The sequence below is a fragment of the Perognathus longimembris genome, chromosome 23 (genome assembly GCF_023159225.1).
Source record: "Perognathus longimembris pacificus isolate PPM17 chromosome 23, ASM2315922v1, whole genome shotgun sequence".
NCBI lineage: Eukaryota > Metazoa > Chordata > Mammalia > Rodentia > Heteromyidae > Perognathus > Perognathus longimembris.
Window position 1 is genome coordinate 7,283,273 of NC_063183.1, and position 230,534 is coordinate 7,513,806.

The 230,534-nt window shown below is 48.6% G+C and overlaps 13 protein-coding genes and 1 pseudogene across 15 annotated transcripts in view; 9 read left to right on the top strand and 5 right to left on the bottom strand.

The window, feature by feature from the left end:
• The first annotated feature begins 4,711 nt into the window (after nt 1–4,711).
• Nucleotides 4,712–19,541, top strand: LOC125341066 (integrin alpha-X-like). Its single transcript, XM_048333073.1, has 30 exons — nt 4,712–4,748; nt 5,683–5,788; nt 7,074–7,177; nt 7,422–7,492; nt 7,622–7,736; nt 8,930–9,060; nt 9,164–9,309; nt 10,453–10,606; nt 11,101–11,251; nt 11,405–11,478; nt 11,624–11,753; nt 11,824–11,966; nt 12,076–12,216; nt 12,302–12,511; nt 13,421–13,551; nt 13,681–13,838; nt 13,951–14,105; nt 14,357–14,488; nt 14,585–14,658; nt 14,871–15,012; nt 15,526–15,642; nt 15,729–15,808; nt 15,930–16,013; nt 16,898–16,976; nt 17,081–17,185; nt 17,316–17,399; nt 17,590–17,703; nt 17,818–17,919; nt 18,143–18,253; nt 19,422–19,541. The coding sequence occupies exons 1-30, from the start codon at nt 4,712–4,714 to the stop codon at nt 19,539–19,541; spliced, it is 3,501 nt and encodes a 1,166-aa protein (XP_048189030.1).
• A 4,697-nt stretch (nt 19,542–24,238) lies between these two features.
• LOC125340315 (snRNA-activating protein complex subunit 5-like) lies at nt 24,239–24,625 on the bottom strand. The gene has a single exon (XM_048331782.1). It carries the CDS (start codon nt 24,623–24,625, stop codon nt 24,419–24,421), a length of 207 nt encoding a protein of 68 aa, XP_048187739.1. The 3' UTR covers nt 24,239–24,418.
• A 25,579-nt stretch (nt 24,626–50,204) lies between these two features.
• LOC125341067 (integrin alpha-X-like) lies at nt 50,205–64,723 on the top strand. The gene is made up of 30 exons (XM_048333074.1): nt 50,205–50,241; nt 51,415–51,520; nt 52,819–52,922; nt 53,167–53,237; nt 53,367–53,481; nt 54,906–55,036; nt 55,140–55,285; nt 55,662–55,815; nt 56,314–56,464; nt 56,618–56,691; nt 56,837–56,966; nt 57,037–57,179; nt 57,289–57,429; nt 57,515–57,724; nt 58,651–58,781; nt 58,911–59,068; nt 59,181–59,335; nt 59,586–59,717; nt 59,814–59,887; nt 60,100–60,241; nt 60,755–60,871; nt 60,958–61,037; nt 61,159–61,242; nt 62,119–62,197; nt 62,302–62,406; nt 62,538–62,621; nt 62,812–62,925; nt 63,040–63,141; nt 63,365–63,475; nt 64,604–64,723. The coding sequence occupies exons 1-30, from the start codon at nt 50,205–50,207 to the stop codon at nt 64,721–64,723; spliced, it is 3,501 nt and encodes a 1,166-aa protein (XP_048189031.1).
• Nucleotides 64,724–76,240: 11,517 nt separating this feature from the next.
• LOC125340316 (snRNA-activating protein complex subunit 5-like) lies at nt 76,241–76,625 on the bottom strand. Its single transcript, XM_048331783.1, has one exon. It carries the CDS (start codon nt 76,623–76,625, stop codon nt 76,419–76,421), a length of 207 nt encoding a protein of 68 aa, XP_048187740.1. The 3' UTR covers nt 76,241–76,418.
• A 22,469-nt stretch (nt 76,626–99,094) lies between these two features.
• Nucleotides 99,095–122,646, top strand: LOC125341068 (integrin alpha-D-like). Its single transcript, XM_048333075.1, has 30 exons — nt 99,095–99,131; nt 101,902–102,007; nt 102,661–102,764; nt 102,879–102,949; nt 103,065–103,179; nt 104,510–104,640; nt 106,068–106,213; nt 107,587–107,740; nt 107,843–107,993; nt 108,453–108,526; nt 110,018–110,147; nt 110,218–110,360; nt 110,470–110,610; nt 110,696–110,905; nt 111,853–111,983; nt 112,095–112,252; nt 113,625–113,779; nt 113,978–114,106; nt 114,975–115,048; nt 115,541–115,682; nt 116,914–117,027; nt 117,137–117,216; nt 117,312–117,395; nt 119,872–119,950; nt 120,079–120,186; nt 120,340–120,417; nt 120,844–120,957; nt 121,072–121,173; nt 121,394–121,504; nt 122,247–122,646. The coding sequence occupies exons 1-30, from the start codon at nt 99,095–99,097 to the stop codon at nt 122,358–122,360; spliced, it is 3,486 nt and encodes a 1,161-aa protein (XP_048189032.1). The 3' UTR covers nt 122,361–122,646.
• Nucleotides 122,647–123,721: 1,075 nt separating this feature from the next.
• On the bottom strand, nt 123,722–124,654 carry LOC125340784 (cytochrome c oxidase subunit 6A2, mitochondrial). The gene is made up of 3 exons (XM_048332612.1): nt 124,521–124,654; nt 123,958–124,094; nt 123,722–123,849 (listed from the first exon to the last, which is right to left on the bottom strand). Exons 1-3 carry the CDS (start codon nt 124,591–124,593, stop codon nt 123,766–123,768), a joined length of 294 nt encoding a protein of 97 aa, XP_048188569.1. The 5' UTR covers nt 124,594–124,654; the 3' UTR covers nt 123,722–123,765.
• Nucleotides 124,655–130,800: 6,146 nt separating this feature from the next.
• Nucleotides 130,801–137,909, top strand: Armc5 (armadillo repeat containing 5). The gene is made up of 6 exons (XM_048333318.1): nt 130,801–131,299; nt 133,265–133,372; nt 133,460–134,246; nt 135,219–135,739; nt 136,576–136,708; nt 136,833–137,909. Exons 1-6 carry the CDS (start codon nt 130,822–130,824, stop codon nt 137,701–137,703), a joined length of 2,898 nt encoding a protein of 965 aa, XP_048189275.1. The 5' UTR covers nt 130,801–130,821; the 3' UTR covers nt 137,704–137,909.
• A 1,762-nt stretch (nt 137,910–139,671) lies between these two features.
• Tgfb1i1 (transforming growth factor beta 1 induced transcript 1) lies at nt 139,672–146,133 on the top strand. The gene is made up of 11 exons (XM_048333321.1): nt 139,672–139,724; nt 141,003–141,118; nt 141,245–141,297; nt 141,391–141,533; nt 141,716–141,797; nt 141,909–142,014; nt 142,124–142,318; nt 144,125–144,298; nt 144,571–144,652; nt 144,944–145,092; nt 145,499–146,133. The coding sequence occupies exons 1-11, from the start codon at nt 139,712–139,714 to the stop codon at nt 145,763–145,765; spliced, it is 1,380 nt and encodes a 459-aa protein (XP_048189278.1). The 5' UTR covers nt 139,672–139,711; the 3' UTR covers nt 145,766–146,133.
• Nucleotides 146,134–148,904: 2,771 nt separating this feature from the next.
• Nucleotides 148,905–155,779, top strand: Slc5a2 (solute carrier family 5 member 2). Its single transcript, XM_048333319.1, has 14 exons — nt 148,905–149,063; nt 149,587–149,658; nt 149,744–149,848; nt 150,895–151,059; nt 151,309–151,414; nt 152,274–152,354; nt 152,444–152,673; nt 152,955–153,090; nt 153,257–153,364; nt 153,516–153,666; nt 154,457–154,625; nt 154,702–154,917; nt 155,340–155,469; nt 155,553–155,779. Exons 1-14 carry the CDS (start codon nt 148,938–148,940, stop codon nt 155,777–155,779), a joined length of 2,022 nt encoding a protein of 673 aa, XP_048189276.1. The 5' UTR covers nt 148,905–148,937.
• Rusf1 (RUS family member 1) lies at nt 155,066–165,049 on the bottom strand. The gene is made up of 13 exons (XM_048333320.1): nt 164,698–165,049; nt 164,396–164,510; nt 162,021–162,066; nt 160,666–160,698; nt 160,469–160,574; nt 159,578–159,679; nt 158,361–158,431; nt 158,100–158,284; nt 157,960–158,017; nt 157,578–157,648; nt 156,918–157,061; nt 156,747–156,824; nt 155,066–156,137 (listed from the first exon to the last, which is right to left on the bottom strand). The coding sequence occupies exons 1-13, from the start codon at nt 164,995–164,997 to the stop codon at nt 156,040–156,042; spliced, it is 1,407 nt and encodes a 468-aa protein (XP_048189277.1). The 5' UTR covers nt 164,998–165,049; the 3' UTR covers nt 155,066–156,039.
• Nucleotides 165,050–168,992: 3,943 nt separating this feature from the next.
• On the top strand, nt 168,993–183,397 carry LOC125340990 (alpha hemoglobin stabilizing protein). 2 transcript variants are annotated; one of them, XM_048332959.1, is made up of 5 exons: nt 168,997–169,151; nt 169,319–169,397; nt 169,838–170,110; nt 174,868–174,873; nt 183,387–183,397. In XM_048332959.1, the coding sequence occupies exons 2-3, from the start codon at nt 169,323–169,325 to the stop codon at nt 170,084–170,086; spliced, it is 324 nt and encodes a 107-aa protein (XP_048188916.1). In that variant the 5' UTR covers nt 168,997–169,151; nt 169,319–169,322; the 3' UTR covers nt 170,087–170,110; nt 174,868–174,873; nt 183,387–183,397. The 2 variants fall into 2 exon arrangements, with proteins under 2 accessions (XP_048188915.1, XP_048188916.1); XM_048332958.1 differs by lacking the exons at nt 174,868–174,873; nt 183,387–183,397 and having other exon boundaries at nt 168,993–169,151; nt 169,838–170,168.
• On the top strand, nt 179,117–181,415 carry Ccdc7 (coiled-coil domain containing 7). Its single transcript, XM_048333076.1, has 3 exons — nt 179,117–179,281; nt 181,236–181,319; nt 181,401–181,415. The coding sequence occupies exons 1-3, from the start codon at nt 179,117–179,119 to the stop codon at nt 181,413–181,415; spliced, it is 264 nt and encodes an 87-aa protein (XP_048189033.1).
• Nucleotides 183,398–198,592: 15,195 nt separating the features above from the next.
• On the top strand, nt 198,593–198,669 carry LOC125341234 (annotated as a pseudogene).
• A 23,513-nt stretch (nt 198,670–222,182) lies between these two features.
• LOC125340857 (acyl-coenzyme A synthetase ACSM1, mitochondrial-like) overlaps nt 222,183–230,534 on the bottom strand; it is a 26,440-nt gene continuing 18,088 nt past the window's right edge. The window contains exons 9-14 of one of the 2 annotated variants that reach the window (XM_048332732.1): nt 229,186–229,266; nt 228,413–228,514; nt 226,174–226,301; nt 224,774–224,873; nt 223,391–223,510; nt 222,183–222,509 (exon numbers count right to left, since the gene is read on the bottom strand). In XM_048332732.1, coding sequence (XP_048188689.1) covers nt 222,423–222,509; nt 223,391–223,510; nt 224,774–224,873; nt 226,174–226,301; nt 228,413–228,514; nt 229,186–229,266 — 618 coding nt within the window. In that variant the 3' untranslated portion in view covers nt 222,183–222,422. Of the gene's footprint in view, nt 222,510–223,390; nt 223,511–224,504; nt 224,710–224,745; nt 224,874–226,173; nt 226,302–228,412; nt 228,515–229,185; nt 229,267–230,534 lie in introns of those variants that run through there. The other variant, XM_048332733.1, reaches the window with a different exon arrangement.

Genomic DNA, 230,534 nt, shown 5'->3' on the forward strand with positions numbered 1-230,534 from the left:
CTTTTTATCTATGCATCAATAACCTTGGTGATATCTTTATTTTATTTTTTATTTTTTGGTGATACCTTTATCCTTCCAAAATCTGCCCATTGTTTAGAAATCAAAAGACATCCAGCCGCTGTGGCAAGCTTTCTCCCTTCCTAGCTCTTCTAGTCTTCTTAGGACAGTAAGGGTGGTGTAGATTTGATTCTCCTACAGAAAAGCTGATGGCTCTGTGCAAATGGACACACCTGTACACACATACACACGAGCTGTTTTACATGCATGCTAGTGATTTTACCCTGTGCTGTATGTAGCTTGCATTGTTTTGGTTCTTAATCTGGCTCAGATCATTTCCCATCAAGACAGACTTTCTCATTCCTGCATATGACTGCATAGTATTCCATTGTGAATGTATAACATGCTACAAATAATCAGTCTCCTTTGGATATATAACTTCCAGCATTTTATTGTGTCTATATAATACTGAATAAATAAATTGGATATATGTCATTTTTGCATATGTGCATAGACAATTTATAAGATATGTTTCTAGAAGTTTGGGTTCTCCTTGAAGCAATTCTAAGATAAAAGTGTGAATGAAAGAGCTGGGCTTAGCCCATGATTTGTGCCTATAATCCTAGCTACTCAGGAGGTTGAGATCTGAGAATCAAGATTGAAGCCAGCATAGGAAGAAAGTCTGGGAGACTTTTATCTCTAATTAACACACACACACACACACACACACACACACACACACACACACACACACCAGAAGTGGAGCTGTGGCTCAAGTGGTAGAGCACCAGCCTTGAGTGAAAAAGCTTAGGGACATTGCCCAGGCCCTGAGTTCAAGCACAAAATAATTAAGTGCAGTAATTTGTGACAATAGGGGTAGAAATGACCAGTAAATAAGCTGGGCATATATGCATTGAAACCATACAAAAAATCCACAAATAAGTTTTGGTGTCAATTCAATTAAAAAAAACTTTTGTACAGTACTGAGGCTTGAGTACTGAGCACTGAGTACTGAGGGCCTGAGTGTTCTCCCTCAGTATTTCTTTCTTTCATTTTTTTGTTCTCCAGACTGGCACTCTACCTCTTGAGTCACACCTCCACTTCTGGCTTTTTGGTGGTGAATTGGAGATAAAAATTTCAATTTTTCTACCCAGGCTGGCTTTGAACTTTGATCCTCAGATCTTAGCCTCTTGAGTAGCTAGGATCACACCTATGAGCCATGGATATCTTGTCTTTCTAATTACATTTTTTTTTAAAAAGGTATTGAAGAGATTTAAAAAAAGACACATGGATAGTAAAGTCTTCGCTTACCCTTGGCTTCTCTCCACGTTCATGACAAGCAGTGCTCGGCACATTTTCTTAGGCCTGGAGCAGAGCGTCTGGGTAGAAGTTCACTTGCCCGGGTAGCCTGCACAAGTCCCTCACCAGCCGTTCACTGTGTGCCTCCCAGTGCTGAGTTCGGGACCATTAAGAGTTGAGGACACTGTCTCTGTGTGGAAAGAAACCTGTGGTCTCCACTCCTCACACACACTTGCTAGAGTCAAGTGTTCTATTATTGTTCCCCCCAGGCATCTCTGCCAGAAGACTCACTGAAGCAGATGTCACCACTTCCTTCCGGGGCCACTCAGCTGTCTAGGAAAACTTCTGGGGTGTGATCACTTTCCAGGGTGAGATTTCCCTGACAGCTGTGACCTTTTCCTGTTTATTTCCCAGAGAAGGGAATCCAGAAATCCAGAGCCTGGGTCATGTAACATGAGGTTCCTGTGTGTGTGTGTGTGTGTGTGTGTGTGTGTGTGTGTGCATGTGTATGTACAATGAGTGTGATGGTTGTGTGACTCAGTGTTGCACAGGCAGTCGACAAGAAAGAGCAAATAAAGAAAATGGTTGGCAATGTCTGACAATAGCTGCCCCTTGAGTTCCTCCCTAATGTGACCCCAGAGCTTGGTGCCTCAGTTCTGCGTTTGTCATATGGAGGATGTTAGAAATTCCCTTTAACACCTGCGCGCTCTTGCAAGGATCCAATGAGCTAATACAATAAGCAACGTCAGCCACCAGTGGCTCACGTCTGTAAATCTAGTTACAGTTAGTTACTCAGGAGGCTGAAGATTACAGACGAGAGTTACCCACGCCTGGCTTTCAAGTTCAAAGCCAGCCCCAGGCAGGAAAGTCCCTGAGAATCCTATCTTCAATGAACTCTCCAGGAAACCGGAAGTGAGCAGTGGCTCAAAGTGGTAGAGTGCTAGCCGGTAGTGGAAAAAGCTCAGGGACAAGGCCTATGCCTTGTGTTCAAGCCCCACAATTGACCAAAAAAAAAAAAATACTGGAAGTGGATGGAGACATTGCAAGTGGTCAGAGAAAGGGAAGAAACTCGGGAGTAAACCAGCTGTGGCTGAGAGATCCAAGCTGAGGGCTTTTGTCCTTGGGGTTTCAGATTTCTTTCCCTCTTAGAAAGCACACAGTGAGGGAACAGCCTCACAGTCATATAGTACCACTCAGCTAAGGCAACATTCAAGTGCCCACTTTTTTCTTTTCCTTTTTTTTTTTTGTTGGTCCTGGGGCTTGAACTCAGGGCCTGGGCACTGTTCCTGAGCTCTTTTGCTCAAGGCTAGAGCTCTACCACTCTGAGTTACAGCTCCACTTCCGGCTTTTTGGAGATAAGAGTCTCCTGGAGTTTCCTTCCTGGGATGGATGAACAAACAAACAAACAAATAAATAAATAAGGCAAAGGAATATTAATTGAGTTTCCAAAGCAGCGGCCCCACAGGCTTGGGACATGGCTCAAGGGGAATAGCACCTGCTTAGCAAGTGTTGGGCCCTGAGTTCACATCTCAGCATCACCAAAGCATCAGGAGATCTAGAAAATAGGTTCATCTTGAAAGCTGAGCGCATAATTCCAAGCCCTGGGACTTATGTAGTCAATTAAAAAAAAGAAAGAAATACTTCCTAAAAACAACCAATACTAATAGCCCCCAGAGTAGGAAGTTGCACGATGACATTTCCATGCCTGTATATAAATACGCACACATGTGTTTTTATCATATTCACCTTCTCCATTGCCATTTCTTATCCCCCACTTTCCCTTTCTCTGTCCATAATTGCTCCCACCCCTTTACTTCTATGTCTCTTCCTTCCCATCCTCAATTCCACATGAGAGAGAAAGCATGTCACAATTGACTCTCTGAATCTGGCTTATTTCATGGGATGTTATGATCTTCAGTTGTGTAGGTTTTCCTGAAAGCAACATAACTTTATTTTTTTGGTTGAATAAAACTTTCTTATGCATGAATACACCAGTCATCAGTCGTGTGTGTGTGTGTGTGTGTGTGTGTGTATGTGTGTGTGTGTGTGTGTGTGTATTGCCAGTACTGGTGCTGGAATGCTGGGCTTTGTGTTCCCATTTGGCGTTTTCCACTCACCGGCTGGCACTCTACTACTTCAGCCATGCCTCCATGTGTGGCGTTTTGCTCCTTAATTGGAGATATGAATCTGTTGGATTTGGCTGCCTGAGTTGGCCTCGAATGCCAATCCTCAGATGTCAGCCTCCTGAGTAGCTAGGATTATAGGCATGAATCACTAGCGCTCAGCCTAAACATTGATTGTTGACTGACTTCTAGGCTGTATCTGGAACCTGGCTCTGGATTGGGAGTCACTTTCCAGCCTTCTGAAAGGAGCATCTGAAGGTCCCCATCTGTGTGAATTCCCTTATATGCTCCCTTCTTGTCTGCAGAACAAAACCAAGGTGTCATAAGAGAGGGGACTTCCAGGAGTCAAGGTTTGCTTTCTCCTCTTGGGCCAACCCCTCCATTCAAGGTGACCACATCTTCTCCTGTCATGGCTGACAACACTGACCCCACACACAGCTCTCCATTTCATGCCTGGTCCACATCTGGAAGCCCCTTTTGAATCACCCTCCCCCAGGGCTGGGAGATAGCTCAGTTGCAAAGTGGTTGCCTAGCAAGTTCAACGTCCTGGGTTCGATCCCCTAGTACAAAAAAAAAATACAGTTACCCCCCCCGCCAAATGCTGAAACATCCTCCCCTGTACCCTTCGACCCCTGACTCTGGGGAGACTTCCTGGAGGCCCCCGCCCTTGGCCTTTGCAGCAGAGGTGAGAGCACATCCGCTCGGTGGCAGCTGTGTGGCTTTTTACCCCCTAGCCTTCCCCACTGACCCCAGGGCCACCATTGTGCAAAGAAAGGAGTTCTCACCTAGCAAAGGGCTCAGACAAATGAGCCTTGAATTTGGCTTGTTGAATAAATGGCCACCAATGGAGAGAGTAGGTGAACAAGCGAATGCCCGCTCTGTGCTCACCCTTTGGCCTAGAGACTTCTAGGCTAGGAGTAGAAGGTCTGGAAAATCTGGGGTGGGCCCCCTCCACTCCCCAGGTGGACTGGCAAGGCAAGATTAAAGGGAGCCTTCTGCCAATATGAGAGGCCACTGAGAGGGTGAAGTCAAGACGAGGAGTTGCGTCTCCTCAGCCCAGCCATGGCGAGTCATCCTGACGAGGAGCTCTCTCTGGGAGCAGAGTGTGTGGGTTGCTTTGGTCTCTTCTTTGCCCATTGAAGTCCTGCCTGCAGGGCAGGACTCTGACCTCAGACACAAGATGACTACTTCCATCTCAGCTCCAGCCTCCTCATCACCTCTCCACTCACTTCTTCCTCAGTCTTTCAGCCCAGACGCTCAGAGCATCCACCTCTGAGCTTGACGTTCCAGCCATGAGCGGGCTGTGCACTGCTCTCCTCCTGAGTATGGGTGAGTCTGCTTCTCCAGCAGGGGAACTTGGGATCCCAGCCCTACACAGCCAAGGCCTGTGGCTGGGAGCAGGGCCAGGGAGTGAGAGAGACTTGACATTGGAGTGACATTGGAGGGTTGGGATTTGGAATTCATAGAGGGAGTGGATGCTAAGGAAGTCATTCAGGAAGAGGTCAGTTGACTTGACAGTTTAGAAGTCCCCCCCTTCTCTGTCTCTCTGTCTTTCCTTCCATTTTTGTGTGCACCAGTACTGGGGCTTGAACTCAGTGCCTCTTACTTACCCTTGGCTATTTCCTGCTCAAGGCTGGTGCTTTACTAGTTAGAGCCACATCTCTACTTCTGCTCCCCCCTTTTTTTTTTGCCGGTACTGGGGCTTGAACTCAGGGCCTGAGCTGCTTTTGCTCAAGGCTAGCACTCTACCACTTGAGCCACAGCACCACTTTTGGCTTTTTCTGCATATGTGGTGCTGAGGAATGGAATCCAGAACTTCATGCATACCAGGCAAGCACACTCTACCACTAAGCCATATTCCCAGCCCCTACTTCTGCCCTTTTGTTAGTGAATTAGAGTAAGAGTGGCTCAGATTTGTCTGCCTGGTCTGGGTTCCAACTGTGATCATCAGATCTCAGCCTCTTGAGTAGCTAGGATGGCAGACCTGAGCCAGGGGAAGAGGTGAGGGAGGGCTGTCTTCAGAGCCGGAGCAGAGGTCTGTAGAAAAGAATTGAAAGTTGACTGCAGATCTAGGGGTGGTGATGCAGTTGTGCCTCATGTGGAGGAGAGAGGGAAGCTGGGTAAAGCCAGAGGACTCTGAGGGATTGGGCCTAGAAGAGAGCAGGAAGCGGGGTCCTGGGAGATGGAGCCCAGAGGGGAGGGGTCATGGTCAGGCAAGAGAAGATCCTTTTCTAAAGCTCTCTTCTTGCTCCTTGCCCCAAAGGTATTGCTGTTTCTCTGGGGTTCAACCTGGAGGTAGAAAAACCGATGAGCTTTCAAATGGGAAGTGCCGGGTTTGGATACAGTGTGGTCCAATATGACAGTTCCTGGTAAGGACAAGGTGGTGAGCAAGCTCTCTGTGCAGAGAACCCCGTGCCTCCCCAGTTCTGCAACAATAGTCTGGTGCTCTACCATTTGAGTCATGCCACCAGGCTAGGGTCTCGGTGGGTTATTTAGAGATAAGAATCTCATGGACTCTTGAATTCACGGCTAACATTTATTGAGTGACTACTGAGTACCAATAGGTGGGCACTGAGTAAGTCCACACAGCAGTCTCAGAAGGAACCAGCCATTCAATAAATGTTTATTGGGCACCTACTATAATTCATCAGGCATATACTAGTGACAAAAAGAGGAAAAATTTCCACCATTCCACCTCTGCAGAGTTCAACTTGTGGCTAATCTCCATATAAGGCTCAGAGGCTCAAGCAGTTGAGTTCTACTGTCTACCTCTCCCCACCCCCCTACCCTTTTAGTCAGTCAGTGGTGGGACCTGAAGTTAGGGCCTTGTGCTCCTATTTAACATTCTGTGCTCAAGGCTGGAACTTTATCACTGGAGCCATATCTCTGGCTTCTGCTTTTTGCTAGTAGATAAAGAGTCTTATGGACTTTTCTGCTTGGGCTGGCTTTGAATATTAATCATTAGATCTCAGACTCCTGAGTAGCTAGAATTATAGGTGTAAGCTACCAATGCTGGTTTGTTTATATTTGTGTGTGTATGTGAGTGTGAGTGTGTGCGTGCGGGTGTGTGTGTGTCTTGGGGGGGGGTGTTGAACTCATAAGAATCTCTAAACTCTTTTGCTCAAGGCTGGCACTCTACCACTTTGAGCCAGAGCTCCACTTCCGGTTTCTGCTGGTTTATTGGAGATAAAAGTGTCGTGGACTTTCTTATCCTGGTTGGATTTGAACACTCATCCTCAGATCTCAGCCTTCTCAGTAGCAAGATTATAGGTCTGAGCCACCAGCATCTGACTGAGAGTCTTATGTACTTTCTGTCTGGACTGGCTTTGAACTTCAATCATCAGAGCTCACCCTCCTGAGTAGCTACAGTTACAGGTGTGAGTCACCAACTCCTGGTTTTCTCTGAACTTTTTCTGTTTTGTAGCCAGCCCTAGGGCTTGAACTAAAGGCCTGGGCATTGTCCCCAAGCCTCTCTGTGCTCAAGGCTAGCACGGTATGACTTGAGCCACAGAGGTACTTCTAGCTGTTTCTATGTATGTGGTATTGAGGAATCGAACCCAGGGCTTCATGCATGCTAGGCAAGCACTCTGCCACTAAGCCACATTCCCAGTCCTGTCTGCACTTTTACCAACAGTGTTCTTTTCTCCCTTGTAGGGTGGTGGTTGGAGCCCCCCATGAAATGAAGGCCGCCAACCAAAGAGGCGGCCTCTACAAGTGTGGCTATGCCACAGGGCAGTGTCAGCCCATCCAGCTGCAGGGTGAGCCCCTGCCCCTGCCCGGGTCCTGGCTCCCAAGCCCTGGGGCCCAACACGCTTACTTCTGCTGTGTGCTGTCTGCAGACCCCCTTAGGCCTCCCACCACCACATCCCTGCACTTCGTCGGCTCCACTAGGACCCATGGGTCCTCTTGGCCTGCCAGGCTCCCTGTGTCTTGATCAGACCCACCCAGCGCTAACTCATTCTTGGGTCTCCGTGGTAACCACATGATTATCTATCTCCTCAGTGCCCCCAGAGGCTGTGACCATGTCCTTAGGCCTGTCCCTGGCAGCTGCCTCCAACCCCTCCCAGCTTCTGGTGAGTTGTCTTGGGTCACAGGAGGGTCCCTAGGCAGGTGTGTGTCTTGTGGAGGGTGGAGGTGCTGGGATAGGAGGTCGGGCTGGGGAGCAGAGGCAGCCCCCTTCTAGCATCTCCCTTTGTTTCTAGGCCTGTGGCCCCACGTTACAGAAGGAATGCAGAGAGAATATCCATTTGAACGGGTTATGCTTCCTGCTGGCCCCATCTTTCCAGCAGAAAGAAAGGCTCCCAAAGTTCCAGCGGGGTGAGTGTTCTTGACCCCCAGCTCTTCTGGGGACCCCATATTACACATCCAATGGGGCTGCAGTGGGGTCAGAAGCACTTTTCCAGACTGGATAAGAAAAAGAAAGAATCTTTCTGGCTCTGGTGGCTCATGATTGTCTTCCTAGCTACTCAAGAGGCTGAGATCAGAGGAGCAAGGTCCAAAGCCAGCCCAGGCAGGAGAGTCAGTGAGACTTTTTTTAAAAAAAAAATTAAATTCTTTTTTTTTTTCTTTATTGTCAAAGTGAAGTTCAGCGGGGTTACAGTTTCATATGTAAGGCAATGAGTACATTCCTTATCCAACTTCATACCTCCTTCCTCATTCCCCCATGGCCCCCACATTGCCCCACCCCCTCTCCCTCCATCCCGCCATGAGTTGTACAGTTGTTTACACCAAATAGTTTTGTAACTATTGCTTTTGTGGGTTTTTTTGTTTGTTTTGTTGCCATTCCTGTGCCTTGAACTCAGGGCCTGAGCACTTTCCTGGCTTCTTTCTGCTCAAGGCTAGTACTCTGCCACTTGAACCACAGTGCCACTTCTGGCTGTTTCTATGTATGTGATGCTGAGGAATCGAACCTAGGGCTTCCTGTATACAAGGCAAGCAATCTTGCCACAAGGCCATATTTCCAGCCCCTCAGTAAATCAGGAAAAAGCTGGAAGTGGAGCTGTGCCTCAAGTGGTAGAGGGCTAATCTTGAGTAAAACAGCTAAAGGACAGCACCCAGGCTCTGAGTTCAAGCTCCAGTATTGGTGCACATGCACACACACACAGACACAGACACAGACACAGAGTGTAGTTTGGTATTGACTGTCCCATGTGGACCGATGGGCAGAGCTGGTGCAGGTCCTATCCTGGCGGGACACTGAGGGTGTTTAGAAGAAATGGGATCAGGTTCAAGGAAAGGGGCACAATGGCGGTTGTGTAAGGAGGTGGCTTTGAGGCTGTCCTCCAGATGGGAGAAGCTGTCAGTGGTTGTGCAGGGTGAAGGAGTTGAGCCAGTTGTGGCCTCTTCTTGAGGCATAAAGAGACTGCCCTGCGTCTCAGCCAGGGGACTTGGAAACTGTGGCCCTGACAAGGAGAAGACCCAGCTGGGCTGCTGAGCTTTGATCCCCAGATCGGGGCTGGAGAAGACATAGGTTTTCCTGGCTTTGGAGTGTGATTTTTGGTCTTTTCCAGAGTGCCCCAAGCAGGAACAGGATATTGTATTCCTCATTGATGGCTCAGGAAGCATCCACCCTCATGACTTCACCAAAATGCTAAACTTCGTGAAGTCTGTGATGAGCCAGTTTCATGGATCCGGTGCTCAGGTGTGGCCTGGTGGGTGGGAAGGCAGTGCGAGAGGGCGTGGCTGGGCAGAGCTGGGGTGCTGTGGAAATCAGCTTGGTCTCTAGCATTCTGTGGTTCTCTCAGTTCTCCCTGGTGCAGTTCTCCTACAGCGTCCAGGTACACTTCACCTTCAGTGCGTATGCCAAAAGTTCAAACCCCCAGAGCCTGCTGAACAATATACATCAGGAAAAAGCAAACACCAGAACTGCCACAGCCATTGATACAGTCAGGTGAGTCCAGACCTCTCCCTTCTCAAAGTACCCTCCCTGCTCCCTCCCACATGAATGGCCAGCTTACCTACTCTGGGGCCCTTGAGTAGGACTGAGGTCTCCAGGGGAAAGGATATGGCTACATTCTTTCAAAGGAGATTGAGGTCTCTAATGAGGTCTCTAGATCCTCTTTTCAGTCCTCCTCCTCCTCCTCCTCCTCCTCCTCCTCCTCCTCCTCCTCCTCCTCCTCCTCCTCCTCCTCCTCCTCCTCCTCCTCCTCCTCCTCTTCCTTCTCCTCCTCTTCCTTCTCTTCCTCTTCCTTCTCCTCCTCTTCTTCTCCTTCTCCATCTCCTTCCTTGTCTTCCTCCTCTTCCCCCTCCTTCTTTTCATGGTGCTTGAGCTCATGGCATAGGCACTGTCTCTGAGCTCTTTTGCACAAGGCTAGTGCTCTACCACTTTGAACCACAGTGCCAGTTCCAGGTTTTGAGTGGTTAATTGGAGGTAAAATTTTCACAGGTGCTAAGCACCCTTGGCTCCTGCCTTTAATACTAACTACTCAGGAAGCTGAGATCTGAGGATTACTGTTCAAAGAGCAGCCTAGGCAAGAAAGTCCAATAAAGTACTCAGAAAAGGCCAGAAGTGAAACTGTGACTCAAGTGGTAGAACACTCGTTTTTAGCACAAAGAGGCTCAGGGACAGCACCCACATCCTGAGTTCAAGCTCCAATGCTGGCATTAAAAGCATAATATATCCTCACAGGACTTTCCTGCCCAGGCTGGCTTTGGACTATGTTCCTCAGATCTCAGCTTCCTAAGCAGCTAGGATTACAGGAGTGAGACACCAGTGCCTGCCTTTAAATTAATATATATATACATATGTATATATGTATATAATTTTTTTCTGTGAGTTCTGGGGCTTGAATTCAAGGCCTGTGTGCTGTCCTTGAGCATTTTCATTCAAGGTTAGTGCTCTATCACTTGAGCCACAGTTTCAGCTTTTTTTTTTTTTTTTTAATTAAGTGGATGCTGGAGTCTTGCAGACTTTCCTGCCTGAGCTGACTTTGAATGGATCCTGAGAGCTCGGCTTGCTGAGTAGCTAGGGTTGTAGGCATGAGCCACTGATGGCTGACCAGCACTTCCTCCCCACCTTTAAATTTCCTGACAGAAAGGACATGTTCACTGCTGCAAAAGGAGCCCGCAAAGATGTCCCCAAGATCCTCATCGTTATTACAGATGGCAGGAAATATGGTGACAAGAAGGAGTATTCCCAAGTGATACCTCCAGCCAACGCCGCGGGCATCATCCGCTTTGCCATCGGGGTATGCTCCAGCTTTCCACTGCCTCCCTCATGTCCTTCTACAGGAAGCTTCTTTCAAGATTAGAAGCCTCCAGCTTTCACATCTGTGGGGCATGAAGTCCACTGTCCTCAGCCAGAGACTCAGTGTCCTCTTTCTTCACCTCCTTGATGCTAGCCAATCTCATTTTCTTTCCCATGTCTCCTGCAAGATGAACCCTGTAGGGCTCATGGGTCTTGAAGTCAGGGCCTGGGTGCTGTCCTTGAGCTTTTGTGCTCAAGGCCAGTGCACTACCACGTTAAGCCATAGCTCCATTTCTGGCTTTTTGTGTGCTTCCTTTGAGATAAGGGTCTTGTAGACTTTACTGCCCAGGCTGGCTTAAGACAACAGTCCTCAGATCTCAGCTGACTGTGCAGCTAGGATGAAAGGCATGAGCCACTGGTCCCTAACTACACATAGGTTCCCCCTGCCCCCACCATGGGTGATTTTCATGGTGAATTGGTGTTTTCTGAGAGCAGGTTGGAGAGGCTTTTCAAACGCCAGAATCTTGGAACGAACTAAATACCATCGCCTCAAGTCCTCCCCAGGACTATGTATTTAATGTGGAGAACTTTGATGCACTGAAGCAGATTCAAAAACAGCTGAAAGACAAGATCTTTGACATCGAGGGTATGTCAGACAGGGAGCTACTGGCTTTACATGTGCTCAGGCATCATGGCCTCTCCTGGCTACTTTCCAGTATAATGCTGACCCTAAGTCTCCTCCTTGGACTTGGCCAAGCCCATCTTTCTCCCTGAAGCCTCTGGCATTGTGTCTTTGCAGGTACAGGGACCGGAAGCAGTAGTTCATTTGAACTGGAGATGTCCCAGGAAGGCTTCAGTGCGGCCTTCACCCCTGTGAGTGGTTTCTTTGTGGCTGAGGATGGAGGATGAGGGAGAGGAAGAGGAGGGGGTTGGTGGTATGAAGCTAGGGGCAGGTTCTCTTCAGACTAGGCTGTCTTCTTACTCCAGCCTGCTCAGTTCTGGAATCCTTTCCTCCCAGGATGGACCAGTTTTGGGGGCCGTGGGTAGCTTCGACTGGTCTGGAGGTGCCTTCCTGCACTCCCCCTCTAGGGCCCCAAATTTCATCAACATGTCTAAGGAGAATGTGGACATGAGGGATGCCTACCTAGGTAAGGAAGGCCTGGACGGGCTGCTGGGAAGTAGGGGAGTTGCCCTGGTGCTGAGGCCTGGTCCCTGCAGGTTACTCCACCCAGGTGGCCCTGTGGAAGCGGGCGCGGAGCCTGGTCTTGGGGGCCCCTCGTTACCAGCACACGGGGAAGGTTGTCATGTTCACCCAGGAATCGGGGCAATGGCAGCCAAATGCTGAATTCACAGGAACCCAGGTGGGTGTGTAGGGAGGATGGGGGTGGACCCCAAGGGGGTGGGGTGGCTGTGTGCAGAAGGGGAGGAGGCTGGGGGTTCAGGCAGGTGACTTCAGGCTTTGCCCTCCAGATTGGCTCCTACTTTGGGGCCTCCCTGTGCTCTGTGGATGTCAATGGAGATGGCAACACTGACCTGATCCTCATTGGGGCTCCCCATTACTATGAGCAGACCCGAGGGGGCCAGGTGTCTGTGTGCCCCATGCCCAGGGGGGTGAGTGGCAGATGGGGCTGGGCTGGGTGGGGGCAGGGGCTGGTGGTCCGGCCTGGGGTGGGCTGACACTGGTTGTATTGTGCAGAGGGCTCCGTGGCGGTGTGTGTCTGTTCTCCGTGGGGAACAGGGCCATCCCTTGGCCCGCTTTGGGGCAGCCCTGACCATACTTGGAGACGTGAACTGGGACAAGCTGACAGACGTGGCCGTTGGGGCTCCAGGAGAGGAGGAGAACCGCGGTGCTGTTTATATCTTTCATGGCACCCCAGGCCTGGACTTGGGCCCTGAACACACCCAGGTGAGGCCCTGTTGTTGTGCTTCATGACTGTGAGAGTGTCTGGATGCTTCTCTTGCCTTTCTCCAGCACTCATCCCTTTTGTAGCAAGTCAAACCTGTGTCTTTAAGAAATGGCAACTCTGATCAATAGATGTACTGCTTCATAGCACAGCTCCATGTTCCAGGAGTGTCCCATTCAGGCTTCTTAATCACCCAACAATGTACAAGATACACAGGCCCCAGCTCAACAAACCTGTTTTACTTTGTGTTTGTGTGTGTGTGTGTGTGTGTGTGTGTGTGTGTGTGTGTGTGTGTATTGGATTGGAGCTTGAACTCAGAGCCTCATGCACTCTCAAATTACCTTCTTTTTTTCTCTCTCAAGGTTGGTGCTCTACCACTTGATCCATAGCTTCACTTCTATAGCGAACCTGTTTTCCAGGTGTAATTTGACCTGTCCAGGATCCAGAGGACTAGGGATGGTAACTTCTGACTCCTAACCCAGTGCTCTGTCTCTCAGTGGTTTCCTGTTGCTCCTATGTATAGGTTTCAGGACATGTGTCTTCTCATCCCTGGATGATATATGATTTTCATTGCATTCTTGCCATCCATGAAATATGCCTCTAGGATCTCTCTGCCCAGGAGGATAGCAATAGGAGTCACTAGGATAAATGGCTGCTTTCCTTGGCAAACATCAAGCAAATGCAAACTGAAAAAATACTTTCTGATATTTGGTGGCTTATGCCTATAATCCTAGCTACTCAGGAGGTGGAGCTCTGGGAATCATGGTTCAAAACCAGACAACTCTGAGAGACCCTTATGTCTAGTTAAGCAGCCAAAAGCTGGGAGTGGATGTGTAGTTCATTTGGTGGTGCACCCACCTTGGCACTCTAATCAGTACCCTCCCCCTCTCCCCTCCTCCTCTTCTGGGCAGAGGATTGCAGCCTCCCAGCTCTCCTCCAGCCTCCAGTATTTTGGGCAGTCGCTGAGTGGGGGTCAGGACCTCACCCGGGATGGACTGGTGGACCTGGCCGTGGGGTCCCGGGACCGTGTGCTGCTGCTCAGGTGAGAACCTTCCTCAGACATTCCTCCTCTGCCTGAGGTCTGGGTGAGGGTCCCCAGGCCTCCCCACTTGCAGGTTAGTGCTCCCAGGAAGTACCCTGGACAGCGTCTCAGCTTTGTGTTTGCCTACAGGACCAGACCCATCCTCCAGGTTTCTGCAAACATCCGCTTCTCACCTGCAGAGATCTCCAGGACTGTGTTCCAGTGTCAGAACCACCAAGCCACCGTCCAGACACTGGGCCGTGCCGATGTCTGCCTTCATGTTACTGAAAGTTCTAAGCAGCAGCTAGGTGAGTGACCCAGGACAACCCACACTTCTGCAGCCCCTGCCTGTGGAACCTCCAGAACTTCCTGTTTGCTCACTTGTTGTCTGGTGCTCTCCTATTCTGCTTTCCCTTACAGGCAACCTTCAAAGCTCCATGACCTTTGACCTGGCCCTGGACCCTGGCCGTCCAATTCCCCGTGCCATCTTCAAGGACACAAAGACACGGATTCTGACCTGGAATGAAGTCCTTGGACTGAGCTCGCATTGCAAACAAGTGGAATTACTCCTCCCGGTAAGAGGGCCTTGTACAGACACGGGTGTGAGTGTAGGTGGGCATCATTGCTGGGGGGGGGGGCTGGCAACAGGCTAGGCAAAGAAAAGAACAGGGTGTGTTTTCTGCCTGGGTGAGCAAGGTTTTGTGGAGCAGTGTAGCACTTGCTCATTGAGGCCGAGTTGTCATCTCCCCCTTTACAGACAGGACGACTGGACAAAGTCACTGCTTGGTGATTTCCTAAGCACCAGCTTTCACTGCCCACCCTCTAGGACTGTGTGGAGGAGGCGGTAACCCCCATCACCTTGCGCCTCAACTTCTCTCTAGTGGGCCTGCCCCTGTCTTCCTTCAAAAATCTCACTCCTATGTTGGATAAGAACATGAAGACCTACTACACGGCTTCGGTGAGTTGGGCCTCCTGTGGTGTTGCCCGCTCTAGTCGGCGGGCAGAGGGAGCTGCCTCTAGATTTCCACACAACCTTTCCTTGCTTTTCTCTCAGCTCCCTTTTGAGAAGAACTGTGGAGCTGACCACATCTGCCAGGATGACCTTGGTGTCACCTTCGACTTCTCAGGGTGAACTTCTAGCCCCTAGATCTGCCTTCTGGCCACACCCTTCCTCCCAGGACCTGGCTCTGCTGCCTCTGCCCTGTCTCCCTTCCCCCAGGGACTCAAATGTCCTCTCCCTTGCCTACCTAACACCCCCACCCCCATCTCATGGGTCACCCCCTAGACCATATCTGACCTCAGTCACAGAATCATCTCATCTTTTCACTCCCAACACTCAGCCTGCAGACTGTGGTGGTGGGAATGACCCTAGACCTAAATGTGAACGTGACAGTGTCCAACGATGGCGAGGATTCCTACGGTACCACAATTACCTTCATCTACCCAGCAGGGCTGTCCTATCGGCGAGTGACTGGAAGCCAGGTGCTCCCCCTTGGGAAAGGATGAAGCCAGTGGGTTGTATTAGGTCAGAGCTCAGGCTAGGGGGTCATGGCTCATCAGCCTCTAATAGGCCACCAGGTCTAGGCTGGGCTGGGTGGGCTGGAAGGGCGAATGCACTTCACTTTGGGCATTTAAAGACATGCCTATCAGAAATGAGTTCCTAGCTGGGCTCTGGTGGCTCACACCTGTCATCCTAGCTACTCAGGAGGCTGAGATCTGAGGACTGTGTTTTAAAACCAGCCTGGTAGAAAAAAAAAGGTGTGGGACTCCTATTGTCCCATTGATCAGCAAAAAGCTGGAAGTAAGGGTTTGGCTTCAGTGGCAGAGTTACTAGCCCTGAGGGTGGGGGGGAGCTAAAGCACTGTGCCCAGGCCCCATGTTTGAGCCCCACCAAAACATCCTAAGGTGGGTTCAAGGACAGTGTTCTTGGGATGCTGAGTCTCTCGGATCCCTAATCAATCCTCATCAGTGCTGTTCCACTTGCCTTTGCCTAAGAGCTCGCTGCATCAGCGCCCACTCACCCTGACCTGTGACAGCGTCCAAACTGAGGACCTGAACATCAGGAGCACCAGCTGCCACATCGGCCATGTCATCTTCTACGGTGGCACACGGGTCAGCCTGGCTCCCGTCCACCCCTCCTGACTGTCCCCCTCCTGCCTTACCCCTTCCTCAACTTCTCTTTCTTCCCTCTTGTTCAGATTTTCTTCTTGGCTACTTTTGATGTCTCCCCCAAAGCCATGTTGGGAGACAAGCTACTCATGACAGCCAATGTGACCAGGTGAGCATGGCAAAAGATTCAGGGGAGCCACCTTGTCCTCTTGTCCCCGCTCCCCTGGGTGTCACAGTCTAGCCTGCCCTTCTGGGGCCCTTGCCCAAGGGGCTGTGTCCTCTTTCTCCAGTGAGAACAACTCACCCAGGACCAGCAAGAGCACCTTAGAGCAGGAGCTGCCGGTGAAGTACGCGGTCTATGCTGTGGTCAGCAGGTATGTGGTAGGCGTCTGGCGCCTGGAATCAAGCTTCTTCTCCACCTAACTAGGGCAGGAGGAGTGTGTGTGTGTGTGTGTGTGTGTGTGTATCTGTGTGTGTGTGTGTCTGTGTGTCTGTGTGTGTGTCTGTGTGTGTGTGAGCATGGGTACAAGACAGTACTGGAGCCTGAACTTAGTGCTTTGTGTTCTTACTTAGCATTTTTTTTTGGTTGTTGTTCAAGGTGCACTACCATTTGGGTCATATCTGCACATCCTCTATAATCTTCTTCTTTTTTTATTTTTTGGTCATTGGGCCTTCGTGCTGTCCCTAAGCTTTTCTGCTCAAGGCCAGTGCTCTATTACTTTGATCCACTGCTCCACTTCTGGTTTTCTAGTGGTTCTTTGGAGATAAGACTCTCATGGACTTTTCTGCTTGCGCTGGCTTTGGACCATGATCCTCAGATCTCAACTTCCTGAGTAGATAGAGTTATAGGAATGAACTTCCAGTCCTGGTTGTTTGTGGATACATACATACATACACACACACACACACACACACACATATATATATATATATATATTACAGATAGGTATTATATATACGGTGAATATTGTATATATATACACAACATATTCTATATATGTATTATATATAGAGAAACAATATTGTCTATATATACACACATATATTCTCTTCTTTTTGTTACTGGGGATCAAACCCAGGACACTGCCACTGCTACATCCTAACCCTCCTAGAACTTTATTATCCCAGCTCAGCCACAGCCCTCATTCCACATCATTCTAAGGCCTCCTGACTCCCTCTGTCCCATCATGACAGAGCCAGGCTCTCTTCAAGAGAGCGCCCTGGCACGTGAAAGTCACGCTCACCTCTTCTCTTCCAGCCAGGAGGAGTCCACCAAATACCTCAACTTCTCAGCCACAGAGCACGAGCTGAGCGGCATGGTGAAGCACGGATACCAGGCAGGTGGTGGCATCTCGCAGCTCAGGCTGAGCAGGGCGCTGGGCCCTGGACAACAGGCTGAGCTGTGAGTCTGACGAAGGCCTCCGTTCTGACTTCTGAGCAGGCACATAACCTGGGACAGAGGGATCTGCCCGTGAGCATCCACTTCTGGGTACCTGTAGAAGTAGGCGGGACAGCTGTGTGGACGGAAGTGAAGCTACACCCCCAGGTACTCAAGACTGTGTGCTTCTTACTGTGCAGCTTTTTGTACTTAGGTTCCCACCTTCCTATCCATCATGGATCTCTGAGATCCCACACTGAGACATGATTCTCTCCATATCTTTTTTATTTCTTTCTAGAATCCATCTATCCAGTGCTCTTCGGAGAGAATAGTTCCCAAGCAGTCTGAATTCCGGGCTCGTATGAAGGAAGATCCCGTGCTGGTGAGGAGAGCTCTGGGCAGAGGGCTTCTGGCTATTGCCCACCTTGGGTCACACATCAGAGATTTTTAATTCAGGAATCGCATAACACTAGGTGGACTGCTACTTCCCGTCAATATAACCGTTTTATGTTGTCTCTTACCTTATAATTCACCTGCCTCTGGCTGGTTCAACATGGCTTCTCTGTCCCCAGAACTGCTCCATCGCAGACTGCCTGAAGTTCCGCTGTGACATCCCCTTCTTTGGCATCCAGGAGCAGCTGGACTTCCTCCTGCAGGGCAACCTCAGCTTCGGCTGGGTCAGCAAGGTGTGTACACCTGTGCTCTGAGGCACGCGGGGCCGTCCTCAAGCCGGGGCAGTCCTGGAGCTCTGAGCTTGATGCCTCAGACCCAGCTCCCTCAGCAACTTCTCCCCTCGGCAGACATTGCAGAAGAAGGTGTTGGTCACAACGGTGGCTGAGATCACGTTCAACACAGCTGTGTATTCCCAGCTCCCAGGCCAGGAGGCGTTCTTGAGGGCCCAGGTAATGACTTCATGGTGCTGGTTGGGGGATTTGCAGACCCAGAGGGAAGGGTTTGGGGAGGGTCCCTGGCAGGACAGTTGTCCCTGAATGGATGAATGCTTTTGCATCTCAGCCCTGGGAGAGGGGCCTGGGATGAGAGGATGGGACGGACCTAAAGGCTGGCCATCGGGGAAGCTGAGAATCTAGAGGCCTGCAATTCCCTGACATGTTCACCTCCCATCAGGTGAAGACAGTGCTGGAGAATTACGAGGTGCCCAACCCTATTCCCCTCATCGTGGGCAGTTCCGTGGGTGGGCTGCTGCTGCTGGCCCTCATCACAGCTGCCTTGTACAAGGTGAGTGTTTTAGCCCACTTCAAACCCCAGGCTCGGATCCTACTCTTCCTTCCGGAAACAAAGAGGTGATTTGGGAGTCTAAGGCATATCCTAGGTCACTTCCTATGAGAAACTCCCTCCCTCTTCCAAGGTCACTCCCTGTGAGAGATTCCTTCCTCCTTCCCAGGACATTTCCTGTGGGAATCTCCTTCTCTTTACAAAGTCACTTTCTGTGAGAGACTCCCTCCTGCTTCCAAGGTCTCCAGTGTGTGTGTGTGTGTGTGTGTGTACACTCATGTGCACCCATGCAGTGTCCTCCCTTGGATCCCAGACCTCCTCTCACCTCTCTCCCTTTTCTACCAACTTCTCCCTCTGTGTGGTTGTGTTCCCCTTGTAGTAGACACAGCAGAAAGCAGGCCCAGGATTCAATATGGAGTCATCCCAGGTTTTGTTCACTTCATGCTTTCTTTCATGGAGTCCACTCTAGATCTTTGTTTCTTTCTGTGATGGTCAGAAACGTTTCTTTCACTTGATAGCCATGTAATCTTGTGTAACTACACGGTATACACAAGTTTTTAGTGCTGGAAACATAGCCAATGCTCCAGAAATGGTGACAGCTCCTTTTCCCTCAGTCACCTCTCCTCTCTTGTACTGGACCTTCTGATCATCATCGTCATCATCTCCCTCCTCCTGCCCCCCCTCCTCCTCCCTCTTCCTCCTCCTCCTCCTCCTCCTCCTCCTCCTCTTCCTCCCCCTTCTCCTCCCCTCCTCCTCCCCCCCTCCTTCCCCTCCTCCTCCTCTTCCTGTCCCTTTTCTCCTCCTCTTCCCCCTTCTCTCCTCCTCCTCCTCTTCCTGCCCCTTTTCTCCTCCTCTTCCCTCTTCTCTCCTCCTCCTTCTCTCCTCTTCTTCTCATTTATTTATGGTACCAGTACTGGGGCTTGGATTTGGGGCCTGGCATTGTCCATTCACGTATTCCATTTAAAGCTGGCATGCTACTACTTGGTCCCATGGTCCCATTTCTGGCATTATTTCCTTTTTTTTTTTTTAATGGTTAGTTTGAGATAAAAGTCTCAGATTTTTCTGCGCGGGCTAGCTTCCCACTCAGCCTCCTGAGTAGCTAGGATTACAGGTGTGAGCCATGGATGCTTGGCCTCTGATCTTCTCTTGATTTTCTCCTTCCTCTCCACAGGTGGGCTTCTTCAACCGTCAGTACAAGAAAATGTTGGAGGAAGCAAATGGACAGCAGAAAGCTGTGCCAGAAAATGGGGTTGCAGAGGCTTTCACAGATAATTGGGTAGCAGATACGTAGGCTGCTCAGGGAGGAGCCACCCCTCTCTTCTGCTTTGTACCTTCTTCCCGGAGAGCTTTCCTGGTCCTCTTCCTGTCCAAGTCAGGGAAAGAAGCATTCCACGGGGAAGAGCTGGGACCAGTCTGTGCCTGCTCTTTGGGAAGAGAAGAGGCATTGTCTTGTCAAAACTCCAACTGGAGACTGAAGATGGGACCCCATCCACGGCCCAGAGAACTTCCCTTGGAATTGCTACCTGGAAAACAGACCCGGGGCTCCCTTCCTCCTCTAGACTCTGGTTTTCCAGATGGAGACCTGAGTAAGCCACTGGTCCTCACACCCTTTCAGTGGCTCCCTATTCCTCTCCTGTGGGTAATGTGGGACCTCTATCTTGAAGTTCTGTCTCTGGAAGGTGGGCTTTGAGGATCATGGTGTAAGCTGCTTGATATCTTCTTAGCTTTCTCATGTCTAGAAAATTCTTGTCAGCATCAGCTCCTCGCTTCTTTTGGGAGTTATGGTTCAGATTTCTCAATGAACTGGAGTGAAATTGTCAGCACACTGGAGTTTGTAAAGCTGGATCCATCCTAGATCAGCATGGCCAGTGTGGAGGACTGGAGTTCCCTCCCCTTGTGGAAGCCTTGACCCCAGAACTCTGCAGCTCACCCACCTTCAGCTCAAAAGAGGCCGGGCCCCCTCTGTTTTTTGAGACTACAAATATAGTAAATAAAAAAGTGCCAGAAGACGATTGTGATAAAAATATCTGTGTATTTTAAATGTTTGCCCTAATAAATTTAATACATACACAGAGATGTTTGTGCTTTCACTGGGAAGTAAATCAAAGTTCTGAAACTGGCTGGGTGCTGGTGTCTCATGTGTAATCTTCGCTACTCAGGAGGCTAAGCTCTGAGGACCAGGGTTGGAAGCCAGCCTGGGCAAGAAAGTCCATGAGATTCTTATCATCGACAAACTAGTAAAACAAACAAATAAACAAACCCCAAACCAACTGGAGTGGGGCCAGGAGTGGTAGAACACTAGCTACGGGCAAAAAGAAGCTCAGGGTGAGCACCCAGGCCCTGAGTTCAAGCCCCAGGACTGGCACAAAAAAGAAAAAAAGGGAAAAGAAAAATCTTAAATGAAGAACTTTTGCTTTGTTTTGTACTGGTCACACATGGACAAAAAGTTCTCCATAGTAAGAAAGAGAGGCTGAGTTCTGTTGGGTAAATAAATACTTGTTACTAATAGCTAGGGATGTTGGGATTTCATGTAGGAATAAGGACACCAATTTGGAAGGAACATGGCAAGGCAAAGTTTACTTCCGCTGAAGGGTCCGATGTCAGCCAAAAGTTTGGCAAACAAGTGCCCAGAGCAGGCAGGCTGCTCCTTTTTTATCCCTAACACAGCAGGCTCCACCCCTCCACTCCCATTGGCTGAGCTCAGGCTCACAATCTGCAAAAGGATGTGACTTAATGAACAGGATGCAACTAAAATTCAAGGAGTGTCTCACAGGGTGTCTGCATTCAAGTGATTAGGAAAAGTAGGTATGTAACTAAAATATAACTCAACAAGGGCTGAGCCACCAGGCCAAAACAGGCACCCTTAAGAAAAAAAAAATTCTCTCAAGAGTCAGATAAAGGAAGCAACTTCTTGGAGAGAAAAGATGCTTTTCTTACATATGAACTGAATGCTTTTTTGCTTCTATGGGGAGATCAGACCTAGATTTGGGTCATTTCTGTGTTCTGTCATTTTCTGTGGGCTCACTTGACATTTGGGTTTTGCAAGGACTGGCAGTAGCGGATGTGTGGACAAAGGCTGGGTTGGAGTCACCTCCTGCTTTGACAAGGAAGTCGACTGCATCAGGATCAATCATCAGGGCCAAGGTCATTGAGGTCATCAAGGTCAGCAGGTCCCCTCATCACATCTGGTCTCAACAGTGCATCACTGTAGTTTTGCCACTGTGTGTGAACACTTCCAGCCTGTCTGGCACTGACTTGCCTGAGTCTTCACAGTACATGACGGTGGATTATGGGTAGACAGTGAGAAGCACATAGATCTGTACCATCATCTACTCATACATGTCTTGTGTATCCCATAATGGACATTCTTTGCTTGTTGTTCAAAATTTGCTTTGTGTGTTTGTGTCCTGGAGTTTGAACCCAGGGCCTACGCGCTGTCCCTGAGCTCTTTTGCTCTAGGCTAGTGCTCTACCACTTGAGCCACACAGTGTCTGGTCTGGTTTTCTGGTGGCTCATTAGAGATAAAGGTTTCATTGACTTTCTTGCTGGGGCTGGCTTTAAGCCACTCTCCTCAGATCTCAGCCTCCTGGGCTAGAAGTACAGACCTGAGCCACCAGTGCCTGGCCTCTTTGAACTTTCTTACTCAAGGCTAGTGCTTTGCCACTGGAGCCATAGCTCCATTTTTGACTTTTTTTTTCTTTTTTTTTTTTTGGTGGTTCACTGGAGGTAACTTTCTTGTCTGGGTTTCTTTCAAATCCTAATCCTCAGATCTCAGCCTCCTGAAGTAGCTAGTATTAGAGGTGTGAGACACAGTATCTGGCTTAAAATGGGTATTATCATTATGATGATTCACTTAACATAAATTTATATTGCTATGAAAACAGCTCCTGGACTTTTAAGTCCCACCTGTTGGGTTGGCAGGGCTAGAGTAGATGTAGCCTAGGCTGGCCTTGATGTTTGGGATTCTCTTGCCTCTTTTTTCCTAGTGCTGTGATTACAGGCTTCCCTCACCCCTCCCGCAGCCCTAACCCCATTGCCTGCTAGAGTCGGTGGTTCTCATCATGCGGTACCCAACAAGTTGGGGCCTCCTGAACATGCCTAAACTAAGGAACAGCAGTGACAGTGAATCTTGCTGCCTTTCACCCTTATTTTTTTTCTGAAATGGAGTGGGAAACAGAACACTTCTGCTGTGTCAAGTGACACTACAACTGAGACAAAGTTGGAAATGTCCACTTTTGTTGGAATCAGCAAAACATTGACCTCAAGCCTATTGTGGAAGGAAGGCCAAAATAAAAGATGATGTATGAGATGTGATATTATGAAAGATTGCGTCTAAAAAACAAGAAGCGGTTTAAATGGAAGACATAGAGAATCAGGGTTATTAATTTTAAAATCACCTTGTTGCTGAATGCTGGTGGCTCATGCCTATAATGTTTGTTACTCAGGAGGCTGAGATCTGAGGATCATGGTTTGAAGCCAGCCTGGGCAGGAAAGATTTTAAGACTTTTTTCTCCAATTAAGTGCACGCATGTGCGCGTGCACACAGATACACACACACACACACACACACACACACACGGAGGTAGAGTGCTAACCTTGAATAAGAAAAGCTCTGGTACAGTGCCGGAGCTAGCCGGCAACAAAAGGGAATCCTGATTGATGGGGCAAGGATTAAAGAAAAAGAAAGATACAAGAGAAGAGACAAAAGACAATAGACAAAAGATGGGGTTGGGGAGATCTGCAGCTCAAGACTATGGCTCAAGACTGCAGCCCCATTTATTCTTAACTTCCAGCTTATATACAGTTTAGGAACCTGGGAATAGCATAGGATTCACTAAGGTTTAAGAAAAGAGGAAGGCCCTGAAGTTGGTAAATGACAAGAGGCAGTAAAACTAGATAAGGTTGAATGGTTTATATAAAACAGACTCTTGTGGACATAATATAACATCTCCGGATTAGTCCTTCAAGTAAGCCATGTCCTTGCACGTCCTTGAGAGCATAGACAGAAGTCACGATGAACTTCGCTGTTGGCTCCCTACAGGACAGTGGCTAGGCCCCTAGTTCAAGCCTCAGGCCTGGCAACAAAAAATACTTCATGGTTCCCCACCCACAGAGAAGTCCACAGAGGCACAGAATTGTTGACCACATGCTTCACTTCTTGTACAAGGGGTGAGATTTGCTGCTCAACTGCCTACAGGGGCTTTTTAGGAGACCCTTAAATTCTAGCCTTGGCTGAATTACCTTCAAGAGCATCTTTGGTAAATCCAAAATAATTTCGTTTTTTTTTTTTGTCAGTCCTGAGGCTTGAACTCAGGGCCTGTACTCTGTCCCTGAGCTTCTTTTGCTCAAGGCTAGCACTACAACGTGACCCACAGCACCACTTCTGGCTTTTTCTGTGTATGTGGTTCTAAGGAATCGAACCCAGGGCTTTAGGCATGCTAGGCAAGCATTCTACCATTAAGACACATTCCCAGCCCCCAAATTAATTTCTTTAGTCCATTAAATTTTACCATTGAGGTTTAAATTTTGGTTTAGAAAACTTTTATAGGGTTGAACACGCCAGTTCATGCCTGTAATCCCAGCTTCACAAGACACATAGGTAGGAGGACCATAGTAGAAGGCTAACCCTGGTAAAAACATGTAGATTGTTTAAGAAAACTGGATAAAGCAGAAAAAGTAGAGTGGCTCCTGTGATAGAACATGAGCATGAGGTCCCTTGTTCAAATTATAGTGCCATATAAAAAAAACCCACAGTGCAGTACACATTAAATACTTGACACTTAATCTTCACTTTAGAAATTTTAAATAACTTTCACATATACATAAACCAAATTATGCTGTAGGTATAGGTTTTGTCTTATAATTTAGCCTTCAAACTCTTTCCTGGGTTCTTTCTTTATAGGATTATGTCTTTAATGCTTTATTTTTGTTGTTGTTTTTATTATTATTACTATTATCTTTTTTCAGTGTTAAGACATGTATTTTACAATTTCTGTCACTAACTTTTGTTACAGTGCTCTGAAGCTTGAGTTATTGATTCACCTATCTGTACAGCTCCACACTTTCAGTCTGGTCACAGTGCCATGGCAAGATGACTTCTTTGAAAAGAGAAAATGCCTGAGATATACATATTTAATTTGTTTAACTGACCCTGGCTTTCATTCCCCTTTAGGAATCAGATTCTTCCTCCTCCTCTTCCACCTCCTCATCCACCACGTGGCTCCTTGTGCTCAGCTCCAGTGCAGTCTGGTTGATCGATACTTCGTTGTCGACATGCATTAACATCTTGAGGCGGTTTAGCTGGTCGTGAAGGGCGGCCTTTAGGTGGAGCACGGTCTCCTCTTCCTTGCACAGCTCCAGAAGGTGGCTAAGCATGGTCGTTGTTCAGAAACCCCTCCGGCTTTCCGTGGTCGTCCTGCGATGACACCACAAGTGAGTGCCGGAAGCACATTGGTCCAGCCGCCATACCGGAAGATGCTTTTACTGTCTACTATTATCTTTTATTTATTTGTTGGTTTTGGGGCTTAAACTCAGGGCCTGGGCACTATGAAGTGTCAAATGATATTTGTACCAGTTGTTTTAAGCATGTCTCTGATAGCCTAGGAGGGTCACTGCTCTGATTTCTAGCCCACCTACTTATTTTTCCCTGTTCTTTAACTTTTTATGATTTGACTGTACCTCATACAATCTACCGGCTGTCTTTCAGTTCAGGTAAGATTGAATTCAGCTGGGTGACAGTAGCTCACACCTGTCATCCTAGCTACTCAGGAGGCTGAGATCTGAGGATCATAGTTCCAACCCGGCCAGCGCAGAAAGTCCATGAGTCTCTTATCTCCAGTTAAGCAGAAAAAGCCAGAAGTGGAACTGTGGCTCAAGTGGAGGAGCTGGACTAACCTTGAGTGAAAAAACTAAGGGATAGCACCCAGCCCCTGAATTCAAGTTCTAATACTGGTACAAAGGAAAGATTGGGTTCGGCTGTGTGAATGTACTTTTGAAATCTGTTCTGTTATGCCCAAGTCACGAGACGACCAACAAGAAGACCACCAAGAGCCAGATGTTCTGAAATGCAAAAGCAAGGCTTTATTCAGGCGGGCTGCTGCTTGGGCCTTGTCCTACACTCCGATGCAGCGGAGGTTAGGAGGAAGGCCCCAAGCTGAAATTTCACAGGGCAAAAACCCACAAAGTTACAGCAATCAGGTGTTCAAGCAAGATTTGGATACGGGTACAAATCTGATTGGCTCAGGGCTAGAGACATTGGGGGGCGGTTAGAGTTAAGCATTCCCAGGTGGTTAGAGTTAAACAGGGAGTTTCCTGACCGGCTGGGCCCTAATAAGCTTGTTCTGCTATCGGGGATAATTGGTGGCCTGGGCTACTCATAGTTTAAACAGTCAACAAAATGGCTACTGCCTCAAAAATGGGGTTTACTTCAACTCTACATTCCCCCCTTGATTTATGGACATAAAGCACAATCCTGTGCTTCATATCCCAAACTAAACTCCAACAACTCTTTGTCTGGGAGAGGTGTGTACCTAATTCACTGTACCATTAGCTGTATAGTGTTTAATCTGTCTTTCATGAATTGTACCAATTTATTTAGAATGTAGGGTCCAAATGTAACAGAATAACATACATAGAACGGTAAACTTCTCAGCTGTGCTCTAAGGGCCGAGTAGCTACATCCGTATTCCTGAGCAAGCCCCAAACTACCAATGCCTTCTCGCTTGCATGGGACTTTACAGGACTCCTGCTCATCACTCTCGGGAAGTCACTTATTCAGGTTCGGGTCCGAGTGATCTGGCCCATCCTAGTTGCCTGCGGCCAGGTCACATAAGTCTACTACTAAGTCTGGCCACTAGGTTCCTAAGGGGGGCTCCCTTAGTTGCCAAAATAAGGTGGTCACCCCACTTTGGAGTGAGCTGCCAAGATATTTGGAAAGGCTGGTGAGGGTTAGCATCAACATTAGCCAGGGTAGCAAGAAAAGAAGGCAAAAAGAAAATAATTATAACAATAACCATATTCAGTCTAACTTTCTTTTCTTGAGGCGAAGGTGAAGCAGCTGAGTTGGGTGCTTGGAGACATCCCATGTTCCACCATGGTAGTCTTCATCCAGGGCAATAACTTTTGGTAATCAAATATTTCCAATAAGGCTAAGATTATTATTTTTTAAGCCGACATAGAAGGCTTGGCCTGTAACCATTTCTCACAAATGCAGTCTCTATACACTTGTTACCTCTGTTTTCCATGCCTCTAGTTTATCCTGCCTCATCTTCCCGAAAACAACTCTGGTCCCTTGGTCCTAGAGGGAGGCTGATGGGCGAAGATCATCCATCTTTTGTAACTTCTTCAGGCTGACTCAGGGGCATTGATCTTACCTACCCAGGAACCTATAGATCCTTAGCCTACTTTACCAAGGGGTGTCAGGACTAGATGTTACTAGGAACTTTACTCCAAACTGGAAATTACATTTAACATTTAACTTTCAACTACACAGACTTCTTTTTGGGCTTCAGCAGTGTAGTCTTTTAACACTCTAGTTTGTAAAAGCTTTTTCCTGACTGGCTGGGGAACTGATTTCTGATGACCTAAAAAAATGCCTACATTACCTTTGCAGGCCTTTAACAGATCTCAATAAGGACACAATCTCAGGTCTATAAGCTTTCTTTCCTGAACAGATGTACCAGCTCAAAATTCACTGCCAGTTAGGGCTTTGAGCAGATGCAGGGGGTGGGGATTTTTAAACTATCCCCCATTTAACAAACTTAGCTCTACTACCCACTATCACAGATGACTGGCAAGTTCCTGTCCAGTTACAAAGTAGATAGACATGGGCAATAAAAGGCATGCTTACAAAGTATTCTTCTAGGAATCTCCTGGCTCTGATTAACTTTTGAAAGGCCAAACAGGAATGACTCTAGGATCTGACACCATCTCTGCCATCCAAGCAGTGGCATACTGCCTCTGGATGCTCCATCACTTTTGTCCCTGGAGTGACTTTTCCATGCTGGTGTAAATGCACCTTTGGCATTTCTCTTGGTCCGTCACTGGACTTGGACTCAGGGCTTGAGTGCTGTCCCTCAGCTCTCCAGCTCAAGACTAGCACCCTACCACTTTGAGCCTCAAAGCACGACTATGTTCCCAACACTTTGTTGGCTGATTAGAGACCAAGACCCTCGCAGATACCTTTTTCTGCCTGGGCTGGGTTCGAACCGCAGATTTCAGATCAATGAGTCTTACAAGAGGCCACATTACTCCAATTAAAAGCAACAAGGTGGTCCACACAGAAGTAGTTTTTAAGCATGCTCTTACCTGGAACTTATTAAGGGCCAATGTTACATCTTGACAAACTTGTAGGAATCACCTGTCCTTCTCTGTGGGCCTGCTGGAAACTTACAAAAAACTTACAAACAAACTGGAATGGCAATTAAACATTTTGATAGCCATAATTTTCCTTTTCTCAATTTGCAATAATCATTTAGGACAATTTTACTTCCAAGTGTCTTATCTAGAAATGTATTCTTGATTTCCAAAACCTTTTTACCAACCTCTGCTTTAACACTAACACTTTAGCTTTTATCTGCATTGGAAAAACTCTGAAGCTTACAGGCATTCTGAAACCAGGTACCGCCCTTTGCCTCTGGGCTGCCTGTTTCAAAAGAGCCTTTTTGTTTTCTTCAGTCCCAGTTACCGAATGAAGACCTTTGAACTCAAATGACAATTTTTCCTTAATGCAAGAATTACAATTACAAAATTAGAAATACTATCCACTCAGCTTTCCAATAAATTAGTGAGAAACGTTAGCCGATTTTGCCATTTCTTCCTACATACAGAGAGTTAATGAGAGTTTACTTCTATCCCTATTAGTTTAATATCCATCCTTTAAAATACTTGCCTGATTACATGTAACTTAAGATAGGAGTCTTAGTATTACATCATGGTATATACATAAAATTCAGTACCTGAATCATTAAACTGATACCCAAAACAATTGTAACAAAAGTACTTTTAACAGTGTTCACCAGAATTACAAACACAAGAAATCCAGTCTCAGCAGTCTCAGTCGGGCTAGATTTACCTCCCCTGGTGCAGGGATGCTAAGCTTACTCCTTTATTAGTGCTTTCCTTTTCACCCTCTCCCCTGGGCACCTGACCAGCAGGTGGCCAAGGTGGCGCGAGGGACACGGGCTAGCCTAAGGTGCACGTGGCCGAACAAGATCCCCTTTTCCTCCCTCCTTACCCACCAAGGAAGCCAGGCGCACACAGATCTTGGAGATGCTTCAGAGAGCAATCCAATTTAATCGGGAGGGACTCACAGTAATATAGTAGTGATGATGAGGATTGAGCATGAGCTGGCAATAGGCTGGCGTGCTTGTCCATCCAAGAGCAGCTCCCAAGGACCTCCCTCATGGGCTAACGTCACTTCCCATAGTACTGCCCTCTGGGCAAAGCACGCGAAAAGGGAGCACACGTGCTTGCTGGCGCAAGGTGGGGGATGGTCTCAAAGCCACCCCTTCTGGTTCGGGACCCAGAAGGAGATAGGTGTGGCTCACTTCCACACTGCCCCAGGGCGGGGGGAAGGGCGGCATCTTGGGAGCGCTCTCAGGCCCTTCCCCTCTTAAGGCCAAGATTCATCCCCAACCTCTGCCCCTTTTATTTTTTTTCTTTTGAACAGCAGGAGGCACCTTACTTGAGGGCACGCCATGTCTTAGGTTGCCCCCTCCCCATGGGGGATCTTACCTGTCTTCGGCTAACGCACTATCACTTCAGGCCAACCTGCCTGCCGGGCCGGCCAGCCTGATGAGAGGACTGGGGAGAGTGGGATTGGCACTTGAAAGAAAGCCCTGTTAATTTTTTCTCATGCCAGCAGACCTCAGTCAGCAGTGGATCATAATGGGTGTGTGACCAACCTCATGGGGTTCCTAAATGGCTAAAGGCCAAAGGCCACTTGTTGTCTGGACAGCTCTGGCTTTTTGCTCACAATATAAGAGACCAATTTGTCTAGTACAGAGCAATGCAAACATAATGCAAATGGAAGCATCAAGCAGACATGTGCATAAGCAATCGTAACACAAGGCAAATGCAACATGAGCAACTGTAACACATGAGCAATTATAACACAGGCACAATGCAATGGAGGGTCTCTTATCTGGCTCAGTCCATAGGAGATAGAGGAGTCCTGGTCCATTTCGGTGTCACTCAAGGTAGTGCAGATGGCTCTCCCTTCCCTCGATGGTGAGGTAGAGGCAGATTCAGGTCCTGTCGATTTGGCAGCCAGGGTGCTGGTAACTTAACAATTGAAGTTAGTAAACACTTTATAGAAAACATTGCAGCAAGGTACCAATTCCTTGCTCATTGTAAACATTTATCATAAAACATTAAGTTGCCCAAATCCTTTAACTCCTATTTCCCTCCAATGGGGGCCCCTAAGATAAGCAGCAAAGGGAAGGCAAAGGAAGGAACAACAGTGTGCAAAATTTCCCTTTAGTTCTTGTGCAACGCTGTGGGCCATGCTGCCACAGCAAACATTACGCCAAAAGGTGCCAGGCAAGGTCCAGGGAAGAAACAGGGCCGACACTGGGTCCATCGCTGGTACAGGCAGGCTTTCCTGTTTCTCCATGGAAAAATCCACCATGGTCTTTGTTTTCCTGAAGAGAAAACAAGGAGAGACATCCCTCAAGGGCAGGTGCCCTTGGGTGGTCATTCAGATGAACAATATTTTAAGTCTCTAGCTGGTATTCAGATTGGATTCGGTTCCCCAGTTGGGAAAACGCATGCGAAGCCTCTTCCCTCACTGATGACTGGGTCTGGGCCTCGCCATGCTCCTGTAAGGGGGTCCTTCCAACGGACTTCCACTTTTAAGTAGGGTGTTTGGCTTGACCAATGTCTCTGGAATGCCGACAGAGGTTGGTCCTTAGAGAAGTTTAAAATATTCAGTGTAGAGGGAGGGGGGTATGAGGGACAAGGTAACAAACTGTACAAGAAATGTATCCAGTGCCTAACGTATGAAACTGTAACCTTTCTGTACATCAGTTTGATAATAAAAATTTGAAAAAAAACTTAAAAAAATAAAATATTCAGTGTAAACATCGCTGTCCTTAGCTGGTCATGGGGGCTTCCCCCCTTTTTGTTTTAATAATTGATCCTTCAGGGTCTTATTATGACTCTCAATTATGGTCTGACCCTTTGGGTTGTATAGTATTCCAGTGGTATGTTTAATATTCCACTTTTGGAAAAAGGCCTGTAAAGGCTTGCTGATGAAACAAGGTCCATTATCTGTCTTTACCTGTAATGGGAGCCCTAGGATAGCAAAACATTGTAGAAAGTGGCTCTCAGCATGCCGTGCTCTTTCCCCTGAATGGGCCGTGGCCCAGCCGGCATGAGAATGGTTATCTATGGACATAAATATATATTTTAGCCTTCCAAAAGGAGCGTAGTGGGTTACATCAGTCTGCCAGATAACATTAGGCTTTAGGCCTCTGGGGTTAACCCCAGGAGGTTGCAGAGGAGGGACTTGCAGAAAGGGCATACATGACTTGCAAGTCCTAATAATCTTTTTTAAGTCTTTTATAGGAATTGAAGGAAATCTCTGATGTAACCCTCTCCAGTTTAAGTCAGTACGCTCATGGAGTCCTTGGGCCATTTCAAGGTTTTGAGGTTGTACAATGGCCATAGCTATAATGGTCCCATTAGTGGCCAGCTGGTCTGCCATACGATTACCTTGTGCCAGGTCCCCAGGCAATCCTTGGTGTCCACGAAGGTGCTGTAAAAATATAGGCTCAGCCCTCTCTTTTAACAGAGACCTGACTTGGATCATCAGAGGGGTGACTGGGTTTTCATCTAATTTAATGTATGAGAATACCAGGTTAGGTAGCAAATTAACCACATACAGACTATCAGAAAACAAGTTCATTGGCTGTTTGACATGGGTCAGTGCCAGGGCGACGCGTACAGTTCCTTAAACTGTGCAGATCCAGTAACTGCCTCAAAGTAATGGGTGTTTCCTTTCCCATCGGCAGGAGGGGAGGTGGAGCATACCACCATGGCCGACCCCTCTCTTCCCCCATCTGTAAAAACATTGGCAGCCTTGACAAGAGGCCTGGTAGAGAAAAGTACAGGAAGGGTCCATTGTAGCCTGGAAAATGAGGTCACCCACCTCGAGGTGCCATAATGGCAATCTACCTTTCCCATAAAACCCTCCAGGGCACTGGACACCTGTGCATTATTCCTTCTGACCCATTCAAAATCTGACAGCCGGTAGGGAATGGTTAGCACATTGGGATCTCGCCCATAATGTCTCAGGGAAGTATCCCTGCCCTTGATTATCAAGTCAGCTAGCTGGTCTAGCTGGGAATAAACTCTGGGAGCTCCTCCCACTGATGCGTGCACCCATTGAAGAGGCTTGCCTGACTGAGTAATAGCTGCTGAGGAAAGCTCAGACCCAGGGAGGATCCCAAGGCAAAGTGGGCACTCAGGCTTGTAGTGGGCCATCCGTGCCATATTTAGGGCCATTTGGATTTTCTGGAAGGCTGTTTGAAGTGATGGAGTTATTATAATAACATCAGTGGGCGCTTTGCCCTTCAAAGAGTCATGGAGCGGAAGCAGCTCCTCTGTAGGCAGGTGAAGCCAGGGTCTTAACCAGTTAATCTCTCCCAACAGTCTTTGCATCTCCGCCAGAGTATAAGATGACTGGAAGGATAACTGGGGCTTAAGGGGGCACACAGAGTCTAGTTTAAGTTCTGCCCCCAAGATCTTAAAGGGGTATACTTTCTGAACCTTGTCACTGGCTATATGCAGTCCTCCTCTTTGTAGGAGTGTTTGTAGCTTGCTATAGGCAGCGTCTAGCACTTGGACATCTGCTGCTCCAATAATGATGTCATCCATATAGACATATAAAATAATATCTGACTGGCTCCTAAGAGGTTGAAGAACTTGTGACACATAATGTTGGCAGAAGGCAGGACTATTAACCATGCCCTGAGGTAAGACTACCCACTCATACCTCTGGTCTGGCCCCTGGTAGTTAACCGAGGGCATGGAGAAAGCAAACTTTTCACAATCCTGGGGGTCAAGGGGAATGGAAAAGAAACAGTCCTTGATGTCAATTATAATGAAATTCTGACCCTGAGGAATGGAGGGGATCCATGGCAGCCCCCGTAATGGGGTGCCAGCAGGGATTATCCGTTCATTAATTTTTCTTAGGTCCTGTACCATCCTCCATTTACCTGAGGCCTTTTGTACAACAAATACAGGGCTGCTCCAAGGGCTCAGCGAAGGTCTAATATGCCCTAGGGACAGTTGTTCTGATATTATTTCCTTTAATCTTTCTAGCTGGTTTGAGGGAAGTGGCCACTGTTCCACCCACACCGGGGGACCTGGAAGCCATCGAATGGCAGGGACGGTAGGAACAGTGGCCCTTAGAATTGGGGGTGAGGCCCTGTAGAAGAAACAGGAGCCTTCTGCCCCAAGGCCTTGAAGGGAGGCGCTCTCTGGCAGCCACCAGGGCCACCTGATAGGCCCTGGCCTGTGATGATCGAGGCCTCAACTTTTCCCAAGATATCCCGTCCTAGCAGGTTATCTGGTAAGCCTGTCATTATCAGGGGACGCACTATTCCCTTGCCAATGTTCATGTCATCCCAAGGAAGTCAGTCCCTGGTTGTCTCACTCACAGCTATGCTTCCAATCCCTGATGTCTGGGGTCCTGGGATTAAGTCCCACCATGGAGGCATCCCTTCTTCTTTAATATAGTCCGATCTGCTCCTGTATCGATTAAGACTCGGAACCTCTTTCAAGATATAATAATTTCTGTCTTTGGCCTCATTTCTGGGACTATTGGGACTGCCCAGAGCGCCTCAGGCTGGTCATTAGGCCCGTCACTGGGCTGATCACTGGACTGATTGCCTCTGGGTTACAGGGCTGGAGGGCGCCCCATTAATCGTTTAAAGGCCTTCCCTTAGCATCAAATCTGAACTTACAATCCTTTCACCAATGAAATCCCATTTTGCAGTGGGGGCAAGGTTTTGTGGGTAGCTCCTTGGCTCAGCCAGAGGGCTGTCCTCTCGAGGCACCAGATCTTACAAGACCAGAAGGACACTCCCTCTTGAAGTGACCCCGGCCACCACATTGGTAACAGTGCTCCCTGCTTACCTCACCACTGGGGGCAGGGGCAGGCTCCTTAGTAAGCAGAGTGGTCAGTGGCTGTGCCTGGCGGGCTCAGGTGCTGATGTCCTGACAAGTGTAAATCCAGCTGTCCACAGATCTCTTCTTTACTCCTGTACAAGCCAATCTGCATTCTGATGTCATCCCTTCCCACACCAGGGTCCTTAGAAATTGATTTACCTGGGACCCAGGAAACTGTTGGTGGAGATTGTCCCTCACTGGGCCAACGAAGGCAGCAAGACTCTCATTGGTCCCTTGGGTAGCTTTTACTGCCGGGGTCTCTAGGGACCCCTCTCCCAAGCCATGCCATGTGGCCAGTCCCACAGCCTGTACCTGCTCCCGGTAGGGGGCAGGGAAGGCAGCCCATTGGGGGCGAGTGGATCCAAACAGCATGCCAAAGTTTATGGGGATTGGTGGTTCAGTGGCCTGATTTCTCTCTGCCTGAGCATAGTACTCATATCTGAAAAGGGAACACCACTCCTCATACATTGTTCTATCAAGCAGTGACCAGGCCAGGCTTCTCCACTCCTGAGTGGTAGAAAACCGGTGGGCCATGCCCTCAAGTAGGCTCTCCCCCCAGTGGGTGTTTGGTCCCCCTCCCTCAAGGACTATTCTCCTGAATTGTCTGAAATCTTGTATCTCCTGGGGCCGCCATGAGGCTGAGATGGCTACCAGGTTGAGATTTGCTGAGTTGTCTGAGCTCGGTGAATGCATGCTGCTGCAGCCACTGGGCTGCTGCTGCCTCTCAGCCGGGCTCCTTAAATCTGCATATGTATGGAGCCGAGCCGGGCCTCCGGTGGCGGAGGGGAAGCGAGCCGGCAGGGGCCCCTGAGCACATTGTTCTCCTGCCACGTGCCTTGGGGCCATGGCAGCTAGTCCAGGGTCCTGGAGATCAGGCTCACGCTCATCACTGGGCCCCTCAGAGTGGGGCGTCGACCTCTCCAAATCAAAATTCCCCCCTGATGCCCTCTCCTGAGTCCAGGGACTCTCCCCTGGGTTGGAGGAAAAGCAGGCCTTAAGGGTCTTGATAGCCTGGAAGGTCACAAGGGGGAGTTCCTCTCCTAACTCCTAATCAATAAGGGGCGAATTATTCCACCTACTCTGAATCTGTCCCATCGTCTTTGCTGACCTGATGGGAGAACCACGTGTCCCGGAGACTCTACTCCAGTTCCCTTAGGGCTTGTCGGTAGCTGCCGGACTCCCTCCCACAGGTTCGAGCCCCACGTTTGGGCCGCCAATTGCTGGGCTAGATTTACCTCCCCTGGTGCGGGGATGCTAAGCTTACTCCCTTATCAGTGCTCCCCTTTTCACCCTCTCCCTTGGGCACCTGACCAGCAGGTGGCCAAGGTAGAGCGAGGGACACGGGCTAGCCTAAGGTGCACGTGGCCGAACAAGATCCCCTTTTCCTCCCTCCTTACCCACCAAAGAAGCCAGGAGCAGACAGATCTCGGAGACGCTCCGGAGAGCAATCCAATTTAATCGGGAGGGACTCACAGTAATATAGTAGTGATGATGAGGATTGAGCATGAGCTGGCAATAGGCTGGCGAGCTTGTCCATCCAAGAGCAGCTCCCAAGGACCTCCCTCATGGGCTAACGTCACTTCCCATAGTACCGCCCTCTGGGCAAAGCATGGGAAAAGGGGAGCACACGTTCTCACTGGCGCAAGGTGGGGGATGATCTCAAAGCTACCCCTTCTGGTTCGGGACCCAGAAGGAGATAGGTGTGGCTCACTTCCACACTGCCCCAGGGCTGGGGGAAGGGTGGGGGTCTCGGGAGCGCTCTCCTCGCCCTTCCCCCCTTAAGGTCAAGATGAATCCCCAACAAGCACCTTTACTTTTTCAATACATCCAAATTGGAAAAATAGCACAGGAATCGAATCACACCAGATAAATAAACTTTTTCACCATTTAAAAAGCTTTTCCAATTCTTAGTACCTCTCAAGGGGCAGTTTTAGAAATTCCAGTCAAATTATTCATTTTTTACCACAAGGTTTCCTATCATGTGGAATGGCTACATAAGCAGTTTTGGTTTTTTTTTTTAGCAGTGACAAACCTTTATATTCAAATTTCTGATATTTAGCAGTGAAGGAAAATAAATTTCAAGTTCCCAATGCCCTTTGCTAAATAGGGTAACTTGATGACAGTGCAATCATCTTAATTCATTAAGATACCCACTTTTTTTTTTTTTACTGCAAATTAAAGAACCCTTAGAAATCCTTTTTTAATTCTAGTTCCTGTTTTTTTTTTTTTTTTTTTGCCAGTCCTGGGGCTTGGACTCAGGGCCTGAGCACTGTCCCTGGCATTTTTTTGCTCAAGGCTAGCACTCTGCCACTTGAGCCACAGCGCCACTTCTGGCCACTTTCTGTATATGTGGTACTGGGGAATCAAACCCAGGACCTCATGTATATGAGGCAGGCACTCTTGCCACTAGGCCATATCCCCAGCCCCATCCTGTTTTTTTTTTTTTTTTTTAAAAAAACAAAAAACAAAAAACAATGCACTAATCTTTTAAAACATTTGGTAATGCCCAAACTTGATGGCTTCCTGAAGATTAAGCTTAAAGTCACCCATTTTTGCATCACCCAGTCACATTCATACACATACATACACGTGCATGTACACACATATACATACATACTCATACACAAATATTTGTTTTAAAACTTAAAAGCGTGCAAAATAAATACCGGCCATACATTTTTTAGGGGAAGGAGGTATTTTTGCCAATCTTACTCTTGCAAAAACCGGAATTTAAAATAAAACCTTTAATAAATGATTTTAGCATTCTCCAGCCTCATTTTCCAGGGCTTGATAGTTTTAGCAAAACATTTTAGCACACCAAATAATTTTCTGCTTAAGAAGGCTGGGTGGGGGTCTCCCAGAGTTCTTTTTGCGGACACTCACACTCTGATTGTGAGCTGTCACCTGTACACTTTTCCAATGAGCTAAACATAAATCCAGGGGGCTAAGGGAGTCTGTCCCATTTCGTCTGTCACAGTCAGGAGATACAGAAAACAGAGAAGAACAGTCCAGACTAGTTCTGTACCAATACAGGCAATTTTTCCTTTTTTTGCAACACAATCTTTTCTAGTTTTTGATTGGATCTACTTTTACTTTCTTTCCTAATTCACCACCAGACCTAGTCTCCTCAGTACTCAATCTTGTCCTAGGCCCTTTTGCTTTTAATTTCACCTTCTCTTTTACATCAAAGTCCTATTAACCACATCATTCAGACAACTCGGAGCATTTGACATAAACCGAGACAAACATACAAAAGTGGCAAAAGTAAAGGCAGTTTGACAAATCTGGAGAAGCAACGTTGCTAAGAAAAGGAAGGGAGGAAAATTCCTCTGGGGACATAAAGAGAAAGAGAAGGAGTCACTCCTGGAGGTCTTCTGTTTGCCACGTTCTCAATTCAGTCCCCATGCCTAGGAGGAATTTCTCCCACCGGTGTGGAGGAGGTTAGACACACACTGACCATATGCAAAACACATAAAGGAACTAAATATGCCATAAGCAATCTACTAATTTATAAACTGATGGTGCCAACAAACACGGGACAAGATAACAAAACAAGTTATGCAGGTTTGACACAGAAGAGACTGTCAGAATCACAAACAACACAGAGACAACAGCGCTGCGTGGTGGGGTCACTCCCTGCCACCTGCAGGTAGCTTGGCCTGGCCCCCTGTCCCCCTGTGCCTGCGGCTGCGGGTCATGACTCAGGGCTGACACATCCGTGTCCTGGGCTGCTGGCGCCAGCAAGCGGGGGGTACAGAGGGGCATAGGGTGGAGGAAAGATTTCAGCCTCCTCGGGGCCTCCCTGGAACACTGGGGGCTTTTCTTCTCCACAATCTGCTTCCTTCTTGGTTTCTCTCTTGTCTTCCTTTCCTTCACCCTGTGTCTTTTGAACGAATATTGGGGTAGGGGAAGGAGTGGAGGAGGGAGTTGGTGGTAAGAAAGGCCTAACCCAAGCTGGAGCATCCCTGTCAATGAGTTCCCTCCAGGTGGCTATATGAGGGACCTGGTCTGGATGGCCTGAACGAGTGGTGTAGATTAGGTGTTGTAAAGTCCTGATCTTACCTATGTCAAAGCTCCCCTCGGGTGGCCAATTAGCTCCCTCAAAGGTGGGCCATTCTGACTTGCTCAAGGTGATCCACTATACCTTCTTAATGGCCACACTTTGGTTCTGAGTTATCTCCTTAACCTCCTTCCAGTGAGCTAGGGTCAAGTCTAGGGGGCTGGATGGGACATTGCCCATGGCTATTAGTCTTGTCAGTCGTTCAGTCCACAAAATAACAAGAGGTAAAACAATTCCAACAAAACAGAAAAGACAATCCATTCAGGCCTGATATTTAAAAGACTTACAAGATGGAGATCTCCCAAGTTGGTCCACTGGCTTCTGTGAAGAAACAGAAGGAGCAGACCCAAGTTCAAGGTGGGCGGGTTGAGCCTCGGTTAGGAGGCCCTCCCAGTCAGTTCTGGCCAAAAACCAAACTGACTTGTGTCCTACAAGTCAAGGTGGATGGGTCGAGCCTCAGTTAGGAGGCCCTCCCTGTCAATTCCGGCCCAAAGCCAAACGGGCTTGCGCCCTACAAGTATCAAGCGGGGTTCCAGGGGTCCCCCTTCAAGGGTGGAGGATCTGGGACACCTCCCAGCTCCTCCAGGATTGTCATGCAAGCACATCCGCTTTGACAACCCCTTCAAGTAATACGAGTCGAAGCAGCCGTCCTCAAGAGGAAAAGTGAAAGCAACAGACAAACAGACAAATGACAGGACAAGACAAATCAACAGCACTGTTTTCTAACCTTCGGGGTCTGGAGTCTCGGGGGGGGGGGGGTCTCTGGGGCTATCCCAAACGAGCCCCCAGGCTGTTATGCCCAACTCGCGAGATGAGCACCAAGAAGACCATCGAGAGCCAGATGTTCCGAAATGCAAAAGCAAGGCTTTATTCAGGCGGGCTGCAGCTTGGGCCTCGTCCTACACTCCAATGCAGCGGAGGTTAGGAGGAAGTCCCCAAGCTGAAATTTCACAGGGCCTATAAAGGCAAAAAACCACAAAGTTACAGCAATCATGTGTTCAAGCAAAATTAGGATACGGGTACATATCTGATTGGCTCAGGGCTAGAGACATTGCGGGGTGTTTAGAGTTAAGCATTCCCAGGCGGTTAGAGTTAAGCAGGGAGTTTCCTGATCAGCTGGGCCCTAATAAGCTTGTTCTGCTATCAGGGATAATTGGTGGCCTGGGTTACTCATAGTTTAAACAGTCAACAAAATGGCTACTGCCTCAAAAATGGGGTTTACTTCAACTCTACAGTTGTTACTGCTGAGCCCTTTGTATGAACTACCATTTTGGTGATCATGTAGTTTTTCTTTTCAGAACAAGTTGTCATTATGTAACCTAGGCTAGATCTCATAACCCTCCTGCCTCAGGGGAGTGCTACCATGCCTGGAAAAAAGAGAAGGGGAGGGTCTGCTTGTTACACAAACACCCTGACCATCTTCCCACACCCTTGACACACTCCAGCTTCCCCTTGGGGTCTTCTATTGCTGCTTGTCTAGCCTCCTTCCTCTCTACTTTTGTGCACCCAGAGAACCCCAAGGCCCAGAAGAGCTATGGATCCTGCTCACAGGTGTCAGGGGTTTTTAGCCTCCCGGGCTGTCCTGTCCTGCAGGAGAGATGGGAAAACACGGGCCAGGAAGAGGAAGAGAGGGCAGACAGACTGCCACCCAGCCCCCCTTTCGTCGGAGGACACACAGATAGTCTGGGAGCCAGTCAGTGCTAAGACTCATTTAATGGTGGCAATGAGCTGTTCTTTTAAGCGGATCGGAGGGCAGTGGAAGGGGAGGGGTACGTGCACCTTCGGAGGGGCTGGGATTTGATGCCTGAGCTGTCCATCAGGGTGGAGCTCCAAGGGCCCTTCCAAAGGGGCACCTACATTTACGTCACAGCCCTCAGGACTGCTTCTGGGTTCATCATTCGCAGCCATCTTGGTGCACACGTGGTCTGAGGTGGGAGGCGGGGCTGGTTAGAGCCGCCTTTCCTGTTCCGGACCCGGAGAGCAGGTGGGGATACCAGCCACACGGCACCAGGGCTGGAGAAGAGGCGGGCCAGCCAGAACAGCCTCTTAAGGATGCAAGGCATCCAGGTGGGTGTGCCCCACACACAGGCACTGGAAAACCAAGGTCTTTAGGAGAAAGAATCCAGACCTTTGTAAATAGTGCTGGTTTGTCCAGGAGTACAGTAAGAGAGGCTTCTCTAGCCATGTCTTTAGTGTTGTTTTCAGTTGTAACAGCCCTGGGGCTTGAACTCTGTGTGTGGGTGCCATCCCTTGGCTTTTTTTTTCCCTTCTTTTGCTCAATGCTGGTGTTCTACCACTTGAACCACATCATCACTTGCAGGTCTTGCTGATGCATTGGAGATGACAGTCTCATGGATTTTCCTGCCTGGATTGATTTTGAACCTTGAACTTGAAATTTCAGCTTCCTGAGGAGCTAGGATGACAGGCGTGAGCCACTGGTGCCCAGCCTCCCCTGTGTTCTGATTCACTGGAGCCTTTTTCCTTGATTTACCCCGCCTCCTGTCTTTTGAGGCCCTGAGTCATTACTTTAACTACACCCCACCCCAGGGAGGCTGAGCACCCCTCCACTTCCCTCCAGTGTGCTGCTTCGTGATGGCTTTGGCCTTGGGAGTTCAGCTCCTCCTGGGTGGTGAGTAGCTAGGGGGAAGCTGGGGGGACTGTGTGAATGTGAGGCTCCATCTGATGGGTTAGCTGTTTGGAGTCTCAGGAGCAGCTGGAGGCAGTCTGGCTTGAAAGGAGGGATGGCTTGGAAAATTTTTGTTTTTGGTGGGGGTGCTGTGACCTGAACACAGGTGAGGGGAGATGGGCTCTGTGGGAATGAGTTGTTCCTCCAAATGCTGGGGTTTTCCAGGGCCTCTCTCCCTCCTCTCTCTGGGACCCTGGTGTGGGTGCTGTGTGGGAGAGCCATGGGCCCTCCCGGAGGGGAAGGCTTACATGCCAACCAAGGAGGGAGGAAAGTTGGATTCCCTTCTGTGGACTGTGATTTATCCCCGCTAGGCAGTGCACCCCCATCGCAGTCAGGAGATAAGTCTAGAACACAACAATTCTATCAAGACCACATTCATGTTTCATTAAGAATCAGATGTTGCTGGGCGCCAGTGGGTCACACCTGCAGTCCTAGCTACTCGGGACGCTGAGATCTGAGGATCATGGTTCAAAGTCAACCTGGGCAGGAAAGTCTGTGAGATTCGTATCTCCAATTAACCATCAAAAAGTCAGAAATTGGGGCTGGGGATATAGCCTAGTGGCAAGAGTGCCTGCCTCGGATACACGAGGCCCTAGGTTCGATTCCCCAGCACCACATATACAGAAAAACGGCCAGAAGCGGCGCTGTGGCTCAAGTGGCGGAGTGCTAGCCTTGAGCGGGAAGAAGCCAGGGACAGTGCTCAGGCCCTGAGTCCAAGGCCCAGGACTGGCCAAAAAAAAAAAAAAAAAGTAAAAAAAAAAAAAAAAGTCAGAAATTACTGAAGGACAGAGTAGGAAAGATGCTAGAACTTATAGGCACAGGAAGGAACTTCCTGAATAGAGTCCCAGGGGCACAACAAATAGGGGAAAGACTGGACAAATGGGACTACTAAAATTAAAAAGTTTCTGCACAGCTAAGGACACAGCCACCAAAACAGAAAGACAGCCAACGATATGGGAAAGGATATTTACCGGCACAGCAACAGACAAAGGCCTAATATCTGTCATCTACAGAGAACTCAAAAAACTAAGCCCCTCCAAGTCCAATAAACCAATTAGGAAATGGACAAAGGAGCTAAAGAGAGACTTCAAGGAGAAGAAATAAAAATGGCAAAGAAACATATGAGGAAATATTCAACATCCCTGGTAGTAAAGGAAATGCAAATAAAAACAACCCTGAGATACCACCTCACCCCAGTTAGAATGGCCTATACTCTGAACTTAGGCAACAACAAATGCTGGAGAGGGTGCAGGGAAAGAGGAACCCTTCTCCATTGTTGGTGGGAGTGCAAACCACTTTGGAGAACAGTATGAAGGTTTCTCAAAAAGCTCAACATAGACCTACCCTATGACCCAGCCATACCACTCCTTGGCATCTATCCTAAACAGCAAACCCCAAGATATCAAAAAGACATTTGTACTTCCATGTTTATCGCGGCACAATTCACAATAGCCAAAATATGGAAACAACCCAGATGCCCCTCCACAGACGAATGGATCCAAAAAATATGGTACTTATACACAATGGAATACTACATAGCGATTAGGAATGGTGAAATATTGTTATTCGCAGGGAAATGGTCAGAACTCGAAGAAATAATGTTGAGTGAGACAAGCCTAGAACACAGAAAACAAAGGGGCATGATCTCCCTGATATATGACTGTTAAGAAAGGGAGACGGAGAGACAGTAGAGACCAAGTCTGTGAAACCAAAAACTACATGTCAAATAGTATTCCCCACAGGATTGGGGCAGCGACCCAACAGTATGTAACTACAACCAAACAATTACTCAACACATAAAGGTCAAAAATTGACCTCTCAGTGGAATACAATAGCTCAAAATCTATGTATGTACGTTCATATAAGACTACTGTCGACATATTGTCTAATATCGACATTGCATTTAAAGCCCTAGGCGAATTTTCTTGGGCGTGGCCACGTGGCTACTGTATTTGTTCTTGATAAATTGTATATTGTATATATGTCTACCTGACCTAGAGAAGGGAAAGAAAATCAGGGTGTAAGATATCACAAGAAATGTACACACTCCCCTACTATGTAACTTTACCCTACTTGCACAACACCCTGTCCAAAAAAATTGTGTTCAATTAATAAATAAATTAAATTTTAAAAAAAGTCGGAAATTGAGCTGTGGTTCAAATGGTAGCGTGCTAGACTTGAGTGTAAAAGCTCAAGGACAGTTGCCCAGGCCCTGAGTTCAAGCCCTAGGACTGGCATAAAAAGAAACAAAAAGACACAGGGAAATACATGACTGAAAATAGTTAATTAAAGACTTGTCCTGGATTCCCTACTTTGTTATGAGGGTCACTCCCCCACATTCCCACCAGCATTTGATATTTGTTTTCTTTTTTCTTTTCCTTTTTTGCCAGTCTTGGGGCTTCAACTCAGGGCCTGAGGGCTATCCCTGAGCCTCTTTGTGCTATCATTTGAGTCAGAGCACCATTTCTGGCTTTTTTCTGAGTAGTTTATTGGAGATGAGAGTCTCATGGGCTTTCCTATCTAATGATCCTCAGATCTCAGCCTCCCCCTAAGTAGCTAGGATTACAGGTATACCCCACTGGCACCCTGCTTGTTATTTGTTTACTTGATGATGGCCATTCTGACTGGGATGAGATGCAATCTCAATGTACTTTTGATTTGTATTCTCTTTATCTCCCTCTCCTTATTGGTTTGGGGCCTGGGTGCTGTCCCTGAGCTCCTTTGCTCAAGGTTAATGCTCTACCACATTGAGCCACAGCTCCACTTCTGGCTTTCTGGTGGTTACTTTTTTTTTTTTTTTTTTTTTGGCCTGGGCTGGCTTTGAACTATGATCCTCAGATCTCAGCTTCCTGAGTAGCTGGGATTACTGGTGAGAGCCACTGGTGTCTGGTGTGTTTGTTTTATTTATTTTTCTTGCCTTATTGCTCTGGTTAGGAGTTCTAGGAGTAGATTAAGAGTGGAGAGAGTAGATGCCTTTGTCTTTCCTCACTCTAGTAGAGAAGATAGCCACAAATTTCCCCCATGTAGTACAATGTTGGCTACTGGTATGTCATATAAAGCCTTCGTTATGTTGAGGTACCTTCCTTCATTTCTTTCTTTTCTCTTTCTTTCTTTCTTTCTTTCTTTCTTTCTTTCTTTCTTTCTTTCTTTCTTTCTTCTTTCTTTTCTCTTTCTTTCTTTCTTTTTTTCTTTCCTTTTCTCTCTCTGTCTCTCTCTGTCTCTCTCTCTGTCTCTCTCTTTTGGCATGTGTGCTGGCCAAGGCCTTAAACTCAGGGCCTTGGTTTTGTCTCTGAGATCCTTTTTTATTCAAGGCCAGTGTTCTCCCACTTGATCCCTAGTGATACTTCTGCTTTTTTTCTGAATAATTCACTGGAGATGAGAGACACACAATTTCCTTCCTGGGTCAGCTTTGAACCACAATCCTCATATCTCAGCCTCCTGGGAAGCTAGGTTTACAGGTGTGAACTACTGGTGTCCAGCTAAGGGATGCTAAAATTTTAAGGACTTTTTGTATATTTATGGAGATGATCATGTGTGGGTTTGTTTTTTTTTGACACTCTGGGGTCTTGTCCTCGGGGCCTGAGCAGTGTTCCTGGCTTCCTTTTGCTCAAGGCTAGCACTATGCTACTGGAGCCACAGTGCCACCTCTGGCCTTTTGTATATATGTGGTGCTGAGGAATTGGACCCAGGGCTTCATGTATACAAGTCAAGCACTCTTGGCACTAGGCCATATTCCCAGCCCGATCATGTGGTTTTTGTTTTTTATTTTTTTGCATGCACTGTGTTAGGTTTATTGACTTTTGTATGTTAAACTATTCTTACATCTCAGTTTCTTTTTGCTAGTCCCGGGGCTTGAACTCAGGGCCTAAGCACTGTCCCTGGCTTTTTTGTTTGCTTGTTTGTTGTCTTTTGGCTCAAGGCTAACATTCTACCGCTTGAGCCACAGTGCCATTTCTGGGTTTCTCTGTTAATGTGGTGCTGAGGAATCAAACCCAGGACTTCATGTATATGAGGTGAGCACTTTACCACTAGGCCATATTCCCAGCCCTCATGAGACTTTTTATTTTTGCCAGTCCTGGAGCTTGGGACTCAGGGCCTGAGCACTGTCCCTGGCTTTTTTGCTTCACGCTAGACCTCTACCTCTTGAGCCACAGTGCCACTTACAGCTTTTTCTATTTATATGTGGTGCTGAGGAACTGAACCCAGGGCTTCATGCCTGCTAGGCAAGCACTCTACTGCTAAGCCACATTCCAGCCCTAAGACTTTTCTCTCTAATGAAACAGCAAGAAGCTGGAAGTAGAGCTGTGGCTCATGTGGTAGAGTATAAGTTTTGAATGAAAAACCTAAGAGACAGCACTCAGGTTCTAAGTACTAGAATTGAGGCTTGAGTACTGAGTAATGAGTATTGAGGGCCTGAGTGTTCTCCCTCAGTATTTCTTTCTTTCTTTTTTTTTTTCTCTAGACTGGCACTCTACATCTTGAGTCACACCTCCACTTCTGGCTTTTTGGTGGTGAATTGGAGATCAGAATTTCAATTTTTCTACCCAGGCTGGCTATGAACTTTGATCCTCAGATCTCAGCCTCTTGAGTAGCTAGGATCACACCCATGATCCATGGATATCTTGTCTTTCTAAGTACATTTTCTGAAAGTTATTAAAGAGATTAAAAGAAGACAGATGGATAGTGAAGTCTTCCTTTGCCTTTGGCATCTCTCCATGTTCATGACAAGCAGTGGTCGGCACATTTTCTTAGGCCTGGAGCAGAGCGGCTGGGTAGAAATTCACTTGCCCGGGTAGCCTGCACAAGTCACTCACCAGCCGTTCACTGTGTGCCTCCCAGTGTTGAGTTCGGAACCATTAAGAGTTGAGGACACTGTCTCTGTGTGGAAAGAAACTTGTGGTCTCCACTCCTCACACACACTTGCTAGAGTCAAGTGTTCTATTATTGTTCCCCCCAGGCATCTCTGCCTGGAGACTCACTGAAGCAGATGTCACCACTTCCTTCCGGGGCCACTCTGCTGTCTAGGAAAACTTCTGGGGTGTGATCACTTTCCAGGGTGAGATTTCCCTGACAGCTGTGACCTTTTCCTGTTTATTTCCCAGAGCAGCAAATCCAGAAATTCTGAGCCTGGGTCATGTGGATCCTATGTGTGTGTGTGTGTGTGTGTGTGTGTGTGTGTACGCATGTGTATGCACAATGAGTGTGATGGTTGTGTGACTCAGTGTTGCACAGGCATTCAACAAGGAAGAGCAAAAAAAAAGAAAATGGTTGGCAATGTCTGACAATAGCTGCCCCTTGAGTTCCTCCCTAATGTGACCCCAGAGCTTGGTGCCTCAGTTCTGCATTTGTCATATGGAGGATGTTAGAAATTCCCTTTAACACCTGCAGGGCTCTTGCAAGGATCCAATGAGCTAATGCAATAAGCAACGCCAGCCACCAGTGGCTCACGTCTGTAAACCTAGTTACAGTTACTCATGAGGCTGAGGATCTCAGGATCCTCCTGAATAATTAAGTTTACAGACGTGAGCCACCCACGCCTGGCTTTCAAGTTCAAAGCCAGCCCCAAGCAGGAAAATCCCCGAGAATCCTATCTTCAATGAAGCTCAGGAAACTGGAAGTGAGCAGTGGCTCAAAGTGGTAGAGTGCTAGCCTTAAATGGAAAAAGCTCAGGGACACGGCCTAGGCCTGTGTTCAAGCCCCATAAGTGACCAAAAAAAAAAAATACTGGCAGTGAATGGAGACATTGCAAGTGGTCAGAGGAAGGGAAGAAACTTGGGAGTAACCCCGTTGTGGCTGTGGCTAAGAAATCCAAGCTGAGGGCTTTTGTCCTTGGGGTTTCAGTTTTCTTTCCCCCTTAGAAAGCACACAGTGAGGGAACAGCCTCACAATCATCCAGTACCACAAAGCTAAGGCAAACCAGACTTGAATCCAACATTCAAGTGCCCACTCTTTTCTTTTCCTTTTTTTTTTTTTGTTGGACCTGGGACTTGAACTCAGGGCCTCGGCACTGTTCCTGAGCTCTTTTGCTCAAGGCTAGAGTTCTACCACTCTGAGTCACAGCTCCACTTCCAGTTTTTTGGTGGCTCATTGGAGATAAGATTCTCCTGGACTTTCCTTTTGGGATGAATGAATGAATGAATGAATAAATAAATAAATAAATAAAGTCTATTATTTCAGTTTCCAAAGCAGTGGCCCCACAGGCTGGGGACATTGCTCAAGGGGTATAGCACCTGATTAGCAAGTGTGGGATCCTGAGTTCAAACCTCAATATCACCAAAGCAGGACCCAACACATCAGGAGATCTAGAACATAGGTTCATCTTGAAAGCTGAGCACGTAATTCCAAGCCCTGGGCCTTATGTAGTCAATTAAAAAAAAAGAAAGAAATACTTCCTAAAAACAACCAATACTAATAACCCCCAGAGTAGGCAGTTGCACGATGACATTTCCATGCCTGTATATAAACGCGCACACATGTGTTTTTATCATATGCGCCGCCTCCATTGCCGTTTCTAATCCCCCACTTTCCCTTTCCCTCTCCCTAATTGCTCCCATCCCCTTTACTTTGATGCCTTTTCCTCCCCATCCTCAATTCCACATGAGAGAGAAAGTATGTCACACTTGACTCTCTGAATCTAGGCTCTATCTGGAACTTGGCTCTGGATTGGGAGTCACTTTCCAGCCATCTGAAAGGAGCATCTTAAGGTCTCCATCTGAGTGAATTCTCTTTAATGCTCTCTTCTTGTCTGTCGGACAAAACCAAGTTATCATAAGGGAGGGGACTTCCAGGAATCAAGGTTTGCTTCCTCCTCTTGCGCCACCTCCTCCATCCAGGGTGACCACATCTTCTACTGTCATGGATGAGAACACTATCCCAATTTGCAGATGACATGATCTTCTATCTGAAGGACCCAAAAAACTCAGTCCCCAAACTCCTACATCTAATAAACCATTTTGGCAAAGTAGCAGGATACAAAATCAATCCACAAAAGTCAGCAGCTTTTCTGTACACCAGCAATGTACAAGCAGAAAAGGAAATTATGGAAATAATACCATTTACAATAGCTAAAAAAAGAATAAATTACCTAGGGATCAACCTAACTAAAGACATGAAGGACCTATTTAATGAAAACTATAAAAACCTAAAAAGGGAAATCAAAGAAGACACAAGGAGATGGAAAGACCTCCCGTGCTCATGGGTAGGCAGAATCAATATAGTGAAAATGGCCATATTGCCCAAATTGTTATACAAATTCAATGCAATCCCCATCAAGATCCCAGCTACATTCTTCACTGAAATAGAGAAAGCAACCCATAAATTCATATGGAACAGCACAAGACCTAGAATAGCCAAAGCAATTCTAGGCAAAAAAAGCAGTGCAGGAGGTATCACAATACCAGACTTCAAGCTCTACTATAGGGCCATCATAACAAAAACAGCCTGGTATTGGTATAAAAACAGACCTGAAGACCAATGGAATAGAATTGAAGACCCAGAAATAAAACCGCACTCTTACAGTCAGCTGATATTCAACAAAGAAGCTAAAGACATACAATGGAATAAAAATAGCCTCTTCAACTGGTGCTGGGAAAAGTGGAAAGCCATATGTAGAAAACGCGAAGTAGACCCTAGCCTATCACCATGCACCAAGATCAACTCAAAATGGATCAAGGACCTCTATCAGACCTGAATCCTTTAAACTACTGAAGGACAGAGTAGGAAAGACACTAGAATTTATAGGCACAGGAAGGAACTTCCTGAATAGGAGAGAGACTCGACAAATGGGACTACTACAAAATAAAAAGTTTCTGCACAGTTAAAGACATAGCCACCAAACTAGAAAGACAGCCAACCATATGCGAAAGGAGCTTTACCAGCACAGCAACAGACAAAGGCCTAATATCCATCATCTACAGAGAAGTCAAAAAACTAAGCCCCTCCAAGCCCAATAAACCAATTAGGAAATGGGCAAAGGAGCTAAAGAGAGACTTCACAAGAGAAGAGATAAAAATGGTAAAGAAACATGAGGAAATGTTCAACATCCCTGGTAGTAAAGGAAATGCAAATAAAAACAACCCTGAGATACCACCTCACCCCAGTTAGAATGGCCTATACAATGAACGCAGGAAACAACAAATGCTGGAGGGGGTGCAGGGAAAGAGGAACCCTTCTCCATTGTTGGTGGGAGTGCAAATTAGTACAACCACTTTGGAGAACAGTATGGAGGTTCCTCAAAAAGCTCAACATAGACCTACCCTATGACCCAGCCATACCACTTCTAGGCATCTATCCTGAACAACAGGCCTCAAGATATCAAAAAGACATCTGCACTTCCATGTTTATCGCTGGACAATTCACAATAGCTAAAATAGGAAACCACCCAGATGCCCCTCCACAGATGAATGGATCCAAAAAATATGGTACCTATACTTTGATGCCTTTTCCTTCCCACCCTCAATTCCACATGAGAGACAAAGTATGTCACACTTTACTCTCTGAATCTGGCTTATTTCACGAAATATTATGATCTTCAGTTGTATAGGTTTTCCTGAAAGCAACATAACTTTATTATTTTGGTTGAATAAAACTTTCTTGTGCATAAATACACCACATTTTCTTTGTCCAGTCGTGTGTGTGTGTGTGTGCATGTGTGTATGTGTGTGTGTGTGTATGTGTGTGTATTGCCATTACTGGGGCTGGAATGCTGGGCTTTGTGTTCCCATTTGGCATTTTCCACTCACTGGCTGGCACTCTACCCCTTGAGACACACCTCCATGTGTGGCATTTTGCTCCTTATTTGGAGATACGAGTCTGTTGGAATTGGCTGCCTGAGTCGGCCTCGAATACTGATCCTCAGACCTCAGCCTCCTGAGTAGCTAGGATTATAGGCACGAATCACTAGCGCTCAGCCTAATCTTTGACTGTTGACTGACTTCTAGGCTGTATCTGGAACCTGGCTATGGATTGGGAGTCACTTTCCAGCCTTCTGAAAGGAGCATCTGAAGGTCTCCATCTGTGTGAATTCCCTTATATGCTCCCTTCTTGTCTTCAGGACAAAACCAAGGTGTCATAAGAGAGGGGACTTCCAGGAGTCAAGGTTTGCTTTTTCCTCTTGTGCCAAACTCCCGTCCAAGGTGACCACATCTTCTACTGACAACACTGACCCCACACACAGCTCTCCATTTTATGCCTTGCCCACATCTGGAAGCCCCTTCTGAAACACGCTCCCCCCGGGCTGGGAGGTAGCACAGTGGCAAAGCGCTTGCCTAGCAAGTGCAATGTCCTGGGTTCGATACCCAGTACCAAAAAAAAAAAAAAAAAGACAAAAAACATACAGTTACCCTGCCTCCCCAAATGCTGAAACATCCTCCCCTGTACCCTTCAACCCCTGGCTCTGGGGAGACTTCCTGGAGACCCCCGCCCTTGGCCTTTGCAGCAGAGGTGAGAGCACATCCCCTCTGTGGCAGCTGTGTGGCTTTTTACCCCCTAGCCTTCCCCACTGACCCCAGGGCCACCGTTCTGCAAAGAAAGCAGTTCTCACCTAGCAAGGTTCAGACAACTGAGCCTTGAATTTGGCTTGTTGAATAAATGGCCACCAATGGAGAGAGTGGGTGAACGAGTGAATGCCCTCTCTGAGCTCACCCTTTGGCCTAGAGACTTCTAGGCTAGGAGTGGAAGGTCCAGAAAATCTGGCGTGGGCCCCCTCCACTCCCCAGGTGGACTGGCAAGGCAAGATTAAAGGGAGCCTTCTGCCAATATGAGAGGCCACTGAGAGGGTGAAGTCAAGACGAGGAGTTGCATCTCCTCAGCCCAGCCATGGCGAGTCATCCTGACGAGGAGCTCTCTGCGAACAGAGTATGTGGGCTGCTTGGTGTCTTCATTGTCCATTTTAGTCCTGCCTGGAGGGCAGGACTCTAACCTCTGACTCAAGAGGACCTTCAGTTCCAGCCTCCTCATCACCTCTCCACTCACTTCTCTTCAGTCTTTCAGCCCAGATGCTCAGAGCATCCATCTCTGAGCTTGACATTCCAGCCATGAATAGGCTGTGCACTGCTCTCCTCTTTAGTACGGGTGAGTCTGCTTCTCCAGCAGGGGAACTTGGGGTCCCAGCCCTACACAGCCAAGGCCTGTGGTTGGGAGCAGGGCCAGGGGAGGGAGAGGGACTTGACATTGGAGTGACATTGGAGGGTTGGGATCTGGAATTCATAGAGGGAGTGGATGCTAAGGAAGTCATTCAGGAAGAGGTCAGTTGACTTGACAGTTTAGAAGTTTGTCTGTCTGTCTGTCTGTCTGTCTGTCTCTCTCACTCTGTCTTTCCTTCCTTTTTTGTGTGCACCAGTACTGGGGCTTGAACTCAGTGCCTCCTACTTATCCTTGGCTATTTCCTGCTCAAGGCTGGTGCTTTACTAGTTGGAGCCACATCTCTACTTCTGCCAATCCCCCCCTTTTTTTTTTGCCAGTCCTAGGGCTTGAACTCGGGGCCTGAGCTGCTTTTGCTCAAGGCTAGCACTCTACCACTTGAGCCACAGCACCACTGCTGGCCTTTTCTGCATATGTGGTGCCGAGAAGTAGAACCCAGAACTTCATGCATGCCAGGCAAGCACACTCTAAAACTAAGCCATATTCCCAGCCCCTACTTCTGCCCTTTTGTTAGTGAATTAGAGTAAGAGTGGCTCAGATTTGCTTGCCTGGGCTGTGTTCCAACTGTGATCATCAGATCTCAGCCTCTTGAGTAGCTAGGATGGCAGACCTGAGCCAGGGGAAGAGGTAAGGGAGGGCTGTCTTCAGAGCCGGAGCAGTGGTCTATAGAAAAGAATTGAATGTTGACTGTATAGGCCACGTGGCTACTGCATATGTTCTTGGTACATTGTATATTGTATGTATCTCTACCTGACCTAGGGAAGGGAAAGAAAAACAGGGTGAAAGATATCACAAGAAATGTACACACTGCCCTACTATGTAACTGTACCCTTTTTGCACAACACCTTGTCAAAAAATTTTTGTTTAATTAATAAATAATTTTTTAAAAAAAAGAAAGTTGACTGTAGATCTAGGGGTGGTGACGCAGTTGTGCCTCATGTGGAGGAGAGAGCGAAGCCAGGTAAAGCCAGGGGACTCTGAGGGATTGGGCCTAGAAGAGACCAGGAAGTGGGGTCCTGGGAGACGGAGCCCAGTGGGGAGGGGTCATGGTCAGGCAAGAGAAGATCCTATTCTAAAGCTCTCTTCTTGCTCCTTGCCTCCAAGGTTTTGCTGTTTCTCTGGGCTTCAACCTGGAGGTAGAAAATTCGATGAGCTTTCAAATGGGAAGTGCCGGGTTTGGATACAGTGTGGTCCAATATGACAGTTCCTGGTAAGGACAAGGTGGTGAGCAAGCTCTCTGTGCAGAGAACCCCATGCCTTCCCAGTTCTGCAACAGTAGTCTGGTGCTCTACCATATGAGTCATGCCACCAGGCCAGGGTTTTGGTGGGTTAACTAGAGATAAGAATCTCATGGACTCTTGAATAATCACAGGTAACATTTATTGAGTGACTACTGAGTACCAATAGGTAAGCACTGAGTAAGTCCACACAGCAGTCTCAGAAGGAACCAGCCATTCAATAAATGTTTATTGGGCACCTACTATAACCTATCAGGTATATACCAGTGACAAAAAGAGAAAAAAATTTCCTCAATTCCACCTCTGCAGAGTTCAACCTGTAGCTAATCTCCATATAAGGCTCAGAGGCTCAAGCAGTTGAGTTCTACTGTCTACCTCTCCCCACCCCCCCTACCCTTTTAGTCTGTCAGTAGTGGAACCTGAAGTAAGGGCCTTGTGCTCCCAGTTGACATTCTGTGCTCAAGGCTGGAACTTTATCACTGGAGCCATATCTCTGGTTTCTGCTTTTTGCTAGTAGATAAAGAGTCTTATGGACTTTTCTGCTTGGGCTGGCTTTGAATATTAATCATTAGATCTCAGACTCCTGAGTAGCTAGAATTATAGGTGTAAGCTACCAATGCTGGTTAGTCTGTACTTGTGTGTGTGTGTGTGTGTGTGTGTGTGTGTGTGTGTGTCCTTGGGGGGGGGGTGTGATGAACTCATAATCTGGCCAGACTCTCTAAGCTCTTTTGCTCAAGGCTGGCACTCTACTACTTTCACCCGCAGCTCCACTTTTGTTTTCTGTTGGTTTATTAGAGATTAAGAGTCTCATAGACTTTCTAATCCTGGTTGGAGTTGAACCCTGATCCTCAGATCTCAGCCTTTTCAGTAGCAAGGATTATAGGTCTGAATCACCAGCATCTGGCTGAGAGTCTTATGTACTTTTCTGTCTGGACTGGCTTTGAACTTTAATCATCAGATCTCACCTCTTGAGTAGCTACAGTTATACGTGTGATTCACAAATGCATGGTTTTCTCTGAATTTTCTTTTGTTATTTTTGGCAGGCCCTAGGTCTTGAACTCAAGGCCTGGGCATTGTCCCCAAGCCTCTCTGTGCTCAAGGCTAGCACTCTACCACTTGAGCCACAGGGCTACGTCTAGCTGTTTCTATGTATGTGGTATTGAGGAATCGAACCCAGGGCTTCATGCATGCTAGGCAAGCACTCTGCCACTAAGCCACATTCCCAGTCCTGTCTGCACTTTTACCAACAGTGTTCTGTTCTCCCTTGTAGGGTGGTGGTTGGAGCCCCCCATGAGGTGAAGGCCACCAACCAAAGAGGCGGCCTCTACAAGTGTGCCTATGCCACAGGGCAGTGTCAGCCCATCCAGCTGCAGGGTGAGCCCCTGCCCCTGCCTGGGTCCTGGCTCCCAAGCCCTGGGGCCCAACACTCTTACTTCTGCTGTGTGCTGTCTGCAGACCCCCTTAGGCCTCCCATCACCACATCCCTGCACTTCGTCGGCTCCACTAGGACCCACGGGTCTCCCTGGCCTTCAAGGCTCCCTGTGTCTTGATCAGACCCACCCAGCGCTAACTCATTCTTGGGTCTCCATGGTAACCACATGATTATCTATCTCCTCAGTGCCCCCTGAGGCTGTGACCATGTCCTTAGGTTTGTCCCTGGCAGCTGCCTCCAACCCCTCCCAGCTTCTGGTGAGTTGTCTTGGGTCACAGGAGGGTCCCTAGGCAGGTGTGTGTCTTGTGGAGGGTGGAGGTGCTGGGATAGGAGGTCGGGCTGGGGAGCAGAGGCAGCCCCCTTCTAGCATCTCCCTTTGTTTCTAGGCCTGTGGCCCAACGATACAGAAGGCATGCAAAGAGAATATCCATTTGAACGGGTTATGCTTCCTGCTGGGTCCATCTTTCCAGCAGAAAGAAAGGCTCCCAAAGTTCCAGCGGGGTGAGTGTTCTTGACCCCTAGCTCTTCTGGGGACCCCATATTACACATCCAATGGGGCTGCAGTGGGGTCAGAAGCACTTTTCCAGACTGGATAAGAGAAAGAAAGAATCTTTCTGGCCCTGATGGTTCATGACTGTCTTCCTAGCTACTCAAGAGCCTGAGATCGACAGAGCAAGCAAGGTTCAAAGTCAGCCCAGGCAGGAGAGTCAGTGAGACTCTTTTTAAAAATTTTTTTTAAATTCTTTTTTTTTCTTTATTGTCAAAATGAAGTTCAGTGGGGTTACAGTTTCATATGTAAGGCAATGAGTACATTTCTTATCCAACTTCATACCTCCTCCCTCATTCCCCTACGGCCCTCACATTCCCCCACCCTTCCCCCTCTATCCTGCCATGAGTTGTACAGTTGTTTACACCAAATAGTTGTGCAACTATTGCTTTTGTGGGTTTTTTTTTTGTTTTTTGCTAGTCCTGGGCCTTGAACTCAGGGCCTGAGCACTTTCCTGGCTTCTTTCTGCTCAAGGCTAGTACTCTGCCACTTGAACCACAGCACCATGTCGAGCCTCTTCTAAATATGTGGTGCTGGGAAATTGAACCCAGGGCTTCATGGCAAGCACTCTTGCCACTAGGCTATATTCCCAGCCCCTCAGTGAGACTCTTTTTTTTTTTTTTGCCCGATCCTGGGGATTGGACTCAGGGCCTGAGCACTGTCCCTGGCTTCATGCACTCTGCCACTTGAGCCACAGCGCCACTTCTAGCCATTTTCTGTATATGTGGTGCTGGGGAATTGAACCCAGGGCCTCATGTATACGAGGGAATCACTCTTGCCACTAGGCCATATCCCGAGCCCCTCAATGAGAATCATATCTATTGAATCAGTAAAAAGCTGGAAGTGGAGCTGTGGCTCAAGTGCTAGAGGACTAGCCTTGAGTAAAACAGCTAAAGGACAGCACCTAGGCTCTGAGTTCAAGCTCCAGTATTGGTGCACATGCACACACACACACACACACACACACACACACACACACACACACACACAGAGTGTAGTTTGGCATTTACTGTCCCATGTGGACCGATGGGCAGAGCTGGTGCAGGTCCTTTCCTGGTGGGACGCTGAGGGTCTTTAGAAGAGATGGGATCAGGTTCAAGGAAAGGGGCACAATGGTGGTTGTGGAAGGAGGTGGTTTTGAGGCTGTCCTCCAGATGGGAGAAGCTGTCAGTGGTTGTGCAGGGTGAAGGAGTTGAGCCAGTTGTGGCCTCTTCTTGAGGCATGAAGAGACTGCCCTGCGTCTCAGCCAGGGGACTTGGAAACTGTGGCCCTGACAAGGAGAAGACCCAGCTGGGCTGCTGAGCTTTGATCCCCAGATCGGGGCTGGAGAAGGCATAGGTTTTCCTGGCTTTGGAATGTGATTTTTGGTCTTTTCCAGCGTGCTTCAGGTTGGAACAGGATATTGTATTCCTCATCGATGGGTCAGGAAGCATCGAACCTAGTGACTTCACCACAATGCTAAACTTCGTGAAGTCTGTGATGAGCCAGTTTCAGGGATCCGGTGCTCAGGTGTGGCCTGGTGGGTGGGAAGGCAGTGCGAGAGGGCGTGGCTGGGCAGAGCTGGGGTGCTGTGGAAATCAGCTCGGTCTCTAGCATCCTGTGGTTCTCTCAGTTCTCCCTGGTGCAGTTCTCCTACAGCGTTGAGGTACACTTCACGTTCAGTGCCTACGCCAAAAGTTCAGACCCCCAGAGCCTGCTGAACAATATATATCAGGAAAGATCGAACACCAGAACTGCCACAGCCATTGATACAGTCAGGTGAGTCCAGACTTCTCCCTTCTCAAAGTACCCTCTCTGCACCCTCCCACATGAATTGCCAGCTTACCTACTCTGGGGCCCTTGAGTAGGACTGAGGTCTCCAGGGGAAAGGATATGGCTACATTCTTTCAAAGGAGATTGAGGTCTCTAATGAGGTCTCTAGATCCTCTTTTAAGAACTCTTCCTCCTCCTCCTCCTCCTCCTCCTCCTCCTCCTCCTCCTCCTCCTCCTCCTCCTCCTCCTCCTCCTCCTCCCCCCTCCTCCTCCCCTCTCCTCCTCCTCCTTCCTCCTCCTCCACTTCCTCCTCCTCCTCCAGTGGCATGAGCCACTGATGGCTGACCAGCACCCCCTCCCCACCTTTTAAATTTCCTGACAGAAAGGACGTGTTCACTGCTGAGAAAGGAGCCCGCAAAGATGCCACCAAGATCCTCATCGTTATTACTGATGGCTGGAAATTTGGCGACAACAAGGAGTATTCCGAAGTGATACCTCCGGCCAACGCCGCAGGCATCATCCGCTATGCCATCGGGGTAAACTCCAGCTTTCCACTGCCTCCCTCGTGTCCTTCTCCAGGAAGCTTCCTTTCAAGATTAGAAACCTCCGGCTCGCACATCTGTGGGGCATGAAGTCCACTGTCCTCAGCTAGAGACTCAGTGTCCTCTTTCTTCACCTCCTTGATGCTAGCCAATCTCGTTTTCTTTCCCATATCTCCTGCAAGATGAACCCTGTAGGGCTCATGGGTCTTGAACTCAGGGCCTGGGAGCTGTCCTTGAGCTTTTGTGCTCAGGGCAGTGCACTACCACGTTAAGCCACAGCCCCATTTCTGGCTTTTTGTGTGGTTCCTTTGAGATAAGGGTCTCGTAGACTTTACTGCCCAGGCTGGCTTTAGGCAACAGTCCTCAGATCTCAGCTTCCTGTGCAGCTAGGATGACAGGCATGAGCCACTGGTCCCTGACTACAAATAGGTTCCCCCACCCTACCCCCACCATGGGTGATTTTCATGGTAAATTGGTCTTTTCTGGGAGCAGGTTGGAGATGCTTTTCAAACGCCAGCATCCAGGGACGAACTAAATACCATCGCCTCAAGTCCTCCCCAGGACTACGTATTTAATGTGAAGAACTTTGATGCACTGAAGCAGATTCAAAAACAGCTGAAAGACAAGATCTTTGCCATCGAGGGTATGTCAGACAGGGAGCTACTGGCTTTACATGTGCTCAGGCATCATGGCCTCTCCTGGCTACTTTCCAGTATGATGCTGACCCTAAGTCGCCTCCTTGGACTTGGCCAAGCCCATCTTTCTCCCTGAAGCCTCTGGCATTGTGTCTTTGCAGGTACAGGGACCGGGAGCAGTAGTTCCTTTGAACTGGAGATGTCCCAGGAAGGCTTCAGTGCGGCCTTCACCCCTGTGAGTGGTTTCTTTGTGGCTGAGGATGGAGGATGAGGGAGAGGAAGAGGAGGGGGTTGGTGGTATGAAGCTAGGGGCAGGTTCTCTTCAGACTAGGCTGTCTTCTTACTCCAGCCTGCTCAGTTCTGGAATCCTTTCCTCCCAGGATGGACCAGTTTTGGGGGCCGTGGGTAGCTTCGACTGGTCCGGAGGTGCCTTCTTGCACTCCCCCACTAGGCCTGCCACTTTCATCAACATGTCTAAGGAGAATGTGGACATGAGGGACGCCTACCTAGGTAAGGAAGGCCTGGACGGGCTGCTGGGAAGAGGGGGAGACGCCCTGGTGCTGAGGCCTGGTCCCTGCAGGTTACTCCACCCAGGTGGCCCTGTGGAAGGGGGCGCGGAGCCTGGTCATGGGGGCCCCTCGTTACCAGCACACGGGGAAGGTTGTCATGTTCACCCAGGAATCGGGGCAATGGCAGCCAAATGCTGAAGTCACAGGGACCCAGGTGGGTGTGTAGGGAGGATGGGGGTGGACCCCAAGGGGGTGGGGTGGCTGGGTCCAGAAAGGGAGGAGGCTGGGGGGTCAGGCAGGTGACTTCAGGCTTTGCCCTCCAGATTGGCTCCTACTTTGGGGCCTCCCTGTGCTCTGTGGATGTCAATGGAGATGGCAACACTGACCTGATCCTCATTGGGGCCCCCCATTACTATGAGCAGACCCAGGAGGGCCAGGTGTCTGTGTGCCCGATGCCCAGGGGGGTGAGTGGCAGATGGGGCTGGGCTGGGTGGGGGTAGGGGATGGTGGTCCAGTCTGGGGTGGGCTGACACTGGTTGTATTGTGCAGAGGGCTCCGTGGCGGTGTGGGTCTGTTCTCCGAGGGGAGCAGGGCCATCCCTTGGGCCGCTTTGGGGCGGCCGTGACCGTGCTTGGGGACGTGAACTGGGACAAGCTGACAGACGTGGCCGTTGGGGCTCCAGGAGAGCAGGAGAACCACGGTGCTGTTTACATCTTTCATGGCACCCCAGGCCTGGGCTTGGGCCCTGCACACACCCAGGTGAGGCCCTGTTGGTGTGCTTCATGACTGTGACAGTGTCTGGATACTTCTCTTGCCTTTCTCACAGTCACCAGAATGGTGATCCCCTTTTTTTCCAGCACTCATCCCTTTTGTAGCAAGTTAAACCTGTGTCATTAAGAAATGGCAAATCTGATCAATAGATGTACTGCTTTATAACAGAGTTCCATGATCCTGGAGTGTCCCATTCAGGCTTCTTAATCACCCATCAATGTACAAGATACACAGGCCCCAGCTCAGCAAACCTGTTTTACTTTTCATTTGTATGTGTTTGTGTGTGTGTGTGTGTGTGTGTGTGTGTGCGTGTGTGTAGGTATTGGATTGGAACTTGAACTCAGAGCCTCATGCTCTCTCAAGTTTGGTGCTCTACCTCTTGATCCAAGCTTCACTTCTATAGCAAACCTGTTTTCCAGGTGTAATTTGACCTGTCCAGGATCCAGAGGACTAGGGATGGTAACTTCTGACTCCTAATCCAGTGCTCCGTCTCTGAGTGGTTTCCTGTTGCTCCTAAGTATAGGTTTCACGACATCTGTCCTCTCATCCATCCCTGGATGATATATGATTTTCATTGCATTCTTGCCATCCATGAAATATGCCTCTAGGATCTCTCTGCCCAGGAGGATAGCAATAGGAGTCACTAGGATAAATGGCTGCTTTCCTTGGCAAACATCAAGCAAATGCAAACTGAAAAAATATTTTCTGATCACTGTTGGCTCATGCCTGTAATCCTAGCTACTCAGGAGGTGGAGCTCTGAGAATCATGGCTCAAAACCAGACAACTCTGAGAGACCCTTATGTCTAGTTAAGCAGCCAAAACCTGGGAGTGGATGTGTAGTTCACTAGTGGTGCACCCACCTTGGCACTCTAATCAGTACCCTCCCCCTCTCCCCTCCTCCTCTTCTGGGCAGAGGATTGCAGCCTCCCAGCTCTCCTCCAAGCTACAGTATTTTGGGCAGTCGCTGAGTGGGGGTCAGGACCTCACCCAGGATGGACTGGTGGACCTGGCCGTGGGGTCCCGGGACCGTGTGCTGCTGCTCAGGTGAGAACCTTCCTCAGACATTCCTCCTCCGCCCGAGGTCTGGGTGAGGGTCCCCAGGCCTCCCCACTTGCAGGTTTGTGCTCCCAGGAAGTACCCTGGACAGCGTCTCAGCTTTGTGTTTGCCTACAGGACCAGACCCATCCTCCAGGTTTCTGCAAACATCCGCTTCTCACCTGCAGAGATCTCCAGGACTGTGTTCCAGTGTCAGAACCACCAAGCCACCGTCCAGACACTGGGCCGTGCCGATGTCTGCCTTCATGTTACTGAAAGTTCTAAACAGCAGCTAGGTGAGTGACCCAGGACACCCCAAACTTCTGCAGCCCCTGCCTCTGGAACCTCCAGAGCTTCCTGTTTGCTCACTTGTTGTCTGGTGCTCTCCTATTCTGCTTTCCCTTACAGGCAACCTTCAAAGCTCCATGACCTTTGACCTGGCCCTGGACCCTGGCCGTCCAATTCCCCGTGCCATCTTCAAGGACACAAAGACACGGCTTCTGACCTGGAATGAAGTCCTTGGACTGAGCTCGCATTGCAAACAAGTGGAATTACTCCTCCCGGTAAGAGGGCCTTGTACGGACACGGGTGTGAGTGTAGGTGGGCATCATTGCTGGGGGGGGGGGGCTGGCAACGGGCTAGGCAAAGAAAAGAACAGGGTGTGTTCTCTGCCTGGGTGAGCAAGGTTTTGTGGGGCAGAGTAGCACTTGCTCATTGAGGCCGGAGTTGTCTCCCCCTTTACAGACAGGAGGACTGGACAAAGTCACTGCTTGGTGATTTCCTAAGCACCTCCTTTCACTGCCCACCCTCTAGGACTGTGTGGAGGAGGCGGTGACCCCCATCACCTTGCGCCTCAACTTCTCTCTAGTGGGCCTGCCCCTGTCTTCCTTCAAAAATCTCATTCCAATGTTGGATAAGAACATGAAGACCTACTACACGGCTTCTGTGAGTTGGGCCTCCTGTGGTGTTGAGGCCTCCAGTCGGGGGGCAGAGGGAGCTGCCTCTAGATTTCCACACAACCTTTCCTTGCTTTTCTCTCAGCTCCCCTTTGAGAAGAACTGTGGAGCTGACCACATCTGCCAGGATGACCTTGGTGTCACCTTCGACTTCTCAGGGTGAACTTCTAGCCCCTAGATCTGCCTTCTGGCCACACCCTTCCTCCCAGGACCTGGCTCTGCTGCCTCTGCCCTGTCTCCCTTCCCCCAGGGACTCAAATGTCCTCTCCCTTGCCTACCTAACACCCCCACCCCCACCACATGGCTCACCCCCTAGACCATATCTGACCTCAGTCACAGAATCATCTCATCTTTTCACTCCCAACACTCAGCCTGCAGACTGTGGTGGTGGGAATGACCCTAGACCTAAATGTGAACGTGACAGTGTCCAACGATGGCGAGGATTCCTACGGTACCACGATTACCTTCATCTACCCAGCAGGGCTGTCCTATCGGCGAATGACTGGAAGCCAGGTGCTCCCCCCTGGGAAAGGATGAAGCCAGTGGGATGTATTAGGTCAGAGCTCAGGCTAGGGGGTCATGGCTCATCAGTCTGTAATAGGCCACCAGGTCTAGGCTGGGCTGGGTAGGCTGGAAGGGCGAATGCACTTCACTTTGAGCATTTAAAGACATGCCTATCAGAAATGAGTTCCTAGCTGGGCTCTGGTGGCTCACACCTGTCATCCTAGCTACTCAGGAGGCTGAGATCTGAGGACTGTGTTTTAAAGCCAGCCTGGTAGAAAAAAAAAGTGTGGGACTCCTATTGTCCCATTGATCAGCAAAAAGCTGGAAGTAAGGGTTTGGCTTCAGTGGCAGAGTTACTAGCCCTGGGGGTGAGGGGGGAGCTAAAGCACAGTGCCCAGGCCCCATGTTTGAGCCCCACCAAAACATCCTAAGTTGGGTTCCAAGACAGTGTTCTTGGGATGCTGAGTCTCTCAGATCCCTAATCAATCCTCATCAGTGCTGTTCCACTTGCCTTTGCCTAAGAGCTCGCTGCATCAGCGCCCTCTCACCCTGACCTGTGACAGCGTCCAAACTGAGGACCTGAACATCAGGAGCACCAGCTGCCACATCGGCCATGTCATCTTCTACGGTGGCACACGGGTCAGCCTGGCTCCCGTCCACCCCTCCTGACTGTCCCCCTCCTGCCTTACCCCTTCCTCACCTCCTCTTTCTTCCCTCTTGTTCAGATTTTCTTCTTGGCTACTTTTGATGTCTCCCCCAAAGCCATGTTGGGAGACAAGCTACTCATGACAGCCAATGTGACCAGGTGAGCGTGGCAAAAGATTCAGGGGAGCCACCTTGTCCTCTTGTCCCCGCGCCCCTGGGTGTCACAGTCTAGCCTGGCCTTCTGGGGCCCTTGCCCAAGGGGCTGTGTCCTCTTTCTCCAGTGAGAACAACTCACCCAGGACCAGCAAGAGCACCTTGCAGCAGGAGCTGCCGGTGAAGTACGCGGTCTATGCTGTGGTCAGCAGGTATGCGGTAGGTGTGTGGCGCCTGGAATCAAGCTTCTTCTCCACCTAACTAGGGCAGGAGGAGTGTGTGTGTGTGTGTGTGTGTGTGTGTGTGTGTGTGTGTGTCTGTGTGTCTGTGTGTGTGTCTGTGTGTGTGTGAGCATGGGTACAAGACAGTACTGGAGCCTGAACTTAGTGCTTTGTGTTCTTACTTAGCATTTTTTTTGGTTGTTGTTCAAGGTGCACTACCATTTGGGTCATATCTGCACATCCTCTATAATCTTCTTCTTTTTTTATGTTTTGGTCATTGGGCCTTCGTGCTGTCCCTAAGCTTTTCTGCTCAAGGACAGTGCTCTATTACTTTGATCCACTGCTCCACTTCTGGTTTTCTAGTGGTTCTTTGGAGATAAGACTCTCATGGACTTTTCTGCTTGTGCTGGCTTTGGACCATGATCCTCAGATCTCAACTTCCTGAGTAGATAGAGTTATAGGAATGAACTTCCAGTCCTGGTTGTTTGTGGATATATATATATATATATATATATATATATATATATATATATATATATATATATTACATATAGGTATTATATATACGGTGAATATTGTATATATATATACAACATATTCTATATATGTATTATATTTAGAGAGACAATATTGTCTATATATACACACATATAGTCTCTTCTTTTTGTACTGGGGATCAAACCCAGGACACTGCCACTGCTACATCCTAACCCTCCTAGAATCTTTATTATCCCAGCTCAGTCACAGCCCTCATTCCACATCATTCTAAGGCCTCCTGACTCTCTCTGTCCCATCATGACAGAACCAGGCTCTCCTCAAGAGAGCTCCCTGGCACTTGAAAGTCACACTCACCTCTTCTCTCTCCAGCTTGGAGGAGTCCACCAAATACCTCAACTTCTCAGCCACAGAGCACGAGCTGAGCGGCATGGTGAAGCACGGATACCAGGCAGGTGGTGGCATCTCGCAGCTCAGGCTGAGCAGGGCGCTGGGCCCTGGACAACAGGCTGAGCTGTGAGTCTGACAAAGGCCTCCGTTCTGACTTCTGAGCAGGCACATAACCTGGGACAGAGGGATCTGCCCATGAGCATCCACTTCTGGGTACCTGTAGAAGTAGGCGGGACAGCTGTGTGGACGGAATTGAAGCTACACCCCCAGGTACTCAAGACTGTGTGCTCCTTACTGCGCAGCTTTTTGCACTTAGGTTCCCACCTTCCTATCCATCATGGATCTCTGAGCTCCCACACTGAGACATTATTCTCTCCATATCGTTTTTTATTTCTTTCTAGAACCCATCTATCCAGTGCTCTTCAGAGAGAATAGTTCCCAAGCAGTCTGACTTCCGGGCTCATATGAAGGAAGATCCCGTGCTGGTGAGGAGAGCTCTGGGCAGAGGGCTCCTGGCTATCGCCCACCTTGGGTCACACATCAGAGATTTTTAATTCAGGAATCGCATAACAGCAGGTGGACTGCTCCTTCCTGTCAATATAACCGTTTTATGTTGTCTCTTACCTTAAAATTCACCTGCCTCTGGTCGGTCCAACATTGCTTCTCTGTCCCCAGAACTGTTCCATTGCAGACTGCCTGAAGTTCCGCTGTGACATCCCCTCCTTCGGCATCCAGGAGCAGCTGGACTTCCTCCTGCAGGGCAACCTCAGCTTCGGCTGGGTCAGCAAGGTGTGTACACCTGTGCTCTGAGGCACGTGGGGCCGTCATCAAGCCGGGGCAGTCCTGGAGCTCTGAGCTTGATGCCTCAGACCCAGCTCCCTCAGCAACTTCTCCCCTCGGCAGACATTGCAGAAGAAGGTGTTGGTCACAACGGTGGCTGAGATCACGTTCGACACAGCTGTGTATTCCCAGCTCCCAGGCCAGGAGGCGTTCTTGAGGGCCCAGGTAATGACTTCATGGTGCTGGTTGGGGGATTTGCAGACCCAGAGGGAAGGGTTTGGGGAGGGTCCCTGGCAGGAGATTTGTCCCTAAATGGATGAATGCTTTTGCATCTCAGCCCTGGGAGAGGGGCCTGGGACCAGAGGATGGGATGGACCTAAAGGCTGGCCATCGGGGAAGCTGAGAATCTAGAGGCCTGCAATTCCCTGACATGTTCACCTCCCATCAGGTGAAGACAGTGCTGGAGAATTACGAGGTGCCCAACCCTATTCCCCTCATCGTGGGCAGTTCCGTGGGTGGGCTGCTGCTGCTGGCCCTCATCACAGCTGCCCTGTACAAGGTGAGTGTTTTAGGCCACGTCAAACCCCAGGCTCGGATCCTACTCTTCCTACCAGAAACAAAGAGGTGATTTGGGAGTCTAAGGCACATCCTAGGTCACTTCCTATGAGAAACTCCCTTCCTCTTCCAAGGTCACTTCCTGTGAGAGATTCCTTCCTCTTTCCCAGGTCATTTCCTGTGGGAATCTCCTTGTCTTTACAAAGTCACTTTCTGTGAGAGACTCCCTCCTGCTTCCAAGGTCTCCAGTGTGTGTGTGTGTGTGTGTGTGTGTGTGTGTGTACACTCATGTGCACCCATGCATTGTCCTCCCCTGGATCCCAGACCTCCTCTCACCTCTCTCCCTATTCTACCAACTTCTCCCTATGTGTGGTTGTGTTCCCCTTGCAGCAGACACAGCAGAAAGCAGGCCCAGGATTCAATATGGAGTCATACCAGGTTTTGTTCACTTCATGCTTTCTTTCATGGAGTCCACTCTAGATCTTTGTTTCTTTCTGTGATGGTCAGAAACGTTTCTTTCACTTGATAGCCATGTAATATTGTCTAACTACACAGTATATCTAGTGCTGGAAACATAGCCAATGCTCCAGAAATGGTGACAGCTCCTTTTCCCTCAGTCACCTCTCCTCTCTTGTACTGGACCTTCTGATCATCATCGTCATCATCTTCCTCCTCCTCCTCCTCCTCTTCCTCCTCTTCCTGCCCCTTTTCTCCTCTTCTTCCCCCTTCTCTCCTCCTCCTCCTCTTCCTGCCCCTTTTCTCCTCTTCTTCCCCCTTCTCTCCCCCTCCTCCTCCTCCCCCCCTTTTCTTCTCCTCCTCCCTCTTCTCTCCTCCTCCTTCTCTCCTCTTCTTCTCATTTATTTATGGTACCAGTACTGGGGCTTGGATTTGGGGCCTGGCATTGTCCATTCACGTATTCCATTTAAAGCTGGCATGCTACTACTTGGTCCCATGGTCCCATTTCTGGCATTATTTCCTTTTTTTTTTTTAATGGTTAGTTCGAGATAAAAGTCTCAGATTTTTCTGCACGGGCTAGCTTCCCACTCAGCCTCCTGAGTAGCTAGGATTACAGGTGTGAGCCATGGATGCTTGGCCTCTGATCTTCTCTTGATTTTCTCCTTCCTCTCCACAGGTGGGCTTCTTCAACCGTCAGTACAAGAAAATGTTGGAGGAAGCAAATGGACAGCAGAAAGCTGTGCCAGAAAATGGGGTTGCAGAGGCTTTCACAGATAATTGGGTAGCAGATACGTAGGCTGCTCAGGGAGGAGCCACCCCTCTCTTCTGCTTTGTACCTTCTTCCCGGAGAGCTTTCCTGGTCCTCTTCCTGTCCAAGTCAGGGAAAGAAGCATTCCACGGGGAAGAGCTAGGACCAGTCTGTGCCTGCTCTTTGGGAAGAGAAGAGGCATTGTCTTGTCAAAACTCCAACTGGAGACTGAAGATGGGACCCCAGCCACGGCCCAGAGAACTTCCCTTGGAATTGCTACCTGGAAAACAGACCCGGGGCTCCCTTCCTCCTCTAGACTCTGGTTTTCCAGATGGAGACCTGAGTAAGCCACTGGTCCTCACACCCTTTCAGTGGCTCCCTATTCCTCTCCTGTGGGTAATGTGGGACCTCTATCTTGAAGTTCTGTCTCTGGAAGGTGGGCTTTGAGGATCATGGTGTAAGCTGCTTGATACCTTCTTAGCTTTCTCATGTCTAGAAAATTCTTGTCAGTCTCAGCTCCTCGCTTCTTTTGGGAGTTATGGTTCAGATTTCTCGATGAACTGGAGTGAAATTGTCAGCACACTGGAGTTTGTAAAGCGGGATCCATCCTAGATCAGCATGGCCAGTGGGGAGGACTGGAGTTCCCTCCCCTTGTGGAAGCCTTGACCCCAGAACTCTGCAGCTCACCCACCTTCAGCTCAAAAGAGGCCGGGCAGCCTCTGTTTTTTGAGACTTCAAATATAGTAAATAAAAAAGTGCCAGAAGACGATTGTGAGAAAAATATCTGTATATTTTAAATGTTTGCCCTAATAAATTTAAAACATACACAGAGATGTTTGTGCTTTCACTGGGAAGTAAATCAAAGTTCTGAAAATGGCTGGGTGCTGGTGTCTCATGTGTAATCTTCGCTACTCAGGAGGCTAAGCTCTGAGGACCAGGGTTGGAAGCCAACCTGGGCAAGAAAGTCCATGAGATTCTTATCATCAACAAACTAGTAGAACAAACAAAGAAACAAACCCCAAACCAACTGGAGTGGGGCCAGGAGTGGTAGAACACTAGCTACGGGCAAAAAGAAGCTCAGGGTGAGCACCCAGGCCTTGAGTTCAAGTCCCAGGACTGGCACAAAAAAGAAAAAAAAGGGAAAAGAAAAATCTTAAATGAAGACCTTTTTTTTTTTTATTAATTGAACATAAATTTTTTTACAAGGTGTTGTGGAAAGAGGGTGCAGTTACATAGTATGGCAGTGTGTACATTTCTTGTGATATCTTACAACCTGTTTTTCCATCCCTTGTCTAGGTCAGGTAGACACATAAGCAATATAAAATGTATCAAGCACATATACAGTGTTCACAGACTTGGTCTCTACTGTCTCTCTGTCTCCCTTTGTTAACAGTCATATATCAGGGAGATCATGCCTCTTTGTTTTCTGTGTTCTAGGCTTGTCTCACTCAACATTATTTGTTCGAGTTCTGACCATTTCCCTGCGAATAACAATATTTCACCATTCCTAATCACTATGTAGTATTCCATTGTGTATAAGTACCATATTTTTTGGATCCATTCGTCTGTGGAGGGGCATCTGGGTTGTTTCCATATTTTGGCTATTGTGAATTGTGCCGCGATAAACATGGAAGTACAAATGTCTTTTTGATATCTTGGGTTTTGCTGTTTAGGATAGATGCCTAGGAGTGGTATGGCTGGATCATAGGGTAGCTCTATATTGAGCTTTTTGAGAAACCTCCATACTGTTCTCCAAAGTGGTTGTACTAATTTGCACTCCCACCAACAATGGAGAAGGGTTCCTCTTTCCCCACAGCCCCTCCAGCATTTGTTGTTTCCTGAGTTCAGAGTATAGGCCATTCTAACTGGGGTGAGGTGGTATCTCAGGGTTGTTTTTATTTGCATTTCCTTTACTAGCAAGGATGTTGAGCATTTCCTCATGTGTTTCTTTGCCATTTTTATCTCTTCTCTTGTGAAGTCTCTCTTTAGCTCTTTTGCCCATTTCCTAATAGGTTTATTGGGCTTGGAGGGGCTTAGTTTTTTAAGTTCTCTGTAGATGACCGATATCAGGCCTTTGTTGCTGTGCCGGTAAATATCCTTTCCCATATCGTTGGCTGTCTTTCTATTTTGGCGGCTATGACTTTAGCTGTGCAGAAACTTTTTAATTTGTAGTAGTCCCATTTGTTGAGTCTTTCTCCTATTTGTTGTGCCCCTGGGACTCTATTCAGGACGTTCCTTCCTGTGCCTATAAGTTCAAGTGTCTTTCCTACTCTATCCTTCAGTAGTTTCAAGGATTCAGGTCTGATGTTGAGGTCCTTGATCCATTTTGAGTTGATCTTGGTGCATGGTGATAGGCTTGGGTCAACTTTGAGTTTTCTGCATATGGCTGCCCAGTTCTCCCAACACCAGTAGTTGAAGAGGCTATGTTTATTCCATTGTATGTCTTTAGCTCCTTTGTCGAATATCAGTTGGCTGTAAGAGTGCGGTTTTATTTCTGGGTCTTCAATTCTAATCCACTGGTCTTCCGATCTGTTTTTATACCAATACCATGCTGTTTTTGTTATGATGTCCTCGTAGTAGAGCTTGAAGTCTGGTATTGTGATACCTCCTGCACTATTTTTTTTGCCTAGAATTGCTTTGGCTACTCTAGGTTTTTTGCTGTTCCATATGAATTTATGGACTGGTTTCTCTATTTCAGTGAAGAATGTGGCTGGGATTTTGATAGGTATTGCATTGAATTTGTATAACAATTTGGGCAAGATGGCCATTTTCACTATATTGATTCTGCCTACCCATGAGCATGGGAGGTCTTTCCATCTCCTTGTGTCTTCTTTGATTTCCCTTATTAGATTTTTGTAGTTTTCATTGAATAGGTCCGTCACGTCCTTGGTTAAGTTGATCCCTAGGTACTTTATTCTTTTTTTGGCTACTGTAAATGGAATTGCTTCCTTAATTTCCTTTTCTGTTTGTCTATTGCTGGTGTACAGAAAAGCTGCTGACTTTTGTGGATTGATTTTGTATCCTGCTACTTTGCCAAATTGGTTTATTAGGTGTAGGAGTTTGGGTACTGAGTTTTTTGGGTCCTTCAGATATAAGATCATGTCGTCTGCGAATAGGGATAACTTGATTTCTTCCTTGCCGATGTGGATCCTTTTGATGTCCTCCTCTTGCCTTATTGCTATGGCTAGGGATTCCAGCACTATGTTGAACAGAAGTGGGGAGAGTGGGCATCCTTGTCTTGTTCCTGAGTTTAGGGGGAATGATTTAAGTTTCTCTCCATTTAATATGATATTAGCAGTTGGTCTGTTGTATATGGCTTTTATTGTTTTGAGGAATGTTCCATCTATTCCTGTTCTCTCCAAAGCTTTTAATAGGTATGGATCTTGTATTTTGTCAAAGGCTTTTTGGGCATCGACTGAGATAACAATGTAATTCTTAATTTTAGATCTGTTTATGTGGTGAATTACATTGATTGATTTACGGATGTTGAACCATCCTTGTGACTGAGGGATGAAGCCTACTTGGTCATGATGTATGATTTTCTTGATCAGTTTCTGGATCCTGTTAGCTAATATTTTATTGAGGAGCTTTGCGTCTGTGTTCATTAGTGATATTGGTCTGTAGTTCTCTTTTTTTGTTGGGTCTTTGCCTGGTTTGGGAATGAGTATGATATTAGCTTCGTAGAATGAGTTTGGGATTTCTCCCTTGGTTTCTATTTCATGGAAGAGTTTGAGGAGTATTGGTATTAGCTCCTCACTAAAGGTTTTGTAGAATTCGTTGGTGAATCCATCTGGGCCTGGGCTTTTCTTTTTTTTTTTTTTTTTTTTTTTTTTTGCCAGTCCTGGGCCTTGGACTCAGGGCCTGAGCACTGTCCCTGGCTTCTTCCCGCTCAAGGCTAGCACTCTGCCGCTTGAGCCACAGCACCGCTTCTGGCGGTTTTCTGTATATGTGGTGCTGGGGAATCGAACCTAGGGCCTCGTGTATCCGAGGCAGGCACTCTTGCCACTAGGCCATATCCCCAGCTGGGCTTTTCTTAGTAGGGAGGTTCTTGATTACCTCCTGTATCTCACCGTAAGTTATTGGTTTATTTAGTTGATTTATTTCTTCTTGGTTCAGTTTGGGCAGTTTGTTCTTCTCTAAGAATTGATCCATTTCTGTAAAATTATTGATTTTTGCTGAGTAGAGGTTTTGGAAATACCTCCTTATAATTGTTTGAATATCGTGTGTACTTGTAATTTTTCTGGTGGAGTCCCTGATTTTACATATATGAGTCTCTTCTCTTCTTTTTTTTTGTAAGTCTTGCAAGGGGTCTGTCAATTTTGTTTATTTTCTCAAAGAACCAGCTTTTAGTCTTATTTATTTGTTGAATGGTCTTTCTATTTTCAATCAGATTTATCTCTTCTTTAATCTTTGTGATCTCTCTCCTCCTAGTCATTTTAGATTCTGTCATTTCTTGTTTCTCCAGTTGTTTTAGTTTCACTGTGAGGGTATTCACCTGCTCTGCTTCCATTCTTTTAATGTGGGTGCTGAGTGCAATGATCTTGCCCCTCAGTACTGCCTTAGCTGTGTCCCATAGGTTTCTTTGTGATGTGTTTTCTTTGTCATTGTGGCTTATGAATTCGTTGATTTCATCTTTAGTTTGGTCTGTGGCCCAAGTGTTGGATAGCAGCGTGGGGTTTAGCCTCCAAGAGTGTGTATAGTGTCTGTGGTTTCCTTTGTTGTTGAGGGTTACCTTTAATCCACTGTGATCAGATATAATACATGGGATGACGTCAATACTTTTGTGTTTGCTGAGGTTCTTTGTGTGGGCTATGACGTGGTCTATTTTGGAATATGATCCATGGGCTGCTGAAAAGAAGGTATATTGGGTCTCTGTAGGGTGAAAGGTTCTGTATAGGTCTGTTAGATCCATTTGGGAAATGGTGTTATTTAGGTCCTCAGCTCCCTTACTAATCCTCTGGGTGTTGGATCTGTCTCTTGGAGAGAGAGGAGTATTAAAGTCACCCACTATGATTGTGTTTGCGTCTATCTTGCTCTGTAATTCTGTGAGAATTTGCTTGACATATGTCGGGCCTCTTTTGTTTGGTGAGTATACATTTATTACCGTGATTTCTTGATTCTGGATTTTTCCTTGTATTAATATGTAGTGTCCTTCTTTGTCTTTTTGAGTGGACTTTAATGAGCAGTCCAGCTTGTCTGAGATCAGAATGGCTACACCTGCCGTTTTGGTGGGTGCATTTGCTTGGTAGATCTTGCTCCATCCTTTCATTCGAAGCCTGTTTTTGTCCCTTGCTGTAAGGTGGGTCTCTTGTAGACAGCAGATGTCAACTTTTTGTTTGCGAATCCATTCTGCCAGTCTGCTCCTCTTAATCGGGGAGTTTAAACCATTTATATTTAAAGAGATCAAGGATAAGGGTGTTTTTTCTCCTTCCATTTTCTTGTTGGGCTGTTTTTTCCTCTTTTTTTTCCCTGTCTTTAGTGAGCTGGTCTTTCTGCTGGACTTTGGCTATTGAAGTTTCTTTCTGATTCTGTCTGTGTGTCTTTTACGATCTCTGTTGGGTGGGGTTCTCCTCTTAATATTCGCTGTAGGGCTGGTTTTTTATTCACATACTCCTTTAGCTCCTCTTTGGTGTGGAAAGATCTGGTTCTCCCTTCGAATGTGAACTCCAATTTCGCTGGATATTTGATCCGAGGTTGTAAATTGTTTTTCTGAAGTACTTGGATGGTGTTCTTCCACTCACTTCGAGCTTGGTAAGTTTGTGTGGATAAGTCGGATGTTATTCGAATCCTCTTCCCATTGAAAAAAGTTTCCTTCTTCGCTTTGGCTGAATTCAGAATTTTCTCTTTAATCTTGAGGTCTGTAGTCTTGAATATTATGTGCCTTGGGGTGGTCTTCCTGGGGTCTGGCCTGCCAGGTGTCCTATAGGCTTCGGTTACCTGGATGGGGTCCCCTGTGAGATTGGGGAAGTTTTCTGCAATAACTTTATTGAGAACATGATTAAGCCCTCTGCTCTGATATTCGGCTCCTTCTTCTATTCCAATTATGCGCAGATTATATCTCTTGTCTTTGTCCATTAGTTCCTGGATTAGTCTTCCCTGAAGCTTCACCTTTTCTTGGAGTGTGGTCATTTTCTGGTTGTTGTCAGCTGCTTCATCGTCCAGGCGAGGGATTCTGGATTCTATGTGGTCCACTCTTTGTGTTATGGTTTCAATTGCGGAGTTTATGGATGTCAGAGAGCTATTTATGGTTGTCATATCAGCTCTGATTGTGGAAATTTCTTCCTTTAAAGAGTTGTATTTTAAATCTATTTTTTTCATGCATTTCAATTCTCAGGATGTGGAGATTTTCTTTAAAGGCGGCTTGCATTGTATCCATTTTTGCTTCCATTTCTTTAAACGAGGCTTGCATTGTATCCATTTTAGCTTCCATTTCTTTCTTGGCTTCCTGGGTGTCCTTCCAGATTTCCGCTCTAAACTCCTGGAATTGTTTTCTGATTTCATTTCTGACGCTTTCGATCATTCCTGTTAACATGGCCTCATTTGCTTTTTTAGTCTCCATCTCCTCTTCAGTCGTGCTGCTTTTTGGAGCTGGCGAGTTGGCTTGTCCTTTGATGAACTGAGTTATGTTTCTTTGTGATTTGCGCATCTGGAAATCTGTGGATGGCTTCTCAGGTTTGGTTTGTAGCTCTTTCCTCCCTCCTGTGTAGGCGTGTCTCCGGCAGCAGGTGCTGCCGCTGTGGCCCCGCCCACCAGTGCAGGGTACGCCTACCAGAGCTGGTGCTGTTGCCGGGGGCCCCGCCCTCCTGTGCGCTGTTGTCCACTACAACATGCACTTTAGCGGGATATACCTCCAAGAGCGAGTCCTGGCTTGTTCGGTTGTGCTTGCGCCCTCCCGCGAGTCCGTTGGGGGGGCGGTGTCTGTGGGGCCCAGTGGGATCGACTGTCAGGGTGTGGCTTGGCACCCTCAGACCTCGTCTCCGCTGCGAGGGGGGGACGTGATCAGGCTCAGGTGACCCTGCTGGGCTGGTATTGCCCACCAGCGCCTGTGATTTTAGTTGTAAGAGTCTGCGAGGTCCAGGCACCTCGGGTGGGGCTTGCCCTGCCTGCCGTCCCCCGGCCCCTGTTGGGAAGGGGGCGGGGCCAGTTCTGCCAGTTCAGGAACCTGTGGGGCCTTGGGGCTGCTCCGCCCTTCCCCTGCTAACCTGACTTCCCAGCGCCTGATGGGAGCTTCCCGCCTGATTTGGGGGTTCTTTGTTCCCTCGAGGGTGGGGGGGGAGGGAGGGAGATCTAGCTTCTTTGTCGGGCTTGGGTCTCTGATAGCTGGTCTCCCGATGGGGGAGGGGATAATGGGGGACTCAGAGTTGCTGCTTTGTGTGTGTGTCCCGAGCAGCCGTTGGCCCTTCAGGGGTTGGCGAAGTGTCGTGGTGGCTTCCCCCGTTCCCTCTTTCTGCCTCGCTGGGTTCCCTTGTCCGAACCCGGTGTGGACCCGAACTTCTCGTCGCTGCCAGTGTGTGTCTTGGTCCACACCCTGCCTTGTGACCATGGGGTCTCCCGCTATATGAATTCTGCGCTCCTGGCAGCCTGTCTGCTGATCGCCGGGTTCTCCTTTCCCAGCCTGGCCCTGTTTGGGCCAGGGTCGGCTGGTGGGGGGAGGGTGCCCCGGAGAATCTCCGGCTCCGTGTAGGTTTTCGGTTCTTCTTTTTTGCTCCTTTTTGTTTTCCTGCGTTTCTCCACTGCTTCTGGATGCTGGTTTTTTCTGGATGGTGCCTTTTTATCAACAGGAACCCTAAGCTGTCAGCATCAGAAACAGTAAAGCTGGAGGCCTTGCCCCAAACCTGGAGCCAGAGCAAATGAAGACCTTTTGTTTTGTTTTGTACTGGTCACACATGGACAAAAAGTTCTCCATAGGTATGAGGGACAAGGTAACGAACAGTACAAGAAATGTATCCAATGCCTAACGTATGAAACTGTAACCTCTCTGTACATCAGTTTTATAATAAAAAATTAAAAAAACGTTCTCCATAGTAAGAAAGAGAGGCTGAGTTCTGTTGGGTAAATAAATACTTGTTAGAAATAGCTAGGGATGTTGCGATTTCATGTAGGAATAAGGACACCAATTTGGAAGGAACATGGCAAGGCAAAGTTTACTTCCGCTGAAGGGTCCGATGTCAGCCAAAAGTTTGGCAAACAAGTGCCCAGAGCAGGCAGGCTGCTCCTTTTTTATCCCTAACACAGCAGGCTCCACCCCTCCACTCCCATTGGCTGAGCTCAGGCTCACAATCTCCAAAAGGATGTGACTTAATGAACAGGATGCAACTAAAATTCAAGGAGTGTCTCACAGGGTGTCTGCATTCAAGTGATTAGGAAAAGTAGGTATGTAACTAAAATGTAATTCAACAAGGGCTGAGCCACCTGGCCAAAGCGGGAACCCTTAAGAAAAAAAAAACAATTCTCTCAAGAGTCAGAGAAAGGAAGCAACTTCTTGGAGAGAAAAGATGCTTTTCTTACATATGAACTGAATGCTTTTTTGCTTCTATGGGGAGATCAGACCTAGATTTGGGTCATTTTTGTGTTCTGTCATATTCTGTGGGCTCACTTGACATTTGGGTTTTGCAAGGACTGGCAGTAGCGGATGTGTGGACAGAGGCTGGGTTGGAGTCACCTCCTGCTTTGACAAGGAAGTCGACTGCATCAGGATCAATCATCAGGGCCAAGGTCATTGAGGTCATCAAAGTCAGCTGGTCCCCTCATCACATCTGGTCTCAACAGTGCATCACTGTAGTTTTGCCACTGTGTGTGAACACTTCCAGCCTGTCTGGCACTGACTTGCCTGAGTCTTCACAGTACATGATGGTGGATTATGAGTAGACAGTGAGAAGCACATAGATCTGTACCATCATCTACTCATACATGTCTTGTGTATCCCATAATGGACATTCTTTGCTTGTTGTTCAAAATTTACTTTGTGTGTTTGTGTCCTGGAGTTTGAACCCAGGGCCTAGGCACTGTCCCTGAGCTCTTTTGCTCTAGGTTAGTGCTCTACCACTTGAGCCACACAGTGTCTGGTCTGGTTTTCTGGTGGCTCATTAGAGATAAAGGTTTCACTGACTTTCTTGCTGGGGCTGGCTTTAAGCCACTCTCCTCAGATCTCAGCCTCCTGGGCTAGAAGTACAGACCTGAGCCACCAGTGCCTGGCCTCTTTGAACTTTCTTACTCAAGGCTAGTGCTTTGCCACTGGAGCCATAGCTCCATTTTTGACTTTTTTTTTCTTTTTTTTTTTTTTTGGTGGTTCACTGGAGGTAACTTTCTTGTCTGGGTTGCTTTCAAATCCTAATCCTCAGATCTCAGCCTCCTGAAGTTGCTACTATTAGAGGTGTGAGCCACAGTATCTGGCTTAAAATGGGTATTATCATCATGATGATTCACTTAACATAAATTTATATTGCTATGAAAACAGCTCCTGGAGTTTTAAGTCCAACCTTTTGGGTTGGCAGTGTTAGAGTAGATGTAGCCTAGGCTGGCCTTGATGTTTGGGATTCTCTTGCCTCTTTTTTCCTAGTGCTGTGATTACAGGCTTCCCTCACCGCTCCCGCCGGCCTAACCCCATTGCCTGCTAGAGTTGTTGGTTCTCATCATGCAGTACCCAACAAGTTGTGGCCTCCTGAACATGCCTAAACTAAGGAACAGCAGTGACAGTGAATCTTGCTGCCTTTCACCCTTATTTTTTTTTCTGAAATGGAGTGGGAAACAGAACACTTCTGCTGTGTCAAGTGACACTACAACTGAGACAAAGTTGGAAATGTTCACTTTTGTTGGAATCAGCAAAACATTGACCTCAAGCCTATTGTGGAAGGAAAGCCAAAATAAAAGATGCTATATGAGATGCGATATTATGGAAGATTGGGTCTAAAAAACAGGAAGCGGTTTAAATGGAAGACATAGAGAATCAGGGTTATTATTTTTAAAATCACCTTGATGCTGAATGCTGGTGGCTCATGCCTATAATGTTTGTTACTCAGGAGGCTGAGATCTGAGGATCATGGTTTGAAGCCAGCCTGGGCAGGAAAGATTTTAAGACTTTTTTCTCCAATGAAGTGCACGCATGTGCGCGTGCACACAGATACACACACACACACACATACACACACAAGGAGGTATAGTGCTAACCTTGAATAAGAAAAGCTCTGGTACAGTGCCGGAGCCAGCCGGCAACGAAAGGGAATCCTGATTGATGGGGCAAGGATTAAAGAAAAAGAAAGATACAAGAGAAGAGACAAAAGACAATAGACAAAAGATGGGGTTGGGGAGGTCTGCAGCTCAAGACTATGGCTCAAGACTGCAACCCCACTTATTCTTAACTTCCAGCTTATATACAGTTTAGGAACCTGGGAATAGCATAGGATTCACTAAGGTTTAAGAAAACAGGAAGGCCCTGAAGTTGGTAAATGACAAGAGGCAGTAAAACTAGATAAGGTTGAATGGTTTATATAAAACAGACTCTTGTGGACGTAATAAAACATCTCCGGGTTAGTGCTATCCTTCAAGTAAGCCATGTCCTTGCACGTCCTTGAGAGCATAGACAGAAGTCACGATGAACTTCGCTGTTGGCTCCCTACAGGACAGTGGCTAGGCCCCTAGTTCAAGCCTCAGGCCTGGCAACAAAAAATACTTCATGGTTCCCCACCCACAGAGAAGTCCGCAGAGGCACAGAATTGTTGACCACATGCTTCACTTCTTGTACAAGGGGTGAGATTTGCTGCTCAACTGCCTACAGGGGCTTTTTAGGAGACCCTTAAATTCTAGCCTTGGCTGAATTACCTTCAAGAGCATCTTTGGTAAATCCAAAATAATTTCGTTTTTTTTTTGTCAGTCCTGAGGCTTGAACTCAGGGCCTGTACTCTGTCCCTGAGCTTCTTTTGCTCAAGGCTAGCACTACAACGTGACCCACAGCACCACTTCTGGCTTTTTCTGTGTATGTGGTTCTAAGGAATCGAACCCAGGGCTTTAGGCATGCTAGGCAAGCATTCTACCATTAAGACACATTCCCAGCCCCCAAATTAATTTCTTTAGTCCATTAAATTTTACCATTGAGGTTTAAATTTTGGTTTAGAAAACTTTTATAGGGTTGAACACGCCAGTTCATGCCTGTAGTCCCAGCTTCACAAGACACATAGGTAGGAGGACCATAGTATAAGGCTAACCCTGGTAAAAACATGTAGATTGTTTAAGAAAACTGGATAAAGCAGAAAAAGTAGAGTGGCTCCTGTCATAGAACATGAGCATGAGGTCCCTTGTTCAAATTATAGTGCCATATAAAAAAACCCACAGTGCAGTACACATTAAATACTTGACACTTAATCTTCACTTTAGATATTTTAAATAACTTTCACATATTCAGAAACCAAATTATGCTGTAGGTATAGGTTTTGTCAAATAATTTAGCCTTCAAACTCTTTCCTGGGTTCTTTCTTTATAGGATTATGTCTTTAATGCTTTATCTTTGTTGTTGTTTTTATTACTATTACTATTATCTTTTTTTCAGTGTTAAAACATGTATTTTACAATTTCTGTCACTAACTTTTGTTACAGTGCTCTGAAGCTTGAGTTATTGATTCACCTATCTGTACAGCTCCACACTTTCAGTCTGGTCACAGTGCCATGGCAAGATGACTTCTTTGAAAAGAGAAAATGCCTGAGATATACATATTTAATTTGTTTAACTGACCCTGGCTTTCATTCCCCTTTAGGAATCAGATTCTTCCTCCTCCTCTTCCACCTCCTCATCCACCACGTGGCTCCTTGTGCTCAGCTCCAGTGCAGTCTGGTTGATCGATACTTCGTTGTCGACATGGATTAACATCTTGAGGCGGTTTAGCTGGTCGTGAAGGGCGGCCTTTAGGTGGAGCACGGTCTCCTCTTCCTTGCACAGCTCCAGAAGGTGGCTAAGCATGGTCGTTGTTCAGAAACCCCTCCGGCTTTCCGTGGTCGTCTGGCGATGACACCACAAGTGAGTGCCGGAAGCACATCGGTCCAGCCGCCATACCGGAAGATGCTTTTACTGTCTACTATTATCTTTTATTTATTTGTTGGTTGTGTGGCTTAAACTCAGGGCCTGGGCACTATGAAGTGTCAAATGATATTTGTACCAGTTGTTTTAAGCATGTCTCTAATGGCCTGGGAGGGTCACTGCTCTGATTTCTAGCCCACCTAATTATTTTTATCGGTTCTTTAACTTTTTATGATTTGACTGTACCTCATACAATCTACCGGCTGTCTTTCAGTTCAGGTAAGATTGAATTCAGCTGGGTGACAGTAGCTCACACCTGTCATCCTAGCTACTCAGGAGGCTGAGATCTGAGGATCATAGTTCCAACCCGGCCAGCGCAGAAAGTCCATGAGTCTCTTATCTCCAGTTAAGCAGAAAAAGCCAGAAGTGGAACTGTGGCTCAAGTGGAGGAGCTGGACTAACCTTGAGTGAAAAAACTAAGCAATAGCACCCAGCCCCTGAATTCAAGTTCTAATACTGGCACAAAGGAAAGATTGGGTTCCGCTGTGTGAATGTACTTTTGAAATCTGTTCTGTTATGCCCAAGTCACGAGACGACCAAGAAGAAGACCACCAAGAGCCAGATGTTCTGAAATGCAAAAGCAAGGCTTTATTCAGGAGGGCTGCAGCTCAGGCCTCGTCCTACACTCCGATGCAGCGGAGGTTAGGAGGAAGGCCCCAAGCTGAAATTTCACAGGGCAAAAAACCACAAAGTTACAGCAATCAGGTGTTCAAGCAAGATTAGGATACGGGTACAAATCTGATTGGCTCAGGGCTAGAGACATTGGGGGGCGGTTAGAGTTAAGCACTCCCAGGCGGTTAGAGTTAAACAGGGAGTTTCCTGACCGGCTGGGCCCTAATAAGCTTGTTCTGCTATCGGGGATAACTGGTGGCCTGGGTTACTCATAGTTTAAACAGTCAACCAAACGGGTACTGCCTCAAAAATGGGGTTTACTTCAACTCTACATTTCCCCCTTGATTTATGGACATAAAGCACAATCCTGTGCTTCATATCCCAAACTAAACTCCAGCAACTCTTTGTCTGGGAGAGGTGTGTACCTACTTCACTGTACCATTAGCTGTATAGTGTTTAATCTGTCTTTCATGAATTGTACCAATTTATTTAGAATGTAGGGTCCAAATGTAACAGAATAACATACATAGAACGGTAAACTTCTCAGCTGTGCTCTAAGGGCTGAGTAGCTACATCCGTATTCCTGAGCAAGCCCCAAACTACCAATGCCTTCTCGTTTGCATGGGACTTTACAGGACTCCTGCTCATCACTCTCGGGAAATCACTTATTCAGGTTCGGGTCCGAGTGATCTGGCACATCCTAGTTGCCTGAGGCCAGGTCACATAAGTCTACTACTAAGTCTGGCCACTAGGTTCCTAAGGGGGGCTTCCTTAGTTGCCAAAATAAGGTGGTCACCCCACTTTGGAGTGAGCTGCCAAGATATTTGGAAAGGCTGGTGAGGGTTAGCATCAACATTAGCCAGGGTAGCAAGAAAAGAAGGCAAAAAGAAAATAATTATAACAATAACCATATTCAGTCTAACTTTCTTTTCTTGAGGCGAAGGTGAAGCGGCTGAGTTGGGTGCTTGGAGACATCCCATGTTCCACCACAGTAGTCTTCGTCCAGGGCATTAACTTTGGGTAATCAAATATTTCCAATAAGGCTAAGATTATTATTTTTTAAGCCGACATAGAAGGCTTGGCCTGTAACCATTTCTCACAAATGCAGTCTCTATACACTTGTTACCTCTGTTTTCCATGCCTCTAGTTTATCCTGCCTCATCTTCCCGAAAACAACTCTGGTCCCTTGGTCCTAGAGGGAGGCTGATGGGCGAAGATCATCCATCTTTTGTAACTTCTTCAGGCTGACTCAGGGGCATTATTGACCTTACCTACCCAGGAACCTATAGATCCTTAGCCTACTTTACCAAGGGGTGTCAGAACTAGATGTTACTAGGAACTTTACTCCAAACTGGAAATTACATTTAACATTTAACTTTCAACTACACAGACTTCTTTTTGGGCTTCAGCAGTGTAGTCTTTTAACACTCTAGTTTGTGAAAGCTTTTTCCTGACTGGCTGGGGAACTGATTTCTGATGACCTAAAAAAAATGCCTACATTACCTTTGCAGGCCTTTAACAGATCTCAATAAGGACACAATCTCAGGTCTATAAGCTTTCTTTCCTGAACAGATGTACCAGCTCAAAATTCACTGCCAGTTAGGGCTTTGAGCAGATGCAGGGGGTGGGGATTTTTAAACTATCCCCCATTTAACAAACTTAGCTCTACTACCCACTATCACAGATGACTGGCAAGTTCCTGTCCAGTTACAAAGTAGATAGACATGGGCAATAAAAGGCATGCTTACAAACTATTCTTCTAGGACCTCCTGGCTCTGATTAACTTTTGAAAGGCCAAACAAGAATGACTCTAGGATCTGACACCATCTCTGCCATCCAAGCAGTGGCATACTGCCTCTGGATGCTCCATCACTTTTGTCCCTGGAGTGACTTTTCCATGCTGGTGTAAATGCACCTTTGGCATTTCTCTTGGTCCGTCACTGGACTTGGACTCAGGGCTTGAGTGCTGTCCCTCAGCTCTCCAGCTCAAGACTAGCACCCTAACACTTTGAGCCTCAAAGCAGGACTCTGTTCCAACACTTTGTTGGCTGATTAGAGACCAAGACCCTCGCAGATACCTTTTTCTGCCTGGGCTGGGTTCGAACCGCAGATTTCAGGTCAATGAGTCTTACAAGAGGCCACATTACTCCAATTAAAAGCAACAAGGTGGTCCACACAGAAGTAGTTTTTAAGCATGCTCTTACCTGGAACTTATTAAGGGCCAATGTTACATCTTGAAAAACTTGTAGGAATCACCTGTCCTTCTCTGTCGGCCTGCTGGAAATTGTTACAAAAAACTTACAAACAAACTGGAATGGCAATTAAACATTTTGATAGCCATAATTTTCCTTTTCTCAATTTGCAATAATCATTTAGGACAATTTTACTTCCAAGTTTCTTATCTAGAAATGTATTCTTGATTTCCAAAACCTTTTTACCAACCTCTGCTTTAACACTAACACTTTAGCTTTTATCTGCATTGGAAAAACTCTGAAGCTTACAGGCATTCTGAAACCAGGTACCGCCCTTTGCCTCTGGGCTGCCTGTTTCAAAAGAGCCTTTTTGTTTTCTTCAGTCCCAGTTACCGCATGAAGACCTTTGAACTCAAATGACAATTTTTCCTTAATGCAAGAATTACAATTACAAAATTAGAAATACTATCCACTCAGCTTTCCAATAAATTAGTGAGAAACGTTAGCCGATTTTGCCATTTCTTCCTACATACAGAGAGTTAATGAGAGTTTACTTCTATCCCTATTAGTTTAATATCCATCCTTTAAAATACTTGCCTGATTACATGTAACTTAAGATAGGAGTCTTACACTAGAACTTATAGGCACAGGAAGGAACTTCCTGAATAGAGTCCCAGGCGCACAACAAATAGGGGAAAGACTCAACAAATGGGACTACTACAAATTAAAAAGTTTCTGCACAGCTAAGGTCATAGCCACCAAAATAGAAAGACAGCCAACGATATGGGAAAGGATATTTACCAGCACAGCAACAGACAAAGGCCTGATATCTGTCATCTACAGAGAACTCAAAAAACTAAGCCCCTCCAAGCCCAATAAACCTATTAGGAAATGGGCAAAAGAGCTAAAGAGAGACTTCACAAGAGAAGATATAAAAATGGCAAAGAAACACATGAGGAAATGCTCAACATCCCTGCTAGTAAAGGAAATGCAAATAAAAACAACCCTGAGATACCACCTCACCCCAGTTAGAATGGCCTATACTCTGAACTCAGGAAACAACAAATGCTGGAGGGGCTGTGGGGAAAGAGGAACCCTTCTCCATTGTTGGTGGGAGTGCAAATTAGTACAGCCACTTTGGAGAACAGTATGGAGGTTTCTCAAAAAGCTCAATATAGACCTACCCTATGACCCAGCCATACCACTCCTAGGCATCTATCCTAAACAGCAAAACCCAAGATATCAAAAGGACATTTGTACTTCCATGTTTATCGCAGCACAATTCACAATAGCCAAAATTTGGAAACAACCCAGATGCCCCTCCACAGATGAATGGATCCAAAAAATATGGTACTTATACACAATGGAATACTACATAGCGATTAGGAATGGTGAAATATTGTTATTTGCAGGGAAATGGTCAGAACTCGAACAAATAATGTTGAGTGAGACAAGCCTAGAACACAGAAAACAAAGGGGCATGATCTCCCTGATATATGACTGTTAACAAAGGGAGATGGAGAGACAGTAGAGACCAAGTCTGTGAACACTGTATATGTGCTTGATACATTGTATACTGCATATGGGTCTACCTGACCTAGACAAGGGATGGGAAAACAGGTTGTAAGATATCACAAGAAATGTACACAATGCCCTACTATGTAACTGCACCCTCTTTGCACAGCACCTTGTAAAAAAAAAAAATTTATGTTCAATTGATAATAAAAAAAAAATAAAAAATAAATTAAAAAAAAAAAAAAAAAAGATAGGAGTCTTAGTATTACATCATGGTATACACATAAAATTCAGTACCTGAATCATTAAACTGATACCCAAAACAATTGTAACAAAAGTACTTTTAACAGTGTTCACCAGAATTACAAACACAAGAAATCCAGTCTCAGCAGTCTCATTCGGGCTAGATTTACCTCCCCTGGTGCGGGGATGCTAAGCTTACTCCTTTATTAGTGCTTTCCTTTTCACCCTCTCCCTTGGGCACCTGACCAGCAGGTGGCAAGGTGGAGCGAGGGACACGGGCTAGCCTAAGGTGCAAGTGGCAGAACAAGATCCCCTTTTCCTCCCTCCTTACCCACCAAGGAAGCCAGGCGCAGACAGATCTTGGAGACGCTTTAGAGAGCAATCCAATTTAATCGGGAGGGACTCACAGTAATATAGTAGTGATGATGAGGATTGAGCATGAGCTGGCGATAGGCTGGCGAGCTTGTCCATCCAAGAGCAGCTCCCAAGGACCTCCCTCATGGGCTAACGTCACTTCCCATAGTACCGCCCTCTGGGCAAAGCACGTGAAAAGGGGAGCACACGTGCTCACTGGCGCAAGGTGGGGGATGATCTCAAAGCTACCCCTTCTGGTTCCGGACCCAGAAGGAGATAGGTGTGGCTCACTTCCACACTGCCCCAGGGCTGGGGGAAGGGTGGGGGTCTCGGGAGCGCTCTCCTCGCCCTTCCCCCCTTAAGGTAAAGATGACTCCCCAACATCTGCCCCTTTTATTTTTTTAAATTTTGAACAGCAGGCGGCACCTTACTGGAGGGCACGCCATGTCTTAGGTTGCCCCCTCCCCATGGGGGATCTTACCTCTCTTCGGCTAACGCACTAGCACTTCAGGCCAACCTGCCTGCCGGGCCGGCCAGCCCGATGAGAGGACTCGGGGAGAGTGGGATTGGCACTTGAAAGAAAGCCCTGTTAATTTTTTCTCATGCCAGCAGACCTCAGTGAGCAGCAGATCCTAATGGGAGTGTGACCAACCTCATGGGGTTCCTAAATGGCAAAAGGCCAAAGGCCACTTGTTATCTGGACAGCTCTGGCTTTTTGTTCACAATATAAGAGACCAATTTGTCTAGTACAGAGCAATGCAAACATAATGCAAATGGAAGCATCAAGCAGACATGAGCATAAGCAATCGTAACACAGGGCAAATGCAACATGAGCAACTGTAACACATGAGCAATTATAACACAGGCACAATGCAATGGAGGGTCTCTTATCTGGCTCAGTCCATAGGAGATAGAGGAGTCCTGGTCCATTTCGGTGTCACTCAAGGTAGTGCAGATGGCTCTCCCTTCCCTCGATGGTGAGGTAGAGGCAGATTCAGGTCCTGGCGATTTGGGAGCCAGGGTGCTGGTAACTTAACAATTGAAGTAAGTACACACTTTATAGAAAACATTGCAGCAAGGTACCAATGCCTTACTTATTGTAAACATTTATCATAAAACATTAAGTTGCCCAAATCCTTTAACTCCTATTTCCCTCCAATGGGGGCCCCTAAGATAAGCAGCAAAGGGAAGGCAAAGGAAGGAACAACAGTGTGCAAAATTTCCCTTTAGTTCTTGTGCAATGCTGTGGGCCACGCTGCCACAGCAAACATTACGCCAAAAGGCGCCAGGCAAGGACCAGGGAAGAAACAGGGCCAACATTGGGTCCATCGCTGGTACAGGCAGGCTTTCCCGTTTCTCCATGGAAAAATCCACCACGGTCTTTGTTTTCCTGAAGAGAAAACAAGGAGAGACATCCCTCAAGGGGAGGTGCCCTTGGGTGGTCATTCAGATGAACAATATTTTAAGTCTCTAGCTGGTATCCAGATTGGATTTGGTTCCCCAGTTGGGAAACGCATGTGAAGCTTCTTCCCGCACTGATGACTGGGTCTGGGCCTCGCCATGCACCTGTAAGGGGGTCCTTCCAACGGACTTCCACCTTTAAGTAGGGTGTTTGGCTTGACCAATGTCTCTGGAAAGCCGACAGAGGTTGGTCCTTAAAGAAGTTTAAAATATTCAGTGTAGAGGGAGGGGGGTATGAGGGACAAGGTAACAAACTGTACAAGAAATGTATCCAGTGCCTAACGTATGAAACTGTAACCTTTCTGTACATCAGTTTGATAATAAACATTTGAAAAAAAATAACTTAAAAAAATAAAATATTCAGTGTAAACATCGCTGTCCTTAGCTGGTCATGGGGGCTTCCCCCCCTTTTTGTTTTAATAATTGATCCTTCAGGGTCTTATTATGACTCTCAATTATGGTCTGACCCTTTGGGTTGTATGTTATTCCAGTGGTGTGTTTAATATTCCACTTTTGGAAAAAGGCCTGTAAAGGCTTGCTGATGAAACAAGGTCCATTATCTGTCTTTACCTGTAATGGGAGCCCTAGGATAGCAAAACATTGTAGAAAGTGGCTCTCAGCATGCCGTGCTCTTTCCCCTGAATGGGCTGTGGCCCAGCCGGCATAAGAACGGTTATCTATGGACATAAATATATATTTTAGCCTTCCAAAAGGAGCGTAGTGGGTTACATCAGTCTGCCAGATAACATTAGGCTTTAGGCCTCTGGGGTTAACCCCAGGAGGTTGCAGAGGAGGGACTTGCAGAAAGGGCATACATGACTAGCAAGTCCTAATAATCTTTTTAAAGTCTTTTATAGGAATTGAAGGAAATCTCTGATGTAACCCTCTCCAGTTTAAGTCAGTACGCTCATGGAGTCCTTGGGCCATTTCAAGGTTTTGAGGTTGTACAATGGCCATAGCTATAATGGTCCCATTAGTGGCCAGCTGGTCTGCCATATGATTACCTTGTGCCAGGTCCCCAGGCAATCCTTGGTGTCCACGAAGGTGCTGTAAAAATATAGGCTCAGCCCTCTCTTTTAACAGAGACCTGACTTGGATCATCAGAGGGGTGACTGGGTTTTCATCTAATTTAATGTATGAGAATACCAGGTTGGGTAGCAAATTAACCACATACAGGCTATCAGAAAACAAGTTCATTGGCTGTTTGACATGGGTCAGTGCCAGGGCGGCTGCGTACAGTTCCTTAAACTGTGCAGATCCAGTAACTGCCTCAAAGTAATGGGTGTTTCCTTTCCCATCGGCAGGAGGGGAGGTGGAGCATACCACCACGGCAGACCCCACTCTTCCCCCATCTGTAAAAACATTGGCAGCCTTGACAAGAGGCCTGGTACAGAAAAGTACAGGTGGGGTCCATTGTAGCCTGGAAAATGAGGTCACCCACCTTGAGGTGCCATAATGGCAATCTACCTTTCCCATAAAACCCTCCAGGGCACTGGACACCTGTGCATTATTCCTTCTGACCCATTCAAAATCTGACAGCCGGTAGGGAATGGTTAGCACATTGGGATCTCACCCATAATGTCTCAGGGAAGTATCCCTGCCATTGATTATCAAGTTGGCTAGCTGGTCTAGCTGGGAATAAACTCTGGGAGCTCCTCCCACTGAAATTATTCCACCTACTCTGAATCTGTCCCATCGTCTTTGCTGACCTGATGGGAGAACCACTTGTCCCGGAGACTCTATTCCAGTTCCCTTAGGGCTATCGGACTCCCTCCCGCAGGTTCGAGCCCCACGTTTGGGCCGCCAATTGCTGGGCTAGATTTACCTCCCCTGGTGCGGGGATGCTAAGCTTACTCCCTTACCAGTGCTCCCCTTTTCACCCTCTCCCTTGGGCACCTGACCAGCAGGTGGCCAAGGTGGAGCGAGGGACATGGGCTAGCCTAAGGTGCAAGTGGCCGAACAAGATCCCCTTTTCCTCCCTCCTTACCCACCAAGGAAGCCAGTCGCAGACAGATCTCGGAGACGCTCCGGAGAGCAATCCAATTTAATCGGGAGGGACTCACAGTAATATAGTAGTGATGATGAGGATTGAGCATGAGCTGGCGATAGGCTGGCGAGCTTGTCCATCCAAGAGCAGCTCCCAAGGACCTCCCTCATGGGCTAACGTCACTTCCCATAGTACTGCCCTCTGGGCAAAGCACGAGAAAAGGGGAGCACACATGCTCACTGGTGCAAGGTGGGGGATGATCTCAAAGCTACCCCTTCTGGTTCCGGACCCAGAAGGAGATAGGTGTGGCTCACTTCCACACTGCCCCAGGGCTGGGGGAAGGGTGGGGGTCTCGGGAGCGCTCTCCTCGCCCTTCCCCCATTAAGGTCCAGATGAATCCCCAACAAGCATCTTTACTTTTTCAATACATCCAAATTGGAAAAATAGCACAGGAATTGAATCACACCAGATAAATAAACTTTTTCACCATTTAAAAAGCTTTTCCTATTCTTAGTACCTCTCAAGGGGCAGTTTTAGAAATTCCAGTCAAATCATTCATTTTTTACCACAAGGTTTCCTATCATGTGGAATGGCTACACAAAGCAGGTTTTTTTTTGTTTGTTTGTTTTTGTTTTTTTTTTTTTTTTAGCAGTGACAAACCTTTATATCCAAATTTCTGATATTTAGCAGTGAAGGAAAATAAATTTCAAGTTCCCAATGCCCTTTGCTAAATAGGGTAACTTGATTACAGTGAAATCATCTTAATTCATTAAGATACCCACTTTTTTTTTTTACTGCAAATTAAAGAACCCTCAGAAATCCTTTTTTAATTCTAGTTCCTGTTTATTTTTTTATAAAACAATGCACTAATCTTTTAAAACATTTGGTAATGCCCAAACTTGATGGCTTCCTGAAGATTAAGCTTAAACTCACCCATTTTTGCATCACCCAGTCACATTCATACACATACATACACGTGCATGTGCACATACATACATACATACTCATACACAAATATTTGTTTTAAAACTTAAAAGCATGCAAAATAAATACCGGCCATACAATTTTTAGGGGAAGGAGGTATTTTTGCCAATCTTACTCTTGCAAAAACCGGAATTTAAAATAAAACCTTTAATAAATGATTTTAGCATTCTCCAGCCTCATTTTCCAGGGCTTGATAGTTTTAGCAAAACATTTTAGCACACCAAATAATTTTCTGCTTAAGAAGGCTGGGTGGGGGTCTCCCAGAGTTCTTTTTGCGGACACTCACACTCTGATTGTGAGCTGTCACCTGTACACTTTTCCAATGAGCTAAACATAAATCCAGGGGGCTAAGGGATTCTGTCCCATTGGTCTGTCACAGTCAGGAGATACAGAAAACAGAGAAGAACAGTCCAGACTAGTTCTGTACCAATACAGGCAATTTTTCCTTTTTTGCAACACAATCTTTTCTAGTTTCTGATTGGATCTACTTTTACTTTCTTTCCTAATTCACCACCAGACCTAGTCTCCTCAGTACTCAATCTTGTCCTAGGCCCTTTTGCTTTTAATTTCACCTTCTCTTTTACATCAAAGTCCTATTAACCACATCATTCAGACAACTTGGAGCATTTGACATAAACCGAGACAAACATACAAATGTGGCAAAAGTAAAGGCAGTTTGACAAATCTGGAGAAGCAACGTTGCTAAGAAAAGGAAGGGAGGAAAATTCCACTGGGGACATAAAGAGAAAGAGAAGGAGTCACTCCTGGAGGTCTTCTGTTTGCCACATTCTCAATTCAGTCCCCATGCCTAGGAGGAATTTCTCCCACTGGGAGAGGAGGTTAGACACACACAGACCATATGCAAAACACATAAAGGAACTAAATATGCCATAAGCAATCTATTAATTTATAAACTGACGGTGCCAACAAACACAGGACAAGATAACAGAACAAGTTATGCAGGTTTGACACAGAAGAGACTGTCAGAATCACAAACAACACAGAGACAACAGCGCTGCGTGGTGGGGTCACTCCCTGCCACCTGTGGGTGGCTTGGGCTGGCCCCCTGTCCGCCTGTGTCTGCGGCTGCGGGTCATGACTCAGGGCTGACACGTCCGTGTCCTGGGCTGCCAGCGCCGGCAAGCGGGGGGTACAGAGGGGCATAGGGTGGACGAAAGATTTCAGCCTCCTCGGGGCCTCCCTGGAACACTGGGGGCTTTTCTTCTCCACAATCTTCTTCCTTCTTGGTTTCTCTCTTGTCTTCCTTTCCTTCACCCTGTGTCTTTTGAACGAATATTGGGGTAGGGGAAGGAGTGGAGGAGGGAGTTGGTGGTAAGAAAGGCCTAACCCAAGCTGGAGCATCCCTGTCAATGAGTTCCCTCCAGGTGGCTATAAGAGGGACCTGGTCTGGATGGCCTGAACGAGGGGTGTAGATTAGGTGTTGTAAAGTCCTGATCTTACCTATGTCAAAGCTCCCCTCGGGTGGCCAATTAGCTCCCTCAAAGGTGGGCCATTCTGACTTGCTCAAGGTGATCCACTATACCTTGTTTTTTGTTTTTTTTTTTTTTGTTTTTTGTTTTTTTTGGGCCAGTCCTGGGCCTTGGACTCAGGGCCTGAGCACTGTCCCTGGCTTCTTTTTTGCTCAAGGCTAGCACTCTGCCACTTGAGCCACAGCGCCACTACTGGCCATTTTCTGTATATGTGGTGCTGGGGAATCGAACCCAGGGCCTCATGTATATGAGGCAGGTATTCTTGCCACTAGGCCATATCCCCAGCCCACACTATACCTTCTTAATGGCCACACTTTGGTTCTGAGTTATCTCCTTAACCTCCTTCCAGTGAGCTAGGTTCAAGTCTAGGGGGCTGGATGGGACATTGCCCATGGCTATTAGTCTTGTCAGTCGTTCAGTCCACAAAATAACAAGAGGTAAAACAATTCCAACAAAACAGAAAAGACAATCCATACAGGCCTGATATTTAAAAGACTTACAAGATGGAGATGTCCCAAGTTGGTCCACTGGCTTCTGTGAAGAAACAGAAGGAGCAGACCCAAGTTCAAGGTGGGTGGGTTGAGCCTCGGTTAGGAGGCCCTCCCGGTCAGTTCCGGCCCAAAGCCAAACAGGCTCGCGCCCTACAAGTATCAAGGCGGGGTTCCAGGGGTCCCCCTTCAAGGGTGGAGGATCTGGGACACCTCCCAGCTCCTCCAGGATTGTCGTGCAAGCACATCCGCTTTGACAACCCCTTCAAGTAATACGAGTCGAAGCAGCCGTCCTCAAGAGGAAAAGTGAAAGCAACAGACAAACAGACAAATGACAGGACAAGACAAATCAACAGCACTGTTTTCTTTTTTTTTTTTTTTTGGCCAGTCCTGGGCCTTGGACTCAGGGCCTGAGCACTGTCGCTGGCTTCTTCCCGCTCAAGGCTAGCACTCTGCCACTTGAGCCACAGCGCCACTTCTGGCCGTTTTCTGTATATGTGGTGCTGGGGAATTGAACCTAGGGCCTCGTGTATCCGAGGCAGGCACTCTTGCCACTAGGCTATATCCCCAGCCCAACAGCACTGTTTTCTAACCTTCAGGGTCTGGAGTCTCGGGGGGTCTCTGGGGCTATCCCAAACGAGCCCCCAGGCTGTTATGCCCAACTTGCGAGATGAGCACCAAGAAGGCCACCGAGAGCCAGATGTTCCGAAATGCAAAAGCAAGGCTTTATTCAGGTGGGCTGCAGCTTGGGCCTCGTCCTACACTCCAATGCAGCGGAGGTTAGGAGGAAGGCCCCAAGCTGAAATTTCTCAGGGCCTATAAAGGCATGAAACCACAAAGTTACAGCAATCAGGTGTTCAAGCAAGATTAGGATACGGGTACAAATCTGATTGGCTCAGGGCTAGAGACATTGCCGGGCAGTTAGAGTTAAGCATTCCCAGGCGGTTAGAATTAAGCAGGGAGTTTCCTGACTAGCTGGGCCCTAATAAGCGTGTTCTGCTATCAGGGATAATTGGTGGCCTGGGTTACTCATAGTTTAAACAGTCAACAAAATGGCTACTGTCTCAAAAATGGGGTTTACTTCAACTCTACAGTTCTTACTGCTGAGCCCCTTTATATGAACTACCATTTTGGTGATCGTGTAGTTTTTCTCTTCAGAACAAGGTGTCATTATGTAACCTAGGCTAGAACTCATAATCCTCCTGCCTCAGGTGAGTGCTACCATGCCTGGGAAAAAGAGAAGGGGAGGGTCTGCTTGTTACACAAACACCCTGACCATCTTCCCACACCCTTGACACACTCCAGCTTCCCCTTGGGGACTTCTATTGCTGCTTGTCTAGCCTCCTTCCTCTCTACTTTTGTGCACCCAGAGAGCTCCAAGGCCCGGAAGAGCTATGGAAAACCAAGCACTGGAAAACCAAGCCTTCGTTATGTTGAGGTACCTTCCTTCATTTCTTTCTTTTCTCTTTCTTTCTTTCTTTCTTTCTTTCTTTCTTTCTTTCTTTCTTTCTTTCTTTCTTTCTTTCTTTTCTCTTTCTTTCTTTCTTTCTTTCTTTCTTTCTTTCTTTCTTTCTTTCTTTCTTTCTTTCTTTCTTTCCTTCTCTCTGTCTCTCTCTGTCTCTCTCTCCCTCTCTCTCCGCCCCCCCCTCTCTCTTTTGGCATGTGTGATGGCCAAGGGCATGTGTGGTTTTGTCTCTGAGATCCTTTTTTATTCAAGGCCAGTGTTCTCCCACTTGATCCCTAGTGATACTTCTGCTTTTTTTCTGAATAAGTCACTGGAGATGAGAGACACACAATTTCCTTCCTGGGTCAGCTTTGAACCACAATCCTCATATCTCAGCCTCCTGAGAAGCTAGGTTTACAGGTGTGAACTCCTGGTGTCCAGCTAAGGGATGCTAAAATTTTAAAGACTTTTTGTATATTTATGGAGATGATCATGTGTGTTTTTTATTTTTTTTTTGACACTCTGGCGTCTTGTCCTCGGGGCCTGAGCAGTGTTCCTGGCTTCCTTTTGCTCAAGGCTAGCACTATGCCACTGGAGCCACAGTGCCACCTCTGGCCTTTTGTATATATGTGGTGCTGAGGAATTGGACCCAGGGCTTCATGTATACAAGTCAAACACTCTTGCCACTAGGCCATATTCCCAGCCCGATCATGTGGTTTTTGTTTTTTATTTTTTTGCATGCACTGTGTTAGGTTTATTGACTTTTGTATGTTAAACTATTCTTACATCTCCGTGTCTTTTTGCCAGTCCTGGGGCTTGAACTCAGGGCCTAAGCACTGTCCCTGGCTTTTTTGTTTGCTTGTTTGTTTTCTTTTGGCTCAAGGCTAGCATTCTACCGCGAGAGCCACAGTGCCATTTCTGGGTTTCTCTGTTAATGTGGTGCTGAGGAATCGAACCCAGGACTTCGTGTATATGAGGTGAGGAGCACTTTACCACTAGGCCATATTCCCAGCCCTCATGAGACTTTTTATTTTTGCCAGTCCTGGAGCTTGGGACTCAGGGCCTGAGCACTGTCCCTGGCTTTTTTGCTTCACGCTAGACCTCTACCTCTTGAGCCACAGTGCCACTTACAGCCTTTTCTATTTATATGTGGTGCTGAGGAACTGAACCCAGGGCTTCAGGCCTGCTAGGCAAGCACTCTACTGCTAAGCCACATTCCAGCCCTAAGACTTTTCTCTCTAATGAAACAGCAAGAAGCTGGAAGTAGAGCTGTGGCTCATGTGGTAGAGTATAAGTTTTGAATGAAAAACCTAAGAGACAGCACTCAGGCTCTGAATACTAGAACTGAGGCTTGAGTACTGAGTAATGAGTATTGAGGGCCTGAGTGTTCTCCCTCAGTATTTCTTTCTTTTTTTTTTTCTCTAGACTGGCACTCTACATCTTGAGTCACACCTCCACTTCTGGCTTTTTGGTGGTGAATTGGAGATAAGAATTTTAATTTTTCTACCCAGGCTGGCTATGAACTTTGATCCTCAGATCTCAGCCTCTTGAGTAGCTAGGATCACACCCATGATCCATGGATATCTTGTCTTTCTAAGTACATTTTTCTGAAAGTTATTAAAGAGATTAAAAGAAGACAGACGAATAGTGAAGTCTTCCCTTGATCAAACCCAGGACACTGCCACTGCTACATCCCAACCCTCCTAGAACCTTTATTATCCCAGCTCAGTCACAGGCCTCATTCCACATCATTCTAAGGCCTCCTGACTCCCTCTGTCCCATCATGACAGAACCAGGCTCTCCTCAAGAGAGCGCCCTGGCACGTGAAAGTCACGCTCACCTCTTCTCTTCCAGCCAGGAGGAGTCCACCAAATACCTCAACTTCTCAGCCACAGAGCACGAGCTGAGCGGCATGGTGAAGCACAGATACCAGGCAGGTGGTGGCATCTCGCAGCTCAGGCTGAGCAGGGCGCTGGGCCCTGGACAACAGGCTGAGCTGTGAGTCTGACGAAGGCCTCCATTCTGACTTCTGAGCAGGCACATAACCTGGGACAGAGGGATCTGCCCGTGAGCATCCACTTCTGGGTACCTGTAGAAGTAGGCGGGACAGCTGTGTGGACAGAAGTGAAGCTACACCCCCAGGTACTCAAGACTGTGTGCTCCTTACTGTGCAGGTTTTTACACTTAGGTTCCCCACCTTCCTATCCATCATGGATCTCTGAGATCCCCCTCTGAGACATTATTCTCTCCATTTTTTTTTCTTTTTCTAGAACCCATCTATCCAGTGCTCTTCGGAGAGAATAGTTCCCAAGCAGTCTGTTTTCCGGGCTCGTATGAAGGAAGATCCTGAGCTGGTGAGGAGAACTCTGGGCAGAGGGCTCCTGGCTATTGCCCACCTTGGGTCACACATCAGAGATTTTTGATTCAGGAATCACATGACAGCAGGTGGACTGCTACTTCCTGTCAATCTCACTGTTTAATGCTGTCTCTTACCTTAAAATTCACCTGCCTCTGGTCAGTCCATCGTGGCATCTCTGTCCCCAGAACTGCTCCATCGCAGACTGCCTGAGGTTCCGCTGTGACATCCCCTCCTTTGGCATCCAGGAGCAGCTGGACTTCCTCCTGCAGGGCAACCTCAGCTTCGGCTGGGTCAGCAAGGTGTGTACACCTGTGCTCTGAGGCTCGCGGGGCCGTCCTCAAGCCAGGGCAGTCCTGGAGCTCTGAGCTTGATGCCTCAGACCCAGCTCCCTCAGCAACTTCTCCCCTCGGCAGACATTGCAGAAGAAGGTGTTGGTCACAACGGTGGCTGAGATCACGTTTGACACAGTTGTGTATTCCCAGCTTCCAGGCCAGGAGGCATTTTTGAGGGCCCAGGTAGTGACTGCATGGTGCTGGTTGGGGGATTTGCAGACCCAGAGGGAAGGGTTTGGGGAGGGTCCCTGGCAGGAGATTTGTCCCTAAATGGATGAATGCTTTTGCATCTCAGCCCTGGGAGAAGGGCCTTGGAGGAGAGGACGGGAGGGACCTAAAGGCTGGGCACCGGAGAAGCTGAGCTTCAAGAGGCCTGACATTCCCTGACATGTTCACCTCCCATCAGGTGAAGACAGTGCTGGAGAATTACGAGGTGCCCAACCCTATTCCCCTCATCGTGGGCAGTTCTGTGGGTGGGCTGCTGCTGCTGGCCCTCATCACAGCTGCCCTGTACAAGGTGAGTGTTTTAGGCCACTTCAAACCCCAGGCTCAGATCCTACTCTTCCTACGGGAAACAAAGAGGTGATTTGTGGGTCTAAGGCACATCCTAGGTCACTTCCTATGAGAAACTCCCTTCCTCTTCCAAGGTCACTTCCTGTGAGAGATTCCTTCCTCCTTCCCTGTCATTTCCTGTGGTGATCTCCCTTCTCTTTACAAAGTCACTTTCTGTGAGAGACTCCCTTCTGCTTCCAAGGTCTCCAGTGTGTGTGTGTGTGTGTGTGTGTGTGTGTGTGTGTGTGTGTGTGCGTGTGTACACTCATGTGCACCAATGCCTTGTCCTCCCCTGAATCCCAGACCTCCTCTCACCTCTCTCCCTTTTCTACCAACTTCTCCCTCTGTGTGGTTGTGTTCCCCTTGCAGCAGACACAGCAGAAAGCAGGCCCAGGATTCAATATGGAGTCATACCAGGTTTTGTTCACTTCATGCTTTCTTTCATGGAGTCCACTCTAGATCTTTGTTTCTTTCTGTGAGGGCCACAGATGTTTCTTTCACTTGATGGCCATGGAATCGTGTCTAAGCACACAGTGTGCACAGGTTTCTAGTGCTAGAAACAGAAATGGTGACAGCTCCTTTAGCCTCAGTCACCTCTCCTCTCTTGTACTGGAAATCTGATCATCATCAACATCTTCTTCTTCCTCCTCCACCTTCTCTCCTCCTCCTCCTCTTCCTCCTTCTCTCCTCTTCTTCTCATTTATTTATGGTGCCCATACTGGGGCTTGGATTTGAGGCCTGGCATTGTCCATTCACGTATTTCATTCAAAGCTGGCACTCTACTACTTGAGCCATGGTCCCATTTCTGGCATTATTTCCTTTTTTTTTCTGATGGTTAATTGGAGATAAAAGTCTCAGATTTTTCTTCCCTGGCTGGCTTCCCACTCAGCCTCCTGAGTAGCTAGGATTACAGGTGTGATCCATGGATGCTTGGCCTCTGATCTTCTCTTGATTTTTCTCCTTCCTCTCCACAGGTGGGCTTCTTCAACTGTCAGTACAAGAAAATGATGGAGGAAGCAAATGGACAGCAGAAGGCTGTGCCAGAAAATGGGGTTGCAGAGGCTTTCACAGATAATTGGGTAGCAGATACGTAGGCTGCTCAGGGAGGAGCCACCCCTCTCTTCTGCTTTGTACCTTCTTCCCGGAGAGCTTTCCTGGTCCTCTTCCTGTCCAAGTCAGGGAAAGAAGCATTCCACGGGGAAGAGCTGGGCCCAGGCTGTGCCTGTCCTTTGGGAAGAGAAGAGGCATTGTCTTGTCAAAACTCCAACTGGAGACTGAAGATGGGACCCCAGCCATGGCCCAGAGAACTTCCCTTGGAATTGCTACCTGGAAAACAGACCCTGGGCTCCCTTCCTCCTCTAGACTCTGATTTCCCAGATGGAGACCTGAGTAAGCCACTGGTCCTCACAGCCTTTCAGTGGCTCCCTATTCCTCTCCTGTGGGTAATGTGGGACCTCTATCTTGAAGTTCTGTCTCTGGAAGGTGGGCTTTGAGGCTCATGGTGTAAGCTGCTTGACACCTTCTTAGCTTCCTCATGTTTAGAAAATTCTTGTCAGCACCAGCTCCTCGCTTCTTTGGGAGTTATGGTTCAGATTTCTCGATGAACTGGAGTGAAATTGTCAGCACACTGGAGTTTGTAAAGCGGGATCCAGCCCAGATCAGCATGGCCAATGGGGAGGACTGGAGTTCCCTCCCCTTGATGAAGACTTGACGCCAGAACTGTGCAGCTCACCCAGCTTCAGCTCAAAAGAGGCCGGGCCACCTCTCTTTTTTGAGACTCCAAATATAGTAAATAAAGAAATGCCAGAAGCCGATTGTGGAAAAATAACCAGTGGGGGCTGGGGATATGGCCTAGTGGCAAGAGTGCCTGCCTCATATACATGAGGCCCTGGGTTTGATTCCCCAGCACCACATACACAGAAAATGGCCAGAAGTGGCACTGTGGCTCAAGTGGCAGAGTGCTAGGCTTGAGCAAAAAGAAGCCAGAGACAGTGCTCAGGCCCAGAGTCCAAGCCCCAGGACTGGCCAAAAAAACCCAAACAGAAACATAACCAGTGTATTTTAAATGTTTGCCCTAATAAATTTAATACATACACAGAAAGATGTGTGTGCTTTCACTGGGAAGTAAATCAAAGATCTGAAACTGGCTGGGTTCTGGTGTCTCATGTGTAATCTTCTCTATTCAGGAGGCTAAGCTCTGAGGACCAGGGTTGGAAGCCAGTCTGGGCAAGAAAGTCCATGAGATTCTTATAATCAATAAACTAGTAAAACAAACAAATAAACAAGCAAACCCCAAACCAACTGGAGTGGGGCCAGGAGTGGTAGAACACTAGCTACGGGCAAAAAGAAGCTCAGGGTGAGCACCCAGGCCTTGAGTTCAAGTCCCAGGACTGGCACAAAAAAGAAAAGGGAAAAGAAAAATCTTAAATGAAGACTGGAGGGGGCCAGCAGTGGTAGAACACTAGCCATGGGCAAAAGGAAGCTCAGGGAGAGGACCCAGGCCCTGAGAGGCCCTAGGACAACCCCATCATGGTGGCACGCACGAGTTCACCTCCCAGGGGCGGAGACTTTCTTTTCCCGTTGAGGCCAGAAGGTGGGAAGAACTTCCATTGTCCCAAGGCTGGGGGAAGGGCAGCCTTCCACCAAGGCCATAATAATCCCCAACAGTGGTTCACTGGAGGTAACTTTCCTGTCTGGGTTGCTTTCAAATCCTTATCCTCAGATCTCAGCCTCCTGAAGTAGCTACTATTAGAGGTGTGAGCCACAGTATCTGGCTTAAAATGGGTATTATCATCATGATGATTCACTTAATATAAATTTATATTGCTATGAAAACAGCTCCTGGACTTTTAAGTCCCACCTGTTGGGTTGGCAGGGCTAGAGTAGATGTAGCCTAGCCTGGCCTTGATGTTTGGGATTCTCTTGCCTCTTTTTTCCTAGTGCTGGGATTACAGGCTTCCCCCACCCCTCCCGCCGCCCCAACCCCATTGCCTGTTAGAGTTGTTGGTTCTCATCATGCAGTACCCAACAAGTTGGGGCCTCCTGAACATGCCTAAACTGAGGAACAGCAGTGACAGTGAATCTTGCTACCTTTCACCCTTATTTTTTTTCTGAAATGGAGTGGGAAACAAAACACTTCCTCTGAGTCAATTGACACTACAACTGAGACAACGTTGGAAATGTTCACTTTTGTTGGAATCAGCAAAACATTGACCTCAAGCCTACTTGTGGAAGGAAGTCCAAAATAAAAGATGATGTATGAGATGTGATATTATGGAAGATTGGGTCTAAAAAACAAGAAGCGGTTTAAATGGAAGACATAGAGAATCAGTGTTACTATTTTTAAGATCACTTTGTTGCTGAATGTTGGTAGCTCATGCCTATAATCTTTGGTACTCGGGAGGCTGGGATTTGAGTGAGGATCATGGTTTGAAGCCAGCCTGGGCAGGAAAGATCTTTTTTTTTTTTTTTTTTTTTTTTTTTTTGCCAGTCCTGGGCCTTGGACTCAGGGCCTGAGCACTGTCCCTGGCTTCTTCTTGCTCAAGGCTAGCACTCTGCCACTTGAGCCACAGCGCCGCTTCTGGCCGTTTTCTGTATATGTGGTGCTGGGGAATCGAACCTAGGGCCTCGTGTATCTGAGGCAGGCACTCTTGCCACTAGGCTATATCCCCAGCCCCAAAGTTGATCACGACGTTCCAATACCGGGAGTCGAACCCGGGCCGCCTGGAAGGCAGGAAAGATCTTAAGACTTTTCTTTCCAATTATGTGCACGCACGCATGCACACACACACACACACACACACACACACACACACACACACACACACACAGAAGTGGAGTGCTAACCTTGAATAAAAAAAACTCAGGGACAGTGCTAGGTCTCAGGTCTGGCAACAAAAAAATACTTTATGGTTCCAAACCCAGAGAGAAGTTCACAGAGGCACAGAATTGTTGATCACATGCTTCTTGTACAGGGGGTGAGGTTTGCTGCTCAACTGCCTACATAGGGCTTTGCAGGGGAGCCTTAAATTCTACCCTTGGCTTAGTTCCCTTCAAGAGCATCCTTGGTAAATCCAAAATAATTTCGTTCTTTTTACCAGTCCTGAGGCTTAAACTCAGGTCCTGTACTCTGTCCCTGATCTCCTTCTTTTTTTTTTTTTGGCCAGTCCTGGGCCTTGGACTCAGGGCCTGAGCACTGTCCCTGGCTTCTTCCCCCTCATGGCTAGCACTCTGTCACCTGAGCCACAGCACCCCTTCTGGCCGTTTTCCGTATATGGTGCTGGGGAATCAACTGAGAGCTTCATGTGTAGGAGGCAAGCGCTCTTGCCACTAGGCCACATCCCCAGCCCCTCTGATCTTTTGCTTAAGGCTAGCACTCTACAGCTTCTGGTCTTTTCTGTGTATGTAGTACTGAGGAATCGAACCCAGGGCTTTAGGCATTCTAGGCAAGCATTCTACCATTAAGACACATTCCCAGCCCCCAAATTAATTTCTTTAGTCCATTTAATTTTGACATTGAGGTTAAAATTTTGGTGTAGAGAACTTTTATGGGGTTGAGCATGCTGGTTCATGCCTGTAATCCCAGCTTCACAAGACACATAGGTAGGAGGACCATAGTATAAGGCTAACCCTGGTAAAAAACCTGTAGATTGTTTCAGAAAACTGGCTAAAGCAGAAAAAGTAGAGTAGCTCCCATGATAGAACATGAGCATGAGGTCCCTTGTTCAAATTATAGTGCCATATAAAAAAACCCACAGTGCAGTACACATTAAATACTTGACACTTAGTCTTCACTTTAGAAATTTTAAATAATTTTCACATATACAGAAACCAAATTATGCTGTAGGTATAAATTTTGTCAAATAATTTAGCCTTTCAAACTCTGTTCCTGGGTTCATTCTTTATAGGATCCTATCTTCAATGCTTTAGTTTTGTTGTTGTTTTGATTATTATTACTATTATCTTTTATTTATTTGTTGGTTGTGGGGCTTAAACTCAGGGCCTGGACACTATGAAGTGTCAAATGTTATTTGTACCAGATGTTTTAAGCATGTCTCTGATGGCCTGGGAGGGTCACTGTTCTGATTTCTAGCTCACCTAATTATTTTTTCCCTGTTCTTTAACTTTTTATGACTTGACTGTACCTCATACAGTCTACTGTCTACTGTCTACTGTTCAGGTAAGATTGAATTCAGCTGGGTGCCAGTGGCTCACATCTGTCATCCTAGCTACTCAGGAGGCTGAGATCTGAGGATCACAGTTCCAACCTGGCTAGCGCAGAAAGTACATGAGACACTTATCTCCAGTTAAGCAGAAAAAGCCTGAAGTGAAACTATGGCTCAAGTGGAGGAGCTGGACTAACTGAAAAAACTAAGGGACAGCATCCAGCCCCTGAATTCAAGTTCTAGTACTGGCACAAACGAAAGATTGAGTTTGGCCATGTGAATGCACTTTTTCAATCTGTTCTTACTGCTGAGCCCTTTGTATGAACTACCATTTTGTTGATCATGCATTTTTTTTCTTTTCAGAACAAGGTGTCATTATGTAACCTAGGCTAGAACTCATAATCCTCCTGCCTTAGCCGAGTGCTACCATGCCTGGCAAAAAGAGAGGGGGAGGCTCTGCTTGTTAAACAAACACCCTGACCATCTTCCCACACTCCTGACACACTCCAGCTTCCCTTTGGGGGCTTCTATTGCTGCTTGTCTAGCCTCCTTCCTCTCTACTTTTGTGCACTCAGAGAGCTCCATGGCCCGGAAGAGCTATGGACCCTGCTCACAGGCACTGGAAAACTAAGGTCTTTAGGAGAAAGAACCAGACCTTTGTAAATAGTGCTGGTTTGTCCAGGAGTACAGTAAGAAAGGCTTCTCTAGCCTGTCTTTAGTGTTGTTTTAAGGTGTGTCAGTCCTGGGGCTTGACCTCTGTGTGTGGGTGCTGTCCCTTAGCAGCAGCTTCTTCTTCTTCTTCTTCTTCTTCTTCTTCTTCTTCTTCTTCTTCTTCTTCTTCTTCTTCTTCTTCTTTGCTCAAGGCTGGTGTTCTTCCACTTGAACCACACCTTCACTTCCAGGTCTTGCTGATTCATTGGAGATGACAGTCTCATGGATTTTCCTGCCTGGACTGATTTTGAACCTTGAGTCTCAAATATCAGCTTCCTGAGTAGCTAGGATGACAGGCGTGAGCCACTGGTGCCCAGCCTCCCCTGTGTTCCGATTCACCAGAGCCTTCTTCCTTGCTTTACCCCGCCTCCTGCCCTTTGAGGCCCTGAGTCATTATTTTAACTACCCCCCACCCCAGGGAGGCTGAGCACCCCTCCACTTCCCTCCAGGGTGCTGCTTCGTGATGGCTTTGGCCTTGGGAGTTCAGCTCCTCCTGGGTGGTGAGTAGAGCCCCAGGGCTGGGGGAAGCTGGGGGGACTGTGTGAATGTGGGGCTCCATCTGATGGGTTATTTGTTGGGAGTCTCAGTTGCATCTGGAGGCAGTCTGGCTTAAAAGGAGGGATGGCTTGGAAATTTTTTTTTTGGGGGGGTGCTGTGACCTGAACACAGGTGAGGGGAGATGGGCTCTGTGGGAATGAGTTGTTCCTCCAAATGCTGGGGTTTTCCAGGGCCTCTCTGCCTCCTCTCTGGGAGACCCTGGTGTGGGGGCTGTGTGGGAGAGCCATGGGCCCTCCCGGAGGGAAGGCTTACATGCCAACCAAGGAGGGAGGAAAATTGGATTCCCTTCTGTGGACTGTGATTTATCCCCGCTAGGCAGTGCACCCCCATCGCAGTCAGGAGATAAGTCTAGAACACAACAATTCTATCAAGACCACATTCATGATTCATTAAGAATCAGATGGTGCTGGGCGCCAGTGGGTCACACCTGCAGTCCTAGCTACTCGGGACGCTGAGATCTGAGGATCATGGTTCAAAGCCAACCTGGGCAGGAAAGTCTGTGAGATTCGTATCTCCAATTCACCATCAAAAAGCCAGAAATTGAGCTGTGGTTCAATGGTAGCGTGCTAGCCTTGAGTGTAAAAGCTCAAGGACAGTTGCCCAGGTCCTGAGTTCAAGCCCTAGGACTGGCATAAAGAGAAACAAAAAAGACACGGAGAAATACATGGCTGAAAATAGTTAAAGTCTTGTCCTGGATTCCCTACTTTGTTATGAGGATCACTCCCCCACATTCCCACCAGCATTTGGTATTTGTTGTCTTTTTTCTTTTCCTTTTTTGCCAGTCTTGGGGCTTCAACTCAGGGCCTGAGGGCTATCCCTGAGCCTCTTTGTGCTACCATTTGAGTCAGAGCACCACTTCTGGCTTTTTTCTGAGTAGTTTATTGGAGATGAGAGTCTCATGGGCTTTCCTATCTAATGATCCTCAGATCTCAGCCTCCCCCTAAGTAGCTAGGATTACAGGTATACCCCACTGGCACCCGGCTTGTTATTTGTTTTCTTGATGATGGCCATTCTGACTGGGATGAGATGCAATCTCAATGTACTTTTGATTTGTATTTTCTTTATCTCCCTCTCCTTATTGGTTTGGGGCCTGGGTGCTGGTATGTCATATAAAGCCTTCGTTATGTTGAAGTACCTTCCTTCTATTTCCCTTTCTTTTCCTTTCCTTTCCTTTCCTTTCTCTTTCTTTCTTTCTTTCCTTCATTCCCTCCCTCCCTTCTTTTCTTTCTTTCTTTCTCTTTCTTTCTCCTTCCTTCTCCTTCCTTCCTTCCTTCCTTCCTTCCTTCCTTCCTTTCTTTCTTTCTTTCTTCCTTTCTTTCTTTCTTTCTTTCTTTCTTTCTTTCTTTCTTTCTTTCTTTCTTTCTTTCTTTCTTTCTTTCTTTCTTTCTTTTTTTCTGCATGTGTTCTGGCCATGGGGCTTAAACTCAGGGCCTAGATTTTATCCCTGAGATTCTTTTTTTCCCCCAAGGCTAGTGTTCTACCACTTGATCCACAGTGCTACTTCTGCCTTTTTTCTGATTAGTTTACTGGCGATGAAAAACTCACAAAATTTCCTTCCTGGGTTAGCTTTGAACTACAATCCTCAGATCTCAACCTCTTGAGTAGCTAGAATTACAGGTGTGAGCTACTGGTGCCCAGCTAAGGGAAGTTAAAATTTTAAAGACCTTTTGTATATTTATGGAGATGATCATGTGGGTTTTTTTGTTTTGTTTTGTTTTTTGCCAGTCCTGGGCCTTGGACTCAGGGCCTGTGCACTGTCCCTGGCTTCCTTTTTGCTCAAGGCTAGCACTCTGCCACTGGAGCCACAGTTCCACCTCTGGCCTTTTCTATATATGTGGTGCTGGGGAATTGAACCCAGGGCTTCATGTATGGGAGGTGAGCACTCTTGCCACTAGGCCATATTCCCAGCCCGATCATGTGGTTTTTGTTTTTTATTCTTTGCATTTACTGTGTTAGGTTTATTGACTTTTGTGTGTTAAACTATCCTTACATCTCCGTTTCTTTTTGCCAGTCCTGGGGCTTGAACCCAGGGCCTATGCACTATTCCTGGCTTTTGTTTTGTTTTGTTTTTGCTGAAGGCTAGCACTCTACCACTTGACCCACAGTGCCATTTCTGGCTTTCTTTTTTTATGTGGTGCTGAGGAATCAAACCCAGGGCTTCATGTATATGAGGTGAGCACTTTACCACTAGGCCACATTCCCAGCCCATCCTTCCATCTCTGGAAGGAGGCTGATGGGAGTGTAAGACCTTGTTAATGCATTGCTGACTTTCCTGTGCAACTATTTTATTTAGATTTTCCTCCCCTCTATGTTCATGAAGGCAATACATCCATAGTTTTCTTTCTCTTTTTTTCACATTTTTGGTTGTAATTATGTTCTTATCTGGTTTTAATATCATAGTAGTACTGGCCACACAGAATGAGTTTGGTAGTTTTCTTTCCCTTCCTGTTGTATGCGATGGTTTGAGGATCATTGGTGTTAGTTCTTTTTTTGAAGGTAATGTAGATTTCAGTAGTAAGGGGCCTGACTGTATCTTTTTTGTGGGGGGCGGGGCGGGAGGGAGATGGATGGGAACAACGATAAGTACAATGGCCGGAGAGAGCTTGGTCCTCTCAGGCAGAGGAGAACTCATGCTAGAGGACCAAGAAGCTAGGGGCCACAGAGGACGGAGCCTCTCACATCACCTCCAATTCCCATTCCTTTATTCTGCAGCCCTGGCTGTTAGTCATGGATTTAACCTGGATCTGGAGGAGCCCATAGTGTTCAGAGATAATGAAACCAGCTTTGGGCAGACTGTGGTACAGTTTGGTGGATCTCGGTAGGTCCTGCTTGTTCCTCCACTCACCCCTAGATGGTCCTGTGGGGAGAGAGCTACTGGTGACACCCTAGGGTGCCCTAGGGGAAGGGCCGCTGGGCCGAGAAGTTTCTATGTCTCTTCTGAGGTCCCTGATGTTACTACGTATGATTAAAGATCTGAGGAAGGGCCACAAAACTCCAGGGAAGTCCCGGCGTTGAAAGAGAGGTCTTGCCCCTGCCCTCCAGAAGGTGTGGCATCTTGGCAGGTGACCTGAGGAATTGCACAGCTGCAGGAAAGACTTCCATTTAATTTCCTGTGATTGCTTCCTGGTGGTTCCAAATGGCAGCATCTCAGAAACACCAAATACCTACCTATGAATGGGCAGTATCCATATGGTTTCAAATATACATATTTTTATGGGGTAAATGTTTTTTTAAAAAAGCACCAAAATCTTTGTAAACCTTAACACACATATTAATGTATCCATGCTGGAAAAGAAACAAATCCCAGTGTGGTCCTTGGCACATGTGGGTGAAACTCTAGCCCAGGTCCCCACAGCCTCTTGAATAGGGAAGGTCAGCACTTCCTTTATCTTGCTTCCTCATTGCAAGAGACTTCCTCAGCCCCAAAGCACCCACATTCACAACCTCCCTTCATTGATGTTGCTTCTCTAGACTGGTGGTGGGAGCGCCCCTGCAGGTGGTGGCAGCCAACCAAACAGGACAGTTGTACGACTGTGTGCCAGCCACTGGCTCATGCCAACCCATCTCGCTGCACAGTGAGTGACATGGTCTAGGTCTTGGGACCCTCCGCTGTCCTAGATCCCCTCCACAGCTTCCCCAAAATGGGCGTGTGCCCTTGAATGTGAGCATGTGTATCTACCCTCTCTCAGTCCCCACAGAGTTTGTGAACATGTCCTTGGGCTTGTCCTTGGCCACTTCCATGAACCAGTCCCAGGTGTTGGTGAGTTGCCTGTGTTACAAGAGGGATGTTTAGGGCACAGTAGGGGCTGGAAGAGGCCTAGGGGAGCACGGAGGAGGAGGAGAGACACTGTCCCCCCTCCTTGCTCTGTTTCCAGGCCTGTGGCCCAACCGTGCACAGAGCTTGTGGAGAGAACACATATGCAAAAGGCTCCTGCCTCCTGCTGGACTCACGCTTGCAGATCATCTGGACATTTCCAGAGGACCTCCCAGGTAGGTCCCTGGGAGACAGAGATTCTCTGAGGAACACACACCAGCCTTCTTTTCATCTTTTTGGTCCTTGTTCCCTTCCTGGAGGAGAGATAAGCAGAATCTTGAGGACTTTCCTGCCTGGATTGGCTCTGAATCACAGTCCTCTAGGTCTCCCGAGTGGCTAGGATTACAGGTGTGAGCCACTGGCACCTGGATCCCCCTAGTGAACACCCTCCTCTTCCTCCTCCTCCTCCCCCTCCTCCTCCCCCTCCCCCTCCCCCTCCTCCTCCTCCTCCATCAGCCCACGTGTGTGTGGCAAGCTCTCTCACAATGCCTATTCTCATTCCGTGTTCCTTTTGTTATGTCTAATGGGCTTCCAATGACAGGTAGCTGAGTGCCAAGATTCTGTCTCCAAAATAACCAGTAAAAAGTTGTGCCAGAAAATGAATCCCAGGAAATGGGAGGTTATTTTTTTCTTCATTGCTGTTTTTGTTTTCCCTTCTTTTTGGCTTGTTTGTTTATCTGTCTTTGGGAGGGTCTAGGGAAGGCACAGAAATGGAGGGACAAAAGGTGAACAAAGACAGCACTGGTACTCACTGGACACTATGTTGAAAATGAACTCTACGGGCTGGGGATATAGCCTAGTGGCAAGAGTGCCTGCCTCGGATACACGAGGCCCTAGGTTCGATTCCCCAGCACCACATATACAGAAAACGGCCAGAAGCGGCGCTGTGGCTCAAGTGGCCCTAGTGCTGTCCCTGAGTTGTTTTGCTCAAGGCTATTGCACTCTGCCATTTGAGTCAAAGCTCCAATTCCACCTTTTGTGCAGTTCAGTCGAAGATAAGAGTCTCACAGACTTTCCTGCATAAGTTGGCTTTGAACTTGGGTCCTCAGCTCTCAGCCTTCTGAGTAGCTAGGATTACAAGCCTGAGTTATCAGGGCCTGGTTTCCACATTACTAGTGTGATCCTTGCAACATTCAAATGCAGTAGGCTCTTTTACCCTCATTTTACATATGGAAAGCCTGAAGCCTGGAGAAATTAAATCTCTTTCCCGAATCCAACCACTGAATGACAGAGCTGTGGTTTAGGGTCAAGCACTTTGCTAAACTGCCTCCCACGTGCTCTCTGACCCTAGAACATGAGTTTCAACAGAATTCGTTGATAGAATGAGCTGGGAGCCCACTTGGCCTGGTCTTCTACTTCCTCCTTTCTCACCCCCGGCTGTGGGGGAGGATGGGGCCTCCTCGGGTCAACAGGCAGGAATGACACCTCCAGATTGTGGAGCAAGAAGAGCTCCAGGTGATCCACCATCCACCCATGGGTCTCCAGTTCCTTCCCCCTTCACTGCAGACTGCCCACATCATGAGATGGACATCGCCTTCCTCATCGATGGTTCTGGCAGCATAGAGCAGAGTGACTTTAGCCAGATGAAGGACTTTGTCAGAGCTGTGATGGGCCAGTTCCAGGGGACCAACACCATGGTGAGTGCCAGGCTCAAGGCTTGGCAGCGAGCAGACGTGGGAGGGGCTCAGCCTCCCTGGGGGTGGGGAGAGCTGTGTGGTGATAGGCTGGACCCCAAAGTCGAGAGCTTAGGGCGGGGGCTCAGGGTGGGGCTGGTCTGAGCCCTGACCTAGGAGGGTCCCACAAGGCAATTCTTGGGTCTCCATGTGTCACCTGCTGTTTGAAAACATTAAAAGGATTTAAAATTAATTTTGCTATGGAATCTGAGAGTAACTCAGCCAAGTGAATGATTTCTCTCTTTTTGCTGTGTGTGTGGCAGGATGTGAATTTGAACTCAGGGCCTCACAGTTGCTAAGGCAGCTACTCTGTCAGCTGAGGCATAACCACCACTTCCTTTGTATTTTCTATATAATAGGAGCCTTAAACAAACAACAACACAAAAACTAATGCTGGGGATTGTGGCTCACCTCTACAACCCTAGCCACTCAGGAGGCTGAGCTATGAGGATTGAGGGTTGAAACCAGCACAAGAGGTTGGAGGCACGGTTCAGTTGGTACAGCACCTGCCAGTGAGTGAGAATGTTAGGTACTGAGTTTGAGGCTGGGTCTTGGACAAAAAGAAAAAATGGGAAAAGAAAGAAAGAAGAGAAAAAAACCAACTCAAGCAGGAAAGTCTGTGAGACTCATTTCCAGTTAATCAGAAAAAAAAGCTGAAAGTGGAGCTGTGGCTCAAGTGGCAGAGCACCAGCCTTGAGCAGAAAAAAATGATGCATTTTTATTACGTATACTAATTTCACCAAGTCTTCAATATGATTAAATCCATTTCACTCATGCACACAACATACTTTGATTATATTTAGCCCCTGTATTGCTCTCATTATTCCTTCACCCCTTTTGCTCATTTGCATATTTAATATCCCCTCTTTTACTTTCATGACATTCATGACATTTTATCTGAGTAGTTTCCAGCAACTAACGTGTGTTCTCGGGAAGTGAAGAAATTACACAACTTGATTTCATGTTGCCTAGGCACTTGGTTTGTTCCCTAGTCCTGAATAGTAATAATCATCATCATCATCTTTAAAAAAGCTAGACATGGTGGCTGTAATCCTAGTTCCCTAGGAGGGTGAGTTCACGAGGATCAAAGTTCAATGCAAGTCTGGGCAAACATTTTTCAAAGATCCTCATTTCCACCAATCAAATGTTAGGCCTGGTGGCATGCACCTGTTGTCCCACCCAAGTGAGAACACATAAATAGGGGGATTGCAGTCCAGGCTAGTCCAGGCAAAAGAGTGAGACCTTGTTTGAAAAATAACGGAAGCAGAAAGGACTAGAGTCATAGGGACCACTGACACAGCACTTGCTTAGCAGCCTTGAGAAAACAAATACAAAAACAACCCCCCCCCCACACGTCCTGAGTGACTGGCCCTCCCCATTGGCCCTCCCAGTTCTCTCTGATGCAGTATTCCAACATCCTGAAGACCCACTTCACCTTCACGGAATTCCGCACCAGCTTGAGCCCTCAGAGCCTGGTGGACCCCATCATGCAGTTGAGAGGCCTGACATTCACAGCCACCGGCATCCTCCAAGTGGTGTAAGTCCTCCTCTCACGCCACGGCTCACTACCAAGTCAGCACCCCTTTCTCATGAAGGGGGGCAGGAGAATGCCTAAAGGGGGCTGAGTGTGGTGTACCATGCCTGGAATCCCAGCTACATGGAGATGGATGTGGGAGGATTGTGGTCTGGGACTGACCTCAGGCTTTGTGCCTGAGATCCTATCTGAAAAACCAAACCAAAAAAAAAACAAAAAAACAAAAAAAACAAGAAGAAAGGGCTGAAGGTGTGGCTCAAGTGTTGGAGCAGTTGCTTAGCAAGCATGAGACACTGAGTTCAAACCCCAATACCATAAAGAAAAAGAAAATATGAGGGCTCAGGAAGAGGGTGGGAAAGCCCTCTGGATTCTTTAATATTGGGCATTTAGATTGTTTCTAGAATTGTATTTGTGCCTGGCTTTGGTGGCTCACGCCTGTCATCCTAGCTACTCATGAGGCTGAGATCTGAGGATTGTGGTCCAAAGCCAGCCTGGGCAGGAAAGTCAGTGAGACTCACACACACAATCAGTGTTGTATTTGCTAAGTTGTTGGGGTGTGTGTGTTGGAGTTTATAGAGCTAGATGAACGTATTGATACATTGTAGCCATTTGTTACAGCCATCATCTAATTAATGCTTTCCTGGAAGCCTGTCACTTGGCCTCTAATCTTCCAGTAACTGAGTAGTAACCAAGTAACCGGATACCATTTGTCTCAATTATCTACTGTTGCAATGCTCCCTTGCCAAATTTCGTGGTGTCAACCTGTTGTCATTTTTGCATAGTCCCAGGGTGCAACTGGTGAACTCTGCTCTCACACTGTTCTCACGCAGGTCACTGGGTCCTGAGGCCAGGATGCTGGGCCCTTGCTCCACCTGTTGGGAACCTGACAAGGGCTGGCTTGCTGGCTGGGCTCAGGTGGGGAGGCTGGGCCTGTGTCTCAGTGGCTGACCATGGCTGAGCCGCCTCCTCCTCCTCCTCCTCCTCCTCTCTCCTCCTCCTCCTCCTCCTCCTCCTCCTCCTCCTCCTCCTCCTCCTCCTCCTCCTCCTCCACCTCCTCCTCCTACCCCTCCTCCCCCTCCTCCTCCTCCTCCCCCTCCTCCCCCTCCTCCTCCTCCTCCTCCTCCCCCTCCTCCCCCTCCTCTTCCTCCTCCTCCTCCTTTTTAAAACTCAGGGCCTTAGGCTTGCTAGGCAGGTGTCTACCCGGAGCCTCACCCCCAGCCCTCAGGTGGCATCATTTCTTAGTGTGGCCGAGGGGGTTCGGCCCATCCTGGAATCCGAGCGTCCTAGTTTCTCTGGGGAGCTTCCGGCCATATCAGTGAAGCCCTTGCAGCAACGATCATGTCTGAGTGGCGTCATCTCCCTTCCTCCCCTGGCAGGAAGGAGTTATTTCATAGCAAGAACGGGGCCCGCCAAAGTGCCAAGAAGGTCCTCATTGTCATCACGGATGGACAGAAGTACAGAGACCCCCTGGACTACCCCGAGGTCATCCCGCAGGCAGAGGAAGCAGGCATCCTCCGCTACGCCATCGGGGTGCGGCCTCTTCCTCATGGGTCTTCCCGACTTGCCTGCCCCCCCCACCAGGCGAGGGGCTGGGCGGGATCCTCCTCTCCCTCGGTCATGTGTCCACTGCAGGTGGGGGATGCCTTCCAGGAGCCCAGCGCCCGGCTGGAGCTGGACGCCATCGGCTCTGCGCCCCCGCAGGACCACGTGTTTAAGGTGGGCAGCTTCACCGCACTGGGCAGCATCCAGAAGCAGTTGCAAGAGAAGATCTTTGCAGTCGAGGGTAAATGGGAAGGGCTGCCTTCGAAGGAGTCCCTACCCAGTTGTCCCCTGGGACACTGACCACCCATCCTTTTTCTTTACTTTGTTTTGTTTTCTCATTTTTTTTTGAGGTGGGTGGTCCTGGGGCTTGAACTCAGGGCCTGGACACTATCACTTTTTCCCACTCAAGGCACCTTGCCACTTGAGCCACACCTCCACTTCCAGCTTTTTAGTGGTTCCTTGGAGATAAGATAAGATGTTTTGCCCTGGCTGGTTTCAAACCACGATCTTCAGATCTCAGTCTCCTGAGTTGCTAAGCTCGCAGACATGAACCACCAGTTCAGTCTGGTTGGTTCATCTTTTTTCGAACATCACCAAACATCACTCCCGGGAACCTGCCCGGTCTCTCATGTTGTCTCTCTGCTCTGTGCCTCCAGGGTTTCCTGGCACTGGAGAGCCTAACTGACCTGTTTCCTCACAGGAACCAGATCCAGGGCCAGCAGCTCCTTTCAGCATGAGATGTCACAGGAAGGCTTCAGCTCAGTATTCACAGCGGTGGGTGGCGCATGCGAGATCTCTGGGCTGGGAGATAGAGATTGGACCCTGTTCTCTGTCTGATTAGGGAGAAGCAGTAGGTAGGCTTTTAGGTGCTGGGGGTGGGGGGCAGAGTAGAGAAGACCCAGACTCCTCTCTCTTCTGGAGTATGTGTTCTAGTGGGTGGGGATCATAAATAGAAGACTATCAGACTGTGCTGAGTGCTGGGATAAAAAAAGATGTGTGTGTATGTGCATGTGTGTGTGTGCACGTGCATGTGCAAATGGCTGGATGATGAGAAAGGTCCAGGAAAGTGGGGAGAATCTAAGAAGAGGAGAAATCAAGTGCAAAGATCTTGAGGCAGAAATAAGGTTCCTATGCTAAAGATAAAGAAGGGCTGGCATCCTGGGATCAGAGGAAGGAAAGGACTGGGGAGTGGGAGGGACTGGGTCACACAGTCCAGACAGAGAGGCTGAAAGCAGACTGGGCTGAAAGCAGATAGAGGCTCAAGGAATCCGGTGTGATTTGCTTCAAGATAACTGGAGAATGCAGAGGAGTGAGACATGCTAGACATAAACTGAACACTGAAGTTAGGCCATAGGCCCTTGGCAGTTCAGTTCATCGGAGATTTCCTTCCTTCCTTCCTTCTTTCTTTCCTTCCTTCCTTCCTTCCTTCCTTCCTTCCTTCCTTCCTTCCTCCCTCCCTCCCTCCCTCCCTCCCTGTCTCAGTTGCTCTCTTTCTTTCACTTATTTACAATTTCTCTGCAATCAAATGTTTATAAAGCAACAAAGTGTGCCTAGGAGGAAATAAGTAAGCCTTGCTCTCTGAGGATGTTGGGGAGTCACCTCACAATGGAGTAACTTGGAGGTTGACCCTTCTTTCCAATGAGGTACCAAGGGCAGAAGGGGTGATGGGTGGTCAGGATGAAGGCTGGATTTTCTGGTGGGCAGTCTCATGGTAGGAGATAGGCAATGTTCTTCTGTCAGAGCCTCATTTGCCTGTGGGCTTGAGGAAGCCCACTGTTTCCAGGAAGGAAAAGGCAGAACAGATGCCAGCAAGATGGATGCAGGGCAGGCAGGGGGGCAGAGGACAAGGGGAGAGAGGATGGACCAAGGATGGTAAGAGTCAAGGTGTCAAGGAAGAATGAAGCCTAGGGAAAAGAAAAGTCAACATGAGAGGTGCTGGGTGCTGGTGACTCACGCCTCTAATCCCAGCCACTCAGGAAGCTGAGATCTGAGGATTGAGGTTCAAAGCCAGCTAAAGCAGGAAAGCCTGTGAGACTATTAGCTCCAATTAACCAGCAAAGGCCAGAAGTGGACCTGTTGCTCAAGTGGTAGAGAACCACCCTTGAATGAAATGAGGCATACACAGACAGGCAGACAGCCATACACACACACACACACACACACACACACACACACACACACACACACACACGAGAGATGCTGGAGACCTGGCCTGCTAGGGACAGGCTTCAGATTGGACTCAAGTCTGGAATCCTTTCCTCCCAGGATGGACCAGTTTTGGGGGCCGTGGGGAGCTTCAGCTGGTCCGGAGGTGCCTTCCTGCACTCCCCCTCTAGGGCTGCCACTTTCATCAACATGTCTAAGGAGAGTATGGACATGAGGGACGCCTACCTAGGTAAGGAAGGCCTGGACGGGCTGCTGGGAAGAGGGGGAGACGCCCTGGTGCTGAGGCCTGGTCCCTGCAGGTTACTCCACCCAGGTGGCCCTGTGGAAGGGGGCGCGGAGCCTGGTCATGGGGGCCCCTCGTTACCAGCACACGGGGAAGGTTGTCATGTTCACCCAGGAATCGGGGCAATGGCAGCCAAATGCTGAAGTCACAGGGACCCAGGTGGGTGTGTGGGGAGGAGCAGGGTGGACCCGAAGGGGGTGCGGTGACTGGGTGCAGAAGGGGAGGAGGCTGGGGGGTCAGGCAGGTGACTTCAGGCTTTGCCCTCCAGATTGGCTCCTACTTTGGGGCCTCCCTGTGCTCCGTGGATGTCAATGGAGATGGCAACACTGACCTGATCCTCATTGGGGCCCCCCATTACTATGAGCAGACCCGAGGGGGCCAGGTGTCTGTGTGCCCCATGCCCAGGGGGGTGAGTGGCAGATGGGGCTGGGCTGGGTGTGGGTAGGGGGTGGTGGTCCAGCCTGGGGTGGGCTGACTCTGGTTGTATTGTGCAGAGGGCTCCGTGGCGGTGTGGGTCTGTTCTCCGTGGGGAACAGGGCCATCCCTGGGGCCGCTTTGGGGCAGCCCTGACCGTGCTTGGGGATGTGAACTGGGACAAGCTGACAGACGTGGCCGTCGGGGCTCCAGGAGAGCAGGAGAACCAGGGTGCTGTTTACATCTTTCATGGCACCCCAGGCCTGGGCTTGGGCCCTGCACACAGCCAGGTGAGGCCCCATGGTCAGCTGTTTCCCAATCCCTGAACGCTGCCCCTTGTACTGTGTTGGTGACGCCATTGTTCCTCTTCCTTCAACACTTTATTCCCTGAAATTTCCCGACTCCGATAAGCACAAAGCACCTCTTTTCTTCTTTGGTTCCAAAGGCCCTTGAATGTGTGGTGCATCTTCAAGAGCTGGGTAAAAGAGTTGATATAGAGAGGTCAGACCCCAGGTTGAACCCCTGGCTGTGGCAGCCATGATGAGTCACATGGCTAAGGACTGACTTTGCCTCTTTCAGCTTGTTTCTTATTATACATAGAAATGATACAACCCAGCTCATGGGCTGTGAGCCGAGACCACCATGCCAAGTGCTCTGCTCTTACAATACTTATGAGCAAACCCAGAAAATGAGCAAGTGACTCTGTTATAGTCCTATTTCTTTTCCTTCCTTCCTCCTTCTCTTACTCCATTCACTCCCTCTTTCCCCTTAATCTTTTCCTCCATTCCTCCCTCCCTCCCTCCCTCCTTCCCTTCCTCTTTTCCTCCCTTCCTTCCCTCTTTCTGATGGCTTTGGATTTTTGTTCTAGGCTCTACCATATGAGCCACAATTCCACTTTCAAATTTTTGCTGGATGATTGAAGATAAGAGTCCTACTGACTTTGCTGCTCAGCTGGCTTTGAACCATGACCCTTAAATCTCAGCCTCCTGAGTAGCTAGGATCACTGAATTAATCACTAGCACCTGGCTTTTATTTATTTATTAATCTACTCTGACCATGAGGTGGGCAGGAGGGTCCCCTGAGGTCTCCATGCTACTTGCTTTACCTTCCTGTTCCCCGTGGCCCCTTCCCAATGTCTTCACCCACACCTGCATGCACGGCAACCTCTTTTCAAAGCTCTCTTCTTAATGCATCAATCCCGGTCCTGACTTCCACATTTCCTCTCCTCTCTGGCCAGAGGATCCCTGGCTCCCAGCTGTCCTCTGGTCTCCAGTATTTTGGGCAGTCGCTGAGTGGGGGTCAGGACCTCACCCGGGATGGACTGGTGGACCTGGCTGTCGGGGCCCAGGGACACATGGTGCTGCTCAGGTGACAATCCCCCTACACTCCGCCCTTGCCCATCCCGGGTCTGATTCACCAGCACTACACCCACCCTTGTGCTCCCAGCATTCTTCTGCAGCCTCTATTTATGTCCTTCAGGAGTCTGCCAGTGCTGAAAGTCGGGGTATCCATGCGATTTGTCCCTGTGGAGGTGGCGAAGACTGTGTACCAGTGCTGGGGAGAGGCGCTCCCCCCTCTAGAAGCTGGGGAGGCCACAATCTGTCTTACCATCCACAAGGGCTCATTTGACCACTTAGGTGAGTTCTCTCCGTGAGGGTGGACCTCAGCTTCTACCCTTTGAGAGCCCCCACCTCAAGTCCATCCTCAGAAAAGAGTAAGCCCTTGTCTACGTCCATACCACCCATTACACGCCCAATCTCGTCTGATCTCAGAAGCTAAGCAGGGTCGGGCCTGGTTAGTACTTGGTTGGGAGAAAAGAGTGGGCCCCAGAATCCAAATTGATCCTCCATACCCACTCAGCTGCTAGGTCAGAAACCTGGTTTCCTTTCTCTCCCCTTCTTCCAAGGCCCAGGCCATGGCTTTGTCTCCAGGATAGACCTACAGCCTGTCCACTTCTCCTGCCCCAGACATTGTCTTCCTCCAACCCAACGTCTGCCCTCCAACCTCCACCCAAGAAAAGAGCTCATGCCTGTAATCCCCACCACTCAGGAGACCGTGCTCCGAGCAGCACCACTCGAAGCTAGTCTGGACAGGAAAGCCCATGGGATTTTTATCTCTAACTCACCAGCACAAAGACAGACATCTTTTCAGCTGTAACTTAAGTGGTAGAGCACCAGCCTTGAGCTGGACAGGGACAGCACCCAGGCCCTAAGTTCAAGCCCCAGGGACAGCACACAAAAAAAAGGAAGAAAAAAGGAGATTGAGTAGTTTCCCTATCTCTTCTTAAAAGTCTCACCCGGGATCCACAGGCGAATTGTGCTTGGTTGGCCCTTACAATGCAAATCTAGACACCTTGCCTGCTCCTTAACACCTCTAAATGGTTCCTCCATGCTTTTGGAAAGACCCAAACCATTTCCCACAGTGCCTCTGCACTTTGACCTCTAGATATCTTATTTCTTCCCCCCCTCAATATACTTCTGCATGTGTGCTAGTCCCCCTTTTCTTACCCTGTAATATGTGCATGTGCGCTCACGCGCGCGGGTGTGTGTGTGTGTGTGTGTGTGTGTCAGTCTTGGGGCTTGAACTCGGGACCTAAATTGCTGTTCCTGAGCTGTTTTGCTCAAGGCTAGCACTCTACCACTTGAGCCACAGCCCCACTTCCAACTTTCTTGGTGTTTAATTGGAGATATAGCTTTTTCGCCCAGACTGGCTTTGAACTTTGATCCTCAGATCTCAGCCTCCTGAGTAGCTAGGATTACAGGGGTGAGCCATCAGCACCTGATTACCCTGTAAGTTCTTGAGGGCAGGGAACAAGGGACACATTTTTCTGTCTTCTCCACATGTATTCCCAACCCTTAGTATAGATCATAGCTCCTTGGAAGTGCAGAGCAAATCTTTATTGCATGAGCAAATGAGACGTAACCATCAGCTTATATCATCAAATGAATGCAAACAGAACATCCTAGATTTTCTCTACCTTTCTTCTTTTCATTCCTCCTTCTACCATAGATGCTATCCAGAGCTCTATCAGGTATGATCTGGCATTGGACCCAGGCCGTCTGGTTTCCCGTGCTATTTTTCATGAGACCAAGAACTGGACTTTGACTCGAAGGAAGACCCTGGGGCTGGGGGAGCACTGTGAAAGCGTGAAGCTGCTTTTGCCTGTGAGGATTCTGGGTTTGGGGAAAGGGAAGAGGGTGGAGGAACCCAAGGCTAGCTTGCAGAATCCCTGCTCCCTGCCTTGTGAGGTGGGCAGAGTGAAGACCCTGGGGCTAGAGAGAGGATAGCTTGGGTGTGTGGTAGAGGAGAAGGCCCAGAGATGGAGAATAAGGCCATTCTTGAAAGTCTATTGTTCCTCCCAGGACTGTGTGGAGGATGTGGGGAGCCCCGTCATCTTGCGTCTTAACTTCTCCCTGGTGGAAGACCCCAGCTCATTCTGGAATCTTCGCCCTGTGCTGGCTATGGGCTCACAAGACCTCTTCACTGCTTCTGTGAGTCTTTCAATGATGTCCCATGGATGTGAACCCTTCTATTGGGTCCCCAGGTGCTTAAGAGCCCACCATCACTCCCAGTTGCTTGGCAACCAAGACCCGGCCTAGCTTGGAACCTTGCCCACCTCCATCTCTGCTCATTTTCCCCAACATAATGCCCATAGCTCACATTCTAGATCCTTCAAAACTTTCCTCAGGCCTATCTCTGAGCCTCTACAGGAGGGGGAATCTTACCTTGTCTGCATCTATATTTGTGGCTGTCTTGTTCCTCAGGTACAATCATATCCAATTCACCTGTAGCAGTCATGTTTTTCCAAATTGCCATTCAGCCCCAAACCCTGCCCATTCCTGCCATCTATTGCCTATTGTTCCACTAAGAATTAGATTTGGCATGACTAAATTTTATTCTACCTGAAATTAAGGATCTTATCTTCCCTACTGGAGTTAGAATTCAGAGCCTTACCCTTGCTAAGCAGGTTCTCTGCTCATGTGAGTCACACCACCAGCTCTTTTTGCTTTATTGTTTAGTTAAGGTCTTGTGTCTTCTCCTCTGCCAGTCTCAGACTGTTTCTTCCTGATAAAGATTATAGGTATTTATCACCATATCTGGCTTTTTTGTTGAGAAGAGAGCCACACTAGCTTTAAGCTTGGGCTAGCCTCAAACTTCCATCCTTCCAACCTCTGCCTCTGATGTCTTATCTTGCTTTTATCTTCCAACCTGCAACCCTCACCTCTGGTGTGGCCAATTGCTAGCTGAATGCAGGGTGCACAGCCTCAGGGATCAGCCATTTTGATAAACGCTCTTCTTGAGGGGAGGGGAGGAAGATGGAGAGCTGGGGTGAGAAGACCATACGGTGTTTTGTTGCAGCTACCTTTTGAGAAGAACTGTGGCCCAGACCACATCTGTGAAGGCGACCTGGGGGTCAACTACAGCTTCTCAGGGTATACTCTCTCTTCTCTCATATGTAGATGTGGGGTCCCCCCATTCACAGAGGGTGAGACTGCTTGTGCCTCTCCTTGGCCTTCGGCATGATGATGGTGTGTGTGTGTGTGTGTGTGTGTGTGTGTGTGTGTGTGTGTGTGCTGGACCTAGCACTTGAACTCAGGGCCTAGGCACTATCTTTGAGTTTCGTTTTTGCTCAAGGCTTGTGCTCTAACACTTGAGCCAGAACTCTATGTTAGCTTTTTTGTGAGTCTCACGAGGGTTCCCTGACCAGGCTGGCTTCAAACTGCCATCGTCAGATCTCAGCCTCCTGAGTAGGTAGGATGACAGGCGTGAGCCACTGGTGTGGCCTGGCTGGCACTGTGGCTTTGGCCGCCATGTTGTCAGCACAAGATTCAGAAGCTCCCATCCCACTGCTCCTGATCTCGTGGTGACATGACATCACGTGATGTCTGGTGAGGCCACACCTCCTGGCTTGTGCCTCCTCTCAGCCTGCAGACTCTGATGGTGGGGAGCTGCCCAGAGCTCAACCTGACGGTGACAGTGTGGAATGAGGGAGAGGATTCCTATGGAACGGTGGTCACTTTCTACTACCCAGCAGGGCTGGCCTATCGATGGGCGTCAGGAACACAGGTAAACAGACACTTTGGGCTTTAACTGGCTCCGGGCCTTGTATTGGTCCATTTACTGCTGCCAATAACAGAATATCACACACTGGGAGAGTTAGAAAGAAAGGTTTATTTTGGCTCAGTGTTGTGGACGTACAAGGTCAAGGGTCTGAATCTGGTGCTGACCTTGCTGGCAGAGTCTCAAAGCTGGGCAGAGTGTATAACGTGGCCAGAGACTGGAAGTACATGTGTTAATCTAGTCACTCTGCTTCCTATAAATCCACCAGACAATGCTTTATAATGTACAGAGGGAGGTAGGGATCCAATCCCCTCGCCCTCCCCCCCATATAGTCCATTTTTCCAAGAACCATTTATTGAAAATCTGTCCTCTCCCCCTCCTGCTTTGCTTTCAACTCTTATTTTTATTTTATTTATTTCCATTTTATTTTATTTTATTTTTTGGTCAGTTGTGGGTCTTGAATTCAGAACCTAAGCGCTGTCCCTGAGCTCTTTTGCTCAAGGCTAGTGCTCTACCACTGTGAGACACAGCACCACTTCCAATTTTCTGGTGGTTACTTGGAGATAAGAGTCTCATGGACTTTCCTGCCCAGGCTGGCTTTGAACTATGCTCCTCAGATCTCAGCTTCCTGAGTAGCTGTGATTACAGGCACAAGCCATTGATGCTTGGCTTAATTATTCTTTTGTCAGTCATAGAGCTTGAATTCAGGGCTTGGATGTTGTCCCTGAGCTTCAAGGCTGGCAAGCTGCCACTTTGAGCCACAGCTTCATTTCTTGTTTTCTGGTGGGTAACTGGAGATAAAGTTTTATAGAGTTCCTGCCTAGGATGACTTTGAACCCTGATCCTCAGATCTCAGCCTCCTGAGTAGGTAGGATTACAGGCATGAACTATGAGCTACCAGTGCCTACCTTTTGTGTGTGGGGTGTGTGTGTGTGTTTGTGTGTCATTACTGGGGCTTGAACTCAGGACCTGGAGCTCCCCTTGGCTTGTTAACTCACAGATGGCACTGTACCACCAGAGCTAAACTTCCAGTTCTGGCTTTTTGGCTGAGTTAATTAAGAGTCTTGCAGATTGGTCTTCCCGGGCTGGGTTTTAAACCTTGATCCTCAGATCTCAGTCTCCTGATTAGCTACAATGACAGGCTTGGCCACAGCTCTTCTACATCAATTTTAGATAAACATACAGGTAACATGGTTTTGTTTTTTTTTTTTTTGCATTAATCTGCCTTTATGAAAAGGGACCTCACCAGCACCCACTGCGTCTGGCATGCGAGGCAGAGCCCATTCAGAAGGAAGGCCTGAGGAGCAGCAGGTGTAACATCAACCACCCCATCTTTCGAGAAGGTACTAAGGTCAGTGCCCCCTGGGTCTTCATCACTGTTCCCCCTTTGCCTGACCCACTCCCTTCCCTGATGTCTTTAGGACCTTCCCGATCCCCACTTTTTCTCCTTCTTCCCTCAGGCCACCTTCGTGATCACATTTGATGTCTCTCATGAAGCCAATTTGGGAGACAGATTGCTTATTAGGGCCAGTGCCAGCAGGTGAGCTTGGGCCAGCTATGATGTGTCCCTCCCTCTCCTGTCTCATGGCCCCCAGTATGGCTCTCCTGGACATTTCCTCTTCTCTTTTTCTCCAGCAAGAACAATAAGCCTGCAACCCATAAGACCTCCTTCGGGCTGGCGCTCCCGGTGAAATATATGGTGTTCACAGTGATCAGCAGGTGCTTCATCCCAGCCCACCCCTTGGGGCTCTGATCTTCCTCCAGGCCCACCTTGCTCTTTTGAGGCCAGACAGTGAACTCAAGTTTGTCTTACTGTAATGGCGTACCCAAGGCAGGATGCTTATGAAGAAAAGAGGGTCATTTAGTTAAGGCATAGTGTTGAGTCTTTCCAGGTTCCACCCCACCCCCCACCCCTTGATGTGACATAGAGGACTTCCTAGAGGTGGGAACAGGTGCTATCAGAGAGTGAGACCACACTGTGAGATCAAAGGCCTGGAGGAGCAAGGGGCGGGGCTAGCCTCTCAGCTTCTCACTAGGCTCCACCTCTTAAAGGCCCCACCACTTCCCAACATCACCACACTGAGATGCCAAATTCCCATCACATTATCCTTTAGAGAACAAACTCAAACCATGCCCAGGCTATAAGAATATTGAAGCTGGCCCTGTTTCCTCCCATGGGATTGGTCATAGGTACAACTAGCTAGATATTTTACATCATGAATTGACAGAGCCATATAATTCTTGCTGCTTCCCTGATCTGCTGGTGGGACACACACACACACACCCTCCCACCCACCCACCCACCCACACACACACACACACACACACACACACACACACACCACCGCTCTATATGTCATTCCTCTTCTTCCTCCAAAGTTCAGGCTTAAAAAAAAAAACACGTGTCCAACTTTTTCCTCTGGGCTCAGAGTGAATACATGAATGCAAAACTACTAGATTATTGAGATGGAGGCTCTCCTGTGTGCTCAGAACTGTGGAGCTTGTGCCTGACAAGCTGAGGGGAGGAAAGGACAGAGGAGGGAAGATGTGTGAGAAACTGCTGTGAAGGTTCCTAAGGGCCCAGAGCTAAGGCAGGTCACTGGAGAGCCAGTTCAAGGCTGCTGGGGACTAGGAAGGTGGAGAGTGGGGATCAGGCCCAGGCAGATCTAGAAGCAAAGCAAGGGCCAGACTTTGGTGGCTCATGCCTATAGTCCAAGCTACTCAGGAGACTAAGACCTAGAGGATCTCAATTTGAAGTCAGCCTAGGCACTGTGAGACTCCATCTCCACCTAACCAACAAAATGCCAGACTAACCAGGTGCCAGTGACTCATGCCTGTAATCCTAGCTACTTAGGAGGCTGAGATCTGAGGATCACAGTTCCAAGCCAGCCTAGGCAGGAAAGTCTGTTGAGACTCCTATCTCCAATGAACCACTAAAAAACCAGAAGTGGTGCTATGACTCAAAGCAGTAGGACATTAACCTTGAGAGCTAAAGCTCAGGGACAGTGCCCTGAGTTCACCCCATGACTGACAAAAAAAAAAAAAAGGCATACTAAAGACATGTAGTAGTGCAAGTAGTAGAGCACCAGCTATGAGTAAGAAAGCTGAGTAAGAGTGTGAGTCCCTGTGTTCAAGCCTCAGTATTGGAAAGGTGGGGATTATAGCATAAGTGTTGAAACTCCAGGGCCATCTATATAGCCAGATCTATGGTAAATGTTCATGGAAAGAAGTCATGGATGAATTGATGAATGTGTGAATAGATGCATGTTTAGATGGAAGGGTGGTTGGGTGGATGGTGAGTGGATGGATAGATGATGGATGGATGGATAGATGTGTGCACGGATGCATGCATAGATGATTGGATGGGTGAATGAGTGCATTGATGGATGGATGGGTACATGGATGCATGGATGGATGGATGCGTGGGTAGATGGATGAATGAGTGAATGGATGGATGGATGAATGCATGGATGGATGGGTGGATGGATGGGTAGATGGGTGAATGCATGGATAGATGGGTGGGTGGATGGGTGGATGGATGGATGAATGGATAGGTGAGTGCAAGGATGGATGGGTGGATGGATGAATAGATGGATTCAGGCATGGATGCATGGATGGGTGGGTGGGTGGATGGATGGATAGGTGGATGGAGAGATGGATTCCCTCTTGCAGCCTGAAACACTATGTCCCTTCTGTGAACTTGCATTCATGTGCCATCTCCTTTCATGTTTACCTGCCCTAAGAGACAAGAAGATGAAAAGTAAGCCTCTCAGTCTGTTTTGTCCTGAGTGATCCAACTGTCACTGTGCACAGTCCCCCTAGAATCGTTCATTCTGAAGGCAGCCATGTCTCTATTAGAAAAAGCAAGGAGGACACATTTGCTCTATAGGAAAATATTTAAACATTATTAGAAGTAAGGTTTAAGCTGGGCCTTTGAGTGAAGTGGAGTAAGGACATTTTAAGCAGACAGAAGAGATTGAGCAAAGACCCAGGGGTAGAGAAGAGTGAGAAGTAGGTATGTAGTGAAGAGCTGGTACTTCTAGGTGACTGGAACAAAGGAACACCAGGGGGTGGGGGAGGAGGGAGAGAGGTGCTGAAATATTTGGGGACCACTGCTATTTCCTTGGGACATGTGTGGAGCCCTCATTGGGGAACGGTCTCAGGACCATTTTTCACCAACCCACCTTCTCTCCAGGCAGGAAGATTCCACTAAGTATTTCAACTTTTCATTTCTGGATAAGGAGACCACAAAAGAGGCCAAACATCGATATCGTGTAAGAGGCTAGGGACTATTTATGTCTGCCTCAAGTTAAACTGGAGAAAGGGGCCTGTGGGGAGGAAAGAAGAGAGGCTTGGGATTGGGCTGGGGATGGCAGTCATGGTTGGTCTTGATTGTCTGCAGGTGAATAACCTGAGCTGGCGAGATCTGGCCGTCAGTATCACCTTCTGGGTTCCTGTCCTGCTAAACGACGTGGCTGTGTGGGCAGTGGCTGTGAAGGCCCCTGCACAGGTGTCCACTCATTTCCCCTCTCCCCAGCATCCCATCCTGTGGTGCTGCCCACACTCCTATCAGGGGAATGGGTATTTCTGTGCGGCTAAGGATTGTTCTCCCCCCCCCCCCCCAGCACCCAATCTCTCTCTTCCTCCCTCTCTCTCTCCCTAGAGTCTTCCCTGTGTGTCAGAGAGGGAACTTCCTCAGCATTCTAACTTCCTGACTCAGATTCCAACAACTTCCGTGCTGGTAAGAAAGACCCCAAGGACTAGCCCACATTGGGACATTCAGAATAAATTGAAAAACAAACAAGGCCAGGTAGTGAAATCCTAGCTACTCTGGAGGCTGAGATCTAAGGATCATGGTTTGAAGCCAGCCTGGACAGGAATGCTCGAGAGACTCATAATCTCCAATGAGCCACCAGAAAACTGGAAGTGGTGCTGTGGCTCAAAGTGGTAGAGTGCTAGTCTTGCACAAAAAAAGCTCAGGGGCCCTGGGTCCAAGCCCCACAACTGACAAAAAAAAAAAGAAGACTGAATTTTCAGCATTATGCAGATTGCAACAGATTGCTCATCAGTTCCCCTGCTTGAATCAGCAGCCTTTATGTTCTATGCCAACTTCTTCCTAAGTGACGACCTGCCTCTGGCCAATCCAACATGGCTTCTCTGTCCCCAGAACTGTTCCATCGCAGACTGCCTGAAGTTCCGCTGTGACATCCCCTCCTTCGGCATCCAGGAGCAGCTGGACTTCCTCCTGCAGGGCAACCTCAGCTTCGGCTGGGTCAGCAAGGTGTGTACACCTGTGCTCTGAGGCACGCGGGGCCGTCCTCAAGCCAGGGCAGTCCTGGAGCTCTGAGCTTGATGCCTCAGACCCAGCTCCCTCAGCAACTTCTCCCCTCGGCAGACATTGCAGAAGAAGGTGTTGGTCACCACAGTGGCTGAGATCACGTTCGACACAGCTGTGTATTCCCAGCTCCCAGGCCAGGAGGCGTTCTTGAGGGCCCAGGTAGTGGCTGCATGGTGCTGGTTGGGGGATTTGCAGACCCAGAGGGAAGGGTTTGGGGGGGGGGGTCCCTGGCAGGACAGTTGTCCCTAAATGGATGAATGCTTTTGCATCTCAGCCCTGGGAGAGGGGCCTGGGAGGAGAGGACGGGAGGGACCTAAAGGCTGGGCACAGGAGGAAGCTGAGCTGTCAAGGAGCCTGATGTTTTTGATCTCCAAATCAGATGGAGACCGTGCTAGAAGAAATTCAGGTCTATCACCCCACGTTCCTTGTGGTGGGCAGCTCTGCAGGTGGGCTGCTGCTGCTGGCCCTCATCACAGCTGCCCTGTACAAGGTGAGTGTTCTAGCCCACTCCCAGCCCACCAGCGTCCAACCCCATCCCTGCCACAAGCAGAAGAGAGGGGAGGACACTAACTATGATGTCAGTCAGGCTGATGTACACAATTTTCTTTTTCTGCCAGTGCTGGAGTTTGAACTCAGAGCCTGGGTGCTATCCCTTTGCTTCTTTGCTTAAGGTTGGCACATTACTTCTGGCTTTTTTGGTGGTTCACTGGATGTAAGAATCTCACAGACTTTTCTGCCCAGCTCACCATGATCCTCAGACCTCAGCCCCTTAAGATTACAGGCATGAGCCACTGAAGCTGCCTAAGGCATGCATTTGCCTCTTTTACTTACAATTCAATGTTCAGCAAGTTGATTGGTCTCCCTATGAACCTATTTCTCCATTTTGAAGGGGTAAATAAGACTTAATGGGGTTGGGAATTTAGCTCAGTGGAAAAGCACTTGCCTGGCAAGTTCTAGGCCCTGAGTTCAGTCCTCAGCATTGACAACACAAACAAACAAACTTCACAGATTGGCTGAAACATGGCAGCAACTCATACCCAAGAAACCTGGCTGATTTCTGCTTTTCTCTTAGGGATTATGGGGATAACATCATGCATGACACACAGTAGGTCTCAGAGTGAAGCAGTGAAAATTCTGATGACAAACTAAGCTAGCTCAGTTCCCTTCCCTTCCTCTCCTTCAGAGTCTTCCGGCTCTCTCACCCAGCGTTTCTCATTGGCTTCCTTTCATAGCTTGGCTTCTTCAGACGTCATTACAAAGAAATGCTGGATGTCAAGACGGAAGACCCAGCCCCATGCACTGGGGATGATGTTAGCTGTGAGGCCCCAGATCTACCTTCATTCTAATCTTCTATTTTCCAGTCTATCTCTACTCCCATGGCTGTTTTTTTTCCCTCTACCTATGAATCTATTTCTGTGAGAACAACTTTCTCATAGATCTGGGCTGGTCTGAACAACCTCTTGGGGGCTAGGCCCTCTTCCTGAGGAGTTAAAAGATTGCTGTGCTTGTGGCTGTATGATGGACTTCTTCAGTGATTGTCCTTATTTGGAAGGGGCAGTCAATGTCAGTGTAAATGTTCCTATGTGACAGTAAGAACTCTCACACAATGCTTACACTACATTTTCCTTGTCTGAAAGAGCTTGAACACAGGGATCTGAGTGCCTCTCTTGGAAGAGTTGGAGGAACCTACTTGTGGGTTGAAGGAAAGTAAGAAAATTCCTCTCTACTTTCTCATACTTGGAGCTAGAGCACATCTTTTCTTGCTGATATAGTAAGTAGTGGAGAGAGAGAGACAGAGACAGACACAGAGAGACACACACACAGAGAAAGATCAAAGTTGTGTGTGTATGTGTATGTGTATGTGTATGTGTATGTGTATGTGTATGTGTAGGGGGTGAGTGGGGACTATGTGTCACACCAGTCCTAGGATGTGAACAGGATGTCCAAGAGCTCATTTGCACTAATGTCCTCCCCACCCCCCATCTTTTTCCGGTGCTGGTACTGGGGCCTGGGCACTGTCCCTTAGCTTTTCCACTCAAAGCCTGTGCTCTGCCACTTGAGCCACAGCTCCACTTCTGGCTTTTTTTTTCTTTCTCTCTTCTGGATAATTGGGGATAAGAGTTTCATTGACTTTTCTGCCTGGGCTGACTCTGAAGTGTGATCCTCAGGTCTAGCCTCCTGAATAGCTGGGATTACAGGCATGAGCCACCAGTGCCCCCTTCTGTCCCCCTGAAATGAGGCTCCCAAAGGAGCTGGTGATTTCCAAATGCTTACAGAAGATCACTAAGTGTCATTGTAGGGAACCACTACAACATTTCACATGAGACACGGCCTAGGATGGACTGCAGAGCCCGTGTTTGAAATCAGCCTTCCCAAGAGCTGCCATGGGGGGCTGCGAGTCTCGGGTCTGCAGGCCAGAGTTCCCAGGGGCCTCTGATTAGCTGTCTGAGGTTAAGTCATTTAGATATTATGAAGTCATTTAGACAAATCTCTGAATCCTCCTCCAGAGAAGTACAACTTCGTAGGCGTACATCTTACTCCCAGAGTCACTGAGCAAGCTAACTCAGCATAAGGGAAGGCCCCGAATAACCCGGAGAGTCCCTTGTTAATAGAGGGAGCCCACCTGCTGGTGATCTGTTCCCCGCTCCCTTCCCGCACATGCGCCCAGCCGGCCCCGCCCGGCCCCTCCGAGGCACCAGAGGACACGAACCGTGCACCGCTTTATTGGACTGGTGATGGGCCGCTGGGACCTCAGAGATCCTCATAGCCGGTGGGCAGGGGGTTGACACGGGGGTTGTGGAAGAGCGTGTGGTTGCCGTCTCCCCAGGCATAGGGCTGCAGAGAAGGGGCAGACAGGGGGGTAGGGGGGAGCGGTCAGCGCCCCTCCATCTGGAACCCCAGACCCGCGCGTCCCGGCACCCCTTCCCCGAGCGCGCTCCCTACCTTGGTGCGGATGCGCAGGTGGTGGTAGGGGATGAACTCGGGGCGCTCGTGGTGGCCCCCGTGCAGCCAGGAGTTGAGGGAACACAAGGCCACGCTGGGCAGTGCCAGCAGGAAGGTCAGAAAGCGCCAGGTGCCGGCTGTGCGGGAGGAAAGGTGAGGGGGACATTGGCAGCCATGGGCGCGCGGGGCTGGGGACGTGTGTGCCAGCGTGCGCGGCCGGACTGGGGCTCGAACGCAAGCTCTGGGCCGCTATCCATGAGCTTTTTTTTTTTTTTTTTTTTCCCCTCGACTGGCACTCTACTACTTGAGCCACATAGCTCCACTTCTGGCTTTTTGTGGGTTCATTGGACCGAAGAGCCTTAGGGACTTTTCTCCCCGGGTCGGCTCAGATCTCAGCCCTCTGAGTAGCTAGGATCACAAGAGTGAGCCACCCGCATCCAGCTAGGATGGAGGGGACTTGCCAGTGTGTGAGGGGCAACACCCATGGGAAGGAAAAATGGGGTGAGGGAACAGAGAGACAAGGCCAGTAAGTCACAGGATCCGTCCCCAGCCCCCCAACTCACCTCCAGCCCCTCCATGGTCACCCTTGGCTGCGCTGGCCAGGCCTCGGCTCAAGGACCTCAGAGGCAGAGCCATTGCAGTAGAGGAGCTAGGATGGCATTGCCCTTTCACTCTCCTTCACCCAGACCTTGCCTCCTCCTCCCTTCTTCTTGAGCCAATCACCTGCTGAGTGCTCACCCTGAATGGCTATTTTTAGAGGGGGGGGGGGTGAATTCTATATTTAAAATGGGGCCTGGCTGGCAGGAGGTCCTCTCCAGAAAGTCACTGCAGTGTGCCTTTTATTCCAGCAGGGGAATATTTAAAGTACAGCTGGAGGTTTTTTTTAATAGCCGTGGGGAACTATCTTATTTAATACTCTATTCCTGGTGACCGGAGCACTTGACCACAGACACAGAGACTTTAATTCGAGTCATCTGTACTTTTCTAAGCTGATTGTGGTGTTCCCCCCTACCCTCTTCAATGAGATTCAACCCCCAAGGCCTTGCACATGCCAGGCAAGCACTAAGCTACCTCCCTTGTCAGAGTCTTGATGGTAGCTCAGGCTGACCTTGAACTTGAGACCCTCCTGCCTTGGCCTCTGGAATGTGGAGCTTACAGGGGGGTATAGAACCATGCCAGGCTTGGTTTTGTCTTAATGGCCTCTGTATAGAGACAGTGCAGTCTTTGTACCCATCACTGTTTTTTTTAATATAATTTTATTATTATTAAGGTGTTGTACAGGATTACTGTTTCCCAACACCATTTTAATAAGCTCTATCTTAGAGTTAGCTAATGGGACCACTGGAAAGCTTCCATTTCTACAAGCTGAGCAAACTCAATATGGGCAAACTCAATAGTGTGCAGCATGCCAAGCCTGTCAGACATGATCTGCTGCCGGTGTGAAGAGTGTAGACGGACCACTCCGCGTGTTTCTCCACTTCTTCACATACTATGACCATATTCCCCAAAGCAAAGAACAATCACATGAAGCAGCCTATTAAATATAAAGTGTGTTTATGAGACCCACGAGGACAGAATGAATATCTGAGATTGGAACTGTCCCGAGACGATTCCATGATGATAAAAGGGCTGTGGGTTAGCTAGGATGAAGAGCAGCAGGGCTGGAGACAGAGAAGAGTCGGGGAGGAGCCAGCTGCGGCTGAAGGCCCCAGGGTGTCGGGCTATCCCTCTGCCCTTGGAACGACTGGGCAACTTAGGGCAGACGTCACACTATTCTCTGTCATCTGCCCAACCTATCTGTAAAAGAATCTTTCAGTTCATTAGCGACCCAGCTGGTGGGCGCGCCCCAGGCGTCCACGCCAGCCTCAGCGGGAGGAGCTCCACGTCCGGCCGGCCCGGCAGGCTTTCCATCCCTTCCCTGGCACCCCACCCCCGGCCCCGGCCCCGGCCCCCAAGCCGCCCCCACCACTCCGACCGCTTCCCCGCAAGGGGCCAGGTTGTCAGGGCAGCGCGCGGCCTCGGCCCTAACACCCGGGGAGGGCTTGGTCCGAGGGCACCGCGTGACCGCTCCACGTCCGTGAAGGTTTGCCCGCCGCCAGAGTGACAGCTCCGCGGGGCGGGGCAGAGCCTGGGCCGCGCGTGCGCATGTCCCGCCTCCTTGCTCTACGCCCGCGGATTCGTGCGGCGCTGGAAACGGACCGAAACCGAGGGAATCTGCTGAGAGCCTAACGATGGCGCCCCCTAGAGGCCGGAGGCCGTGCGTGTTCCTTGGTGGAAAGCGTGGCAGTCCTTTGGTTCTGGCACAAAATTTAAGAACACACACACACACACACCATCAAATTATCACGACTGCGGAGTATTCTGGTGTCCCTCGAAGCTTGGCACTAGAGGTGAGTGCCTCGCTCCCCCTGTTCCAGCTCTGCCAGCCACACTTGGGCCCTGGCACAGGAAGCCGACTACATCTGGAGAAGACTCTAGGCCACCGAATGGATGGGAACAACCTTCCATTCCTGAGCTGTTCGTCTGCAGACACTCAGGAAAATGGAAAGTTTTCTTTAAAACACAGATTTCTTTTAAGCACACATTCTACCAAAAATGTACAGATGAATATTCATAGCAGCATTATTCATAATAGCTCGAGTGGAAATAACCATGCTATGACTGGAATATAGAATGTTCATGAGAGGCTCCTGTCTATTTGTAAAGTAGTAGTGTGATGTCTGCCCTAAGTTCCCCAGTCGTTCCAAGGGCCTGTCACCCTGGGGCCTTCAGCCACAGCTGCCTCTCACCTAATGAATGGATTAGTTCCTTAACGGGTTTATGTTATGATGGTCTGACAGGCAGGAGATGAAAGGCTGGAGGTAGCTACACTTAGGGTGTGTCCTGGAATGATATATCTTGTCCTCAGCCCTTTCTCTTCTTCTGCTTCCTGGCCAGCTGGATGTGAACTGTTACTGCTCTGCTGCACCCGTGATGTTGGATGTAAGTAAAAATAGGTCTTTCCTCCATAAAGATTTTTTAACTCAGGTATTTTGTCACAGCAAGGGAAACCTTGACTAATACAACCCACTTGGGTGCCCTCTCTCCTCACTTTCTCAGTGTGCCATCCCAGGCCTAAAGACTGTTCACACGCTTGGGCAGTGAGGCTGCTTCTACTCCCAGCTCAGAGCACAGGGAACGCTGGGTAAATATCTACTGCTTTCCTTCTGGTCAGGATCTATTTTCTGCAATTGGAGGAGCTATAGCCCAGACATTCCTGTCCTAATGGGAGAGATTAGCATCCATCTCTTTAAAGTGACTTTGCAAACCTATGTGGCTCCCACTGAATTGCCTATGTAACACCCACTTGCAGTTTCAGATTTTGCAGGAGTGACAACACTCCACACTCATTTGGTGGGACCACCGGGTAAGCAGAAAACAGGATCTGATTACAGCAACTATTTATTGAGTGCTGACTCTACATGCTGTCCTGTGGCTTCCAACTCAAAATTGGTTGTGTTCTTTAAAGTGCTGATGATAGGAGCCTGTCAGAAACCCTTTTCTTGTCCAGGAAGGAAAGCCCAAGGGCATTTGCTGCTCCTCCAATGAGAAGACAAGTAAGTACATTAGATGTCAGTAGATGAGACTCCTTTTCCAGTGCCAGCATCATTCACTGTTACTGGTCCCAAGTCCATCACTTTCATAGGACAAGCTACTCCAGGGCTCTCTTGACTTTCTCTAACCTCAGGGGAGCTGGTGCTTTCTGAAACCACCACTACAGGGCTCTAGACCTGAGGAAGAGAGGAGCTGAGGTTTGCACTCCCAATCCAGGTGCTTCAGGCAGACTGGTGTACCCATGGGGTCATCACCACAACCTGGTGAGGCAGCTGTCATCCATTTACAGATGAAGAAATCTGAGGCCCAGAAGAGGTAAAGGTCACACAGCTAGGGAGAGAACTTCATATTCTTCCTCTTCAGCCTCAACATTACGTGGATTTATTCTAGGTACCGTAAGCCTGAGGGAAAAAAATGGCAAAATAGGGGCAGGGGATGCACAAAGAATAATATGCGGTTAATGGTGAAGGACTGTCCTTCCAACAGACAACTCACTCTTCAGCCTCCAAAGGGCTGGTCTGCCTCTTCCAGGCACACAGGCAGCTATAGCAAACAGGAACAGCCTCACAGCATGGACTCTCTTCTCATAGATTTGTTGTTTTGGGAAGCTTCTCAATGGTTCCCACACATACTAGGTTTCACCAGTAGAAACACATTGGGTGGGCAGCCCTGCTCCAGTCATTCTTTACTGCATCGACAGATGCAGTTTCCTGGGGGAAACTGAAAGAAAAGACAAGGGGCAGATGACAAGTCTTAGACTTTTGTTCTGTCTAGAAATGCCATAAAGTGTTTCCTCAACTCAGCAGACAGGTCTCCTGGTCCTTTGCTTTGGCCTTGGGCTTCCACTACCTTAGCTTCAGCAGGAGAGATAGGGCCGTGTACTTGACAACTTAGACGATGACCCCAAGTTCAAATACTCTGGTACCTTCTGCCAGGACACAGCTTCCTTGCTGTCCCCTCTGGATGTCAGGAATGCCCTCCTCCTGCCTCTGAGGGCCTCACAAGAACCAGTGGGCTCCGCTCTTATTTCTCCAGGAAGAAATAGCTGTTGCTCTTGATGTGGCTAATCCCATCGCTCCCTAAGCTGCAAGGACACTGGCTCAGCAGTTGCAGATGTCCTACGTCCCCCATGCCAATGGTGGCTACCTTCAGCCATCAACAAACTCTGCAGCTGATGGACACGTGCTGTAACACCACAGTACAGGCTTTAAAAAAATCTGGGAGGGATTTCAAGGCAGTGATCACAGATGTAGCGCTGAGTCCTGAATGGGAAAGACGTAGAAGCCCTCCAACATCCCAACATCATTCTAAATCAACAGCCCCAGAGAGGGGAGCAGAAAGGTCTGGCTTAGATATCCTGGTCCTCTTGAGGACCCGATCAAATGTGGAGCTGAAATTTGAACAAATACTGACACCAGGAATATTAGCAGACACTTCCACACTGGTGTGTCCATTGGTGTTGGCCCAGGTTGTGGTTGTGGTCAAAGGGTACGCTGGAAAGGCAGACCTGGGGTTTCTTGCTACTTTGGACCACCTCGTGGATAAGCATGTAAAAACTCTGGCTGAGATGGTTGTCACTCTTGCTGCAGTGTAAGTCTTCTCACCTGTGTGAATATTAGTAGTGCAGCAGATTTGAACTGCCCACAAAACTCTTGTTGCAGTCAGGGGACCAACAGGGCTTCCTATCCATATGTAAAGGTTGGTGTTTAAGGAGCCTGAGGTAGAAGCTTTGCTCACATTCAGGACAGGTTCAGGGTTGTCCACCCAGGTGGATGCTCTGGTGTTCAGGCTCACTAAAACAAGGGAACTATTTAGGACCTCTGAAGGGGGCTGTTTCATTATGGATGTGCTTGTACCATAGGTAGTGTGAGCTTTTGAAGTTCTTGCCACATCCGCAGCAATTGTAGGGCTTACCAGTGTGGGAACACTGGTGCTTGAGAAGGTAGGAGCTGCTCCCAAAGCTGTCCCCACTGAGCACAGAGGTAAGGAGGCTTCTCGCCTCTGTGTAAACGCAGGTGTTCAAACAGATTAGAGCTATGGTTGAAGCTCTTGGCACGGTTCCCATAGCAGTAGGGCTTCTTGCTGGTGTGCACCAGCTAGTGTTTAACTCAGTCACAGCTGCAGAGCTGTGGTCACAGGCCTTCCCACACTTCATGCACTTATGAAAAGGTCAGGAGGTCAAGCTATGAGGTTGGATGAGATTTGGAGCTATGGCTGAAGCAACATCCACTCTGGGCAGGGTTTTTTCACTAGTGTGCTTTCAATGGTGCTTAGCCAGACCTATGCCATATTCTAGGGTGGTAAGACTTGTCCTCACTGTAGCTGCTTTGAAGGTGGATGAAATCTGTGAGACAGGCTGTGCAGTCAGCCCACAATTCCAGCACTTGAAGACTCAGGGTCTGCAGGGCAGCTGGTCTTGGTTGGAGCCTACATAGATGCTGTAAGCTTTGGTATCATTTCCTGGCTGCCTGGTGCTACACCTAGAAGACCACACCACTCAGGTGGCACTTCACAATCCAGGGGCGACCTGGAGACTCTTGGCAGTGCTGATGTCTCTTTCCCTCGCAGCTCTGCCCCTGTCGAGGATGCTCTCAGTTACTTCTGACACCATTGAAGAGCACCTCGCTTTCTAGATACCAGCTACTCAAGTTCCCCAAAGTACAAATGGAACGAGTGGCAGACTTGGACCAAGAGGTTAGCACCGGAAACGGAAAGGTTCCCAAGCCCCTGCCGTTCTAGAAAGTAGCGGCGACCGTTTTCGGTAGGTTTTAACCCTGTCATTCCGAGAGTTCTTAATCAGCAGCGGCTGTTAGGAACTTGCCAGTTTTCAGGCCTAAGCTTCTAAGAGACTGTCGGCCTGGACTTCGGGGTCCTCCCCGATCATCCTTTGGGGGATAACCACGCTTGACTGGAAGAGGAAAGGGCTAGATGGGGGGCGGAATGGGTAAGCCATCCGAAGCAGCACCGCAGGCAGACGCCCAAGTCGGGCCCTGGGAGGCGTCAGTCCACGTCGAGGCCCTGGGAAGTTTCCCACCCGTCCTACCCATTTAGGCGTGTTAGGCCGGATGCTGACTACATAATCCCACTTTAGGCTTGCACAACGACTAGATAAGTACCATTCAAAGTTCCGGGATCCAGGGCTGACAGCGGCGGCGCTATTTAAGAAGCAGCAGCCGCTAGAAGCCGCCAGGCCACTCCCCTCCGCTCCAGTTCCGCATCCTCACAGAGAAGCGGCCAGGGCGCGGGGCGGAGCCGGAGGCCCGAGCCAAGATGGCGGCGGCGAAACCAACCCTCACCGACTCGCTCTCGTTCTGCCTCGCGCAGCTCACAGCGGCCGCCGGGGAGGGTCCGAGTCGGGGCAAGGACTCCACTACCAACGAGACGCCCCTGGGCCGCGCGCTCCTAGCTCTTCGCACGCGCCACATCAAGGCAGCCGGGGGAATCGAGCGCTTCCGGACGCGCGGCGGGCTCCGCCCACTTCTTGCGCTGCTACGGCGAGCGGCGGCAGCGGACCACGCCCTGTCCCCGGCAGAACCCGGCTCCGCCCCTTCGCCGACGGCGGCCGACGTTCCTGCCGGTCCCGCCCCTTCCTCTGACCCCGCCCACTCCGCTACGTCCTCGTCGACGCCCTCGCCGCCAGTGCGCCTGCGCAAGACTCTGGATTTGGCGCTCAGCATCCTAGCCAACTGCTGCACGGAAGGGGCGTGCCGAGCTGAAGTGCGCAGGCTCGGAGGCATTCTCCCTTTGGGTAAGTGCTCCGCCCCCATTCCTAGAAAGGTTCCGCGCCCGTCCCGCCCTCCTTGTCTGCATCGGCCTGGGAGTTCTTTGTCACCGTCTGGGATCTGGAGACAGCGTGGTGGCACCCCCCATGACGTCATTGCGGTCTCAGTGACAGTCCATGCTGTCCAAGCTCTAGGTGTGGCACCTCCCTGCATCCGGGCAGGTAGAGATCACAGAGTTATTTGGATGAACTTTGGGATCCTTCTCTTCTATTACGATGTTCATAAGCAGACATTCAGTACCTGCTTTTTATATGGACCTGTGTGTGCAAAGCCATTCCTGGATGAGCTGAAGGTCGGAGGATGTAGTAGTTTCAAAAAGTTCAGATAATGATGCAGTGGGACATACCCCTCCAAAATAGAATTCCTTATAAAGGAGATAATAATGGCCACATCGCAGAATTGGAACGGAGCTAAAATAAAATACAAACAGCACCCACACAGATTCTAAGCAGAGAGCTGGAAATTCTGAGTTACTGAAAAACTTGCACAGTAAGGGCAGATACCAACAAAAGACTTTTTAGCTGGGCATTGGTGGCTCACACTTGTAATCCTAGTTACTCAGGAGTGTGAGATCTGAGGATCACTGTTCAAAGCCAGCCAGGGCAGGAAAGTCCATGAGACTCTTGTTTCCAATGAACAGCCAAAAAGCTGCAAGTAGAGCTGTGGCTCAAGTGGTAGAATGCTAGCTTTGCACACAAAAGCTCAGGGACAGCGCCCGGGCCCAGAGTTCCAGCCCCAGGACCAGCACTCACACACATACAAAATTGCTTAGGCGGGGCTGGGAATGTGGCCTAGTGGTAGAATGCTTGCCTCGAATTCATGAAGCCCTGGGTTCAATTCCTCGGCACCACATAAATAGAAAATGGCCAGAAGTGGCGCTGTGGCTCAAGTGGTAGAGTGCTAGTCTTGAGCAAAAAGAAGCCAGGGGCAGTGCTCAGGCCCTGAGTTCAAGACCCAGGGCTGGCCAAAAAAAAAAAAAAATTGCCTATGCTAAATTGGTGGCCAGTACATTGCCTGCCCTCTGAAATTATGCACTTTGAAACATGAATGAAACATGAATATATTAACACTTTGCATTAAGATACATCTGAACTGTAATGTATTTGGCAGATTTCTAAGTCCTTAATAAATTTTTGTGCCCCTCTGGGACTTGAATTCAGGGCCTTGGTGCTGTCTCTGAGCTTATTTTACTCAAGGCTGGCACTCTCTCACTTGAGCCACACCTCTACTTCTGGCTTTTTCTTTTTTTTTTTTGCAAGTTAATTGGAGATAAGAGTTTTTCCTGCCTAAGCTGGCTTCAAAATGAGATCCTCAGATCTCAGCCTCCTGAGTAGCTAGAATTACAGGTGTAAGCCATCAGTGCCTGGCCCTATTTCCTTTTGAAAACCAGGCACCAGTGGCTCACATCTGTAATCCTAGCTACCCAAGAGGCTGAGATCTGAGGATCACAGTTTGAAGCCAGCCTGGGCAGGAAACTCCGTGAGACTCTTATCTCCAATCTACTCAAAAAAGTTGGGAATGGTGCTGTGGCTCAAGTGGTAGAGTGCTCAACTTGAGCAAAAGAAGCTCAGGGACAGTGCCCAGGCCCAGAGTTCAAGTACCAGAACTGGAAAACAAAACAAAACAAAACAAAAACCCTGTGTGCCTTCACAGTTAACTCTTTACCCCTTGGTCAGGCATTTGAGGCCCTTCCTAGGGTCATAGGAGGCATTCCCTTTTGCAAAGTTTTTTCAAAGTCTGCTTCCAATTCCTGGGTCACATCGTATCCACCATCCTTCTGGCAGATCACCTACCTGCTTAGCAGCTCACAGGTTAACTTCCTTTGAAAGCATCCCTGCGCCCCTCAGGCACATGCTTGAGATGATTTAGGAGATGAAATTAAGAAAAGAAAAGAGGGACAGAGCTCTGAAGAGGCCAAACTCTTCTTGCAGTGACCATTCTTCAGTGCGTGAAGACAGACAGCATCCAGAATCGAACCGCTCGTGCCCTGGGGAACTTAGCCATGGAACCGGAGAGCTGCGGGGACATCCACTCTGCTGGTAAGAAGGCCATGAGCATGGGCTGGAGACAGGAGTAGGGCTTGCATATGCCCTGGCTTACTCTCTGTCCTTCCCCTCCCTCTCCAGGTGCTGTTCCCTTACTCGTTGAGAGTCTGACAGCCTGCCAGGACTCACAGTGCCTGCAGAGTGTGGTGCGTGCCCTCCGCAACCTGGCAGACTCACCCCAGCACCGCCTGGCCCTGGCACAGCAAGGAGCCATCCGCCCACTGGCTGAACTCCTGGCTGCCGCTCCAGATCCTGCCCTGACCTGGGGCCTGGTCCGTGCCCTCCTGGAACTCAGCCGAGGTTGTTCTCGGGCCTGTGCTGAGCAGCTCAGTCTGGGTGGGGGACTGAGTCCCCTTGTCAGCCTGGCTTCTCATCCCAAACGGGCAATACGTGAGGCAGCCATCCTGATCCTCGCCAATCTGTGTGCCCAGGGCCTGGTACGGCCTGCTTTGGGCAATGCCGGTGGTGTAGAGGTGTTACTTGGTGAACTCCGGCGGCGCCGGAGCCCTGCTGGGGCCAGCCCAGCTTCCCAGCAGCCTTTGGTGCGGGCTGTATGTCTCCTGTGTCGGGAAGCCATCAACCGAGCCCGGCTGCGGGATGCTGGTGGTTTAGAGCTGCTGATGGGGCTGCTGCGGGACCCTCGTGCCAGTGCCTGGCATCCACGCGTTGTGGCTGCCCTTGTGGGCTTCCTTTATGACACTGGGGCCCTAGGCAGGCTGCAGGCTCTGGGACTTGTACCTCTTCTGGCTGGACAGCTGTGTGGTGAGGGTGGAGATGAGGAAGAAGAAGGGAGAGAAGCTGCTTCCTGGGACTTTCCTGAGGAACGGACCCCTGAGCCCGCAGAGGCCGGAAGCTTCCGCAGCCTCAGGTACGTCCTTACCTTAGGGTCTAGAAGGGAGGGCATTCACTTTGGAGATTCCTGTCTGCTCTGATGCTTTTCCATACCCACACCCTGTGTTATGACTCATTTACCTCTAGTCCTGATTCCTTGCTTTTCCACTTTCCAGTCCTCCATAAGCATACCTTACCCTCCCTCCGGTCTGCCCTCCTCAACCTTGTTCATTAGGACATAATATACACTTATGCCCTGGCCTCCCCTCTCATTGCTGCTGTTCTCTCTCTGTCTAGAACATTCTTCCTCCTATGTGCCATTATTTCACTCATTAAGTCTTTGTTTAGCTCTTCTAGTCACAGTGAGAGCTCTGATCAGCACCCTGTTTAAACTCTCAAGCCAGCACTGATGGTTCATGCCTGTAATCCTAGTTAACTCAGGAGGCTGAGATCTGATCTGAGGATGGCCAGCCAAGCAGGAAAATCTCTGGGACTTTTACCTCCAATTAACCAGCAAAAAGCTGGAAGTAGAGCTGTGGCCTGAGTGGTTGAATGCCAGCCTTGAGGGGAAAAATAAAACAACAAAAAAAAAACTCAAGGACAGACTCAAGTTCTGAATTCAAGCGCTAGGATTGGCACAAACAGCAACAACCAAAAAAAACCTCTTCAACTCTAAAAGGGCTAGAGACATGACTCAGCCAGAGAGCGCCTGCCTAGCACGTGGGAGGTTCTGAGTTCAAATCCCAGTACTGACAAACACCTTCCATTTCTCCCTGACCTCAGCTTTTTCAAGCCCCTTTTCTCTTCATGTGTACGCTGCCTCACGCTAACACATTGTGGTTTACTTCCTTGTGTTGACTATTTCCCCTCCATAGACCATAAACTCCATGGAGAGCTTTGCTTTGCTCAGTGCCTCTCCCCAGCATGTCGGTCCAGGCTTGGAATTGCTGAATGACTTACAGACGCCTGTCCCTCACGTTTCTCCCTCGCTGCCCTGTGTACTCTGCAGGTCCTGGTTGATTTCTGAGGGCTACACCTCGGGGTCCGGTGACATCTCTCCTGACTGGTCTCCAGAGCACTGTACACTGTCGGAGGCCCGGGAGTCCCTCAGTCCCACCCCTAGCCCAGCCTCAAACTCAGCGTGCACGCCCCGCACCCTGCGTACACCACGCACCCTGCGCACGCCGGGCCGCAGCCCTGTGGCCGCAGCCGAGGAGCCTTGGGGCCGAGAGGGGCCAGCACTGCTGCTGCTGTCACGCTTCTCCCAGGCTCCAGACCCGAGTGGAGCACTAGTGACTGGGCCGGCATTATGTGGCCTACTGGCTTACGTGACAGGTGCACCGGGCCCACCGAGCCCGCGTGCACTGCGCATCCTGGCTCGTCTGACCTGCAACCCGGCCTGCTTGGAGGCCTTTGTGCGCAGCTATGGTGCGGCGCTGCTGCGTGCCTGGCTTGTGCTGGGTGTGGCACCAGATGACTGGCCTTCTCCCCGTTCCCGGAATGTGCGCCGAAGCCAGCACCGAGAACTAGGTATGTCTCTTGTCTCTCTGTCTATGCAAGAGTTGCCACCTTTCTCCTGTGCCTTCCACGAGCCTAGAGTCTTGACTTCCTGTTCAGCTTGCCCTCTAGAACGCTAAGGAATTCAAGTCACCAGGTGCTGGATAGCGGACTCCTTTCTGCTCCCTAGCCCAGCATGCAGAGAGAATTGTCCTGTATCCTCTGTCTGAATCTAGAATTTGGCCTGTCTGCATGGTGTGTGTGCACACGTGTGTGAGTGTGTGTATGTGTGTCCTGAGATTTTTGTGCTAGTGCTCTATCACTTGAGCCACTGCTCCATTTCTGGTTTTCTTTGGTGGTTAATTGGAGCTATGAGTCTCACAGACTCTCCTGCCTAGGCAGGCTTTGAACTACGATCCTCAGATCTCAGCCTCCTGAGTAGCTAGGATGACAGGCGTGAGCCACCAGCATCCAGCCATCTGCATGCTTTTTTACCCACTGTACTCTTGTTCTACCTAATCCTGGCTCCCATTCTGGGTACCTTAACTTGTGAATCCAGACCCAGGCACCCTGCCCTCTCAGATCCCATACCACCACCGCCTTGGACATTTCTGGTGACTGCCCTATGTTCTTTCCCATCTACAGACTGTTTCCACCCCTGGAAGGGGTGAGAGGGCCTGGAGTTGCCCCTGACCTTCCCAACTCCCTTCTTGCTCTCTGGTTCCCAGAGTCCCAGCCCCATCCTTCTAGGCCTGGCAGTCACCCCAACTTTCATGCCCCGAGCTTTTACCCTCCTTCTTTGCACAAGCCCAGTAGCCCGTGCCACCCCTCCCAGCTCCCAGGCTGACCTGCTCTGGCCCGTCGCACAGGTGAGATGCTGCTGCAGAACCTGACCGTACAGGCCGAGTCGCCCTTCGGGGTCGGCGCCCTTACCCACTTGTTGCTGTCTGGGAGCCCCGAGGACCGAGTCGCCTGTGCACTGACTCTGCCCTTCATCTGTCGGTGAGAGGGGTGGGGGTGCCTTGTGGAGGCCTGGTGGGGGGTGGGGGGAGGTGGGGAGGGGTGCCAAGGCTGATACTCCACCGCCCTTCCTTGGCCCCTTCTGACAGATTCCTTTCCCTTGTAGGAAACCTGCTCTGTGGCGCCGGCTCCTTCTGGACCAGGGGGGCCTCCGCCTCCTACTCATGGCCCTCACTCGGCCAGCCCCGCACCCGCTTTTCCTCTTCTTTGCTGCAGACTCCCTCTCCTGCCTGCAAGGCCTGGTGTCTCCCGTGATGAGCCCCATCTCGAGCCCCGTCTCTCCCCCTACAGTCGCCTTGGACCCGGATCCGTCCTCCCCTTGCCACTATAAGCCTCTGTTGGGCCCAGCCCCCGACCCGGGCCCTGACCTGCATTTCCTCCTGGACTCCGGCCTGCGGCTCCCTGCTCAGCGCGCTGCCTCATCCGCAGCCTCCCCTTTCTTCCGAGCCCTGCTATCTGGCAGTTTTGCCGAAGCCCAGATGGACCTGGTGCCGCTGCGAGGCCTGTCTCCTGGTGCAGCCTGGCCTGTCCTGCATCATTTGCATGGCTGCCGGGGCTGTGGGGCCGCCATGGGGCCCGTGCCCCCGCCTGGCCAGCCTCTGTTGGGCTCAGAGGCTGAGGAGGCCCTTGAGGCTGCTGGCCGTTTCCTGCTGCCTGGGCTGGAGTTGGAGCTGGAAGAGGCGGTTGGCCGCATCCATCTAGGTCCCCAGAGTGACCCAGAGTCAGTGGGTGAGGTGTTCCGCCTGGGCCGACCCCGGCTGGCAGCCCACTGTGTGCGCTGGACCCTGGGGCCAGGGCAGTGTCCCAGGAAACGTGGCCTGGCCCTTGTGGGGCTGGTGGAGGCGGTGGGTGAAGAGGCTGGGCCTCTAACTGAGGCTTTGCTGGCTGTGGTGATGGGGACTGAGTCAGGGGGCAATGGTCCCACCCTCGATTGTCAGTGTTCCCCGGAAGAGGGCCCCAGGACAGGCTGGGTATGAACCCATTCAGAAGCCGCTCGGCTCGGATGTCACCTTCAAGGAATGAAAAGAGACAGAACTGGATCCCAGGGTGATGGTCTGAAGACTTACTACTGCAATGTCAAGGCCAGGGTCTGGGCATGGGGCAGTGGAGAGGAACAGCCCCAGGCTCCGGGTTCCTGGCCTAGCCCAGCTCTGTGGAATTGAAATTAAAACCTTTGGAGTTGGCTGTCCCTGGTGTGTGGTGTTTCTGACAGATTTCCCTGTGTGGGTCCTCCTAACCCTCCCCTGCCAAGCAGGGTTTTATCCAGATAGCCAAGCTTTCACACAGTTCAGTCTTTGCATGGGAGTTTAGTAAGTAATTGTCCATCGGTTCCTGGAGCCCTGGGTTGGGATGGAGGCCCCAGGCTTCTCCTTTGGGTCCTAGAGGGAAGTCTCCTTCCTTAGCCACCCTGCAGGACACAGCCTTAGGAATGAGAGGACCACTGGGTGTTAGGGATGTGTGGCTGACCCCTTGCTCTTCTGTCCCCTGGGGCCAAGTTTCTTAGTGCTGTTGGCCTTGGAGGCTCAAAGGACTTGTCTTAGTCAAATCCAGAGAGAGCCATAGGCTCTGCTGGCCTTCAGGCGAAGGAAGGGCTCACAGAGCTTTGGTCTCCAAGGCAGTCTACCTTACCTGGCCTCCTGACTGCTCAAGTAGCAGCCTCATTTTGATGAAGAGTCCAGGGTCTGTGTTGGGGAACAAAGGTTGGCATTGTTGCCTGTCTTAAAAACTTCTGATGGACTGGGGAATGTCCTGGGCTTCGGTAATTTAAAGAAAGCCTGCCGGACGACAATGGTTTACACCTGTAATCCTAGCTACTCAGGAGGCTGAGATCTGAGGATCATGTTATGAAGCCAGCCCAGGCAGGAAAGCCTGTGAAACTCAGAGTTCCCACTCATCACCATCAATCAAAATCAGAAGTAGGGATATGGCTCACGTGGTGGAGTGTTAGCCTTGAGCAGAAAAAACTCAGGGACAGGGCATAGGACCAGAGTTCCCGCCCAAGGACTGGCACAAAACAAAATTTAAAAGTTGCCCATATTATGGATACTTCTGTTGGTGCCCCACGGTCTGGACATCTGTCTAGCAGAGTGAGTATAGGTCTGTCTACCCATCACGGAATGTCATGTTTTTACCCTGATTTCCCACAGCCTCGTTCCTCTGGCTGTATCCCTGTCTGGCTTTCTTCTCTCTGGTCAGTATCTTGAATAAAGCTATTAGGGAACGAACGGCCTTGGGGCATGTCAGTGGTGGGGAAAGCGGTTTGGCTCCCTGGGACTGCTGTGGGCCAAGGGATTGGGCCTGGGTTTTGCAGTCCGTGTTCTAGTTGTGTGTCTATGTCCAGGTCTTGGAGGGGAGGTCCCCACCTCAGAGTGGGTGGGTGGGTTCACCCTGTCTGTCCAGTCTGTCTGGGAGAGATGCCTTTGTGTCTACGATGTTCTGCCTCTGGGGATTTCTGTCTGGTTGTCTGCCAGGGTCTCCGACCCACAAGCTTTCAAGCTGGGATCCGACAACTCCTTGGAACAATTTCTCCTGTCCCCAACATAAAACATTCTCTCCGGGACACTGTCTGTCTCCGGAATGGCCGGGGTGGGACTGGGCTCTGTCTAGGATTGGAGTTTTGGGGGTCCCACAGGCTGGGAGGGGCTCTGGAGCTTGGCCTGGGAGGGCCCTAACAGACTCTGGCTCTGGCCTCTTGGGGCTCCCTGTAGCGCAGGCCGGGCGAAGTCTGGGGTGTGGCCACCACTGGGCAAGCCAGCAACCAGGGAGCGCGCGGGGTTTGGGGTGGGCCCTGGTACTCGCTTTCTTCCACGCCCCCACCCCGGGTTCCTTCGTTCATTCCCCCCACCCACCCAATCCCATCCCAGCGGGTCCCCGCTTCCATACATGGTCACGGCCCGGCTCCCGGCTCCCGGACGTCCCCCGCCCCCGCCCCGCCGGACACGGCCCCCGCCCTGCGCCCCGCGCGCAGCCCGCCCGCGCCCCGCCATGGAGGACCTGGGTGAGTGGGGGCCCGGCCCGCGGGTCCCTCCAGACTCCCACTGCTCCCCGGAGCCGCTCCCGCACGCCCCGCGCCTCCGCATCCCGGGCTCGCTCGCTCGCTCGCTCGCTCGCTCGCTCGCTCGCTCGCGGTCGCTGCCTCCTCTCCCGAATCCACGTCCCCCTTCCTGCCTCTCCCCGCCTGCCTGCCGTTCCGGGGCTGGCCGCCCCTGCCTTCCGTCTCCCCCATCCTCCAGCCCTGGCTTTGGCTGATGCTCCCCCGGGGTGCAACGCCCCGGGGCGCCTGGGGTTCAGAGGCTTTGGGGAGGGCTCCGGGGGCCTTAGGTCGGGCCGCCGGGCTACTAGCCCGGAGAGGACAGCTTAGGGCATCGAGTTTGGGGGCGCAGGGGGCCGGACCGCGCCCGAGAGCGCAGGGTCGGGGAATGGAAGAGTTAAGAGAGTTCCTAGTGGAGTGGAAGCCAAGGCCCGGGGGCAGGAAAGAGACTGTAATCCGGAGTGCCAAGACGCCCGAGAGGGGGAAAGAGCTCCACCGAGATGCGCAGAGCCGGGAGGTTCTGGAACGGGAAAGGGGCTCCAGGCCCCGGGGTGGGGAGGGAGGGGAGGAGGAGGCCCGGGCTGAACTTGGACTTGGAGAGGAGCAGTTCCGGTGCCCTGCAGCAGGGGGCGCGCGTCAGCGCTGGGACCCAGGGGAGGAAGCGGATCAGAAAGCCCAGGGCTGGCACACTCACCCTGGGGGAGCACAGGGTGGGACTCGGTGGGTCTGGGAAGTGGGCCAGGCCCAGCCGGAGCCTGTTCAGAGAGAGAGAGAGAGAGAGAGAGAGAGAGAGAGAGAGAGAGAGAGAGAGAGAGAAGGAGAAGGAGGGAGAGGGAGGATTTTGTGTGGCAGAGAGAGCATCCAATCAGGAAGCCTGGTGTCAGGCACACAGCCAATTGAGCAATTTGGAGTGGATATGAATTTGGCTCCAATAAGGAGCCCATTTCGATTGTATATCGGGAAAGATGGGGTGAATTTTAAAAATATATCAGGTGGCTGGGTTTGGGCTTGACTGACTGACTTGCAGAATGAGCCGTGGGAATGTCTGGTCATAAATGTTGTCTCGCTATCAGCTCACCTCCTCTGGCTTAATCTGGCCCTGAGTTTCTTTGGGCTTCTTGACCTCTCTGACTATATTGGCTTCTGCCCTTCTCACTGGGATCCATGACCCTCTAATCTCTTCAGGCCCTATCTCTGCCCTAACGTTGATCCCCTAAGTCTCACTTGGAGGGCCTCTCCTTGCAGATGCTCTGCTCTCTGACCTGGAGACCACCACTTCACATATACCAAGGTCAGGGGCTCCAAAAGAGCGCCCCTCAGAACCACTCACACCTCCCCCACCCTATGGCCACCAGCCACAGGTGAGATCAGATACTAAGGTCTGGGGCAGCTGTGAGGGCCAGGGTTGGCCTGGGCTAGGGGAATCTGAGCCTGGGTGGTGCTGCCATACAGGTGTGTCATCCTAGACACGTGTGTTATCTCTGTAGACAGGATCTGGGGACTCTTCAGGAGCCTCTGGGGACAAGGACCATCTATACAGGTGAGGGGCATGGGATGGTTAATGTTGATTGAGGCTCCGATGAGGAGGCTTGGAGTCCTTAGTCTAAGTCTAGGTCTTCATCCTGTTTCACAGTACGGTATGCAAGCCTCGGTCTCCAAAGCCTGCAGCCCCTGCGGCTCCTCCATTTTCCTCTTCCAGTGGTGTCTTGGGTACTGGGCTCTGTGAGCTGGATCGTTTGCTTCAGGAACTGAATGCCACCCAGTTCAACATTACAGGTACCAGGTTACTAAAATGACATGCCTGGATGGAGCAGTGGGAGCAGGGGAGGGGAGCTGGGAAAGGAAGAGACTAAGGGACACAGACTTCCCAGGGAAGAAATGAAGAGGACACAAAACTTGAACTGAGAGGATGGATCGAACATAGCCCCGTGCCTGGTGCTCTTGTCTTGTCTCTCTAGATGAAATCATGTCTCAGTTCCCATCTAGCAAGGTGACAGTCGAGGGACAGAAGGAGGACCCATCCGAAGACAAGAGCAGCCAGTGAGTTTGGTTTGTCTGGCAGGGCCAGAGAAACGATAGGTTCTGGGATGTTACTAGAGGGATTGTTGACCTGGGATGCTCTGAGATGATACAAGCTATTTTCTTCCTAAGTCCTCCCAGTCCAGCTCCCGTCCTCCCAAAACCTTCGGCTACCTCGGCCACAATGGAGCTGGATAGACTGATGGCCTCGCTCTCAGACTTCCGTGTCCAGAATCACGTGAGTCAGGCAGGGTGTGGACAAGGTGTCAGCTCCTGTCTCTGCTATTTCAGATCCTTTCCACAGCTTTTGACTTGTTGATTCAACTCTTCTGTCTTCCTTGCTGTAGCTTCCAGCCTCTGGGCCAAGCCAGCCACCAGTGGTGAACTCCACAAATGAGCGGTCGCCATCTCCACCAGAGCAGACGGGCAAGGGCAGCTTAGATACCATGCTGGGGTTGCTGCAGTCCGACCTTAGCCGCCGTGGTGTCCCTACCCAGGCCAAGGGCCTTTGTGGCTCTTGCAATAAACCTATTGCTGGGCAGGTACGTGAAGCTTGTGAGGGGGAAGGCAGTACCCATAAACCCATCTTCACTGAGAACTAGGCTTGGTGATACCCTCTTTCAGTGAATGACTCTGAAAAGTGGACATGATAAATTTTATTTTCTCTCTCTCTCTCTCTCTCTTTTAGTGCGTTTCATTCCTGGGGCTTGAATTCAGGACCTGGGAGCTAAGTTTTTTTGCTCCAGGCTAGTGCTATATCACTTGAACTATAGCTCCATTTCTGTCTGGGAATGTGGCTTAGCGGTGGAGTGCTTGCCTAGCATGCAGGAAGCCGTGGGTTCGATTCCTCAGTACCACATACACACAAAAAGATGGAAGTGGCAATATGGCTTAAGTGGTAGAATGCTAGCCTTGAGCAAAAGAAGCTCAGGGACAGTGCCCAGGCTCTGAGTTTAAGCCCCAGGACTGGCCCCCCAAAAAAGTCTCACAGAATTTCCTGCCTGGGCTGGCTTTGAACTGGGATCCTCAGATCTCAGCCTTCTGAGTAGCTCAGATTACAGGCTTGAGCCATTGGCACCTGGCTAGTATTTTAAAAATTAATTTTGTGCAGGTGCACACTGGGGAGCAAACACAGGACCCTGGATATGCTAAACATAGTCTTTTCCACTGAGCTACACACCCAGCCCAACATTCATATTTTATTTATGAGGAAAATAAAGCTTTGAGTCACCAGAGCAAATAAGTAGTAGGGTACAGATTCCAAACTTGTTACCATTTGTTATGGTCCTACTATGTGGCACACAGTAGGTATATGCCTTACTATGAGAGCTTTTCAAGCTCTCATTTAGTATTCACCAAAAAAGCTGTTGGCTGCCTCTCCGGGGTATCACAAAGATTTTTCTCCATTGAGAGACTGGTCTGGGAGCTTTGGTCCTTGGTTTATGGGCTGAGCAGATGTGATTGATAACAGCTGTGCCCAATGGTTGATCTAAACCTCCTGCTACATAAAGTGCTTGAGCCCCATTCCAGAATTGCCAATCTCAGCAAAACATGGAAGTATTATGACTTTCATGGGCTCTGGGTACTTTCTTCTTCATGGGTCCCTTTATTAAAAGAATTCATAGTCAGGCACTGATAGTTCACACCTATCATCCTAGCTATTCAGGAGGCTGAGATCTGAGGATTGTTGTTTGAAGCCAGCCTGAGCAGAAAAGTCCCTGTGAGACTCTTTTCTCCAATTAACCACTCACAAACTGGAAGTGGCGCTGTGGCTTAAAGTGATAGATCTCTAGCGTTGTGCAAAAGAGCTCAAGGACGGTGCCCAGACCTGTGTTCAAGCCCTACGACTGACAGAAAAAAAAAGAAAAAGAAAAAAAATCACATGGACTTTTCTGCCTGTGCTGGCTTCAAACCTTGATCCTCAGATCTGAACCTTCTGAGTAGCTGGGATGATAGGTGTGAGCTACCAGCACTCAGCTTTTGCTCATGTCTTATCTCTGAGAGATAGGGATGAGAGATGAGCTTTTTCTGTTTATGTGGTACAGAGGAATAAAACCCAGGGCTTCATGCATGCTAGGCAAGCACTCTCCACTAAGCCACAGTCCCAGCCCCAGACCATGGGATTCTTATTTCCAATTAACCAGCAAATGCTGGTTAAATGCTCAAGTGGCAGAGCATCAGCCTTAAGTGAAAAAGCCAAGCAAAGGTGTGAAGCCCAGTACCAGCACCACATACACATACACACACACACACAAGTTTTGGGAAAATACTGAGTATATAAACCTTAGTTCACTGGGTATCTGGCAATCTGAGAGCCACTCTGACCCAGGCCTCCCCCCAACTTGAAGGTGGTGACAGCGTTGGGCCGTGCCTGGCATCCTGAGCACTTCGTTTGTGGTGGCTGTTCCACGACCCTGGGAGGCAGCAGTTTCTTCGAGAAGGATGGAGGCCCCTTCTGCCCCGAGTGCTACTTTGAGCGCTTCTCCCCACGATGTGGCTTCTGCAATCAACCTATCCGACATGTGAGCCCAGCCAGACCTCGTGGACTCTGCTTCTGACTTGCTCAGATCACCTGTGTGATGGGCATCATTCACATGGTCCTGCCTACCCACCTCCACCCCAGCCCTTTCCCTGTTGCTTAGCAACATCCAAGGCCCTCAGCTCTCCAAATTCCTTGTGAGATTTTCTGTCTTTCAGACACACACCTCAGCCCTGTTGCCCAGGGTCAAGGTAGAGGCAGGAGGGAAGAAAAGACAAGATGGCCACAGTGACCGTCCCCTTTCATTTTCTGCAGAAGATGGTCACTGCCTTGGGCACCCACTGGCACCCAGAGCACTTCTGCTGCGTCAGCTGCGGGGAGCCCTTTGGAGAGGAGGGTGAGTCCACAACACTCCATAAAATCCAGAGGTGTGCTCCACATACATTCCCACCTGCCACTTCCCACTTCCGGCCACCCGTCCCTCTTGTTCCCTTCTGGCTTGCTCTCTCCCACTCCTGGCCCTGCGCTTCGCCCATTCATGGGTTCCCATCCCCTCCCCTCCCGCTTTACCTGGGTCCCCGACTCCACTGCTCCCTTCCTTCCTTCCTGCAGCCTCTGTCCCTGCAGCTCCCCAGGCTTGCCTGCGTTCTATTTATTTGTCTTCAGCCCACTCGGTATTTGTCCCTAGGTTTCCACGAGCGTGAGGGCCGTCCCTACTGCCGCCGGGACTTCCTGCAACTCTTTGCCCCGCGCTGCCAGGGCTGCCAAGGCCCCATTCTGGACAACTATATCTCAGCGCTCAGTGCGCTCTGGCACCCAGACTGCTTCGTCTGCAGGGTGGGCTCTGGGGGCGTGGCTTTCGAGGGAGGAGTGCCTAGAGGCGGGGCTTGGACAGGAAACGCCAGGGGCGGGACTCAGGTGGGAGGAGCCTCGGGAGGCGGGGCATGGGCGGAGCGAGCATTGTGGGCGGGCGGAGTCTGGAGGTGAACTCTGGAGGAAGGCATCACAGGGGCGTGGTCCGGGGCCTGGCAGGGAGGTGTTATGGGGGGGCGGGGCCCTGTGGGCGGAGCCTCGGGAGGTGGGGCACGGGCGGGGCCTTGAGAGGAGCCTCGGGAGGCGGGGCGAGCCCTGTGGGCGGCGCCTGGCTCGGGCTCCCACGGCCGCGCTGCAGCAGGGAGGCAGGGGGTCTTTGGCCCCGGGCTTCGGCGGCTGACGCCTTCTTTCTCGGGCCTTCTTTCCCCAGGAATGCTTCGCGCCCTTCTCCGGGGGCAGCTTTTTCGAGCACGAGGGTCGCCCGCTGTGCGAAAACCATTTCCACGCGCGGCGCGGGTCGCTGTGCGCCACGTGCGGCCTCCCGGTAACCGGCCGCTGCGTGTCGGCCCTGGGCCGCCGCTTCCACCCGGACCACTTCACCTGCACCTTCTGCCTGCGCGCGCTCACCAAGGGCTCCTTCCAGGAGCGCGCCGGCAAGCCCTACTGCCAGCCCTGCTTCCTCAAGCTCTTCGGCTGATCGGCCGGCCGGCCCGGTCCCGCTGGGCGAGGCCACGGACAGGGAGCTCGGGGCCGCGAGTCCCCCCTGCTCCGTGCGGCCCGCCCGCTGGGGAGACCCTCCCCTAAGGTACTCCACGTTCTCCAAGGCCAAGTTCAGAAGAGGCCCCGTCCATCCTGACCCTCACCCCCCACCCCCAGTGACCTTCCACAGAAGGGAGGTCCCACACGATTCCCCCCTGCAGGGAGACCTCCCCCACACACTAGAGGAGGGGCCTCGCAGTTAATTACAACTAATCGGAGACCTGGCCAAGGACGTCCCTGCTGCCCGCACCTGTTTTGTGCACTTTTTTTTTTTTCTACAAACATAAACACACATTCCACATCTCACTGGTGTTGTGTCTTGGTGCGGGAGGACCCGGTTTGCAGACCTTCCACCCTGTTCAGGCTCTGTCTCTAGTGGGCAGAAACTGCCATCTCAGCTCTGGCCGGTGGCCACTTGTACATTCTGAACATCAGGTGAGCCCCAGGTTGGAAAGGGGAGTCAAGGCCAGGACAGGGAGCACAAGCTGGGGCTCCACCAGCCTTCCTGCCTCCACTTCCCCCTCTGCAGCTCCCTGTGTGCTTGAAACAGGGCTTGGTCTGCAACCCTTGCTCTACCTTCATTTGGTTCTGAGATTTTATGTCCCCTTTGACTTCCAGAGGTGGGACCTCCTCTAGGTGTGCCCGTTCATGCCCCCATTTTGGAGTTGGGCTCTGAGCACCGTTTACTTCTTCCTAGCTGCTGTGGTTACGATACTTGTAGGTTTCAGGACAATACCGTCCCTTTTCTCACACTTGTCGTAACCAGTGAAGTCTGTGTGTTCCCACACTTACTTTTCTCCTGTTCCGGTCAGTGACTCCCTGAGGTTTTTTCCTGACTCAGCCTTGTGCTGGGTGGTACTGGGTCCACAGAGATGATCACGCCTTGACAGTCCCTGCCCTGGAGAGCCCTGGGCTGGTGGAAAAGATGGCTCCTGAGGCAGAAGTTACATTTGGTGTGGCCAGGGCTGTCAGTGGCTGGGGGTTGTTGGGGAGGCTTCCTGGAGGAGTTAACACCTCAACTAAGTCACAACAAGGAAGGATGGGGCCAGAGGCTCAAGTCTGGAGAAGTTCAGGCTCTATTGGAGTCCCCCAAACCCTAGGGACCTTTATGAGACCCAGAACCTTCATTTTGGATGTGACGTTCCTTAAGGGGGTGGGGGGTTTCTAGGATCCCTGAGTCTAAACTCCAGGAGCCTTTGGGTGTTGGGAATGATGGATCATCCCAGGACCATGTTGATCATTGAAAGCAGCCAAGGATGGCGGTGGATGGGCCACAGACAGAAAGAAGCTCTCTGCCCTTTCCACCCGATCAATTTCAGCTTCTCCAAGCTACGTTTCCTGACTCATCCCAGTTCTTCTCTCTCCCCAAGTAATGCTGTCGATCCTGGGGTATAACCGACCTCTGTCTCTCAGGGTTGGTATATTGGCTATCTCCAGCCTCCATCCATTCACCAGATGTTCCCTGGTTGGCCACCCCCATTCCTTCCTCTTCAGCTCCCTGTAACTTGAAATAAGCGCTTAGCTTGCTTCCCCTCCTGCCCTTTGTTCTGTTCACGGAGGTTTTTTTTTTTTTTTTTTTTTTCCCCTTCTCATCGCAAGGTCTGCTTTCTTTTGAAGGAGCCTACAGTAAGGCACCTCTTAAATAAAGCTCATCATTCTTGCCCTAAAGTACTTTTCTGTGATCTTAAGAATACTCATGCTTCCATTATCTAGGCAGGGGCCCCCTGACTCAGGAAATGATTTTCTGACTTGTCAATCTGGTCAGTTCTAGAAAGGCAGATGCCCCCATGTTCACCATCCCTTCCTGTCTCCATTCCTGTGCTGAGCAATGGGCCTCCAGGGGTTAACCAGATCAGCCCCTGCTCTTGAGGAATCTAGTGTTGGTGAGACAGATACCACAACATGTACTCAGCCATACCAAAAGACTTAACCCTCTCTTTCCTTTTTTTCATTACTGGGTTTAAACTCAGGATCTAGTACTTGCTAGGCCAGTGTGCCTGCCCCCAATCCCCTTTTGCTGAAAAAAAAAAAATAGAGGGTCTTGCATTTTTTTTTCAGGGCCAGCCTTCGACCTTGATGATGATGTTTACCACTACTCCCAGCTTATTTGTGGAGATGGGATCTCACTAATTCTTCAGCCTGGGCCACCCTCAAACCTCAATCCTCCAGATCTCTGCCTCTTGAGTAGCAAGGATTACAGGTCCATGCCTGTAATCCATGCTTGGTTTAGTCATTCTTGAAAAGATAGCCTAGACTAGACACTGAAGGCTGAAGAAGACTGTCAGTGGAGAGGCCAGAAATAAAGAAAAGAGAAGTTATGTGGGCTGGATGAAGCCAGGAAAGTGGGGGAAATGTGAATCTACTCTAGGTTTGGTGCAGATAAACAGCAGGCCAGGAGCCAAGGTTTGATAGGTCTGGAACATCAGGCTGTTGAGCTTGGATTTTGTGTGTGTGTGTGTGTGTGTGTGTGTGTGTGTGTGTTGTGAAGCATGTACTCAGGGTCTAAGCACGTCCCTAAGCTTTTGTGCTCAAGACTAGCACTTGAACACTTGAGCCATGGCTCTACTTCCTGCTTTTTGGTGGTTCACTAGAGATAAGAATCTCACAGACTTTTCCTGCCTGGGCCGATTGCCAACAGTGATCCTCAGATCTCAGCCTCCTGAGGAGCTGAGATTACAGGTGTGAGGCACTGGTACCCAGCTGGATTTGTTTTTGAGTCTTCTGGTGGGAGAGCTATGGAGGATTTCTGAGCAATAGAGTGACATTGTCAGCATTGCCTTTGAAAACCATCTCTGGATGGGCTGGGTCAGCTAGGCTCCCTAGTCTAGGTGGAAGGGAATTCATAGGGAATGAAAGAGTTGGTTTTGAGTTTGGGACATTGGGGAGAGAGTGGAGACTAATGTCAAAGAAGGAGGGCTCCTGATCTTGAAAGGGCCCAGCACCCCAGGACCAGCCTTCGGCCTTGATATGACCTGATTCAGCTAAATAAAGCTGGGGAGGGGGGACGGGACCTGGGGGACTTGTCGGCTCACTGCCCCTGAGGTAACCATTAATCTTTCCTCTGGGGGAAGCCAGGGAGCTGGTCCTTTGAGGGGCAGATTGTGGGCAGAATGGAGGAACGCACCCAGGCAGGCGCTGAAGCAGGGCTAGGGGACCAGAAGGCTCTTATTGACAATCCTGCCGACATCTTGGTCATTGCCGCCTACTTCCTTCTGGTCATTGGTGTTGGCTTGTGGGTGAGAAATTGAGGGGCTGGCTGGGCTTCTGGGGCCTGGGGGGAAAATAATCTTTGATAAGACCCAGAGATGGGGTAGGAGAAGGATGCTTGGGATTTTGAAGGAGAGTCCCAGGATGGAGGAAACAACTCTTTTTAGGGTTTCAGAGAGGCCCAAGGAACATGAATTCCTTTGGATTTTGTTTAGTAGGGGTGGGGGAGGCGGACAGTGGGTTTTCAGTAAGCTCAGCCTTTTAGATGAAGTCTCTGTGCACATTACTTCCAGTTGCAGTGACTAGCGAAGGATTGATTCTGAGTTCACCCACTATCAGGCTTGAGTAGTCGGATGGTAGGATGAGGGCGGGGGTGACTTGGTAGTCTGAAGGGGAGAAGATTGGGGGTTGGGGTGTAATAAGGGGAGTCCACTGCTGGTTAATCTTCAGCCTGAAACAAGGCTGAGGAATGTGTTGAGGAGGCTAATGAAGTCCAAAGATGTGCCCCTGAACTCAGTTTCTCCGCTCTGCCACCCCTCCCCCCCCCCCCAGTCTATGTGCAGAACCAACAGAGGCACTGTTGGTGGCTACTTCCTGGCAGGACGCAGCATGGTGTGGTGGCCGGTGAGAGGGGCTTGGGCCTGTGCGGTGGGAGGGGCTCTAGAGGATGGAGCCCAGCTCACCCCACCCCCACTTCTGGGCCACCCAGGTTGGAGCATCTCTCTTCGCCAGCAACATCGGCAGCGGCCACTTTGTAGGCCTGGCAGGGACCGGGGCAGCAAATGGCTTGGCTGTGGCTGGATTCGAGTGGAATGTAAGGCCTTTTAAGAAAATTGATAATCACCCCCACCCCAGTGGGAACCCCCAGGAGGGTCACACCTTGGGAAAGCTCCCAGCAGATGGGATATGAGAGTTGGGGTGTACCAGGTGTGGAAAGAGACCGGGTGATGAGTGAAGCCCCGATGTGCAGCTTGGAGGCAGGAGGAGGTACCCACGTGCAAGGATAGGATGGGTGCTGTTTCTGATTGCTTTGTGAATGGGCACCACCAGCTGGTCCCTCCTCCCCTATGAGCCTTGGTGTACTCCTCTCTGACGAGGCAGGCAGCACCAAGATGGAGTAGCTCCTATGTGGATGCTTTCCAAAGCTGTGTGTATGAGGATCTTTTCAATTATAGCACAGGAGCAGACAGTTTTGGGTGAGGCTCACCTTGGAGTGTGTGTGTATGTGTGTGTATGTGTGTGTGTGTGTGTGTGTGTGTGTGTGTGTGTGCCAGTACTGGGATTTGAACTGAGGGCCTAGAAGCTGTCCCTTAGCTTCAATGCTCAAGGCTGATGCTCTACCATCGAGCCACCGCTCCACTTTAATCTTTTTGGTGGTTCATTGGAGATAAGAGTCTCGCAGACAGTCCTCAGATCTCAGCCTCCTGGGTCAGCTAGGATGACAGGTGCAAGCCTCTGGCTTCCCGCTGCAGGAGAGTTTTGAGCACGGGGCTTCCTGGAAGAGAAGGCCTTTGAGGGACTAAAGTTTGGGTGGGTGGAGAAGAGAGAAAGAAGCAGCCGTGCCTGACAGAGACTGACATCCTTGCTAGAAAAAAAGCGCTCAAGAACATAGAGGCCCCCTTAGGAGGGCCTGGCCCGGGTGATGGAAGGACAACAATGCTAGTGAAGGGCCTAAGAGGATGTCAAGGTTTCCTTTAAGTGCTCAGGCTTATCTCTTGCAGTTGTCCTTTGGGCCCAGATTCAAACCTTCCCAGAACCACGTGCTCTAGCATTGTACGGTTCACAGATAGATTTCTCAGATCCTTCAGAGGTGAGGACAGAACCCCGGTGGGGATGTAGACAGTCACGCTGCTCCAACAGGCGCTGTTCGTCGTGCTGCTGCTTGGCTGGCTCTTTGTGCCTGTGTACCTGACTGCAGGGGTCATCACCATGCCGCAGTATCTGCGCAAGCGCTTTGGAGGCCATCGCATCCGCCTCTACCTGTCTGTGCTCTCGCTGTTTCTGTACATCTTCACCAAGATCTCGGTGCGCGTGGCTGGCGGGGAGGGATGGGTTCCTACAAGGGTGGGGCAGGAGGCCTCGTGGAGGCAAGAGCCAGGAAAGAATCAATCTTGGGAGTCATGGGCACAGTTGGGAGAGACCTGGGAAGGTGCAGGCGGTACGACCTTTTGAAGTGTGGGCATGTAAGATGGTTGCCTGGCCAGGATTTGGACCTGGATCGCTGCCCCTTGACCCTGGGTCCTGACCTTTGTGCCCTTGCTCTTTTCCCCTAAGGTGGACATGTTTTCCGGGGCAGTATTCATTCAGCAGGCTCTGGGTTGGAACATCTATGCTTCAGTTATTGCACTCCTAGGCATCACCATGATTTACACGGTGACAGGTGGGCCCAGCACCAGCATGGAGGTGGTGTGTGTGTAAGGGATTGGCCGGGGCTGGTGTTGGGAGCTATGGTGTCACTTAGGGGAGCCACATGGAACAGGGAAGTTTGGAAGTGTGGTGTCACGCAAGCAGGAGCAGGACCTAGTTTAGCATCACAGCTTCACTTTTACCCTCCCTCCCTCCCTCCCTCCCTCCCTCCCTCCCTCCCTCCCTCCCTCCCTCCCTCCCTCCCTCCCTCCCTCTCCCTCCCTCCCTCCCTTTCTCTTTCTATTTTGGTGGCTATTGGGCTTGAACGCTGGGCCTGGGCTCTGTCCTTGAGCTTTTCTGCTTAAGGCTCATGCTCTACCACTTTGAGCCACAACGCCACCTCCCAAAGCCTCACTTCCTCTCCCTACTGTCTTCTTATGTGGAAGGCTGGGTGCTCATCTAGTGTTGGGCTTCAGGGTGGCAAATAGGGAGAAATAGGAGATTTCCTCATAAATGGACTTGGCCGGTCTGCAAGATCTCTCTGGTCAAGCCCAATGCAGCTCTGAGGCCCCAAGAGTGAGCCCCAGAGAAGATAGCCAATGGTATTGGTGAGCTTGGTGCCAAGTTGGCCTCCTGGGTGGAGACTTGAACCCTTATGATTCATCTTGTCCAACCCAGATGTAGGGGACCCACAGTGGAGGTCCTGCCCACGGGTGTTTGCCAAGAGGGCACCTCAGGCTCCAATCTGCTTCCCCAAGCCCTTGCTTCTTGCTGCCCAGGGGTGCCAATGGAATGGAACGCCATTTAAAAATCTGTTCTTCAAGAAGGGGGTACTTTTCATTGTGCTGAGGGTCAGGAACCAGGCCATCTCCACTGACTCAGGCCTGTTGCAGGGGGGCTGGCAGCGCTGATGTACACAGACACCGTGCAGACCTTCGTCATTCTTGCAGGGGCTTTCATCCTCACCGGTTACGGTAGGGGGCGTGGCCAGCAGGGGCGGGGCACGATCATCTCTGGCTCCTGAGGCCCATGGGCCTTAGCACTGATGCTCTTGCCCACACAGCTTTCCACGAGGTGGGCGGGTACTCTGGGCTCTTCGACAAATACCTGGGAGCTGTGACTTCACTGACGGTGTCTGAGGATCCGGCTGTGGGCAACATCTCCAGCTCCTGCTATCAGCCAAGGCCTGACTCGTACCACCTACTTCGGGACCCTGTGACAGGGGACCTGCCGTGGCCCGCACTGCTCGTGGGGCTCACTATTGTCTCGGGCTGGTATTGGTGTAGTGACCAGGTGCGCAGCCAGGGCTGGGGGTCCTCCCTCTCTGGATGGAGCGGGGATGGGCTGACCCCTATCTTCTAACGTGTGGTCAGAGGGTGCAGAACCTGGCGATGGTGGGGCTAAAATGGATGGAGCAAGAACCTGGTGGCACACATGTTCAAGAGGCACTGCAGAGCCAGAGGACGGATGCCGATGAGAGTGGGGGTGGGGAAGGGGTGGCCAGGCCTGAGAGGAAGGGGTGCGCCTGGCATGCCCCCTCTCCCCCCCCTCCAGTAGTAGGTTGCCCGTCACAGGTCATTGTTCAGCGCTGCCTGGCTGGCAAGAACCTGACACACATCAAGGCAGGCTGCATCTTGTGCGGCTACCTGAAGCTTACGCCCATGTTCCTCATGGTCATGCCTGGGATGATCAGTCGCATCCTCTACCCAGGTAAAGCTGGCCCAACCTGCCCCCAGCCTGTGCGCTGTCCCTCCTACAGACCTCCCCAAATCTGGTGCCTAGGGGTCCCATCGCTCCCCTTCTGGGGTTACCCACCCACCCCAATTCCCAGACGCAGCTCTGTCCTAGCTGCCTCTGGGCTGCTGCTTTCTTGTAGATGAAGTGGCGTGCGTGGTGCCTGAGGTGTGCAAGCGGGTGTGTGGCACCGAGGTGGGCTGCTCCAACATTGCCTACCCGAGGCTCGTGGTGAAGCTCATGCCCAATGGTGAGGGCGGGTCCATGCCATACTGGGCTGGGCTGCTGTGGGACTGCAAATGGAGGGGTCACCCCTGCCACACCCACACCTGTCCGGCACCCCCTTCCTTCCCTCCCCCCAGGGAGGGGGGCTGCTGCCTCACAGATCCCATTGGCTGCAGGTCTGCGTGGACTCATGCTGGCCGTCATGCTGGCCGCGCTCATGTCCTCACTGGCCTCCATCTTTAACAGCAGCAGCACGCTTTTCACCATGGATATCTACACGCGCTTGCGGCCTCGTGCCAGCGATGGGGAGCTGCTGATAGTTGGCAGGTGTGCCCCAGGCCCCCATGCTGCCCCTCAAAAGAACTTGGGTAGAAGCTGGGCACTGGTGGCTCATGCCTGTGATCCTAGCTACTCAGGAGGCCGAGATCTGAATATCCCATTTTTTTTATTTTTTGCCAGTCCTGGGCCTTGGACTCAGGGCCTGAGCACTGTCCCTGGCTTCTTCTTGCTCAAGGCTAGCACTCTGCCACTTGAGCCACAGCGCCACTTCTGGCCATTTTCTGTATATGTGGTGCTGGGGAATTGAACCCAGGGCCTCATGTATACGAGGCAAGCACTCTTGCCACTAGGCCATATCCCCAGCCCAATATCCCATTTTTTTTTTTTTTTTTGCCAGTCCTGGGGCTTGGACTCAGGGCCTGAGCACTGTCCCTGGCTTCTTTTTGCTCAAGGCTGGCACTCTGTCACTTGAGCCACAGCTCCACTTCTGGCCGTTTTCTATATATATGGTACTGGGGAATAGAACCCATGGCTTCATGTATACAAGGCAAGCACTCTTGCCACTAGGCCATATTCCCAGCCTGAATATCCCAGTTTGAAGCCAGCCTGGCAGAAAAGTCCTTGTGAGACTCTTATCCACAATTATTCCTCAAAAACTAGAAGTGGGGCTGTGGCTCAAGTGGTAGAGTGCTAGCCAAAAAACAGTGACAGTGCCCAAGCCCTGAGTTCAAGCCCCAGTACTGGCTGTCTCTTTCTCTTTCTCTCTCTCACACACACAGAGCTTGAGGAAGGGCATAGATCACTGGGTGGAAAGCCTCCTCTCGTCCCCCCACTGTAGGCTCTGGGTGGTGTTCATCGTGGCAGTGTCAGTGGCCTGGCTCCCAGTCGTGCAGGCAGCCCAGGGTGGCCAACTGTTCGACTATATCCAGTCTGTCTCCAGCTACTTGGCACCGCCCGTGTCGGCCGTCTTTGTGCTGGCACTCTTTGTGCCCCGAGTTAATGAGAAGGTGAGCAGGAGCTGCACTTGGGAGGCAGGCCCTGGGCTCCAGCATCCAGAGCAGGCTGACGCCATTTCCCCTGCAGGGAGCCTTCTGGGGACTGGTTGGGGGCCTGGTGATGGGCCTCGCTCGCCTCATTCCTGAGTTCTCCTTCGGTTCGGGTAGCTGTGTGCGACCCTCGGCATGCCCTGCAATCCTCTGCCGCGTGCACTACCTCTACTTTGCCATCATCCTCTTCGTCTGCTCTGGCCTCCTCACCCTCATCATCTCCCTATGTACTGCACCCATCCCGCAGAAGCACGTAAGTGCTGGCTTCTGCCCGGGCAGCCCTGGGGAGTGGACATGGACGACACCAACATCCTCTGCTACTCCACTTCTGGGCATGGCCAGGGCACCTGCATGTCGGTACTTGAGGGTGGGTGGGAGAGAGCTTGGAGTCCCATGTGAACTTGCATTTACACAGCAAGGACATTTTTTATTGAAATGACATTTGTTTGAAAGAGTTTAGGGGGAGGCACATGGAATGTCTTAAGAGGGTGGGTGGTTAAAGCCCCCCAAAGTCAGTTCTTCGCATGGTCTTTGGAACTCACAACACAGGCTGCCATGGCTGGTGAAGTCTGGGGGAGCCGGGTCAGGCTGGGTGTGCCCACAGAAAGGAGGGGCCTGTGGCGTGGGGTGGGACGGCAGAACTCCCACTTGGCCCCTGCTCCCACCCCTCCCCAGCTCCACCGCCTGGTTTTCAGTCTCCGGCACAGCAAGGAAGAGCGGGAGGACCTGGATGCTGATGAGCCCCAAGGCCCAGCTTCTCCCCCGGTACAGAACGGATGCCCGGAGCACGCGGTGGAGATGGAGGGTAAGGCGCAGCCCAGACAGGGGGCCCGGGGAGTCCTGCAGCCCACTCCCTTCAGACTAACTGCTAGCCTTGGTTTCCCTCAGAGCCTCCGCCTCCAGCCCCTGGCCCCTTCCGACGGTGCCTGCTCTGGTTCTGTGGGATGAGCAGGGGTGGGGCAGGGGGCCCCCAGCCCCCGACAGAGGAGGAGGCGGCAGCAGCAGCCAGGCGGCTGGAGGACATCAGTGAGGATCCCAGATGGGCTCGTGTGGTCGGCCTCAATGCCCTGCTCATGATGACAGTGGCAGTGTTCCTCTGGGGATTTTATGCATGACACCACGAACCACAAGCAAGGCATAAAAAAGGCTGTGCCTCGTAAAAAGTGGGAATGAGGCGGCCTGCGGTGGATCCCAGAAAAGGGGAAAGGACAAGGGAAGGGTGGTCTCAGGGCCCAGGTTCCCATCTCTCTGCCTGGGGTCCAACCCCCTTCATCGGCAGTCACTTCTCATGAGGCAAGTGACCAATGGGTCATAGCAATTTGCATGAGCCAAAATAAAGCTGTCTGCCCTCCATTATGCTGCGGTCACGGACTGCTCACAAGACCTTCTTCTCTGGAGACAGAGGCCACGTGGCCCTCCACTCATCCACCTCGAGGTGGTGCTTCTCAGTTTTCCAGCCCGAGGCCTGCAATCCTGGGGAGAGGGCATGGGGTGTCTGAAGCTGGGGATGGGGCACAAGCGCTAGGCTGGCAGGAGTAAGGGTGGAGTGGGCGCCGGTATGCAGAGGTGAAGGCTGGGGGCAGGGTGTGGGCTCTGCTGGTCAATCTCTGATAAAAAGGCTGAAACCTCATCTGGTTGCAGCCAAAATCTAGAGATTGTACATGGAAAGGTCATTTTCAAACTGGGAGCTGGTGGCTCAGGCCTGTAATCCTAGCTACTCAGAAGCCTGAGATCTGAAGACTGGTTTGAAGCCAGCCTGGTCAGGAATATCTGTTGAGAACCAGCAAAAAGCCAGAAGTGGATCTGTGTCTTGAGAGGAAAAGCTAACCGGCAGTGCCCAGGCTCTGAGTTCAAGCCCCAGGACAGCCCAAAAGAGAGGGGAAGGTCATTTTCAGTGATGCAAATTCCTAAATGCCAACTTGGATTACAGACCATCAACACTGACATGGCCTCAAGGGATCAGTCTAACATCCTTCATCTATATAGGGAAGCGGAGCCCCAGATGTCAGCCGTCACTCATCTCCCAGGTGAAAGCATGGAATAAAGACAGGCAGGGCTGAGAAGTTGCAGGGTTGGTGTTACCTTTCAGAAACTCTGGGAATAGCTTGTCCAGCACTTGGTATGTCTCCCTGACAATGGTCCCGCCATCTTTCTCAGGACCTGTGAAGGGTGGGTGCAGAACCAGGTCTTGTGTCCTCAGTGGGTCAGCCAGCCCACCTTCCTTCCACTCCAGTGTGGATATGAGGCTCTTACCTGCCTGAACTTGACTTCTCAGCTCCTCCAGTTCTCCTGGAAGTGGTCCATCTTCCTGCAGAGCTCCAAGCACCAGCCCATGTGTGGCAGCCCTCAGGACAGTCTCGGGGCCTGCCATCTGGCTCAGAACCACCTGTACCCGGTCTGGAGGGAGCAGAGGGCAGATATATATAGCAGGGGAGGCCCACATCACCAATGCTCAGCCCTAATGCTCTGCTTTGCCCATCTGCCCTGAGGCCTTAGTGAGGAATGGAAGGTCCTCTCTCCATCTCTCCTTTCCACCTTTTCCTGTTGTTTCCAATTTCTCTGGCCAATCTGAAACGTTCAATTTCTAAATATAACTTCCTAACAGCTCATGTTAGGAAGGACTTTCAAAATGCCACTGGCAAAACAACTCAGGATGGGAGAGCAGAGTGGTCCCCACCAACAAGCCAAGGTCACAGTCTAATTCAACTGTATCACAATGGACAGTGTTTGCACAAAATCCCAGGAAAACACCCCTGGTAATAAGGCAGTAATAAGGGGTGCAGTGAATTTCACTGGGGCGTGCAGCTTATAATTCAAGTGGGCCAGTGTAGTCTACAGCAGCCTCCAAACTGCCCCCTGAACTTGAGCCCTGGGGCTGGAGGTCTCGGGCTGGGAGAATGTGGACACACTCACGTCGTGACGGGGTCCAGCGAAGCAGGTAGGGCTGTTGGTGCCCCTCTACCAGCTGCTTCAGCTCAGATACACTGGTGGGGAGAAGATTGCAGTGGGAAGGGGAAGCAAGGCTGTTAACCCTAACTGTCCACACACCCGAGCGATTCCTTAGACATTACCTGCAATCCACATCCATCCTTCCCTCCTTCCTGTATACAGCTGTCCATGACCCACCTGCTACTCTTCCTTCAACAAACACCTTATGTGTGCTTTGCACTTAACCGCCCTGCGTTCCTCAAGTACTCATGCTGACCCCCAAGTCTGTATCTCAGACAGAGGTGGGGCTTGGTCAAGGAGGCCTCTAGGGGAGGCAGGAAGGAGTGGGAGACACTGGGCCACTCACCTGGAGACCAAGCAATGTAAGGGGACGCCCAGGGACATTGACAGAGATGGCTGGAAACCTGTGGGAAGCTGGAGTCAGGAGGCCCAGGCATGGGGAAGAGCCGGGGAGATACACTACAAGACACCAAGGGGCTGGGTCACCTGTCCACAGTGGCTCCATCTGATTGGCTGAAGCTGGGTCAAGTATCTCTCCCCTCTGAAGGAAGTGCTTCAGGACAAGCTGGAGCCGGCTTTCATTCAAGGTCTCCATGACAAGGGCCCGGACTGCCCGGTAGTTGGCATAGATGTGGAGGGCCGTGAGGAGGAAGAAACATCCGAGGCTGAGGCTGGGACAAGACAATGAGGTGGCCAAGGGGAAGAGGCCCAGCCAGTGGCCCCTGGCCTGCCATGCTCCTGGCTTACCTAGGGCAACCTGATACCAGAGGGAGCATCAGCAGGCTGACCAGGAGTCCTGCTAGGTTCACCAGCGTCTCCTAGAAAATGGCAGACAGGTCCAGAGTTGGAGGGCTCCCCTCCAGAAGCTCCCTATTCTGATGGGATGTTAAATAACTTTTAGTGTTTTAGGTGAGTGAGCTTCCATTTGAAATTTTGATATATCCTCCTCGGCTCAGAAGCAAGTAGTTCTTCCCAGAAGCCACACAGTGACAATGAAGCCACCTTGGCTAAGGCAGGGGCCTGCAGGGGAGTAGCACATGGCCAGGTTGCCCTGTTTCTGCCTCACTGGGGAAGCCCTGAGGCATCGGGAGCCTGTGGGGTTGGGGGGAGAGGGGAACAGGGCTGGGACCAGCCAGCGGGGCATGCTAAAGACCAGGGCCTGTTCCCACTTTAACAACCTGTAGATTTGGAGCTGCGAGACCTCAAGGAAGGGCTAGATCAAGTAGTTTTGGAGAGAAGGCACGTGCCTGAGGGCACCCAGGTGGCCTGGACTTCTCCATGCTTCAGTTCTCTTCCTGTAACACTATGAGCATGGGATGAGCTCACAGAAATCTCTGGCCTGAGGTCAGTGCTTGATGAGTATTTGCTTTGTTAGTATTACTAAGTTAGTATGAAAGAAGACTGGAAGGCAGGCTGGGTGAGGACAGAGGATTTGAAACTGTTTTAGTGTCTGAGAAAACCTCCCATTCCCGGGCCTCACTCTCACTGGTAAGGCAGGATAATAACAATCTACCTTGACAGGGTTGGAGTTTGGGGGAGGAGTTCCTGCAGAGTTCAGTCTCAGGGATGACCTGCTCCAGGCTCCCTGGGTCAGGTGGAGAGGCGAGGCACAAAACCTGCTACATGGCTAAGTGGAGGTCTCTGGCCAGTGGCCCACAACCCCACATACCTGCACACAGGGTCTCATGTGGTTGAAGCCCCCAGCCCCCAGGGCCTACAGAGCCTTTTTGGGGTCATCCTAGCAAATGGGAAGGGGGTGACGTGGATTTCCTGCCAGCAGGGCCATGCCAATAGACCTGACCTCACATCCTGAAAGCCACAGTAGGAGACACTTATGCTTCTATCCTTTCCCAAGGGAATTTAAGTGTCTTCTCCCATATCCCCAGTTGTGGCCTGGCTGTCCCCTCCTCCCCATCTCTCCAACTCTCCCCTCCCACACACCCTCCTTGGTCCCAGCTGCTTACCTGACTGCTGTCCTTGGCTGACACATCGGCCATATTGTTTCTCCGAGCCTGGTGCACAGTCAGCGCAGCCCGAGTGGCCCCGCCAGCCACGCTCACAATGCACTGGGGGGAGAGAGGGAGGGTGGGGGGGGTGTGGGCCATGTGCTATAGCAATACAAGTCCTCTGGATCTCTCCCGGAGACCTCAGGTGGTAAAGCTCACCCATGAGGGTCATACATCACCATGTACATGCTGTTTTCATTAAGCCTCTTTGAGATGCTTGACAGCTTAGGATGGGGGGGGGGTGTGGGGTGTGTGTGTGTGTGTGTGTGTGTGTGTGTGTGTGTGTGTGTACGCTGATACAGGGGCTGGAACTCAAGGCCTAGGCACTGTTCTTTAGCTTTTTTCACTCCATGCTAGCACTCTTCCATTTGAGCCATACCACCAATCCAGCCTTTTGATGGTTAATTGGAGATAAGTCTCACAGACTCTCCTGACTGGGCTGGCTTTGAATTGTGGTCCTCAGATCTCAGCCTCCTGAGTAGCTATGATTACAGGCGTGAGCTGGGATACTTTTAGCTGCCATTCCATAAATACTTGTGTGGCACCTTTTCACAGATGGGAGGGATGTGTTCTCTCCAAATATGTTTTCCTCAAAGACTGAAACCTAGACAGGAAGACACTCCCCAAATGTGGACACCGGACGTTCACTTCCCTTCCTCTCACCTGTTGGCTCTGAGCTCCTTCTCCAGTCCTGTAACTGCAGGTACACCGCTGAGGGCTGGCTGAGCCCTCAGGAGATATATCTAAACTTTCTTGTTCTTTTAGAAGTGCTGTGAGTGGGGGGCCCCGGGGCACACACATAGCACCACCAGGGCAAGTATCTCAGCATGGTTGCCCAGAGGTGGGTACCTTGGCCAGGTTGCTGGTGCTGACGGTCATGGTGAAACAGATTGGGTAGATGGGAGCCATAATCTCGAGGAACATGGCTACATCATTGAGGATGTCAGCAAAGAGCCTGGGGAAGGAGCAGAGTTTAGAGGTCAGAGATGAGAGACCTTCACGACAGAGCACTGTCCTCCCCTCCCTTCATCCCAGCACCTGCTCACCTCCACTGCTTGGCGTTGCAGTCCAATTTGCTCCTATTGGGGACAAGATTGTTGTAATTTAGAGTGAAGGACAAAACATGTCCTGGGGCCAAGTAGGGAAGGACACCTAACTCCAGCCAGACACCTGTTCTCACACTGTCCCTGCCTGACACGGGACCAGGCTGGGAGGACCTGCAGTGACCCCTGGGTGTTTTGTTTCCCCTTTATGCATCCACAACTTACTAAAGGTAAACTTGATGTTTAGTGGCTGCTTCCTACGCTCTAGCACTCTACTCCTGGGTTCCTCTACCCTCTCTTCTTGCTTCATTGAGGGTTCTCAGAAAAAAAAAAGTGCATAGACTTGGAACAGACAAACCAACACTAAACTGGGTGTAACCCTGCATATTACAGATAACCAGCCAAGGCTCCCTGGGCCCACATGGACAGCGGGGTGGGGGAGGCCAAGACAAAGAGCAGGGCCCCAACATTCAGGCCTGGGATATTCAGCTACATAACTCTGCAGAAAGCCACTTCTGTCTCTGTGCCAGGCAGCCATTTCCAGACTGCCACCATGGGAAGAGTTACAGGCTTCAGATTCAAATCCCACCTCACTAAGTACAGGACAATGGGCTTGCGCAAGTAAATTCCTCTTTGTGTGTGTGTGTGTGTTTCATGTCTTCAAAATGGACTGTCAGGGGCTGGGGATATGGCCTAGTGGCAAGAGTGCCTGCCTCATATACATGAGGCCCTGGGTTCGATTCCCCAGAACCACATATACAGAAAATGGCCAGAAGTGGCGCTGTGGCTCAAGTGGCAGAGTGCTAGCCTTGAGCAAAAAAAAAAGCCAGGGACAGTGCTAAGGCCCAGAGTCCAAGCCCCAGGACTGGCCAAAAAAAAAAAAAAAAGGACTGTCAATCCCACCCTATAAAATTGTTGCAGTGGTTAGATAGAACAGAATGCTGTGGCACACAGCTGGAGCTAGTTTATTGAGTACTTACTAAGTACCATGAGATGCACTAAGCAGGCTGCTGACTATCTCAATGAACCTGGGTGGTCACAATGAAATGTGGTGTTTTTTTTTTTTTTTTTGTCATTCACGGGGCTTGAACTCAGGGCTTGGGAGCGCTTTGTGCTCAAGGCTAGCATTCTACCACTTTGAGTCACAGCTCCACTTTCAGTTTTTGAGTAGTTACTTTGGAGTAAGAGTTCCACAGGGAAGTTTTGGCCCGGGCTGTCTTCAAACTATGATCCTCGGATCTCAGCCTCTGGAGTAGCTAGGATTACAGGGGTGAGCCACTGGCACCCAGCACTGATATAATTTTTAATCACTCCTATGGGCATACTGCCAGAAACTGGCTGACTAGAGAGAGACTCACCCTTTCCACCAGGCAAAGACGATGCGGCCCAGCATGCCAGCTGAATCTGGGGAAGAGAAGGTCCTGGTAAGGACGAGGGGGACAGCGCCTGGCAGACCCTGGCACTGAGCTCCGCTCTAGGGCACTCGGGCCTCCTATGAGTCATGCTTAACCAGGCTGGACTCAAGGGAGATGACTAAGAATGTGGACAGGCACCTAGAGCACCTGTTCCTTCTGATTTTTAGTCTCGGGAGGGACCATCCTCTTTTGCAGACAAACCGGCAGAATTTCAGAGATACCAGGTAGATAAAACAGGGACCTCTGTAAGACAATATGAACCTCCAGGTTTTTGGGAAGACTTGGAGGATGTGGCAACGCTGGGTCTGCCTTACCTCACACATGGTCATTCAAAGGGGCATGTGAACAACAGGCCCTCCCTGGCCAGCCAACTCTCCTCCAGTTTTGTTCTGTGAGGTCCTGTGGCTTTTCAGGCCTACTCTCTGTCACTCACCTAACCTCTTCTCTCCAAGCACATTATATAAGCTTCTCACTACCCTACTAAGCAGGAGATCAACTAGTGACCGTGAACACAAAGACTGCTTTTACTGCTTAGCGGGAGCCCACTGGACCAGACTCCATTGTTCTTGCCTTTGGTGGCACCCTCACATCCCATCAGATGTGTATCATCCTGGGGCCACCTGTGGATCTTCAAGGCAGTCTGCAGGGCCCTTGTGAGAACCTGGAGGTTGACACTAGGTTGCATTGACATATGCCCACTCTATGATTTCAAAGTCGCATTGCCCATCACAATAGGAAATAATTCCTTTGCCTCACAACCATCTGGGAGGAAGATCTACAAACTTCTGAATCTTACTAACAAATAAGATAACAAATTATATTCAGCTCCACTCTCTAAATTGTAACTGGCAAGAGTATGGTAGTTAAGGGTGGATAGGGAGGGTGTGTTTGTGGCAGCTTTGACTCTCACCTACAATGGGAAGTATATATATTGGGACAATTACAGTTGGAGGCCAGATGAGGCAAAAAGTTTGGAAGATATCACCTTGTTAAGGTGATGTTAAGCCAGATGTGATGACTCTCCCTCTGTAACCCCCGCTACATAGCGGTAGAAAGATCTTAATCTGATGCCAGCTGAACACCATGTATGAGACCTCTCCTTTGATAAATAACTAAATGATGGCTGGAGGTATGGCTCAAGTGGTAATGAACTTGCCTGACTACTAAGTAGTGTTCAAATCCTAGTGGCTGCCCTCCTCAACACACACAAAAAGGATCAGCTGGTATAAGTCTGAATCCTGGGACTAAGTGACCTCACACAATATATTTCACTTCACTTCTCTGTGCTGGACTTTTTTCACCTGAAAAACAGAAAGGATAATGCCATACAAGCAGCTGCTGTCAGGGTTAAGAAGCATATTACATGTAAATGATAAAAGTGGACAGTTTGTCTGACTTACAGTAGACTGTCAAAATATCAGCCGCTAGTATAGCAGTAGCAGTACTATTGGCAGGTATGATCATGACACCATTCCATTACTAATCTGCAACTGAAAAGGATCACGTTCAAAATTTCAAATTTTAATGGGTATTTACTTATTGTCTTTTTCTTTGTTCCTATCCTCCCTATTTTCCTTGCTTTTGGTACTCAGGACTTGGGGTTGCTAGGCAAGTGCTATACTATTTGTGTCTTGTAAATGACTTTTTGGGGGGGTGCTGGTAAAAGGGCTTGAAGTGAAGACCTCACACTCTTGCTTTGCTTAGCCTTTTCACTCTAGCTTGGTGCTCAACTACTTGAACCACACCTGTACTTCCAGCTTTTTGCTGATTAATTGGAGTTATGAGTCTCAAAGATTTTCCTGCCAGTGCTGGCTTCAAAGTATGATCCTTGTATCTCAGCTTCCTGAGTAGCTAGGATTACAGGCATGAGCTATGTTAATTTTCAAAGCAACATCCTTCAATTCCTTGCAACTAATCATCTCCCACTGTGGAATGACTAATGGTTTTATCCCATAAATTGTATTTTCACGAAATCCTCTATCAAGAGACTAAAAGGCAACGGGGAGTTGGACAATGACTTTGGGGCTTGGGATCCGCCTGATTTAGGAACTCTGCAGTTTGTGTGGCAAAAACAGTGCCATTTCCGGGATAGCGGTATTCCAGCTCTGAGTTTACACAAGTCAGGCTATCCTAAGGGTCGGGTAGGGAGAAGACCTGGCTCCAGTATTTACATCCGCGCAGAGCTGGGGGCCACAGAGCTGCTACTGGTGGTGGTTAGGGGCGGCAAGGGGGGGCTTTGCAGCGGGGGTGGGGTGAGGGGGTGGGGAGAAATGGGGCCAGGGACCCATCCACAGGTGGCCCCAGAGGTGCCAGCTCACCTTTCACCAGCCAGGTGGCGGTGGCGGCCGACACCGAGGCTTTCGCGTTCCCCACCCCCAGGCCCAGCAAGACGGAATGCGTGGCCAGGGAGCCTGAGAGGCTGGAAGCAAAGGCCTGGAGAAGAAAAGAGGGGCGGGGTGAGGGTTTGCAGGAGAGAAGTGGGGCGGGCGAGGGTCTAGAGGCTGCTGGAGGCGGGGGTAGGGGGGTGGGCGGACGACGGTCTGGGGGCTGCCGGGGAGGGCGGGCAAGGGTCTGGAGGGGCGGGTCCCCACCGGCCAAGTCCTCCCGCAGGGTCCCCCACCTGCACCGAGTCCCACAGCTGGTAGGGCAGGTAATCGGCGCTGACGCTGTCGGGGAAGCCCTGCGGCAGGAACACGGCCCCGAGGCCCGCCAGGGGCTGCGCGGCGGCCCCGGGAGCTCCGTCGGCGCCGCCGCCCGGGCCCGTGGGGGTCGCGGGGGTCTTCCTGGGGAGTCGCCACCAGCGCCAGCCCGCCGCCTCCCACTGTAGGCTGCCGTCCTCGGCCGCGCGGCAGCCCCGGGCGGCTCCCGAGCCGAACTGCTCGGAGCACAGCGGGGCCCCGACGCCGGCCCCGTCCGCCATCGTGACTGTCCCCACCACTCGACAGGTGGGAAGTGGGGGGGGGGGGGCGACACGGAAGCGCACTTCCGGTTTAGCGGTGGCGGCCGCCGGCGGGCAATCCCGCGCACTTCCGGGCGGGCTATGGCGACCGCGGGGGGACAATCTTCTCCCGCCGCACGGACGCTCGCCTCCGCGCTGCTCTATGTCCGGCAGGCAGAGCCCATCACAGCGTCTCCCGGGCTCCTTGTCCCTCTTCCGACAACCCTGCCGCACTGCACTGCAGACCTAGAAGAAAGTTCTTTGTGATATTTTGTAGCAGCGAGCGCCCTTTGGCCTGGTCAAGCCACTGCGTGCAACTTCCAGTAATGGAGAGAAGGAAAAGAAGGCGTCTTTCGGGAGAATTATTGTGTTTGAGACCTTATTGGACCACTTAAATTTCCTTCTTTGCTGTGGGGCCAGGGACAATATAATATTTTGACCTTTGTCTCCTTTTGGATGTCCTTTCTTCCTAGGTAGGCCCGGGTTGGCCTGGGACTTGTCATGGAGAGCAGACAGGCAGAGAACTCGCCATCCTCCTGCCTTACTCAACCTCCTGAGGGTTGGGGTTACCGGCATGTGCCACCAGGCCCAGTTTATTTTTACTTTTTATTCCTACTACTACTTAACTCATGGTGGGAGTGCAACGATAATAGACTAAATGAATGCATGATGGGAAGAAACTGGGCAAGTTAATTCTGGAGGCCTGTTATGGGAAAACTTAAGCCTTCTAGCTTCACTTGCTTTTAGCTGGCTTTAAAAATTGCTAATTTCGGCCGGGCACTGGTAGCTCATGCCTGTACTCCTAGCTACTCAGGAGGCTGAGATCTGAAGATGGTGGTTCGAAGCCATCCCAGGCAGGAAAGTCCATGAAACTCTTATCTCCAATGAACTGCCAAAAAGAAGTGGAGCAGGGGCTCAAGTGGAAAAGTGAATGAAAAAGCTTAGGGACAGCACCCAGGCCATGAGTTCCAAGTCCCTGGACCAGCATACACAAAAAATTATTCATTTGGGAGGCCATAGAGCTGAGCAATATTAGTTTCCCATTAGCTTTTCTGTAGATACCACCTCTGATGTGGGTGTTAGGGTGATAATGGCTGCCTTGAAGGTCACTTTTGTTGAAAGCACCAATTCTCTTGGCTTTACAGATATCTACCAGAAGACTAAAACAAGGATGAAAACTACGTGTTATGCAGGACTTAACAAATGTTCTATCTGGGACTGCAACACAAGGTTGATTTTATCATATGTGTCTATTGTTTCTTTTCCTCTTCAAGGATGAAAACACCAATATAAGAATAACTAAGGGGCTGGGAATATGGCCTAGTGGTAGAGTGCTTGCTTTGTACGCATGAAGCCCTAGGTTCCTCAGCACCACATATGTAGAAAAAGCCAGAAGTGGCACTGTGGCTCAAATGGTAGAGTGCTATCCTCGAGCAAAAAAAAAAAAAAAAAAAAAAGCCAGGGACAATGCTTAGGCCCTGAGTTCATGCCCCAGGACTGGCAAAAAAGAATAACTAAGAAGTCTCATTTCCCCGCTGTTCCTTTTTTTCCTCCATATAAAGCCCTTTCATACTCCTGAGTTCCATGAGACCTCCTTCTCCTTCTTTTTCTTTTTTCTGGGTGCTGTCCCTTAGCTTTTTTGTTCAAGGTTGGCACTCTACCACTTGAGCGACCTCCACCTCTGGCTTTTTGGTGGTTAATTGAAGATAAAAGTCTCATGGATTTGACTGCGAAGCTTTGAACTCAGGATCTCACTTTTGCGAGTCTGGCTTGTTCTGTTGGTGCTCTGCCACTTGAGTCAATTCTCCATTCCTGCTTTTTGCTTGCTACTTTGGAGATGGAGTCGCTTAGACACTTCTGCTTGTGCCGACTTCAAACTATGATCTACCAAGTCCCAGCCTCCTGAGTAGCTAGGATTATAGGTGTGTGAATAACCAATACCTGACCTTTTTTTTTTTTTAAATCAGCAAATAAAATGTCTTAGTTTCTAGCTTGACATTCTTCATCTTTCTGACCCATGTGGCCTCAGCTGACAACTCTCTACTTGAGACTTCTGATTCTCCCAAACTATCACTTTTTTTCAGGGACATCGCCTTGGACTGCCCTTCCTCACCATCCTTCCCTATCTGATACCTACAGAGTCTTTGAGTCTGAGATAAAGAGTACTTTACTCAAATTTCTCTCTCTCTCTCTCTCTTTTTTTTTTTTGCCAGTCCTGGGTCTTGGACTCATGGCCTGAGCACTGTCCCTGGCTTCTTTTTGCTCAAGGCTAGCACTCTACCACTTGAGCCACAGCGCTACCTCTGGCCTTTTCTATATATGTGGTGCTGAGGAATTGAACCCAGGGCTTCGTGTATATGAGGCAAGCACTCTTGCCACTAGGTCATCTTCCCAGCCCTCAAAAAAAAATTAGAGTTTCTTGATAGAGTGAAAAATCAAAAGGTTATAAAATTGTGTTACAATTTTAATGTTAGCTTCTGTGAAACTACTAAACTCTGACACCAACTTTTTCTTTTGTAGTCATGGGACTTGAATTCAGGGCCTGGGTGCTGTCTATATTTTGCTCAAGGCTAGTGCTTTACCACTTTGAGCCACAGCATCATTTCTGATTTTCTGGTGGTTTATTGGAGATAAGAGTCTCACGGACTTTCCTGCCTGGGCTGGCTTTGAACCATGATCCTCAGATCTCAGCCTCCTGAGTAGCTAGGATGACAGGAGTGAACCACTGACTTTTATGAATGAATTCCATTTGAAGGCCCCTGCTTGTAGGTTATGCTCATGGTTATAACTGTGAGGCTGGAGGTAACTTGTCTATTTATTTGGCCCTTAGTTTTTTCAGTCAGTGTAACATTTAGTTAGTTATTAATATGCTACTTGTATTTGCCAGCTTATATTTGCTCTTTGAAAATTACCTTACATTAGTTACATAGAAAATAATTTCATTGTTGCATTTCTGTTCACAGTCACAGTATGTTTGAATCAATTCATATTTGGTGTGTGTGTGTGTGTGTGTGTGTGTGTGTGTGTGTGTGCTGAGGCTTGGACTCAGAGCCTGGGTGCTGTCCTTTAGCCTTTTTCCTCAAGGCTGGTGCTCTACCACTTGAGCCACATCACCACTTCCAGCCTTTTGCTGTCTGTGATCCTCAGATCTCAGTTTCTTTTTTTTTTTTTTTTTTTTTTTTTTGGCCAGTCCTGGGCCTTGGACTCAGGGCCTGAGCACTGTCCCTGGCTTCTTCCCGCTCAAGGCTAGCACTCTGCCACTTGAGCCACAGCGCCGCTTCTGGCCATTTTCTGTATATGTGGTGCTGGGGAATCGAACCTAGGGCCTCGTGTATCCGAGGCAGGCACTCTTGCCACTAGGCTATATCCCCAGCCCCCTCAGTTTCTTGAATAGCTAGGATTACAGGCAAGAGCCATTGGTGCCTGACTTCCTTTTTTTTTTTTTTTTTTTTTTTTTGAGACAGGGTCTCATGGTACAGTCCAGGCTGGTCTCATACTTAACCATCTTCCTCCCTCAGCCTCCTCAATGCTGGGGTTACAGACACATGCATTATGGAGCACACCCTGGTAGAGTCCTGTTCTCTCATCTTACAGAGGTCATCTGCAAAATATGCTTATGAGGACACATACTTAATGCACACTTGGAAACAGTGCCTGACATACATGAATAAAATCTGCTTTTTTTTTTTTTTTTTGAGACAGTGTCTTGCTATCCAACCTGGGCTGGCCTTGAACTTCTGATGTTGCTTGAGCTGCTGTTATGCAATTCACATGTCCTCTGTGGATTGCGAGAGTGCCTGTCATTATGATGTGGATGATAGAAGGGCACCTGTCATGGCCTAGTGGCTTAGTGCATGTCTCCTTAACATTTGGCGGGTGTGGGCAAGCCTGTGTTCCTGGTTTGGGTCTTGGTGTTTTATCTGTTTCTTGTGGCCTATCTTTCTAGTTCCAGGCAAGCCTCATCACCCTCCTCCACTCCAGGTTGACCTATCACACTCTCTCAGCGCCCAGATGTAGGGCGTTTCCTTCTTAAGCTGACAATTGACTCCTTGCCCACATCGAGCTCAGCACAGCACACACACATCCGGACCCTGACTGGCGTGCGAGACACAGGCAGGACACTGCTGGACTCAAAGGTGAGCCCCATGTGGGAGAACCTTGGAGCAGAGCACAGCTGGAGAGGTTTTGCAAGGCAAGGTCCTTGCAGGTCACAAGCCACCTTGAAAAGGGAGCCAGAGAACTGGAGCAAATACTCAAGAGTGAGGGGACAGGATAATTAAATTCTACTTGTTTCTCTAACCAGGAAGATGACCCTGCTTCCAGCCAACAAGGACATCATTTCTAAAGGAATGAAGGAATTTAATGTTCTGCTGAACCAACAGGTAAGCCTGGATTCCCTGTTTCAAAGGGCAGGCCCGGAGAGAGTGTGCGAACAGAGGAGAATGATTCTTCTCTAGATACAATGCTGCAAGGGTAATGGTGATGTTGAGAGAAGCTAGAGGCAGTGAATTCAAAGCAGAGAAAGGAGGATGTAAGAATTTGTGAAGCTGGCCTTCCTTTTCATGCTCAAGGTGGGTACTCTACCGCTTGAGCCACACCTCTACTTCCAGCTTTCTGCTGGTTAATTAGGGATAAGCTTCTCACCAACACTTCTGCCTGGGCTGGTTTTGAGCTGTGATCCTCAGATCACAGCCTCCTGAGTAGTTAGGATTACAGAGGCCAGGATCCAGTCACCACCAATGAGCCACCGGTATGCAGCCTGTTCTAGCATTCCTGAGTCAACTTACCACATTTTCTCTTGCCAACTCCCTACCCCCCTCAGGTTTTTGAGGATCCTTTTGTATCTGAGGAAGATATGGCAAAGGTGGTGAATGACTGGGTGAGCCTCTACATCAACTACTACAGTAAGCACACTGTAGGGGAGCCCCAGGAGCAAGACACGGCTCTGAAGGAACTTCGGCAGGAGCTGATGTCTCTGGCCAGCCCTTTCCTGGAGAAGTACAAGGCCTTCCTGAAATCTCAGGAGCATCCAAATCAGGCATCTAGCTCTTCATCTCCAGAAAACCCCTAAACCCTGTCTCTGTGTGTTTCATGTGTTTCATGTTGGTATCACTCTACAGTGACACCCCAATAAAGACCAAGACTGATTTTGGCTAAACTTCTGGCTCTTTCTCCATCCTCTTTGCTTTGTGAAAGCTGTTGGTTTATTTTACTTCAATCCTTTTTAGCTGTGGCCTTGGAGAATGAATTCTCTAGAGGAGAGGTAAGCAGCACTGGGCAGTACTATCATACAATAGTGAACAATCTGGGCAGGGATGGTAGAGAAAGTGTTGGGGGAAGGGGAGGAGAAAAGAGGCAGAACAAAGAAAAGGAGAAAAAAGCCTTCCAGAAATTGTGGTCGTGTGACCTGTTTGCCTAAAAGAAAGTTGTTGCTGGCCTGTTCATTTGGCTGTAGGGCTATGGTCTCTATTTTTCAATCCCCATTCACTTGGCTAACCCAGCTTGAACAGTATTCCAGGATTTTCTACCACAGAATAACCTCCCCCTCTGGAGACTTTCAGGACTATGGCGGTACTTTATGGAGTTGAAAAGGATCTTGGGAACTACCCTGCCCATCTCCTGTATTTCAGATAGGAAATCCCTTTTCTTAGGCTTCACCCTCCTTCAGCCTCAGATCTTTGACCATGAAGGAATAGCATCAGCTGGAAGCCTCCTTCTGTCACTTACCTGGGTGGGACCCCTGTTCTTTCAGATCCTTATTTTAGGGTTTTTGAGTGGATCTAGGGCCAGGGCAGTCTCACTGCCCTAAAACAAAACACAACAATTAAAAAAAAAAAAAAGACCACAGGGCTCTCTCCTGAGACAGTCAGAGGGCTCAAGTGGGGCTCAGGATAACAGCAATGCAGAGGGCGTGGCCTAAGGGTGGAGGGGGTGTGGACTGAGGGTGGATGGGTATGGCCTAATGGTGGAGCATCTGGGTATGATGGCCAAGAGAGTGTCAATTAGGGGCAGTTGTGCAGGGGGGCGGGGGAAGGCATTTTCAGAGCTCTGGCTTCAGTGAGAAAAGTCTGGACCTCAGAGGGATCGTCCCTTAGCTCCTAGCATTAGCAGGCTTTCTCCTCCAGTCAATGTCTCTGGTGAATAGCACTTGACCCAGAAAGGTTCCCCATTACACTTTCACACCAAGGGGTCATGGTGGTGGCTCTGTGTTTCTGCTCCTCAGTGATAGTTTGTTCCCTTCGGAGGCTGTTCATCTAGTCACAAGGTGACTGAGAACCATTTTCTAGGGCTGGAAAGGGCTTATTCTGGGCCCATCTGTGACAAGGTCACCTGGGCCCCTGCCAGAGAGTAAGGGGTGGGGGAAGGAGGGCGGTGACTGAGAGAAAGGGGCACAGCGAGGGTGCAGGCTGTGGGTGGGATTTCATCCTCCTCCATGGACAAAGAAGTGACAGCTGAGGTCCCTGCTGGATTCCTGTGACTGCTTAGTCTGGATTGCTGCAGTATGGAGAGCTCAGGATCAGTGTTCTAGAACTCTGAGACCCGCACAAGTGGGGTCCTCCCTCTATTGTTTTGGATTTGGTTTACAGATCTCTCATTTAGGAAGGAGGGGGGAAACAACATGTTCCCCGTGGTAGCTGTGCCTACCCTGTGAATTATAAGAGGGGATGTGTCTTTTAGGTGGCTGAGGTACAAATCCCATCTCATCATCTACCATCTATATTAGCTGGGAGAAGGGACCCTGCCAGAGCTTCAGTTTCCCTCAGTGTAGAGTGGGGTGATTTGCAGTCCCCGAGAGCAGCATCTGTCAGGCTATCACATATGTCCACATCTGACATTCTTACTGTTTTACTTCTCAGTCCATCACATCATTTGGGTTCTGCTGAAATCCAAGGCCCCTTTTTTCGTGGGCATCCAGTCTTGGCACAAAAGCTCAGCATGAATCTAGGGTTATGTGCCTCTAACATCCTGGGAATGGAAGGCTGAGAAATCACAGGAACACTTTCTTGGCAAGAAAGTGAGATAAACGAGCCAGGTGCTGGTGGCTCACACTTATAATCTTAGCTACTCAGGAGGCTGAGATCTGAGGATTGTGGTTCAAAGCCAGCCTGGGCAGCAAAGTCCATGAGACTCTTGTTTCTCCAATTAACCACCAATAATGGGGTTGTGGCTCAAGTAACAAAGCACTAGCCTTGAGCAAGAAAGCTTTGGGATAGCCCTGAGTTCAAGCCCCAGGGCCTGCGCGCTCTCTCTTTCTCTCTCTCTCCCCCTCCTCTCTCTCTTTCTCTCCCTCCCTCCCCCCTCTCTCTCTGTCTCCCCTGCCCCCCCACCCCCCACCCAAAGGTAGATTGGAGGGAAGAGCCAGTAGAAGAGGGGGATAGAAGTACATTCTACATATGTACAAAAGTAATATAATGAAACTCACATAAAATTATTAAAAGGGAGAGAGAGCTGGGCACTGTTGACTCACATCTGTAATCCTAGCTACTCAAGAGGCTGACATCTGAAGATAACAGTTCAAAGCCAGCCTGGGTAGGAAAGCCTGTGAGACTCTTATCTCTAATATGCTACTCAGAAAAAGCCAGAAATGGCTGCTTTGGCCCAAAAGGTAGAGTGCAAGCCTTGAGCGCAAAAAGGTTCAGGGACAGTGCCCAGGCCCAGAGTTCAAGACAGAGGACCAGAAACAAACAAATCAAAAGGGGAGGGGAGAAGAGGGTTTAAGAAAGAGTAATATAGACAGGATGAATCTGATCAAAGTAAATCATATGCATGTGTATAAATATCACATTGAAATCTCTTTATGTAATGAATTCATGCTAATAAAAAATTCAAAACAAGATTAGAAAAATCCTCCCAATGTGCTTCAGACAAGAAAAACAAAGCAGGAAGAATGGTCCTTTATATTAGTAAGTTCAGTGTTGGATAGTATCAGGCAAGGGCTGTAACTGGGTCCTGGAAGATGAAACTAAAACTCACCTCTGCTGAGCTCCCGAGTCTTAATGCCCTCTCTGATGGTGTCATTTTTCTGAGAGGTCTACCTCCAAGATGAAAAGATGTGCATCATCTGTCAGCCATGTAGCAGAAAAACAAAAACAACCCCCCCCCCCCAGGTTTAAATCCTGAGGCCTCATTCAATTTGCTTGGCCACATGCTCAGGCCTTAACCAATCATGCCAACCAGACCAGAATGGTCTTTGGTGATTGGCTAGGCTGGAGGCCATGTGACTTCTGTCTTCCAGGTGTCCTGGAAGCTATTTCTCCTACATCTAGGTGGAAGAGACTGTGGTCACCGGGAGAGCAGGGTTAGGAGTGGATCCTCTGCTTCCTGTGGCCTTATTTCTTGTGATGTTGTTCTGTAAACAAACATTCACTGAGCAGCTATTATGTGTCAGGGTCTCAGGACGTGCTAGATTCAAGGAACCACATGACTGACCGATAATATTCTTCATCTTGAGATGGTGTGCAAGCAGAGCGCAGGCAAGTCAAGCAGACCAATATAGAGGGGGGTTAGGCCGCATTTAAAAGCTCAAACAGGGCTGGGGATATGGCCTAGTGGCAAGAGTGCTTGCCTCCTATACATGAGGCCCTGGGTTCAATTCCCCAGCACCACATATACAGAAAATGGCCAGAAGTGGCGCTGTGGCTCAAGTGGTAGAGTGCTAGCCTTGAGCAAAAAAGAAGCCAGGGACAGTGCTCAGGCCCTGAGTTCAGGGCCTAGGACTGGCCAAAAAAAAAAAAAAAAAAAGCTCAAACAGGACAAATGGGTTGAAGAAGGTCCCTGGAGGCTCAGGGAGACGGGCAGATAGGGGCCCCATGAGCATGCGCCGCCGACGGGGCAGAAGCAAGAGGAAGGGGGCGTTAGAAAAGCGAGGCACTAGCAGACCTGATCACTCTCATCTCCTCACCTGGGAGTGCTCAGGTTGGTGTTTGTGCGCGTCTCACTCGCTATCTGATCTTCAGCACCAAGGACAGCGCCCAAGGTGCTGGGACCGGTGAGCGCTAAGGGGGTGGGGGATGTGTGGAAAGGCCTCTTCCCACCCCCCCCCCACCCGAGAAAGACGGCGTGTCCCCATGGTAGTCACTCCTCGTGTCCTAGGGCGTCAGGGGGCAGGGGAGGCCCTGGACTATTGCTGCTGCGGCCTCGCCCGCGGAAACGTCCGGCTGGGCCAGCGGGGCGCGCGCCTGGGCTGGACCTTCGGCTGCAGGCCAGAGCGCAAGGGCGTTGCGCGCGGCCTCGGGTCGCCAGCCCGGGGACACAGGATGCAGTAGGCAGCTCGCGCCCCCGCGGGTCGTTGCTGTGGCCCCCCCGGCCCAACCCCCAAACACGCCGCCAATGTCCATTGTTTCCTTCAGCTCCAATGTCAGTTTGTACAAGGGCAGGGCCTCCGCGCAGGGAGTTTGCGGGCTTCCTTCTTGCAGGGGAGTCTGGAAGGCTCAACATTTCCAGCAGGTCCTTTCCTAGCCGAGGCCCGCCTCTCCAAAGCCGAACCATCCCGCGAACCCACGGCTTCTCAGGTACGCGAGGAGGGAGGGAGGGGAAACTGAGGCCCCCCCCCACCCCGTACTTGCCGCGGACGCTGCTGAAGGTTTGGTACCAAGTGTGTGATCCAGTTCACCCTCGAAGGGAAAACACACACACACACACACACACGTAAGCCCAAGGGGTGGAGAAACCATAGACATGGGCCAAAGAACGAGGAAATTCTTTCTACCTACCTCTGAGGATTCCAGAAAAGGGTTAAGTGTTGTATATTTGTAAAAAAAAAAAAAAAAAAGCCTTCACTATTTTCTTGTTACTTCAAATATTCACTGCACTGTTTTTATAGGTGTGCGACCACATGGATGAATGTTTTAGGGGTGTGTGTGTGTGTGTGTGTGTGTGTGTGTGTGTGTGCTGGTCCTGGGGCTTGAAATCAGGGCCTGGGCACCGACCTTGAACTCTTTTCTTCCCCCTCAAGACTAGTGCTCTACCACTTGAGCCACAGCCAATTCCAGCGTTTTGCTGGTTAATTGGAGGTAAGAGTCTCACAGTCTCTTCTGCACCAGCTGGCTTTGAACATCGATCCTCATATCCCAGCCACCTGAGTGGCAAGGATGACAGGCATGAATCACCAGTGGCATGAGTTATTTTTTATTGGCATATATTAGTTATGGAGGGGTTTCAATGCTGCATCTGCACACATGTTTACTGGGTAGCTTGGGAGTACTGAGGGGCAAAGCTGGTGCTTTGTGGAATAGAGGGACTGGAGATAATGGAATGGAGGGACAGGTGACAGCTGGCACCTGAGAGGGTATCCTGAGGATTATTGTGTAGTTTGTGCCATTATCAGGCCAGAAGCAGCAGTAGCTGTGGCTCAATGAAGGGGATAATAAGAGTGGAGTGTAGTAGATATAAAAGTTGATTACGTCTGTAATCCTAGCTACTCAGGAGGCTGAGATATGAGGATAATGGTTCAAAGGCAACCTGGGAAGAAAAGTCCCTGTGAGACCCTTATCTTCAATGAACCACTCAAAAACTGGAAGTGGCACTGTGGCTCCAGTGGTAGAGCGCTAGCCTTGAGCACAGAGAGGCTCAGGGACAGCGCCCAGGCCCTGAGTTCAAGCCCTGCAACTGAAAAAAGAAAAGACAAGACAAGGTCTAGTTGATTATGTATTAAGAGGGGGAAAAAGGCAAAAGAGACTAAAAGAAGGATACACAGACAAATAAACAGATAAACAAAAACAGATCTATCATTCTAGCTACTGGCTAAGTGTGTATAGGTAACAAGATACCAGGAGCTGGTGGCTCACACCTGCAATCCCAGCTACTCAGGAGGTTGAGAGCTGAGGATCACAGACTGAAGCCAGACAGAAAAATCTTTGACACTCATCTCCAATTAGCCATTAAAAATAAAAGCTGAGGGCTGGGGATATGGCCTAGTGGCAAGAGTGCCTGCCTCATATACATGAGGCCCTGGGTTCGATTCCCCAGCACCACATATACAGAAAAATGGCCAGAAGTGGCGCTGTGGCTCAAGTGGCAGAGTGCTAGCCTTGAGCAAAAAAGAAGCCAGGGACAGTGCTCAGGCCCTGAGTCCAAGGCCCAGGACTGGCAAAAAAAAAAAAAAAAAAGCTGAAAGTGGAAGTATGGATCAATTGGTAGAGTGACAGCCTTAGAAGAAGAAGCTAATGGACAGTGACCAAGCCCTGAATCCAAACCCCAGTACCGGCATGAAATAAATGTGAAGATAAGTAGGAAGGACTGTGGATGAGGAAACAGAAGTAGAAGAAAGCATGCGCAAGAGAAGTAGAAAATTTGTCGACAGAGGAAATGTGCTGATGATCAAGGTTCACCTGAAAAGGGAAGATATAATTTAAGGTGTAATTTGAATATTGAGAGGTGTGTGTCTCAGATATAGTGATTGCAAATAAAGAAACAGGCCTGGTGCTGGTGGTTCACACCTAGCTATTCAGGAAGCTGAGATCATGGTTCAAAGCCAGCACAGTCAGCAATATCTCTGTGAGACTCTTATCTCCAATTAACCACCAGAAAACTGGAAGTGGTGCTGAGCTCAAGCGTTAGAGCGCTAGGCTGAAGCTGAAGAGCTCATGGACAGTGCTCAGGCCCCGAGTTCAAGCCCCACGACTGACAAAAAATAAAAAAAAAGAGAAAGTAGAAGTAAAGAATACAGAGGGAACAGGCAGATCAAATGCACAAAAAGAACAATAAAAAGTTGATTTAAAAGAATAATAAAGTACATTCATTGCCAGTGGCTAATGCCTCTCAATCTAGATATTCAGGAGATGGAGACCTGGAAGATCTTGGTTTGAAGCCAGCCTGAGTAGAAAGATCTGTGAGATTTCACATCTAATTAACAAGCAAAACACTGAACTGGAGGCATGCCTCAAGTGAGAAGAGTAACAGTTCTGAGCAAATAAGCCGAGCAAGAGCCTGAGGCTTTGAGTTCAAGCCATAGTACACACACACAAAAGAATAAAATCTATTAAGAAAGTATAGATGAAGAAACATCTAATAAAAAACAGCATAATGAAACAGTTAAAAAAAATTCAGTTCTCAGCTGTTGTTGAATTGCTCTGTCCAGCAGGTGGCAACATAGTTCCGGGCTCCACTCACTGCCATGGTGAGTTTCCAATGGAGACAGGAGCTTAGTGATGCAATTCCAGTCTCCTTCCCACCCCTTGCTCACTGTCTACTTCCTGTGTGGCGTCCTTGGTTACACACGCACAGTCTGTTGGGTTCTACAGTTCCTGTGGGTGTTCTCCTGTCCTGCTGCCTCTCTTCATGCTCCTGCTGTCCTTTCCTGTAGGAAGCTGACGGAGTGATGCTCACTCCCCGCCCACCCACCGGTTCATGCTTCATCTTTTGTTTCCCTGGTGAGGTTTGGGGTGCAGTTGCTGTGCCTGTGATTGGCAGCCTGCAGACTCTCCTCCAGGGTCTTTGCTGCATGGCTCCTTGACTGGGCTGCTGGTGGCATTTAGAGCATTGGTGACCTGCTTCAAGAGTTGCTAAATTGAAGTAACTCTTGCTAAGACACATTTTCATAGTTTTTGTTGAGTAGCTGGAAATTTCTGCCTACTTCTAAATTACCATCTTAGCTCCTCCCAAAGTTTGAAAAATTGTCGGGGCTGGGGATATGGCCTAGTGGCAAGAGTGCCTGCCTCATATACATGAGGCCCTGGGTTCGATTCCCCAGCACCACATATACAGAAAATGGCCAGAAGTGGCGCTGTGGCCCAAGTGGCAGAGTGCTAGCCTTGAGCGGGACGAAGCCAGGGACAGTGCTCAGGCCCTGAGTCCAAGCCCCAGGACTGGCCAAAAAAAAAAAAAATGTTATTAGTGTATATTAATTATACAAGGGAGGGGTTCATTGTGAAATTTACATACAGGCATACACTATATCTCCATCAAATTCACCCTTTGTCACCTTTCCTGGTCCCCTTTGTCTCCTTCTTAAAACAATTTCAACAGCTTTGTTTTATAGCCTAATACAGGTTATTTTCTTGCCATTTTTTTTTTGCCAGTCCTGGGGCTTGAACTCAGGGCCTGGGTGCTGTCCCTGAGCCTTTTTGTGCTCTAGGCTAGTGTTCTACCACTTGAGCCACAGCACCACTTCCATGAATCAAACATCTTAATGTAAGAACTGAAACTTTGAAACTACTACAGGCAAACACAGGGAAGACTGGAAGATATATGAATAATTGTTTTCTGAATAGGACTCTAATTGCTTCTGAAATAAGGAAACAACGATTAGAATCAAAAGGCAGAAGGGGAGAAAAATCTTCATCTATGAATCCATGGCTAAAAGATTAAATATCCACAACATAAAAAGTACTCAACAAGTTAAACAGTGAAAGAAATAACCCAAATTAATAGATGAGTAAGTGAACAGAACAGATAGTTCCCAGAAGAAGAAACACAGAGGGCAAATAACTACTGTCTCTCAGCTTTTTTTGTTCTTGTTGTTGTTCACAGTTGATATTCTACCATCTAAGCCATGCCTCCTCTGCTGACATTTTTCTGGTTAACTGATGATAAATGTTTCTTTGCTTTGTCTGTCTGGATTCAAGTGTCAAGCCTCAGATCTCAGCCTCTTGAGTAGCTAGGAGTTTAGATGTGAGCTACCAGTGCCAGGCTTTTTATTTGTTTTCAGCCATTGTAAGTTAACAGGGCCCAGAGTATAATTGACAATATTGCATGCCATCAGTGACTTACTTCCTTCAGCTAGGCTGCATCTCCCATAACGTTGCCATCACTTCACTAAATAGTCCCACTGGGTGGGGACCAGATATCCCACACAAAATGATGAGTAAATTGTTAAAGCACCACACCAATAAAAATAAATAAATCAGACATAGTATGTGACTTTAATGAGAATACCTTCATTTTTATTGGTGGGACTTTCCTCTAAAACATCCATGTTTTCTTCACAGGGAAGAATTAAACTTTTCATGTATACTTTGGAAGCAGAGCCAATAACAAAATGAGACCATCAAAGCATTCATCATCTGGGAACAACAAACATCCAAGTTATAGCACTGGCATTGATTTTTTCAAGTCCAAAGAGAAAGCCACTACAAAAGGAACACGGGACAGAATTGAGCCAATGGTCCTCAGGTCTCCACCCACAGGAGAATCTCTTGTACAATATGCTCTGCCCCTCCCATCCAGTAGGGCAATGGACTCAGAAGAAGATGAAAAAGAAGAAGAAGAAGAAATAATAGAAGACGATGACATATTGGTCAGGAAGATTGCTAGACACCTGGATAAGGTAAGATACTTGCATGGTTCTCATGGCAATAGGGTAGCAATCTTGTTGAGCTTAGGGCCGAGGTGTTGTTCCCTGACTTTTCTTTTGCAGTAGTGCTCTACCACTTGAATCACACCTCCCCTTCCAGCTTTTTGCTAGTTAATTGGTTATGAGTCTCATAGATTTTTCTGCCTAAACTGGCTTCAAGTTATGATCCTCAGATCTCAGCCTTCTGGAGAGCTAGAATTATAGACACGAGCCTCTGGCACAACTTTCTGAGGAGAGGTCTTTGTATACCTTAGAAACATCACCTCTTCATGTTGGAAAAAAATCCACTTTACTCTGAGCTTCTTTTTCTTTTATATAGTCATCCAGAATTGAGTTGGAAATGTATGAAACATTGAGAATCATGAAACTACTTCATCAACCTTCTGAAACACCCGTTTGTTGAAAGTTTGAAAGGTTAAGCTCAAAGGATTTCCTTTAAAAACTTCCTTGCTTTGGGCTGGGAATATGGCCTAGAGATAAAGTGCTTATGGCTTCTTTTTGATGACACATATTGGGGAAAATGATGGATGGGAAATTGTGTGTGTGTGTGTGTGTGTGTTCTGGGACTTGAGCTTGGAGCCTGGGCACTGTCCTTAAGCTTTTTGCTCAAAGTTAGTGCTTTTCAATTTCACTTGAGACACAGCTCCATGTCCAGATTTTCGATGGCTAATTGGGGATAAAGAGTCTCACAGATTTTCCTGGTCGGGTTGGCTTTGAATCTGGATCCTCAGATCTCAGCCTCTTGAGTAGCTAGAATTACAGGCGCGAGCTACTGGTGCCCAGCTAATGGAACGTTTTTAGTGGCTAGCACTGGCAGAAGTAAACCTTGATTGTTGGAAAGGTTCTGTTATTATTGCTTCCACATTTACTTTTCTGTTTAATAGGATTCATTTTAAACTATGAAAGTACTTAATTTGCTTTGCTTTCTTCCTCTCCTCTCTTCCCCCAGGCAATTACAACATTGGTAGAACTCTATGGGGTTGGTGCTGAAAATGAAGACACATTAGAAATGAAACCTGAGGATGAAGACTTAGATGTATATGTAAGTGGACATCATGCCATTGGAGGGCACTTCACTCCCAGAAGGGATAGGGATTTGCTTTCTGAGTTCACACACCTTGTCAGCATTAACTTCCTATCCATGCAAACAATCCCCTTAGGAAATTCACAGTAGCATACTGATCCCCCACCCCCACCCCATTTTATGTCAACCCTTTCTGAAAGTTAAAAATCTCCATTTTGTGTGTCAGTTGTGGGGCTTGAACTCAGGTCTTGGGCACTTTCCCCTGAGCACTTTTGTTCAGGGCTAGCACTCTACCACTTTGAACTCTAGCTCCACTTCAGGTTTTTCTGTTGGTTAATTGGAGAGGAGAGTCTTTTTCCTGTCTGAGCTGGTTTTGAACCATGATCCTCAGATCTCAGCCTCCTCAGTAGCTAGGATGACAGGTGCAAACCCTCTTGTGTAATTTTTTTTAAAGCATGATATCGACTGTGGTTTGCGTTGTGCATTCTCTATCATGTTAAGAAGGTATCTTGCCCGGAGCCAGTGGCTCAGGCCTGTCCTTAGCTACTCAGGAGGCTGACAGCTGAGGATCACAATTTGAAGCCGGTATGGGCAGGAAAGTCTTCGAGACTGTTAGGATTACAGGCAGGAGCCACCCCTGACCGGCAGCGGTATACTTTCAATGTACTCTTAGCAGAACAGGGAAATGAGTGACTAGAGTCACTCCTGCATCACAGAAGGTGAGGGGATTTGCTGGTAGTACTGTGTTTGAGGAGCAGAGTCTTGCCTTACGTGTTTGAAGGGGCATGCAGTACGCAAAAAGCTTACATGTTTTCAAGAAGTTGTTAAGTGTACTAAGAAAGAGACTGATAACGTGGGTTCTGAAACAAAAGTAACTTGGTGCTTTGTTATCCTTTTTGAAAGGCTGGGACTGATATGAATTCGTTCTTGATATGTTGTTCACAATTTGCAGCTCAGCTAGAAGAAACGATTAAGGAAGAACGTAATGTATGTATGTATTTTGTATGACCAGCCAAGTCCTCAGGCATCTTCTAACTGGTTTTCCAGATTTTTCTCTCTTTTCCTCAGTTCTTAGCGTATTAAGTGACATTGACAATTTCTTTTTTTTTTGGTGGTGGTGGGGCTTGAACTCGGGCCCTAGGTGCTGTCCCTGAGCTTTTCACTTAAGGCTAGCACTCTACCACTTTGAGCCACAGCTCCACTTCTAGTTTTCTGGTGGTTCATTGGAGATAAGAGTCTCACAAACTTTTTTGCCTGGGCTGGCTTTGAATTGTGATACTCAGACCTCAGTCACCTGGCTTGCTAGGTTTATAGGCACAAGCCACCAGTGCCTGGCCCGACATTGACTTTCATTTGCAATGTATATTTTCATTTGTCTTTTGGAGTTGTCTGTAATATTTTTGGTTAAACAAAGGTCATTCTTATTCTCACACTCTTCTTCTTCACTCGCTTCTTCCTTCCCTGCCTTTTCTGCTTTCCTTTACTAATCGTTCAGTAGCCCAAAGTACCAATTTTATCTATCAAAACATATCAAATTTTTATTTTATATGGAATTTTAGTCAGAGAAAAGCTTACCATAAGGTTACATTGCAAGCAAATTCACTTATGTTTTCTCCATATATATAAATGTATTATATATATACACACACATATATATACATATATGTATATATATGGATAAACAATATATAGAAAAATATATGTATATATGATGTTTTTTGTGCCCATTCTGAGGCCTGAACTCAGGGCCTAGGCCCTGCCCCTGAGCTTTTTTTGCTCAAAGTAGCACTCTACCATTGAGCCACAGCTTCACTTCCAGCTTTTCAGTGGTTAATTGGAAGTAAGAGTCTCACAGACTTTCCTGCCTGGGCTGGCTTTGGACTGTGATCCTCAGATCTCAGCCTCCTGATTAGCTAGGATTACAAGCATAAGCAAACAATTGTGAGCTCATGATTAGTGATTTTTACAATTGAGACTCATGAGGCTTCAGTTAGGTAGTATTGCATACATTCTGAAGAATTTTATTTGAAAATATACTAATGGATTCTTTATTTTCCAGATTTTGGAATCTCTTTTTAAGGTATGTTCAATGTATTGCAGCTCAAATCTATGAAAACATAATAGATAAACACAAGTTTATGAGAAAAAACTTTGTAAGTTTGAGGAAATTTCTTGCTTTCTATTCTGTTCTATCCAGTTTCATTCTAAATCCTGGGTTAGGATTATGGTCAGGGGTCAGGGCTGATGATGAAAATTCACAAGTACTCATGAATATGTGCATTGATCTCATCGTTATTAACTTAATATCACTTAATTTAAGATGCCATATTGGATTTTAATTTGAATTATCCCTTGTTTCTTTTTAAAGTGGTTTCAGCAACAAGTCAATCAGATGGAAGAGGTAAAATTCAACATTTCTTAATTATTCATTAATATATTGACTTATTTGAAAATAACTTTGAGGTAAGCGTAAGTTAAACTTTTTAAGTAATTGTGGGTTATCAAGGTATTGTTTTGATGTAAGAGGAGGGGGAATTAGTGGGTGGAGCCAAAGGTGTTTCTCAGTGATTTACCCAAAATGTTACTGCATATCTAGCATATTTCAAGTTTAACTGACATTCTTTTATATTGAACAATAGAAATTTAACTATTTTTCTTTTCTTAACTTACATAAAAGAGTAGGTGATAAGAGAGATGTTTATTAATTAAAAGTTTTCTCATATATTTGAAAATCATGTGCAATATAAGCATACACATAAATACATAATTGACTTTATGCTTAATATTTTATTTTAATAGTGCTCTTTTGTACTTTAGGTTTTTAGTTGTGTGTATGTGTGTGTGTGTGTGTGTGTGTGTGTGTGTGTGTGTATGTGTATGCGTTAGCACCAAGGCTTGATTTGAACTTAGGGTCTTGAGCTCTTGCTTGGCTTTTTCACTCATGGCTGATGTTCTACCACTTAGACCATGCCTCTAAGTCTAGCTTTTTTGTCAGTCATGGGGCTTGAACTCAGGGACTGGGTGCTGTCCCTGAGCTCTTTTGCTCAAGGCTAGTACTCTACAATTTAGAGCCACAGCTCCACTTCCAGTTTTCTAGTGGTTAATTGGACTCTTATGGACTTTCATGGACTTTCCTGCTTGGACTAGCTTTGAACCATGATCCTCAGATCTCAGCCTCCTGAGTAGCTAGGATTACAGGTGTGAGCCACCATTGCCCAGCTATTCTGGTAAATATTTGAGTTGCACTGATTTGTTTGTTTGTTTTTGTTTTTGCCAGTCGTGGCACTTGGACTCAGGGCCGGAGCACTGTCCCTGGCTTCTTTTTGCTCAAGGCTAGCACTCTGCCACATGAGCCACAGCGCCTCTTCTGGCCATTTTCTATATATGTGGTGCTGAGGAATCGAACTCAGGGCTTTATGTATAGGAGGCAAGCATTCTTGCCACTAGGCTATATTCCCAGCCCTGCATTGATTTGTTATTGGACTTGCTATGAAACCTCTGTACACTACAAATAGCAAACTGAAGAGTTGAAAGCAATTAGATATGTGAAAATCCCCCATGAGTGATAGTACTATTGATAGCCACCTGTGTAAACATTGTGAAATATCATACCAGTGTTTGATCATAGCTATGGATAAGAGTACTCTAAAAGTTACTTGGATTTGCCATAGGAAAAACTAAAATGTCTTTGAGGAGTGGGTGCAAAAATTAGGTATTTCCTAAGTAATTGGTTAATTTTATTGATTTAGGTAAGTAGAGATCAAAGTCTTTTAGAAGAAGATCGTTCAACTCAAAGAGTAAGCATCGCACATATAAGGCTGGTCAAAAAGCTTGAAGATCTAAGGAATCGCTTAAGACAGGAACCCAGACAATCCTTGAAAAGTGAAAAGCCTGCACCTGTGTGAGTGAAACGTAAATATTAGCTGAATTAACAATAGCCTGGGGATACAGAATTAATAGCAAGTGCAAACTCATGGGCCAGATGTACTTGCCATCTGAAGAGCTTTGAAACCAAATCAGAATTAGTCTGAGATGGCCTGGTTTCGTGCACCTATCCCCACATGTGGCTTTTCCAATTCCAATTCCATTCCATTCAGAAAGTCAGCTTCATGGTCACACCAGCAAAGCATTTCAAGGGCTGAGCAGCCGATGTGGTTACTATGAAAAAGTTCTATTTTGGAATACATGGAGCTCATTAACTCATCCCCCCATTTGACCCAGGAGACTACCAGTAACAAAGAAAAAAATTGCATAGGGCCTCATGAAATACTGCGCTGTTCATGAGTATCTGCATTAAAAGTGGTGCAACTAACTTTAAATGTTTCATTTATGTCAACATTGTTTTGCATTTCATGTCCAAAAAGTTATGTATGTGGAAATCCAACTCTCTATGCTATCTATATCATCTATATGACTTCTACATATATAGACTTACAGGTAAGTATATATATATATAATTCTATATTATATATATTCTATTTCTATACTACATATAGTATATATGGACTTCTAGTGTGTATATATGTGTGTGTACATAGAGACCTTATATATGTATTCATATATATGCATATATATATTTGCATCACTACTAGGGTTTGAATTCAATCTTGTGCTCTTGCTTGGTTTTATGTTCAAGGCTGGCCCTCTACCATTTGAGCGACAGCTCTACTTCTGGCTCTTTGCTAGTTAATTGGAGATATGAGTCTCAGAGACTTTCCTGTCCTGGGCTAGCTTTTTTTTTTTGGCCAGTCCTGGGGCTTGGACTCAGGGCCTGAGCACTGTCCCTGGCTTCTTTTTGCTCAAGGCTAGCACTCTGCCACTTGAGCCACAGTGCCACTTCTGGCCATTTTTTGTATATGTGGTGCTGGGGAATCGAACCCAGGGCCTCATGTATATGAAGCAGGCACTCTTGCCACTAGGCCATATCCCCAGCCCAGCCTGGGCTAGCTTTGAACCACAGTCCTGGGATGTCAATCTCCTGAGTAACTAGAATGACAGCCATGAGACACTGGCTACTATTTAACATGCAACGACACCACAAATGTGTCTATGAGTCAGTAATCAGACCCAAGGGCTAAAAAGAATATCCCTTGAGTTGGCTGTTGTGGAGAATTGAGTAATAAGATTCTGTGTCAAGGGTTCAAGTACATTCTCTTAGGCTTGACTAATCTCAGACCGTGTGCGAATGTTCATATTTTTAACACTGGAATATCTGCTATGCGCTAGGTTATCTTTCTTGTGAAACTTCACATGCAGACTCTGCTTGTAACTACTCTCTGAGAATAGTATTATTGCATCCAAGTTTCATTCCAGGATGAAACTGAAGCTCAGAGAGGTCAAGGATCATAGGCAAGGTTGAGGAACTGATTAAATGAATCAAGCAAGTGTGGTCCTGGTAGCTTAGGCTAGTAGGGCTTGTGCTCTTAGTCACTACAGCATTGGTAGCAATAGATTGGCAAAGAGAAACCTCATGTTTCTGTCAGTGTGTTTTTTGTTATTTTTCCTCCTTTAATTGTTGGTGTCATATAATCTTGGAAGACATAAAGCACCATAGACTTGCATAGCTTGGTGCTTCACTTTGTATTGCTGATCAATAGTTAATTTATCCTAATGACTATGAAGACTGGTTAAAGTATATTTTTTTATTTTACAGATTTCTCATGTCTAGACTGTACATTCTACTTCTTCTGATATGTAATTTAAACAGCTATTAAAATATGTTTTATTTATTGAAAATTTAACAGGGAGACAGAAAGTTCAACAGTAGTGAAAAGTTATGAAGCTGTAAAGGATAAGATTGAAGGTGATAACATTTTATGAATATTAAAAACTTGTTTAAAATGTAAATGTATTAAACTATAAATAATGTACATATATGAATTACATTTAAACATGTAAATTTCTAAAATAAACATTTGATAAATAATTTAATAATTTTAAGGTTTCCAAGATAAATGAACGCTCAGAGTTTAAATTTTAGTCTTAAATTTATACAATGTTAAACTTTATATTTGGTACCAATTTGGATATTTCTTTTAACCAACTGTCATTTCATGTATATCAATTATATATCAACTTATGTATGTCATAATACATGATAGATTAGCTTATGCATATCAATATGCTGTTTAAAATTGTTAAATAGAAAGGTAAACGTGTAGAGTAGAAATTGATAATGAATAAAAACCACAGAAAGGGGGTTAATTCTTTCAAAATGGATCACACGTTTTTATAGTTAGGTTTGAACTCAGGGCCTCAGATTTGCTCTGCTTACTAAGCTGGTGCTCTGCTACTTGAGCCATGTCCCCAGTTCAGTTTTATGCTAGTTAATTTGGAGATGAAGTGTCCCTTCCTAGGCTGGTCATGGTCTTTCATATTTTAGTCTCCTGAGTAGCTAAGGATTATAAGCATGAGCTACCAGCACCTGGCCCAGGAAAGGTAAATGAAGAAAAAATTGAATCATGGATATGTGAGGAATACCAATGTTAGAACACTGGGAAAAAGGAGAAAAGGGATAATCTTAAGAAATATTTGAGGGCAGGAATCTATGAGGATCATGGTTTGATGCCAGTTTGAGCAGAAAAGCCTATGAGATTCATATCCAGTTAACCAGGAAAAAGCTAGAAGGGGAGCTGTAGCTCAGGTGGTAGAGCATTAGCTTTGAGCAAAAATGCCAAGGAAAAACACAAGACCCTGAGTTCAAGCTCCCAGTACTGGCATATACATACAAAAATAAAATTTAAAAAAAAAATAAAAAGGAAAAATATATGATGTGATTGTCAAAACCTAGTGCTTGAATATTAAAGAAAAGGAAGTTAGAGATGGGCACTGGTGGCTCACTCTTGTAATCCTAGCTACTCAGGAGGCTGAGATCTGGGGAGCATGATTTCAAGCCAGGTCAGGGAGCAAAGTCCTTGAGACTTCTCATTTCCAGTTAACCACCAGAAATGGAGCTGTAGCTCGAGTGGTAGAGTGCTAGCCTTGAGCAACAAAACTCAGAGACAGTGCCCAGGCCCTGAGTTCAAGCCCTAGAACTGGCAGGGGGTGGTGGGGAGGGGAAGAAGAGAAGGAGATAAGATTGTGATGGTACCATAACTAATAAAAAAAAAAGATGGTAAGGGCAAGGGCTCTTGGTAGAGCACTTGCCTGATACGCACAAAGCCCTGGGCTGGATCTCTTACACAAGGGGGGGCGGGCGGGGAAGAAAAGCCCATTTCAGTGAGAAAGTGATGCGTTCAGTACCATTCATCACATGCATTCTTTGGGCTTCCACACGGGTTGCTTGGTTAGGGAGGAGTCAGTGTCAACAGCTATAGCTTTTATTTCTCTTGAGTGAATTATGAAGGTAAAACCAGAATTGCTAACCTCAGTGCATGTAATTGCTCTTTGCAATGTATCATAACCGAGACTTGTGATTCTTTCAGAATTCATAAAATCCCACACTACTAAAGAGTCCGTCGATGCCTCTGCAACCGAGTCCCGTGAGTGTCTGTGCGTTGCGGGCCGCCGGGGAGGGCGCTGGTGTGTAAAGTGGGAGAAATGATGATGGGGGAGGGGCACCACAGCACGGCTCCCCTGCGAGGAACTGAATTCCTGGTGAAGACAGCTGGAGACCAAAACTAGACTCACTTTTGCAGAGGACCATAATAGATGTCTGAATGGAGGCTGTGAATTGAGATTAGAATGTACTTCTGAAATAGGGGCAGGCCTTTGAGATGGCACACTGAAATATAGAGAGCATGATTACAGATTTTGAGATTATTTTTTTTTTTTGGTATTTTTGCTTCCAATAATTTTTAGCCAAATCACTTAGGATTTCTTTTATATTTATTTTCTTGCCTATCTATCTATCTATCTATCTATCTATCTATCTATCTATCTATCTGCCTATCTATCTAGTGTGTTGCTGATTAATTGGAGACAAAAATCTCTCAGTTTCATCTGGCTGGCCTGGCTTTGAACCTTGATCCACAGATCTCAGCCTTTTGAGTACTAGGATTACAGGTGTGAGCAACTGGGGGCCCAGCTTCTATCTTTTATAATGAAATCCCACTTGCTCATTAGGGTTCAGCTTCTTAGCACCCTTCTAAACATCTATCTATCTATCTATCTATCTATCTATCTATCTATCTATCTATATTTTGTGGCCAGTCCTGGAGCTTGAACTCAGGGTCTGGGTACTGTCCAGGAGCTTCTTTTGCTCAAGGCTAGCACTCTACCACAGCACTACTTCTGCTTTTTTTCTGTTTACATGGTACTGAGGAATGGAACCAGGGCTTCATGCATGCCAGGCAAGCTCTCTACCACTAAGCCACATTCCCAGCCCCTAAACATTTATTATATCCCCACTCTGGTATACTCACCTGGAGTAGGAATTATATGGTTGTTGGTTTAGGATCTTCCAGATGTTTCCATCTCATCTCATGTTCCCCAGGCATGAGTGGTGTCTTGTTTACCTAGCGCAGTGACATCACGTGGTGGGAACACATGATGCCTCCCCCCACCCTCGCCCTGTAAGTTATTATTATGGCTCATCAGCATTCCTCACTTCCCCTTTAAGTAGCTTCTGAGATTCCAGGCCTTTGGGTGCAGTCGGAAGGTGTGGTAAGTTAAGGAGGCCAAGCCATTTCCCTTTTCACACACAGGCCAAGCCATTTCCATTTCACACACCACAGGTCACCTCAGGCAAGGTTGACACAGGAATTCCCTTTGAGCCTCTCTCTGGATAGTGAGTCTTGCTACTTTCTTTCATGGCTTTCCTTTCCCTTTCAAATGAACTTATACTGTTTAACCTAAAAAAAAACAAAAACAAAACAAAACAAACTGTGCAGCAGTCCAGCAACAAGTTATAGTATGTAAGTATAGTATGTTTCAAAATGGCAACAGCATCTTAGTTTTGGAATTCTATTAAGGATGAAGAAAAGTCCAGCAATAACTTGCATATAGTCAATGTTTAATGCAACATCTTATTTTGTTCTTGTTAACCCTGTCTTCTTCCTGTGGCTTCACGTGACCCTCCTGTCTTCCTCTCTTGCTTTTTTAGTTTGCACGTCTATAACAATACGGTACTTGGGTAGAGATCTGTAATGGCAGCCATCGTAGGGTCTTTATGTTTGTTTATTTTTTCTCCTAGAACCTGCTTACTCAATGATGAATCGGTTGAACGTGATACTCAAAATGTTTGAAAACAAGTCAAGCATGTTAGAGAGGTAAGCTTGTAAAACAATGGTTCTTCTTTTTTTCCCCTAATTATAAAATTGAGAGCATACTTACTGTAGAAATATTAAAGTACAGTCAGGAGCCAGTGACTCATGCCTGTAATCCTAGCTACTCAGAAGGCTGAGATCTGAGGATCACAGTTTGAAGTCAGCCCAAGCAGAAAAGTCTGTGAGACTCTTATCTGCAATTAACCACCAAAACCCAGAAGTGAAGCTGTGGCTCAAGTGGTAGGGCACCAGCCTTGAGTAGAAAAACTCAAGGATAGCATCCAGGTCCTGAGTTCAAGCTCTAGGACACACAGAAACACAAATCTCTCTCTCTCTCTATTTGTATAGATATATATCTAGATATACACACATATAGCAGATTTTATGTATTGATTTTATATATTATATATTATATATAATCAAACAGGTGCATGTAAGGTACATGTTAATAGTATGTAAATACGTATGTAATTGTATGAAGGTAAGTAAGTATGTAATAATAGTAAGTGCACAGGAATGTTCTAGATAATATGTCTTTGAAGGATGCTGGCTTTTTGGAGTCATGGTCAATATGATTAGGTACTCTAACCTATATTTGCACTCATTTAAAGTCTTTACAAAAAAGGATTGTATAAGTGTGTTACATAAATAAGATGTAAATGTAAATTATAATACATCATAGACATTTTGCTCTTTTTTTCAGAGCTTTAAATGATCAAGATTTGTTAGAAGCTGTAAGTAGAACACTGTCATTGGGGAGTTGGACCTTGTCTTTGTTCTTTTTTTTTTTCTGCTAGTCCTGGGGCTTGAACTCAAGGTCTGAGTGCTGTCCCTGAGCCTCTTTGTGCTCAAGGCTAGCACTCTACTACTTAAGCCATAGCACCACTTCCGGCTTTTTCTGTTTATATGGTACTGAGGAATTGAACCAAGGGCTTCATGCATGCTAGGCAAGCACTCTACCACTAGGCCACATTCCCAGTCTTTGTTCTTGAGTCTAGAATTGTCATTTTACATAATCCTTGGAGAGTCAATGATGGTTCTGTTTATTCATGAGGTGTGTGTGTGTGTGTGTGTGTGTGTGTGTGTGTGTGTGTGTGTGTGCTGGTATTGGGGTTTGAACACTCAGGGCTTAGTGCTCTTGCTTGGCTTTTTTTTCTGTTCTTTTTGTTGGTTGTGGGAATTGAACTCAGGGCCTGAGCACTGCCCTGAGCTTTTTTACTCAAGGCTAACCAACGCTCTACCACTTGGAGCCACAGCCCCACTTCCTTGCTTGGCTTTATCACTCAGTGCTGGCACTTTATTATGAGAGCCATTACCTCTATATATGGCTTTTTGGTGGTTAATTGGAACTAAGAGTCTTACAGACTTTCCTGCTTGGGGTGGCTTTGAACTGGGATCCTCAGATCTCAGCTTCCTGAATGGCTTGGAATTTCAGGGGTGAGCTACTGAACTGGGTCCAATTCTCATGTGTGACCCTTGTCAACCCAGAAACAGCTTTGCTATAAAGATTAATAGCAGTGGTGCCTTATTGACTAAAGAAGAGTTTCTTATTCATAAATAAATATCCAAGTAGCTTTGGCATTAAAAGATGTTCTCATCCTTACTGCTACAATGATATAGCAACATTTTCTTTTAGAAATACAAACAGATACAAGGTGATTTCAAGCTCTTATCAGAAGAGAAATCAGTGCTGGAAAATGAACTACTAAAGCTGAAAGATGTGGAGGTTAGTAAAATTTTTGTGTCTGGAAAATGGTGCCTAGACGCCTTGCTAGTTTAAGATCTCACTGAAAGTTATATTTAAATGTTTCATAATGCTCTTTTCAATATTTTTTTTTTTTGGCCAGTCCTGGGCCTTGGACTCAGGGCCTGAGCACTGTCCCTGGCTTCTTCCCGCTCAAGGCTAGCACTCTGCCACTTGAGCCACAGCGCCGCTTCTGGCCGTTTTCTGTATATGTGGTGCTGGGGAATCGAACCTAGGGCCTCGTGTATCCGAGGCAGGCACTCTTGCCACTAGGCTATATCCCCAGCCCCTCTTTTCAATATTAATGACTTATAGTAGCTGTACTTTGGCCATGCTATTACTCTCTTATGCTTATAAATGTTACATTATAGCTAAATTTACTATCTTCAGCTGCCAAGACCAAAAGAAACAGATGTACAATTTAAACATTCTGAATGATGCTTCTGGAACACACATTTAACTTTATGAAGTGCCGGCAACTGAGGCTTTCCAATGCATTTTATAGCATTATGTACGATTAAGAGTCCCATTTGACCATAGGGAGCAGAGGACACAAAACTGCCAGGAATAAAGAAAAGAAACATTTGTTTCTTCTGGCATTTTCTTCCTTCTTGCCATTTCTACATAGCTTATAAATTCAAACTACAGAGAAAAGCCCCACAGATTATGAGTGAAATTTTAGTAACCATTTGAAAACATCCATCACCTCAGGAAAAATACTCTTTGACCTAGTGAAGATGGATCTCTTGAAGTTTCTTCCCGTTAGTAGAGAAGGAAACTGATTTTTTTTTTTTTTTTTTTTGGCCAGTCCCGGGCCTTGGTCTCAGGGCCTGAGCACTGTCCCTGGCTTCCTTTTTGCTCAAGGCTAGCACTCTGCCACATGAGCCAAAGCGCCACTTCTGGCCATTTTCTGTATATGTGGTGCTGGGGAATCGAACCCAGGGCCTCATGTATATGAGGCAGGCACTCTTGCCACTAGGCCATATCCCCAGCCCGGAAACTGAATTTTTGAACTGAATTTTTGAACGTACAGCTTTAAATCTAACCTGGAGATAATTGAAGTTAGCTAGTCATGGGAGGGAGCCAGGAATTTCTGTAAATTGTTTTTTCTGTTTACTTATTCCACCTATTAACAGGTGCTTACTTTAAAGGACAAGAGCTGTATTTCCGCCTTGGCAGGCAATTCAATTCTGTCTCTGAGGCAATTGTTAAGTCAGCCTATGTAGCCTGAAAGCAGTTATAGGCCATAGAAAAATAAGTGAGCACGGTGGTGTCTCAATAAAACTCTATTTAACATAATCGGTAGCAGGACAGATTTGGCTTTGTGAACTCTTGACTGGCTTCATTTCATTTCTGTGATTATGTAGCAATCAACAGTATCTTCCTAAGTGGAATCTTCTAGATGTGTCTGCCTAACTATATAGTTGCAAGAAAATAAAATGAAGGTTTCAGTACCTTCTATTCTGGTCATTGATTTCATTTATTCCTGAACCAGTGCTCAAACACCCACTAAATGGATTGATGATTTGTGTGGTGTGCTAGGAACCCATTTTTCTTCCATCCTGCCGGTTGTCTCGCCTGTGTTTGTATGGGGAGATGGCTTTTCAGGAGAGCATGTACCATATTGTAAGAGAGGAACTTAATTATTTCACTACATACCATCTCACATATAATTTACGTCTGATGAAAGTACTGTTGTAACACTGTCAAGTGTATCACTGATTTGTGTGTGTTTGTGTGTGTGTGTGTGTGTGTGTGTGTGTGTGTGTGTGTGCTGCTATTAGGGCTTGAACTCGGACTAGGCGCTGACCCTGAACTTTATTGCTCAAGGCTAGCGCTCTACCACTTGAGCCACAGTGCCACTCCTGTTTTTTGTTTTGTGTGTGTGGTTAATTGGAGATAAGATTTTCACACACACACACACACACACACACACACACATTTTGCCTAAGCTGGCTTTGAATCACAATTCTAAGAGTGGCTAGGATTACAGGCATGAGCCACGGGTGCTAGGCTTTATCGTTTCTTTCTGTTTTGCTTCCATTCAGATTGTTTTCCTGGAAACATAGCAGAGTGACTCTCAGAATAAGATGGAAATTAGAAATGTGTATTGTCCTCTACTTCCCAATAATTGATTGTGTCCTTAACCTTTTGTTTCTGGCGTATGTAAGATTACACAGAAAATAAAGCTGACAAACAAAGGAGATCGAACAAAGAAAACCGGAAAAACAGAGAAGAAAAAAGAGAAGGGAAAACCTGAAGACTCAGAAGGGTAGGGCAAAAAGATACATGACTGTTCTCTAATTTCTTCTTTTTCTTTTTTTTGTCAGTTGTGGGGCTTGAACTCTGGGGCTGGGCACTGTTCTTGAGCAGCGCAAGGTTAGTGCTCTACCACTTGAGCCACAGCACCACTTCCTAATTTCTTCTTATTTCACATATTATTTATGAATAGGCCATATACTTATGCCTTATTACCAATTTTTCTTAAAAAAACATAGGAGTGTGTGTGTGTGTGTGTGTGCGTGCGCGCGCATGTCAGGTCCAGGGCTTGAACTCAGGGTGCTCTACTACCTGAGCCATGCCTCTAGCCTCTGCTTTTGCTCATTAAATAGAATTGGAGACTCAGATTCCTAAGCAGAAAAATGATCCTTCAGGTCTCAACCTCCTGAGCAGCTAGGACTGCAATTTCATAGTTATGTAAGCAGTTCAGGGTGGTTATGGGAAAAAACTAAGAAGAGAAAAACAAAGGCCAAAAATGGATTAGAGGAAGAGATCAAAGCCTAAGCTGCTCAGGAACAGAACTAAATCTTCAAATAGTTATGGGGTTTACATTGGTTCCTCAGTCATCCAGCTAGTGCTCTGTAATTTGCTAACTCTTCAAATTGCATAATTTGTTCTTTTCTACCATATTTTATATAGTATTTTAAAAAGTTATCTATCTTACGTATATGAATTATTGTAAAGTGGCTGTATTTAAGAGAATTTTTTCATTAGTGTTATGATTGTTACATTTTCAATTTACCCAATCAAATCCTCATATAAAATATAGTTTTAAAAATAAACCACATGAGGGGCTGGGAATGTGGCTTAGCAGTAGAGTGCTTGCCTAGCATACATGAAGCTCTGGGTTCGATTCCTCAGCACCACATAAACAGAAAAAGCTAGAAGTGACGCTGTGGCTCAAGTGGGAGAGTGCTAGCCTTGAGCAAAAAGAAGCCAGGGACAGTACTCAGGCTCTGAGTTCAAGCCTGAGGGCTGACAAAACAACAACAACATCAACTCCAACAACAACTACAACAACAACAAAATAAACCATATGAGCCTAGTGCCAATGACTCACATCTGTAATCCTAGCTACTCAGGAGGCTGAGGTCTGAGGATTGTGGTTTGAAGCCAGCCTGGTGTAGAAAAGTCCATGACACTACTAGCTCCAATTAGCCACACACAAAAAAGCTAGAAGTGGGGCTGTCAATCAAGTGGTAGAGCATCAGCCTTGAGCAAAAAAGCTTGGGGACTGCACCCAGGTCCTGAGTTCAAGCCCTCAGTCCGGCACTAAATAAACAAACAAACATGATAGAAAATGTGATCTTGATCAGGATGCATTGTACTTACAAACTGATTTATCAAATTAAAAGTCGTTTGTACAAGTTCTTAAAGTATTAGGAAAAAAAAAACCAACTACAAACTCAATTTTTATAGTGGGCTCCAATTCTGAAAAGAAATTCATTGGACACATGGTTTGACCTTTCTCTTAGAGGGGAAAATCTTCAAAGAAGGGAAATAATTGACTAATTTACTTTGGCATTTCAAAAAAGTGGTGCTGGGGTTTGAACCCAAGACCTTGTACAAACTAGACAAATGCTGTACCACTGAGCTCATAGCCTGGCCCTTGAAAAATTTGCCTTGAAAAATTCTCAGTCATTTCACATTTTAATCCTAGCCGTGAGAATTCAGCTTGAGAAATTGTTATTCAATCATATATCATTTAAGCTATATGGATTTAGTTGCTTTAGAAATGAATTCTTAAAATCTTTTCCTATTTTTAGTTTGAGATACTATCATACATATTAAAATATTTTTATATGTCTTAAATATTTTTAATTTACAGAAGGGTATCTCCAGCCAAAGAAACTCTTCTTCAAGTCCAAGTAGATACACTATCTGTGAGTCTCTATTTTTATTTTTAAAAATAATTATTAGAGGTTATGCTAGTAAGGGGAAAACTAAGTTATAGCAATGAATGAGATACCAAATAATATATATTATATATAATATATTATATATTATTATATATTATATATATGTATATGAAAACCAATGCCAACCAGGCTATCTACAACTCTGATGATAGCCGCAAGACAGATGGGTCAGAAACAATATTAATCAAGGAATTTCCCAAGATGATGGTAAGTGAGGAAGAAGTAATTAAGAGAGAAGAAAAGGGGAGAATGGAAAGCTAAAGAACACTGGCTGTCCTTTGCCAGTCTTAAAGGGAAAATGAACCCCACTCTCTTCCAGGTCTCAGAACAGAATTGTTCTGCATGTATTTTTCAGCAAGCTTGCTCCAGTGGCATAGGATAGCAGCCACACAGGACCATAAGAAAGACGCTATCTGGAACAGCGTGGCAGAATGTTTTATGATCTCAGCCATAGCTAGGAGGACTGTAGTCCTCAAACATTAGGCCCTACCTGTAAAAGAATGAAAAGAAAAGGACAGGAAGTGTGGCTCAAGTGGTAGAGTACTGGCCTTGCAGGTACAAGGTTCTGAATTAAACCTCCAGGTTCTCCCCCACCAAGAAAGATAAAAAGAAAGAAAATAAAAAGGAAATTTAAACCTAAAACCAACATACTGGAGACATAATATCACCAATGATTTCCAACATAATAAATGTATAAAAGAAGGACTGTGATATCATGGCTGAGAATGTGGGAAAAATAGGGTTTCATTCTTTTTTTTTTGGCCAGTCTTGGGGCATGAACTCAGGGCCTGAGCACTGTCCCTGGCTTCTTTTTGCTCAAGGCTAGCACTCTACCACTTGAGCCACAGCGCCACTTCCAGCTTTTTCTATATATGTGGTGCTGAGGAATCAAACCCGGGGCTTCTTCATGTATGCGAGGCAAGCACTTTACCATATTCCCAGCCCAAAAAATAGGGTTTCTATGTAGGAGTGACAGGTAGAAAAACAGACAGGAAGAAGCAATTTAGGAAAATCCAGTGCCTGCATGAAATAGAAGAATAGTCATTTGCATAATGATGGGATATGGTTTGAGTTTTATTGAGTGAGTGCCCCACTTGTGGGGTTATGTTTTTAAAATTGAGATCATTTTGCCAGCTGCCTAAAATATGAATTTTGAGCAGTATATCACACCTGAAACCCCAGCTTCTTTGGAGGTAGACAGGGAGGCTTCCAGTTGAAGGCCAGCCCAGACAAAAAATTTGTGAGACTCCAAAGAGCTGGGTGTGGTGGTTCATGCCTGTCATCCCAGCTACTCAGGGAACATAGATAGGAAGTTCAGAGTCCAGGCTTAATCAGGGATAGATTCCAGACATGAGATTTCCATAATTTTGTTCACTATAAGCATATTTTACTTTGCTTTGGGCATTAAGAATTGCAGCCCCACTATTGACAAAACAAAACAAAACAAAATAATAGTTGAGTTAAAATTTTTGCCTGCTGTGGGAATTCTGAGATCTAGATTATCTTGGGGTCATTCTGTGTTGATTATCTTTGAACAGAAAATCCTATCTTCCTGTTTCTTTGCATGTCAACGAATTCTACATCATGTCCTGGATATTGTTTGTGTCTTGTTGACATTCTGGATATTGTTCTGTTCTTTGGATGATTGGTGTTTTTCCATCTTTTTTTTTTTTTAAAGAAAACAGATAATGATTATGGTTAGATATGAAAGTAGAAATGATATATTGATGTAGCTGCTCAACTAGTTTTTTTCATCAGCTGTTTAGGGTCTTCCCTGGGCGGTCAGAGGTCAGAGGGAGACATAAGGAGCCCATAGGAAGAATTTGGAGTTCTCTTTCTATGGTTTTCTTCTTTGCGTGACCTTTATGGAAGGTGGGAGCTCTGGCCTCTGACCTGTGGGTTAGAAAGACCCAATTTTTTCCCAGCTACAATGTGTCCCATGAAAACAAGAATCCTACATAGGATTCGCCTCTTCTCCCAAGTGTTACCTGTTCTGGATTGGCCATCTATGTTGCCATTTGTCCAGAGTCAATGGTGGTTGTTTTTGTTTTTTGTTTATATGGTACCAAGGAATTGAACCCAGGGTTTCATGCTAGGCAAGCACTCTACTGGTAAGCCACATTCCCAGCCCTCAGTGGTTGTTTTTGTGTGACATGGTTTTTGTTTCTTTTCCCAAGCAGGCAGGAATTTTCTGACAACTGTCAGAAACAAACCTGGGGACTTATTTATTTATTCATTTATGTATGTATGTATGTATGTATGTATGTATGTATGTATGTATGTAGTATGTATGTGTGTGTGTATTGCTGGTCCTGGGGTTTGAACTCAGGGCCTGGGTGCTGTCCCTGAGCTTCTTTGTGCTCAAAGCTAGTGCTCCAACTACTTGAACCACAGCACCACTTCAGGCTTTTCCTGAGTAGTTTATTGGAGATAAGAACCTCACAGACTTTCCTGCCCAGGCAGGCTTCGAACCATGATCCTCAGATCTCAGCCTGTTGGGTAGCTAGGATTACAGGCACTGGGGACTTTAGAGATGGTCCTCAAGCTGACTGGTCTGTCAGAGAATTCCTGAGGCACTTCCCTGTGTAACAGAATCCACCACATGTGCAAAGTCAGAACCCTACTTGTTTTCTGCAAAGAGTAGACAATGGGGCCTTTAGGAACATGGCTAACATGTCTAAGGTTTCTATGGCTTCAGGGGGTCCCCGACATAGCTTGTTCCTGAGAAAGCTGATGTTAGGAGTGTGTGTGTGTGTGTGTGTGTGTGTGTGTGTGTGTGTGTGTATTTTAGAAGAGTGATAACCATAGAAATAAATTTTAAAAAATACAAAACAATATGAATACTTTTTCTTCTTTTATGACTTCCTAGAGAGAAGCAGATGCTTTGAAAATGGAGAACAAAGCCCTCCAGGAACAACTGAAACAGGCTTTGCAGGTAAAGGTGTCATGATGAGGGAGGGAAAGATCTAGAGGGGACTTTGGCAAGCGCTCTACCCACTAGGCCATATTCCCAGCCCCCTAGAGGGGACTTTGGGATGACTTTAACCTGATAAACAGATCTCTCTCCCTCCCTCCCTCCCTATTATTTATCTGTATCTATTATCTATATCTATCGCTTCTCGGCCTTTTGGCTAAGATCAAGTGTAGTATTATCTATATCTATCTATCTATCTATCTATCTATCTATCTATCTATCTATCTATATCTCTATTATCTATCTATCTATCTCTATCATCTATTATCTATACATCATCTATATATTATGTATCTATCATCTATCTGTATCTATTCCATATATTATCTATCTATAGCTATCTGTAACTATTATCTATGTATCTATTATCCACCTATCATCTATCATCTATTCATCTATCTATTATACTACATGGTTTAAAATACATTAACCTGATGCAATATGAATATATTTGTAAAGCATCATATTCTTATCCAGAAATAGTCATCTAGAATGAAAAGTAAAGTTTCCTAACCAAAAAGAGCAAGTGTTTCTTTGGGTGTTGGTATTGGGTATATGGCCTTGTGCTCGCATTTGGCTTTTTCACTCAATAGTCTACCACTTGACCCACAGCTTTACTTCTTTCTTTTTAGTGGTAGAGATAAGAGTCGTATGGATAGTCTAGCTTCAAATCTGGGCTTACATATATACAAATTCTGAAAGTTTTAGCACTGGCAGAAAAAAAGTCATTGAAAAAGATGCTTAACTATGTGTTTTTCTTAAAAATAGGAAGCTGAAAGGAATAAGCTCCAACTTGACCATTTCCTAAACCAAGGCACCGAGAAAAAGCAAGATAGGAGCAGTGTAACATTGGAAATGAATACTGGTTAAAATAAAAGTCAAGGATGAAGACTGAAAAGATCTGCCACTGGAGAGAGGAGTAGACACAGCATTTGTTTTACGTTCCGGTGGTCAAAATGCAAGAGTGTGCTCAGGTAGGACCACAACCAAAACATCTTGCAGTGCCTTTAGCTGCATCATAATATTTACTTCCTTTGCTCAGTCTTCCTTTGTTGTTGTGGTCTGGACTTTTAGTTTCTTACCTTGCAGGGGCAGCAATTTATTGTCATCTCAAATATCAAGCTATAAATAATAACTGTGTGAATTTTGACTGATCATTTAAGCCCTGAGATTTATGAGCCCAAAGAAAATCCAGGTCTACAAGCAAATTCTCCTGCTATAAATGAACACATGAATAAATGTGTGAAATTCTTTCAAATATTTTCATTTCTGTTGTGCAATAGGTTGGATTTTCCTTTTTCTTCAAAATCTTCCTTCCTTCCTCCACTCTTCCTTGCCTCCTTTTCACCCTCCTCTTTCCTCTTTCTTTTCCTTCCTTCCTTCCTTCCTTCCTTCCTTCCTTCCTTCCTTCCTTCCTTCCTTCCTTCCCTCCTTCCCTTCCTCCCTCCCTCCTTCCTCCTTCCCTCCCTTCCTCTTTTTTCTTCCTTTCTCTTTTCTTTCTTTCTTTCTTTCTTTCTTTCTTTCTTTCTTTCTTTCTTTCTTTCTTTCTTTCTTTCTTTCTTTCTTTCTTTCTTTCTTTTTCTTTCTTTCCTTCCTTCCCCTCCCTCCCCCCTCTCTTCCCTCCCTCCCTCCCTGTTTTTTTTTTTTTTTTTTGCCAGTTCTGGGGCTTGGACTCAGGGCCTAGGCACTATTCTTGGCTTCTTTTTGCTCAAGGCTAGCACTCTACCTCTTGAGCCACAGCACCACTTCCGCCTTGTTTTTTTGTTTATGTGGTGCTGAGGAATCAAACCCAGGGCTTCATGCATGCTAGGCAAGCACTCTACCACTAGGCCACATTTGCATTTTCTTTATGCCTAAGGATGTTGAACATTTCTTCATGTATTCATTGGTCATTTGTACTTCCTCCTGTCTGTTCAACTTACTTGCTCAGTTAGTAATTAGATTGTTCACTCTTTTGGTGTTTAATTTTGGGAGTTTGTTTGTATATTCTGAATTCAAATCCATAATCTGATGAGTAGCTGGCATATGGAGTCATTTAATTGTGTAAGTGACTTCCTGTGCCACACTGAGCAGGAATTTCTGTTTTTTAGATATCTTAGTCTTATTAAATGCCATATTAAGAAAACTATTTTGAATAAAACATTTCTGAATGGTTTAATGTATTTTGTGTGCATATTGGGTATCCTTAAATTTAATATTATTTTTATCACAGATTTCAATTGTCCAAAGTTGAAGAAACAGATGAAGGTAAAATAATTTAAAAACTTTTATCCTTTCTATAATCTTATCAAGTCTTATATCTAAGTAATGAAAATGGGCAAACTAAATCCAGCATCTAAAACTCCTTCTTAGCTCTGTTTATAATATTGTACTGCTTGAAACGGAAAGTGCTTGAAACCTTAGATATTAAAAAATTGAAGATTTTGGATGCAATTAAAAAAATTAAAGCTGGGTGCTGGTGTTTCACACTTGTAATCCCAGCTACTCAGGAGGCTGAGATCTGAGGACTGTGATTTGTAGCTAGCCTGGAAAGGAAAGCCCTTGAGACTCTTATGTCCAATTAACCATCAAAGAGCAGTTGTGGCTCAAGTGGTAGAGGACCAGCTTTGAGTAAAAAAGACACATAAGAGCTGGGCACTGGTGGCTCACACCTGCAATCCTAGCTACTCAGGAGATTGGGATCTGAAGATCGTGGTTCAAAGTCAGACTAGGCAGGAAAGTCCATGAGACTCTTATCTCCAATAAATTACTCAGAAAAAGCCAGAAGTGGTGCTGTGGCTCAAGTGGTAGAGTGCTAGCCTTGAGCACAAAGAAGCTCAGGGACAGCAACCAGGCCCCAAGTTCAAGCCCCAACTCTTTTTTTTTTTTTTTTTTTTTTTGGCCAGTCCTGGGCCTTGGACTCAGGGCCTGAGCACTGTCCCTGGCTTCTTCCTGCTCAAGGCTAGCACTCTGCCACTTGAGCCACAGCGCCACTTCTGGCCGTTTTCTGTATATGTGGTGCTGGGGAATCGAACCTAGGGCCTCGTGTATCTGAGGCAGGCACTCTTGCCACTAGGCTATATCCCCAGCCCCCAAGCCCCAACTCTTAAGCTCCTTGTCACAGTATTTCCTCACCAAACTTCATGTTGGCTTACTTCTCTTGTATTCTGTCTGATAGAATTTCTGAAATTCTCCGGAAGTCTCGAACCTTCAGAGTGGAGAGAAGTGAAGGAAAGAGACTCTAACCTGAGTAGTCGCCATACTGCCATCTAATAAAGTACATTCTTCTGAACTTTGTTGCATTTACTAGTTTCTTTTGGTGCAGGGAATGAGTTAGTGGATCAAGTACGAGAGAGCACAGAGAATACACACAGACTACAGAGAATACCTAACCCGGTTAACACACAGTGCTTCCCAAGTGGGGCCATGGCCTTGTTATTAATGGGAGGAAGAAATGGATGGTTTACATGCCTCAGAAGTTACATTAGTGACGGGTTGGAGGTATGGCTTAGTCGGTAGAGTGCCAACCAATCTGCAAGCGTCAGGTACCAAGTTCAAGTCCTGGTTATATTAGTGAGAGTTACTCTCACACTCAACAGTCCTGGTAAGCCAGTTCACCAAAGAGGGAAGGGAAAGGAAGGATGACCAGGAACATCCAGAAATAAAGACTTGTCCCTCTCTCCATCCTTTGGTCTTGGGGAATCTGAAGAGTATAAGCATCTCCATGCATCACGACACTCCCTGGTACTAGACACATCAATTCCCACAGCCTTGCCTGGGGAAAGGTATCAGGAGGATCACTTGGATTGGTGGGTAATGAGGTACAGAACTAACATCCTAATACATGCCACATCCTGAGCAGCTACAGAAGACAGCTTTGGCATGTCTGTTCACCATCCAGGAGAGGAAAGCAGCAGCCATGGCAGATGAGAGTTACTGAGTGGGGTTTGAACTCAGGGCCTCAGTGCTGTCCCTGAGTATTTTTGCTTTTTGCCTCAATGCTAGCACTCCTACCACTTGACCCACAGTTCTACTTCCAGTTTTTTGTTTGTTTTTTGCTGCCTAATTGGAGATTCTTAGAGACTCAGATTTTCCTGCCTGGGCAGGCTTTGAACTGGAATCTTTAGATCTCAGCTTCTTGAGCCACTAGGATTATAGGTATTAGCCATGGCACTTGACCTGCTAGTTCTTTTTAGTACTTTGAACTTCTTCTATCCTGCAGAGCTTCTACAGAGAAAGCGGATCATAACCTAGTAGAGATGGTTCTGTCATTTTCCTCAGCTGTATTCCAGATCTTCACCTGGGAACTGCAAGTGTGTGCACAGAATTCTCTATGAGATCAATTTTGTTAGATTTCACGAGATTTAACCTGGTTGGTTCCCTATGTCCATTTTTATGCTGAGATTGAGGAATGTTTGAGTTATGTGATATGGAATGACTCTTTAATGCTTTGTCTCTTTCTTCTCAGAGAGTTACATTTCTTCTTCTTTTTTTTTTTTGCTGGTCCTGGGGCTTGAACTCAGGGCCTGAGCATTGTCCTTGAGCTTTTGTGCTCAAGGTCACAGCTCCAATTGAACCCACAGCTCTAATTCTGGCTTTTTTGGGGAGTATTTTTTGAGAGACTGTGCTGCCTGGGATGGAGGTCCTCAGATCTCAGCCTCCTGAGTAGTTAGGCCTACAGGCATGAGCCACTTGGCATGAGCCAATTTCTACAATGGCTCTCAGTATTCTATTTTCTTCTTGGTTTCCCACCTTGGGTTCCACTTTAGTAATTTGAAAGACTTCCCAGGAATGTCCTGTTTCCACTTTTTGGCTCAATAGGCCTTTAAGTCTCTGGGGGTACACATTTCAGTGTAGTGACTGACACGTTTAACCCCATCAATTCTAGTCAACTGCAGTGTTTCTCCAGTCAACATTTCAACTCATGGGTCACTGTCTTCATCTTCAATTTTTTCCTCAGGCAACTCTTGTTCACAGATTGCATTTGTCAAAAATGTCATTTTGAGGATGTATTCCTTGGCTAATTTTATTCTCTTTCCTCTATCATCTCATTTAGTTCCTTTAGTATCATTGTCACAGGAAATCTGTTCCCTCGGACAGTCCCCCCACACCTTAGCGTGTCCGTGCTCAACAGTGCCTTCTCCCTGGAGGGGATGGAGATGGGATCTCCTACCAATTACACAGGGTTTTCCCTGGACAAGGACCTTTGCAGAACCTCCCACGATGGGGGCGGTGGTGGGCACGCACACTTCCCAGCAGTGCAGGTCCCATGGGCTGTGGGATTCCTAATCCCCACTTTGTAGTCTCTGTGTGGCTGAAATCCAGGTCATATAAGGGAAGCAAACTTCTTGCACCTTCCAGTTTATTATCATCAAGAGAGAAAATAGAGTTGTGTATTCTAGAAGAAGACATTAGGAAAATGTCCGTTTTATAATTGCAATACTATTTTACTTAAGCCAAGCAATTTTCTATTTGTGCCAAATCATGGAAAACAACATTTTTTTATTGACCTTTTGGTTCCAATACTCAAACTTCTTTGGCCTTGGCACAAGTCTTGTCCTTCGTGGCCGAGAAGTTGCAGAGCACGCTGGGTCCTGGGTTGGAACCCTGGCAGCTGGAGAGAGACTGGATTACATCAGGGGTCCCCCAAGTAAATGTCGTAGCCCCACCCCCAATGCAGTCTGTGTTTGAAGCTCAGCTCTGGCTTTCGAACACTTATCATTATCCAATTTGACCCCATATCAAATGGGCTGAAGCCTGGAGACGAGAGGCCTCTCTCCTTAACCACAGGGCTAGTTGTTTGAAGGTGAGCTAGAAAACTGAACACAGCCTGATGGCTCCCAGCCCTAAAGCCTGGAAGCCTACTTTGCCCCCCAGGACACAGACACATACTTCCTCATGCTCTTCAAATTCCCACTCTTGGCCTTCTCGGGTGGGCAGGACCAGGGCTCCAGCTCACAGGCCAGGTGGTAGCTAAGACACGGGGGACAAAAATATGAAAACTACCAGCACCCATGCTCTTCCTCCATCCCAGAGCCTTGCCAGAAAACCAGAGACCAAGTGGGCAACTGTCATGAGGTGACACTGGCCCCACGGGCAGATGGCTGGGCAGGCACTCCAACCAGGCCTGAAAGTGCTCATCAGGCTTGATGTTGACAGCGCTCCACGAAGCCTGAAGGTGCTTGATATCAGAAATAATCTGGTATTGCTGAGACAAAGACAGGACAGGGTGGTGAGCAGCCTGAGGAGGGGCTGGCTAGGCAGGGAGCAGTGGCTGGGTCCCCCATTCTCCTGCACTGTGGCTCCTATTCAGAGCCCCCCATGGCAATGAGCCCAACCTCCCAGGAGCTCCCAGACCCAGATGAGGCCGGGGGCACTCAGTGGCCAGTCCCTCTCCCTCTGCCAATCATCCCTATGCATTAACGTGGGCACAGAGCAGAGTGGACGGCCCAGCTGCTCCTCCCCACCCGCCAGATCCTGAGGGAGGCCTTGGCTCACCTTCTTTTATCTTCTTCATGTTGATGTTTCTTCCCTAGAAGACTGAGAGCCCTTCCACCATGAGGAGACCTGGCCAGGCACAGGGGAGCCCTGCCTGCACCACTGAGGGAGCCTGCCAAGCGGCAGGGAGACGACCATTGCCCCAGGGCAGGCTTCCCATCCAGGGCAGGGCACAGTGGACAAAGCCTCAGGACCCCTGTGCCTAAGGTCTGAGGACATCCCATACTGAGTCCTGGTGAAAAGGCCCAGGGGGCGGGGCCTGCCCAGGGGGCGGGGCCTGCCCAGGGGGCGGGGCTTCCCACTCCTGCCCAGAGTCACCATGGGGTGGACCAGCCTCACCTGCTCCTCTGCCATGAGCATGTTCCCAGCCCCCCTGGCAGGTGGACATGCAGTTGGCACACTGGGTGAGGCTCTCGGGAAGGCTGCAGCTCACGGGTCCCCAGGTCTTGTCCCTTCAAATCCCACGACCCAAGCTCAGAGCCCAGGCTCACTCACACAAATGAAGTCTGGCATCTCCTTGTTCACCTTCTGCAGTTCATCTAAGAAGGTGCCCAGGTAGGGGACAGTGCCCTGGAGGAATCCAGGCGAGATCAGATGAGGGGAGCTGCTCAGACCCTGGGCATTGGGGGGGGGCTTCTAAGCCTGGCCTGGGGCCCTCAGAGCTGCCTGCTCAGAGCCCTGCAGACCTTTGTCCACCTCTGTCCAGAGAGGCCCTCCTGCTCCCTGGCCACAGACTGTCTTCTGCTGACCCTCGGGCTGGCATTTGGGACATCCTGATGGTCGCCCCCCTACCCAGCGCCCTCTGCACAGGCTCTGCAGGCCCTGGCTCTAGGGGCACAGCAGAGGATCAGGGAGGAGCCCCAGGGCTCAGTCTCCAGTCTGTGAAGTCAATTTGGAAAGAGATCAGAAAGGTAGGGGAGTCCCAGCCACCTGTTTCTACAGTCACCACGGCCTTCAGAAAGCATCTCCCAGTGTCTCCTGCTCTGCTCTGGCCTTCGTTGGACTTACTTGGATTACTGCAGGGGTCCACCAAGAAAATGTCACAGCCACACTCCACAAATGTGAAAGGGGCCCCTGCCAGGAGTGTGGATAGATTAGCAAGTCGTTTCTCTGCCCAACTTGGTAATGACAATGCCCTAACTGGGGGGGGGGGGAGGTCCTGAACCCCTAGTTGGCAGGGAAAACACCTCTGGCACCTATCATGGCAGTTTAACATCAGGCCCATACTCCCTGGTGGGGGCTGCGTCTCGCTGGCCTGGCCTTGCTCTGCCTGCTTCCTCACCGGCAGGCCGGGGACAAGCATGGGGTCAGGGAAGACCCAGTGCCTCTGTATACCTGTGGGTGCTGCCTAGATGTGGCCTGCAGAAAGTCCTGCTCAGAGCTCTCACACTGGCCTATGAACTCTCCTCAGGTAAGCATCCAGTTTACCGTACCTCCATTTGCCAAATGAGAACACAGACACACGAAGGGCCTGTAGGAGCTCAAGGCCTCCAGCCCCCATCTGGACAGTGACCAGGGCGCTGTCCTTGCATGTTCCGCGTCTGCTATCGTTCCTTTCTCAGTTGAATCACAAAGGGAGAAAGACAGGGGCTCCCAGATCCCTGGCAACCCCTCTCCTCCCTGGGATGTCTCCTGGTGGGATCAAGGTCTCATTCACTGTCTTCAGCTCTCCAGAGCCCCACTGAGGCAGTGCCCTGGCAGGAAGTGTCACCTGGGGGAGCAGTGTCTGCGAGTTCCTTCTGGGCTGAGTCCACAGTGACCATGCACACACTGTCCATTTCCTGGCCATTCTCACCTTCACATTGCCCCCACCGGCCCCATCTTCCCTTCCTCCCCAGTGCCTGGACTGGAAGGTTCCCCACCACTCCACAGGGGCACTGACGACCCCGCCGGCCTCCCCTTCTTGCTCCCCTACCTTGGGCAGCTGTTCTCTGTGCAGGGAGTGGTTTGGTGTAGGAGAAAACATCTTTGACAGCCTCTGGAATTCCCGGAAGCTGTCCCTGAACAAAGGCAGACAAGGGGACAGGGGCAAGGCTTGTGAGTGACAAGGCACTGCATTTTCTTTCCTAATCAGGACTCCAAGGGCCTGGCCTAGAGCTCTGCCCAGTTGCACTGAGCCCTTGGGTTCCATGGATGTAGAGTGGCCTTTTCAATTGGCAAAATGGAGCCCAGTACCATTGCCACTAGGGGAACTGTGTGGCTTCCAGCCGGACAGATTTCTGTCACTACTGCATGAAATGGTGAAAATCTCCCCAGTGGCTCCATCAGTGTCTCACAGAGCAGGGAGCCAGGCACTGATGCAGCCCCTGCCCTCAGGGTGGTGGCAGGGCTCACTGAGGGCAATCCCGGCCCTTGCACCCCGGGCACTCTTGGGGACAGGGGGCTGCTGCCCACCTGGAGACCTCTTTCCACGTCTTCTTCAGGCGCTGGATGGCTTTGCTCTGCAGAGCAGAGGTGATGGCATGGAGGGAGGACAAGTTCTTCAGGGTTTCACAGTTCTGGGAATGAGAGCTGTGTGAGTTCCGGATAGGGCTCCCCCCATGCCTCCCTTCACCCCAGGATGGAGCTACTCCCTCTGAGATGGATGCTGGGGACATCTAGATCCAGCTGGCCCCAGGCAGGAGCTGAGCAGGATTTAACCTTCCCTGGCAGTGGTGGGGGGGACGGAGTCCTGCCCCAGGCATTCACTGCCCTCCACGGGGAGTGGGGGACCGGGTCACAGGCAGCGAGGGAGCAGGGAGCTGGGGTGTCTGAGCTGCCTGACCACAGTCCCCAGCCTCCCATGGAAGGATTCAGAGGACCTCCCTGACCCAAGCCTGGCACCTACCGCGGCCACTTTGATCCAATGCTCAATCACGCGGGCCCTGTCTGGGGCCTTCATGCTCCGGTCCCCCAGGCAGGTGGTGACCACACAGGATGACACTTTGTTGGACTGGGCGATGACGGCATGGACGGTGGATTCAGGGTCCTCCTGATCCTTCTCATCCTGGTTGAATTCCAGGCTCTGATTAGTGGTCATGTTCTTTCAAAACCCCTGAAAGGGATAAGTAGTGACACCAGCTCTTGGCCTGAACACAGCCACCAGGCCCAGGCCAGAGCTGAGCGTTAGCAACCTGGCTCAGGTATGGCCTGAGCATTGGAGAGAGCTGTGGGATGATTATGACATCACTGAGGGTTCCCAGCTCATCAGTGACATAATCAAAATGGAGGAGGGGAGAGTGAAGGGCATTTGCTCTACTAAGCTCCCAGTGGGTGCCAGAAAATTCCCAGTCCTGCACAAGGCAGGTGTACCATGTTCTTCTCCAATACATTTCCGGCCTGTGTTTGGGCCCTCTGCACAACTGCTACAACCAAGTGTTGTCCTCAGCCTGCAGTGGGCTCAGTTTTCATCTGATGCCTGATGAGGGCTGAAGCTGGGCATTTTCTCCTGGCCCAGGAAGCTAACCCTTGTGCTGGGCTGCACCCTGCACCTTCCCAGTCATTTCAAGTGGGGTCTGTGGTGGGGTGGGATTCTCACAGGGACCATCTCAGAGCCTGTAGCCTCTCCGCTGCTCCCTGGTGCTCAGGACACTCCAGCTCTTCCTCAGGACATCCTAGCGCTCTACCTTCCCCTGCCCCACGAGTGCCTTACACTTCAGCCTTCCGGAATCACTCACATGACCTGTGGCATCTGGATTGCCCCAGGCTACCCCTAAACCCACTCCTGAATGTGGGTCCATGCTGGACTGAACCAGAGTGCACGCATGTTCTTAGTTGGTCCTTTGGCCCTCTGCGGTCACTGGAGAAGGTGATGATGCAGCCATACATAGAGCAGGGGAGAGGTGACGCCCTCATGAGGGTTGAGGGCATCACCTCTCCCACGCCTGCTCAGAGCTCTCCTGTCATGGGCTGACCCCTCACGGGGAGCCTATAGGTCAGAAGCAAACTTATTCACCAGAGAATTATAAGCAACAGCTTTAAACTCAGAGAACTTGGCGGGGCTTTATATCCAGACGAGCCTGTGTTGATAAACCCTGGTTTACCTCACCACTTCTTAATTCAGCCTACCCACTGCCATTTCACATATGCTCACATAGTTAGGAACATATCCACATACGTGCAGGCAAAGGCACACCTGGGCAGACACACATTCACATATGCGCAGCAGCAAGCTCTGGGAGCAGGGGGCTGGATGGGGGAGAGGAATGAGGGGTTGGAGGCGTTCATCCAGTGCCGCTTTCCTGAGACTTCCTGCAGTGCGGATTGAGGGTAGGTATGGTGATCCTAGGAAGAGCTGGGTTTGGGACATTCCTAGGGACTCATTTTAAGCTTTCGGTTCCATGACTGTGGAGGTGGGGCATGGAGAATCAGCAAGGTCTGGCCTGGCCTGTGTGCTGGGAGGGAAAGAAAGCCTGGGGCATCAGTAGAAGACTCAGTTCCTAGGCTAGCACGGGCATCAGTAGAGGATTCAGTCTGTGGGCCAGCATGGGGCATCACTCTGAGCAGAGTGTTTGGTGCTTGAGGACCTGGGAACTACAGAGGCCTAGGCCTTCACCACTGGCAGGCGTGGGACCCATGTGTGGATAGTCTCCATGGTCCCTGTCAGGACTGGGGCTGATCTAGACTCTTGGATCCAGAAGATCACAAGGAAACCCTATTGTCATCTTCCTGGATCCTGGGAAGGGCAAGACCCTCACGAATAATCTTCCTGGGACAACTCCTCTTGTGGTGTCAAAGGCATCCATCTTCATCCATCTAAACAAAGCTGTGCAAGTACCTTCCCTCTCATGGTGGAGGAGGGGACTTTTGCCCAGGTGAGGGGAGGTTGGGGTTCTGCTCCCAGAGCGACACAGTAGGATAAACAGCAAGCGGAAGCACAAAGGCCCAGGGCTCCTGCTGGCTCCAGGGCTAGCCTGCCACCATTGGCATGAGCCACGATGCCTCCAGTGTGTGACGGCTGCTTGGGGGAGGCCATGCCCTGTGGGGTAGAGAGAAGCTGAATTTCTGAGATCAGGACCATGGACAGAGTCTCTGGCTGGTGGCTAAGAGCCACAGGTGGACATAGGTGGGGTACATGGAGTTAGGATAGTGGGTCTGCCTGCCTAGGCCTTTCTGCCTCCTGGGAAAGCACCCAGAGGCCAAGGGACAGCTCAAGGAGGAGTTCTCCCTCCGATCACCCTGGGCTGGGTCATGCCATGCATGGCACATACCACCAGCTTTCTCCCTCTGCCAGACAAGCTCCTTCCTGTTAGTCAAATAGGCTTCAGTTCAGCATTTTTATTTACCATTCTCCAGGGGTGAATTGTGTTCTGAATTTGTGCTCATTTGAGAGAAGTGTCTACATAGGCAGCCGAGGTTGGCCTTGAATGTCAGGATCATTCTACACAGCCTCCTCTGTGCTGGGATTACAGGTGCACAGCACCACACCCAATCTGTACTTTCTTCCTGGTCTTTTCCCTGTTTGTAACCACCCCATCTCTAACTTCCTACCTAATGATATGTGGCATCTGCCCTTAGTGTCAGGGGGAACCCAGGAGCTTAGAGGCACAGACAATGGAAAGTTCTCCAGGAAATGGATGCTCGGTGCTAGGGCTATGCAGGGGAGCAGGGGAGGCCCGGGGAGGCAGTGGCCTCCTGTGACCCAAGCTCTGCCTTCTCACAGATTGGGTGCTGGCGACCACAGGCTGGCCTGCAAGATGAGGTCTGGGTGTGAGGTTGTGACAGTGTCCTGGTGTCCTCATGGTGCAGGTGGCTGGGGACAGTGAGAAGGAGGATGTCCTGGAGGGGGAGTTCCAGGGGAGGAGGTCAGTGGAGATGACCTCACTTCCTGCAAGAAGAACCACACAGTGTAGAACTCTGTCTCTGGGCAACCCCAACAAACCAGCCCACTTGTCTGGAGACCTTGTGAAAAGGAGGATGTTCTCTTTCTGTCTCCCCTCTTCCAGAGGTGTGGGCCTCAGGAGAGGCCAGACTGGAGGCCGTCTCCACACCTGGAGAGACTGGGTTGGCTCTGGCCCATGCCGCTTCTGGAGGTTTCCCCAGAGGACCTCAAAGGTGACTCAAAAACTCCCCTAGGGAAACACAGGATGGCTGAAGATAGGCAGCACACCGCTCTGTGTGTGTGTGTGTGTGTGTGTGTGTGTGTGTGTGTGTGTGTAAGCGTATGTGCAGGAAAATTCAGCCTATTCTGTGTTCACTGAACCGTAAGGCAACATCTTGTTTCCACATTTCAACTTTCCCTCCTTGGTCCCAATCCAGGGTGACTGTGACTTAGCAGCCCCTGTCCTGGGGGAGCTCTGCAGAGTAGGGAGCCTCAAGGCAGGCAAGCTGGAGAAGCTGGTGGACCACCTGGTGCCCTCTCTATTGCTGGGGGACCCCAACTTTGTCTCCACCTTCCTATGTGCATACCGGAAGTTCGCCACCACCCAGCAGGTGCTGGACTTGCTGTTTGCTAGGTGAGCATGGTTTCTGTACACAGGGCCTCTGAGCCTCCGGGCCCCGGGGGCCGCCCCACCTCCTGGATAACACTGGGACTGCCTTGGGCATCTTAGCCATGGTTGGTCATGGGAAACCTGACTCTCTTTGCAATCAGCTACCCCCTGTGTGCAGTGCCTTGCCTTCCCTGCTGAGGAAGCTGTCTGCCTGGGTCCTCCCTTGTCTGAGAACTGCCATTTGTAATGGCGGATCCCTTTGTGTTTGCGGGGCAGAGGTGCTGTCCTGCCCAGGAGTCAGACTTAGGGCACCAGGACCACTGAGGCACCGAGGAAGCTGGGAAGAATCTCCCTGGGCACACATAGATGAGAATCACCTACTGAGTGCTGAATTCTCACTGGGAGAGGAGCAGGCACAGCCCTGCTGTCCCAGCCTGGGCTCCCAGCGAGGGGTCAGCCCATGACAGGAGAGCCCTGAGCAGGGGTGGGGTGGGGGAGGTGACACTCTCCGCCCCTCCTCTAGGTATGGCTGCATCCTCCCCTTCTCCAGTGACCGAGGTGGGCCGAAGGACCAACTGAGAACGTGAGTGCGCTCTGATTCAGACCCACATTCAGGAGTGAGTTTGGGGGCAGGTCTTGTGAGTGATTCTAGAAGGTTGAGGTGTAAGGCACCCACAGGGAGAGGGGAAAGCAGAGAGCTGGGATGTCCTGAGCATGCGGGAGCAGATGGGAGTCTGGGGCCAGAGGTGGTCCCTATGAGAATTCCTCCCCAGTTCAGACGAGCCCACCAGACTTTCCCAGTGTATCCCCCAAACACACAGGCATAGCTCAGCTCTGGCATCTGGTGAGTAAGGGCCCAAGTGTGTGCTTAGGGGCCCGAGGTTGTGAGTGGGGAGACATCCCTCACACAGCTCACAGGGACTGGGCAGCCCAAGCCACATGTGGAGGTGCCAGTAGGCAAACAGGGCTCATGGAATGGCATGGCGGGGAAGGGAGTGCCAGGTCACAGGTGCCCAGCTTCTACAGGGCATCTGGGAAACACTGGGCCTCCATCTGTGCCTCAGAGCCATCTCCGTCATCCTGGCCTCCTGGCTGGACCAGCACTCTGAGGATTTCTGCCAGCCTCCAGATTTTCCATGCCTCAAGCTTCTGCTGGCTTACCTGAATCTCAACATGCCTGGCTCGGACCTGGACTTGCAGGCTCAGCATCTCTTGAGACAGCTGGAGACACTGCAGCTAAGTGAGGCCGAGCTCATGTGTGAGAAGCAGGGGCAGGAGGGGAGGACAAATGAGAGAGGTCAGGCACTGGTTCCCACAGGGAGGCAAGACTCCAAGGCTGGCCTCGTGCCAGGGAACATGATGAGCCTGGGATGTCTCGAGGGTGGGCTTCAGTTCAGAGGAGTCTTGTGGTGGATTGCGGGCTGGGATTAAAGGCAGACAGGAGACAGCTCTGTCCATGGAAAGGCCTAGGACAAGCCAGTCATGGGACGGTCTTTGCGGCCTCCTGCAGCTCTGTCAACAGCCCCACGGCGGGCTCTAAAGCCCGTCGGAGATCCGGAAGTGGATTCCTATGACACGTTTGAACTGGATCCTGGCCCAGTGCTGGACCGTTCGGGCAAGCCTTTTAGGCTTTTCTATGTGGACACAGAAAGTGGGTTCAATAAGCTGCCTCACTTCTCGGCTTTCCCTCGGGCCCTGCTGGCAGAGCAGTTGACGCGGATGGATGTGGTAAGTGATTCCACAGGGCAGGGCAGGGGAGGGCAAGCCCTTCCTGCTGTCTTCTGCCCAGTCCTGCCACCCCCTTTGCACCAGAAATGGTGAACATCGCATGCAAACATCACCCCAACCCTTGGAAGTGCCGTAAGCCGAGCAAATTTCTGAACATCAAAGCTCACTTTGTCACGAGACAGTGGCTAGGGGACCCAGGGATGGGGCAGAAGTGCAGCCTGGCACGGGGCTCAGCTTCCTCTGCCAGGAGGAAATGCCCAGCCTCAGCCCTCATCAGGCACCAGGTGTAAATTGAGCCCATTTCAGGCTGAGGGCAAAGCCTGGTTGTAGCAGTTGTGCGTGAGGGGTCAGAGCACAGGCAGGAGGTGTGTTCGAGATGAGGATGGGCCCCTGACTTGTGTGGGAATGAGAATTTTCTGGCACCAACTGGAGGCCTTTTCTCTGACTCCCCTGTCTTAGATGATGTCACTGCCCACCCCCAGTGATATCATAAGCATCCCATAGCTCTCTTCAAGGCTCAGACCACACCTGAGCCGGGTACATAATGCTTAGCTCTGGCCTGGGCCTGGTGGCTGTGTTCAGGCCAGGAGCTGGTGCCACTAATCATCCTTCTCAGGAATTTTTCAAGAATATGGCAGCTTACCAGAGCCTGGAATTCATCCAGGACAAGAAGGATCAGAAGCACCCTGCACCCACCGTCCATGCCGTCACCACCCAGTCCAACAAAGTGTCATCCTGTGTGGTCACCACCTGCCTGGGGGACCGGAGCATGAAGGCCCCAGACAGGGCCCGCGTGATTGAGCATTGGATCAAAGTGGCCACGGTAGGTGCCAGGCTTGGGTCAGGGAGGTCCTCTGAATCCTTCCATGGAAGGCTGGGGACTGTGGTCAGGCAACTCAGACACCCCAGCTCCCTGCTCCCTGGCTGCCTGTGACCCGGTCCCCCACTCCCCGTGGAGGACAGTGAATGCCTGGGGCAGGACTCCGTCCCCCCCACCACTGCCAGGGAAGGTTAAATCCTGCTCAGCTCCTGCCTGGGGCCAGCTGGATCTAGATGTCCCCAGCATCCATCTCAGAGGGAGTAGCTCCATCCTGGGGTGAAGGGAGGCATGGGGGGAGCCCTATCCGGAACTCACATAGCTCTCATTCCCAGAACTGTGAAACCCTGAAGAACTTGTCCTCCCTCCACGCCATCACCTCTGCTCTGCAGAGCAAAGCCATCCAGCGCCTGAAGAAGACGTGGAAAGAGGTCTCCAGGTGGGCAGCAGCCCCCTGTCCCCAAGAGTGCCCGGGGTGCAAGGGCCGGGATTGCCCTCAGTGAGCCCTGCCACCACCCTGAGGGCAGGGGCTGCATCAGTGCCTGGCTCCCTGCTCTGTGAGACACTGATGGAGCCACTGGGGAGATTTTCACCATTTCATGCAGTAGTGACAGAAATCTGTCCGGCTGGAAGCTACACAGTTCCCCTAGTGGCAAAGGTACTGGGCTCCATTTTGCCAATTGAAATGGCCACTCTACATCCATGGAACCCAAGGGCTCAGTGCAACTGGGCAGAGCTCTAGGCCAGGCCCTTGGAGTCCTGATTAGGAAAGAAAATGCAGTGCCTTGTCACTCACAAGCCTTGCCCCTGTCCCCTTGTCTGCCTTTGTTCAGGGACAGCTTCCAGGAATTCCAGAGGCTGTCAAAGATGTTTTCTCCTACACCAAACCACTCCCTGCACAGAGAACAGCTGCCCAAGGTAGGGGAGCAGGAAGGGGAGGCCGGCAGGGTCGTCAGTGCCCCTGTGGAGTGGTGGGGAACCTTCCAGTCCAGGCACTGGGGAGGAAGGGAAGATGGGGCCGGTGGGGGCAATGTGAAGGTGAGAATGGCCAGGAAATGAACAGTGTGCGCATGGTCACTGTGGACTCAGCCCAGAAGGAACTTGCAGACACTGGTCCCCCAGGTGACACTTCCTGCCAGGGCACTGCCTCAGTGGGGCTCTGGAGAGCTGAAGCAGTGAATGAGACCTTGATCCCACCAGGAGACATCCCAGGGAGGAGAGGGGTTGCCAGGGATCTGGGAGCCCTGCCTTTCTCCATTTGTAATTCAACTGAGAAATGAACGATAGCAGATGTGGAACATGCAAGGACAGCGCCCTGGTCACTGTCCAGATGGGGGCTGGAGGCCTTGAGCTCCTATAGGGTCTTGCAGAATTCATCATCCCTCTGTTTTCTCATTTGGCAAATGGAGGTATGGTAAACTGGAGTATGGACCTGATGTAAAATTCCCATAACAGGTGCCAGGGGTGTTTTCCCTGCCAACCTAGGAGTTATAGGACCAGTGTTAGGGCACTGTCAGAGCCAAGATGTTCAGAGAGAAGACTTCAAATCCATCCACAGTCCTGGTGGAGGTCTCTTCCAAGATTGCTGGCCTAGGATCAAATTCAAGGGAGGCCAGAGAGAAGAGCAGGAGATACTGGGAGATGCTTTTCTGAAGGCTGTGGTGACTGTAGAAACAGGTGGCTGGGACTCCCCTACCTTTCTGATCTCTTTCCAAATTGACTTCAAAGACTGGAGACTGAGCCCTGGGGCTCCTCCCTGATCCTCTGCTGTGCCCCTAGAGCCAGGGCCTGCAGAGCCTGTGCAGAGGGCGCTGGGTAGGGGGGCGACCATCAGGATGTCCCAAATGCCAGCCCGAGGGTCAGCAGAAGACAGTCTGTGGCCAGGGAGCAGGAGGGTCTCTCTGGACAGAGGTGGACAAAGGTCTCCAGGGCTCTGAGCAGGCAGCTCTGAGGGCCCCAGGCCAGGCTTAGAAGCCCCCCCAATGCCCAGGGTCTGAGCAGCTCCCCTCATCTGATCTCGCCTGGATTCCTCCAGGGCACTGTCCCCTACCTGGGCACCTTCTTAGATGAACTGCAGAAGGTGAACAAGGAGATGCCAGACTTCATTTGTGTGAGTGAGCCTGGGCTCTGAGCTTGGGTCGTGGGATTTGAAGGGACAAGACCTGGGGACCCCTGAGCTGCAGCCTTCCCGAGAGCCTCACCCAGTGTACCAACTGCATGTCCACCTGCCAGGGGGGCTGGGAACATGCTCATGGCAGAGGAGCAGGTGAGGCTGGTCCACCCTATGGTGACTCTGGGCAGGAGTGGGAAGCCCCGCCTCCTGGGAAGGCCCCGCCCCCTGGGCCTTTTCACCAGGACTCAGTCTGGGATGTCCTCAGGCCTTAGGCACAGAGGTTCTGAAGCTTTGTCCACTGTGCCCTGCCCTGGATGGGAAGCCTGCCCTGGGGCAGGTGGTCGTCTCCCTGCCGCTTGGCAGGCTCCCTCGGTGGTGCAGGCAGAGCTCCCCTGTGCCTGGCCAGGTCTCCTCATGGTGGAAGGGCTGCTTTCTAACCACCTTGGCTCTCGGTCTTCTAGGGGAGAATCATCAACGTGGAGAAACTGAGGAAGGTGAGCCAAGGCCTCCCTCAGTATCTGGCGGGTGGGGAGGAGCAGCTGGGCTGTCCACTTTGCTCTGTGCCCACGTTAATGCATAGGGACGATTGGCAGAGGGAGAGGGACTGGTCGCTGAGTGCCCCCGGCCTCAGCTGGGTCTGGGAGCTCGTGGGAGGTTCGGCTCCTTACCATGGAGGGCTCTGAGTAGGAGCCACAGCACTGGAGAATGGGGGACCCAGCCGCTGCTCCCTGCCTAGCCAGCCCCTCCTCAGGCCGCTCACCACCCTGTCCTGTCTTTGTCTCAGCAATACCAGATTATTTCTGATATCAAGCGCCTGCAGGCCTCGTGCAGTGCCGTCAACATCAAGCCTGATGAGCGCTTTCAGGCCTGGTTCCAGTGCCTGCCCCGGCTCAGCGAGGCTGAGAGGTGAGGTGGGCCCAGTGGTGGGGCATGGATGGGGGCACGCTCCAGGGCTGGACTCTTGAGGCCCATGGGGCCAGTGTTTGGCCACCTGGCCTCTGGCTTTCTGGCAAGGCCCTGAGATGGAGGAGAAGAGCACGGGTGCTGGTAGTTTTCATAGTTTTGTCCCCTGTGTCTTAGCTACCGCTTGGCCTGTGAACTGGAGCCCCTGTCCCGCTCTGTCAAGAAGGGCAAGAGCACCAAGCCCAGGAAACGGCTTTTTAAGCGCTGGAAGAAGTAAGTGCCTGTCCCTGGTGGCTCAAGCAGGCTTCTAGACTGTAGGATTGGGAGACAGCAGGCTGCGTTGGATTTTCTAGCCCATTTCCCATTAGCCCTGTGACTAATGAAGTGGGTGTCCGGTCTCTGGGGCGCAGTTATCCCACCTGATATGGGGTCAAAGGCAAGATCTGAACCTCCATCATAGAGTGAATTTGAGGTGGGGCTGTTATGTGTTTTGGGGGACCCTGAAGTAAGCCAGTCTTTCCATGCAGTCGCCACGCTCCCACCACAGAATCCAATGCCCCCTGCAGCACCTGGTCCATAGAGGGCAGGCTCGGTGCACTGAAGACCTGCCCATAGGTCAAGGATGTGGGGATATTCCAACAAGAAGCCTCAATAAAAAATATTGACCAGCACCAACCAGTTCACGAATATTTTTTGGGGGGAGAGGAAATGTTCCACTTAACTTTTGATAGTTATAGCAAGGGCTTTGTAGTTTTCTATCTGTCTTGATGATAATAAACCGGGAGGTGCAAGAAGTTTGCTTCCAATTAAAAAGTTTCTGCACACCTAAAGACATAGCCACCAAAACAGAAAGACAGCCAACCATATGGGAAAGGATCTTTACCAGCACAGCAACAGACAAAGGCCTAATATTGGTCATCTACAGAGAAGTCAAAAAACTAAGCCCCTCCAAGCCCAATAAACCAATTAGGAAATGGGCAAAGGAGCTAAAGAGAGACTTCGCAAGAGAAGAAATAAAAATGGCAAAGAAACATATGAGGAAATGTTCAACATCCCTGGTAGTAAAGGAAATGCAAATAAAAACAACCCTGAGATACCACCTCACCCCAGTTAGAATGGCCTATACTCTGAACTCAGGCAACAACAAATGCTGGAAGGGGTGAGGGGAAAGAGGAACCCTTCTCCATTGTTGGTGGGAGTGCAAATTAGTACAACCACTTTGGAGAACAGTATGGAGGTTTCTCAAAAAGCTCAGTATAGACCTACCCTATGACCCAGCCATACCACTCCTAGGCATCTATCCTAAACAGCAAGTCCCAAGATATCAAAAAGACATTTGTACTTCCATGTTTATCGCGGCACAATTCACAATAGCCAAAATATGGAAACAACCCAGATGCCCCTCCACAGATGAATGGATCCAAAAAATATGGTACCTATACACAATGGAATACTACATAGCGATTAGGAATGGTGAAATATTGTTATTCGCAGGGAAATGGTCAGAACTCGAACAAATAATGTTGAGCAAGACAAGCCTAGAACACAGAAAACTAAGGGGCATGATCTCCCTGATATATGACTGTTAACAAAGGGAGACGGAGAGACAGTAGAGACCAGGTCTGTGAAACCAAAAACTGCTTGTCAAATGGTATTTCCCACAGGATTGGGGCAGCGACCCAACAGTATGTAACTAAAACCAAACAACTACTCAACGTATAAAGGTCAAAAATCGACCTCTCAGTGGAATACTATAATAGCTCAAAAGCTATGTATGTATGTTCATATAAGACTACTGTCGACATATGGTCTAATATCGACATTACATTTAAAGCCCTAAGTGAATTTTCTTGGGCGTGGCCACGTGGCTACTGTATATGTTCTTGATACATTGTATATTGTATATATGTCTACCTGACTTAGAGAAGGGAAAGAAAAACAGGGCATAAGATATCACAAGAAATGTACACACTGCCGTACTATGTAACGGTACCCTTTTTGCACAACACCTTGTCAAAAAAAGTTGTGTTCAATTAATAAATAAATTAAATAAAAAAAAACCTAAGGGACAGAGTCCAGGCCCTGAGTTCAAGCCCATGGACTGGTACCAAAAAAATAAAAATAAAAAAAAGTCACTTGTTCCCGGATGACCATGTCCATACCAGGTAACTTACTGGAAAAAAAAAAAAGAATGCATAAAGACCACTCTAAAACAACAGGATCTTGGCATGATTTCATATGGAAAGACATCTTTCTGTACCTGTTTTTATCATCAGGACCATGGAATTCCAGAGATACTTTTACTCAATTGTCATTTAAAGTCTTCCATGATTCCAGAATCATCTACTGGAACCGCATTTTTCTCTCATAAAACAATACTTCACAAAAAAGAAGTTTGCTTCCCTCATAAGACCTGGATTTCAGCCACACACAGACTACAAAGTGGGGATTAGAAATCCCACAGCCCGTGGGACCCGCACTGCTGGGAAGTGTGCGTGCCCCCCCCCCCCCCATCGTGGGAGGTTCTGCAGAGGTCCTTGTCCAGGGAAAACCTTGTGTAATTGGTAGGAGATCCCATCTCCATCCCCTCCAGGGAGAAGGCACTGTTGAGCACGGACATGCTAAGGCATGGGGGGACTGTCCGAGGGAACAGATTTCCTGTGACAGCGATACTACAGGAACTAAATGAGATGATAAGGGAAAGAGAATAAAATAGTCAAGGAATACATCCTCAAAGTGACATTATTGACAAATGCCATCTGTGAACACAAATACCTAAGGAAAATTAGACAAAACAGACTTATCCATCCACTGAAATTTTCCCTAGCAAAACCCCTTAGAAATGATTATAGGTGATTATAGGTGACAGTAACTGATCTGAAAGAAAAAAGATGCACCAGAGTGCTACAAATACCCATTTGACCCAGGGGAAGCTGCAAAGTCTTGGAAAGTCAAATTACTGAAACAGAACCTAAAAACATAAAGGGTGGGAGAACTCTGATGGGCTTTAGAGAAACTGTCAAGTGAAAACACACCTTAGGCCTACACAGTGAAGCCAAAGGAGGACATTAGGGGAGGAACACAGAGCACTATTGCCTCTGTGTCTCTCATCATATAAAATACGTGTGGAATTAAACTCCCGAAAATGGAAACAAGAATTTTTATTTCTTTTTGTCATTTATCTGTCTTCAGATTATGGGGTGGGTAAAAGGGGAGGCAAAGAAATGAAGAACAAAAAGTACACAAATGCAGCAGTGATACTCACTAGACCCTGTTGAAAATGAACTATATACCTTGTGGTCAGTGATGAGGAGAGAAAAACTGGGAGAGAGAGAGGAAACGGGTAACATTGTCCAAAAAGAAATTCACTCTTTACCTGACTGATGTATTTAATAATAAAACATACCTATGGGATCCTGTGAGAGGAAATGAGACAAAGCATTTGAAAACTGTATTTGATATCACTCAAAATTTCTGATGGGTGTTAAATCTCAGGTAAAACTCATGGGAAGAATAAAAGCCCACAAGTATATACTGAGACATTCAATATGAAAAATACAGAGAATAAGGTAAAAAAATCTGACTGCTAAATGAGATTTTAAAAAAAATTATTTTTTCACTTCTGTATGTTAACCTCTTCTGCTTTGGAAAAATAGTCAACTTCCTTGTATAAACCTCCTTGTATAAATTTCCCAAAGAATGTATTCAGGGGGTGTATCTCAGGGCTGGTGGACAGATTTTTTTTCAGGAGCAGCCTTTGTTGCTAAAAGTCAAGAAACCAACAAACACATTCCATCAGCCACTAATGACCAGAGGCCAGGGTCAAAGGGGTGAAAAATCTGTCACCAACCTGAAGGTGTTTCCCTTGTGATTTCCTGAATTGTTCTAATCCTGGCTATTACTATTAAGTAAGGAAAATTATACTTACAAAGAGAACAACATCTTTCAGATATAATTGCACACTATACAATGGCTCCCACTAAAGGATGCAAGCCAGGAGCTGGTATTAAAATCACAAATTGGTGGTATAACAGTCCTGGGTCTTGAACTCGGGCCCAGGCATTGTCACTGAGCTTTGTCTCTCAAGGCTGGCCCTCTACCACTTGAGCCACAGCTCTGTTTCCAACTTTTGTGTGGTTAATTGGAAATGAGTCTTATGGACTTTCCGTCCCCAGGCTGGCTTTGAACTGTGATCCTGAGATCTTAGCCTCTTAAGTAGCTAGGATTCCAGGTGTGAGCTGGTAATTCTATCACTTGGTGCCTGGTAATTCTATCACTTTTGTCATTAAGCAATTTATGGTGAGTAATACTACTGAAAAACATTCTATCATAAGTCATAGATTAAAAAAAAAGCAGAATTGATGACTGTGAGTTCAAAGAAATAGGAGAGGCAAAAAATTTACAAACCTTTGCACTGGGGTGGCTGGTTCTGTGAGCATTCCTTCAGGATTTGAGGTGTCTGTGAGTACATACAGGTGTGCACCCCGGAATGATGCAGATGTTGAGGGGAGTCTCAGGATGCTCTTCCAGAGGTGGGAATGGAAGGAGATACTTTTCTTTCCCTCTCTAGCCCCCTTGAAGGAAGAGATCTTCCAGGCAGGGGACCATTCCCAGGAGCCTGGGCCGGAAGATGGGGAGGGCTCTGGGTTCCTGCGGGGGGGGGGGTGAGTTCTGGAGGAGAAGTCCTGAGAGCTCCAGAAGAGTGAGTGAGTGGAATTGCTTGAACAGGAAGATGGACAGAGCTCCTGGGGCCTTGGGGAGAAACTAGTGTCAGGATGCCTGTAGAGGAAAGAGTGGGGTTTGGTTCTCACTTAGTTTCCTGAATGGGCCTAGAAGAGACTGGCAGGAGTTCTGGATCCACAGAGGCTGGGGCCTTGATGCCATGCTGAGCTGAGCCTGGAGGACAACAGCCGCAGCCACTGGATCAGAGGCATCATAGGAAGAGACACAAAGGCAGAGGGCCATTGCAGGGTGGAGGGATGAACTGTCTGACATCCACATGTTACTAAATCAGAGCTGATGGCCCTGAGCATTGCCTGTAGCCTAGGCCTTCTATAGGATGTAGGCAGAGACTGGCAGAGGCAGGTGGTAATGCCATACGGATTGCCCATCAGCTGCTCTGTGTCAGGTCTTGAATGGATGCTTGGGGCTCCTCCCCTCCCCAGGAGCCAAGGGTGAGAATCTGGTCTGGGCATAGCTCAGATTGAGATTTGGGATTATTATGGAGGGAAGGCACTTAGCAAAAATGAATTCAGAGATGGACATACAACACAGGCTGCTCTGGCACTGTGGCCTGTCTTTTATTTATCTGCACATCCCAACCCAAGAGCTCACCAGGGCCAAGTGAAAGAATCTAGAATATCTAAGATAGGGAGGGACTCAATGGAAAGGAACAACATTTTGGGGGACCACCAACTCTTGTCAAAGCCCCATCCTCACCCTCACCCCACCGTGAGGAAACGGAGGCAGCCATGGATTAGATTCAGGTCCCAGGACAAATGTGCTGGGTTTATTCTTGACTACTTCAGGCCAAACTCCTTCCTTCTGAGTTCACTTCGTCTAATTTTCCCAGTGATAGTTTTGGGCAGCTCTGCAACAAACTCCACCTGATTTAGGAGAAAGTAAATCCATCTTGCCTAAGAAAATCCACTCTGAGCCCCACTTTGCCTCCCCACACGACCCACAGAACAGGCTGAGAGCCTGTGGTAACCTTAATGGGCTCCATGGGGTATTTGCAGGACTTCCTCTGATCCCTGAAGTAGGCCATGGTCATGTGACTCACTTGGACCAATGACATGTGAGTGGAAAGGAAGTGTGTTCTTTCCAGGCAGAGGAGACTGGATGCTCATAGGCCCACGCTCCATTGCTTAGAGCACCTGGCAGGCGTCTAGCGGGTAGCTAGCTACTCCTTTGTCTTGGCTCCAGGATGAGGGAAAGTGGAACAATGGGCCCAGAAGAGCCACAGCAGGCATGCAGCATGAGCCAGTGTCCGTCCTTGTCATCAGCTTTCACTCTGTGTGGGTGCTGTGTTAGGTCCCCTCTCCTGACTGCCCTGATCTCTCCCACAGGCCTGGGAGTTCCAGCTCTGGGTCTGATGTCTGCACACTCAGGCAGTTCACAATGTGTCTCTCAGCCTCACTACGGCCTCTGTCACATAGGGTGCTCATTCTAGGTCAGTTTGTGGCCAGGATTACATAAATAATAATGCATGTAGAACACTGAATGTGGGACCCAGCAGGTGTGGTGAGTATTGAGTAACTGTTCACTTGGCATGTTCAGTGATTATTGAGTAACTTTGCTAAGCAGTTTCATAATGTACTCAGGGTTAATGAGATGTGCTCTATCGAATCTATCCTTAAGCCAAACTGCTTGTTTTGCAGAGGAAAAGAGGTTGGCTGATGAAGCTTCTCTGTTCCCAGTGAGCAGCCCCAGCTCCTGGAAGTGCTTGGTGGATCGGATCCTCTCTGCGTCCCCCACCCTTCCTCACCTTCCTCGGGTACTTGTAGGGTGCGGTCACCAACTTCACATGCTGCTGGAGTTCCTTGGTGAGCTGATCCTGGTCATGGGACTGGTACGTGGGAGTCAGGACCACAAAAGCCTTCACCACCTGTACAATGGGACCAGAGCCTCAGGTGTGGGCCAAGCCATTAGATCCACATCTTCAGAAGTGAATGTGAATGTGGGCTTAAGCCTATAATAGTCAAAGGCAGGAGGTCTTCTGGGTAGGAGAGGATCATGGTCAAATCCTTTAACTTCTTATTTCCAATCTATGACTTGGAAAACCTCTTGACGTCTCCTAGCCTCCATTTCCTCTTTAGAGAAATGAGGACAATAAAGTTCACATTTCATGTAAAACGTATCAGAAGCTGGGTGCAACCCCAGCTACCCAGGAGGTTGAGATCTGAGAATCAGGGTTCAAAGCCAGCCTGGGAAGGAAAGTCTGGGAGACTCCTATCTCCAAGTAACCACCAAAAAGCCATAAGTAGAGCTGTGGCTCAAGTGGTAGAGCACTAGCCTTGAGCAAAAAAGCTCAGGGACAGTGCCCAGGCTCTGAATTCAAGCCCCAGGATTAGCACAAAAAATGACAAAACCCAACTCCCCCCAACCCCCAAACCTCAAATCCCAAAGGTGTACTAAATACCCAAGCTGCTGAAATGTGTTACTACTGCTGTCACTATTGTAATAATCACTTTGGTATTATATCATCTATAATATAAATAAATATTTATGATATATAAACACAATAATTGTATAAAACATATAATATATTAATTATACAGTAACATTAATATATTTATATATAAATTTATGTATATATTGATTATATATATCACATATTTATATATTATGAATTATATAATAAATATTTATGCTACATGTGCTATGATATCAAATTATATAGAACCATACACAATATACGAATTATATTATATACAACATAATAATATATAACTATATTATATTATGTTACATATATCCACCCTTTTCTCGCACAAGTCCTCACACACAGAAGGTATGCTACTTGTAGAATCAGTGGATGCAAGCTGTGAAGACTCAGTGCTTAGTTCTCCTATGTTCTGTGCTAGCTGATGCTTAGCCTCTATTTCCCTTATTTTAAGCATAAAGGAAATTAGAGTTATTGGGCTTTGAGCATTGAGCAGTTGGGTACTTGGCGAGCCCTTCCTGAACACCAGCCATCCTTATCACCATTCAAGGTCAAGGTCATCACCTTCAGACCCGCAGATGAGGACACAGCGCCCCTGGTGGCCCTATCTTGTAAATGCACCCTGCCTTCCTTGCACCAGGGCCAGAGGATGCAAGGAGGGGCCCGGAGCGCCTGCAAGCCCAGGTCAGTCCAGGTTCTTCTCACCTCCCCTCGCCTCGGGTCCGGGCTGCTCACCACCGCAGACTCTGCCACTGCCGGGTGCTCAGCCAGGGCATTCTCCACCTCCGACGGTCCAATGCGGTACCTGGAGAGGCAGGGGATCTAGGGCTGATGGTGGGGCTGGGGGGCACCAAGTCTTCAACTCTGCTTGACACAGAGGATGGGGTGTCTGGGGCTCAAAATGCAAAAGTGTGGGCATTCTGTGCCAGAAAACGCTTAGGTTTCCCCTGGTGTGAGGAGGTGTGTCGTGTATACATATTTGGCAGTATTGGGGTTTGAGCTCAGGGCCTTGAGCTTGCTTGTCTAGCTCACAGCTGGTGTTCTACCACTTGAGCCAGGCCCCAGTCCAGCTTTTTAGTGGCTATTTGGAGATAGGGTCTCTTTAACTTAGACTTCTCTGCCCTAGGTGGACTTGTAACCATGATCCTCTGATCTCAGCCTCCTAACTAGGATTACAGGCATAAGCCACCAGTGCCTGGCTGGCATCTATATTTTAAGTGTGCAATGAAATGTTTTACATATACATAGTGAAATTCTACTGTGGTCAGACAAATGAACATAGTTCATCCTCTCATAGAGCAGGGAGAGGTAGGCTATGCAGAGTCCTAACATATAGAAAGAGCTCTCTGGATCTACTCTGTGAATTTCCAGTGCAAATAGTAACAGCATATTGTAGAAATTGATGAGCTAGGAATGGATCCTGTTCTGTTTCAAAGCAGGATAGACAATAATGTGTTCTGTATTTAAATATAGCGTCTCACAGCAATCACCTCAAGAGGTGATTGATCAAAGCCTCTAGCAGAGGGTTTTCACACCATAAAAACCCCTTAAAGGTGAGCTATTTTTTTTTCTTTTTGTGCCAGTCCTGGGGCTTGAACTCAGGGCCTTGGACACTGTCCTTGAGACTCTCTTTCTCAAGGCTAGTGCTCTCCCACTCAAGCCACAGTTCTACTTCAGGCTTTTTAGTGGTTCATTGGAGATAATCGTCTCACAGACTTTCCTTCCCAGGCTAACTTGGAACTGTGATCCTCAGATCTCAGCCTCCCGAGTAGCTAGGATGACGGGCCACTGGCAGCCAGCAAGGTGAGCTACGCTTATTACAGCCATTGTGTTTCTCCTGGAACACAAGCACACTGGAAATTTCCCCAACTAAACAGTCTCCTCTCCTAGTCCTTCTGATTATGTCCAGAGCCTCTGGAACTTCAGTTCAGTTGATTCTGTTGGACAGGGGGAGGGGACATGGCCAGATACCAAGGGAACCAGGAAGTGCAGAGATGATGGCTCAGAGTCAGGCTGAGGTCGGATCACTAAGGCACAGAGGCAGGTCAGGCTATCAGATGTCAGGGTGTGAAGACAGGGCAGAGTGAGCCGCACCTCGCACCTACCCAGATGCATTGATGACATCGTCTCCCCGACCTAGGAACCAGATGTAGCCCTCGGAATCCATCTTTGCTCTGTCCCCACTGTTATAAAAGTCCCCACATTGCACTTCTGCATTCTTCTCTGGGTTATTCTGCAAAGAGAACAGGATCTCTCTCTCACTCACACATCTATCTTTAAGTAGTTTTATATATTAATAATCTTTAAGTAGCTGCACAAAGGGGTTTCCATTCAACCTATCAGCTTGTGAATACAATGCATTGTGATCCTGATCTCCCCTTCCGTCATTCTCCCCCATCTCTCTTCACCCCACTCCTCCCCTCAAGTGACCCACTTCCATTTCCACGCGTGCATTTTGAATATGATGCCTGCATTTGTCCACTCCCTCCTCCATTCCTCTCTCAACTCCTCTGCACCCCTCTCCTTGAACTCCCCACTCCCGACAACTCATGCGTCAGCCTCCTGGCACTTGGTGAAGCTGTCAGTTGTCTGAAGGTGTTACACCATTGCAGTCTCCTTCTGCATAGAGCATACTCTAGTCAATGTGTTTGTGTATATATGCATATGACCCTGTGTTTGTTTTCATATGTTTTTAAGAGTCTTTTTTTGTATACTGGTCCTGGCATTTGAACTCAGAGTTTGGGTGCTGTTGCTGAGCTTCTCTCTCTCTCTCTCTCTCTCTCTCCATTTCAACATTAGCACTCTACCATTTGAGCCACAACTCTACTTTTGGCTTTTTGGTGGTTAATTGGAGATAAGAGTCTCATAGACTTTTCTGTCTAGGCTGGGCTTTGAACCCATGATTCTCAGATCTCAGCCTCCTGAGTAGCTAGGATTACAGGCATGAGCTACTGGTGCCTAGCAAGAATTAACCTCTGCCTTAAAATTTTTTTTTGAGGGCTGGGGATATGGCCTAGGGGCAAGAGTGTTTGCCTCGTATACATGAAGCCCTGGGTTCGATTCTCCAGCACCACATATACAGAAAAAGTCCAGAAGTAGCCCTGTGGCTCAAGTGGCAGAGTGCTAGCCTTGAGCAAAAAGAAGCCAGGACAGTGCTCAGGCCCCGAGTCCAAGGCCCAGGACTGGCAAAAAAAATTTTTTTTTTGAAGGCAGTGAGTTGAGAGAGAATGAACTACAACCTCAGGACCTGGATAAATTTTGTAATCTCTTTAGGTCTTCTTTTATTACACACAAGCATTCATTGTATGCCACTGACCGATTAGTGACGGATAATAAGTCAACTTTAGTGACATTTATGATAATAATTCATTTCCCATGGTAGCTAGGAGCCTTGTTTGTTTTTATTAACAGCTCTGCGCTCAGCAGTCACACAGTTCAGGACCAGGTGAAAAGGATCAGTTAGCACCTGGAACAAATTTTTTCCTCAGGTACTATCTCCAGTGAGCCTCACCAAAAACCTGTTTCTTTTTCTTTTTTGAAACTAAGCCTTTCATTCTAAGAAAAGTCTAGATTTGCATAGGGTTTTAAGAAAAAAAAATACAGAGATATTAAGTGCTCCTTTTTTCTTTCCCTTTAGGAAAATATTTTGCATGTGTGATACCGTGTAATGTTTTAATCTGAAAATGGACATTGGTACAACCCAAGGATCATACTGGAGTGGGGGATGGCAGTGGTGATCGCTGGAGACATTCTAGGACAGCGTCTTTGGGAAGGGAGATGGAATCGAGGCCAGTTTCAGAGTCTGGGCACCTCAAATGGCCAATTTTAGACAAGACTTTCCCCTCTGCAGCCACTACGAATTTGGAATGGTTTGGGTTTCCTTGAGCAAGAATTTCAGTAGGTTTTCCTCTAGTCCAGCCAACCTCTGCTGCAGTTCCTGGATTGCTCTTTTGGGATTTAATCATAGATTTGGACCCTAGACCTGCCATTGTTGGACCAAGGAAAGACACATAACACTTTCAATCTACAGTTCCCTCCCACCCACTGCAGGGAATGGATGATGGAGCTTCCTTGAGGCTCAGGAGAAGTAATTCATCCACACCTGGTGCTATGGATATATATATATATATATATATATATATATATATATATATATATATATGCATATGATTCTATGAACCCAACCAAAGCCTGTAGCTGCTGGCAGATACTGGAAACTTGGGTGTGACTAAAAGACCCTGCAGTATGTTCGGCTGAGCAGAAAGGACCTCAGGAAGTCTCAGGGCTCACAGCTGCTCGCAGGAATCCCTGCGGCTAGGATGGCAGTGGACAGGGCACTCTTACCTCATAGCCTATAAAGATGCCCATGGGCTTGACAGGCTTTATTCTGATGCCAATGTATCCTTCGGTGTTGGGAGGCAGGATGTTGCCCTTCTCATCGATGATCTGGAGAGAGAAGCTGGGGTGAAGGAATTCTCCCAGCCCCCGCCCCTTCTGTGCCACTGGAGGATTGCCTGGTTTATTCACGAGACATCAATGGGGACACATGAGGACAATGGTAGAGGAATTGGGTTGGAATATAGAATGAAACTATGCTTCAAACCGGAAAACATTGACCAAGAAAAGCAAAGGCTTTCCTAGAGACTCAGGAGGCATGAGATCTAAGGATTGTAGTTCAAAGCCAACCCTGGGCAAGAAATTCTGTGAGACTCTAAGCTCCAATTAACCACCAGAAAAATGGAAGTGGCTCTGTGGCTGAAAGTGGTAGAGTGCTAGCCTTGAGCAAAAGACCTCAGGGACAGGGTCCAGGCCATGAGTTCATGCCCCATGACTGACAAAAAGAAATGAAAAAGCACTGCTTTGTACAGAAAATTGCCAGTGCCCCTTCCTCTCCATACTCTGATGATGTCTCTACCAGCCATTGAGCTGTGTTTGTATCCACAATAGTGCAGCTCTCACTCAAAGCTTCCAGAAAAAGTGAAGGAAGAATAGGGAGAGGAGAGGAAGGGAAACTGAAGAAGCCAAGTGTGGCTGATTCAGCTGCTACCTCATGTCATGTAAGGGTCCCAGCCCAGCTGAGCCCTAATGGCTACCGGCCAAGGCCTTCAGGAACAGACCTGGATGTCAAAGGGTATGATGGCCTTCCCCATGGAGCCCAGCTTGATCTTCATTCCTCGGGAAACTCCACAGCTGATGCCCTGGGCACAAAGCAAAGAGGACTGGGGTTAGCCAAAGATTCTAGACTGATCACAACATAGTGAGAAGCAGAACCCGCCCCCACCTTGCAAGGAACAGATGACAGTGATTGCTGAATAAAGAAGACTCAGGACACTGATCCCACTCTAAGCTGGACTGGGTTGGGTACTGATCAGGACAGGCAGTGTCACGTTGATGAAGGCGAAGGAAGGAGGGACTCATCACGATGCCTCATGAAGGGTATGCTGTGTCCACACAGGCCAGAGGAAGAAGAGGAAATCACTGAACTACTGAATGGTGATGGGAATCCTGTCTCAATGCTTTCTCAAGGCTGGGCTGTAATTGTCTGCATGGCTCTCAAAGTTCCTTCCCTTGTGTCTTCCCCATGAACTTGAACCCGCCTTTACAGTCATCTCATCATGGTGCTTTCTATAGCACACAGGAGACTACACACCCATTCCGAGTGCCAATGCTAGCTGATCTCCAACTCTGCAGAGGAGGGGATCATAGCAACATTTCTCTGGTGTTGTGAGTGTGTGGGAACTCTCTTTCTCTTCTCTTTTTTCGTGTGTGTGTGTGTGTGTGTGTGTGTGTGTGTGTGTCTTGAACTCAGTGCTCTTGCTTGGCTTTTTTCTGCTCAAGGTTGGCACTCTATCAACTTGAGCCACAGCTCTACTTCCAACATTTTGCTGATTAACTGGGGCTAAAAGTCTCACAGACTTTTCTGTGTCCAGGCTTATTTTGAACTGTGATTCTTGGATCTCAGCCTTTGAGTAGCTAGCATTACTAGACCCTGACAAGTCATTTGAACATTCTCCTTCAGTAGTTTCCCTGTATAGTACTTCTCTTATAGCCAGTTGAGCAGTGTATTTATCTTTTGCTTGTGTTTCCTTCTGTGTATGACAAGAATTAAGAATAGGAATTGTCCCGTCCCCATCTTCCCTACCAGCATCTAGCACCATATCTACCCAAAGCATTAGAAACCACGGTAACTTTACTGTGCATGGGTGCTGTTGGCTGGACAATGATTGACATACCCCACTGACATCACAGTCATGCAAGACTGACCTCATCCTCTTCACTTCAGAGATGGGAACACTAAAAGTCACCAAGGTTGAGTGGTTAGAACAAGGATCCTGAAGTCTATGATGGACAGAACAAAGACTTGGACCTAGGGCTGAGTTCCTGGGAGAAGAAGCTTTTTCCTTTTTCCTGCAGACACTACTGCAAGAATGAGTGAACAGGAAGAAAGCACCACTTGTTGTCATAA

Excerpts from the sequence above, each read along its gene's own strand:
- LOC125341066 (XM_048333073.1), top strand. The coding sequence starts at position 4,712 with ATGAGCGGGCTGTGCACTGCTCTCCTCCTGAGTATGG. Across the intron at positions 11,754-11,823 it reads CATGAGGGATGCCTACCTAG|GTTACTCCACCCAGGTGGCC; the intron begins GTAAGGAAGGCC and ends TGGTCCCTGCAG. Across the intron at positions 12,217-12,301 it reads TGTGCCCCATGCCCAGGGGG|AGGGCTCCGTGGCGGTGTGT; the intron begins GTGAGTGGCAGA and ends TGTATTGTGCAG.
- LOC125340990 (XM_048332958.1), top strand. The coding sequence starts at position 169,323 with ATGACCCTGCTTCCAGCCAACAAGGACATCATTTCTAAAGGAATGAAG. Across the intron at positions 169,398-169,837 it reads ATGTTCTGCTGAACCAACAG|GTTTTTGAGGATCCTTTTGT; the intron begins GTAAGCCTGGAT and ends TACCCCCCTCAG.
- LOC125341068 (XM_048333075.1), top strand. The coding sequence starts at position 99,095 with ATGGCTTTGGCCTTGGGAGTTCAGCTCCTCCTGGGTG. Across the intron at positions 99,132-101,901 it reads AGTTCAGCTCCTCCTGGGTG|CCCTGGCTGTTAGTCATGGA; the intron begins GTGAGTAGAGCC and ends TTTATTCTGCAG. Across the intron at positions 102,950-103,064 it reads TGAACCAGTCCCAGGTGTTG|GCCTGTGGCCCAACCGTGCA; the intron begins GTGAGTTGCCTG and ends CTCTGTTTCCAG.
- Slc5a2 (XM_048333319.1), top strand. The coding sequence starts at position 148,938 with ATGGAGGAACGCACCCAGGCAGGCGCTGAAGCAGGGCTAGGGGACCAG. Across the intron at positions 153,365-153,515 it reads GGTGAAGCTCATGCCCAATG|GTCTGCGTGGACTCATGCTG; the intron begins GTGAGGGCGGGT and ends CATTGGCTGCAG. Across the intron at positions 154,626-154,701 it reads TGCCCCGAGTTAATGAGAAG|GGAGCCTTCTGGGGACTGGT; the intron begins GTGAGCAGGAGC and ends TTTCCCCTGCAG.
- LOC125340784 (XM_048332612.1), bottom strand. The coding sequence starts at position 124,593 with ATGGCTCTGCCTCTGAGGTCCTTGAGCCGAGGCCTGGCCAGCGCAGCC. Across the intron at positions 124,095-124,520 it reads TGACCATGGAGGGGCTGGAG|CCGGCACCTGGCGCTTTCTG; the intron begins GTGAGTTGGGGG and ends CCTCCCGCACAG. Across the intron at positions 123,850-123,957 it reads ACCTGCGCATCCGCACCAAG|CCCTATGCCTGGGGAGACGG; the intron begins GTAGGGAGCGCG and ends CCTTCTCTGCAG.
- LOC125341067 (XM_048333074.1), top strand. The coding sequence starts at position 50,205 with ATGAATAGGCTGTGCACTGCTCTCCTCTTTAGTACGG. Across the intron at positions 55,037-55,139 it reads TTCAGGGATCCGGTGCTCAG|TTCTCCCTGGTGCAGTTCTC; the intron begins GTGTGGCCTGGT and ends TGGTTCTCTCAG. Across the intron at positions 62,198-62,301 it reads TGGTGAAGCACGGATACCAG|GCACATAACCTGGGACAGAG; the intron begins GCAGGTGGTGGC and ends ACTTCTGAGCAG.
- Ccdc7 (XM_048333076.1), top strand. The coding sequence starts at position 179,117 with ATGGTCCTCAGGTCTCCACCCACAGGAGAATCTCTTGTACAATATGCT. Across the intron at positions 179,282-181,235 it reads TTGCTAGACACCTGGATAAG|GCTGGGACTGATATGAATTC; the intron begins GTAAGATACTTG and ends CCTTTTTGAAAG.
- Armc5 (XM_048333318.1), top strand. The coding sequence starts at position 130,822 with ATGGCGGCGGCGAAACCAACCCTCACCGACTCGCTCTCGTTCTGCCTC. Across the intron at positions 135,740-136,575 it reads AAGCCAGCACCGAGAACTAG|GTGAGATGCTGCTGCAGAAC; the intron begins GTATGTCTCTTG and ends CCCGTCGCACAG. Across the intron at positions 136,709-136,832 it reads ACTCTGCCCTTCATCTGTCG|GAAACCTGCTCTGTGGCGCC; the intron begins GTGAGAGGGGTG and ends TTTCCCTTGTAG.
- LOC125340316 (XM_048331783.1), bottom strand. The coding sequence starts at position 76,625 with ATGCTTAGCCACCTTCTGGAGCTGTGCAAGGAAGAGGAGACCGTGCTC.
- Rusf1 (XM_048333320.1), bottom strand. The coding sequence starts at position 164,997 with ATGGCGGACGGGGCCGGCGTCGGGGCCCCGCTGTGCTCCGAGCAGTTC. Across the intron at positions 160,575-160,665 it reads TGCAACGCCAAGCAGTGGAG|GCTCTTTGCTGACATCCTCA; the intron begins GTGAGCAGGTGC and ends CTCCTTCCCCAG. Across the intron at positions 157,062-157,577 it reads TCGCTGGACCCCGTCACGAC|ACCGGGTACAGGTGGTTCTG; the intron begins GTGAGTGTGTCC and ends TGCTCCCTCCAG.
- LOC125340315 (XM_048331782.1), bottom strand. The coding sequence starts at position 24,625 with ATGCTTAGCCACCTTCTGGAGCTGTGCAAGGAAGAGGAGACCGTGCTC.
- Tgfb1i1 (XM_048333321.1), top strand. Across the intron at positions 142,015-142,123 it reads ACTTCCGTGTCCAGAATCAC|CTTCCAGCCTCTGGGCCAAG; the intron begins GTGAGTCAGGCA and ends TCCTTGCTGTAG. Across the intron at positions 144,653-144,943 it reads GGAGCCCTTTGGAGAGGAGG|GTTTCCACGAGCGTGAGGGC; the intron begins GTGAGTCCACAA and ends ATTTGTCCCTAG.